Source organism: Pyrgilauda ruficollis, unplaced genomic scaffold (assembly GCF_017590135.1).
Source record: "Pyrgilauda ruficollis isolate IOZ18807 unplaced genomic scaffold, ASM1759013v1 scaffold18, whole genome shotgun sequence".
Classification (NCBI taxonomy): domain Eukaryota; kingdom Metazoa; phylum Chordata; class Aves; order Passeriformes; family Passeridae; genus Pyrgilauda; species Pyrgilauda ruficollis.
Window position 1 is genome coordinate 9,944,492 of NW_024516984.1, and position 288,358 is coordinate 10,232,849.

General features: G+C 39.0%; 2 protein-coding genes and 1 long non-coding RNA gene across 4 annotated transcripts in view; 1 reads left to right on the plus strand and 2 right to left on the minus strand.

Annotated features, from left to right (window-relative positions):
* Positions 1–53,443, plus strand: part of SLCO5A1 (solute carrier organic anion transporter family member 5A1) — a 69,795-nt gene extending 16,352 nt beyond the window's left edge. Inside the window, exons 3-10 of the mRNA XM_041464369.1 lie at positions 17,536–17,668; positions 23,816–24,036; positions 30,636–30,800; positions 34,091–34,289; positions 42,061–42,220; positions 45,867–46,108; positions 49,346–49,410; positions 50,660–53,443. Coding sequence (XP_041320303.1) covers positions 17,536–17,668; positions 23,816–24,036; positions 30,636–30,800; positions 34,091–34,289; positions 42,061–42,220; positions 45,867–46,108; positions 49,346–49,410; positions 50,660–51,126 — 1,652 coding nt within the window. The 3' untranslated portion in view covers positions 51,127–53,443. The remainder of the gene's footprint in view (positions 1–17,535; positions 17,669–23,815; positions 24,037–30,635; positions 30,801–34,090; positions 34,290–42,060; positions 42,221–45,866; positions 46,109–49,345; positions 49,411–50,659) is intronic.
* Positions 53,444–62,969: 9,526 nt separating this feature from the next.
* Positions 62,970–189,256, minus strand: SULF1 (sulfatase 1). Its single transcript, XM_041464478.1, has 23 exons — positions 188,968–189,256; positions 187,674–187,766; positions 172,944–172,987; positions 164,468–164,565; positions 130,048–130,107; positions 129,496–129,730; positions 123,804–124,043; positions 111,365–111,516; positions 109,150–109,319; positions 99,459–99,609; positions 98,275–98,450; positions 97,609–97,737; positions 97,288–97,344; positions 96,175–96,304; positions 82,394–82,610; positions 78,924–79,170; positions 77,112–77,208; positions 76,930–77,024; positions 76,457–76,522; positions 75,818–75,990; positions 74,691–74,833; positions 74,464–74,587; positions 62,970–63,858 (listed from the first exon to the last, which is right to left on the minus strand). The coding sequence occupies exons 6-23, from the start codon at positions 129,665–129,667 to the stop codon at positions 63,041–63,043; spliced, it is 3,357 nt and encodes a 1,118-aa protein (XP_041320412.1). The 5' UTR covers positions 129,668–129,730; positions 130,048–130,107; positions 164,468–164,565; positions 172,944–172,987; positions 187,674–187,766; positions 188,968–189,256; the 3' UTR covers positions 62,970–63,040.
* Positions 189,257–243,413: 54,157 nt separating this feature from the next.
* LOC121351981 lies at positions 243,414–251,644 on the minus strand. 2 transcript variants are annotated; one of them, XR_005954868.1, is made up of 3 exons: positions 251,531–251,644; positions 245,289–245,373; positions 243,414–243,579 (listed from the first exon to the last, which is right to left on the minus strand). It is a non-coding gene; the product is annotated as an uncharacterized LOC121351981 (long non-coding RNA). The 2 variants fall into 2 exon arrangements; XR_005954867.1 differs by lacking the exon at positions 251,531–251,644 and adding an exon at positions 246,715–246,778.
* Positions 251,645–288,358: the final 36,714 nt, after the last annotated feature.

Here is a 288,358-nt window from a genome sequence, read left to right on the forward strand (position 1 = left end):
TATGTGTATAAACAGCTTTATTATTCCATTTTGGGAGCAAACTTCCATATCACATTGCAGTTAATGCAGTGTTTTATCACACTAATTGTCTGTTAGTGCAGTTTTTGTGCAATTAAAGTATTCTTATTGCACATTATCATATTGCCCAAGACTTGGATAACGAGGTAATTAATCTATACTATCTCCAAGGAATAAATGAAAAGTACTGGATGAGGGTCACAGCCTTTGATAATTATTGATGTTATAAGAAGAAAGCTGAACAGAAATGCTTGGATTTTCCCATTTTGATGGATTTTTAAGTGCATAGCTTTTTGTCTCCTTAGTCTTCTGGGACTCTCCAGCTGGACATTGTTACTGCTGAAGTAATAGCTTACATGGTACATAGAGTCATGGAATCATTTAGATTGGAAAAGGAAGACCTTTAATATCATTGAGTCCAGCCTCAGCTGAGCATTGCAGTGCTAGTTTAGCGTTAACTTGAATTGGATCTGGAGGCTGTTTCCCATGGGTACTGTCCCTTAGCTTTTACCATCAGCAGATGTGTTTTGGTGTGATGTGCTGCCTGGAGGGGTATCTCTGACCACACTGCTCATTTCCCTGTGCTGTGTGTGCCTGCTGCTGCCCTTCCCTGCTGCTGGCTTCGGGGGTTTTGTGACTGGCACCAAGCACACCTCCAGCTGCTCTGGCATGGCTGCCAGGGTAGGTTCATGCCAGGTCTGCAGCTCATCCGTGTGTGCCAGTGTTCGTTCATGGGATGGAGTGGGACAGCCAGGGCAGCTGGGGAGCCAGTGGCTCTGGGAGCCACCCAAGGCAGCAGCCTGCACACGTGGGGTCAAATCCCACCCAGCATCTGAGCCACAGAAAAGGCAGATGCCACAAACATCTGGATTTTTAACAACTGCCTGAAACTTTTGTTCCTTGAGTCAGGCACTTTCTTGAAATGAGAGGTGGTTAGCTGAATAGCTCTTGTATTTTTATTATTTTGGAAGAGAGGCTTTTTCTTCAATGCCATATTTGGAACAATGACTTCCTCTTTGCACATTTTTCAGTGGAATATTTTCTCTAGAGGTCTTTCCTGTCTGTTATTGTGACTATTTGAAACTCCCACACTGTAGCTAACAGTTACATTATGCATTGATAAGCTTCTTACACACTTGTAAATACAAATTTTCGGGTTATGTTGTAATGAATTGTAATACATTATTCATAAATGTGGTACTTGTGTAGAATAGAAGCCAAATATAAAAGCCACTTGGTCTTACACAGTGTTAAGTATTGAAAATGAATGATAAAGTGATAAATTAAGAAAATACAATAGGAATTGGTCTTCCCTGATAATAGACATGCTCCCTTTCTTTCCTTTGCAGTAGGGGTTTCTCTCCCTGCATTTTGAACAGACAAGCAGACTGTTCAGGATGCTGCCAAAAGTACCTTTGTCTCCCTTCCCTCAAACATTTCCTTTTCTTTTCTTAAAACCAGGAGAAATTATATTCATGCTAAAGTGTTTGTAATCTGCTTTTGGATACTGCAATGATGAATCTAATCTAAAAAAAAATAGTGTAGAATAGCCTTTGAGATTAAGTGCTATTCTTTCACTGAGTAGCACATAGGGAGATGGATGTTACAGTCCAATAAGGTATTTATTCTGATTCCAAATACATTATTCTTACAATGAAAGGTCAAAGAATTTTCATTTAGAGATGAATAGAATAGGAAGACAGAGTAATGCATTCTGTTTTTTAGACATGGCAATAAATGGAAGAAGGTGATCCTGCAGAAATGTGAGCTGAAAAAGCTCTGTGAAGCCACAAGGCAGGATACCACCACATGTGAGTGCTAAGGGAAACCAGTGTTGAACCCCACCAGTGGGGAAGGGCTTGTTTTCAAGCCTGGCTTTTCCTTCCCCTCAGAAATAAAGCTGATGAGTCTCTGCAAAGATCAATATCTCCACTGTCACTGGGCTACCTATGTGTGTGCTTTTAGCTTGGTTTTATTTTATTTATTATAAATGCAGGAGGGGGGAGTAGCTCTATTCTTTAATATTAAGACTTGATTGTTTGGCCTTCCTTTACCTCCTGCCTGGCCACAGATACCTGGAGTTGTATTATTTGAGTGATGACATCCTTGGCCTGAGGACCTCTGGGAAGCTGTGCAGTGGTGCCATGCCAGTGGAGGACGTTGGAAAGGAAATTAGACAAACCAGTCAATATAATAGCTAAAATAATCTAGAATTGTTGCAAAGAAGATCTTTACAGAAATTAAAGTTGCCTATTTTTCCTTTTCTTTTGAGTGGAATAAAGTAGCAACAGTAAACATAGCACATAAAACATAAGACTCAGGTCTTACTGAAAAGCTAAGTGCTAAATAGCCAATTACTAATCCACTAATCAGTGCTCCTATTTTCCATCTGAGAGTCTTCAGGATATTCCTGAAACTGGGAAATAAGGAGGAGAAGGCTGTTTTCTCATTTTGTTTCTTCCTGTGACAATCTGAATACATTTTGTTGATTTCTGTGGGTTTTTCCCCCTGTCTCACGTCAGTGTAAAGGAGAACATGGTGTGATCTAAGCTTTTTACTTTTCTTTTAAAATAATGCAAATAGTTTTTTTTTAGTGCATCTTCTGAGTCAGTTCTATAATTGAAACATTACATATTTTCTGTGATGTTACGGAAAAAAATTACTGTGTCGAAATAAATTCTCTGTGGACATTTGTAAAGGTACAACAGAAATGAATGGACGTATTCACAAAAAATGGCTAGGAAAGGCAGTGTCCATCAGCTGTGTGCTGAATGTCCTGAAGAGAAAAGTGTGGGGTGGTACATCTGCGTTGTTCCTCCACTGGAAGAGGAGATGCATGCAGTTAAGAGTTACCTAAATAGTTTCACAGGTGTGAAACTGAGAAGTAACATTTTAGTTTGGTTATTCAGCTGTGTTAGCTAGGGACAAGTGTCTGATTCTGCTGCCGCATTTCTGCTGGTGTTGTCACTGCACTGTTTTGATCTTTCAGTTAATCTTTTCCCAACAGTTTTAGTGTTTGAAAAGCATAATGCCGTGTTACTATCATTTGTGTGTTCTGAAAGAAATGTTTGCCTGAGTGGTTTATTTTACGAGTTAGCAGATGGTGATTTAAATGTGCTTGAACCAGCAAGAGCCTTGGTTCTGTAAGCATGTCTCTAGCTCAGAAAATCTCCACAAAGCATTTACAAAGTGATGAGCAAAGTAACATGGAGCAGCCATGATGTGTTTGAGAAGGGTTTACACAGTTTTGGGGGTTAGAGTTGGCCTCTAGGCAAGGACATGTTACTCTGGTCTAACATGTGGTGACATGAGGCATGCAGCAGGTGAGCTGCTTGGTGGAGAAAGAAATTACTGTGAGAGATCTCAAAACTGAATTTGCTGTACCATGTTTTCAGTGTTTTGAGTCCTGTGTTCTTTGTATGAGTGTTCCCATGATATATTTCATAAAAGCAGCTGAAGAACTTCACCTCCTTAAGAGGTTACAGGAGATGAAGGTCTGTGTTTCTCAAAAGTTCTGCAATGACCCTTTTTTAACTTGTTTTGTTTTGTCTGAGCCATTTGTGGTCTAAATATAGTGTCAACACTGATGGCAGAAGTAGACTTGTAATCTTGGATGTTTTTTCAAATTTATTAGAGACTTGCAATGTGGATTAGGGATAGGCATGTGTCAGATAAAATTATCTGTGTATGAATATGGATCATATGGGTCCAAGTGTGCTCTGTTAGCATATATAAATATTTTATACAACAGTTTTAGTTCAAGGCAATGTGATAGAGAGATGTTTGTTCTTGAGGCAATTTTTTTATTGTAGGTTGTGTTTTTATTTGCAGAGTTTGTTAGAAACAAGTATGATTTAAACTGATTGAAAATTTAAGTCTTCTTGCTAGTGTTGCATTTGATTCTTTTAACTTTCACATTGTGTCTCTTGTACAATGACAACCAGTCATTTTACAAGAGACTAACAAAGGCTTGCCCTGCACCTTCAGATGTATGTGTTCAATAAATATTAGCAAGTGCTCTGTTGAAACTCTGTCTGCACTATCATAAATTAATCTCATGACAGTATAGTTTCTTAAAATGATCACTACAGTGGATAACAATTGCAGTTAGGTATAACATGCAGTATAGAAATGTAGTACATGCTTTATATTTGCTCATTGGAGGAGTACTAGGTGTTTCAGTTTTTAGTGGTGGACATTTTTATTTTTTGTCTATGAGCTGTGGGCTTCCACTTGTTATGCTGGCAAATTCATCAGTATGAATCTGAACATGTGTTTAAGGATCCAGCAGTGTGTGAAGACATGTCTCTTCTGTCACATGTTGTAGAAAACTCCCAAAGAGTGGGAAGATGCCAGATCAATTTTCATTAGACTTAGAAAAGCTCTGACAGCAGCAGAGACCACTGGTAACACTTGCAATCATGGTTATTCCAAGCAACTCCAGTATCATTCCTTGAGGACCTCCCTGTCAATCTCTTTCTCTTTCTCTGTCAGAACAATTTAATAACTGAGGTTAAAATTTCCCAAGGAGATGAAGGAAGTCAAGGGACCTGACTTTCAGTGAATTTCAGTGGGATTTAGGGCTCAAATCGAATTTTCTTTGCAAACATAAGATTAGAGTTTCGACAAATTGCTTTTTTGTGATAAATTGATTGAAAGCTGTGATAGTTTGCAGATTGTGTGCATAAGTGTAATCTTCCAATTAAATCTTCCTAGTGTAAATAACTGAAAACATGTTCCCTGTGAGAATAGATGCAAATGGACAAAGATACTAGAAAGAAAAAGTCACTGAGTTGCTTGAGTGAGCAAAATCTGCATCAGGAAATAAGTTTGATTTTCATGGGTATTTTATCTGTTATTTCCTGAGCCTGCCTGAGCAGTGGCTATGTGTCCAGTACCAGCTCCAGGTCCAGCTATGTGTCCAGTGCCAGCTCCAGTTTTTCAGTGTCCTTGCTCTTTGGTGCTCTCAGAGGCACCATGGCAGAGAGGGATGCCCAGGGGTGGCTCAGGGCAGCCTCGAGGTCCCCTGGCTGCTGCAGCCACTGCTGAGGCCACCACCCATGCTGGGACAATCTCTGCTAAATGCTCTGCTGATGCACCTGTGAAATGGCAAAGTGCAGAGGCCAGCTCTGGCCCTTCCCTTGGCAGGATAAGGCCTTTGGAGATGTCTCAAGGCAGCATAGCCAGGAAAGGAAGGTGAAGAGGCTTCTTGCCTTTTGGCATCCTTCTTTGCAAAGGATGACGTCTGCAAAATCTACTGTGTTAGAGATGAAAAGAGAATTGGTGGGATAATTTAATGCTTTATTGGGCCAGAAAGGACTGTTATATTCATTTACTCTGACATCTGTGTTCAATCAGATTTCATTACAGCGTTATCCCTATCCAAAGCTCTGTTTATATAAAACCATATAGCTTAAAACAGAGCACTCACAGTTAGAGAGAATCTGCTGTGTCCCTAGGAATATAATAGAGTTAACTATTTTGTTAAAAAAATTACTGCCTGAGTGTGTCTAAAGTCATTTCTATGTAGCCTCTAGCCCCACATTTTTTATGTCTGTGAAAGAACCTTTTACTGTTGAAGAATAAAAATATGCTTAATAATCTGTTAATCTAAGTAGTTGAGAAACAGAGCTGTCATGTCTAATTCTACTCCCAGAAGAAAGAAAAAGCCAGAGTGAACAATCTTTTAAAAAAAAAAAAAATTGCAGACTAAATGAAAGGATATTGGCATTTTTCTCTAAAATATGTCAGCTGAATAATTAAATTACCTAATTAGTGAAAGTAACTTTAGCTGATTAGAAATTTTTCAGAGTTTGTGAGTCAGCCATATATGGTGATTTGAAATAATCTTGGAAAGATCCCTGTAATATAAATAGTTTTCTCTTGGAAATGCTAACACTGCAAGTTAGTAATACTTCTGTATTTTATTAACATATCTTATTGGAACTGGGAATGAGCTGCAAATGGAGCTGTAAATCACAATGACAATTTATATCTTAAAAAGAAAGACAAATGTAGCTGTGATATTACCATTTGTAATAGGAGAACCTTTTGTTAGAGTGATTTTTTAAAACTACACATGGTGTTTAAATTATGCCTTTTAATAACACTGATAAAAATGTTGTAATGGTCTTGCTCTGACAAATTATGATACAATTAAATCTTGATTATAGAGGTATAGTGATTTAGGATTTTTTATGTAGAAAAAATTATTTGGTTTTGATCGTGTTGAAATATTTAACTTTCATTGAATTATTTTGATCTTTATGTAGGACTGCATATTAGCATTTAAAAAAATAATCTTTTTTGCTTGACTCAGAGACAAAACCAAACCAAAGGAAACCACGTAAAATACATAACTTAAAATGTCAAGCTAAAATATTTTTGCAATTTTTATTTTATTATTGGTGTTGCATGTCAATATCTACCTTTCCTCATGAGGCATACATTTGTTTCTTTCAGGACCTGACTAAAATGGTCTAAGGAAATATATTTATAGAATCATATTTATTTATAGAATCAGTTTGTTACTGACAAATGGTGTCTGTGGTGATTTTCTGTACAAAACAAAAATATAAATTAATTTCCTGTCTTTAGGTTTCTAGCAAAACAGTATTCACCTCTTTCTTCCGTGACTCTTTGTGATCTCCATTTCATTTTCTCTGATTTTCTTGAATATCTCTAACAATTCTGTCCCTTTATCAGATTTAGGAGGATCTTTTCAGGGATCTGCAGCAGCAGCTTGGTGCTTCTGTATCCTATTTCATGGGGCTGTGTCAGGAGTGTCAGGGTCATTTGAGAGCAATTTGTTTCTCCCTGGTGGGACACCCATTAGCTTCTTGACCATGGGGAGAGAAGGATTTGCTGGGGCACTGCTTGATGATATTTTTCCATAGCTGGGATGAAGAGATTCAGTTTGGTGCTACAGCAAGAAACTCTTGTCCCCAGGCAGAACATGGAGTTGAATGAGCTCTCATGTCTGTCTTACGATCCCTCTGTGGAAAACAGGAGAGATTCATACCCAGAACCCAAAGCTCAAGTTTTATTTCCAGAATCAAACATATCACCATAATTTCAGCTTCATGAAAGTGCCCAAACAATGTTGTTCCTGTGAAGATAAAGACCTTATTTTGAAGCTTTGGAGGTTTTCATAAAGTAGTAGTGTTGTCCTTTAGCTAAAATAAATGGTCTCCTCTTTTTATAACTGTTACACATGGCTGGAAATGTTTTTCAGACTCTTTGGCTTGTAATAATATTTTCAATATTGTTTCAAAAATTACTATAAAGCTCTGCATTTCACTTTGCCAATTGCTGTTTAATATATTTTTATTGAAGCTATTGCAGCTTTCAGCCTTTCTGAATGCAGCAAAATAATTTTTTAGCAATACAATAGATGTTAAAACTCACAGGGTCATCTGCAAATTGCTGGAATAATGGGCTTTTGCTTACAGGCAGATTTTGCGTCAGATGTAAGTAATGAAGTGTAATTACTGTTGTTTCAGTTGGAAGATGAAAATGTAAGTGCAATTTACAAAGAAAATAAGAAGAAATGCTGTGTAGCTTGCCCTTCTTTGCAGTCTATTAGCGAGAGGTAGTGAAGGGAAAAATGATCACCAACATTTTCAATAATTAACCTGTGCCTCCTATGCAGAAACCAATTTTTGAAAGGAAATTAATTCTGAGGGAATATGATTGAAGTAATTTACCCCTTTACTTCTTTGTTCTGTTGTCCTGCTGGTGGGACAAAGCAAAAATGAATATATATAAATATATAATTGTGCTTACTATCAGCACCTAACCTTCCCTTTCAGTAGATATTTGGTCTATTTCTGCTCCTTCCTCACATTTTCTTTTCTAGGCACAAAGGAACTGGCTTTGAATAATGATGAAGTATAAAGGAATGCATGTCAAACCTGCCTCCCTAAAACAGGTAGTTGTGTGCCATTAGCTGGTTTGTGCACAATAAAAGCACACATCCATAGACATTGGGTATTTAGCGTATAAAGATTTTTCCTAAAGAATTGGTACTTATTCCTGGTTCTTGTTATGGTTCATGATGGCATACTCTTAACATCTGGTTCTGTGCCTGGTACATTTCACTGGGCCCTTCCCTGCTTTTCCTCTGGGAGTGGGTGTATTCTCCCAGCTCAGAGAGATGAGAGGACCTGAGTAACATATTCCTGTTGGCTTGTAGTCTTAGACTACCTGAACATGATGTAAAACAAATTAAAAATAAATCATAATACAAAAACTCTGAAATACTCTTCTGGGCTAGGTTCTGCTGGTCTTGAAGCTATGGACCATTCTAGCTGTGGTTTTAAATTTGATCTCTTTTTTTTTTTTTTTCCCATTTTCTTATTTGGGATCTGCCTCTTGAGGTCCACTTGAAGGCCAAATCTCAGCTTTCACAGTTTGATATTTTTCACAGTTTGATATTTGAAGAAAAGGGGATGACATGCAAGTGAACAACCCTGCCCACTGTAGTGTAGTTAGAAGTAATGCTAAAGACATGAAAATATGTTTTAAGAAGCTGAGATCAACAGAATCTGTAAGCATGTGCCTGGGGATAATCCCTAGTGAAAATTAAATGTGTATATGTAACCTCAGCTGCCAAACCATTAAAAAAACCCCAAAGCCAAGCAATTAAAAGGCAGAGATCAGATATTCCCATTTGACATGACCTTATGGAAAGAATGCCAGTGAGTCAAGATGCTGCTTTAGTATCTTAAAGATAGCCAGCAGCTTCAGTGTTCTTTTAGTAGGAACACCACTGAGTATTAGTGCAGAAGTGCCAAATCCTGTCTGCTCCAAGAGAGAAGTCACAGTGGCTTCAAGAATACTGTTAATGTGAATTTTAAATTCATGACTGTGGATTTAGCTCCCAAATTATTATTTGAATAATACAGTGAAATTATCTAACCAGTTATTAGTTATTATCTAACCAGTTATTAGTTAAAGGTTTTAAAAATAATTTGGAGTAGTAGCTTGCTTACAATTTAGTTAATAATAGTTATATTCAGTAGTTAAGTTTCTGTATGGAAGTCGACACTACTTCTGTGACATTACATTGTTTCATTCTTTGGAGTAATCAGAACTTTGGGATAAGGACAAACCAAGAATTCAGAAGGGACCAAGGAGTTAGTCAGTAAGTGTTAACACAAATGGTCAATGTCTCTGTCTAGTTGCCTTACTATTCACAAAAGAAAACATTTTTTAAGAAATCTGCTCTTTTGAAAACTTACAGTTTGGGAATTTATGCCTAGTCAGCTTCTTGGGATATGTTACCTTGTGCTAATAACACAACATACCAGCATAAACTTAAAGAACTTGAAGATGTGGGGCATTTTTGGGAGCTGTTTTCCAGAAAGTAGTAGCCAAGAGCAGAACTGTGCCTTCTGTTGCATCTCTTACGACATTCTGACTCTGTTCAGCACAAGTAGTGTGCATCTGTCTGAGACCTAAAATTCAATAACAGTACTTTTCCATGTCAAAATTTCCTACATATGGAAAAAATAATTGGGACTTTTAAGAAAGATCACTGTTACTCATGCATTTAAGCAATTGTTGACACTTCTATTTAAAGAAAATCCCAAACATCTATTTAGGTTACCAATGCCTTTGACTTCACGGAAAGAATATCAGGACATCTTTGTTTTCAATTTAAGTTCTGATCATGAAAGTATAGGTGTGTATATCTTTGGTCATGCAAACAATTCACATCAGTGGGGACTAGTCATAAGCTTAAAGTTAGTTGTATGTGCTTTTGGAATACCGTTGTCACCAGAAGATTCTTGTGTTAGAATTGGTGTAAGAACTTACGAAGCTGATAAAATCTCACTGGCTTAATTATCTGATGTAAGAATTTCTTTGTGCATGGTGTCTAAATTGAGTTAACCACACTGATAGGAAATTGCACTCAGAAATCGCAGCCATTTTCACTAATCTTTTTAAACAGATGTGTCTTTTTCATATTTACTTGCTAACTGTAAGTCATTCTTGGTAATATTATCAGCAAATGTATATTTATAGGTGAATATAAAGAGAGAAAAGACAGATTTTGATGGCAACCCGCAAGTAATATTTGTGTGTTCCAAGCAAAACCGTTGTCTCTAAAGAATGGGACAGTCTCCAGTTGCCCCTGGGATTTCTACTTCCATAGTTTTCTCAGGTTTTAGGAATAAAGAAATAAAAACTCTCATTTTAAGCAGTGAAGTAATTTTCCTTGGGGCAATTATTTCTTTAGCCAGGTATCTGTAAAGCTGAAATACCATGGTACAAGTATAAGCTTTTCTTCTTCGGTATTTTCAGTGTTTTTGGATTTTGGATTGCATGCACACACCTGTGGATGTAACCAAAAGACAAGTACTGAGTCTATGAAATTTTAGTGAATTGCTCTGTAGGCACTGTGGCTCTACAGCACAGCAATGATTTGGAGCAGCACTGCAATATGTACAAGAAGTACACATTGGGACAGACAGCCTATTTTAGTTTGTTTTCTTTCAGCTTGCTATCCTTTTTTTATGGATATAGTAGAATTGGATCCAGTGAAAATGATTATAATGTTTTAGAACATGACTGTAAATGGTGAATACAAAGCATGAAGCAGGATAACTGTTTAAATCAGGGAATGATATCTCTTTTAATACAAATGATATCTTAGTAATAAAGCTGTAAGAGAAAAGTAATAATCTGATGCTTTTCATCTGGTGTTGGCACTTAAATAAAATTGAAACATATTTTATTTAACTTCCAGCATTTTTTAATGGAGTGGTAAGCTGGACCATTAATTTTGTTTTCCATGGTAGACGTGTACAATTATGCTTTAATTATGTTTCTCTATAAATTTGTCTTCCAGGTCTGTGAAATCTGCTTGTTAAAATAGTGACAAATAATATTCTATACAAAGATCAAGAGAGGTTACTGAAGTAGTTTTGTTGCTCTCTTTATTGTTTTGAGTGGAACACTGGGTCTGAGAGACTATTATAGTCATGTAACACTAATGCATTTTGAAAGGAAGTGATTTAAAGATGTGAACTGGACATTACTATCTGAACTGCAGTAATGCTCAAAGCATTGTTTTTTCCTGAGCAAATAACCACATTAAAGAAAGAATCCTAAAGCATGTATAGATACGTTTGATTGTGCGTTCGTGATGAAAAGAAGGAAGTGAACTGGTTTCCTGACTTAAAAGCTTTGAGAAGTCTGCCTGACTTCTTCACACAGCTCAGTTTTGTGTCCTCAGGCTCAAAAGAGTGGTTAAACCTTATGTTTTTTGGGGTAGCTTCTGTGTAGTGAAATTAGACAGAATGAAGTAAATACGCCTTTATGAATGGGAGCGATGTTTCTTTGAAAGCTCCTTTATGCTTGATCCTTGGTATCCCATCACAGTGCTGTGACATGAGAGGAACAGGGGAGAGCTGGGGCCTGTTCCCTTTTGAAACCTCTGTGTATCAACTTTGCTCTGTGTAGAAATCAAAACCTGCTCTATACCCTAGAGAAATAACAGTGCTGCTCATTCTCCGGTGACAACACAGTACAGCTGTTCAAGGAAATGTCTGCTGGTAGCATTGGAGAGGATGGTGGTACCATAGCATGGTGGTGCTTCTCTTGCTTGCAAAATTCCAGGTGGTAACCCTGCAACTGTTTGTTTTTTTTTTTTTTTCTTTTTTAATCTATCGCCCTTTATTACATTTCTTGGCGCATAAATATTCAAGATTATATACAGTTCATCTTGCCTTTCTGTTAAAGCTCAGTTCTCAGATTGTAAACAAGTAATCTGTATACACAGGGCTTTCCTTGCAAATTCACGTGAATGTTTTCTTTTGGTTGTTTTTATTCTTCTTTGTGCTGTTCTTTCATGAGAGTGTTGTTCAACTGGTAGACACTGAATTACTGCTTCAATTAAGTAAGTTACACTTCTGGACTTACTAGTGTACTTCACAACTCTAGTGGATTGATTTTGTCTTTTGTATCTCTGTTTTCCAGTCGATACCCTCATGCTAATGACAGTTAAGATTTTGGAGTAAAAACTTGAAATCTACAAATATAAAAGGATTATGATTCTATATCCTAAAAAGTATCCTACAAAACCTATTAAAATTTTCTGTAATTGCTCTACTATTCTGACAGTAGCAAACATTCATATACATACTTGTATGCATATATAAAATTGACTTTCAGAATGCACCCTGTAGCTTTTGCAGGATTTTGCAAATTCTAAACTTCCATTGAAAACAGAATAAAAGTCAAATTCTGCTTGTCTTACACATGTATGAAATGAACAGTTGTACCATGGTGATATGCTGCCAGGATTTGGACAATGGGGTCTTTCAGAAATGTTTCTCCTCCTCCAGTGATAAACTCTGTGTGGTGACATGTGTGTGCACACAGAGGAGATGACAGGGACTGAGCAATACATGCCTTTGTTTTTGCTTTTTTAAGCAAAGTGTGTTTTTAGAACCCAGAAGCCACCCTGTTGTAGCTCACTAATTTGTCGTTTCTGTTCATCACAAAATGTGGCTTGTGACTTTAATTGGTGCTAGCATGACTGATATAAAGAGGCACAGTCAGAGAGTTCACAAATGAGAGTGCCACAGGGCATATGTTATATATTCCCATATACAGAGCCTACTGAAGATGTCTTTTGGTGTGATTAGAAGAGGGAAAGGACATTCACAATATTTTTATAAACTCTGTCTCATTAAATAAATGAGGTAGTGTAGGTAGATTAAAAGAAAAAAATTCTTTGGCAACAAAGTTTTTTGATGCACTTGGTGTGAACCCAGATTTTCAGACCTGCAGAGGATTCAGCTCATCTTACTGTAGTCAAAAAGACTGTGCTGCAATAGGCTGTATGTAGAGCTTTCTCCTGTTGAAGAAGAATCTCTATGAATAAAGCAATAGACAATGTAATAATTTTGTCAAATGTTGTCAGAATGACAGAATTCATTGTAACATGTCCCAGGATAACTTTTCTGTGGTGAAGAATGACATTGTTTGATCTTATTTCACATGGATAGATAAATTCCGTATGTAATTAGGTTACTGATTCTCTAACTCCCCTTGTCTCTCCCATCCAGCATCTTAGCTCTGATAGCAGTTTATGGCTAAGCCTGGCTAGCCACAGCCAGCTGCTGTTTTGAAATTAGACCACCTTGCTAGTATGAGAACATACTTAGTGAGGCAGTGAAACTCCTCCAGTACAAAGCTTTAAGGAATTAATGTTGCCATGGCTAGATATCTCGGGTGAAAATGGGGACTTAACTAACTCTCTCCAAACCAGGATAGTTTTACTTATCTGCAGTCTGTGTCAGAGGTAGAGCTATGATCTGAAAGACCAGGTTTGGGGGTGCTGGGAAAGGCTATCCCTCATTACTGAAGAGAGAGTACACCCAGAGGAGGAGATATGCTTGGTAATGGAAACTCTTAATCACAACACTAAGATCTTTGGAGAAGAGGGGGACTTTAAAGAATCCACAAGGTCTTTGTCTTTGAAATCATCTTGTTTAAAGGCTGTGTAATTTTAGTAAACCAACCTGTGCTTTCCTCTGAAGACTTAGGATCCTGCATGACAGCAGCAGCAGCAAGCTACAACAGACTTAAAGCTTTTGCCAGGTCCAGTCTAAGCTGGTTGTGTTGAATGTCATGAGTAGTTCTCAGATGGCTCTAAGTCACCCTGAGATTGGTCAGAGCATGGTACTGTTAATGCTAAGGTCATGGATTTGATCCCTGTTCAGGCCATTCTCTAGGAATGTGGGTGGCTTCCAGCTCAGAATATTCTGTGGTTCTGTGAAGCTGGGTGGGAGTGGGTGACCTGCAGATGGGCTTTCCTGGAGAGACCAGTGTTCCCACAGAATTGTAATACAACTTGACAGCATCGAACACGTGTGGCTAATGCAGGAACTTAGAGGGGTGCAATCCTGCATTCCAGTGTAACGCAATCAGAAAAGATTCAGATTGATGTTGTAGCCCATATGTCTGTATTAACAGTAGTTTCTTCCTTTTATCTGTTGAAGATGATTTATGGTTTGGAGTAGAGCTTTTAACTCGTGGAATGTACATCACCTCTCTTTTATCATGGGGAAAGATGTATCAGTGCTATTTTACAGCATAGCTTTTTGTGACTTAGAAGTAGTAAGGCAGCTTGCAAATCTAAGCACCAATCAAGCTTATGGCTATGAGGTTATAAGACGAATGCTGGATTTCCTTAGGTTCAATTAAAAAAAATGATCTGGATACTGCATGCCTTGCCTCAGCATCACAGTACTCCAGCATGTCTCTTGATAAAAATGTTTGTTAATTCCATTTGAGAGGTCTTGGCTGTTACATCTGTGCAACTCACTAGATCATGATCCCAGATCATGGCCTGAAGAGGGAGGACCAAAAAGAGTTAGCTGAAATCCCTGGCAGAAGGCTGAAAGGAAGGTGCTTATACATCATCTACATGTTTTTGAACCTTCTTCATCCAAAATCTGGGGACCTTCTAGTGTTCTGAGTGGAAAAAATTCTGAAACTATTCTCCACAGGAATTTTTATTCCTGAAGCAGGTACAATTTTGATGATACCCAAATTGGATCTGTTTCCAGTTCAGTTTCCTTTCTATATCATCCAGTAATCCTGGTGGCCTACTTGGGAATCAAAAATGTCTTTATTCCTGAATATAGCTGTGAGGGCTGTGACCAGAATTTTAAGGGTCCAGGACCCTTGAGTAGCCTGCCAGGGTGACTTATGGAGTTGGTTTGCCCTTCACTTCCATGGCAAGGTTTGAAAGTTTGGGGCAGATTCTTTCAAGTATGTAATTTTGAAATACTGAAATGTTATGCTTGCCATGCTCTGTTTAGTCTCATTTATAAGTCTAAATCAGTTTCTTGCACTTGGTGTCCAGTTTCTGATAGTGACTATTATTGGATGCTGAAAAAGATGCTGTGTCTTAAAAGGGCAATTTTATGAACTTACCTGCTGCCATTGACCAGGAGCATGGAGGCTCTGTGTTTTCTGAAAAACTCAGAAAGTGATATTTTGCCTGTAAATTATATTAAAAACAAAACATCTTGAAGCCTGAACAGCATATGGTAATTTAAAAATACTCCTGAAATTGTCAACAGGATTTCTTCCTCTAAAGCAGAACAGTGTACAGTTTTACTTTTACCTTTATTGTGCAATGTTTCTGCTTACAAGGAAAACCCTCTGAAGTTTCCAGGTATACAAAATACACTATTTGGATAGTGATTTGAAACATGAGAAGTTGCTGATTTAGCTGCTTTCAGTGGTGGGACTAAAGCTGAATTAATGCAGTATAAGTATTTTTTCTGAATACTGAAGTGAATGGATTAGGTCAGTCTTTTACTCGCTTTGTGTTTCCTCTCTAAAGATTTTAGAGATCTGAGTTTGCTGTAGTTGTCTGAAACAATTTTCCAAGCAAACATTTGTAGAACAAAATTTATTATTGGTTCTGGGGGTGTAGTGATAGTTTTTTGTTTGTTAGTTTGTTTTTTTTATTTCCTCCTTGTGGTGTGAATTTTTGCAAATAACAGTTACTGTGGGATTTAACTAACCAGTTGCTGCTAAGCAGCAGAGTTTCAATGTCTGATGGAGCATTGTAGGCATACAGAGAATTGTTTACAATCAATCAGTAGGGAACATGGCTGGAATAAATTTAAATAGTGAACACAGTTCTGAAAACCATTATGTGAAAAGGACTTCAGCAAAATCTATTTATTCAAAATTGCAGTTTCATAGAAACAAAAATTGTGTTTACAAAAAAAAAAAAGACTTAAAAGTGACAAAACTGTAATCAATTTGTGGTCTGGCAGCATTTTTTTAGTATAGGCAGTTTTACCTTTTGTGTTGGCTTCTGTGATTTTTTTTCTCTGCAATGAGGTTCTATTTTTACTTGTGAGAATGCCCTTTTTTCTACATTCTCTTATTTCAAAGCATAATATGGAAATGTGCAAGTTATTTTGGTTTAATCAGGCAGGTTTAGTTATCTCTTTTTACGTATTTTATCCTTGAGATATAATTTACTGTAACAGGTAACGTGAAAACTCAAGGTGTAATAACTCAGTTATGCTTCTTCAGCTGCTGCAGTCTAGGATTCAGCGTGTCTGATTGAGGATGGGACCAAAAAGAATGGAGTCTGCATATTCCTGTTGTGGACAGGGACTGGTCCAGTAACCATCTGGACCTAGAGAGAGAATTACAGAGAATTAGATAATCAATTCTTTCATGTGCTGCTAGAGGATCTGCAGCATCTGAGCAGGTGTTGCTGTGCCTGGGTTTTGGTGGTACAAGATACGTGGGCAGACAGCAGATACCAGCCCTTCCACCCCCTTCCTTTATTACTTACAGCCAGGCTGTATGGGAAGCAGGACAGAAGCATCTTAAAAGGAATGGATGCTGCAGGATATATTAAGGAAGGAACTTTATTTATTTTGTAGGGGAATGGAATGGAATAGAACAGAACATTTCAGTTGGAAGGGAGTTACAAGGATCATTTCATCCAACTGCCTGACTGCTTCGGGGCTGATCAGAAACTAAAACCTGTTACTAAGAGCATTGTCCAAATGTCTCTTAAACACACTGATAAGTCTGGCACCTCCCTAGGAAACCTTCATGGGTGTTTGTCTTCCCTCTTCATAAGGAAATGCTTCCTAAGATCCAATGTAAACCTCCTCTGGTGAAGCTTTGAACCATTGCCATGTGTCCTGTCACTGGATACCAGGGACAAAAGATCCAGTGAATAAAGATCCCCTCCTCAGGAAGCTGTAGAGCAATGAGGTTGCCCCTCAGCCTCCTTTACTCCAGACTAGAGAAGCCTCAAGTCCTTAGCTGCTCCTTACAGGTCATTCCTTCCAGTCCTCTCACCAGCTTTGTTGCCCTTATCTGGACCCTTTCAAGGACCTTAAAAGTATTCCTAAAGTACAGGAAAATCATATTCATCACCTTTTCTTCATCCACTGAGTAGGAGACCTTACCATAGAAAGATAACAAATTAGTTAAATGGCACTTTCCTTTTGTGAACCTGTATTCTGTCAATCTCTGAAATAGGAATATTTGATTTCTTAAAATGGACCATTCTTTTATACACAGTATTAGGCTGATGGTAACTAAATTAGAATGTTGTATTTTGCTCTCTGATGACAATTTTTCCTCTGCTTTTCTGTTTCCCTACCATTAGTTAGACTTCTAAAAAAAATTATATGTTAAAAATAGTTTTGATTTGATTTAAAGGAAATATTACCAAATAGGAAAAATTATGCAAGTCAAGTATGTTTTCCATCCAGAATACCAAAATAGTGTATACTTGCATAATTTGACTGAAAATGTACAGAAAGTAGTAATCTTCTTACTGATATGTGACTTAGGCAGAAGTTGCTGCCTTGGTTGAAAAAAAGTTCCTTCAAGTATTAGGGTGCAGAACTTCTTGCTTAAAGAAACATCATTTTGTGATTTCATGTGTAAATAAATAATGAAACATTAATTTTATTGCTCTGTGACTTCGACCTTTTATTTCCTCAGCCATCATGTACGTAATGGGAGCCCTTGGACCTGCAGCTGGATACTTATTAGGAGGACTCCTTATTGGTTTCTATGTTGATCCTAGGACAGCTGTGTATATTGACCAGAGCGATCCCCGATTCATTGGAAACTGGTAAGGATCAAACATTTTTCAAAACTATTCTCTCAGTTGCCAGTAGGGAATTATGACAGGTTGGAAGATTTTATGCCTTGAGGACTTGTTTAAGATTGTAGAAGGAGGCTGAGGAAGATGATGTTTCTGTTATTACTACTCACTAGCCTCTGACAGAGAGGAAAGGTTTGCCACAGGATTGCACTGGAACTGTGCATGGAAAACCCCCTATGTTTGGCTGATCAGGACTGTCCCTGACCACAGTGGGCACTGACTGACAGTGCTAATCACAGGGATGGCAGGGCAGGATATTGGTGTTGCAGGAGGCCATAGATGGTCTCTGCTGCTCAGAACTGACTCCTTGTTACTGGAAGTTGGATTAATCTCTTTGGTTTTCCAGAGAAGGCAGCATGAAACTCTGAGCTCTGCTGCCCAGATGAGAAACGCTAGACTTTGCTGATCCTATTCCAGGTGAAGGAGATAGGATGGGGTAGAACATGCCCTTTCCAGTCTTTGTTATTCATGGTAATGGCTTATGTTTAGGCAGCAGATGCTGTAAACCATCTCACATTATTCTCTAGTAAGGAGTAGGCTTTCAGCAGCACTGAGATGTAGCAGCTGTAATTGTTAGCTGATGTCTTCAGGCAGCCTTTGGGATGTGGCCTCCTTAGAAATGTGTCTTTGAGGAGGCACATCCTGAGGAGGCTTTAACTGCCTTTTCTCAGATAAGTCATAAATCTGCCTTGAAGTTTTCATGCAATCCCAGAAAAAAACTGAAGTTCATTATCCCAGGGAGAGATCTCTGCTTTGTAGGTGTAAGTTCTCATGCCCTGGGTTAGCGTTTGTCACTGCGCCATTGCAGTCCGTCTGTATCTGTTTCTGTTTCTTCTGCAGTGATCTTTCCTGACAGTTAGATATGAAAAATTCTCTCTTCAGAGGCTTCTTAAACCTTTAAAGATTTAGTCCTGCTTTATTGGTCTTGCTTAGTCCAAGAGCATTGCTTCACTGTTTTGTCAAATTTTCAGGAAGAGAAAGGCAAAGCTGAGAACTGAGTGTGGCCTTGGGGTTAACAACTCCATGCTCTGATTTATCTACTGACTTATCTCACTGAAAGGTCTGCTCTGTGAGTGTGCAGCAATGTCAGAATTCGGACTAGTCTATAAAGATTTGGAATAATCTATATAATATAATATAAAAAATTTGGAATCAAAGAAAAATATTGCACATTCTTCATGGAATTCCTACACTTCATGTGTTTTTAATGACATGTCAGAACTGGTAATCAGCATCTGATCAGTACTTTTTGGCAGAAATTTCAAACAGGCCCATAAATATATTTGTTAATTGAAATCAGTGGGGCTGTGTGAATGTGGGATAAACTTTTGATTTTATCTGTAACACAGCCACTGATATAACTGAGCTTTAGCTCAAGCAGTTTCAGCAAAAAAAAATAAAAATAGCCAAAGCAAGAAAGTCAGTAAAAGTAATTCAAAGTTTTCTTTTTTTATCTTGTTGATTAAATCTGTAGGGTGTGGCTTTCCTTGAAGGGTATTCCAGGTATTTTTTATTTCTCTTTCATTTTTGACTGTCACTTCTTTCTCTTAAATTTCTGAGGAGTATCAAATGCTATCAGGTCTCTGGTAATTTGTTGCACAATCTGTGGTGGCCTCTCATAAAAGCTTAGCAGAGTTCATAGCATTTGTGTCTCATTCTCTTTTCTCTTTTTGAATCTATAACCCATTAAAACCCATTAAAAAAAAAAGTAAGACTCCTATGGTGTGAGGGTCAAACCTTTGTCCTTTGCTACTCACTGACTGCCTGGTTGCAGAGAATTCCAGAAGTGTAGACTTTCATTTCACTGAAATGTATTTTCTGGGATTGTGACATTTTCTCCTTGAAGGGAAATGCTGTGTAGTCAAGTTTATTTTTATTTATGCAATCTAACAATTTGAAATGTGAGAGTAGCCCAACACTTACTTTAGCTGACACACTTTAAAAGCATGGTTCAATTGAGATAACTTAATGGGAAGTCATATATGAGATTTCTGAGTCTTGTTTCCTTTGAAGTGAATTAGTGTCTTTGATTCCTATCTTTTCTTTATTATAGCTGTAAGGTTCCTAATGTAACTTATCGTGGGACCCAATTTAACAATTTCCTTTGTTAGAGGAGGCAGTGCTTGCAGACAAAATAGTGAGTATAGCAACTATGATATATGGCTAAAATGAAAGCACTATAGCCTATTTTTTTCCTTAATCTGTTCCTTTCTAGGAACATTGCAGGACACGTAATTTGGTTTATCTCTCGTGCCACATGGGAAAGTAAAATGGTTATTTTTCAGGGTTATGTCTGATCTGATTATTCCTTGAGTTTCACAGGACTTGGATTTCTGCTCCTGGGCTTTGCACACCTGGGGTTTCTGTAGGTGCTCTGGGCTAAATTGCAAGCCATCTGTCTATGCCAGCCCATCAAATGTTTGAAACTGTTTTTTATTCAAATGTGGTAACTGTAGGGATATCTGTTAGACATCATTCATCATGTTGTTGTCTTTGAGAACTGTTAATGTGCTATATAGGGACCTCATTAGTAGTGGAGTAGCCCGTGGCGATCTGTCAGGTGCTTTGAATCAAATTTTCTTTTGCTGACACTTTTCTGAGTGTTTTCCTAGTTCAAAATCTGTTTGATACTTGGGTCGTTCTGTATAGTCTTTCATCAACATTCCACACAAGAGGTTTAAAGGAATTCCTTCAGCATTGTCTGGTCCTTCCTTAGCTTTAATTGCTTTATTTGAGGTCCTAGGGCTCGTGCGGATGCCTTTGAGGTATTCTTCTGCATATTTTCTTTGACTTCAGAAGATAGAAAATCAAGGGTTTTTAAAATTAATTTAATTAAATAAATTAAGTTCCTGTTCTGACCTCTCAATTTCCCATTGTAGGTGTCCTTTTTATTTTTGGTACAGTCTTTTGTCTGTTTTCCAATTCTTTGATATTTCTCCAAGAAGTTGTGAAGTGTAGATGGTGAGATAATTGCATCCAGTGCTGCATTTGTGACATTTCCAGCATTTGGGATGCTGTCATAATGGTCCCTTTGGATTTGAATTTCATCTCGTACTACATTACAGGCCCTGTCTCCTTTGCTGTTTCCTCCTGAGTGGGTGGTTGCAGATTTCTGCATACTCTTGCCACAGATTGTTTCTTTGATCAGTGCCTTTGCAGCTTTTGCCTTTGAGATCCTGAAAGGGATGTTGCTACATTTTTATACAGACTACGGATTTATTTCGTCTGACAGTGCTGACTAATCCTCCTAAAAGTCTGCTTTCTAATCCATGTATGTTATCAGCTAAAATGAATGAATAGAGGATTTTCTGTTTACATAATATCAAAATTAGTCAAAACTTTCAGTCACTTATATTTGCCTTGCAAAAGCTTCCTGTAAGCTTCTAATAAAAATAGTGTTACACATGGCTGCTTATTTGTTGTTTGCCTGTGTGTAATCATTTATCATGCAAAGCATTGCATATGAATTTGTCTTCATTGAAAAGTAAAGGTTGCATTATCTTTGCGTTACAAATATGAGGCCAAATGCTTTTTGTTTCTTGTGCAAGAAATCCTGTCTACTCAGAATTTAAAATGTTTTAAAATTTGAACAAATATATAATTAATAGTGTAAAGGTAGTACAAAAATATGCAAAAGTTGTTCTTGTATTGGGTTTGCACAGCAGGGTTTTAGTAGCAGGAGGGCTACAGGGGTGGCTTCTGTGAGAAGCTCCTGGGAACTTCACTTCTGCCTGAGAGAGGCAATGACAGCCAGCTCCAAGAGGAGACTGGCCAAGGTTTACACCATCAGTGGTGGCGGTAGCACCTTTGGGATAACAGATTTAAGAAGGGGGAGACAAAAAGACGTGCAACACTGGCAGTAGTCACAAGAGAGTGGAATGAGAATATGTGATAGAAACAACTCTGCAGACTCCAATGTCATTCAAGAAGAGGAGGAAGTGGATGTGCTCCAGGTGCCAGAGCAGAGATTCCCCTGAAGCTGATGGGAGCCTTTCATTACATTTTCTCTCTCCTGTCCTGCTGAGGATGGGGAGTGATGAGAATGGCTTTGGGCATCTGGCATCCAGCCAGGGTCAACTCACCGCAATTCTGGAAATTTGATTTGAAATGAAAAAGCTGTCATTGTTGTGGTTGGCTATTGACTTCACTGGAACTTCCAAATACCAGCGTAGATTTGTGTGGTGGGTTGGCTTTGGCTGGCTGCCAGGTGTCCACCAGGCTGTCTCACTCCCCTTCCTCAGCAGAACAAGAAGAAAGTACGATGGAAAGCTCATAGATCAAGATAAGGACAGGGAAAACCCTCACCAATTACTATCATGGGACAAGTAGACTTGATGTAGGCAAATTAATTTATCACCAGTTAATAACAGAATAGGAGAGAAAGAATTAAAGAGAAACCTACAAGCATTTCCAACCCACTCCTTCCTTCTCCCAAAGTTCAGCTTCGCTCCTGACTCTTCTACATCCTCCACTGGAGTGATGCAGTGGGCTGTGGAAAGGGGGTTGTGGTCAGTTTCTAACACCTTGTCTCTGTTGCCCCTTTTCTGCTTCAGACAGTCTTTAATTAACTGGTCCAGCACAGGTCCTTTCTGTGGGGTGCAGTCCTCCAAGAACAGAAAGTTCCAGCCTGCAGCATCCCCTGTAGGTGACATGTCCTGCCTGAAAACCTGCTCCTGTGGGGGCTCTTCTCCACAGGCCACAATTCCTGCTTGAGCCTACTCCAGTGTGGATTCCCCACAGTCTGAAGTTGGATACCATGGTCTTGTCCTGTGACTGCAGGTGAATCTCTGCACTTGAAGCCCCTTCTTCCCTTCTTTTCTCACCTTGGGTCTGCAGGGCTGTTTCGCTTCACACAGTTGCTGTGCAGTGTTTTTTTCGCTTTCTTAAGGAAGTGAACACCAAGGTGCCATAAGCATTGTGATAAGCTCAGCATTGGGTAGTGGTGGATCTGTTTTAAAACTGGCTGGAGCTGTCTCTGTCCAGCGTGGGAGATCTCACGGCATCTTCTCACAGAGGCACCCCTGCAGCTCCCACTGTGCTACCAAAACCTTGCCGTGTAAACCTGGTACAATGGGATGAGTCTGTAGTGGAAACTGCACTTCCAGTATGTAAGAAGGAGTTTGTGGGTGGATTCTGAGGTTGTCCTTTTTTATGGAACCAGCTGTGTGAGTTTATGTTTCCCTTAGTCTTTCACCTTTAGAGGAGAAATGTTATCTGACACTCTGCTATCGGTGTTCTGGCTGCTGACTCGAGTTAACTCTACAGAACTTTCTGGTGCAGCCCTTTTGCGCATCTGTGGTGCTGTGGTGAAGTCCATGAAGCTTTTTGGCTGCAGGGAGGACAACTGTATGTAGCTGAAGAGCTCTTCTCTATGTCCCACACATTGTCCCATCTGTGGGTATGTCCCAGATCATTCTCTGAGAGCCAAGGGATCGTTTTAGGGTTATTTTTATATCCCATATTTAAAATACAGAGGGAGAGAAGAAGAAATTCTTTGTGAAGGCTATTTCAGGTTGCAGTCACAGAATAGAGTTTTGGGCATAAACCCTGGCATGAATTGTAGCACATCAGTTGTTTACATTCAGGCTTTGGCAACTCTTTAGTTGTGAAGAGAGAGAATTGGACAGTCAGGGCAGTGAGAGGTGGGCACTGGAAAGCAGAACAGATTTAGCCCTGATGTATCTATCAGGACATTTTATCTTCTCATGACATGGATAGCTTTTTCTGTGTTCTCCAGAGAAATACTATATTGCTTTACTGGGAATTGTCTGTGAAAGGCTAAGTCAAAGTTAATATCTAATTCTCAGCACTTGGTACTGAAAAATTACTAAACCCGAAAATTTGTGGTAACTTAAAGCTGACACTATTTAATAAAATTGGGTGGGTTCTGGATAAATACCTTTCAGTAAGTAAGGCAACAGAAACATCTTCTGATTAAGGAATTTAGTACAGTAAAGGTTCTCCCCCACTCCAGTTCTTTACTCTTAGTGTCAGTTTTTCATATTTTGCAAATGTGTCTTTCCAGGCAGTGCAGCTTCTAACAGTTACTTTGATTTTTTTTTGTTTCATGTAATGTGTTTGCTTTTGTTTCCATTCCTGTTTTCCTGGCATTAGGTGGAGTGGATTTCTCCTTTGTGCCATTGCTATGCTCCTTGTGATATTTCCCATGTTTACCTTTCCGAAAAAGCTCCCTCCTCGACATAAAAAAAAGAAAAAGAAGATGAATTCTGATGATGTTTCAAGTGATGATGACGTGATGAAAGAGAAAACAAGTAGCAAAACAGAAACAGACAGTTCAGTTTCTGCCTCTATGGGATTTGGAGAGAATGTTAAAGGTAAAGTTAGTTTTTAATTTATAAATGCTTTAGATTTGGTGTGCAGGGTCATCCAGGATTGTATGGGTGTAGGTGAAGGCAGTTTTTGACGTCCTATATTTGCTATTATGTTTTGCTATTGAGATTTTAATAGCTGCTCATCCTCTAAAATGACAGGGTCCAGCAATGACTGTAAGACATTCCTTTCCTTGAATTGCCAGTGTTTGTGTACCTGTTACAAACAGGTAGTCTATTTCCTATAGTTACAGGACCCCTACCACATGTATTTATGCATCTTAGAGTTTGCAATTGTCACACCTGCTTTATAAGCTGAACTTCTTGGAATAACCTGCTCTTCCACAGTGTAAGTGACACAAGTAGAAGGAATTCTGGTATGTGAGTTCAAATACGTTCATGTATTTGGGTAAGTTCATAGAGAAAGATGATCTGTTTCATATTCCTTTCCTGTCTGTTTTGTACTGCAAATTATTTTCTGAAGGCTAAGACAAATAAAACCTGTGCTAATTTTGAAATGTGAAGAGATCAAAAGATTGACAAGTAGTAGAGATTTTTATTTTATTCAAGGAGAACCTGTTACTGTAAAGTGTAACAGTAAATAATAGTCATTGACAGGTTGCCTGGGGAAGAAGGGCAGTGTTGCTGCAAATTGATTAATGTGAAGCATATAGAATTCAAATTGATAATACAGACTTAACAGTATCATAAAATTGAATAGTGTAGGACAAGAGTGAATGTGCCTTAGTGCCATTTTGTTGTTAGTGCTATTGTGTCCTCCTTGGAATCTGTGATGCAAATGCTGGTTGTGCCATTTCATGGTAGCCTCATTAATGTAGCTGGAACTGGGAGAAACCATGAAATATCTATTGTACCATCAGACATAATTTGAACTCAAAACTTTTAACTGCTTGTTGAAATAGACATTAGTGTTACTCTTTACTAGGACATAAGTCCAGGCTATAGTGATTGGGAGACTTTTTAATGCAACATTTATGATCACTCTTTATGCTGACTAAACAAGTCTTAGCAAAACCTGTTGTTTTTAGACTAAACCCAGTGTAATTTAAAGTAATGTTTACACAAAACAAAAATAAAAACTTCTGTATGTCTTATTTTGGCATGTGGTATTTGGTACTCATATTTGGTATGTATCTGCCTAGATGTATAACATACATTCTATAAAATACTATGTTAATATATTAATGGAGCTACCATATTCAAACTTCTACTACACAAAACTTTTAGTTTTCTTTAGAGGAGAAACTTCACCATGTGGAACAGTGAAAAGAAACATGCCAGAAAGATAGCAAGCTAGTTGAGATAAGCAGAAAAAGTATTTTTCTATAAGCTGATAATAGCTTTCCCATTCAGTGTCAGTTACTCTAGCAAAGAAGGCCTGCAGCCGGAATGCACTATCATTTAATTATTTTTCCAGTTTAAGTGGGCTTTATGGAATAAGATCATGCCTCAAGCTTCTCAGCTGAGGTAATTTTGTTTATAATGGGAAGGAAAAAAGGATCATATGTGTCTAAGTCATTTAGCATTGCTTCTTCTGAGATGCAGTGAACATTTTATACTTTCCATTGAATTTCAGAGCTTCATCTTTTTATAGCACTGTGGGCAGAAACTCCACTTAGGCAGTAGCCAGGAGGCTGTTGATTTAGTAGGTCATATCTTCTGTTCTATACTAATAAATATCAATGATGTTATAGTCTGCCATGACAGAGGTCAGTGCCATCAAATCTGAAATCTATGCAGCTTTGGTAAGGAAAGTAACTATTTTCTTCTTCCAGTATGATCTCATCTTACCTGGGAAGCCTGGCAAAATGAGTTTTGTCTTGTTCTAACTTGTCCTAATTCCCTAATGAATCTCTAGGCGAATGAAAAGGTATCAAAAAGTCATAAGAGTCTTTTTTTCTGCACTGACTGCCAGTATAAGCTGAAGAAATAAACCAAAACTGGCTCCATCTGCAAGTAGCCTCAAACTTCAGTGACCTGAGCTTTATTTTGGCCCATGGTAGAGGTGAAATCAGATAAAAATACAGATACAACTTTGATTTTTCACTTGTTTCAAGTTGCAAGGGCTTGGAATTCAGTCTTTTCTTACGTTTCAAGTAGAAAATGTGAGCTGAAGAATGCTTCTGAATCAGATATCAGAAGTACTAAATAAAAGAGTAAGTAGGTCACAGGAGGAAGAAAATGGGATGTAGTTTATTGGGAAAAATAAAGGTAGTGTAGATTACATGAGCTGGAGGAGTTTTATAATGAATAAACCATGGTTCAATCCCATATGTGCAGATAACACATGAATCTGAGCAGACAAAACTACTGTTTTCATTTATTACCTAGATACCCTTAGGGTTTTGTACCATGGGAATTGTATCTGCAGTCATTTTCACTTACCACTGTAATGGAATTTACTGTGCAATTGAATAAAGGAGCAGTGTATAGAAAGCAAATGTATGTATTACTTATAAAAGACTGATCTAATCTGAATCAAAGAATTAATCTAATTAATTACCTGTATTTTGTAGTCTTTGGAGTTTTTTGATTTGTTCCTATGTACAGCCCTTTCTTAAATGTAGCATATTCCTGTCTGGCTTGTCACATCTACCAGCTGTCCTATGCCTTCCTTGGTGAGTTCCTGTGAGGGGCAGAGACAGGATAATAATGATTGTCAGGGCATCAGCAGAGATAAAAGAAGCTCCTGAGGGGCTTGTGGTGGTAGGATAAGCCCACTGAAGTGCTTTGCTGGAGTTTCTGTGCTACCTGAAGACCAGTTGACAGGCATTAGAAGAGGAGGAGGAGACTGTGTGGGCTGTGTGGGGGCACTTGGTGAGCACTGTGAATGTCAGAGGGTTCAGCCGACCATGGGCTGGAGATCCTGCAGTGCCACTGACCTTGAGCAAGGCAATTCCCTCTTGTCCTTTCTTACACTGTCCTGAAGAGCTCAAAATAGAAAAAATTGTCATAGCGCCATGCAGTGATGAGCAGTGCTAACTGGAGCCTTGAGGGCCTGCTCTAAATCAAACTAAGTGATATTCATATGAAACTTGATGGGATATTAGGGGCTGTTCAATGATCCAGCTACCACCCAGGTGCTTAAGGCCTGTCCTAAGAGTTGAATGAGGTTGTTTAAATGGTTTGTAAGTAGATAATGAAGTGGCAAAATACTGTTCTGGAGATCAGTGATTAGCTCCATGCAGGATATATTTGACATAGTTGTGTGTCACTTTGCTGGTTCCATTCTGATAAACAAACCAGAAATTCTGTCTCGAATCTTGGCTCTGCTTTGTGCTGCACAAGAGTGGAAGCTGTCCCTGAGACCTCAGTGTGGAGCCAGCCCTCTCCACAGCTGCAGGCTTGGGTGGTGCTCTCCAGACTGGGAGCACTAGCAGAAGGGAGGTCTTCTGGCTGATATCTGCCTCACCCTTACAAGAGACTTTTCTGATGGACTGCAGAAGGATAGTGCTGTAGACTGGAATGATTTATTCACCTGATTGTATTCATTGCATTGCCCTGGGCTGGGTGTGCAGGAACAGGGATAAAAGAAATTATATTAAATGTTGAAAAAGGAGGTGAAGTCAGAATTATTTGAGTTTTTATTGAAATTCTGTTTACAGTGCTTTGCTTAGAGAAATATTTATGAATACTTGTATTACTTGCAGATTTTTCTTACACTTTTCCCTTACCATGAATCAAGCAGTGGTCCAGCACATGAGTGAAAGAAAAATTAATACTGACCAGAGAAAAAATACTGTCAAAGATCATGAAAGGAAGAAAATTGCCAGTAGTCTAGCAAACCAGTCCAGCAAGGCAGGTTTCAATTTACTCTTAGTTATATACTAGGTTATTGGGGGAAAAAGAAAAAAAGATGGGATGTTAAAATTTGAGTTACTGCACAGAAATATAAACAGCCATGCTAAAAGATTGCTTTAGTTTAGGAGTGTAATTGATAGAGGTTTATTAGTTTAGATGACAGAATGAGGGAAATTGCAATTTCTGTAGGTTTGTTTCTGATGCAAATTTTCAAAAACATGCAATGTCTTTTGAAGATGTCTTTCCAAAAAATCAAAACTGACAGGTTTAATAATGGCCTTGAAATCAAAACCTAGGCCTATGGCTAGCCACACAAAAATAATTTGACATAGAAACGTTTTAAAAGCATGATGGATTATGTAGTATAAAGGATCCTTAAAGTTTTAGCATTCTTGCTTTTTACTACGGTTACTGTGGTTGAAAGATAATGAGTTACTTAATAGTACTTTTTTATTCTAGGTTTTTAAATTCAGAAGTGTAGTACAGGTGTTGTCACACAGGGTTTGATGGTGATCACAGGAGGAAACCAGGGAAAGTCTAACTCTGTGTGTTTTTATTTCCAAGTTTCTTACTATATAGCAACTTTCCCTTGTATGCCAGACAATTTCTGTTTATAAACCACGAAGATCAACTCTTAAGTGCTCCAGGTGGTGTGCATTAGTGTGGCATGCAGAAATAAACTCTTTATTTCATGCCAAAATTTATAGTAATCAGCAAAGCTGTTCTCTCAAGAGCCCTTCACATGGGTATAAGGGAACTTGTGCTTATTCCAAGACATTAAGTTTTATCTACTTAACAGGAGAAATCCCATTTCAAAATACTAATTAGTTTTGAAATGAATAATGACCTTTAGCCTGAGTGCTCAGATGAGATGTAGGTAGGAGTCAACAGAAGTACAGCTCTACATACACACGTCGGAGCAAAATGTTCATTAGCTCTGCAGTTCTTTGCCAAATTAATTCTTTAGTTGACTGAAAATTCTAAAGCAGACATTTTCATGAAGCTCAGTTTTATCAGGAAGGGCAAACTTTACCCCATATTATGATGTCTGGACAAGACTTTAAAATAATCCATTTAGCAAAGACGTTGAGTTCAGCTCTCAGCCAAGAACTACCAATTCATTTCTACAATGAACACTCAGTTCATCATGCTAATAAAATTATCTTTCTCTCTGTGATGATACCTTATTTTCTCCCACATTCTAAACCCAGGTGAGCAGCTAGCCACTAAGTAGCTCAGTTTCCAGCAGGACCAATCCTTCTTTTTGTTTCCTGACTCCTTTCTCACAGCAGCATCAGCATGGTCATAACTGCTTGCTCCTGTAGTTTCTATTGCAAACAGCACCAAACTTTTTTTAATGCTGTAGGTGGTAAAAAACATTAAGTTTAAAATATATGATTGCTTCTTAATATTTTTTATTCATTAGTTATTTACACCCAATTTTGCATTTAACATTTAATATGTTTCTTCATATATGTAGCAGGAGAGCATTTGACTACATTAAAATTATAAACCCAGTACTCATAATGAATTCAGTATAAATTTTGACAACTGGCATAAGCTAATACTGGATGCAGTCAGACAACTTAAGTGCTAATTTGCAGCTTGACAAGTTTCGACATGACAAGTGAAATTCTGTTTGCTTTTATACAGATAACCTACTGGAGTCAGTGCAGAAAGTGAGACAGATTTTTGTCTTGACAACTTTTAACATCAGTAAAATTCTCAGTTGTCCTTGCTCAACATGTATTTCTAATGGGTGCTCTTGTCATTGAATTCAACTGGCTTTGATTCAAACACTTATTCTATTTCTGTACCAAGTGAAAAGCAAATGAAAAAAATCTGAACTATAGTAGGTTAGATATAACACTTGAAAAAAAATTTGATCTGGGGTAAAAAAAGCCCTAAGGAAAAGAAGATGTGTTTAAAATCATGGCATCTAATAAAAAAAAAATTAAGTACTGAATAGGGTGATGATAATTTTGGCTGCAGGACTAAATTAAAAGTATGTAAATGTTTAATTTAACTACAGTGCTGAATTTCATGGGGGTTTGATACTTGATTTGAGAATAATTGCAACATCTATGAATCCTTTTTCATTTTAAGCTAATGATGTACTCTCATTTTTAATTGATTGCTTTATCCCTTCTGAGAATATTGAGTTGTATGTATTGTATGTTGGGATTCCTTGATATTACTGATGTAATTTTTTTCATTATGCTTAGTCTGCATCATGGTAAATGCTTTTAAATCATGTAGAAAAATGTTTAACTAAAAATATTTTGGTACCCCTTTCAAATTAGATTATTATTACCCCAGCTTTCCAAGCATGGTCCTTGAAGCAGAGAGTAACAGGAAGAGTATAGGATCTTTTTTCCTCCTATGGAGTGCAGATCTCAGTACTGTCAGTTCAGCAGTGTGATATGTGTTATCTCACAGAAAATCTCAAGATAACAGAATTGTTCCAAAATCTCTACATTTTATTGCTGTTTTTCTTTCTGTTGTGGTGTTACTATCTGTTCTTTCAGATGGTTTTTTGATACACACCTCAGTTGCGTTTGTGCCACGTGGCCCTGAGCGAGGCAGTGAGATGGGGTCAGAGCAGGGAGCAAGGGCTGCAGTCCCAAATATGCACTCTCCCTTCTGTCTAGCAAATGTACCAGCTGCTAGCAAGCCATTATTGCTAGTCTGCCTCAAAGAAAATCAGTTGGTTCTGTTTCAGTTTGCTTTTGTTTCTCACTCATTGTTTATAACATTCGTTTGTCATTTTTGTCATTTTATAGAGCTTCCAAGAGCAGCTGTCAGGATCTTAAGCAACATGACATTCCTTTTTGTGAGTTTGTCATACACAGCTGAGAGTGCCATTGTCACAGCTTTTATTACCTTCATTCCCAAGTTCATCGAGTCACAGTTTGGCATCCCAGCTTCCAATGCCAGCATCTACACTGGTAAGGCCACGTACCTTGCAAGGTTGGCTTTGGCTAATGAAATGAGCCAATTGGGAATGAACCAAAATGTGTTCATTCAAACAGGTGATTGGATCCAGCTTTCTGCATTTGGTTAGATGTTCAGACTATTTTTTGATGTTTGTTATATGTATTTAGTAAGATGTAAACCCATTTATGTTAAAGGGCTGGATTCTTTTTTTTTTTTTTTTTTTTTTTTTTTGCATAGGCCTAGACAGATGTGTTCTCATTTGTTGATTGTCTCCAAGGGGGAAAAAATCAACAAAAACAAGCTAGAAAAACCATAGACATGACTGCAATTTGTGTGCTTTAAAAGATCTGTTAAAACTGTTCTTATTTTCTGTGAATTTTACTTCTTCTTTGATCTTTAAAATATCTTTATCTTTTTTTACCTTAGTGAAAAGTTGTTTATGTGTCCCATCCTTCAGTTATCTCTCTCCTCCAGGGTAGTGGTTTTCTCCTTATTTACATTGAGACAACAAGCTAGTCTGGTCAGAACTTCCCAAATTCTCTCCTACCCATCATTTCAGGAGACCCCTGCTGTACAGCCATGTCCAACTTTTAACAGAGCTACAGAGCACAAAATTTTAAGCTTCGTGCTCCTCTGTGACTGAGAGAGATGAGAACTTGGCTACTAAAGGAGGCCAAAATATTGTGCAGAACTGGGGCCTGTGTCATGCAGATGAGTTTCCTTCTCTTCTATCTGTGTCAAAGACATTTGTCTTTTTAATGATCTTTTTAAATTCTCCGTAGTGCTTCTCATATAGAAACTGCTAATTGCTGGGCAGGTTAGTTCTTTGTTCCCTCATACTTCCAGACACTGTGCCCTAGGAATGATGGAGTGGAGTGAATTGTGGGGACACAGGTGAAGTATGGGGTGAAGCTGCCCAGGGGCATCTGTCAAAAAAGGACAAAGAGTAGCAGAAGGAAGAAGGAAGGCACATAGACCTCACATGGGAAGAATTTGTCACTTGCCGTGGTTGGAAGAAATGCAAGGAATTTCTAGAGTGGTGAGGAGAAAAGTCAGAGAAGCACCATGTGGTGCTTTTTATTTGAGAGTTTCTAGTATGAGATTTTCTTCAGGGCATGAAATCCCTGTGTTCTGCATGTAAGGAGGAAACATTGATTCATGGGACTGTGGTGCTCTCTGAAGCTTAGAGTAGCTGCAGATGCAGGAGTTGTACTGTAATGAGTCTTGATGGGATAGCTGCGCCATAACTTCATTCTCAAGATAAGCCAGAAACATTCTTGCCAGAAAAAAATACTCAACAACCAGTACATTAACAGAGGTAAAACCAGTGTGACCTTGCCTAAAGTGTGAAGTTATTGACATCTGTTGTTTTCCCTGTTATAAAGTACTTGATAAAGACTATTAAAATGAACCAGAAGAAGAAGATTAAATACGTCAGGCTGCATGTGCAAAAAGAACAAGTGAGCGCTGCTTCTATAATCTCAGCTCTTAAACTTAGCATTGGACTCAACAGTTGTTAATTTTATACATATTTTTTGTAGGAACGATGGGAAAGGGAAACTTAGAAATTCTGTATTAGATTGCTACTGGCTAATAAAGACATGACAAATTCACAAATTTTCTGGTTAGTAAAAGGAGAATTTACATGTTATTTATGTTTTACATCTATGCTTAATACACACATTGCCAGCTGAGAACATGTGCTTCCTGAATCTCTTCATGTAAGGATTTTGCTGGCAATTTTTTGTCTTCTAAGCAGCAATTCTTTAATTAAGTCCCAATTTCTTTCAGTTTTAAAACAACCCTGGCATTTTTCATCATCAAAAAACACTATGTGCCAAATTTCGTGTCTTGAACTTGTGCAGCTTCTACATTTATAATTTCTGCTCTTGGAGGAAAAACTGGTTTTGATTCTGTGAAAACTTATTGTTTAGAATCTTCCTCCTGAAATGATATTTTCTTCTATAATGTCATTGGTGATGGCAGGATAATTAAGGTGCCAGCTGTTTTGCCCTTTTTTCTTGTTTTCACAATCTCAACATTTTGATAAATATAATGTCCCTTTCACCTTTAGACACAGTAGCAGAGAATGACTATGCTTTGCAATAATTGTAAAGATGTTTGCCTGTGATAGTCTTACTGGCTTCTTTAAGAGACCAGCATCTCTAACAATTTGGATTATAAAGTTTAACGTCTCTGTAGATGCAGCTGCCAAGTAGTAGTTCAAAGTAGTTCAAATTCCATGTCTATGTGGAATGCATCTTTATTGGCAAAGCCGTTAATCAAAGACCTTCTCACATGTCAGTGAGAAGCAAAAGACAAGGGAAGAAGAGTGCAAGACATTTGCTGACTTTACCACCACCTCAGGACCTGACAAGTGGGAACAATCTGGTGATATGTTGCTGTACATTATGACTGCAGCAGCAGAGGTTTCAGGGGCACGTCTTTGTGTCTTACCCTAATTCTATTATCTTAATTTTTTAAATTGTCAGTTTGTTTGGTCAGTTTGCACTCCACATGGAGTGGAGAGATGAATTGGAATGCTGAGTTAGGAGTTGTGGAGTCATAGACTCCAGGTTGAAAAAGACTTCCAAGGTGATCAGTTCCAAGCTTTGACCAACCACCACCATGTCAATAAACATCAAGTTCCACTTCTGGTCATTTCTTGAGCACCTCCAGGGATGCTGACTCCACCATCTCCCTGAGCAGCCTATGCCAGTGGTTAACTACTCTTTCTAATGTCCAGCCTGAACCTCCCCTGGCCCAGCTTGAGGCCATTTCCTCTTGTCCTGAAGCAAGTTGCCTGGGAAAGTGCTATTCAGCTTGAGTAAAGTATCCAGAAGGCAGAATTTGCAGCCAGGCTTGGGTGTGCACTCCCAGGTGGGCAGGGTTCTGGGGTTGAGGTTAGTGCTTGTGCTTTGCTGGAATTAATCATGAGAATGGGAGGAGGAAGATTTGTGTCCAAATCTGGATTTCTTCCAATTTCAGTGGTTAAACTGGACCTGTATGTAGCCCTTCTCCCCATTCTAAAATAAATACAAAACAATGTTTCTGCTTGTAAGTACAATAGTTCTCTTATAGTGCTTTGGCCGCTGCTAATATGATAAGGAGGCTTTTATAAATTCTTTGACAACACTCCAGAGATTTGAAAAGTCTGACTCAGTTTGCTAGTGGAGAATCTGACAATGGAGATCTTAGTGCAGCATTTGCAGTCATCTCATTACGGAATGAAACCAATATTTATGTTTTATGCCATTTCTGTAGGTCCTCTTTTAATGCTGTTTGAACTTCTTCCTGGCAGGTGTGATTATTGTCCCAAGTGCTGGTGTTGGTATTGTCCTAGGTGGCTACATTATAAAAAAGCTGAAACTTGGTGCAAGAGAGTCTGCAAAGTTGGCTATGATCTGCAGTGGTGTGTCTCTGCTGTGCTTTTCAACACTCTTCATTGTTGGATGTGAAAGCATTAATCTAGGGGGAATAAATATACCTTACACAACTGGGTAAGTATTTTGGGTGATTATCTCCAGCTAAACTAGCTTTTTTCAATAAGCCTGATCTGGAAATGTATAAAATGCTGATAACTGATGTACTGAGGAAGCCACATGTTCAAATGAGAATTTAGTGAGTATTGTGATATAAGCACATGCTGATAGTATGTGGCCCTTGTTTTTTTACATCTGGTTTATAATGCAGTTTATGTAGTAACTCACCTTTTTGAAGGGTGAGAAAATGTATTAGAATGGCCTTCAGTGAGGCAGAAAAATAAGAATAGTGTCCTCTGTAGATTACTTAGAATTTACGTAGTGCTTCAAAATGTTTTCTGCTCATGAAAAACTGTGAAAAAATGAAGTGGATTATTAATTATCACCTTAATAGTATTTTAGGTCTACAGTCCCTATTTGAGAAGAATCACTTGGGCATGTGCTATTGACATTAGTGGTGTGCACTGCTTCTGAACCCCTTTCTAGTTGTGTGAATGCCCTCCAGGGCTTCCTGGATCATCATCAAGACAGCAACTAGATCATATTCCCTAAAGTTATAGAGAGGCTGAAGAGGACTGCAATGAGGAAGAAGGTGTGGTTGTAGGAAGGACTTGGGAGTGAGGAATTTAGGCCGTGGCATTAAGAAATGCATGGAAAAAAGACAAAGATACTTGGAGGGAAGGCAGTGTGGTAAAACTTGAGACATTTTCACTGGAAAGGGATTCTGTAGAAGCCTGATCATGAGCTTTTATTTTCTTTCTTACTTTTTACATGAGATTTTCCTCAAAATTGCATTCTTCATGTAGGTTAAACACAGGAGCAGTCTAAGTGTTTATAGAGTGTGAACCTACGTGAAGCAATGTTTTTTCCCTTTGCTTTTACATCTGAGGCATGTCTGCCTTTTAATTATGACCAGGTGCTGGGTATCAGATCCATTTGTATATTTGCTTTTAGGGCTCAGTTCTGGACTCCTAATATTTTGAAGAGAATGTATAGTGTGAGCAGGAAAAGAGATGATGAAATGGAGAAAAATTACAGTGGGGCAGAGGGATAGCAAGTGAAAAACAAAGCGGTAAAATAGGAAGCAAAGGAGGAAGAAAATAGGTGCTGTGTACACAGAGAATGTTTTGCATTGCTTGTTGCTGGGTGTTACTACACTGCTGTCAAACCTTAATGCTAGAGCAAAGAAAACCAGCAGTCGAAAGTCAAGAGCTGATGAAAAGCTGTTACTCCTTTGTATTCCTAAGACCTAAAGTTAAAGCTTGCTGCTGAGGGGCTCTCAGTAGACGGAAGTGGCATGGTGATATACCCTCATCTGAGCTTAGTGGGCTGAAGAAGGAGAGAAGAGGGATGGGAAGGGGGTGGAATGCTTTGATTGTCCACCTGCTGTTAATGTTTGTGACAGCCTGTGGGTGTAGATGATGAAAATTAATAGGAATGAAAACATAAATTTCAGATAGGAATTAATTATCTGTGTGGCAAGTCAGAATGTCCCTGCCTGACTAATGAGAAGCCTGTACCTTTGTGTTTGGAGAAGTCCCATTTGATTTAAATCTATTTCTAAACTGAAGACAAGGTGTACTGTTGTCGTGTAACTCATAGCCTTCATGCTGGATTTGTTAGAGTGTCTGATGTTTTTTTAGTAAGTAATAACATTTGCAGTAAATACATAGCATCAGTTGAAATATGCATCAATTCACAGCTCTTGTGCAGATCTGTAGTACTTCCTTCCACATTCGTGTAATTGTTCTTATCGAGAAAAGAGGTGAGAAATAGTAATGGCAAAATTCTCACAACTTGTTGATGTATATAAACTCTTTGAAATCAGTATAAAAATCATATTGGCTGTAATGTCATCAGAAATTGAGGATTTCCAGCACATTACAAAGCATGGTTCAGGCTAGATTTTTAAAACGCAGAGATAAAGTCCACATTTATTATCAAAATGATAGTAAAAAGGCAGCACTACACATAAATTAATCTTGAATGTAAGCATTCTCTTAATTCTCATGATCAGTCATTTGATAGTTTCAAATCATTTACTTAGTAGGCAACTCTTTAACTCAGCCATTAGTGTTGTTGGCCATGGAATTAAAAAATCATGCTTTCATTCTGAATTTAATAAAACACATACTTCATTCTCTACTTTGACTGTAGTGCAGCATAGGGATGTCAAAGCCAGTTCAACGGGCAAGATTGGATAGGGAAAGCAGCAGAGCTGCCTGGTTTGGGATAAACGTATTTCATTATGCTCTACCCTAACATGGCAGTGCCAGGTCTGATATCTGACCTACCTGCACTGGCACCAACTCAGAGATCTCAGATGCATTGGGCAGTGTAGACATACCCTGCAGGATCATTTCTGGACAAATATGTTCATTTCTACCGTTTTTTATACATTTAAGCATGCAGTTTTTTTCTTTGGTGAACTGGGTCCTAAACCACTACTAAGGAGAGGGGTGAACTAGGTTTCAATTAACATAGAAGTTATGTGCATACCAGTACTCAGAAAAGCAGGCAGTGACATTTCAAACTCAGTATTTTTCTGACTGTACCAGCTGCAAAGTGGATGGGACCTGGAGGCATGCACAGATTAGAATATATTAGAAAGAATTTTCTGCTGTTTTATGTTGGTACAAGCAGTTTTGCTGTTGCTGGCATGTCATCAGCATTTCTGTTCTCAGGAAGATCAAGGGCACCTCTGTACTGTACATCTCAGCATTTTAGAACCTATTGCTCCGTGTCCCAGCCTTGTTCTGAGGGTGTGTGTGATGTTTGAATTGCAGTGTAAGGAGCCTTATGTAAAACCACAATATGGCATCCCTTCTCTTGCACCATAACAGCATCCAGGTGGGAAGTCCTGAATGAGCAAATGGTCTGGACAAGAGTCCAGATGGCTTTTAAGTATTTCTAAGGAGGGAGGCTCCACAGCCTCCCTGGGTAACCTGTGTCACCACCCAGTCACCTTCACAGTGAAAACTGTTTCCTGCTGTTTGTAGGGAACTTCCTGTGTTTCAGTGTGTGCCAATTGCCTCTGATCCTGGCACTGGGCACCACTGAAAAGAGCCTGGCTCTGTCTCCTTTGCATCCTCCCTTCGCATATTTACAGCACTTATGAAATCCCCCTGAGCCTTTTCCAGGCTGAACAGTCTCAGCTCTCTCAGCTTTTCCTCAGAAGAGAGATGCTCCAGTCCTTCTATCATCTTAGTGGACTTTCGTGGTCTCTCTCCAGTACATCCATGTCTGTCTTTTGCTGAGGAGCCCAGAACTGAGCCCAGCACTGCAGGTGTGGCCTCACCAGTACTGAACAAAAGGGAAATCAGAAATCAGCTGCTTTGTTTTTTTCCAGACCTGTCTCTTGCATGTATTGTCGTATAAGGCAGCTAAAACAGCCTCCACGGTGAGCTTACTCATAGTGACAGATTCCTGGATTAGTTCAGTTCCATCTCTCACATTTCTGATATGTAATGAATCAACAGTCTCTTTTTTTTGATTACTTTGTGTTGTTTTGGTGCAAGTAGAGTTTAGTTAAAGTGTGCAATTGGCTTACTGCAGTATTTCACATAAAAAATACTTATATTCTTCCTCTTGTATCAACAGTGTGTGTTTCTGTTATTCTTGTATCTATTTCAGTCCAATCAGCCAGTGGCATCCCTTAACTTGAAAGCAGTGACTAATTGGATCAGAACAATAACAACAAAGAAGGAATCCAGCTAATGCAGTGAGAGGGTCCCTTGTTTGACAGCTACACAAAAATTGCATCATTGCTGCAATTCCAGCTGCTTGCCAAAAAGGAGACTGCAGATCTCTGCCATCCAGAATGTCCTTCAATACCAAACCAAAAATACTGCTGTCAAATTAGGATAATCCTTTTTATCATATAACCCAATATTAAGATTATGGAAACTATGTGGTGAGGTTATCTCCTTCCCTTTGTATTTCCTTGATCCTGTAGGTTACTACAGTGATATCAATAAAAACATGTGCAAAATCAGTTATTTGTTTAGATGTTACCAAAATATAGTTTGACTTCCTTTTTTTTTAACTGCATTTCATTTAAATCGTAATCTTTGAGAAGAGGGCCCACTTTTTTTTTACCCAATATATGTTCAGTGTCAGTACAGTGATCTTCCTGTCCAAGTATGTGAAATAACTGGTCACAGCTCAGAACACTCAGGCAATACATTTAATTTTATATTTTCCCTTTTCTCACTTTACTCCTATACCACAAACCTTCCCTGGAGTAATAGCTGGAGAGAAAAACATGACTTAGAAAAAAAATGTTAGAAACTAGAGTCCTTTACGTTGTTAGTCACATCTAATAAAGGTCTTCTCTTTATCAGCTTTGTTAGCATTGTGTCATGGAGACACAGAGCAGTCTCCCTGAGAAGTGAACAAATGCAATTTGGCAGATGGGGTTCTGGGTTTTGTCCCAGCACGTGTTTAGCAAACTTGCAGTTGAATCTTATTAATGGAAGGAGCAGCATTTTTGTAATTGAAAGAATAGTTCAGGAAGTGCTGTCATTTGGGGCTGGTTTCTGTTTGTGTGCTGTTGGTGTCCTTAGCAGCTCAGGTGCAGCAGTGTTGCAAGTTGGCAGTATCTGCACCTGCTGAAACAAGCAGAGCAGCTCTTTCTCAGATATCCCAAGTTTCTACAGCAGCTGCTGCATTGAGACTAGGCAGCTTTTCCCACGGATCAGCTCATGAGCAGGACGTACTAGCTTTGGTGCAATTTCCCTAAGAACTTGCTCTTAATGGCTGATGCAGGTAAATCTGTGATGTGCTGTGCTGTAATTCAGGGATAAATGCTTTGTTTTCCTCTGTGGAGAGTAGGCAGCCTTCCAGGGCCAGAAGGCAGGATTAACAGAGTGCTTTGGTTCAGCTTACTTCCAGAAAAATGCATACCTTCAAGAAAAAATGATTCCTTCCCAAAAGAAGTGTTCAAGAAATATGTTGTAGTATGTGCTGTATGGTTCATCCCATATGATGAAAATGGGATGACACAGACAGATGTTAGTAGAGATTTCATGTCCCCAGCATCTGAAACTCCTTCATCCTTCGTTTCCCACCACTGAAAGAGGAGTGAACAATGAGTGAAGAGTGAAGGTAATGAAAATGAAAGCATGAGCCTCTTACAACTGTCTGATAATGAACTTTGGGAGTGCAGTTAATAGATGATTTTGTGTGCAAACCCCTCTGTGTGCAAGGTATTTGATCTAAACAACAAAAAGAAATTCCCCAAATAAGCCTTACAGTGATATGCTGAGGACAAAAGGTGATGAAAGCTGGAGAGGCAGAGCTTGCAGTAACTTGTTATTAATTTGAGTATATTTGTTTTGTGTATCTGTAAACTTAAGTTGTCTTCCAGGACAAACAAAAAAATGCGCCTGAGATTAAATTATCACAGTGGTCTCAGTTCAGTTTCCAGTTTCATGCTTCTCATTTCTTGGATGCCTGATTTCATTCACCTTTTTTTTTAAAGCTGATTTCCTAACCTCTGTGTCATGGTAATATTCAGCAGTGCAGCTGAAGTTTACATAGCTGAAGTTAGCTATGTAAGCAGAGCAGGATGGGGAATGGGTTCTCCTGCCTGTGGAACAGCCTTACCCATCTGTTCCTGAGAATGGTTTTAGGTGGTGGAGAGGGTTTTAGGTGGTGGAGGGATCTGTTCCTGGAGAATGGTTTTAGGTGGTGGAGGGATAAGAGATCAGAAGAATTTGTGCTGCAGGGTGAGACAGGTTAGCGAGTGGAACCAGAGCTGTGCCTTTCCTGGCATTCTGGGCTGTCCCTGAACCTGCTCCTGTGCAGTGTGGCAAATCCCTGTTGTCAACAGGAGCACGGTACAAGGGTCTCCCAGGCAGGTTGTGGAGTCTCTTCTTATGCTGAGTATTCAGTCATCTGGGACATCTAGCTCAGCAGGCTGACTAGGATTTTGTAAAACTCCAAAAACGCTGCCTCTTCTGTTGGTGTGAAAAGCTTTTGTCACTGTGCTGCTGAAATTTGTATGTTCCTGAGGAATGTTTTGATGATTTGGTGCTTTTTTTCCATTGGAGAAAAAGTTCTGTTGAGACATTACTGGAAAAATCTGCCCGTTGCTATATGTTGTATTGCTGCATACTGCTTACTGAAATCCAGCAGGATATAATATTACAAATTTCAGCTGATAGCTGGGAACGTGACAGAACCACTACCAGTCCTGGATATTTGACTTCCTTCTCAAGCTGAAACTTGTTTCTAAAAGTGTACCTTGTTTGTTTATAGAGCAAGAAACAAAACACTCAGAAAGGCTTTGGTTAGCATCCAGCTAGACCATCAAGTGTAAAGTAGCTCCAAGAGCTAAATCTGTGAACCTGATTTGTGTGATCAGTAGACAGTCAATAAATATTTGAAAGCTACTTAGTAATATTTAATTGTCTGCAGAAGTGCACAGCTGGGAAGACAAGCATATTCAGCAAAAGCAAATAGTGGTGTATAAATACGAGGAAACCAGTCAAGTGGAACGCTCTGAGCAGCAGTCATGCTACTGAGTGCCACTAACGACGGTGGGTGAAGTGACACACAGCGTGGGTGACAGTCACTGTGGGCAGAATGGCTCCTGAGCCAAGCCTCTGGTCTGGTCAGGGGTAGAGGATGGGAACAGAAGAATATTCCTTGTGGTCCCTGGAGTAGCTGGGATGCAGTAAGTCTGCTGCTAGTTGTTTATCTTCACACTGGCACTGCCCAGACATGAAGACAAGCCAGCAGCAGCCCTTGTGAGGGCAGGCATGGCAGTCTGTGAGCATGTGTACAGGGTCTTGAGGATGCAGCCGCAAACCAACCCAGATTCCGTTCAGCTCCTGCCTGGCTGAGGAGGTGCTGAAATTCCCTGGATATCTGCTCAAAAGAGGAGGTACTTGAGCTGGTTTTAAACAGCAGTGGCCATTGAGCAGTACTGAAAGAAAGAACAAACAAGACAGAACAGTTAATTCAGTATTACACTGTAGTGCCCAGCGTGGAGTGGTTGTGCATTCCAGTGTAATTCTCAGACATGGCTACCAGTTCTCAAGGACTACTGAAGTGAAGTAAGCTGCTGTTTGCATTTTGGCCAGAGCTCTCAAAGACCAAGCATAGATTTGTGTAGTTTTAGGGAGCCATGTAGGTGCTGGTGTTTAAGCTGTGTATCCTTCACTCAAGGATGGGAAAGAAGCATTTGAAATATGTCCAAATCCATAAGGGATTTAGGCTTTGGCCACATTTTGGGGAATGGTCTAGGGAAACAGAATGGTGATTCATTTACAGACATTTAGTAAAAGCACAGCAGTCTTCCAGATCTAGAGAGCTTCCTGTAAATTTCACATACTTGTAATACATAAGCCATACAAGCATTGTTTTCTGAACATCTGTTGGTATGTAGGAAAATATGCCTATTAGTTCACAGAATCCTCACATCTTGTCGCTGAATCTTTCATTAGTAATCACCAAGAAATTACTACAGCTTAGAATAATTGACATATAAAATAGTGGTGTCTTCATAGAGAAAAAAAACAAAACGGGAAAAACACACCTAGCCAAATATGATACAAATTTTAAACTTTGGTGTTATTTCTTTTATTGTGTTTTCAGTTGATGGCAAGGATGACCTTGGTGTTCTATATTGTTTAAGTCATATACATAACTTAGAGTTAACACAGTCTTTATCCAATAATCAACAGAGTTCCAGAGTTAATGATTAGGATATTTGCTCCCTCTGTACAGGAGAATACGGATATCTGTGCGTGCTCTACTAGCATGTTCTTTTTCCTTTCTTCAGTCCCACTCTTGCCATGGCCCACAGGAATCTGACTGGAAGCTGTAATGTTAACTGTGGATGTAAGATTCATGAGTACGAGCCTGTCTGTGGATCAGATGGAATAACATATTTTAATCCTTGCCTAGCTGGCTGCATCAGTGGTGGAAACCACAGCACAGGGGTAAGTGCTTCACCCCCCATCCACACACAACCCGAGTAGCCCCTTGGGACCTGTGCAGATCGAAGACTTCTCTGTTCCTAGCTCAAGCATCCCTCCTCTGAGCTTCAGAGAAGTTCTCTGCCGGTGACTTGTCCATCTCTGAGCCTTTCCATGATTTGAAAGACTGGCAATGCTGTTATTGCATGGTGCCAGCCCACTTCCTTTAGTTATACACCAATTTGAGGCACAAATTCATTTGTACTAAGTGAATCCTCCAGCTGAGTGAGTGCAAATGCCATGGGATAGGGAGGGCTGGTGTTTTCTGTACAGACCCCAAAGACCTTGTTGTCAGTGACCTGCATGCCTGCTGTTCCTGCAGGGCTTGGGGAGGGTTCCTTGGGTCAGTGTCATCTAACCCAGGTTTCTGCCAACAGGCAGCCATGTCAAACTGTCTTTCTTCAAGCTCAGTCTCTACCTTTTAAAACAGTTTGGGGCTTTTTGTGACTCCCTCTCTGAACTGAAGGAAGAACTTAACTCTTCAGGTAGTTGGAAGTGTTTTAAACTCATGTTTAAATTTAGTTAGGATTTGTTTAAAGTGTTTAAATTGGTGTTCATGTCAGCCTCATCATTTTGCCCAAGTAGCTCTTGCACCTGCACCAGTGCGCTGTTAGGTCTGTGGTTTGCCTGGCTAGGTAAAGACTGCCCATGTATTCTGCTCCTGTAAAACAGTTTGACCAGTTCTACAGCCTTTTTCTAAACCTCTTCCAGGCTAAATTAAGGTTGTCATCAAACTCAAGTAACAAGAACTTAAAAGATGTTAATAATCCACTTTCTTTCATGGAAATACATTTCTTGTTACAACCCAGAATTATAGTTATGCTGAACTGGAGAAGGACATCCTGCTGGTAAAACCAAACCATGGAAATTTTCAGTGGCCTGGAAACCATGGCAGTTTCCAGGACTGGGCACAAGAAAACAGTTGAAAAGTAAAATCTGACTTAAGTAGCAGCAGAGCATTATGGTCATATTAGTTTCTTTTAAAAACGAACTCTTAAATTCTTAGGTTACAGAACTGTCCTTTAGAAAAGTATAATTAAGAAACACAAGAAGTACTGTAAACATTGACTTTCTTAGGGCTTGATTGTACTTTCCAGAAAGCTTACTTAAAACGTGTCAGTCTCCTGATTTGCAGTCATGAGCCAGCCTGTGAAGCGGGAGGATGTTAGGTCCAGCACTGTGTTTTTTCAGGTCACCTGGATAATGGTCTGAAAAAGCATGTTTATACATAGATGCCTCTGAGAACAGATTAGTTTCCCTTAGTTTTTTTTTTTTTTCTTTTTTAGATTATCTTGCTGGTTTTTAGTAGAAAATTGTTTTGACCAATTGGAAAAGCCTGCAGTGTGAGCCTGTGGTTAAATTTCACCGTCTATATAATCTAATTTGTGCGTTCCTGGACTGAGACAGGCTTGGTCTTCGTTGCATTTCATCTGATATTGAACTGGCACTACTAATTTATTTAGTAGGGAAATACTCTGGGTGTGTATGCTCTACAGATTTTGAAACATGTTATTGCATCTTATGGTTTAAGAAAAGATGCTTCATGGCCTGGAGTTTTAACTCAGCAGATAATGGTGAAGAGAATAGGGCTGACATTGCTTGGAAAAGGAACTTTTTTGGATTAAATAATCCTTTTTGTATGGTGCTTTTAAAAACGAAAACAATGTAAGTTAATGCCACTGTATAACACACAAAATGTTGCTAAGGTATAATATTTGGATTTAAGTTCATAACACAGAATGTTTTCAAAATGAACTATTTAAAAGTTCAAACTAAGAGGAAAGGATACCAGTGTACTTATGTATGTATATTTATGCATATATCTATTCCTATACTCTTAATATTTCTGTCATGCTATGTCTGTCTCATTTAATATACAGACTTAGTTTCACTGGTGATGAATAAAGAGTGTGTGGTAAGGAGGTCTAAGTTCTGTAGGATTCCTATTTGGCATTTGCATTTGGAAGCAATAACGAGTTTAGGGTGAGGTGCTGTAGAAAGAAATCAGGTACTCATGTGATGTTAGAATGGAGTGCTGCCTTTGGAAACCAGAATCTGTCATTGGATTTGTTTTTAAGTGATGTTAGGCAAGTCAGTTAAACAGAACTTCTCCCCATTGGTAATTAGTCTTGTATTCTTCGTGTTCTGGATGATGAACATGAGCAACAAATGGAAGTGTCACTGTAGATGGGCTGCCTAAATCTGTATTTGAAGGCATGAAAAGTTGCATTTAGAATATATTTAGTTAGGTATAATGGAAAATGTTCTGAAAAAAAGGGTTCCAGTTGTTTCAAATTAGTCACCCATGTTTGTGGAACCTTTGATCTGTTTCAGTTACTTAATTACAAAATAGAGATAACATCAATACTGTTTTGAAGATAAATGACTCTTTTTTGAAAGAGTTAAGCTGTAATACCGAGTGTTATAAAAAATCCAAATGAAATAGGATTCCTTCCATCTTTGTAGTGGAATATTCTTAGTCTGAGGAAAAACAAATACCTAAAGTCACATTTTGAAAATAGGAGGAAAAATATTGGATAAATAGATACATTATAAGATGTTCAGCTAAATCCCTTAGGAAAAAAAAAGTGTGAGGCTACATGATGGCATGGATGCACATAAAGGTATTTATTAATACCTTAAAAAATTGACAAACTGTCATGATTTGGATTTGTCTTGATGTCTAAGTGTTTAAATTCACTATCTTAAGACGATTTTGTAACTTCTGTGCCTGTGTGGCCCAAGGTTTGATGAATGCAAAAATTGAAACAGAAAGCTCCTTCCTGTGACATCACATGAGTCCTGGCCAGTTTCTTCTGTAGCACTGGAATATACTGAGCTGCCGCACACCCCTTTGCCATTCATCAGATGAAAACAAAAGTAGCATAAAGGTGAAAGAAGGCTATTTCTGATCTAGCTCTTCTTCCTCTTGTTCAAATCACAGTCTTGTTTGCCTGTGAAGTGCTACTTCTTTATTCAGTCTCTTCATCTTAATTTCATTCTCTTTGTCCATTCAGGAATCTCTCAGTGAGTTCTCCAGTCTCACTCTTTTAGTCTCTGCTTTCCCTTTATTCTCTGTTTTTGCTCCTGCTAGATCTACTCCCACATCCAGAGGGAAGGTCCTGAGCTTCAAGCATGAAGTGCAGCTTGTTGCTCTTTGGCCAGATCTGGGTAGCCTTCCATTAACATAGCAGAAGACACTGCCTGAATATGAAAGTCAGCAGCTTGCTGAATTTCAGAATATGGCATTTTCACTGCTGCTTGAGGAGCATTTCCTCACATTTTTTGTAGCACAATAGAAACAATATTTTTCTCCAGCCTCCCTGTCAGAAGTGATTGAATTGTTTTGTCAATATTTCCCAAATATGTTCCAGATTTTTAAAAATAAACTCAGACTAAATAAAGCAATGGAAAGGCAACCTCCTCACAGAGAGTCCTGGCCAGTTTTAAAAATAGTTGGAGATTTAAGTAACTTTGTGCTTGGGGTAATGGTGCTCAAGGCAGAAGATTCTCAGTTGAGAGGTACTACAGGATTGTTGTACGATGTCTCTTTGCAATGTCTTTCTTACAAATATTTTTCACATGGAAATGTTCTTTTTTGCTCTCCCAGGTCAGAAATTACACAGAATGTGCCTGTGTGCAGAGTCGCCAGGTGATCACTCCGCCCACAGTGGGCCAGCGCAGTCAGCTCCGGCTGGTGATTGTCAAAACCTACCTGAATGAGAACGGCTACGCTGTGTCTGGGAAGTGCGATCGCACCTGCAACACCCTCATCCCGTTCCTCATATTTCTCTTCATTGTAACCCTTATAACAGCATGTGCCCAGCCATCAGCAGTCATAGTGACACTCAGGTGAGAACTCCCTGATGTTTCCTAAGGATTTTTGCCATGGCTGCTGTCAACAGTGCCTGTGAAGCTTTTGTATCCTTAAAAAGTGAATAGAATCCTTGTGTAGCCTTAAAAAGCAAAGGGGTGACAGGGATAGGGTGAAATCTGTTAGTATTTAGAATATGTAATATGATAATCCACTTTAGGAAACATGAAGTGTGCAGTAAACTCCAGGTGCTATAAAGAGAAAACAAGCAAAGCATCATGGAAGAAAATGATTACTCTTGGAAAATTTTCAACCTTCTTAGAGCAATGGTTTAGATTTTCAAATGCAAATGAAAAAGTTAAGTATTTAAAATTAGCCTTTTCTCATTCTTAAAATTGCTCATTCCTGCCCCATGCCTGGTTTTGAGTCTTCCGTTTTTTATCTTCACAAGAATTTTGAACTTGTACTGCAGTAGTGGTGTTATTGCCCCTACTCTAAGAATAGAGAACAACAGAGCCTTTGTAGGAAAAAGGCAGTAGCATTTATTTATCAATTTGAAAAAAAAAATCATATTTTTGGATTGGCTTTTCCCATCTCTGCCATCTAGTTTGATAAACATAATCATTCCCTGTAACATCTGTGTCCATTTAAAACATACTTCCTGTAAGAGAAGTTCTGCTGATTTTTAAAGAAAAGTGAGCTGAAAAAATATAATGTGGTCTGCTGCTAAAATAAATTTGTATTTGTTTAATCTATGTTGCTGCTGTTTAAAGAGAAGGAGCAATTAGAGGAAAATTATACAATTATTTACTAGAATTTACAAAGCATACCCATAAGCATTGGTTCTGCTGGTAACAGAAGGACAAAGAATGGTTTAAAGATGTCTGTTTCATTTGGGTTCTGAAGCTGAAGAGCTCAGAGCTGAAGAAGTAAGTTCTTTTCAGATGAAGATGAGTTGGAAAATAAAAAAAATAGAACAATATAGTTGAGTTGGAAGGGACCTACAATGAGCACAGAATCACAGAATCTGAAGGTGTTTGAAGGGACATTAAAAATTTCCTAGTTCCAGCCTGCTGTCGTGGACAGGGACACCTTTCCCTCACCAGGTTGCTCAGAGCTCCATCCAGCCTGACCTTGAACTCTTCCAGGGATGGGGCATCCACCACTTCTCTGGGCAATCTTTCCACTGCCTCACTGCTTTCACAGTGAAAAAAATTCTCCTAATATCTAATCTAAACCTACTCTTTTTCAGTTTGAAGCCACTGCCCTTTGTCCTGTCCCTACATGCTCTGGAAAATACTCTCTCTAATCATCCAGTCCACTGCCTGACCACTGCAGGACTGAGCAGAGATGAAAACCTGATAGTGAGGGCATTGTCCAAACACTGACAGGCAGGAGGCATCAACCACCTCTCTAGGAAGCCTCTTCCATTGTTTGAGGTACTCTTGAGAGGCACACCCAAAATGATCTAGATGCAAATGGGCATCCTGTCCATGAGAACAGGTTAGAGCTGAACTGAATTAAATCCCTACAAGTGCTTGAAATGCTTGTGGTGTTCATGCCAAGTCTCAAGACTAGCAGTTTAGCTGCATTAATTGCTAACACAGAGACACCTTTTGTCCTGGTTTTGTGTAAAATCTGTCTTCAAATTGAACTTTTTTAAACACCAGTCTTATGCCTTTTATTTCTGTGAGAAAGGTCCTCCCAGCCAAGTAGGATTTCCTTCTGGTAGTGCTGTCTTTAGAGCTTCACTCTGATATTCTGGGACAAATTTAGGCCCTTCTAAAAATAATAATAATGGCAAATCTTTGTAATACGTCATGGAACTCTGGAAAACATGAGGCAGGTTGGGACATAGCTTTGGTATCCTTAGGCTTAGTCGTGACCACAGCTGAGAAACCTTCTGGCAGGAATCTGTCTCACCCCCTCCAAGGACAGGCACTCTCTTGCTGTCATTTTCTCAACTCAGGTGGCTAAGGTTTATGCAGGAGTCTTCTGCTGGCACAGGGAGGATTGTGCTGTGTCACACAGGAATTTTGCCTTCCAGTTTGCTTTTCAAAGAATCCACAGAATGAGTGTAAGAGTCACTGTTGGGACATCGAAGCCAGGCACTCAGGGCTGGGCACATCAGAATTCCAGCTGCTCAGCCTTACCTCAACTATGGTGTGCACAGCACCGTTCTGATTCAGACTTCTGACTTTATTCCTTCTGTCTCTGGATTTCCAATATGTAAAATAATAGTAATAAAAAAAAATATTGCCCTTGCATTGCAATTAGCAAAGACAAATGAAGATCAATATTGCAGTGAAGTTCACAGTAGTGAGATACATAAGGGACGTCTCCAACAGGATTTTGTAATGCTCAGTACAAAAAATGGGAGCCCACACACATGGACAGTGACACCTGCTGTCCCAAACCACATACTGTGCTTTGTGCATTGGTCAAAGATCTGTGGCACAAGTTGATTCTCCAATTTCTCAGTTTCTTGACTTCAAAAATGTTTCATAGCTGCATCCCTTTGACTGCAGACTTTTTGTGTGTTTTTATGGTCTATTTCAATGTAATTAGAAGCTGTCTATCTTAAGACCTTTAGGTCAAAAATTAAAAATATTTTTAAATCAGTAGGTAATTTGTGTAGGTAAATTTCAAAAAACCACACTGAAATTGTAGTTGCAGTGTGGAGTTTTTTTACTTTATATTTAGTCTTTATAAGCTTGACATTTTTCCTTTGAAACTACTGAAAGGAATCTTGTTTTACTTGAATTCAAAAGGTATTTAAAGAGACTGTTTGTATGTTTGTACTGATGCTTTTCTTAAAGTAACTTCAAAGTGCTTATGCTACACAAAGACTTGTTAAATTCAGAAACTGAGTCCAGCCTTCAACAATTTAGTTATCTATTAATTCTAATTCACCTCAAAAATATTAGGAAAAATAAAATAAGACAAATGAAATAATAGAAAGCTATCATGAGAAACCATAAACATTTTTTGTGGATTATCTAAATTTCCTTAATGTGTTTGGATCAATTCTTCAGGCCTTGTACAGGTAAAGAAAGGTCAAAAGTTGTGACTGAGATTTTGATTGAACAGGTCCAGGAGGGGCTGGCTATATTTTTTCCTAGCAGTAGGAGTTAACAATAGTAAAAGCTAAAGACAAGAAATTAGACAAATATTTTCTATAGCTGAGAAAAAAGCTATGAGGTAGAGCTAGAACATACCAGGATGATGATGGGTAATGACTTTTCCTTCACTGGAGTTTTCTGTTCACCTGCTAGGTCTGTGGAAGATGGGGAGCGGCCCTTTGCACTAGGAATGCAGTTTGTTTTATTAAGAACTCTTGGTAAGTCCAACAGTAGCTCAGCATTTCCATAAAGACCATGTTCAGCTTAAATGCACCATAAAAGTATTAAAATGCCATAAATCTGCATCTAATTGATTGGCTAACTGTATTAGGAACCTAAAATTAATAACTTCTGTAAAGATTGCATCTGAAAATGTGGTTAATTTACTTTTTTTGCTTACTGATTTTCTAGAACAACATAGTTTCACAAAAAGATAAATTTTTAATGTTTCAAATTGTATTTGAAAATTAATAGTTACTAAATATTATTTTATAAGGATTTTTTAGCTTTCAAAAACAGAATTCTGTTGCTTTCAGCAATAACAATAGTTTTTCTAATTTCTAAAATAAGCGTTTGTTACTTAATGCCTTAATGTCTTTCTTCTAATGTTAGTTAATGTCTTTCAAGTGTTTCAAAGCAAAAATGGATAGATGTTAAAAGTCTTTCTTTTTCAAAGAATTCTCTTTCAAGTTCTTAAATTTCTAAAATCCTGCCCATAAAGAAACACTCCAGGTGTTCAGCTGCTATGAAATACATGACTAGAGCAAGCAAGGTCTATTCTAAGAGAACAAGAGAAGCCCATAAAGCTGCATCTTTAAGTTTTGTTTGAGGAAGGATGTTTCAATCTCATCTTAAAGATGTTGTATTTCTGGAGAAAGCAGGAGATTCATTGGACTGGCTGCATTTTTTGCTGCCTTAGAAGTTAAAGTCTGTTTCTTGGGAAGATCTATTCAAAAGGAGATTTATAATCTTAATGGTCCTACCCCTTACATCTATCTTCAAAAACATTTTGTGATCTTCAGTGCTTTTTCACCTTAATCTAAAAACAGCACCTTTCCCAGCTCATGGGCAAAGAATGTTCAGCAGGTAATGCTACGGAGATAATGTATTTCACTGTAATACAACATTTTGCCTTCTCTCCGCCTGAACACAAAATTGGATTTTTTCTGGGGGGACATGTAGCTCAAGAAGAGCTGTCTCAGGACAGCAGATTGAAGTTGTTAAGGTGCTGCTGCATTGGCTTCTTTATATTCTCTGCCATTTGTGGTAGGTTTCATATGTGGGGTAAATAGTATTGGTGGGAAGATTGGCTGGCCAGTTTTCCATTTTTTACATTTCTTGTGGGAACAGCAGTGTAGAAATCTCAAAAATGTTCAACCTACACTCTTTGGCTGGGGCATATAGTTTCTTTAGAAGTTTTCCACAATATGCTAACACGTATTATTTCTCTTGCTATTTTTGTTTCAGCTTACATTCCCACTCCAATTTATTTTGGGGCTGTTATTGACACCACGTGCATGCTTTGGCAACAGGATTGCGGCGTACAAGGATCTTGTTGGGAATACGATGTCACCTCGTTTCGTTTTGTCTACTTCGGGTTGGCAGCTGCTCTCAAGTTCGTGGGATTCTTTTTTATTTTCCTGGCCTGGTATTCCTTAAAGTGTAAAGAAGAACAACTGCTGAGACAGAGTTGGAGGGCTTCGCCGGTGAACACTGTGAGTGAGATGGTTGGACAAGCTGGACCCCAACAAAACTATGCACGGACTAGATCCTGCCCTACCTTCAGTTCCCAAGGAGACATCAGTGTGGCACAAGGAATGAACTGCTTAGCACAGACTTACCCCGGCCCTTTTTCAGAAGCAATAAATTCCTCAAATGAAAATGCATTGGAAGAAGTCACTGTTGAGATACAGACCCCTGGCTTGGTAATGTAATATTTAGTTTTGTTGGTTGACTTAGTTACGGCGCCTTGTAAAACACCTGTGCCTTCTATTTTTAATCTAAATGTAACATGTGATAAAACCAACAAAGCTTGATGCAAACAACCATAATATGTTCCTGAGGGCTGGATACCTCAAACCAACCCGAGTTCTTATTTCTTCCCTCCCGACAATGGAGTTTTAAAAATTGTGTTTGTAATTATTTCAGATGTGTCCATTAAATGTCCATGCTCTGATCTAATATCATTGTAAAGTTGAGGTGTTATGAACAGCAGAAGTCAGTGGAAGAGTGACAAAAACTCGCATTGTTGATGTCTAGACTCACAAAAATGCTTAAATGTATTGTCAACTTCGTATCTGCAAACTGTATTTTTAAGAGATGAGTAATTACTGTGAGTTCTGCTACAAAGCACAACTGAACTTATTTAAACTATGCAACTTATTTGGATAATTGTATGTGCAGCAAATTAAGTTTAAAGCTTGCTTTTAAAGACATTACTGCAACTGAATTTGAAAGGGGCTATTTTCAGGCGTAATCATTAAATTAAAAAATAACATAAGGTTTAAAGTACTGTTAATAACATGTCAAGCCATACAAGAGTTATGCATCAGGTAACATTTGCAAATGTTGAGCTGTAACATCTTCATCCTGTCAAAATGTGCATTAATTTTCAACTGATGGGATGTAGTCATTCTTCACAAAGTATACAGGATACTGTAATACTTGAAGTAAAAAACTTCAGTATTGGTTTATAGTAACATTAAGATGTAGGAATCATACACACATACCAGAGCAGATATGTGCATATTTCTGCAATGTTATTTGGGTGCCTGTTATTAGCACCAAACCCATATTTTCCTGAAGAAGAAAACAGCTGGTTATAGCTTGATAGGAAGTTTGGCTGTCCTTCAGAACTGCATGCCAGTGTGGCTCAGCTTCAGTGGGAAAGTCCCAAGGGAGAGCTAATGGCCTCGTCTGCTGTCTGGGACCTGGCTGGTCCCTCACAGCCATCGGCAGCAGAGTTCAGGCTGCAGGAGTGAGCAGAGGAGCCCCTCCAGGGGGGTCCGTGGTGCCGGCTAGGAGGCTCTGCCTGCACTGCTGGCACTGCCGAGGCACTGAGCACCCTGACACCAGGGCAGCTGGGAAGGGAGGCTGGCTCTGACCCTCTGGTTTCTGCCACACTTCTGCCTCTCCAGCTGCCCGGTGCTGGGCAGGCTGGTGGGACAGGACCTGGTTGTGCGGTGTGTCCCACACATGTCTGCCTTTCCTTTTCTCAGCTTCACTGAAAGCTCCTGTGAAGGCAAAGGGTGAGTTTGTGTCTCCTTCGGCCCTCTAGGTGAAGAGCTAAGAATAGAAATTATTGTGGACTCGCAGGACATGATGTGGCCTTTGTTTATTCCAAATTACTGTAGTGTGTTCTCTCCCCAGGAGATGCTGAAACTTTCTAATCAAATGTGCTTGGCATTTCATTTCTTGCTCTGGAGGCTTTTAGGCACCGTGCTCATGAGGTACTAATGATGTCTCAAAGGGCAGAAAATTATGTCAGTTGGACACTGGGAAGTCAAGGCTGTATTGTGCCCTGCATGGGGAGTCTTAGAAGTGTAGGAAATGAAAAAGCAGTCTTTTAAGAGGACTCAGTGATAGTCTGGTTTGGATTTTGCTGAGTAGAGAACTTGTGTGAAAATAAATAGGAAAGAGCAGAGCTTCTACATATTTTTGAGCATATTTTATTCCTGATTTAATTTTTCAGTTTAGAACATGCATGTTGATCAGACATTATATGGAACCAAGTCCTTGAAAATAAAGGCAGTACTCTCCTTGACATCCATTGAGTTGTCCTGGGAAGAGTAGATTTCCCTCTCTGCCTTTGCCAACTGCCTTTTGTCATCATCTGGATCTTCTTGACCAGCACATGGGACTACCCATGGGGCTGCTTATTTCAGAATGTGTCAGTCCATTTATGTAGTTTGTAACATTTCTTACTCTTCTTGTCTGAGAACTCCAATTCTCCTACCCCAAACACAGAGGAATATTGTTTTGACCTCTTCCTACTATTCTGTCCATATTAACAGCCTTTTTTGGGTTAAGCCTGAGAATGTATTTTCCTTTTATGCAGCCACTGGATACAACATGTCCTCAGTTAGTACACACTTCCTGAGATAATTGGCTTCTACACTTCTTGTCCTGAGAAATAAATTTCCTTGGCTCAAAGGTGTTTTATATATATATATATATATATATATTTGCTCCAGGAGAGCAGAGTAGATGATAAAAATGTTTCCTTTTCCTTCAGTCTCAAATGCTTGTTGCACCAAGAATCCAAGAATTTTATACAGTGGGTCTTACTGACAAAGTAGTATGACAAAGTGTAATTGCAGCCCAGCCCTTGTCCATTTTTATCACTTCCCCATTTTAATCATCACAGGGAGAAGTGAAGAGTGACAATCTTTTCAAATACCTCAGGAACAGACCATTTAGGGAATTGTAAAAGACTGAAGATTAATAATCTGTCCTGATCTCTTATCTTTCATGCCTTGTGTGCTTCAGTTCCGTAAAAAGCAAGGAAGTGCAGATTAGGATTGTCAGGAACTAATGGCACTGATGCCAAAGAATGAGAGTGATAAAAGTGACACTTCTGCAGCTGCTTCTGTTTCTGAGCTTTCAAGGGATTTCAGAACTTGTTGCAATGGAAACTATCCATTTTTTAGGATATCCTGACCCTTTGACTTCCAAGAACATTCATATTTCCTAAATGGTTGAAAAAGTGGAATGTAGAAAGAAAGATGTTAACTTCAGAAATATTGAAAAAGCTTTCTTTACATAATTTCATTTTTAACTTTTAATTGGAAAATAAATTTTAATTTTTCTTTAAGTATTACATGCAAAACAAAATGTAAGTCCTTACTTTTCCAACAATTTTTTTCATGGTTTTGGGTATAGATAATTTTGGCAATGCAAATAAATTTCTATAAAATCAATTAAGTCAGTGTCCTCTGAAAGAAAGAAAACCCAAACTCTGGCCAGTTTTTGATTGATTCCTGAAGGAGGGTTTCTTGTGAGTAATCTATAATAATCTAAACTAAGCGAATAAAGGTATGCAGGGGAAGCACATTCACTTCCAGCATTGTCACTGACCGGTGTATGGACAGACGTGCTGGCCAAACACTCTGTTCTGAGGCTGTCACTGCTGCAGGCAGCAGCACCTCCAGACACGGAGTGCAGCCCTGGCAGCAGTTGTGGTTGACACATGGTGCTGAACTGACCTCACAGGAACTAAAACAGAACTTTTCCTGTCATCTGGTGAAGGGGCCCATGCTGTCTTCCTACTGTGAGATCCTCTCACCATAGAACGTAAAATTCCATTAAGTTGGAATTTTTGCCACCTTCCCCCTCTGTCCCTGAACACAAAAGGTTTGCTGGCAGAGAATACAAGACAAGGTGAAGGAGGTGTCCTGCTCACCCACAGGCTGCTATTGGGAGCAAACCCAAGTCACCTGCCTGCAGCTTACCAGCCAGTGATAATATGGAGCAACACCTGGTGATGGTCAAAGTGCCACCGTGCCCCCACAGGGACAGACCAAATCCCTCTTCCACCACTTAGTCCTCATTTAAAGTGAGGAACGTGAGAGGAGGAGCAACCCAAATATATGGGCTTGAGAGAACAGGTTAATTGTCCCTGCTTAGCCTCCCATTCACCCTTGTTTCCTCAAAAAGGAGAAAACTTCAAAATGGATGCAGCCATGGCCTTAGGTCCTTATGAATGCAGCACCCTCAGGAGATAATTTGTAGATCTTCGCAGGGCTGGAGTAATCTGGAGAGTGGGACTGCCCATGTTTCCAGTTTTAGTGAAAAGCCCCCTGGTTTTGGTCCCCCTTCTTCCCCTTGAGCATACTAGATAAAATACAGCATAATTTAGAACCAATGACATTTTATAGCCTTTCAGTACAGTGTGAGTAGCTGCAAGAACCTTTGAATATTATTGTGCACTTTGTATTTATTTGGAAACTTTCAGTTCTTTGGCCAGCCTATATATCTTTAAAAGTGCAGGTTGTAACATGCAGATCTTCAGAACTTACTGTTATGTAAGTGGGGGCACACATCACCTACTAAGTATTAGAAATGTACATTTGAAAGGTCCTAAGTTAATTACAAATGCTTGAATATAGTGTTTTCAAAAATATGGGCGTTTTTAATATTGCTTATTAATTTGTAGTGTTAGCTATTCATTCATTATCGCTTTGATCCAGCAGAACACTTAAATATGTGGGTAAATTTATATACTTAAGTAATGCACTTGAAAATAATGCACATATTTAAATGTGGGACTGAATCCTGTCTGCATTCAAAAAGAAATGAATTTATCCAAAGAGTATTTCTATGTTGAGCATTTCCCCCATGGATTCAGTGATAATTGTAACCAGAATAGCACAAAGTAGCACTTGAGCACTCTGCTGTGGCATTCAGTGTGGCTACTTACATATCCAGCAATGGAGGAAGGCTGTCATTTTCAAATAGAATTCAAATTCAAAGTATTTTGTGGGAATGGTCTAAGATTCATTCTCACTCTTCCTGCCATTCACTTATTTTATGAATTTCTATCTGAAAACCTGTGTTTTACATGGGGAGATAGATTAAATAAAGGCATCCTTCTGACCTTAGAGCCAATGAAATTCTCAGGTAATGCTGTAGACTCGAATTGTGCCCTTTCACAGAATCTGGACCGAGAGGTTCAGATGACAAATTGTCAGTATCCTGCACAAATGGAGCAGAGCACTGCCTGCTCAGTGGAACTTCAGAGAGCATGTCTGGGACAGGGGTCAGCACCTTCTGCACTGTTCTTGCAGGTTTTCCCCCCAAAAGGCCTGAATAATTGCTGCCTTACTACACTTTTCTGTGCATGTGATACCACAGCTCTTCACGGTGTTGTATTGACATAAAACTGATGATAAATAGGTCCAAAGTGTCTTACTGCTATTTTGGAGCCAGATTCTTGGCCTCACCAGTCCAATATTGAGGCTGAAGAACTATGGTCATACCTTGTGTTGGAAGTTAACAAGCTGGTGCTTTAGCAAGTGTGTGTGAAGTAGAGAATATCAAGCTTGTTTAGCTTTTATACTCTATTCACTGGTTATTATTACTGTTTTTGGAGATTGAAGACAAAAATCTTCCTGAACAAGTTTATCTTTTTCTCAGTAATGTGTCTTTTACAATGGCTTAGGAGATGTTATGCTGCATGCTTCAGAATCTGGGTTCCCCCAGCTGAAGCCATCCAGCTGTGGTTGCTTTCCAGGGGCTTAAAGCAGCTGGTAACAGAGATTTACCAGGACTGTGACCTGCATCGTCATTGCTTTGAACAGAGTGTTTGCTGCTTGTAGATTAAACTGTAATCAACACATTTCAGGTTCTTCACATACTGGACTTGATTCTTTGGACATTTTCATCACTTCAGAGCGCTTACAAAATGGACAGTCAACATCATGGTGGTAGACTTATTCTTTTGTAGGGAATTAGGGCTTTCTTCTTTTTTCTTTTAAGACCTTGTTTGACAAATAAAAATTCAAAAAGATTGCATGTAAACATTGTCACAGAGTAGAGATGTAGAGATGTGGGACCTTCAGTGTGAGGACAGGATATGGCTGAGTTCATGGGATTTGTCTCCTTTACACTGAGTATCACTAATACATGTTACTTTGTGGCCAAAGGTTTGAAAGCTTACCTGATCCTCAGGAAGGAAATTTTTCCTATATTTTCCTCTTAATTTATTGTGTAAATTAAAGAGGAAAGTTAACACTACCCTTGTCCCATGGCCATATTCATTGCATTAAACTGCAGTTAATAACTACAGTTAATAATTTTAGCAGTCACCCCTTCAGTCCTTCAGCTTTTTTGTTAATACAGCCTGTTAAACACAGATGTAGCTCTGCGATTTCAAAGTAGCTCCAAAGTTTTCTTGACTTCAAGTGTTACAGAAGAGATGCTTATTTATTCAGGTTCCATTCTACTCTTTTAATTATTGCATTATCCATTGTGTGTATTGGGTTGTTTTTTTTCTCAATCTCAAAGTAGTTGTCACAATGTTATCCTGTAACAGTGTTTTGTTTATTATATAGAATAGGTGAAAAGCTGTGGAATTAATGAAGGGCTACAAAAAGCATCCAAAATGTTGTTCACCTTGAGGAAGGGTGAGACAGCTTGCTAATCTCTAGACAAAAGACTAAACAACACTGTGGTGCTAATAGGTACTGAAGTATTTTATTATGATTTCACTATGACTTAAATGACATATTCAAGGCATGTCAATGATGCAACTGCGTGTGTTTCTGTTCCTAAAGTGTGGACTGCTCTGACAAAGACAGTGTTTGTAATTCCTGGTGGGCCAATTCCTACCTAGTTCTTCTGTGGGTGAGTAATTTCAGGAGTCTGTGTAGGATTTGGCCCAGCACTATTAGGTAAAGTAGGAAGCTACACAGACCACAGAAGTCTCATGTAGAATGTATTCAGTCTGCTGTAGCATGTTACTTTATTTAGTTGCTTTGCTTAAGCAGGGGCTAAAAATAAATTCTGTAGTAATGATAAGTAACATTGGGCTAAATTCTGGAACCACTTAACCGAGCAATATTAGCAAGTGTTTGAATTAAAATGAGGATTGAAATCTGAAATATGAATGTTCTTTCATGGAATACCAGATAGAGAGGGGTAGAATGAGAGCAAATCTATCTCTAGGAATGGAAAAAGGCCAAATTTGGTTGACTTTAAAGTCAGCTATGATTTACAAAATAGGGGTTTGCTTTTAAAATCTTGAAGACAAAATTTCCATTTTGAATTCTGAACCATAATTTTTTTTTGTCTTACTGTGCCTGAGCTGCTCATGCAGGGCAGGTGTCTGTATTCCAAATAGCACTGAAAGCACTAATAGCACTAATCACACTTCTGACCAACAGGCCAGAAAATTTGCCTCTGTAGCAAACTCCATATTTGAAAACCTGGAGGGAAACAAAACAAAACAAAACAATATGTACAAAATGATCCAAAGCTGAGTTTCAGTAAAAAAAAAATAAATTTGTGTCAGTGAGATCCCCAGTTGAGTGGAGGCTTTTCTGAAAGAAGACCTGTTCTTTTCACTAGCTGAGCACATGGGAGTTTGGCCCCTGGCTGCAGTGCATACCTCTACCAAATGATTTGTGCAGAACAGCAACAGTCTGGGTAGTATTGTAGGAGCATGGAGTGGGCACACTGCCTGTTCAGTTTTTAAAAAACTCATTATTAAGCAAATGTGTAGAGTATTAAGGAAATTTGTAGAGTATGTCTGATGGTATGAGTGTGTGGGTGCTGTGTTGTGGTAAAAAGAGAATTGGTTTATGATGGGTATTTTTGCATACTTTAGGCTCTTGTATGTTTTTTTTTTTTTTTTTAATTTATATTTATTTCTCATCAGAGCTTAGAGTAATTTTAAAGTTATATAACCCATGATTTAATGAAACCTACTGTCAGCATCTGTTGTAAACATGTGTTTACAAAACAAACTCTTGAATACTTGATACTTGGAAATAAAAAATAGCATATCATGTGTGCTGATTGGGTCCAGATGCTCTCTGATTTCAAAGTAAGACTTACATGTTTTCATTTCCAATACATATAACCACACAAAAAAATCATCTCTCAGATCCCCCTGCACGTTACCAGTGCCCAAGCCCAGAGCTGTTAAACCAAGGAGAGAGGATGAAATGCGGTTTGTAGCGCATCCCGGGAGCTGTTGCCGGTCGAAGGCAGAAGAGGCGGCGCAGGGAGGGCGCAGGCTCAAGGAGAGGCGCCTGTGGCTCGGCTCTGCACTGACACCTGCTGCCCACTGACACTGTGGGCACACTCCAGGCAGCGCAGGCTGCCACTGCATCCCCTCAGGTGCGACACATCATTTCTGCAATTCTGGCTTGTGCCCTATTCGCTGCACGTCGGTTCTCACTGAAAAATGATGTCAGAGCACACAAACAGGACTGGGTTTGCTGAAAGTAAAGGAAGAAGTTTGTTACAGCATCACATGTACCCAGGCACCCACGGCTGCTCAGGACTCAAGTCTAGTCCTGGGCAGATCTTCCTTGGACGAGGCTGTTGCACCTCTTGGGTTCTCAGCCCTGACTGTTTTACACAGATCCCCTCTGACTGCGCTTGTGTGACTTCAGTGTAGACAGCTGCAGGCATCTCAAGGGATTCTGGCTGAGAGAATGGAGGTGGTCTGTGCTCAGACCTGCACTCTAAAATACCTTCCCTCAACTGTCACAAAAACCTACTGGTTTTTGTTCTGGCTGAACTCCAGAATAATGCTCTGATCCAAATGTTTGTTTGTTTCTTTGTTTTTTTGCAAAGCTGCTAGTGTGCATTTACCTCAGTAACACCAGGATTCACCTACTCATAACAGCTCTAAGTGAGTCCCTGCCCATGGTGGGGGTTGGAACCAGATGATTTTGAAGGCTGCTTCTGACCCAAGCCACTCTGTGATTCTATGTCTAGTTCTGGAACTGAAGCACTACACACTTTGCTCTTCTGCTCTCAGTTGCTAGGCAGTCTCAGAAAGTGCCTCATATGTGAGGGCAATACTGGCTGCCTTATCTTAAATTCCAGAGGGAACTTTTTGCATAACATTGCTACCTCCCAAAGATTTGCGAGTTTTAAAGTTCTGTCCATCTCCAGGAGCCCTTCAGAAAATCTTGAACTATGTACTGCCTTTCTGAATAGACACATCTCTACTGCTCTGCAGATCACAAAAAGCTAGGAAGGTCATCCTCTTGGCCCTCCCCCACGTGAGGAGCACTTGCCAGATTTAGGCACTTGCTTCATTTCCGAGCCTGCAACTGCCTGTAAAAGCTTCCTGTCACACCATGCACTGCTCATGGACTTGACTGCCTTAGCTATGGGACAAGAAGTACTGTGCAGAAAGAAATACAAAACAAACTGGGACAGCAACATGCTGCTTAGGCTGCGCACTTAGAAATATGACAGATTTTGGCCTCTTTAACGTGGTTTAGCTTTATATTTGGTGCATGTTTCCAAGACAGCAAGGGTCAGAGCTCATTGCTGTCTGTATCTCTTGCCTACAGAATGAGTGTCCTTTATACTTTCTTTCCTCCACCCTCCTGTAAGAGACCTGTAAAAAAGGCTCCATCTGGTTTAGAAGGTAGGCACTGTTTAGCTGATAGTTTAGATGACTGAGTACTGTCCTAGAAGAAAGAAGGGAGACAACTTTCAAACTAATAAGATGCTCTTTCTGCCATTTCCTCAATGAGTACTTTAAGCTCTCAGGTAAGGAGGAAGGGCAAGTGGGGTGAATCCATGGACCACACTGTTGCACCATTCCCTTCTCTATCTGTGCCCCAGCATTAAGAGAGAAAGCACCTTGCTTGGTTCTTTCAAAGAACTGTACTTTCAAAAAACATAGGCCACATTGTTGGTGCTGGATAATTCCCTGCACAAAGGTACAAGAGGTGGTTGTGTGGGACATTGCTTCAATTTGCCTTTGTCCTTCAAGTCCTCTCAAACTTGCTGGCTCGGCGTGCTCTGCACCCTGCTTTGAGATACATCCTGTGCTTGCTAGTGTGCTTTCAGGGCAGGCTTCTCCCGGGGCTCTACCTGACATTGCAGTGACTGCTTTTTGAACACTTGGATTCATCCACTTTCCTGATCCCCGCAAACATCACCTGTAACTTCATGTCTGCAGGAGCATCAGAGTCCCAGGACTATGCAAAAGAAAAAAGAGTTCAAGAAGCACAGATTCAGAGGCTGAGTTTAGGTATGAAGGTACTCTTATTCACAGGCCATCCAACAAACACAGAGTTCGTGTAAGAGGGAGTTTACCTTGGAAGGTAAGTTCCTTTTCGTGCTGACTCTTGTACAAGGAGACACAAGTCCTGACTAGGGATGTGTGGTTCACTCTTGGTAAGGATTGCGTGTCTGGTCTGCAGTGCTGTGCTGTCACAAGGAGAGCTGTGCAGGGGGGAGAGAAAGCAGCAAAGCAAGACATGGCTCCTTGAAACATTTCACTGCGTCTGGGAACTGCTGGTTGTGCAGCTCGGTGCATGGAGTTCAAGGAAGAAAGGACTGGATGAATTTGAAATTAAAAAAAAAATTAAAATCACAGCATGTATTAAACAACAACAACAACAAAATACATTACTCGCCTCTCCAGGAATAATTTATACATAAAATAACGTGTGTTATTTTGTTACCTGACACTTTTAGTATGGATGGATTCTTAAAACTGAAACTGCTAGCATGTTTTTGAAATAAAACTTATTCAGGAGGAAAACTGGATCATGTGGACTTCTCTGAAGCAGGTAAAGTAAAACACTTTTTATTTCAAGAAATATTGCTTCTAGACTTTCCCGAAGCCAGAATTGTACTATAAAAGTATCACAGAAATATTATACAAGATTTAAAAACACAGTTTGTATCCTAGTAACTTAAAACCTATGTACAAATAGCATCATTCATGACCATAAATATGTGTTTCTATCAATCAGCCCATGACACATACATCAGATAAAGAACTAGTAATTTTAACATATTTACAGAGTCCATCAAAAAGACTGCTTCTTAAAATTATTAAAATCCTACTAAAAGAATCTCCTTTTTAAAAAGTTTCAACTTAAAATACAATGTAATGAATGTAAGTTTAACCTGCAGTGCTTGCAATAGCCAAAAAACATTCACTACACTAAATAACATGTAACAGGTAGGAAACACACCCATGAGTTGGACACTGTGGAATTACATCTGTTTGAGGTAATTCTCTTTTGTTGCTGTTGTGATAATTATTTAGAAATTTATAAAAAAAGCAAGGGAAAATATTAAGTTTTGATTAATACAGATTTTCAAAGTAATTTTTGTATTATACTTCATATAATTTAATGTTTGGTAAAGTTCAAGAAAAAATTTATAATAACAAATATTATTACTAAACTACTATTTTTTACTCTTATGTGCCTTTTGTGTCTAAAATAATGGAAATCTAACACGATTTTATCATTCCCTTTAATGCCTGTTCAAAACAGAAAAAGAATTTAAGACTCAAAATGATAATAATGCTTTCAAGATATTGCTCAGAATAATAAAAATCAGGTGGGGCAACAAAAACATTTATGTACTGATGTAAACCTTTCTACCAGTATCAGCAAAAAAAAAAAAAGTCAGAAAAATTAATGGAATTTTAATACTGACAATATCAACATATAGGGAAACAATCCAATTTAAACAAATCCTTCTACAGTTAACAACCATTAGCCATACCTTTCTGAGAGTAAATTTAATAAAGCAACACAAACATGCAATATTTTTGCTAAGATAATATTTGAAGAGTCTGTTTCCACAATCCATGGTGTTTACCTCTTTCAGGTCAGTCTGTTTATTGGTTTCACAATTTCATAAGACAACGAGCCAGCTAAGAACCTGTAAGGTATTAGATGCATAAATGGTATGGCGTACAGATGTTAAAAGTGCATTTTACTTGAAAGCATGGCATTAAGAATTGCCAGTGGTTAAAATAATTGATAAAAAAGACATTATGCAGGCATACTGGGTGAACTGAAATATTCAGTCATGGTGGGATCATTTGGAAATAGAGAAAGTGATTTGGACATCCTTTTAGAAGAAATAATTTTTAGTTTTCAGAGAATGTGCTACTGCATTTGAAAGTTAACACTGTTTCTTTTAATGGAAAACTGGAAATTTTGCTTCCCAGTGTGGAGAGGTGAAAGCATGTGCATGTGAATAAAAAATGCACAGAGACAAATACTGAACTGGGCTCAATTTAGCTGCAAAATGTATCTACAATAAACATGGAATGTCAGTTGTCTTGATTACCTTTATTAGTTTGCTAAAAAAAAAAAGGAGAATTTATGTAATGGTTTACAACTTGATCTAATCCAAGGAGAGTGGAGCTGAAGCACTGCCTTCTGCATTTAGGATTTGTGAACTTTCTCCTGCAAGACTCTGTTTGGCTTTTTTTAAGAAAGTTCCTTCTTCCTGGGTACTGACAGGTGAATCCTTAATGGATATGTTTACGGTCTGACGAACGAAGGGTTCATCAGACCTCATGGGAAGATACATTTGGTCTTCAAATATATCTTCCACAGTGTCACTATCCTGATGAGTGTCTTTTTGAGGAATGCTGATGGGCTGCAGCAGGAAGCTATGCCGGGACTCCAACTCTATCAAACCATTTCCACTGAAATCCATATCAAAACGGTCCGATTCTTTATCCTCCATCCATTTTTCAGCTGGATGACTAGTTCTCCAGTGTGTGTCATTCAAATTACTTTTCTCAGGAATATCATTGTTTAATTCAAGTTTCTTCTCCTGACTTAAATTCACCGTGCTCAAAGCAAGGGCTGCAAAGTCTGTTGGCACAATAAGCTGCAACTCTTCTGCAGTCAGGCCGCTGGACTCCTCAGCAGAAGTCATCTCCACCAAGGTGAACAGCGTGGATGATTCCTCCCCGTTGCTTTGACCAGTGTTATCCTTGTCTGGTTTATTTTGCTGGTAGTAACTGTTCAGCAGTGCAAACATTCTATCTACATCCTTCAAGTAATTAGTCCAGTCAGCCAGACTAAGTCTAAAGTTGTGTCTGTATTCATATACACTTTCATTCACACTGTACAAGTCTTCCAGTCCTTGCCAGTCAATGTCGCCAGTGAAAATGGGCAGCTTAGCCTTCCCATCCATCCCATAATTGTCCTCTGTTGAAAGAAAGAATAAAGCCTACTGGTGAACACTATTAAAGGTGCAAGCAAAGCTTCCATGTGTGTTTCTACTTCAATTAGCTTGAGAGCACCACTGTTCATAAAGCAGGTAGCTCAAAGTGTAAGGCACCACCTCTTCTGTCATCAGATGAATGGTTCTGGCCTTGGGTATGTTCACAGCCCCTGCTGAGCACACAGCAAGAACCCCCTGTCTCCTGCTACGTCCCTGGGCTGAGTAAAAAAAGAACAAAATCTAGTCTGATGGGGCTTTGTGATGACATTCAGAGATAAGTCCTTCCTCTGATATTTCGAGGCAGGAAAAATGTTTCAATACACAAATAATCCATTTGCCTTTCTTGAGCACTCCAGCAAAACATGCAATAACCAAACAATGGTTAAGTGTAAAAGAGGGGACTAACTCTGAAAGCCATTGGTGACCTGAACTTCAATGCCCACACGAATTTTGTTTCTGGATAGCTTAAAAATACGGTCTACAAACTAACCAGACAGATTTTATTTAGTAAATGATAGCCAAAGGGGGTTTTAATCTATTTCGTAAACATTAATTTTAGTTTTCATGGAGCAATTAGGGGAAATGAAAACTGTAGAAAATTGGTGTGAATTAATTTATAGGACTGCACCACTTTGCGAAATTGTGTTAAAACACAAACAGAGAATCTCCTTAAGGTTTTGTGTTTTTAAAAAACTTTCAAAGAAAATATCTAGCAGTCTTTTCAAATAATAAGTCTGAATAAAGAGTATAGATATGGGTCTATAAGTAACAACTGAGCTGCATTTTTTATTGATCACAGACAGAAAATGCAAAGACAAAAAAGAAACCCATTTCTGAAATTTTAAAAAAATTCACTACAGTAACTATAGTGACTCAGATTATCACCTGTGGTGTGAAGCCCATTTTATACTGAAAAGTAACACTGAGCAGCACCAATTTATTTAATTCACTGGGCAGACTGAATTCACTGGAAAGATTTTATCAACAAGGTGGTCTACAAGGAAAGACAAATCAAGCAATGCAAATGTTTGTCAGGGAAAGTGACAATTTTGCCCTTACAAATGATATTGCAGACAATCTTTAGTAATTAACTCACTGATAATGATTTACTATCTTCATGAAAATTGTATAGGCAGGTAGGCTAGTAGCAATTACTTTAGAAGTTCAAGTGACTAAATCCTCATCTATATTGAGCCCTGCATCCCCAAAGATGCCTCTTAGCATCTCCATTAATCTGTTTGTATTTTAATTTGCCTATTTATTCAGGTAGAACAGAAGATAAAACTTTTGTGTCATAGATTACATTCTTTGCTTCTTACTAGCTTGGGATTTCACAGAAAAAGAATTTCTCTAATATTTAGTCTATCATATGGAAAATCAGAAAAGTACCATTATGGTCAAAAAACCCTTGATATTTTCTCACAATGTAGGGCCTTACTCTGCTCCCACCAAAAGAGACCATTTTCCTTATTTGAAAACAACTGAGCCTTTGCTCTTAATTGGAAATATTTTGCAACAAAAAAATTAAGTATTTTATTTTTTAAATATCAAATTCTAGAATTTTTCTTTTTTTGCAAACATTTGACAGTCTTCCTGATCCAGGAAGAAACAAAGGCTTTTTGGGTTTGGTAGAACAGCTGTGACAGAGCATCTTCTTTCTTTCCTGAAGCAGACAAGAGAAATGAAATCATGGCATGGCCACATGAGAGCCATCTTTGTAAGTCACATTATGGATAATTTGTTTCCTGAAACAAAAGATAATTAAATACCACAGAGATTTCAAGAAAGAAGATTTACTCTTCTGGTGCTTAGAGGCATAAAGGGCCCTAGAAAACATCATGGCAGGGGGCTGCTTTTGCAAGGAATTTAGTCACTAAATCCTCGAAGATATTAACCACACTGCAGACGCAACCATATTTAAATTTTTCTGTTATTTTCATTTGTAGGGGTTTGGTTTTGTTTTTTCCTTTGCCAAGTCAGAGGCTGTATAGGAAAACAAACTGTTGTAGGGACAGTCACGTGGGTTGTTATGTTACAGCAGGAACTGGAACAGGAGTGATGCTGTTTGACTAGTAACAGGTTTGGGGACAGATCAGGGGACTGGGGGGCAAAGCAGGAGCCATAAAAGTGCATTTGGCTGCAGGAGAGCCTCTGCTGCCCATCCCCAGCAGGGGAACAGAGGCTTGAGCTGGGAGGCAGGTTGGGCAGTGGGGAAGGCTGGGGACCAGTGAAGAGGAACAGGGTTTCTGAGGAGGCTCAGCAGCAGGGCAATGGGGCTGTGCTGCACAGGAGTAAGATCAGCAAAGAATTTGCAGTGTTCCTACAAAATAGCTGAAAGTCTGAGTCAGAGCTACATGGTCCTTCACTCTGGATCTATTTTTTGCTCTCTAAATGTGGCACTGTTTCTGCAGTCTCAGAGAAGTTTCACAGCTGGGAAGGTACTGGGAATTGTTCCATGATCTCTGTGCCACACAGAGGAAAAGAGCTTGTTTGAAGAGAGTGATAACTTATGGTCATATATGTTAAACAAACAGGGAAGCAAAGTCTTAAGGTCCTAGAGCTATTTTGGTTGACTGAGCAAATTACTTCACAGTTTAATTCCACAACTTGCAGTAAGCATGAAAAGTCTCCCACTGAAATTAAAGCAAACAGAGGGAAGAGGAGAGGAAAGAAGAGGTTTTTCCCCTGGAAGAAATTTTGTTACAAATAAGCATGAAATTGGAAAGTGCAGATGAGTTGCATTTGAGAAACAGCATGGCAGTAGTTTCCTTGATCAACATTTTGGAATTTCTCAGCTATGACATAGATCCAAAAGAGAAAAAAATTGTTGCTAGCTGTTCAAAGCAAAACTTCCTCTTTTTTTTTTTTTTTTTTTTTTTTTTTTTTTGTTGCTTTTTGTTTCTTTGTTTGTTCATTTGTAGATCAAGCTTTAGTTAAGCTTTACTCTCCATTTATCCTACCCTGGCATACTCTATAATCCATTTGTGCCTGTTTTATCTCAAAACTAATAAGAGATTTGAATAGTCTCTCCTTTGAGACTAAAGACAGGTGGGTAAAATCATATCCTTGGTGGCTTCAAAAAACTTCAGACAAAACTTCAGACTCAGAGAGAGGAATGTGCAGTTCACACATCCTGTTATCAAACTTGTCTGCAGAGCCACACTCCGTCCATCACAGGGCAGAGGTGGCACCAGTTCTTCCCTGCTGAAGCTCTCTGTCTCTCTGTGCAAAGCAAACAGCATCATTCTGGCTATTTCCACATGGGCCTGTTGGCCCAGTGCTTTACTGCAGCACAGGCAGTGCTTTACTGACTCAGGGTATTTTGAACTGGGAACAGATCTGAGTGAGAAGCTCCATGATCTGAAGGAAGACTAAGGAGCAGTTCAGATGACTTTCCATTGTTATTCCATTTGTCCTCTCCAGGCAGCAACAAAAGGATCCTCTAGTAGATCATTGTAATGACTCCTGATAAATTGGACTTGTTAATTTTTGTTTTGGTTTGGTTGGTTGGTTTTGTTTTGTTTAAGAAAAGAAAAACATTCCATCAAGATGGGGCTTGAACCAAAATTTCAAATGTGTAAATTGAGAAACTGGGTGTCTGCAATATCAAGACACAGAAAAATATTGCTTATGTTATATTATACTGCTATTTGTCACAGTAGCAAAATGTTTATTGTATGTTCTTTGGTATCAGAAGTTAAAAAGTTTTTGTTGCTAAACAGTGTAGGAAGATATAATTTCAAGATTAATCCTGCATGCACTACTATTTAATATAATCCTACAATTCAAAAATGCCATTTCTGTTAGATCTGTAGTTAAAATGAGGAATGCTTACTCACAAGGACTCCCTCTAATGAAAGACTTAAAAGCATAATTACAGGGATTACTTTCTATCATTGTAGCAACCAGTTCCCCCCAGGCTGTAATGAGCAATGCAAACAAAACAAACCAAACGAAAGCTTATCGTTTTCCTAGATCCCAAAACTAGGAAATGCAAAATTGGCTGCAAAAGAAAATTTAGCTGCTTAAATTGGAGATCTATGCATTGAAATACATTAGCTTTATTGTTCTCTGACTGCTAGAAACTAATGAAAAGGTTCTTTTCAGAAGACTCTGTGAAAAAGGTTTTATGTAGACATGGACTCCCTTGTTTACTTTTCAAGTAAGCAACGTATATCAGCAGCTACTCCTCCAAAGTGTATAGAGGTGAAAATGTAGAAAACTGATAAAGTGTGAAAAGGAGTCCAGTCTAAATATGACACTCCACAGATGTTAATCTGATTTTCTCCCTGAGAACAAGTACTGCTCAGTGAACAGCAAGTGCAGCACTCTTTAGATCTGCAGTTTTTTCAGTCTCTTCAGGTTTTTGCTTTATATTTGTCTGGTTTCTCCACTAGGAGACACAGGGCTCTGAACGATAAATATGTAGGTACAATAAGTATACTTTTTAACAGAAAAAATATACTTTTAAAGAGATAACTGTAATGTATTCCTCAGGTTCAAGTGTTAGGTTTAAAAAACCTCACCTGGTTCCTTTCCTCAGTTCAAATAATACAACCTTTTAAGGAAATTTTATTTCATGCTTGTCTGATCTGGTCCCAGCCCAAAGGAGCTTCATCTTTCTGCCACACTTAAATTGAACACTCTCCTGCTGGCTCCTGAGCACTGCTTTTGCTTAAAGTGGTATCTGCCAACATTTCTGAAAGCCAGTGAGAAGATTTTGCTTTGCTTCCATAGGTTTGACTTCCATAGGTTTTTTGTACTTCAGAAAGCCTTTTAAGCATACTTAGTTTACATTTAAAAAGCAGCTGTGAAGACCTACTAAAAAAAACAGAAAAACACCTCCAACCCATCCAAAATCAACACGATAACACAAGAGCAACCCAAAAGAGGTGATTCTTCCTGTGTAATTTTCCTTGGGCAAACATCTAAGGAGTACAGGCATGAAATATGAGCTGTATGAAGTCTTGCTATGACAATGAGCTACGTTAAATGCAGAATGGTAGATCTAAAAAACAATGGCCAAGTTCAGTGTAGGGTAGTTAGAAAATGCATGCATCAAAAGCTATGCTGTGTGCAACATGGCAGGATACAGACATTAGTTGAAATGGACTGGAGTCATGCAATTATTTGGAAAGAAGCTGCTGAGGAGAATAAAAAAGTGTGGATACCTGTGTGGATCATAGCTTCCTCCATCTTTATTTCCTGATATAGGAAAATACAAGAGTAACTTTTGTTAGTGTTTAGAACTTGTAAACCATTCAAAATGTAGTTTTCCATGCACAGCATCTAACTCCTAAAAAGAAATGTACTGTGTTAAATAAAGACAGAGCTGCAGTCCAACAAAGATTTCCTGGAAGTTTTACATAAAAGAACTGAAAACCCACAGGTTTTCAAAAATAATAAAACCCCAAAACAATTAGGTATTGTAAAAAAGAGAAACATTTGTAGATGTAGAAAGAGATACAGAGGCAACACCACAAATTGCGTAGAATGGAGCATTCCTGTGAAAAAATAATAAATCACGATGTTCAATCAACCAAGTTAAGTGCAACGAACTCCAGAGACTTGAAGTAAATATACCAGCTTTGTTTTACCCAGAGACTCTTGCAAAGAAATGGTCCTTTCTTCAAAAATGAAGGAGACTACTGGTGCTTAGAAGTTTGCAATGTTAAGTCTCGGTTGTGATAAGGAACCTGAAGTTGTTGACATAGGCAGACAATATTTGAAATAAACACAGGATTTAATGCCTCACCTGATACTGGGAGGCAAAAACTAATGGAATAAACCCTGCAAGAGAGAAAAGAGTTATGGCTGTGAAGATCTGCATGTGGCTGTTATTGATTGGCTCCAATAATGATATCCCTTCTGCAGCATTTCTGTCAAGTGAGGGTTTTGCCATCAATAGCTGTCAAGAATAACCTGTGCAGACTTGCAAAGAAGCCTCCTGGTCATGCAGATGTGCACGACTGGCGTACATGGATAATTCCAAATTGTTCAGAGCAACGCTGGAGAGAGTGACACTTCATGGATACAATTAGAACTTAAGTAGATGAAAACAAAGTTAATAAAATGGAAATAAACACTACTATTTATCTTGTACCTGTTTCAAGTCCCTTTGGCCTTGGATTGCACTGCTTGTAACCTTGACAACTTCTCAGTTCCATAAGCTGGATGTGTAATTGATTCAAAATGCCCCTTTCCACTGTGTGAACTGTATTAGTCAGCTGAAAAGAGAGGAACCAAGGGAAATTATACTTGTTAACAAAAATTAAGGAAACCCTGGGGGAGTCTGGTGAATGATATTTTGTAGCAGGGGAAGGGGTTTACCTGATAGGGATCAGTGTTCATATCAAAATATTCCAAGAAGCCAGTTGCAAACTCACAAAACAGAAAATTGTGGGTGTCATTAACTGTTCGCAAGCACCAGTAAGTGTTGTTGTTGGAGCTTGTGCAAGCACAGAAAGAGCCCACTGTAATTATACAAACAAGTTATTAGTTTTCAGTCAACAATAATATGCTTGTTTCTTCTACTAGTACCTTTAATCACAGTAATAAAATACTAGCATTGCATTAAGTTTTTATTTAGATTTACTTAGATTTGGGTACTGTGGCTAGCTGTGAACAGACTTAATAAAAATAGTAATGGTATTACAATATAGTAGCCTCTCTTTAGATTGTGAACTGTGTCAAAAGGACATTTTTTACCCCATAACTGGAGCATTGTCAGAATGCACAGCAATATGAGAACTCTTTTTATAACTTTTTGTTACTCTGCAGTTAAAAATAAATTTACGAATGTAATTGTCTTTAAAACAAAAATCCTGCATATGACTACTTTAGGAACATTTTAAAATGTAAAGTACATATTAGCAGAAGTCCTAGTACAATCAGAACAGATTATCACTAGGAGACAATTTCTTTCTCCAAATGCAAAGTTGTTCTTAGCAAATTTTTAGTTTGGAGTCAAATGTGTTGTAATTCAATCACCACCTGATCTTGAAATTTCTGAAAATAAGGTTTTCAGTCACTTTTCTTCTCCATCATCACAAGTGAGAAAAATACAATTTTTAAATGCTGAATACTGAGAAAAGTTTAAGTATGCCTCAACGGGATAGTAATCTACATACCCTGAAGTTTAAAGAGACTTAAAATGTCCTTTGCCTCTAATGTTTTGTTCATATACACAAGTGTTATGCAGTTGTGATTTTGAAAATACTTTAGCATATAAAAAGTGGAATAATGGGACGAAGTCATAAGGGCTAGTATCTGCATTTTGTTCATGATATGTTGTTTATTATATACTTTGAAATAAAAATGTTAAAGTAGATCTTTTATGTGCTGAAGTTTTTGACAGAATTAAAGGTCAGAATAATGCTCTGATTGCATGAAGTGGAAAACCAGTGATACAGCAGCGGATAACGTAGACCACATCTGCGTTTTGACACAAGACTCACAGTTCCAGAATGGTGCTGTTTGCCAGTGGTTGTTGTCATGGGTAAAACATGTCAGCCCGGGAAGGCTGCACTCATCTCCCTTCTTCTGGCGCCTTCTTCCCTTCCGCTCCTTCTTCCTTCTCCGGTTCTCTTTGAACAGCTGCAGTTTGCCATCCACCTCCTGTGCTGCTTCTCTGTTCAGAGAAGAAGATGGGCATGGATGACTAAGAACAGTCTCTATTTGGGTAACAACAGCACTAGCAGTTTTTACATCTTTCTGGAATTTATAAAGGTGGAAGGATAAGAACAGGGCCTTCTAGCTCAGCTTCCCCAGCTGTTGAGATAAGCTTCAGCAATCTTGACAAAGGATGCACTGCTGCATTTTGGTTTTGCTGGATCTTTTAAAAAAATATTGGTCAGTTTCTGAAAATACTATTTTCATCCTTTTTCTATCAATAGGTTGAAGAAATATTATCCATAAACTTCCACAATCTGGCCCAAAACTACTGAATGTTTCTTGTGACCTTTCCTTTCCCTCACCTCTCTCCACAAAAAACGCAACAAAACCCAAACCACAAAAACTCCCCAAATGCCCAAAACTACATTTATCCAGGCACCAAAAAGTCAGTTGTGAGAGTGAGAGGTTAATAACAGCCTTACTTGAAGGGATGAAGATGGCTCTTGAGTTTGTCTTGGGCCTTTACCCCCTTCTCTTTGTTGTAATAGCTACAGGAAAAAATTTTAGGAATTATCAAGTCATGAAACTGTTTTCAACACAAAACCAAAACAGAAATATACTATTGTTGACATTTTCTTAAGGAACTATACAGACTTACAATTTTCACCTAATTTAATAAAGTTCTATCTGTGTGATCCTATGCTAGTTTATAGCAGAACTACAGCTGGATTCAAACATGTTAGTAGAATACAAACACATGTAATCTCAAAAAGTTAAAATTTATCTTCTTATGGTTCACAGTAGCTTCTATTCATATTTAACTAAAATAGAGGCCTACAATGGTTACAAATATCAGAAAAGCTTTGGGTTTTTATTTTCAATCTCAAAATCTCTGGAAAATGTATAAGCCTTATAAATCAGAGTATCATTCAGTATTTAGTGCCACCTCTCTTACCTCTGTTTGCTACAATCACATTCATCTGGTTTTCTTCTTTTTAGGTGTCCTCTAACTTCCCTCAAATTCTTAATTTTGTCTTGGAGAGCTTCGATCTGCAAAGAGAATATTTCTGAGTCAGAATTATTCTTTGAAAAGGTATCAGTGTAAAGACTTCACTGAGATTTTAAAATACCTCTTACCTCCTTATCAATGTAAGCCTTGTGATCCTTCCAGGCTCTGGCAGACTGGTACAGCTCCCTCTCACAGTGAATAGTGTCATTTGGAAGAATGAAACATCTGTAGATGTGAGTTTAAGAAACAGGAAAATGAAGGTCACTCATTTCCCAGTTGCCCACCCATTTTTTCTCTTTTTTCCAACATTCCTAGTCAATTTTTAAAAAAATATTCTGTTAGCAAATAAATAAAAACTCTACAAGGTCTTTTTCTGTTGACTTAATTGCAACAATTACTTTTATCTGTTTTCTCTGGAAAACTTGTCATCCACAACAGATGGTCTGTGCCTGCTAAGCAAAAAATGCAATACATTCTTATTCAATCAGAAATTAAATTGAAACTGAAGTAAAAATCTGCTCATAATCTAAAGCCCCTTGTTAATCAAATGTGCCATTGTTTATTTAACCACCAGCTGCTGAGAAATACGTTCTCACCACATGAATGTGGCTCATCTTCCCACATGCAAAACACTCAAGAAGAGAACATAGTCAGAGGGCTGAAGATCAATATAATCAATAAAGACCAAGAAGAACCAAAGTAGAGGAAAGAGTTCTAACATGTCATTAAACAAAAAGTCTACACAGCACTGTGCTTGAAAAACTGTGCTTGAAAAAAACAGCTCTACCAACAGGAAAAAATACAGCACAAGAAAGACCAAGGCAGTGAACTGGGACAGAAAATCCAGGAGACTGCAGGCTGGGCTTTCAAAGTTGCCATGCTGACAAACAGAAATTCCTTAATTAGAGAAATAAAATTTTATAGACAGAACTTGTCTTGGGTCCTCCATCATCAGAACCCTTCTTTTAATTTTTGAGAATAACAGGAAAAAGAGGTAGATGCTTATGTTTATTAACGTTATCCTATTCTGTTTTTTTTCTTCACTCAAAGAATTCTGAAAGCAATGCTGTTCTATAAAACTGTTCTACCTTTTATGAAGAAATATTTTTTTTTTTCTGAAAAACTGTTTAAAGCTTTAATAATTCCATGAAGAAATTATATTTTTTCTGGAAAACTGTTTAAAGCTTTAATAATTCCATGGTTGGAAATTATCAGTGTAAGAAAGGATAATTTCTACTATTCAAAACTAACCTTTGTGTTCTCCTAAAAAAAAAGAAGAAAAGAGATAAATTCTATTTACATTTTACATATAATAAAAGAGATTTGGCGAAGTTGTTTTTTTGGTGGTTTTTTTTCTTTTTTTTTTTTCCCTACATATTCCTGGATTTTGAAAGAAATCATATTAACTTTTTAAAATCAAAAATTATTTTGAGATGTTTGCCTTTTCATTCAGACTTAATGTATCTTGAATAAACAGGTCTAATGTATCTCAGCTAGTGCTAATGGCTGCAAACAACTAAGCATTAAGAAACATGATGTAGCTGATCTAATCTGTCCTCGTGGGACTTCAGTCGTCTCAGATTTAGGCCTCTATGCTAAACTGGTAGTCTAGACTTTATAATAAACAGCAGAAACATCAGCTTAACAGGGTGATTAATCCATCATAAGATGCATATTTTGATACAAGAGATGAATTTCCCTCTGGAGATGTCTACTTTTCCCTAGAAATAAAACATAAACCAGAGGCCTCCATTTAAAATACACATACTAAATACAAATTATTCCACTTCCTAAAAAATACAGGTGTATCTAAAATCAGGTGTATCTAAAATCAGCTTCAAATTCATAAATATTGTACAGAGGGAGAAAGAATACAGAGAGTGACACTTCATGGATACAATTAGAACTTAAGTAGATGAAAACAAAGTTAATAAAATGGAAATAAACACTACTATTTATCTTGTACCTGTTTCAAGTCCCTTTGGCCTTGGATTGCACTGCTTGTAACCTTGACAACTTCTCAGTTCCATAAGCTGGATGTGTAATTGATTCAAAATGCCCCTTTCCACTGTGTGAACTGTATTAGTCAGCTGAAAAGAGAGGAACCAAGGGAAATTATACTTGTTAACAAAAATTAAGGAAACCCTGGGGGAGTCTGGTGAATGATATTTTGTAGCAGGGGAAGGGGTTTACCTGATAGGGATCAGTGTTCATATCAAAATATTCCAAGAAGCCAGTTGCAAACTCACAAAACAGAAAATTGTGGGTGTCATTAACTGTTCGCAAGCACCAGTAAGTGTTGTTGTTGGAGCTTGTGCAAGCACAGAAAGAGCCCACTGTAATTATACAAACAAGTTATTAGTTTTCAGTCAACAATAATATGCTTGTTTCTTCTACTAGTACCTTTAATCACAGTAATAAAATACTAGCATTGCATTAAGTTTTTATTTAGATTTACTTAGATTTGGGTACTGTGGCTAGCTGTGAACAGACTTAATAAAAATAGTAATGGTATTACAATATAGTAGCCTCTCTTTAGATTGTGAACTGTGTCAAAAGGACATTTTTTACCCCATAACTGGAGCATTGTCAGAATGCACAGCAATATGAGAACTCTTTTTATAACTTTTTGTTACTCTGCAGTTAAAAATAAATTTACGAATGTAATTGTCTTTAAAACAAAAATCCTGCATATGACTACTTTAGGAACATTTTAAAATGTAAAGTACATATTAGCAGAAGTCCTAGTACAATCAGAACAGATTATCACTAGGAGACAATTTCTTTCTCCAAATGCAAAGTTGTTCTTAGCAAATTTTTAGTTTGGAGTCAAATGTGTTGTAATTCAATCACCACCTGATCTTGAAATTTCTGAAAATAAGGTTTTCAGTCACTTTTCTTCTCCATCATCACAAGTGAGAAAAATACAATTTTTAAATGCTGAATACTGAGAAAAGTTTAAGTATGCCTCAACGGGATAGTAATCTACATACCCTGAAGTTTAAAGAGACTTAAAATGTCCTTTGCCTCTAATGTTTTGTTCATATACACAAGTGTTATGCAGTTGTGATTTTGAAAATACTTTAGCATATAAAAAGTGGAATAATGGGACGAAGTCATAAGGGCTAGTATCTGCATTTTGTTCATGATATGTTGTTTATTATATACTTTGAAATAAAAATGTTAAAGTAGATCTTTTATGTGCTGAAGTTTTTGACAGAATTAAAGGTCAGAATAATGCTCTGATTGCATGAAGTGGAAAACCAGTGATACAGCAGCGGATAACGTAGACCACATCTGCGTTTTGACACAAGACTCACAGTTCCAGAATGGTGCTGTTTGCCAGTGGTTGTTGTCATGGGTAAAACATGTCAGCCCGGGAAGGCTGCACTCATCTCCCTTCTTCTGGCGCCTTCTTCCCTTCCGCTCCTTCTTCCTTCTCCGGTTCTCTTTGAACAGCTGCAGTTTGCCATCCACCTCCTGTGCTGCTTCTCTGTTCAGAGAAGAAGATGGGCATGGATGACTAAGAACAGTCTCTATTTGGGTAACAACAGCACTAGCAGTTTTTACATCTTTCTGGAATTTATAAAGGTGGAAGGATAAGAACAGGGCCTTCTAGCTCAGCTTCCCCAGCTGTTGAGATAAGCTTCAGCAATCTTGACAAAGGATGCACTGCTGCATTTTGGTTTTGCTGGATCTTTTAAAAAAATATTGGTCAGTTTCTGAAAATACTATTTTCATCCTTTTTCTATCAATAGGTTGAAGAAATATTATCCATAAACTTCCACAATCTGGCCCAAAACTACTGAATGTTTCTTGTGACCTTTCCTTTCCCTCACCTCTCTCCACAAAAAACGCAACAAAACCCAAACCACAAAAACTCCCCAAATGCCCAAAACTACATTTATCCAGGCACCAAAAAGTCAGTTGTGAGAGTGAGAGGTTAATAACAGCCTTACTTGAAGGGATGAAGATGGCTCTTGAGTTTGTCTTGGGCCTTTACCCCCTTCTCTTTGTTGTAATAGCTACAGGAAAAAATTTTAGGAATTATCAAGTCATGAAACTGTTTTCAACACAAAACCAAAACAGAAATATACTATTGTTGACATTTTCTTAAGGAACTATACAGACTTACAATTTTCACCTAATTTAATAAAGTTCTATCTGTGTGATCCTATGCTAGTTTATAGCAGAACTACAGCTGGATTCAAACATGTTAGTAGAATACAAACACATGTAATCTCAAAAAGTTAAAATTTATCTTCTTATGGTTCACAGTAGCTTCTATTCATATTTAACTAAAATAGAGGCCTACAATGGTTACAAATATCAGAAAAGCTTTGGGTTTTTATTTTCAATCTCAAAATCTCTGGAAAATGTATAAGCCTTATAAATCAGAGTATCATTCAGTATTTAGTGCCACCTCTCTTACCTCTGTTTGCTACAATCACATTCATCTGGTTTTCTTCTTTTTAGGTGTCCTCTAACTTCCCTCAAATTCTTAATTTTGTCTTGGAGAGCTTCGATCTGCAAAGAGAATATTTCTGAGTCAGAATTATTCTTTGAAAAGGTATCAGTGTAAAGACTTCACTGAGATTTTAAAATACCTCTTACCTCCTTATCAATGTAAGCCTTGTGATCCTTCCAGGCTCTGGCAGACTGGTACAGCTCCCTCTCACAGTGAATAGTGTCATTTGGAAGAATGAAACATCTGTAGATGTGAGTTTAAGAAACAGGAAAATGAAGGTCACTCATTTCCCAGTTGCCCACCCATTTTTTCTCTTTTTTCCAACATTCCTAGTCAATTTTTAAAAAAAAAATATTCTGTTAGCAAATAAATAAAAACTCTACAAGGTCTTTTTCTGTTGACTTAATTGCAACAATTACTTTTATCTGTTTTCTCTGGAAAACTTGTCATCCACAACAGATGGTCTGTGCCTGCTAAGCAAAAAATGCAATACATTCTTATTCAATCAGAAATTAAATTGAAACTGAAGTAAAAATCTGCTCATAATCTAAAGCCCCTTGTTAATCAAATGTGCCATTGTTTATTTAACCACCAGCTGCTGAGAAATACGTTCTCACCACATGAATGTGGCTCATCTTCCCACATGCAAAACACTCAAGAAGAGAACATAGTCAGAGGGCTGAAGATCAATATAATCAATAAAGACCAAGAAGAACCAAAGTAGAGGAAAGAGTTCTAACACGTCATTAAACAAAAAGTCTACACAGCACTGTGCTTGAAAAACTGTGCTTGAAAAAAACAGCTCTACCAACAGGAAAAAATACAGCACAAGAAAGACCAAGGCAGTGAACTGGGACAGAAAATCCAGGAGACTGCAGGCTGGGCTTTCAAAGTTGCCATGCTGACAAACAGAAATTCCTTAATTAGAGAAATAAAATTTTATAGACAGAACTTGTCTTGGGTCCTCCATCATCAGAACCCTTCTTTTAAATTTTGAGAATAACAGGAAAAAGAGGTAGATGCTTATGTTTATTAACGTTATCCTATTCTGGTTTTTTTCTTCACTCAAAGAATTCTGAAAGCAATGCTGTTCTATAAAACTGTTCTACCTTTTATGAAGAAATATTTTTTTTTTTCTGAAAAACTGTTTAAAGCTTTAATAATTCCATGAAGAAATTATATTTTTTCTGGAAAACTGTTTAAAGCTTTAATAATTCCATGGTTGGAAATTATCAGTGTAAGAAAGGATAATTTCTACTATTCAAAACTAACCTTTGTGTTCTCCTAAAAAAAAAGAAGAAAAGAGATAAATTCTATTTACATTTTACATATAATAAAAGAGATTTGGCGAAGTTGTTTTTTTGGTGGTTTTTTTTCTTTTTTTTTTTTCCCTACATATTCCTGGATTTTGAAAGAAATCATATTAACTTTTTAAAATCAAAAATTATTTTGAGATGTTTGCCTTTTCATTCAGACTTAATGTATCTTGAATAAACAGGTCTAATGTATCTCAGCTAGTGCTAATGGCTGCAAACAACTAAGCATTAAGAAACATGATGTAGCTGATCTAATCTGTCCTCGTGGGACTTCAGTCATCTCAGATTTAGGCCTCTATGCTAAACTGGTAGTCTAGACTTTATAATAAACAGCAGAAACATCAGCTAAACAGGGTGATTAATCCATCATAAAATACATATTTTGATACAAGAGACGAATTTCCCTCTGGAGATGCCTACTTTTCCCTAGAAATAAAACATAAACCAGAGGCCTCCATTTAAAATACACATACTAAATACAAATTATTCCACTTCCTAAAAAATACAGGTGTATCTAAAATCAGGTGTATCTAAAATCAGCTTCAAATTCATAAATATTGTACAGAGGGAGAAAGAATACAGCTAGAAAATGAAGATTTGGTTTTAAGAAACAGAAATACCATACAGAGAAAGCAATCATACTTGTGTGTCACTCTGACAGAGCTGGGTTGACCCATAGCATCAGTGCCATCAGCCACCATTGTGTCACGAGCAGCACGAGCAGTTCCCTCTCCTTCCTCCTCACTTCCAGCATTGTGGCGCTTGGTGATACTTCTGGTCTTCAACACCTGCAGTTCTTCTTCTTCCAGATTTATGTCATATATCTCACCTTCAAATTCCACAGACAAGGATCGGGTTTGGCGAGTGTGAACAAATCGAGGTTTGTATTCTGAACCAGAAGAAACATCCACAGTCAAATATATGTACACATATATATGTATATATATGTATATACATGATCCATGCCATGAACATAAAACATATTCCAAAGAGAAGAATGCAGCTCAATAAAACCAGTTGATTTTTTCTGTGACTTTACAGAAACTTATTTAATGTTTTTCTGATACATTGTGCCCCACACTTCCATGAGTAGCATGAAATTTTGGTTGCTTCTAGGTTTGCATTTCATGTTAGTCTGGCCTTATGCCACAGTTAGCATCTCTATCTTCAAATAGAAAACAGTATCTCAGAAATCAGATATCTAGAAGGAGACACTAAAAAAAAATCAGAGAACACAGGATTAGAAACCACTTTAGAAAATGAAATCATTCAGTACTGTGAAACAAGGCCACCACCTGTAAATTGGCATGTGACATACTAACGTAGACTTTAGAGTAAAAATTAATTTTTAAAAGGTTAACTCCTTTTCATTTTTAAAGGTAAGAATTTAGAGGGTAAGAATCCATCAGATATCAGTATCTGTATGTATCTATATGTATATATGTACATATACTTCCACATATATATCATCTGCATTTATGTGTGCAAGCCATAGACCACCAAAGAGTTGCTGCATTGCAGAGCAACAGTGAGATTAATTACGCCACTTTTACCCCTTGAAAGCTCTGAGTTTAGTAGGGTTACAGACCTTTTAGTTACTGTGTATACGAGTAAGACTAAGTAAGACAATCAACACTTTTGAAGGGTCTTTAATTTAATGTACAAGAGAACCTCTCTTTGGTCTCAGTCTGAAAGACCTTACACTTTTTACTTCTTTTGCTAAATGCACTTGACCCAAACCAAGAAAATAAAACTGACAGTCAATACCACTCAAAAGCATGCTCTGTCTGGCAATGATACCTTGCAAAGCCACACACAGAGAGCTCTAGACATACAAAATTAAGCTTGTAAAAAGTCAGTTGCAGGGCATTTCCATTTGTTGCATCTATGCTGAGCACACCCATGTCACCTAACAATAATTTATCCAGCAGAAAACAGCAGCTGTAAGAAAGCACTGCCTTTGGCAGGCAGCATCAGTTTTAGTGAAGTTTTTATGCTAGTGTCTTTAAGAGACTCAGGATGAATCTTTCCTGCAAGAATCTTTTAAAGGAAAAGACAGTGAGCCTCATTGAACTTATCATGGAAACCACCTTGTTCTAAAGCTTTTCAGCAATCACCTGCTGTCAGGTGAAAAAAGTCGCAGTCAAGACAATGAGGACATTCATCTTCATCAACAGAAAAACTAGCTTCAAAGCATCTTGCTGGTCTGTAACCATATTACTCTTTAATAAAATTATGTAGAAAGATTCATAGGGTCAGATGGGACAATTTCTTGCATTTGACAGCCTCTGATGATACTGGTTAGTAAACAAGTGGCTGAAAAGGTGGAATATATAGGCACCTCATGCATGTGTCATCTGAAGACAAGCCTGAATTAGTAGCTCCCTTCAAAATATTTCATCATTATGAGTCTTTCCCTGCTCTACTCAGCAGAGTGTTGAGGTTGATTTGGAGGAGGCAGAGAAGGGAAGAGATGAAAGAATGTTGTAAAGAATTAAAGCATGTAAAGAAACAAAGCAAGTTTTTCCGATGCCTCTTTCAGATGTTTTCCTTCCTTCCTCTACTTTCTCTCCCCAAGTAACTTGTTCCAGTCACAATCCCCTTTCAGCCCTTGCTGGTGAGTTGGCAGCACCTCTTTCCAAGGTACACAGAAGGTATCTCCCCACAAAAATATCACTTGAGAGAACATTCCCCACTTTGAGAATCACCCTGGCAGTCTGTGGCATGTAGACTTTTCAGCAGAGCTCTGCCTGTACACACTCTTAGGTTCCTTAGATCGTACTGAACAAATGGAAGAAATTAGATCAAGACAGTATTTAGGCCAAACAATGAGACAACTTAAGACAGACAATATTGTGGTTGAATGTACAAAGAATACCAGGGATTCTTGTTCACATCCACAGTGCGGGGGCTTTAAATCAGGAAATATTTTGAATGATACTGACATGATTTTCTTAGTTCACAGACATCTGTGCAGCACCTTCTAACTTCTGTGTTTCTCATACAACTTCAGTAACATCTTGCCTTGAAGACCCATCTTTATTTAATTCCCCAGTCTTGTACTCTAGTTAGAGAGCAGGAGAACACACCCTGCTCTTCAACAAATTCTAAAATGTGCTTCTATTGCTTCAGCTACAGAAATTCACTCGCATTGCTGGGCAGAGAGAAGAAAAATCGTCCTCCATTTAAAATCATGGCCTCTTCAAATAGGCTTCTTTTGTAGAAATCATTAGCAGAAAGAAAACCAAGTACTATAGTGCTAAAACCCTCTTGTACAATCCCTTCAGCCACGCTCCACTAGAGGACACTGTGATCTCGTTCGTGTCCCTGCGGGGATCCCGCGCCGGGCAGGGAGAAGGGAAGCGAGAGCTGGGCAGAGTTTCGGTCCGAGAGCAGCCCCGCAGCGCCTCGGGGAGCAGATGTGTGCGGGGCATCACCAAACTAAGAGTGAATTTAACCTTAACCATGCAATAAAACGCTTGCCCTGGCCACCTTGGCAGGTAGGGGCCCCGAATCACCGCGGAGGCCGCCGGGCTGTCGTGTGTGAGCTGCGCGAGAGGTGGCACCAGAGCATCACCGCCACCAGCGCCGCACCGCAGCCTAAGGCTGCTCCTCACCCTGATCCAAAGGATAGATATCGTCGTTGTTGCTGCTGTTAGAATCGCAGAACGGTCTGCGTTGGAAAGGACCTAAAAGAATCCCAGTTCCAACACCCCTGCCTTGGGAAGGAACACATGCCGCTAGAACAGGTTGCTCAAAGCTCCGCCTAACCTGGCCTTGAGCACATTCAGGGATGGGGCATCCACAGCTTCTCTGGACAACCCTCACAGTACTGAATTTCTTCCTAATATTTAATCCAAACCTACTCTGTCCAGGTTTAAAGCGATTTCCCCTTGTCCTATCACTAAATGCCCTTGTAAAAAGTCCCTCTCCAGCTTTAGGCCCGCTTTAGGTACTTATTACAGAGGCAATTATGCAGAAGCTGACTACCAATTCTGGACATCTTCATTAGACACGAAGGTGAAAGCAAGAGCACATTGGTAGGAAAATGCTCTGCTAGCCATTTTCCCCTGCTCTCTGCCTCAGAGTCCAAGAGATCAAGTAACACTTACTTTGCACATTAGGGTTTCTCAGGAACTGTCTTTGATTTTTCCTTTGGGTCCTGCTGTTCCGGTAATCAGTGTCTCCACAGTTGCAGTCTTTGTCTTTGCCGCCGTAGCCCCGGGAGTGGAGGCTGCGCGTTCTCTTTCTGATGGCGAGGATGTCGCTCGACACCTTGCACTTGTGAATTCGAAGTTTGCCAGAAGCATCCTCTGTGCACTGCCACTTCTGTGAGAGAAAGACATGAAGATGATTTCCCAGCAGCCTTCCAAACTCCTGTTGCTTTCAGGTAGACAGTAAAAGGAGACAGGTAAATTTATTTTTAAATTTAAGCAGTCCCTTAAATAGCAAACTGGGAAGGAAAATATTTTAGTGCAAAAATTCAGTCACATTCTCCACAACGCCTTTCCCATGCTAAGAAAACATAAGCTTGAATGAAATCACCTCAAATCTGCATAAAATATACAACCCAGATGAAAAAAAAACCCAACAGAAAACAAACACACACACACACAGACACACAGACACACAGACACACACATATATATATATGTATAAATCAAGAGTATCTAGACTACATGCATCCCTGAAAAGAACAAGTAAAAAATCTTAATTTACTGAGTCAAGGAGTACTGGCAAGGCAGTTTTCACCCACCCTTTGTCTTCTTTGAAAAAAAGTTACTTTGTTCTGTGACTTGGATTTTCTAGCATGATTCAGGGAAAAATGAAAAAAAAAAAAATCCCCAATCCATGGATGAGGAAGAACCAGTTCAGTTGTAGAGTGTTTTGGAAAGAAAAGGACAAATTTTGGATGTAATTTATAGAAAAGTACATAAACCATTCCCTACAGCCAGCAGGTGCAAGGAAGGGGAAGAACCTTAGGGACAGTAAACAAAGAAATTATCTTGGATAAACTCCTTTGGATTTATAAGTCATAAGATTTGCATGAGACTTGGGAGGAAAAGCTCTGGAAGGAGTACCTGTAAAAAGCATTGTATGTGTGCTGAATATCAGAGCAAGTGTGGGAGAATGAAAGGAAACAGGTTTTTTTCTAGTTTGTCTGCACAATATCTGTCTGACTTAATTATCAACATCACTGAACCAGATGGAAGATTCCAGGTGGATTTTTCCAGTGGATCCCATCACTTTCACATTTCAAATTAAAAAGCTACTGGGACTTTAATTTCCTTTCCACATCATGCTGTTTTAAAAAACCTAAATGTAATTTAAAAACAAAAAATGGATGGTGTTGAGAGATCAGAGCTCCTTTGCCCATACCCGAAGCTTGCCACACATGGCACTCACAATACACTACACAAAAGAAGAAGACTGTGAAGATTTTAAGTCAGTGGTAGTCTGAATAACAATAGGTAGAACTAGAAATAGCTATATTTATTTATAATTTTAATGCAACCATAAATGACTATTACTCAGTTCGCTTTTTCATCTTAAGCCACAATGACCAGAGTTTGCATACAAAGCACTAAGCTTGGCTGGATATTGCAAAGAACAAAACGCAATAATGGTATTGGTAACTGGAACCTTTTAGCTGCAGTTTCAGTAAAGTTTCTCTGTTCTGTGTCCTTTTCTTGGTTCCCATGACTGAATAGCTTAAGTAGCTTTCTCTGGCCTCATTAATAATAACAAGACAGATGGATGCTGGTCTTAATGGAGTCGCCAACTTAATTTTTGAAATGGACACTAATATCAGAGCATGTACATTTCGGTAAGCTCCATTAACTAATGGCTGCTCTGGACTGTTTTGGGGATGCTGTCACGCTGACTGAAGAATGGAGAAAGAAAACCGAGCCTCAGGTAGATTTTCTGGCCTGATAAACTGAGAAATGAGCTGATGTGAGTCTGAACCACAGCACCGTGAGTGCACTCTCTGGACTGACATGTTGGCTGAATTAAAGATAGATTCCATGCTGAGATCCTTCTGTGGATTGGTATGATCTCAGAACAGTAAGCCATGTGTAAAAAGACCTTAATTTGAACAAGTCCAATAAGTGGCAGAGAAATTAGACTTGTGCCCAGACTTTCAGTGTAAAGGTACACCTAAAAGTGACAATGTAACTTTCTACAAGAAAAGATGTCCAAGTGCTGTAAAGCTTTGCAGATTTAATTCTGCCATAGCATGTGCTCTCTTCCTTCTGCAGCAAGAGATGATTGTTACAGGATAAGAGTTTACTGCACCACTATATTTCCTGTCTTTATTGAGTACGTGTTACAGTTATAAACACATGGCACTAGCTTTTAAGGAGTCTCAAAAGCAGCATTTTAAAGTAGAATAAGTATTCTCTTTGTCTCTTTCATTAATCATAGCAAGAGGTTGTAGGAGTGGCTTCAATAACCTTTTAGATCACTTTTAACAGTATTATGACTAACACTGAAACAACACGCTCTGTGTCTAGTACAAGCTAATAACAGTTCCCTATTTAAAACAGGGATTAAATGTGATTCATTTCCTCTTTTATTTTCCTTTTTTAAATTTGACTTCAAAAAAAGTGTCGTTATAAAGATGCTTTAGAGTTCTAAGATGGAATTTTCAGTCTAACTTTCCTGAATCCCTGCCCATGCCAGCATAATCAGACACTGAGCATGCCTTATGCAGTTCAGTTGTAATGGTCCTTCTGCTCATCTTTAGATCTATAAAATGCATTAATGCACATAAAGGAAGATTCTGACTGAATGCACTGCCCCTTCCCATATTTTCTACCTTCCTTCCCAGTTTGAATACCAAACTATTCTTTGAAGTTCAGGACTATTAATTTTGGTTTCTGGACCACCATTTCCCCATCAATGAAATAACCTCATTAGCTAACACAAACTAAATATGTCTTCATAAAATTTTAATTTGTATATGTTTTCTTATTTTCCCCATGTTTATCTTCTTTCTTACAGTGATATTTCACAAGACACCTAAGTCAATCTAACAATTCACTGTTGCCATAAGAATATAGGATAGTCCTTGCTTCTGTCTGCCTGCTGATTTAGGGACTCTTGCACTGATTTATTCTCACCTCGGTAGGAGAAAAGAGAACTACCCCAGAATTAAAAACTCTAAACCAATAGTAGAGAAAAAACCAAGCCCCTGACATTTGGCTGCAACAAGCTGTTATATTGTTTCAGTCATGTTGTGAAACTTCATCTGTGTCAGCCTTTTTCCTTGTCATTGACTCATCTTTTCCTTCTTTCATCTCATTTCATCACCTACCCTCCAGCCACTATTTCCCTCTCACCTCAGCTCCCTGCCTTCAGTTCACATTCCTCCTCAATTTAGGTTCAGAGGGAAAGCAAAGGTGAAAAAGGATTTTTAATGCTTCCACACCAGTGGAGCCCTGACACCCCACACCTGAAAACTGATGGAACTTAGCCCACTGGGAGGAGCTTTGCTAGCTTACAGCCAGCCTGAACCAAGCACGGTTTATTCTGCATATGAACTTGGAGCCTTGGCTGGGTTTGTGTGTGCTGGCTGCCAGCTCTTCCAGTGCCTTCCCTGGCCCCGTCAGCAAATTGCAAAGGAACTTAGGAGAGATAAAAGTGTAAAAGGACTGAGCAGCTAAGAACTTTGGATTTGTCTTGTTTGAAAGAAACAGGCTGAGGGGCAATGTCACTTCACAGCTCTCTGAGGAGGGAAAGCAGAGAGGGCGATGTGGATCTAGGACATGTAGGAATGGCTCAAAGTTGTGCCAGGAGAGGTTCAGATTGGACATTAGGATTGGACATTTCTTTACCAAGAGAGTGCTCAAACACAGGCTTCCTGGAGACGGGGTTGTTGTCCTAAGCCTGTCAATGTTCAAAAGGCATTTGGAAAGTACTGTTAACAACACGCCATGTAAGTGGCCAGGCAGTTGGACTCAGTGATTGTTGTGGTCCCTTCCAACAGAAATAGTTCTATCCTACCCTATTGTGCTGATTTAGGCTGAGGTAGAGTTAATTTTCTTCACAGTGGCTGGTATGGGGTTGTTTTGGATTTGTGCTGAACATAAGGTTGATAATATAGAGATGTTTTTGTTATTGTTGAGCAGGGCTTACACAGAGCCAAGACCTTTCTGCTTTTTCTGCTGTCACACTGGTGAGGAGCCTGGGTGTGGCTGGGGGGCTGGGAAGAGACAGAGCTGGGACAGGCAACCTCAACTGAGCAAAGGGATATTCCAGACCATAGGACATCATACTCAGTATATAAAGTTAGGGAAGAAGGGAACATTTGGAGTAATGACTTTTGTCTTCCCAAGTCATTGTTACATGCGATGGAGTCCTGCTCTCCCAGAGATGGCTGAAAAACTGACTGTCCCTGGGAAGGGGTGAATGAATTCCCTCTTGCTTTGCTTGTGTACACTGCTTTTCCTTTCCCTATCAAACTTCATCTCAACCCATGAGGTCTCCCACTTTTACTCTTCCAATTCTCTCTTTGATCCCGCTGGTGGGGGAGAGAGTAAGCGGCTGAGTGGGCTTGGTTGCTGGCTGGGATTAAACCACTATACCTATCCTATCCTATCCTGTCCTTCAGAAGTCAAGCTGCTTTAATCTCTGCCAAACCTGAAGTTTAATCATGCTAGTACCTCTGCCTGTTCCTCAGTGTAGAGGCAAGCAAGGCAACGGTTCTGCAGCAGGAGCTTTTCCTTGGATAATGGCACTAGCATGACGCATTTTCTTCTGGGGATAGAGGTTTGTCCTCATAATGACATTTCAAAGACAAAGGGTAGGACATGGGCTGGTTAAAAGGGATGGTTCATCCTTGGTGGCTTTGCTTTGCCTTGCTACCTGGCATGGCTCCAGTTGTGACTTGCAGCTACATAAGGAAGACAACACCAATTGACTTCATAACTACCTGTGGTCTCGATTTCCTGGTATTAATAGGTTGTGCCACAGCCTTAAAATTAAGTCTATTTCATTACTGATTATAATTAAGGCATAAAACTATACATTCAGAATGAATCATTGTGATGTGCTCCACTGTAAATAGCTACTTAGGCAGGACTTCCAATCAGCTTTGTGCAGTTAATAGACTGTGACGGATTTGAGACAGTTGCTGCTCCCTTATATAGAGGGGAAATGAATTAGACAAGTCATGAAAAGTGTCCCAACAGTAGGCAAGCTAGAGGTTTCTATGAAATGTAAACACCTAGTATTTGCAGTAGACATGTCAGTGTTAAATACCTTGTCAGATTTTATCACAAAGTTACGAAACCCCGAAAAACATGCAACCGGAAATATAACATAGCAGCAATATTTTTACAGGTGCTTTTTCATTTTTGTAATGTATGACTGACTTTGAATATTATTGCTCAGCCTAGGGAATGTTAAGATAAGACCTGAAAAATGAAGACTTCATGAATTTAAACATGTCCTCAAGATCTCATTTCCCTTTTTTCCTGTTTCAAAAGGTACGCCCTAAATTTGAAAACAGTATAGATGGAAATACCGTCACAGGCTGAATATGTGTGCACCATTTTCCTTCATTAGCAGTAACCAGATCTGGGGGAGTGCCAGAGGACTTGATGTGATAATGCTGGAAAAGGAGTCTGGTTCAGGGCTGTGCTACTGCAATCAGAGCTGTCTTGCTTTTGCTTTCTCTGGGCTATTAGAAGAGGCTGTGTCACACAACATATTGAAAAGTGCCCTGTAATTAGCTGTCTACGGTAAACAGTACAGAGCAGCAGCAGTTCATTTCTGCTGAACTGGACCTGAATACTGAGAAATGTTTGCTGGTTAAGGTCATGTCCTCTGCGCATTCCCATAGAGCAGAACTGAACCCTGGTCCTGAACAAGGCTCCTAAATGCCCCTGGAAATACTAATCTGTGTTGTTTCATCTCAGCAGTACTTCAACATTGCACATAAGTGCAGCTGTTTAACAGGGATGGTTTGCCAGGTTCACTCAGGGAATTTCGAATTGCTGCATTTTTGTGGAAAAAATCTCCTCCTCCATTTTAGAGCTGAGTAGATACTGCCGGTAATGGCAGATCCCAAGTTTTACACCCCTCTCTTGTAACTAAACCACCTTCTGTTGGATCATGCTCCAGAGTCTGACAACATGAATATATTCAAAGGCAGTTATTTATATACAGCCTTAGCCCCTGAGAAGTGTTCCTAAAAAATCTAATGGTCAGTGGTTCAACAGACAGGGAAGAAGTTTGTCCTACAAGAACAGATGGACAGAAATGTATGACAGGCTTTAAAAATGCTTTCAGATAAATGCACAGGGACAGAACTGGAGGAAAAAAGGAATGAAGGAATTAATCACTAGATAACAGAAATAGCTATATAAAAATTAGCAATTTTGAGCTACATCACAAGCTTATGAAAAGAAAGAAAGAGAAAATTGCCCAGGAATTTTACAGACTACAAAATTTTGCATTCTTGCTGTATAGAAAAGATTGATTTTAAGTGTCACAGTTATAGCAGTTCTCTAGTTATAAAATATGCATGAACTGCATTGTCAGCTCTAGAAATGTAGGCACCTAGGTCAAGACAGCAAATATTTCTCCTGCATAGCATTCTCTACCAAATCTATTAACTTGCCTGTAGTTACAGCTCAACATCGAGAGACTTCTGTTGTTATCCAATAAACATCCACTATCAGGTGCAAACAAATAGGAGCTAATTAAAAGGATAAATTTAATCCTTTAGCTGTAAATAGTAATACCAATAATAATCTGTTACTATTGTGTCATATACATTTAACTTGCAGAGGACTTAGCTTAGATTCCATTTCATTGGATACTTTAAAATGGAAACTCTGCAAAAAGAGAACCTCAAAGGAGTACTACAGAAAGTGTTAAAAATAATTCTTGCATAAACTGTGTTTTCTGTCTAGACATTTCTGGTACATAGAGTTACTTTAATAAAGGTTTAAAGAATTTGCTTCATTAAAAACTGTGCCACTGTACCAAAAATGTCTTTCAGTTAGAGAACACCAGTAAGATGATAGTGAAAATGCTGAACAGTCATGCACTGAAAGAGATGAAACCAGTAAATCCAGTAATCTTCTTGGAATATCTCTGGATTTTATCCAGAATAGACTTCATACATCCAATTAAAAATTGCTTGAATTTATAGAATTGTCAAATCTGGGAAGAGCTGCTCTCTGTTTGATAAAAACTTAAATATTTAGGCTGAAATGTGAACTATTTAGGCTAAAATATGAAATACCATGTCCTGAAAGATTATTTTTATAGATAAAGGAACTTATCTTCATATTTGGTTTCAACTCATAAACATAGTGGTATTTTAACTAGAGGTATCATAATTCCTGGCAATTCCTATGAATTCTTGAGCAACTAAATTGCAGGCATGTTTCTGTCAGCTGTGAGGAATGACTCTGCAGGGTCTAAAGTGAGGAACAGCTACAAGGGCTGTTCACTAAGTGCATGAAGTATACACTTAATTTTAGGCACATAACTGGTCCCAAACACATGTGCTTCCAGTTAAGCCTGTGCATAGATGCTCCACTGAATTATTACTAAGAAAAGATGGTATCGATGGGGAGATGGCAAAGAAGAGACAGCTTTGAATCACTGCTCTGGTAAAACAGGTTTATCACCAAGTGCTTTTTGACTCCTGCAAGTATCAGGAGGTTGTTCTGGAATCTGGAGAATCCATGAGTGATGTTAATATGCCATAGCATAATTTTAGTTTGGTTTAGTGGGTGCTCAGGGTCTGGCTGTCAGTGGCTGGCCAGCCATCTGACACTTCTGGCCAGCTCTTACCAATGTATGTGTTTTTATTCATACTTTGCAGCTGGTCATAAAGCTGACCTATACAAATGTATGGTCTGTGATATTTGTTTTATGAGAATATAGATACTCGAGCCAAACCAGACTACACCTAATAAGCCCCATTCTAATTTCCTTTACAATATTATCTGTGAGCTGATTGATGGCAAGTGTTCTTTCAGTATGGCAAATAGATATTCTTTCGACTGAATGCTGATATGATAATTTGATAAATATGAATATCAATAATTAAATTCTTATGCTAGGTTTTTAGAAGGTGAAAAATACGTGAGAAATAGGAGCACAGGCTACAAAACATGCTTTTTGGATCAGAGCCAGAAGAATCTTGCACATTTACCACAAAGCTGATGTTTGTATTCAGCAACACGTCTCCAGTGACTACCCATAAAACCTCAGATCACTGTAAAATACACTGAGGCCTAATCTAACTAAAATCTCACTGTACAGTCTTCAGGCATTTTCTCCAAATGAAACATTATTTCCTCATGGTAGTTTTGGGATACAGTTCCTCAGGAGGAAACTCGATATTATGCATCTCCAAAGCTGAGATGCATGAAAAGAGAGCACAGGGAAGGTGCAGCTACAACATTATACCTGTCTAGCACAGTGTGAGTTCATGTGCGTGCATGTCATACCGACACGGGCAGCACGATGCATTTTCCTGCTCTGCCCACTGTCAGTGCTCATTGGAGCTGGCAGAAGGCCACGGATCTTTGCAAGTCTCAGACCTTTGCTGTTCACAAACTGGCAGGTAGTGTCGAGCAGATGGTAGGAGATGTATGCCCATAAAATAAACAGACCCATGTCTGGGTTTCACTGCTGAGTCATCCAATCTAAGAGCTGAAATTTTAAACACAGTGCTTCACGGTCCTCATTTTGGGAGGGTGGTTCTTTTTGGTTTTTTTTTAATCCTATTGGGAAAATTAAAAAAAAAAAATTGTGGTTTGTGCAATTTTTCTAAGAGGTTGAAAACATATATTTGGCTATGGATTTGATACTGATTATAAATAATGGATTGAGCAGTACACTGGAGACATCCAGCCTATCAGTCACCAGACCTCATAAGGTAACTGTGATCTGGGAAAGAGTGTTAGGTCCCAGAAGTCAAAATTATGCCTTAGGAAAATTCCTATGACTCAGACTGGAGAGAAAAAGAATAAATACTTATGAATTAACTCAACTCCTTAATTACACGTTTAGGTAAGGGAAGAGAGAAAGAAAAAGTATAAATGAAAACACAGTTAACATGGTTTTATTTGATATTTGCTAAGTATCCAGAAGAATTTCATGAGTGAGAAGATGGAATGAGTTCAAGAAAAATAACCTGCTGGAGGATTTAAGAGCAGCTTGCCTCTAAACCTCCTGAACTAACATATATTCTTGTCTCAGGTTATTCCAGTGGAAAGCTGAGAAGAGATTTGTGTCATGATAAGGGTTGTATTAATCCAGAGAAACATTTGTTCACATGTTATTTTTTCTGCTCTGTTGGAAAATTAACAAAACTTTATTACAAGTTGACACCAACTGTTTCCCATTTTAAAACAAAAGCAGGGTTATGCTGCAGATGAATGCTGCAGATGAACACTGCAGATGAATCAGTATTTCTGTTATTATTAATCAGCTTATTACTGAGAGGGTAAATATATATCAATGAAATATAAAAATACCCTGCATACCATTTAAGTGTTAAAACCCATCAGTATCCACTGCTAAACCAACTGGGCTCAATCAGGTGACCTCAGTAATTACACCATGTAAACTGGTGACAAATTTGGCATAGGAACTATGAAATAAACCTCCTGTTCCCATCTTAGTTTCTTGAGCATTCTCTCATGTGGAGACGTGGAGGGAACACAAAGGAAATGTCTACCCTTCTACAAGCCCCAAGCTGAGCAGGGAGCCCACCAGCTCCTGCTCCCTTTTACAGGGGAGTGAATCTGGCTGATGTGATGGCACTGTCTGTGCTTTGGATGAGTGCAGATCAACAGCTGGGGCAGGGCAGTGGCTGAAATCTGGTCTATACCAAATATGACATGGGCAGGTGACCCATAAATCACTTATAAGTTCATAAAATTAACAGCGCTTCCCAAGTTCCGAAGTTGAGGAGGAAGAAGAAAACATGAAATCCTCAAGGCCAGGTACTAAGCAAGCAAAAAATTAAGAGCACGTACTGAAGGAACATCTGGAGGTTATTTAGTTCAACCTCCTCCTCAAAGCAGCAACATTATTAGGTTTGGATGTATCCTGGAGTGGAGTTTCCACAGCCTCTTTGGGCTCCAGTTTTTAATCATATTTATGGTAACACGTTTTTCCATGCACCTCTTTAGAATTTCCCTTGCTACAGCTTGTCTCTTACTGATAGCCCTTTTGCTGTGCACCTTCAAGACATACCTGGGTCTGTCTTCTCTCTAATTAGCCATCAGTTAATCAAAGGACACAATTAGCTTCTTCCTTTGCCTTCTCTTCCCCTGGCTAAACAAACCTCTGCCCCTTCTCAGTACCTCCACCCCATCTCTGAGGTCCTCCCCTGGACTTGCTCCAGCGCACCAAAGTCTCGCTGCTCATGGAGATCCCAACCCGGATGCAGCATTCCAGGTGCAGCCCACAGGCACCAGGGAGAGGCGAGCGCTCACTTCCCACGACCTGTTAGCAGTGCTCCTGCTAGTGCAGCTCAGCAGGAGCTCCTCTCCTTGGCATGGGCTCACCGCTCACCCGTGTCAATGACTGCTGGAACACAACTCAGGAGTGAGCACATCCCATGCACATCTCACTTCGGAGATATTCTCAAGGAGGTGGGTGAGTGCTTGGAAACTGTCCACCCATAAAGGGGATTATGCAAAAAAAGCAAGGGGACAGTGATCTACAATGTGACATACAATCAAAGTGATGCAACACGTCAATGGTGCTAGAAAATTTAAATACATTAAAAACTAACAGTGAATGTATTTTATATTTATATTTTACAAATGTTAAGTATTTTCTCTTCAACCCTCCCCCCCCCACCATTTTTTAGGTTTATCTATTTTCAGATACACATTGGGCATAAAAAATTAAGAATTTTGAAACATTTGGTTAAAAAATTAATATGCTAGATACCTTAATTTTCCTTTCTTTTAAAGAGAAAATAAGCTGAAGCAAGTATTATCCTGAGTACCACAGCCTTGGAGATTTTGGAACTAGCAGATCTCAGGATCGCACCTCATTTTAATACAGGAAAAAAATATTTTTTTTCTTTTTCAGCTTCCTTGTGTTCTCCTTTTCAAATAAACTACGTATTGACTAGAGTAAATTTAAATTAAGAGCAAGCTTTTAATGGTGCATAAATTCCCCACATGCTTATTCTTAGTTTCAGCCATTTAGCAGCAGCGTCCCACAGACCAGTAATTTCACTGTTTTAGAATGTGTCAGCAATCACTCATTCTGTGAAAGTAATTTTAATTTAACTGATGTTAACTGCAACTGATTAGAGTAAACGTAGGAAGTATTATAAACAACCATAATTTAAATGAAGATTTTATTTCTATATATGCACCTATGTAATTGAAATCAACTATACAAATCTCAAAAGTCAAAACAAAGTTAATTCATGCACAGCAATATTTTGTCTTTTCTAAGAGGTGCAAAATGACTACAGCAAATGTGCTGCAGGAACCTCACATTAAACTATGATGGCTCAGAAATGCACATTGGAACATGTTCGGACTAAGGAACATTTATTTGACCTCCTAACTTTTTCCATTTGAAGAACTTCTCTACATGGAAAAAATCCTGCAGGTACTTATTTCATGTTGCAATGCCTCACTGAAGTTCACATTAGTCCAACGTTGGTCTTTAAATTCACACTTTACCTATTCTATGCTGGCTTTCCTGTGAGCACCACAGGTAGTCTGTCCTTGAGAGAGAAACTGGCCTTGTTTCCCAGGGTTGCATGAGGGCAAATGGAGTGGGAGGAATGGGTCTGTGCCCCATGGGCTGAATGAGCCCAGAAGATGCTCCCCCCCTCACGATGCTCTGCCCAACAGAAATTTTCCATGGGCATATTTAACTTCAGCACCCCTGCAGGAAGCCTTTAGGGTGTTGGAATTATCAGGGACAGCCTTGGTCTATTTTTTAAAGAAAATAATGTGTACACACCAATGGCTGTGTCTGAAAATCTGTCTCAAAGAGGTCAGTTCAGCCCTGTCCTTCATCCAGCTGTGAGGGATGGCTGCTGGGCTCTGTGCAGCCAACATATCTTCAGCATTGAAAAGACCTCAATAAGAGTTTGTAGGTGGGAGACCCACCATCAAACGCGATTGCTCTTGCAGCCTCCTTGCTGCCCTTCTTCCTTCACCCTTGGATCAAAGTGGATTCACCAATATGGGATGGCCTACTGCCCTGGGCTGGGAGCAGGGTTTCCTGCTGACTCAGGTGTGGTGTCTGCTCAGGACACTTAACCTTTTCTAGTCATATGCGGAAAAGTAGTTATTCCAAACCTGGATTTTGGCATAAGAGGTACTAAATATAAGGAATAATTGCAAAGAAAATATTTTGTTATTTTAAAATGAAACATCTTAGCATCTAACAGTCTAAATTACTTCATTGATCTCCTTTAGTTTTTATAAAACATTTAGATTTTCAGATTTAATCTCTGTTTACAATGGCAGTGCTTGAACTCCTGAAAACTTTGCCCTTGGGTGAGACCGCGATATTGTGTATATCCCTTCCAAAGTGGCTGCATTTAAGGAGCATGTGTGAGGTAAGAGCCGTGACAGAGGACCCGACCAAGGATGTGACAGCCGAAACATTAATCCAGTCCAATCTGTGATTAACCGAGAATTACTGTAACCCTACACTCGGCAGGAGGCGAAGGGGCAAGGCGGGGACGGAGCATTTCTCTAGGCGAGCTCTCGGCATGGCCGTGCAGAGCGCGGCCTGCCCGGGGCCCGGCGCCATGGGTGGCACGGAGCGGGGCCCAGCACAGAGAGGGCTTTGTGCCCTCGCTGCAGAGAGCGGCCGAGATCCCAGCGCCAGCCCCACGGCTCCTGCAGTGCTCTGAGCAAACATCTGAGGGCAAAGCACGAGCGCCTGCCTGGGAGAAATCACCTCACACTTCTCCGGGGAGGTGTGTGCGGATGGGGATGGACGGCAAGGACGGCAAGGCAGGCACAAGCCACTGCCTGGGGCCCCCAGCATGTGCCCCAGCGTGGTTGGAGGTGGTGTCAATGAGAAGGGTATAGCTCACACATCTCTCCAGTAAATCAATCCTATGTAACCATAGGTACTGCATTAATTCAGGATAGATTGATGAGAATTTGGAGTTTGAATCACTTTTGTTAATTTAGCTCTCTTCCTGTGCATGCACTGCAGAGATGCAGGTGTAAGCATAGTAGTCAGGGGTGCAGTAATTTCTGGTTTTATGAGCAGGCAATTAGACCTTTGTATCAGACTCAGGTGTTATACTGAAATCACTAAGGCTGCAAGAAGAAAAAGTAATGCTTGAGTATGGGTATCGCTGCCTGAATCCTTACAGTGACCTGAAGTAAGGAGTGTTTCTGGGCAAAGGGACCCCTCTGTTTAAAGTGTTTCAAAATATTAAAGGATGACGATTACTAAGTCTGCTGTTCAATTGTTCATCCCAGCAAATGAATTCATGGGTAACCTTAGGTCTAACCAGCTTGCTTTGGTAATTCTGAACGAACCCAGTGAGTACAAGTTTTCACAACTCAAAACTGTTCTCTCCCTTATTAACAATTACCACTGCACTTTCTTGCATATTTATCAATGCACATGATCAAATTAAAAGTAGTCATTTCATGTTATGTTTGAGCATGGGAGTTTTATGATAAGATCTGTACTAAGACAGCAAATGAAGGGCCAGGTCTTCAACACCTTGAATTTGACCACTGCTTAGAGAAATTTGTCTGGTTTTCTTTTGCTCTGAAGATATTAACAACAGTGATCTTTTAGTTACCTTCCAAAAGGCACATTCTTCAAATGTGGCTTTTGAATCATAGTGTAAAATGTGTATTTCCCTGTGCCACCTAGAAAACTGCAGTTACTTGTGGCTTACCTGTCCTGGTTGTTCACAGGCTGTCTGGTATCTTGCTTGTTGGCATAATTCTTTTACTCTCTCATACTTTGGTAGTTGATTAGACTGCTGAGTGTTTTTGTTGGGTTCCTCCTTCTTGCGTAGAAATTTGCTTATTAAAAAAATAAAGTGGATGTTTTAGATACATTGTTCTAAGCCCTAAGGATGAATGTAACTTGAACAGTGAAGCTACTTGAAGGTTTAATGTCTTCTCAGGGAAAAAATCCCCACATTTCTGTTACTGACTTTCGATGTAGGTCACATACTGAAAAAAAGCCTCAGGTGACTGGCTGAAAATTGCCAGAAGATAAAAAAGTGCTGCTAAAATATGTTTAACTGGTACAGTTCAGCTCCATTCATACATAAATGTAGGTTTTTACAAAAAGCAAAACTCTTTGAAGCAATACTTTCTTGGCTGGAAAACACAGCTGAAGACACAACAGGGCTTTTATACTCAGAACAAGCTCGGCTGTATCTTACATATTATGATGTGTCTTTCATGCACTGTTTTGTAATACATCAGACAAGGTTTTCATAATCTGTAAAGTCATAAAGTACCAAAAAGAAATTGCTGTAAAATTTTTACCCAGAGAAAATTTTCACAGCAACAACTGGCAAGGTAAGACGGTATAAGGAGTTATCAGCAAAGAGAGGAGCAATTATAGTAACGAATCTCAATTACATGTAAGTCTTAGCTAGAACAAAAATTAAGAATGCTTCTAACACATTATGGAACACACAAAATCAGGCAATAAGAGGATTCTTCACAGCTGGATTTGAAACTGAGATTTGGGAAGAAAGTGATTTGGATAATGACAAAAGTGGGCACAAGCACAGTGTTAGGAAAAGAGGCTAGGAGAATCACCAGAAAAGCATGCTTTCAAATTTCTTCAGAGAAAGGGATTTGGGAGCACAGCAGATTGCAAAGGCAGTGGTGGGAAACTAGGAAAAAAGTCATGCCTGTCAGTTTGCTTGCAAAATTTACTGCTTCTCTGACCATAAAAAGGAAGAGGAGGAAGCAGAAAGGAAAGCATGTACAAGGGAGCGTTCCCAGCAAGCAGGCTCTCCCAAAGCTCTCTCACCCCTAATAATTACCCTCTTTCCACTAGAAATGTGTCACGCCAAATTTTGGTCTTCTTGTTTGTTCGAAACCTGAAAGTAAAATAATGACATTTATTGCTGGCACTGAAGTACACCACTGTAAGTGTTAACAAATTATTTTTGAAAAAAAAACAACTCTCCACTTATATATACTTGCAATTTTATAGATCTACTACTTAAGAGACTCTTGAAATGGAAAAGCTGTGGTCGTTGCCATGACACAACTCATTTTCACAGAATCTGTTTTTCCACTCAACTGTTGATTTACTAAGGTGTTTGCTCCTGAACTGGCTAAAAAAGGATCATGGGACCCACCTGTTTCCTGGTCTCTCCAAGTCCAGAAGTTTTAGGACAGATTTGCCATCCATATCTGGAGGTGTGTCAAGGCCTGCTATATCCAGAATTGTTGGAGCAAGATCAATATTCAGAACTATCTGAGGCACACTGCAAATGAACAGGAAAGGTCATAGTTGCCATGTGTTCAATGTGTAAGTCTTCACATTCTCTCGGAAATAGAATGATAATTAATGCTTATCAGGGCTTTGAAGATGTAAAGCTCTACAGAAGTGCTAAGTTTAGAAAACCTGCTTTGAAGTCTACAACTCAGAACGATAGGCCAGTACTGCAGACTGACATCACAAAGAAAAAGTTAAGCACAATTAAACAAGGAAGTGCAGCAGCAACACTGTTCTTATCTCATTGACAGTGAGGGCATGATGCTAAGTGACAGAGTGAACAGTAAAGATGAGCACATCGTTTTTAAAAGCAAAACCCTACAGGACTATGCATTACAGTTTTCTCATCTGCATTATAACTTATTCATTATATGCAAAGTGAAAAACTGCCTGTTTATGAGACTCATTGCTCTGCAATAATAGGACATCCTTTATGAAATGAAACTAGACAGAGTGATAATTACATACTCTCAGAAACATTTTACATTAGGCTCAACAGCTGTGCTAGAGACATAAGGGAACGTACACTGATCCTGGCTCCACACTTGGACCGCGAATAAAGAAAGGAACTCGAATATCAAAGTCATACGGCATTGACTTCCCCTTGACCAGTCCGAACTGCCCAATATGGTATCCGTGGTCAGCAGTGTAAATAATGTAGGTGTTCTCCAGTTCTCCCATCTCTGCAAGCATTTGGTGTAACTGCAACCCAACACAGAAAGAACTCCGAGTTAAGTGTAGCAAAGCATGTTTTGTGTAGAGTTGTGTATAACCATAATTTATAACACTTAAATACACAGGACCAAACAGGGCATCAATGCCATAGTTGGCACAGATTCTGGGGACTGGCATTTGTACATCTTGCCTTTACTGTGCTGTGAAAAAATCAACGTACCAGTTCAATTTCACACTTGACAGAGGGGACAATTAAACAGCTCCAGAAAATTAGAACAGAAAAAATATGGTAATGATGGGGTAGTTGCCTTAATATGTCCAAAATTCATTGTGTACTCAAACACAGCTTGTGAAAAAAGTCTGCTACGGCTTTAGGGGAAAAGGTACTAAGATTTGATTTACTGTGCTAGTCTACAACTTTCCCATTCCTTACAGTTGTGGGCTTGGGAAAAAGCTGTAAATTTTTATTAAAGTTTAAAGAAATCTCTCTAGGGGAAGATCTTTGGTCATGGTGCTTGATTTTGGAACAAAAAGTCATACAAAGTAAACCTAATAGTTCATGTATCATGTTACCTATAATTAGCAGTGCACTGCATTGCCTAACTTCTGCAAACACTTGTAGACTGACACCTGAGTTGCTGTGATTTGCCAGTTCCCAGATTTCAACTGAAGGACAAACTGTGAATGGAGTATGTGAAATGAATAGAAGTTGTCACGTGTGCACCTGTGTCTATCCATGTGTACACACAGGTGATGCATCTTCTGTTAATACCGAGCTTAATACTAGGCCCAGTGACATTTCCCTTTAAAAAAGCACCCTATTTTTTTGACCCAGCAATTGAAAGAAGAAAGCCAGGAGCTTGGCCTCATGTTGCAGAGAACCAGAATTCAATTCCACTGGGAAAAGGTGAAGTAATTCCTCATAATACAGTGACTTTCCCCAGAATGTGGTTGGTGAAGGTAAAGAAATAATTAATTAATTAAATTTTGTTACCAGCTAACAAGATTGTATTCACAGCAGTTTCTTGCACTCACTCTTTCCATAGAGTCATCAACTGACATCAGGGTCTGAAGTCTTTTGCGCTGCAAGACGTTGGTAAACTCCATGTGGATTGGCAGCATGGGCCCCGTGTACTGCATAATCCAGTGCTTATCCATGTTTGGTGCATAGTTATAGCTGGGAGTGCTGGAGGAAAAGAACGGATCTCAAAAGTTGTGCAGCGTGACAGACATCAGAGGGAGGTGGGAACTTCTCCAACACAGAAATAGCCAACAAACAGTTAAATCACAAATTCCATGTGGTATCTGACAAATACCAACAAACATCACTTCAGCGGCTTTCCAGATTCATTGGAATCATGTATCACCTCCTCAAAATATTTTAACCACTTGCTTTCCAATCTGTCTTTCAGACTCAAAGACCACTACAAGTTCCATGTTAATATTTGGGATTTGCCAAAATCTATTTCTCAAACAAACCTGCAATCATTAAAAAGGCTCATCTGAATGGTGCATCCCATACAGATAAGAAAAATTAAGGGAGTTAGAGGTGAAAAAGGACTGTTTACTTAAGGTATATTGCCCTGGTACTTCCAGTAGAGAAATTACCTTTAAATAAAAGTCAAAGAAAGGTATTTTCCAGTGGGATAAAGAAATTTAGTAGTCAATATAAAGAATACCACCAGTGTTACAGTTAGTTCTACACTAAATACTACTGAAGTGTTATTTTCAATGTGATTGCAAAGCACAGTGCATTACAAGCATAAAATGAACCATGACAACAAAACTGAGCTAACACTGCTATTGGTACTAATACTAAGAAGAAGTACGGCACAGAATCCTATCTAAAGCAAGGAATGATGCTTTAGGAGTTTGCACAAACATCAAAAGAAATATTTTAGAGTGGTATTCTATCCACAGCCAGTGTATTTTTGAAAGATATCCTATAAGAAACAAGAATATTTTCCCAGAGATATCACCTTGGGAGAAAATGTGTGGCAAAAAATGTGTCAAGTAAATTTTCTCTACAGAGAAACATGTTACAAAAGCTCTCCACCCTTCTTGTTTTTATGCCTAGCATACATGACAACCACAAGGTGAAGAGAAACCAAGCAACATCCATTTCCCATAATGGTTGCACCTACATACGAGCAGTTCCCTTCTCTAGAAAGAAGGAATCTTTCTAGAGAAGGCTTTGTCATTTTCATTAAGTTCTTCAGGTTTTATTTCTCCCCTGTTTCTAGTATGCTGCAGCACATGGTACATGAACGGCAGCATTACATTTGAAAATTAAACATAAATAGAAGGTGAAAAAATACTGTTGGGTGATTAATTTGATTCTTTCTATTCTCTTTTCAGTTTACAAGAAACATTAAATTCAATATTAATTTCCTGCTTAGCTACTGAAAATTATAACGTGTATTAACAAAAGGTACATTTTTCCTGCTGAAATATGTATGTGTAGTTTTCTTTTCTTAAAATGAACAGTATCAGAATACTGTATAACTTAGAGTCATACTTTTGACCAGTCCTTCACTTAGGTTTCATTTTTCTTTACATGGTTGTATGTGATCCCAGAATGGTGGAAACAGTTGATTTTTATATCAGATATTATATGTATAACTTTTAACTACATACTCTGAGGACAAAAATCAGCTGAAAGGATAGCATAGTAAACTGACAGTCAACTTCAATAAATTTGTGGAATCCACATTCTAACTGGAAAGCATTATTTGAGAAGTTAGGTAGAATTTGAGAAGCATGCCTTTAATACACAGAGCAAGTTTTGACTAACCTACTTAATCATTAGTCTCAAGGGAAAAGAGAAGTGATGCAACAGTATCACAGGACTTTGATAGAGATTAAGAAGTATGAAAAGGTTAGCTCCCTACTGAGCAAAGCCAAGCATAAACTAGAATTCCTTTTCTGTTGAAAAATCTTTTCTTTCATGTTGAAAAGTCAAAGTTTTTGTAATTTCCCATGGTTGAAGTTGATTATTAAAATGAATACTGTCATAATATTAACAAGATTTATGTCAGGAGCACAGCCCTCTGTGCTGCTGGCTAGCCAGCAGTCCTAGCAGAGGGAGATCCTTGAAGAAGCAAGCCTTAGGAATTCTGTCACCTACCATTTATCAGTAATCAGACAGAAAAGAAGGATACTTTCAGTGCAAATTTTTCTCTGTTTCCTTGGAAATTTGTCAGACAAGATGTTTTCCCATGAAAGAGTTCATTTTTGATTAATCAGCATCTCCTAGTAAAACCCTGGTTTTTTTCAGTGGGGTCCTGAGTGAGTGCCCCAGGCACAGAGGGATGAGGTGGCTGTGAGCTGCGCTCCGCCAGCAGCGCGGTGACAGCCTGCTGCTGTGCCAGGAAGGAGAGCCAGCTGCTGAAGCAGGCTCAGGTCTTATGTTCCCAGGCTATTGTGACCAGCCTCCTCCACATAATGGATAGTTTTTAAAAGCAGCACTCAAAGGTTTAGCAGGGCAGTTAAAACCTTTCACAGACACTATCCAAATGCATTTTGAATTTTCTGGGTGAGAAATGCAGCAGGCAGAGAGGGAGTAGAATTTTCCTCACAGGCAATTCAAGGAACAGGAACATTCTGTGAAATATCCAGTGTCACTGGCTGATGGATAAATGTGAAACGGGTCCATAATGTTGGAGAAAGAGTACTAAGGAAGAGACAGAAAGGAATTCCAAAGCCCTGCAGCTTGTACATGTTCCCTGTGTACCCCTGTTTGTTGGGCCTTTCAGAAATCCACCAGAACAGCACTGGTTACCAGACACAAGATCTAATATTGCTCTCAAATTTATCTACCTTTTTTTTTTTTTTTTTTTGGTATAAATGTAACCAACGAACCAAACACTGCAGACGTAAATCTTAGGGAGAATACTGCTGACTTCTGAAAACCTTTCCATGCAGTCAGATCTCTTCCTGATCAGTGATAATTTTTTACCATAACATTTTTTCTTGAAGCAGCCGGAGATATCAGTTAAATGTTCAGCTCTTATAAGTCCTTGAAAGTCATTATGGCATGGTGTGTCACCATTTCTATTCTTCCAGTTTTGAGAACAGCTTTGCTCTGTATTGACACACACTGCTATAAAGTATCACAGACATCTACATTTCCTTGATTTCTCTTTGCACTGGAAGATTGAAGTTGAAGATGTGTGCCATGTCTTCCATGGCCTCCTCTCAGTCATGGAGTCCATCTTGTGCTGAGTACATTAGCTGATCCATGATCAGCAGACAGTGCCAGGTAGCCCATTATTTCCAGGTTATCCATGGCTTCTGAGTCTGGCAAGTTGCTACTATAGTACTTGTCATTCTTGTAGAATATACTAACTTGGGCAAATCTAGATTGCTCTGTTGCTCACTTTTATTTGTCCAGCACATACTGTGAAGAACTTAATACACAGAGACCACTTGGCACTCCCTAACAGATCGGTTCTGGCACTGGAAGGCATTAGATTCTTAAAATTTTGAATTGATACCCTCAGTTAAACTAACAAAAAAATTCCAACTGCTATGTAACAATAACAGATGCTGAGCATAGGCACTTTCCTATAAAGGCATATTGATAATGAGAATATTTCACCCTGAGATTTTGTAATCAGTCACCTATGTGAATAAGTTTAAAGAGAAATCTACAGTGATAATCAAGTGATCTATAGACTATGGAAGGAATAAATATTTGGAAGCGCTAGTGCATTTTTAAAGAAAGATTCTCCACAAAATCTATAATTTTTCTGTAAACATCAGTTCAAGTGGATACTTATGCTGAGAGAAAAGGAGTAGTATTAGCAGTCACTGGTGTAATTAAAAGGTCTCAGTAACTCTTTCTGACAACATATTTACTATATTCATATATTTAAATTTGAACTTCTAAATTAAGAATGCATCTTATTTGGCTTTTAAGATACCACAATAACTTTAAGTTAGGCAAGAAACAATAAAAATACCCATCAACCCAAAAAATGGATGCTTGTACTTGAGGATCTATTAAAATGGGGTCCCCACACAAATAATTCAGAAACAAATTTCACTAGCTTCTACTAGTAACTGAACGGAATTGTCATATTCAATGAAATAAATGGAATAATGCCATTTTTCAAATCATTATTACAAAAAGATATTTTACAGTTAAGAAAGGATTGGGAGAGTACAGAATGTTTTAAGAGAATCAAGAATTTAGAACAACTTTAACATTTGCTTTCTAAAAAATTAATCTAATATATACATCTCTAACAGATGGGATAACTGGAGAGAAACAAGTATGTTTCCAAACATTTGTTCAATTGCTCATAGTAAAAATCTGTGTTTGCCCCTATTTACAACCTTGTAATTCCTTCCTGTTTCTATTCAATGAAAGAAATTATGTTCACAAATATACTGCCTAAAAATGTTGGGTTGGAATAACTCCATAAGTTCTCAGGGGGTTCGGTCCCAAAAGTGTTTGGCTAATCTTCTGTCTGGATTGTGAGTCCTCCAGTTAGTGAAAATAATACAGTACTTAGACACCCCAAGAACATATTCATTTCATAAAAATAAAAGTCAACAACATTTTAAAGTAATACCTTTGGTAAAACCGATTGAGAAAAATTAATACTTTCTGTACAGAATTAGCACCTCTATTATTCTTTGAAATATGATTAGCAAACATGGCATAAGTGGTCATGTTTCTTCAAGTGAAATAAACAAAGGAAGCAAATTCTTTGTTTCCAGGGAAAGTAGACTTCCAGGCTTAGACACTGTTCTTGGAAAGCAGGAAGCCTAGGTTCTGGGCAAAATTAAAAGTGAAAAAAACAAAAAAAAAAAGCCCACAGCCAGGGGCCATGGTCATTATTAATGTAAAGTTGAATTTCACCACTCTGGGTCTGCTTCTTCTGCCTTTTAAAATGGGACTCTTTTAAACCCAGTGATAGTTATAGACCTGGGTATGTGGGGTATGAAAGTTTCACTCCCCAAGTGTAACACAACTGCTATATTTTAGAATAAAGAAGTGAAACAGTTGTTGCCTGTTAAGTATAACACCTTTTTCATTCAGGCAACATAATTTGTTGCTCCTGTAGGAGTGCATTGTGCAACTAGAATATTACTTACATTTCTATTTCACAGCATTTCTTCTTGTCTTTAAAATCACACTCCCAATGACGCGTGCGATGATTGTGATCACCTATTTCTAAGCCAGGAGTCCAAGCAGGCCTCGGGCCAGTAGTGACACTGCACACTGACATGTCAAGAGTTATTACTGATGCAAATGCATGATCCCACTCTAATGGCCCCATGTCCACATTACAAGAAGTGCCATTGTTACTGACAGATGTTTGAGACTCGGCCTCAGTGATTCCAGGTGCAGCCACCTCACACCCCAAACTCACACTCAAGACTGCTCTGGGGATCCAGAGCTACAATATTTCTTTTGATGCTTCACCACTGCAGACCTACACACCTGTTATATCAGCACCCTTCATATGATCTTTAAATGGAAATATAAACTTCTGCCTTTCATATTTCCTACCTGTTCTTAGCTTGTTTCCTCATCTATTCCAAGATAGATCAGATTCCATTTCTATCTGCTCCTCCTAATGTTTCTAGCTTGGCAATAGGATTGCTTCCTGGTAGTCATAAAATCTGGCTGTGAGTCCTCATGCCAGCCCAAGTATTTTAACTCAGCACAGCCAGCAGTGGTTCAGATGTCCATTTTTTACATTCTTCAGTAAACCTGCCTCCTGCAGATTTTTACTTCTAATGTTTGTTTACTTCACAGCTTATAAACAGCCTAGGTCTGATTCACAGTTCCCCTAAGACTGGTTCACACTGGAAGGTAAAGAGAAGTTAAAGTGCCAGAGGCCCTGAGCATAAGAGATAATTCAGGCTTTCATCAGAGCATCCTTTGAGTCAAAGCTTTCCAGCTCAGCTGTCTGATGAAACAAGATTGTCCTGTAACATAACTTCGTATTTAACAACAACATTTCCAAAGGTTTAACAACCCTGCTCCCTAACAGACGATGTTCATTACCACAGCAAAAATCTATGTATTGCTTTCATCTAGTACGTCTTCTCTAGTCCCATTTTCTTTCACAGAAATAATGTTTGGGGGTAGTTAGAGTGCATGCATTAGTATGATTTATTTTCAGAAAATATTTCACTCATAGCAGCCAGGATAAACCTTCAGAAATATTTTTAGATGTCAGAAATAGTATATACATTATGGAGAGGACAAGTGGGAGAGTGGGAGGGGAGAATGGATGCTTAAAAACAATAAAGAGTCTGCTGCTTCCCATATGATATAGTTTGTGTTTTATTTTAAACTGGAATTAAAGAATTCAAAGGAATCACTTAATAAGTAAAGAGTGTACACATCATTACTGTTCTTGTCTTTGTAAGACTTTCCATGCCACTCCAGAGCTTGTTTGTGCTGAGGAGGAAAGGGCTATAACATAATGGTGGCATGTAATTCTTAATTTTCTTTTTGTTTTCGATGTATTGTTCATAAATCTTAAGGACTTTGCTGCTGCATTCATTTTATTTAATTTTGCCGTGTTGATAAGAGCGGAAATGAGACCAATAGACGCCCACACTTGAGGGCAGAGCTCTCCCTGAACTGGAGTATTTCCTGCCATAGCCACTCCCTTCTTTATGTGTGCCAGTGGAAAACTTCTAAATAAACTTTTGGGCTGTTTTTTTTGATGTTGGTTTTGTTTTGTTTTGTTTTGATTTATAGAGGCAGCATTTCAATGTTTAGCAGGCACTTTATCAGCAAAGAGACATCATGTAATTTAAGGGTCTGCTTCAGCTACTGTTCTCTTTAGCAAAACTTCTTACATGTGGTTGACAGGGTATCTTAATCCTTGGTTTGTAGGTATAACCTTCCATCTCAGTTTGTTAAGCCAGCAAGCAGCTTTTGACCTGGTTTCCCTTCTTTGTTGGAGGTAGGCGTTACAGTAACATGATACAGCAACTACATTTTTAAAAACAAAATCCAAGGTCAGATGGCTGTCACCCAAGGTCAAAAGGAAAGAGATTCAAATGGTGCTTGACCACCAAGGAAGAAAACCTAAGGGTTAAATGTTCAAATTACACAAACCTTGGCAGGAGGGATTTTATTGTTCTTGTTCTGTTTTCATAGGGAACATAGAATATTTCTGTGAGAACTGAACTTCTCATATCTTTCAGAGCATGTTGCTTATATTTTTGATAGAGAAATCAGTTGGAATCTTCAGCCACCCAAACCCAAATTAGCAGTTTATCTTCAATTTGTCTCATTTCACAGTCTGCAGACTGAACTTTAACACATGCAGTCAGTCAGTGCAATAAGAAACACAAAACAAGCCAGCAAGGATCTCTTGAGGTCATTGGAGAAAAAACTCTGCAAGAAGCTTGCCAAGAAATCAACAACACCAGAAGAAAAGAAGAAGCACAGCTGAGTGCTCTCAAAAGTAGCCTAGCAGAGCAAGGTATTTAGACCCCAGGAGTCCACAAAAACAAAAATTAATTTTAGCTAGAATTTTGCTTAATCTTTGCAGGTAACATGTAACCTGTATATAACATGGAGAGGCAGTTAAAAATTTGGAGACTAACTAAAGCCTTTTGCTCTACTAGCACAAGCTAGAAAACAAGCAGGCTGAAAACACCAAGCAGCAGAGTCATCAAGAACATGATAAACCAAAGCAAGTTCCTACAAGCACTTGTCAGAAGAGAGCAAGGAGCTTAAAATGAGTTGGCCTGGGGAGAGGTAGGGTGAGATGCAATGATTCAGTGCTTTTCTCCCAGACACCATCCCCACAGCTAAGCAGAAGCAGTTTGGATCCTGCCCTCCTGTATGATGGATAGTCCCCCAGCAGGAAGGATGGCTTGCCTGAGGCCAGGCAGTCTGTGCCACTAAGTGGGAGACAATCTGTTGAATGGAGTGAGAACAAATAGATATAACTCTCTTGCAGTGAAAAGCGGCAATTGAAAGGAGACATGGGAGAAATCCTTTCAATTTGATATAGTGACTATTCATTACTCTTCACAGAATGGGAAGTAGGGCTCACAGGTGGCATAATGAAGCTCCAGGTTTAGAAGGAAATAAAAAGTAGCCCTTTGTCCCCAGTGCACAAAGTGACACTGTAGAACTTGTTGCCACAGGATGGTGGGCCTGCCACCAGAGTTTAAAAAGAGATTAAACCAATGCAAAGAGAATGGGGCACACTGACCTGGATGCTTCACCTAAACTTGTGATTTTCAGAAGGTAGAAAAATAGGGGGAAAAATTGATGGTTTTACTTTCCGCCTCTCTCCACCATTGCTCCCTGCTACTTTCTGCTAAAGCACATAATTCAGGACTGAGGACATTCTTCCATACAACCCAATATAACAGGTTTCATGTATTCCTGTCTATCTTATTTACCAACTAAAATCTCAACTTCATTAGTTCCCTATATGAGTAGAAGCTACTCTGTCTAAGTAACTACAAAATCTTGCTGACTGGTTTGCATTACTTGCAAAGTCTGATCTCAGGAATGTGGGATCATGGAGAATATAACATTATAAGGTCAGGGAAACTGGCATATCTAGAAAGTAGCAGCCAGTAAGAGGATAAAAGATGCAAAACAACAACAATGTAACCATGTGCCATGAACAGCAAATATTTTTCTGGCCTTAACCAGTGATCAGTTTGGGCATGCAGTTTATGCAGTAACTACTACTCCTAGAAATTTTAAAGTATTTGATGTAAGTCAAAAAACCATCCTGATATGTGAGCTACTGCAGAGTGTCCAAAATACAATTTTTGGACCAAGGAGCTTTCCCACTGTCTAATGAAATTAATTTATCCTCATTTTGAGAGGACAGATAAATGTACAATCCAGCTGAAATATTTTAAAAAGATGTTTTTTGTGATTTTCTTTTTGCTGTTGGGTTGTTTTTTAAAGATGTGCAAATACATTGTTTCAGCACAAATGGAAAGACTGGTCTACAAACCCATGGGAGTCACAAGTTATACATTGTTTCAGCACAAATGGAAAAAAAGTAGACTGGTCTACAAACCCATGGGAGTCACAAGTGCAATGGAAATCTTCCATAGCCTCTCACTATAATGAAAAGGACCTAGAATATTCAAAGCAGGAAGCAAGATGAGGAATTCACAGATGTGGAATCTCCACAGATTTTTACCTGAAGTTGCTTTTTCTTCTAGAAACAAAATGAAGAGTTGCAGTTTTTTGTTATAGTTTGATCACCAGAAAAGATTAAGCGTGTTATTTAAAAGTGCAGTCTGATAGGCTATTTTGGGAATCTGCCAGTATCTAGTGTATAAACAAATCTGGTGCACTCAAAAGCTTCAAAAGGGTGTTTTTACTCAATGCATTCAGTTAGTTAGAGCCCAGGAAGCACATATCTTAGAGGGAAACGAAGGAAGTAATATCTTTCCAACAGATCCTGACCTGTGTCTACATATTTTCAGGGTATTGTAAGAAGCTGCCCTTACAAAGCCAAATACTGACCTTTTAATCTCCCACAACTTCCCAGGAGGAAAAGAGTTTCTTTCTGCTTTAATAATGGTCAGAGCTGTCACTCTCCCCCGCAAAAGGAACAAGCACAGCAAAAGAAACAAGCAAACATTCTCTGCTTACATGAGTGTCTTATATTTGAATTGCCTGTTCCTGAGCTGTCTCCATAAACAAATTCCTCGCAGAAGCAGATACAAGGAGCGGGTCTGGCAGTGTGTGAGTTTCACTTACATGTGCTGTGAAGCATTGGGGTAGAGCTCTGAGAACTGCGGTGCAGAATCCTCGGGGCCATGGGGTGCAGCGTGGCTGATGACCATCATTATGGGCCTATGGGGATATATCCTCTTAGACATTCTGAAGTAATTAATGCTCTCATTAGTGATTAGGTCTGTGAAGTAGTCCTGGAACATATGATTAACACAAAGCAAAAGTTACAAAGTGCATGATTAATTAGATTTCATACTATCATGTTATTATGTTATTTTCCAAGTCCTCATTAAAGCTCAGATCAGGAAGTAAAAGCATACCATCAAAGAAATGTATGATTTGAGGGAGCATAGGGGAGACTGAGCAGTAATTACTTTCTTAAGCAGGCAATGCCACATAAAATGAGACAGTATTTTGCAAATCAGATACAACAGAAAGTATTAAGTAAATTTGATTACCAGATTTGGTAATATAAGCTAAGTAACATTTAAAATGGCAGACTGTACTGACAAAGATATGTTTCTTAAATTTCATTGATAAAACACCTTCACAAGGTAATGGCTCCCAAATAACATTGAATCCTAATCTGGTTTTCTGTTTACATAAACCTTTATTGCACACTCTTTGTTCAGACTATACTTTTGCATATGTACAAAGTGGAAGACAGCTACAACAGGCAACAGATTGCAAAAAATCTTAATCAAAGAAATTGCAAATGAGAATGCAGGGAGCAGTTGAATTCCTGCAGGCTCTGTTCATTTAATTGTGCAACTTTAAGCAGTGCAGCTGCTGAGATTAAGGTTGTGACTCGCTAATAAACTGGCTTAACCCACAGCTAAGGTGGCAAATGGAAGTCTACAAGGAAAAGGGAGGAAATAGAACTAAGAAAAAAAGATGAAAACTTAAATTAAACCACCTGCCACCTTGGAGTATTCACTGTTGGCCTGGAGGTCTAGCTCGAGCTTCATTGAGAAAGTGCTGAGACAATGTTTGTAATTTCAAGCACTTCCAGGCATGACTAATCTTATGTTGTGGATTCGAGGCCCTGAACAGCTGCAAAAGCAGAGCCTGAGGGACAAGGTCTGTGTCGCATGTCAGTGCTAGGACAAGCCAACCAGCTGTGACCTCCTCGCTCACCCGCTCCCTGTCCCCTGCCCCTTCCCCTCTCCTGCAGCACGCCTGGACATGCACAGTAGCCCTGGCTGCTACAAACCCTGCAAGCATATGGATGAGACAGGGAGTGATCCTTTAGTTTCCAAAATGGATAATGAGTGTGAGGTACCAGGGCTGTGATAATTTCTGGATTTGTGGCCTGAGTGAAATGCCTGTATGACTGCTCTTCCAAAGCATCTACTCCCCTCCTGTTTCCCTGTTTATTCTAGCTACATGCACAGGGTGTGTAAGGAATGTATAACTAACCAGTATTATACATTTCCTTTTTTTTTTCTTTACTCTGTATAAATATATAATCAGTATAATGTAATTTCTATGGATGGGAAAATCAGAAACAGGCGTCACTAGCTTCCAATAAAAACTCATTACATGGGTCAGAAACCACAGCTGCAACATCTGTATCATCTTCCTGGAGCTGCAATTTGAGGAAATTCCAGATTGCTTTGTGCAGGCTGGCCTGTCTGAAATCTGCCCTCCTAAGCCTTTCCAAGAAACTTCATGGCAGTGGGCAGGTCCCCTTGGCATACTTTCCACACTTTGTCAAGAGCACAAACAAGCTCTGAACTTTTCCAACGGCCGTGTTCTTGCCCTTATCTACCCTCATACTCATATCCGGAGTCCGACACCACAGGCACACAGCCTTTCTTTGGTGTGCACTCTACAATGGAAAACAACATTAACCAAGGCTCTTCTGTGGGTAATAACTGACAACACTCAGCAAACTTTAAAGTTCAGTAGTGCAAGGGACACAATTCTTTTGGGGAAAGGCTTTTATTTACTGTTTGCTTCTGCCAAACCATCACATTCTGTCAGGGAGAGGGAGGGAGGGAGGGAGGGGAGGAAGGAGGGAGGCATCACCAGGCTCCACTGAAGAGCCTTAGGAACATTCTTCTGTTGAGTGATTAATATTCTCAGGTGGAAATTGATCTGAAATGCCCTGGAGAGAAAATGACATCTCAATTTCATGGCTGTAGTTGTTTAATTAATTAATTATCTGGTTAATTAATTTTCTGAAAGTTATTTTTATACGGATTAATCATGTGGCATTTATGTGTCTGGAAAATACCTTTGCATAATCAAATCCGTGCTTCTCTTTGTTACCATTGCGAGAAATGGTGTAATTATAGAAGCGAGAGTTCTTCACTAATCCAACCCACTCTCTCCACCCAGGAGGGATGTAGCTGCCATTGTATTCATTGAGGTATTTCCCAAAAAAAGCTGTGAAGTAAAAAAAAAAAAAAAAAAAAAAAAAAAAAAAAGAACACACACACGCATGAGGCTTTGCAATCCAAGTCTTTTAGTTTGAGTCAAAAGAACATATGAATGAAGAGAAAATGTGTTAGAATGAGTCAGAGTTCCTTTACCAAAAATCTTCCTTTTATAGCTTAGAGGGTTTTGAAATTAAAATAAGTTATTTCCAGACTTTTATGAGAATTGAAAGCTTTCGTGACTCTATGTTTTATTCTTAATCTTTTTGGAATCTAGTGTTCATGTGAAATATTTTCAGGGTTTCTTTTAGAAAGAATATGTTCCTCTTGGTTTCCACTTGAATATGAAATAAAAGCTCACTGCCCAGAGGAAACATCTGAGAAACACCTTGTGGTTTTCAGCAAGTCCTGTGATGTTTCAGAGCTTGGCTTCTGACTTTTTGAAAGTTCAGGCTTGCTATCCTGGCTACATTTGCTGCTTTGATAAAAGGTCTGGGAAGCACAGATCTCTATCCCATTAGGACACATTTGGGTAGAGCAAGAAGGGATCCCCACCCTGCTTTGCTGCCGCATCATCTCTAAGGCAAAACTTACAAAGAGGCGAAGGCTTGGAGGTCAAAATCCTCTACCTGGCCTGCCAAACTCCATGTAAGTTTTCCTATTAGCTCAAGGTTACAAGTCGGAACCCACTCAGACTGAAAATTTCAGCCTTTGCGATAGGTTTATAGGTGCTCCTGCCAATTCATCTGCAAGGAAGTGGGAAGGAAAGCAGTTTCACAATGCAGCGGGCTCCCAGCTATCCAGGAGCTGTGGTTTGCCTGTGGCAAAGATACACAGACACCAAAAGCCAGCCAGCTGCCCTTGGAAGGAAGCATGCTTAATGCTGGCATGGGACCCCGGCAAATGCAGCCACTTTCCTTCTAGGGAGAGAGGGGTATGGGAGGCCTTTAGCTGCTTCTGTATGGTCTGTGACCTGGACAGAATAGTCAGCTCAGATGGGTCCATTCTGCTTTTCCACTGCATGGGAACTGCCGTGACAAAACACCTGATCAGGTCTGCCATGTGGGGTTTTTGGGATTTATTATCTCCTGCTTAGTCCCAGCAACCTGCTGGGGTGCCTCAGTATCTTCACTGCTCCCTGCTCCCCCTTTTAATTTTCTTGAGGTTTACAAGCCCCTGGAGGGTCACCCGTGCCAGAAGTTCTGCTGCCTGTCTGCACACAGGTACTCCTTGTGCTCACAAAGTCAGACACCATGGAGGAGGAGGGAATGACAGAGACATCTCCCTTTCCAGGGGCAGAGTTCTTCACAGCTGTGCCTGCACCCCTCACAGTGCTCAGCCATTTCATTGCTGCCAGTCCCAACTCAGCAGTCAGGCCTGTCTGCAGAGAGCTGCTGCCCAGAGATGCTGTCCCTCAGCTGGGAACTGGGACATACCTTGAATCCCTATGCTTGTTTCCTACTAGGAAATGAAGTCACATTGGAAAGCCTCACATCCAACCTAGACACATTCAATCTAACCAAAAAAAGCACATTTGTGGAAGGGCTCAAATAATTCAGATCTGATTGATGTGGGCATGGTGAACTTCTTGGGAAAACTGGTGGAAAAATCAAAATGTTCATAATTAAGACTTGTCTGAGGCAACATAAATATGATGCAATTCAATCAGACAACTGCCAAATGCCAAATGAAACCGGAGATTACAGTCATATATAATGTTACTTTCCTACACCACGTGGAATGTGACATATAAACAAGTCCTACAGACACTAGACCAGGTTTCCAGCTCTTCTTCCTACAGCCACCAAGAAAGCAATCCAACCTGTCTCCTTTTTTATCCTGAGGCGTACCAGGAATCAAGAACTGTGAGGTGAAGAGAGTGACAGTGGGCAGGGAATATGTGCCCAGCACTGTTGTCTCCTGGAATGGAAACCATACCTCTCATCTAAGGCAGCCAAACTGGTTTAAACTATCAGTCATATATAATGGGAAAGTATATGGATGAAGGTTGAAATTCTGTGAGAAGGGAAGCCAAGGAAAGAGGGAGAGGGGAAGAGAAGTCAGAGAGAGACAACAGTGAAGAAAATATGGGAGAGTGATGTAACAGAGAGAGAGGAAGCATCGTTGAGCAGAGCAAAACCAAGGGCAGTCTGTGGTTACAGGGGAAATCTGAGGTCAGCCCTTCCGAGTGCCATCCCAGGTCTACCAGCAGCTGCTGTACGATTCTGGGGAACCTCTGTGTGCTGTGCTCATCAGTAAAGGGCTCTACTGCCAACCTGTCTCTCACAAATATCAGAGGCTTTCAAATTGTGCAATGAAAGCTATGACAATTTATCATATAGGATGGTTTGACTGCCTCGTGTATTATAAGATTGACTCACTTGGAGACCTGGACTCTGCTATTTACAGTCTTGCCAAACTTTAATCATTAGTGGTGATAGTTTCCATGCTATCTGACTCAGGCTGTATTTTGCTCTATGGAACCTTTTAGGCAAACAGTTCAGTAATTTCCAAGAAAAAGACTGGGGAAAAAGAAATGGGTTCACCCATATAAAAATAATTGTCAAACTTTTCTATATTAAGTTCTGATGTGTATAGGTTTTGATGTAGGGCCTTTATAAATAACAGAGGTGGCTATGAAAATCTCTCTCAAAATGACCAAGCTCAGAAAAAACTGTAGCACACAGATGATTATTCCACCTTCTCACTTTAGCATCACAATGGAGTGTTCCTTTATGGATTTGAGAATATTCCCAGAATTTAATTTTTGGCATTAAAAAAAGCCATCAGCTTCCCTCACTCCTGACTCTCTTTTTTGGTATTCATTACCTGAGAAAGCCACCAGCATAAAATGAAAAGATGAAATTACCTAGGGCATAAGGACGAGAATAGATAAACTGAATTTGGAAAAGAAAGGATGGCTTGGAGCTGAGGAGGGCCAATTCGTCTTGGAGTTTCCTTGCTTTAGATTACTTAATTTTCTAACTTTAATAATGTTTTGTCGCATACCTTTAGGTCCACTGAACCCCATATTTCAGTTCATGTTATGAGACCTCGGATTGACAGCCTGAACCATTCACCTTTGTGTTGGCAGTGATTTAGTATTTTATCATAAAAATAATCTCAGTGCTGTCAAATTTTAAGCAGCTCCCTGAGTGACAGTTTGCAGAAATAGATGTTTCTCCCTGTTGCTGTGTAAAGCAATTCCCATGTCAAATGTGTAGCAAAGACCTGAATACTAGAAGAAACAGTGGCTGTGACAATGGATCATACTTGCCAAAATGCTTTAACCAAAAATGGTTTATTGGTTATAAACTCAAGAGGATATGAGTAATTAGACAGATGAAGGGAAAAACCAGGCTTTTACTGAAATACAAGCGTTCAGTCCTTGCACCGTGTGCTTTTGAGTACTACTGAGAATAGGACAGGGCGAGTGAGTCAGAATGGGGCCCAGCAGCAGAAGTTAGTGTCTGGCCCTTCAGGCTCTGAATGAAGACAAGTGCCAGAGTAAAAGGAAAGCACAGGAGTGTCCATGGGACCAAATAACAATCAGCAAGTAATCACCATGGGTGTCCTAGTTGTTTTTTGTTTAACTGGAGGATTGTTAAAGAGTAAAGCACTATGGAATATGTCAAAGAACTGATCAGGAACCGACACTGTGATGTGCAGATGTCTTTGCTGGGTCTTCACATGCTTGGCTTGTAGAATCAACACCCATCTTTAACTTAGCTGTAGCCCAACACTTGCTGAATTGCCGAAGTCTGGGAACTAACTGGGAAGCCTCAGCTTCAGAAGCTGTTTGGATTCAGCATTTTGGGTTTAGGAAGGGTTTAGGAAGCCATTTCTGCTTGTAATTGGTAAAATGGAAATTATGACTCAGTGGGTAAAAGCCTCATTAAAAAGCAATGCCATTTCAAGGGACATCTTTTCATTATTATGTGTAACGGCCCCCATAGGGATAGCAGCAAAGATAAATGCTTACTTTTGCATTTTAATAAGACAATTTTTATCTGCATTCTGGCAGTTTTGCTAACTGTTCCCAGGACACATTGTTATTTTCTAATCACATGTAGTGTAGCTTTGTATATCAGAATAATTGTATTCTGTATTAGTATGTTCAATTATGTTTATGCAAACAACAACACATGGCATGGTGAACAGTTTTACAGACATCTATGTGTCTCTGGAGGGGCTGCAGAATATACATGTCTGGTACCTGACAGGAACAGATGCCTTAAGACAGGGTTTTGTTTTCCTTTTTACAATTAGCTAATGATTTCTGTACTGGGCTGAGAGATCCAGGGGGTTGCAAAGGGTGCAAGACAAATATAATTTGATCCAGGGGCTCTCTAATACTTACAGCTGAGTGTGATTCAAATTCTCGTAATTCCCAGGACTGCTCTTCCCAGCACATTTTACAAGCAGTTATGACTAAGGTTTACAGTATTACACAATAAATTTAGTCCTCTAACTCCTGTCAGCATTAGTGGATTAGTGCACAGGTGAACTGGGCTACATCTACTAGTGAGACATCTCTGCACTTCCATGGACCAAAGGACATATATTATGTTCTACACCCTAGTTATTTGTTGAGGCTTATGGGAATGTTTCTGAGTTAAAACAAACGAAAACCTTTAAAAAGCCACACTGCAGGAAGGTTTAGTCACCGTGACCCAGACAAGAGCTTTAAGTAGACAGCCCGCTTCCTTTAACAAAGTCAGGAAACCATTCACAGGAGTTGCAGGGCACTGTTTATGTGACATTTCAGGACTCAAACACAGTGATTCTATGGTTCTGTGGACAGAACCCAACATAACTTCAGCTTCCAAATCATTCCAGTAAATTCCTCCTTGCTTTCTTCCCATTATACAAGCCATAGATTCAAACTTGAGAAATTTGATTTTTCCCTTCTGTTGAAAAATTGCAGAAGATTAGTGTATCACGTCACTGGAGTGTAGAAAGCCAGCTCAGTATGCCAGCACCACCTAGGAAATGAAATAAGCATTGTCCCAAAAAATGTGGTGAGGAAACTGGGGCACCAAGAGGTTAACCTTCAGCTAGACCCAAGTCACGCAGGAAGCCTGTGGCATTGCCAAGAATATAATTCAGATTTTACGGTTCCCAGTCTTGTAACTTAAACGCCATAGAAAAACCTCAGGTTTTCTACTTTTTCTCCAGCTTTGTGGGTCTTTCCCAGTTGCTGCCAAGTTTACCATTGCAACCAAAAAAATCATTAAGGATTTTATAACTCAGCAGTTGCAAAAGGCATTAGCCTATAACTTGATATAGCAATTGTTAGCCTGGGTGATGTCTTTAACAAAGCCTGTATTATGGGCCAAGCTGGTAGCACTTTCCAATATTGATGTTGTCTGACACTTCTCATTATAAGACCCTGTTTTCAGTTGCTTATAACTCTCTTATACTTGGACTTAAATTTTCCACACTGGATGTCTGCCTCAGGCTGAATTTTTTGAAACTTTTTAGCCCAAACAGTAGCCATCTTTGAGAACCGCAGTAATGGAAAAGGAATTAGGCTTAACATCTGAAAAAAATTATGAGAGATTTCATTTGATAGCACTTACATGCTCTGCATCGAGAGCAGGAACTCTGTGAAAGGCATGATGGTCTCTCTGTCAAGGAGGCATCTATTAGAATCCTTTGAATAAAACCCTGCAATTTTCATGTGCTTGAGATCTGGACACCTCAGGATATTTATTCCCTGTCCACCTGTGAGTGGTGTCAGTAGGAGGGAGAAAGTTGATTGGAATGCAGAGGGCAGGAGGTGACTCGATAAGGACAAGCAGTCTGGGGAACGGCAGGAAATCCAGCAAAGGAGCTGGGGGTGGGGGGAAGAAGCAGTGGGGGCTTGGGGCCCCAGGACTGGCAGTGTCAACCAAGAAGTGGGACAATGAGTGCAGAAAGGAGAAAGAAGCTGATTGACAAGGCGGGTGGGAGAAGCAGATTTGCTGATCAGGCTGGAAAAGGAGATCGTTAATGGTAAGCAGTGGGAACAGGACATGTCTGTCAAGAACTGACTGGACCTGAGAGAGGAGGGAGAGAGGGAGGGAGGGAATGACTTGAGGACAGACAAGCATAGGGACAAGGCTCAGAGGAGAGGCCAAGATGATTGCAGGGCCAGAAAAATGAGGAGTGGACACTGCACTGCCTAATGGGGTAGGATGGAGGGAGTCAGAAGTGCTTTTGGTCAGAGTCTCCACTCTGTGTAATGTCTGAAAGGACTCCTGAATCTCACTGGTTCCTGCCTTTCATAAGACATCTGGAAACCTACAGCAGCGTGCCCAGCCCTATGTATGTGATAAAATTCCACTTTGCTTAATTTCTCTGCAAGTGAGCAGTGGAATGGGGCAGATGAGATATGAAACCCCTGATCCTTGCTGATGTGGATGCCAGCACGGTGTCCTTTGATAGAACTAGCCTATCTTTTCAAATGGAGGAAATTTCACCCTCCGTAAAGTGGTATGTTGTTATGTAGTCAAGGACTCTAATTTGGTTATGTGAACAGGAGAAGAAATGGTTGCATAGAAAATGTTCTACCCAGATTTTCCTAAATTAAGCACTTGCATACATAAACTTGTTAAAAGTCTTTTAGTGTATGGTTTTTTGCGTGATATTTAATAGCACAGAATTATGCTTTAAGCATAAGTAGGCAGATATACTGTGGTTTTTGATGAGGTCCTGGACAGATACCAAAAAAGTTTCACTTCACATGATACCATAGAACTAGAAAATCCTGCATGTTATTCTTTTGGCCTTTTTCCTCTTCTACATTTCACTTTCTGTGGATTATGTGCATAAATTCAGCATATTTCTCTTTCACTTATACATTTTTTTTATAGACAGAAAGTGCAAATTATTCTGAAAACTGAGACATATTTTTAATTATTTAAAATATTTACAGATTACGTTTGATGTTTTCCAGAATATTTCATACCGATTATGAAAGAACCTGAAAACTCAGAGTTCTCTCCCTCCTTATTTTCACTTCAGAAATAATCTGAAAACCAGGATTTATTCTCTGCTTATTCATTCCCTCCCCTCTATCATACTGTGCCACCTTCTCTGCTCTGAAAGGGTGCATGAGGCAGGATACAAATTAGGTCATTGAAGTGATGCAGATTAAAAATAGCAAGTGCTGGCAGTGATTTGTACTGCAAGGCTGTGAACAGGAAACACACGGGCTTTGCCTCCAGAGGAAACTTATTGTCTGCCCACACCTTCAGGAGGCATAGCTTTTGCTCTCCTTATGAAAGAGTAACATGTCCCTGTGTGTCAGAAGGGAATGGTGCACAGTTTAAATGCTCTTTAGCTTTCAGCTTCCTGTCATCTCAGTGCTTTATTAGTTCTTTGTTCATTACACTAAGAAATGCACCCATAAGTGACAGATGTCAATGGGCACACTGACATGTGCTGTTGAACACATTAGCCAGTTGTCAACCAAGTGACCATTTCTGTTCATCACTGCACAGAACTCTGTGACTAATGTCAAAACATGCCAGATAGGGGCATCTTGGTGTCACTTCTTGAGTCTGGGATTTTACAAATGAAGCCATTTAGGAATTAACATTTGAGCTGCTTAACTTTGCATGTTACCATTTTTGTCCCACAAGTAACACCAGAACATTCCCATGCATGAATCTTGAATGTTATTCTAATCAGTTGATACATCTTAGGCAAGAAATAAAATACTGGGAAATACATTTTCCCAAAGACAATTCCAGAAAATAATTGCCTAATTTGGTGGTCCCTGTTCTTTCAGGTGGGATTCCATGAAGGGAGAGCCTGGGCCTGTGTTTGGCATGATGCTGTGAGATTGTCAGCAGCTGCTGAGCCAAGGCAGAGTCCTGCTCCCTCCTGCACAGTTACACTGGCTGTGCAGGGCTAAGAGGAGAGAGGATTAGAGAGTAGTAATTCTACAAAGTAACATTAAGCAGAGAGGGTTTAGAGTGCGTAGGTGTGTTAAGTCAGAGTAAGAATTTTAAACTTATACTTCTTTTCATGTTTGCAAAGGGATGAAACTTCAGCTGGTAAAAATGTAAAATCCTGCAGTATGCAAAGTATGACCCACTACTTAAAAAGAAAATGTTTATATTACGTTGGCTGTTCTCATGTGATGGTTTGTCTTCTAAAATACCAAGATTATGCTTGGCTGCTGCTCAATTATTAAGATGCAGCACAATCCCCCTCTCGTACTAGTGAAGCCAAGGTTGCACTTCTGGGGTTTTCCTTTGTGTTTGTGTAGGTGAATGAGAAAGGGAACCAGCAACAGCAAAGGGCACATCTGAGAGGCAAGACTATGTGCCATAGGACTGGGACAGAGCAGTAGAAGACAAATTATGAGACTGAAAGTACAGCAAATGACCAGCCAATACTTTGGAAAGCACTAAGCAAAATCTCTGACTCCTACAGTTAATAAATTTATGAATTAAACATCTAAATCTAAATAGCTGAAGGAATATCTACTGACATTAAAAACTATGAGATGAAAGAAAACTTCTCAAGAATTTCTCACAATTTCCAAAAAATTTGAAAGTGAGGGACCCTTTCTCCTCTCTAGTGTGACTGCCTGGATCCTATGTAATTAAAACAAATGTCATCACTGAAACTCTCCAGAGCTGCTTTGTTTTCTCTTTCTACCTCTTTACTGTGTGCCTTCCCTGCTACGTCCTACAAATTCAAATTTAATATTACCAGTTTTGTGGACAATCAAGAAGCTGTGCCATTGGTTCATTGCTGCACTAACATACAGCTTGTGAATACAGGACACTGTAAACACTGAAACATCCTTAATAGTTTTGGAAAATTATAATTAGAAGCAAAAGTGGTTTTGGTTTGGCAGTGTTGTTTCTGAATATTGTCCGCCCTGCTACTGCCCAGTATTGTTTCTGAATGCTGCCTGCCTTGCTAGTGTCCAGCACGGTGTCTGCCTATGATTTAGCACTGACATACAATCTTCAAAAAGGGACGTTTCCATGAAATGCAACATTGCCCTTAGGTCACATCAGAGTAGAAGAATAAAATAGAAAAAGGAAAGAAAAAAACATTCTGTCCTTTGCCAGGTTTCCCCAGTGGGCTCTAATTATAACCGCAGTTTATTAGAGCACGTTTCAGACCACACTTTAAGGGGCCTGCTGTGCTTGTGTGGAGTCCTCGTGGCTTCAGCAGAACTCCCCTCATAACAGTCTGCCCACACGTCATCAATTGCAATAGAGGGAGCTTAGTAAGGGCTGCTGCAGGTTTAGACAATGGATGCTTTATAGATATCAAAAACTGTTTGGTGCAAACAGAAGTGAGAACATTACAGAAACACTCTGTATTGCCACTCTGTATTGCCAATCCTATATTGCCACTGACATGTGTTAATTTGATCCTATGCAAAAAATTCATACATTCTCATTGTTACAGAGTACCAGGTTGGAGGTATTGTACATTGTCTCATCCAGACTGGAGCTCTCTGGTCAGGTGCCTTATCAGGACTGTCACCAAACTGTGACTGGCCTAAGTCATTCACTTCTCTTTGTGTGTCTCAGTTTCCCATTGAGGAGGTTACTGATTTACTGTCAAAACACGTAGAAATGCACAGGGTAAGTATCTATAACATCTGCAACATCTCTCCACAGTTTCCTCATTTTCACTCCCAATTATTCTTGACTCCCAGGTATTTTTGAGTCATTATAGTTTTACTAAACTTTCTAGCTGTGAAGTGTAGATTATTACTTGGCTAGCAGACTTTTGGTGAATTTTTAATAAGGCAACACTATCTTTGAGAAATGTATTGTAAGATCTGCTGTTAATTAAGCTACTACCTCAAAAAATAATTGTGGTTTCATTAGAAGGTAGGCTCATCTTACAAGGAGTAAAAAGATAAATCTTTGCAGCCATAGTATTGTAGGATTGAACAATGTACCTCCATCAGAATTGGAGATTCATGCAGATGTTTCCATTTGTTTCCCTTTTCTACTCTTTTCTGCTCTTTGTTAAAACTCACCTATCCTGACAGTTTTAGGACTGATGTTCTGTTTGCCTGCCTTTGAAAAAGTACTTTTTTCCTATTCCTCTCCTTTTGACCCCTTTCTTCCTTTCTATGCAATAGGGTCAAGTCTGCATTTAGTAAGCATCTCCACATGTCTTCATAACACATGGCAGTGCAGAAGATATGCTCAAAGCTGTTTACCCTCAGAGGGGCAGAAAGGGCTAGTGACAGAGATGGCCTGTTTATGTGTGAAGCATTTAGTTGTGCAAAACATAGATGACAAACCAAAAGGACATTGATTTTTTTAGGAACAGGTCCCACGTGAAGCAGCCATTCATTAAGCAGAAAGGATTTCTGAGATGTAAGTCGGAGATAAAGCTTATATTTTAGGTCAAATTCAGCACCTTTTCTAACATTGATGGTCAATTTGCTCTTCCTTCCTTTTCTCCTCCAAAGCCTTGATGCTGACCCCTACCCAGGCTTAGCAGTGCTGTACTCAGATGGCAACTTCACTGAGATCAGCTTAATTGAGAGTGAAATACTATTCAGCTCGTGTGTCAGAGCCAACACCAAGCCCCAAAAAGTGAAAGATATGTCTGGTTTTGTTTTCAATACAGGAAGAAGAAGTTCTCCAGATCTAGAGATGCAGAGAGACAGAAGAAAAAAGGGTGAACTGTCTGTGTGGTAAAGAAAAGATAGCACAGAGGCAGATAAACTTAAGGCATTGGATGTAGCAGCTTTAAGAGATTTAGGATTAGCAGACAGTATGGAGACATTTGCCCGCTCTATGTTTTGAAAGCAATCCCTTCTTGTGCCTAAGCTGCTGATAAAAACAAGTTTCTTTGCTGCCAGTTACATTGTAAGGAAGGCAGTTGGCAGGAGATCTGTGCCTCCTTGCTCTGTAAAGGGGAGTCTTTGTAGCTGAATGACACTTCTGGACAAATTGCACTCTGACGACCTCGCACAACTCCGTACCTTGAGAAGGGGAAGTCAGGCTGGAGCCTAACATGTCTACAGATTCAATCTTTGGGGATAGGTGATGCAGAAATGAATTGAGTTTTACATCAAGCTGAAGCACAGACGAGAGGAATAAGAAGAGTTCTTTGTAGACAGGAAAGGGATCTCCTGACTACGGAAAACCACCAGGAATTTACAAGAAAACTATCAAATCTTATTGGTGCACAGTAGAACAATCCTTCTTAAAGGCATGTTTCTACTCCTTTTCAGAAAATGTAAATGAAATATCACCCCATGGCAAAGTTTAAATTATACCATTCACCTTGTTTTGCTCCCATGACAGTCCCTCCACTCCTGTGAGGTCTTTGGCACCAGTTCCCAGCCTGGCCCTGACGTCTTCTTCCATAACTGCTAGCAGCTGTCCACAAGCAGGACGTAATACTGACCATAATCACGCCTGGAACTGCCAGTTCAGACCCACAATGCCACTAAAATGCACCTCTTTCACTGTAGGTGTAACTGCCCAACAGCTTATTTCCCACCTGGGACATCCAAATGTGAAAATATGCTGCTTTACTACCAGTGGGTTTCTTTACCTGGCTGTTACTGAAAATGTGACCAGCAGGCAGTACAACCCTCCCTCTCTACAATATTCAACCTCTGCCCTGCACAGCCAGTTTGGGACAACAGTTGCTGCTGTTGTGGTTTAACTCCAGTTAGCAACTGAGTACCACTCAGTTGCTCTCCCACCCCCCACCCCTTGCCACAGCGGGATGGGGAGGAGAATAGGAAAGGAGGTAAAATCTGTGGCTTGAGATAAGAACAGTTTACCAACTTAAAAAAATGTAATAATAATAATAATAAAAAAAAAAGAGAGAGAAATAAACCCCACAAAAAACTCCCAAACCCCCAAGTAATACACAGTAGAACTGTTCACCACTCATTTACCAAAATCCAACCAGTTTCTAAGCAGCACCCGCTGGCCAGCTTTCCCCCAGTTTGTGTACTGAGCATGATACCCTATGGTATGGAATATCCCATTGGCTGGTTTAGATCAGCTGTTCCAGCTGTGTCCCCTTCCAAATTCTTGTTCCCCTCCAGCTTTCTTGCTGTCACGGCATGAGACACTGAAAAGTTTTGACTTAGTATATGCACTACTTAGCAACAACTAAAAACTTTGCTGTGTTATCAAGATTATTCTAAGGCTAAATCCAAAACACTACACTACAGCATCTACTAGGAAGGAAATGAACAGCCAAGAACAGGCAATCATTTCAGGCAGTGACTTAAGAGCGATTGCTGAATATGCCATCTTCACTTTAAAGGAAGGACTTTGCTTTGTCTCTTACCTGTTCTGTAACCAGTGTTGTTGAGGTACACAGCGAAGGTGCGAGGCTCGTGAGTAGCCTGCCATGAGGGAGAAGAGCAGTTTTCGTTGTTGGTGTAAATGTTGTGGTTGTGCACATACTTCCCAGTCAGCATCGAGGAACGAGATGGGCAGCACATGGGGGTAGTTACAAAGGCATTGATGAAAGAGGCCCCTCCATTCTCCATAATCCTCCTGGTTTTATTCATCACTTGCAAGGACCCTGCAATAAGAGGTACTGATCACCACTGTGCTGTAAAAGATAGCTTGAACATATTGGCTGCTATTATGCTGTTAAAAGTAAAGTGTCAGTGATTAGCTTGCTTCTGAACATCAGTGTGCTTTACTCTGCAGCTTTGGTAATTTTAGGAGAAAAGATCACATTTTTACTATACAAACAAAAATACTTTTAAGGATTCCAGAAAGACAGATTTTTTTTTTTTTTTTTTTTTTTTTTTATTTTTAGACCTCAAAACAAAGTTAAAATATGGACTAATCTAGAAATAGTGTCAAATCTGTATCAAATTTATAGGTGAATAGTTCTCCAAATGCAGCTGTAGAAAAGCAGTATGCTACACAGACTGAATTATTACTCAATATGCTAGTAAAATACGTAAAATACTGAGATTACCAATGAAAATGTTAATATTCTTTCCATTTCATCAGATGACAGAAGAAAGAGAAATAGAGATAGGAAGGGAGTAAAGGAGGGAGGGACTAAGAGACAGAGGAAGGAAGGAGAGAATTCAGTAGCAATTTTTCTAAAGGAAAGTTTCTGTGGACACAAGATCAGCATGTCTGGTTCTGATACTAAAGAACTGTGCTCTAAATAATGTATCATGTAAAATTGTATGCAAAAATGCAGCATCTTTCTCAAGAAATTGCACTGATACTGTTTAAAGAACAAAGATTTTTTGCATCCTTCAAAGCATCTTCATGAACTGCATGGGTGAGAGAGGCAGAGCTTGCAGGTTTCTGATTGCAGAAAGGCTGAGCAGCCCTGGATAGAGTCTGTCAGTATTTGCTGACAGCTGTCAAAGTTTTTACTTTATGTTATCCAACAGAGCAGAGATTGAAGGGTGGGGGTGAACTGTGGATATGTCAGTATGTGCCTAGGAAACAATTTTGTGAATTGCAGTACTTGCACAATGCTGATGGTAAAAAAAGGTTTCTGGAATTTTATTTTCTTTTATTTTCTTTGGTTTTTTGCACAGTTGACTGTCCTTTACATTTAAATCGATTAATTCCTCTGATACAACAGGAATTTTTCTGGATTGTTATGTTTACATTGCTTGAAAAACAAATTTAAAAAAGTTCCAAAGCAATTGCAAACCTGCCTGCAAAACCATAAAACTCCCAAGAAGACTCAACTTTAGATGTTAGCAGTAAAATCTTAAAAGTTATCTTCTAGTTAATGCTCTGTTTTGGTTTTAGGCTAATGAGTCAGTGCTGAATATGAAGACTTTTGTGTAAAAAAAAATTGTTAAAAAAACGGAAGAGGCAGTAGGGTCTTCAGCATTTCATTTAAAATGCCAGGGTCTCTGTCCTTAAGGATACATTTAATACTGTGTAGGAAAGTCACCATCACTTTGGACTCTTTGTCTTTCATAGCCCTTATTTTCTAAATGCAGAATACCCACATTTGTGCTTTTCTGAACCCCGTGTGCTTTAGGGATATAGAAAAGAAGAGTAACTGAGAGGTCCCTGAACACAAAAGGTCTCCATTTACATGAGTAGGAGCATTTCACTGAATCGTTAAGTAAAAGACAAATGAGAGATCATCCTTATTCTACATGCTTTTATCTTGGACCTCAGGCTGACTTTTTAGTTTTTGTTTTGTTTTGTTCTGTTCTGTTTTGTTTTCACCAGAGCTCTTCCATTTTGAAAAGTCACAGTTTTTTTTTTCCTCAGAGCTCAGCTGTAAAGTGCTTCGAGGTGCCCCGACAGAAAGAGGCTATTCAGGTACCCTAATGCACAGCAACTGCAGCAGAGCTGATCTGCACTTTCCTGCCTCCATGTATTATAAATGAGTAGCTGTTAGAGTGCTTCCTCATTCCTCCAGCTGGTCAGCCCTCTGCTCTTGCAAACCTGCTGTTTATGACTAAATTTTCCCTCCAGGTATGCACTTACTGACACTGATAATAGATTAAGCCCCTCTGGAAATTCTGGAACAGGCACTTCAAAGCAGGTGAGACTTCCTCATTTGGAAAACAAAACACAAGCAGGAGATAAAACTTGCTGATATAAGTTAAAATCCTTTGCTGTCTGTGGCTCTCCTCACAGCTTGTGTTTTTTACCATCTGGCCCACAGTCTTCAGGGCACAACTACTCAGGTGCTGTCTGTCAGCAGGACACCCGTGCTCTACATGGCCGGCTGGGGAGCACCTGAGGGCAACCAGATAGCTGGGAATGGCCACTTTGGACACAGAAGTTAGTTTTGTCAGACAAGAAGTTCAGTGTCACTTCTCAGTCTCTTCTCATACCTCAAGAAATATATTTGGCAACCAAGGTATCAAGTCTTTAAAGTTGCTATGGATTTTCTTCACGGGTGGGTATCTCTATAAAGGGACATTTAGGAGCCACCCTGTCTTTATAGGGGTTCTGTGCAAGGCCCCAGGAAGGTAATGGACTGTTTCAGATCTCAGCGCATACCCCCATTTTTTCAGCTTATGTCTTTTAGTGCTCTAGTTCTAGGGAAGATGGAAATCACACCAGGCAAATTATGCCTGATGTGATGCATTTAGATGATGCTGTGATCTCTTTACCCAGTGCTTTGTTCAGTAGCTGATTTATACAGATTTCACTGGGTGGTGCATTAGGCTGTAAAAATGGGTCAAAAACACTGAAACTACCAACATACTCATTAGTTTTTACACCTATCTGACATTATGCAAGATATTTTTTACAGTGAGGACTACAAGAGTGATTGGGGTGTCATATTTCGAGGTACTTGTGTGCAAATAATAGAGAATTAGGAGGACAGGGGAAGAGACCAAAAAACAAGCAAAATGCTGGACTGAAGAGGATATGGGGCTGACCCCAGTGGGAGCTGGGGCTACTGTCCTGAAGAGCCACAGCATGCTGTTTGCAGGAGGGAAGAAGTTCTGGGTTCTGGGAGCTTTGCCTTGAGCAAGATGCCTCTTCGTTGGGCAGTGAGTCCTCTACCCTCAGGATCTTGGTAGGGTAAAGACAGTGCACAGTGGCACAATTTAAGAAGTAAAATACCTCTTGAGCCCAAGTATTTGCTGAGTTCCTTCAAGAGCTGTGGGCCAGGCTGCTTCACACAGCTTAAGCTGCAATCCACCAGCTGATCTAGAATATCTTTCCTCCTTGCATAGATAGGAAGTGGCTGGAATTGTGGGGCAATTTGTTGGTTTTATCTAATAAAGTGGATGAGACAGCATCTCTGCTGAATATCTTTGCACTCAAAATGCAAAACTCAGGGGGATGGTGCAGATCAATAGGAAGATGTGCATATCCCTATGGCTTGAGCACTAACTGAATGCAAACTCCCTGCCTCTTGCAAATTTTACTTCAGATGACTGCTCTATGTATCTGTTGCACTTGTCAGATGAATATTTTGGTTCAATGATTATACAAGCTCTGGAGACAAATCGTTCCTTATATATAATGCACCTTATATGCTTTTATGTTAAAGCATTCCTTTAGAATAGCTTTTAGGAATGTTCGTGCTGGGAATACAATAGCAAATAATCCATATTCAGTGACTTTCAGTCTTGTGATTTTTGGATACCAATGCCTAAGTTTTATTCTGTTTGTGGCAGAAAGTGCTACTTCCCACTGACCTTTGAGAAATTTAAGACTTCTCAGGAATCAATAAAGAGCAAGAGGAAAATTCACACATGGAAAACAGTTTGGCTTTATTTTTCAAATAAGCAGAATGATTTATTAGCAGAAGTGCGAATAATGCAGTACAGTAAATCTTGGGGCTGAATGCTGTTTCCTGTGAAATGATCTATGAAAAGGGGAAACCTGTGTCTTCATTCAAGGCAGTGGGAATGCACACACACCCAGGCTATTGCTCAGCTGCCTGCTAATAAGAGCCAGAGTGCCCTGTGAACATTCAGAGCAGCTTTCAAAGAGAAGAGCTCTGCAGTATGAACAAAGTGACTTGCCACATCCTTCCTCCTTTTTCACCACTCGCAAACCTTCTCGCAAGACTGAGGACAGCAAGTTGGTGACGCTGTGTTCAGAGATGTGTGTCTGCTGACCTACCTATCTTCCCCAGTGCCCTGAGTGCCCTGGAGAGAGTAGGCTCTTTCAGACCACAAAAAGGAAGACTTGACTTGACCCTTTTAACAAAATTTTTCAGAACAACTCCACCAAGAAGAAATGCACTCCCATTGTAAGAGCTGTATTTTAGACCAAAAATAGAACTGGGAACAGCTATTCATTATGCAGCATGGCTAAACAGAGCAGAGGTTTGAAAGAGTGAAAAATAAAAAAAAGATAAGAATCACTCAGATATAAGGGCCTGTGTTTGGAGCTCTGCTGCATAAAAGCAGCAACCCTCAGTCATGAAATATAGTTTATTAATTATCTCCTCAGAACACTGAAGGACTATAAAATTATTATTGCATCATAGCAAATACAAAAATGCTAGCAACCAAAGAACTGCTTTTAGATACAGACCATATTTTGTCTACAGTCTTCTGTCTGAAAGTGTGTGATTTTAGAACAAATGAAGTTTTCTGGAATGAAGCATTTTTTATTTTTCAATGTCATATGGCATTTTGTATAGAAATTCACTATACTTCTACTAAAAATATGTCTCTCATAAAAAAAAAAAAGCTAAGAATGCAAGATTTCATTTCAACTTAATTTGCCATTTTTTTCACCTTTTTGATCTCACAACCCAAAATATTTGCTTGGGGGTAACCTAAAATGATCCTCTTTCTCTCCTTGATTTTTCATTTTGGGCAGTGAACCAAAAAATCAGTTATATGCATAACTACCATTAATATCTTTCTAACTTACTTAATGGAAAACATTCAAAGGCCTCCTGGAACATCATCTAAGTGTTTTAACTTTTTCCACCCTAAGAAAAATATGTGAAAATCACTTCTGACTGATATGTGCTCAGATATTTAGTATACTTGTGAAAGCAAAACTACCATGTTTTTATACAAACAGCATAGTTCTTAAAACAGATGGATTTTAAACACTTCAGTAATTCATACATATATTAAGATTACCAAATCCTGTAACTGGACCAGTTTTTCTGTGTAGATAAGTATGTCAGACATGCATCCCCGTGACAAATATATGGAGATTCAGACACCTATACAGTGCTGAGGGAAATGCTGGCCTCATAAGGCTCCAATTTCTAAATGCTACAAAAAGTCATAGAGTGAGAAAAGGCTTTTGATGCAAGTTTTTTACACATATGTCCTTGCATGCATTATTAAATAATTTTGTTTTGCTGATTAAAACTTTCCATGGTGGATTTTGATAAGCATATATTTCCTAAAGTCTATAATTAAATACGACAAATGCCATTAAATAATACTGTTAACTCATTTTCCAAACTTGTCCCACATTCTGATACTATTCCAGGACCATCAACTTCCCTGAATTTAAAGTTCTTTCTCCTTGGCATAAACTATTGAAAGACACATGACAAAATGTAGTAGCAAAGAACAATGATTTCTCACCTAGCTCCACATCTTGATCATCTGTGAGTACAAGGATGATATTTGGTCTGATATTCTTTCGCTCCTGCTGCACACGTCCTCTGAACCTCGGGGACTTGATGGTGGAACAGTGACTTGTCAGCATTTCGGTACTGAGCACTGCCAACATGAGTGCAAACCAAGAAGGCTTCATAGTAGTTCCAGTATTTCAATGAAAACACTGATCCAGAAGTTCCTGAACTCTAGTTTTCAAGACCTGTAGGGAAGAAAAGAGATTCTATTCAAGCAATAAATAAACTTCCAGTCATACATTGAAAGGATGACACTTAGGGAAGTCAAGCCTGACACATACCATTTAACATGATTATAAGCCATATTGTTGAATGAGAGCTTTATTCTGTCATTTTCTAAGAATAAACTCGGTCATTCTGCAACTATGCTCTCTCAAATAATTTTTGCTTGAAGTCATGCCTACATTTTGTATAGACATGACTTCTGGTAAATTCCTCACAGTGCTCCTTCTCCTACACCCCACGCTTCTTTTTATGCAGCTTGGTTCCTTACATTCAGTACCTGGGCGCAGTAAAAGATTGCCGGGATGCAGACGTTTTCAGAACATCTGTAGGAGGAGCCCTGTGAGAAGGAGAAAGCAGAAGGCTTGTCAGTCAGAGACCTCAGTATTGTGGCTGTTGCTTCAAAGTCTCCAGATCTGTTTGTTACAGCTTCTTTCTCTGTCCTGAAAGAAAAGTGTGAAAAAAAATTGCATTCTCCATGGCTTCCCTACTTAATTTAATACCATACCTATGCAGGGGTTGGATGGCACCTTGGCTGTGAGGGATAAAGGGCATGTATCTCACATCATCACACACAGGTGCTTTTCCAATATTTATAGCCAGATTTATAGTGAGATTCTGAGAACAAGCACTAATTCCAGCATATGACACCTGGCAAGCACTAACTGTTTTAGGTTAACCCACCTGCATGAGAGACTAAACCCTTAAAAAGCAGAGGGGAGAGCATGGCTGTCATTTGCAATCTGCATGGGATCACTGTGTGAAAAGTCATCTTCCCACTGACAAGAAAGCTCATATTAAATGACGGTCCATATGATCTTACCCAGCATTGTGAAAGAGCACAACCGTCCCTCAATCAATCAACAACAGAGCTGAGTGCCTCATCCATAATGCACAGTACCTCTGCCACAGCCTCGTCCTTGATACTCCGCTTCCAGACTTGTCTCAGTGCCTTATCAGAGCCCCCTCTCCGTGCCTGTCAGTCAAACAGCCTTGCTTTTGTGAGACCTGCTGCAAGCACAGAGGCTTGGCTTTGCTGCAGCACATTTAAACCAGTGATTGAAAATGACTGATTGGTCTGGAGAGGAAGGAGTAGCCACTTACACTTTGACATTTTTGGCATTACTGACTGAAGCTCTGCAAAACCCGTCTGTAACACAAGGGAAGGGAGGGAATATCTGGGGGCAAAAAGGAAGGGGGTGGGAAAGAAACCACGGAGTCATGCCTGTTCCCTCCAGGGTATTGATCTGCCACATACATTTCTTCTGGTTTTATTCTGGGACTGTGGATAAAAGCACGGTGATATCGGTCAATTAAAAATAACCTCACAAAACCACCCAAGCCCAAGAACAATCAAGAAGTTTGCCCAAGGGGAAGACTGCATGGGAACTGGGGTGCGCCTTATATAATTAGACTGGAGCATAAATCACGAGATCTGTGCACCCACACCTGAGACTTCAGACATGCAACATGAGCCACAAACAGATTAATAAACAGAAATAATGAGAGCAACACAGAAGACAAAAGGGGCCTCCAATCACTCACCTAAAAGTGCGTTAATAGGGAGATGCTCTAAATTTCAGGGGAAGAAACCACGGCAGAGGGAGGGGATGGGGCTTGGTGCTGGACTGCTAGAAAAAGGATCGTGTTCTTGTTTCCACATACACCTTTTATTTTAAGCTTCGCAAGTTAAACAGTTTCATGCTCCTCACTCTGGCAGGCTGTAATTACACCAGAAGAGTGTGAACGTCTTTAAAAGGAAAACCCAAGTGTCTGTGGCAGAGAAATCTTGTCTTTCATTGTCTCTGCACCAACCAGCACTCCAGCCTTCCGCTAACATTACAGCACTGCAAAGTCAATACAGGGGATTGCCATCGAACAGCAAATGCTATTTCAGCGATTACACAACATTCAGATAAGTAACTGGAAGTCTGTAATTAGCCAGGATGGACTTTTAAAAATAGTTCCATTTCCATGTATATGTTCTTAAGTCATATAAAATCTGACAAGGGCCCCAAAGACCAGGGTTACCAGGGAAGTCAGCTTTCTTCTGACAGACACCAGATACATGCTCTTGGTGCAAAAGCAGAAATACAATGTCTCTAGATGTCTGATCTTTAAATAGCGAAACTTTGACTCACATCACAAAGCACGAAAGGCTGTATGAAGTGACACTCAATGTTTAGTTTCTTACCTCAGTTGTACAGCAAACTTTTTCAGACAATGTTGACCCAGAAAGTGCAGTCATCTTGACTGCGCTGAGCAAACATTGGCACCAACGTGTTTCAATAATCCCCCACCATATGAAACTGGAAGTCCCTGACAATTACACCTCAGTGCTAATAAAATTTATGCTAATCCAAATGGACATTAACAACTATTTTTCATTTCAACCTGTCTGGTCTCTACTAGTATTTAAAAAAATCCCTTTCCTCTAGCATGTTTGAGGCACCTTAGGCAGGTCTTTGCTAGAAATAAGACTATGAAAGTTTCTCTTCCTGCTCTAATATTTTCGTTCTTGATGGACAAAGGAAAATATCAGGACAGATTTATACATATGAAATTATTTATCCAAGTTTCATTGGATGGTTCTTACACAAGAGCACAGTAATGCTGTGTTTTGTTCCTCATCTTTCAGTTTTGCATATGGCAAATCTTTATTAAAAGGTGATCTTTGACAACTTGTGCTTTTACAGCCTGTTTCCCAGTCCTAGAAGGAAATGAAGTAAAGAAAACTATCAAAATACAGGGTTAATAGGGAAGACAAGGCTGCAATGTTTGTGTTGGATACTGGCTGGTAGCATGTAAGTGCCCCTGCAGATACTGTAATTTGTCTTAAGAAAGAGACAAAAATAGGAGAAATTCTAAAAAACACCTTTTCAAAGTTACATGGGGAAGCAAACTGTAATTTTTTTGTGTTAAGAAATCAAGATGGTACTGGAAAATGCTTTTTTTTTTATTTTTTTTTTTTTTATTTTTTTAATCTAGCCAAATAAACAAGTTCTGTTCTAACTTCTATATGGGAATTTTAGAGTATATTTTTTCTTATAGAAGATACCTATGATAACCAAATTGTAGTTAGTAAATAAATGAAACCAGAAGAATCAAAATGAACTGTTTTTTTTCCCCACAGGAGCATAAATACATAGTTTGCAATCACCTTTCAAGGAATAAAATCTTAAAACTTGCATCTTTAGTTGTTTCTATGCAGCTAGTATTATAACATATAGTTCAGGACCTTATTGGCATCGAGAATTAATTACCCATGAAACTTGAATTACACTGGAAGAGCACTGCAAAGAAAGGCTACACTTTGTGTGGTGTGGCATAAAAACCTATGAGACTTTATTTCAATGTCTCGTAAGCGAGTATCTTTCAGTGATTCAGAAGAAAAGCAAAATGCAGAACAGTATCTTTTGAAACTCTGTAGACCTGTTACTCATTTTGATCCAGAATTGTTCAAGATTTTTCATGGCATTGACCGAAAGTTCTTAGTTTGGAACACAGCAAAAGGCAGCCAGTATTCAAAAAAGAGCATTTGCCACTTTGTTCTTATGTCCACATTTTCACCCAGTTCACTTAAAATGCCATTTTGTGTTTGGCCAATAAAATCTGTCCAGAGTCATGCACTTTGTTTATGAAACAGGGCACTGAGTATGCACATGAATATGCCATTATAAGTTTTAAAGATATATGAACTTATTCATATTTAATAATCTTCAAATGTGTCTTCCACATGTCATTGCAGAGAGAATTTAGCATATATGAACACATTTTCTGTCTGTAAATCTGACGTCTAATGTGGGGATAGTGAGTAATGATACTGGACATGTGTCCATGTCCAGTACCATGTGCTATGCAATGCCCCACATCAGTGATTCATGACTAAGGGGTAACAAAGAGCAATCAACTTTCTTTTCTCTGCATTAGTGTTTTCTTTTGAGCATGAACATTGAGGCATTATATTATCCAAAGTCATAGGTTAAGGCCCACTGTCTTAGTGGCCTTTCCTTTGAGACAAAAAATGGATCAGACAATAAAGGAAAGAGTGGTAATAATAACAATAATACTAGTAATAATGTGAACTGTAACTGTGGAGCTTAAGAATCACAGAATCATCAGGGCTGGAAGGGAACTCTGGAGATCATCTAGTCCAGACTTCCTGCCATGGCAGCACAGCCCTCAGGTGTATCAGTCGCTACCCCCAGGTTTGCATTATCAGCAAACATGAGAATGAGAATTCTGGCTTCTATTCCCCAGATATAAGTAGTAAATATGTCCAGTGAATTGAGAATGTAAGGTATCACAGGGTTCTTAAATCAATAAACTTTTAGTGCAGCACCTATTTGTGTTGTGTTCCTCTTTACTATCCAGTATCCTACAGATCTGATCTCTGTAGTTAGATTTCCCTGCCTCCATAAATTGACATAGTTCTATGAAATTAAGATACAGTCCACAAACAAATGTTTTTCAACTTAAGACATTTCTAAAATTCTCTGACAAGAGCAAGGAAATTGCATAAAAATAAATCAAATGCATGGAAAAGAAGCAGAAGGCTTTGTCATTGCAAGTGTTCAGTTGTGTCATTTTTTTAATTCAAATGACAATCTTGGATTTTTTTTCTTATAGGTTTCTCTGATAAATAAATGGATAAAACCTCTCCAAGAAACAAATCCTTGGATATCAATCACCACAATAAAATGAGCTTTCTTTCTTCACCTCAAGTATCTTCCTATGTATCTCACCTCTGACCTGCTGACTTGACAGTTTTGGCTTTAATGAGCTTTTTTTACAGGAATATGATCCCAGTGTTCTGTGTTTCCTTAAAATATGGCTTTCAATAAGAAAAAGAGAAAGGAAAAGAACAACTAGAAAAACTCTCTTAATTCAGGGTTGACATTCTGCTATTGTCAGTGTTTTTAAAATTCCAGTATGATCTTGGAGATTAGTCACATTGCTGGGCACCTGCTCAGCATAATTTCAAAAACCTGCCAGTCTGCCTGTAATGCCAGAAACCATTGTCAGTGGCATCATGTAAACTGGAGGTGGCTTCGACAATCCAAGACCCTACATATATCAGATTCAGGGTTTACACTTACCACTGTAAGTTCTATGCTTTAAATTGAGATGAGTCCACCTGACATTGTTGCTGTATTTGAGAGCATTTTGCACGCATGGAAACTCCAGGGTGAAAGAAGATGAAAGGGGTTTCCTGAGACACACACATGCAGTTTCTGTGAATCTTGGACGTTTGTGTCACAGGGTGGATGGACCTCTCCAGGTCTGGGACACGGACATGGTCCATGCTGTGAATCATAACAAGTCTGTGGTTTGAGACTCAACAAAATTAGCAACTTCATAAGATCAGTAATTGCATGAAGATTGTGCAGACAGATTGAGACTACATAATAAAAGGTCAGGGAGGCGAGACGTTCACCTGCACCCAGCAACCTAGTAGTTCAGAGGTCTTAAATCTCTCCCCTAAATCATACTGCCTCGACGACTAGAGGGTTGTAACACCCTACAACAACAACAGCAACTCTCACTTTCACTAATACAGTGAAGCACTTCAGTGGAAAAAGCTGTTGACAGATGACTGTTTTAAGTTTAGCAATGTTAAAGCTCCTCTCACATCTTACTCTTCTATCTCGTATTTAAAGGCAAACACTGCAATCTCAGACTACCAGGCACGACCGCGTAAATCTGTAGGTCATTTTCCTGTGGGAATATTGAGCCTGCAGCTATGGGAAACACAATTACAGTACAGCAGAAGTCAGGAAAAAGCAAGATTTACCATTTCTTCTTAAAGGTTAATCCCCTAATCTAGGTTGTAAAGTACAGGATTTACAGTGAACACAAAGAATGTTGTTCCTATCTGGGTCTAATCTAATCATTATCTATTGGATTTCCAACACACTTAACTAATCAATCAGATATCTTCTCCCTTTTCAAATGTAATCTGTGTATTCTAATGATGGATCCTCAGTGCCTCAGGCTAGATTAATTTAAAGTAACTATAATTTAAAGTAATTGCAGGTAGGGAGAATCATAACCTTATATTACGTTTTTGCATTGTAATTTTGCAAACAGTTACCGACAGGAAAGGAAAAAGCTTGCAGTGACTTGAAAGTGTAATGCAGGCTTGCTAACCCACTTTTATAACTTTGTACAGGTTAAGGGATATTCTTAGTACACAGAACTTTCCAACACTTCATCTGTTAGGGTGAAACAACAAACTCCAATAACATTTTAAAAATAAACAAGTGTAGGAGAAATGATCTACCTTTGAGAAAAGAAAAACATGTATTTCATTTTAATGCTGCTAATATAGCTGAACAAAACATTAAAGAAAATGAAAATTAATGTTTTATATTAACTTCAAATATGTGAAAGTTTAAAAATAAAATTCCCACATATTTTTCACTAAGAAGAATGCTCACTGTTGAGTTCTAATAATATACAGTTACCTAAATTTATTTCTCACCATTTGATTTACTCTGTTTTAGAATTTCATATTTCAACACAGCCAAGGAGTGCACTTGTCATACAAAAGAGCCTGGTATAATTGAGCCAGATGATGTGCCCCACAAGTAAAATCAGCCATTCATGAAAGCTGGTCACCAGAGGCCATTTCAAACAATGCACATTTCAAAGTAATCTAAAGTAATCCCTTTTTTCTACTGATTTGGTTTCCAGGCAGTCTTAAGCACATGTGTGCAGCAAACAGGAGGCTTATTAAAACCTCATGTTATATTGGAAGCTATAATGCCATTGCCTTGTGATTGAATTCCATGTCTGTTAGTCTTCAAAGAGAGGGGAAAAAAAAATTAAATTTATATGCTTATTACACATGAGTGTCATGATACATGCAGTTTATTAGCACTTGCTAAATAATTAAGACTGAGAGAGATAATTAGATGTGTGCTAGGCTCCAAGCAGGCTTCTGATATCAGATTTTTTTTATCTTTAAAGGAAGTGGTTTTTCAGCTAGAAGGTAATATAATTACTAAAAGACTCCAATTATTTTTCAAATACAAAAACTAAATTCATAAATATATGGGGGAATCTCAGGTAATTTTAAAATTCCATTTTAAACTCACATATTTTTGCTATAAATAGCATAATGGCCCACTTGCTCACTTCAGCAGTGTGGGGCATTATGAAAATATACTACACAATAACACACTGACAATTCAGTAAGTAGTCTTGCAATGGGAGATCATATCACAGGGGTGAACAACAGCAACACAGTTTGCACATTTCTTTAAATTCCTGTTTAAGTTCACCGGCTTTAGAAACCACGCAAGACCATAGCTTTCCGTATCTCCTCTGGAGAGAAACCTCTTCATTTAAAGTTTCCTTTCTAGACACGTTTACTCGCGCCCAAACGTCTGTTGTCACAGGGAGGGGCTAGGGTGGGTGGTGCCTTCATGGGTGGGTGGTCTTGAGTGGCAGCTGAGCCTGACCCGTGGCTGCGCTGGGCTCTGTCCTTGCTGACTGCCCAGGGGAAGCCACAGCAGCTCATGGGCACCAGAGGAGTTTATGTGAGGACTGAAGTGGGAGAAACTGCCTGTAGGAATCTACACAAGTGCACAAGTATGTAAACAGGGAACATTACCTGTATTTCTAGGAGAGGAACTCAAATATATTTTTAATTGTATTGTCAGAGGATGGACTGCTCAGAAACGCTACAGGACTTCAGATAGGTGCCATCCCTTGGATAGCCAGGGGAGTCAGGCAGTTCTAAGTGCTTTTGGAAAACTTCCTGTCTTATATTACAGTGCAGAAAGTAAATTTATTTTTAGCACCAGCACTTTGTGTGCTTACATACAATGAACATGTTCTTGTGCATCTAAGTCCCCTACAGATTGTTGACTTTTTCTTTCACTTTCAAGTGTGGACTTCTAGCCTAATACATTTTTTTTAAATAATCCCATTACAGTCTAATGAGTTTTACTTTCAATATGTTCAAATTGAATTTAATAGGGTTACTAAGATATGCACCAATGCCTCAGGTCCTGAGTTCTGTTTTTAAAGCAAGATCTCTCCTACTATGCTACGTCTTGTCAAGCAGTTTTTCCAGTCCTGGCACAGTATAAATTCTGCCTTCACTGATATACATGTAAAAGCTCCTTGACAGGCCAAGAAATGTGTTATCAAATAAACTCCTCCCTGACAAACCTGTACTATAGAGAAACCAGCCTACTATTGATAGTAAACAGACAGACCAAACAAAATAATCTGTTACAAAAAACCAAAACCCAAAACAAACCATGCTTCATATCCTGTTCCATGAAGACTAGTCAGCAAGGAAGATACACTGACTTGAGGCACTGCTCGCAACAGCATCACCCTTACTTTTAATCTCCACCTTACTTTTAATCCCCTTTGTAATCAGGAAGCCCTTGGAGTTCCCCAGGCTCCATTTTCTGGTGGTCCACAAGGCAGAACCCCAGCTACCAGGAACATGGGGGACTAGTGTCTGCTATCACAGAAATCCTCCCAGTCCTCTCCCCTCACCCTGCTGTCCCACCGTCCCCATCAAGAGCACACCTGAGTCTGCTCAGGGACATTTGCAGAGTGACCTGTGACTGACACACCATGGGGAAACTCAGAAAGTCATCTACACACTGGTGGAAATGGTTTAGTACAGGAATGGCAGCAGATATGAGCAAGGAGTACAACCGATGGATTTTGCTGCCAAACCAGGTGTCTAAGACTTACTTAACCTCTGATATATGTCCTGCTGTGCAAATGATGTAAGTCTCTTGTATTCAACAGCACTGCTCAGCTCCTTGAAACAACTTCCTGCAGGCTCTTCTTTCCTGGTGCAACAATATTTTAAGATTTATGGTATCTTTATTTCAGAAAACATCTAAGCATCAATGGTACATGAAGAAAGGCCAAAATGTACAAAGCAGCAGAATACTGGCTTTCATCTGAAAACTTGTGTCAAAAAAGCCTGAAATTAGAGTCACATTTGACTGTTCAAGGACAGAATATACTATATACAGCTTTTTTGTCTGAGGAATGCCAATTATTCCAACCTGAATTCTGAAAATCCATTCTCAAAGGGCTGTTTGAAAATACTCTTCCGTCTGACATCTAAAAAACTCAAGAATGACTTGCTGAAATTATTCTGTGAACAACTTTATCTCAGAAAACATTTTGAAGGGATAGCACATATAAATGCACCTTCATTTTCCTAGTGAAAATGCCTGGGGAAACACTTTCTTCATCTTTCAAGTACACATACAGGTATTTCAATTTCGCAGTACTGGCTTCTGTAGATGAGAGAACAGTTTTAAAGCATGGAAGATGAAGCTGAATATATTGAGGCAAACATTTTTTTGTTTCCAACTTTGCTTTTCATTGAGCAAAGTTTCTATTTAGCAATGAAGGGACATGATTTTATACCATCTTTATTTTTTACAAATATAGATAACTGTTTATATATCATTAATTGTAAGCCTGCTCATGAGCCAAGATTCTACTCAGGTGCTCAGCACATACTGAGTTATTTTTTCTAGGAGTGGTGGAGCAGGCAGTCCATCTTATGTCACAACACTGGACCGTGCATTATGCACGGAGAAAGGAAGATGGGAATGGAAATTGGTAATCATTAGGCAGAAGCTTCTGAATAATGCAGCATGGATCAGGAATGTCAAGGACTAGGATGTATAGGAAGTCGGTCCCAGAAAATGGAGAGGAGTTAGAAAGGCAAAGAACAGGACCATAGCATTTTTCTTCATTTTGTGTAGGAAGGAATTTGAGAAGCGTCTCACTTTACAGTGATTATCAATCATCAATGTTTGCTTTACTGGATGGTTGGGGTTTTTTTCCCTAAATGTAGATAAACTGTTCTTATATGTAAGGTGTCTCATAAACCATGTCAATGACCCAATTCAGGAATGTTTAGACCAATAGAGAATCCACTCCTCTGTCCTTAGCAGGCTCAGCTGTGAGGTCAAACCAGGCTGCTTAGGACTTTAACAAATCATGTTTGAAAACCCCAAGGGTGGACACTGCCCAGATGCTCTGGGGCCCTATTCCACTGCTTAACTGTTCTGAGGGTGAAATTTGTTTTTCTTTAGACCCCGTCTGAATGTCTTATATTTCAAATTATGTCCATTGCCTTCTTGCCTTGTCCTCCTGCCATGGATGACTGTCAAGAATGAGTCTTATCAGTGACCTCTTTCCAGTTGGACCCCCCAAAATCTTCTCTTTCTCCAGGCTGAACAACACTTCTCTAACTTCTTCATATGGGACAAGGAGTGAAGCCCCCAAGCATCTTGATGGCCATCAGCCAAACACACTCCAGTTTATTGACGGCTTTCCCATATTGGCAACCTAGAGCTGGATATACTATTTAAGGCAATCCTAGAATTTAGTATACAGTAGCATCAAGGAGCAACATCTGTGTCTGTCATTGCCTACAAGTCTGAGACCCTTTCCACTGGCTTTCTGTTCCACCTATTTCATCACTGTACAGAGTTTATAAGAAATTCCTGATATTTGTCCCCCTATTTAGAATTCTTAAATGCTAAAACCTAAATTTTGCTTCTCAGTCAAAGGAACTAGCCAAAATTTCAGGTTTTATCCTTGTCCTTTGAAATGGGGAAAAGTCCTCAAATTATTTCAGTGGTCATTTCTTCACCAGAAATAAAACCTGATTTGAAAGTATTTTCTGGTGTTTTTTTCTCTTCTTAATAAAAAAGTTAGAGCAGTTGGGACTTGAAAAGAAAGTACAACTTTATGCATGAGAAAAGAGAGATTTGAAATACCCAGGCCCCATGTAAACGCAAAGGGCACAGTTGGAATGAAACAAATGATCTCACTGGTTTCTGATGAGCTAGGTGGTGTAAATGTTTCACACTAACCACACTGCATGCTCATAATACAGGAGCTAATTCATCTGCCATGAATACATTCCTGTATATGTTGTCCTTTAAAATAAACAAGCAAAAATGAGTAATTTATTGAGTTAAACGAATAGTTTTCCAGAGGGACCCCTTATGTCCCATATGACTGATTTTAAAGTCTAAATGAAGGCAACTTAAATGCTACATCCTCTGACTTACTATGTGAAACAGATACTGCTTTAAAATATGGAATTTCAATTTTTTAACACTATCAACAAGTTCCAATTGTTCCTTAAAATATCATTTGGACTGCTTATTCATTTCTTGGAAGACTGCAAAACTCTAAACACAGGGCTGCAGATGGTGAATCGTGACAATTTTCCAAAGTCTCTATTGCATTGCATTTGCAAAATATGTTTATTTCTAGATTTAATTTAAGAAATTTTGAAGGAAAATTTGTAACTACAATAAAGCAGTTTTATAAGAAAAGTCTCCTAAAAAAGAAGTTGGAATCTTAACTAGTTCTGCATGCATTAAATTTTACAAATAATTTTTATACTTCAATATCTTAAAATTGATCAAAAATATATTACTCCTGAGATGTCATTATCATCTGTTAACCACACAATGATTAATGTGTTTCCCAGAATTTTTCTACCCTAGAAATGAAGTTATTAATTCTTCCCAAAAGTACAGGTTACTCACGGAGACAAGCTCTGATCATAAGGTCTTACTAGTAGATAGTCTGAAACTCAGGGTCAGGGTCACAGGCTTCTTAGATTAATACAGACTCCAAACAACTTCCCCCCAAAATTAAAGGTGCTTTCCGTGGCTTGCAGTGAAAAGCAAACAACGCCTCTTGAACAGAAGTCTCAGAAAAAGTCTACAAGGAGGACATGGCACAATCCCCAGTGTTTCCTGCGCAAACATTTTCCTTTGTGGCAGAAGAATTCAGAACTGAACATAAACACAGAAAAATTTCAGGACTGAAAAGACTCTGTAATTCATGTTTAGGGTTCTGATGCATATCTGGAGACTGAAATTTGCACATAAAGAAAAGGATCAAAACTACTTGGGAAAACCACTTACTGTGGCAGTGGTGGCATGCAGAGAGGCACCGCGCAAAAGAATAACGCATCGAAGAAAAGGTGATGCCCTGATAATACAGCATCTTCATATGTTGGTTCTTTTATTCAAGTTTATAATGTGTTTTTATAAAATACATGGCTCTCCTTAGCACCTCCTTTAAAATCAAGGTGGTTTTGAACACAGGGCACACCCTAAATCCCCTCCCAACTTTGAGGATGTGGGTGACAGCACCCACAGAGCACAGTGCATAACCCACACTCTGTCCCCTGCTTGCATTACTCCACCTTCTTGTTTTTCCATTTTATTGAAAACTCCTAGAAACTTATCTTTTCCCCAGCCTGGTATAATATGGTCAGATTATAGACATGTTTAAATTTGGTCAAAAATATATACCAAACATTTCAGGGTATGAAGAAGGAGAAAGAATCTGAAATGAAAAATGCATTGTGCTAAAGTATCATATGGCACCAACTTATGTTTCCATTATCTTCTACTTTTAAAAAGCTCTGTTGACCTCTGTCAGAGGCATTTATGTTAAGATTGCAATGATTTGTTAAACTCTTGCACATTTCCTCGCTTGATTTTCCTTACCAAAATAGGCCTTTATTACAATATTGAGTTACATATTCGACTTTTCACAGGGTAGAGCTGGGAAAGAGATATGACAAAATGTCTGAGCATTGGCATCTGTTTCCTACACCTGCTAATGTAATTTTTATGTATCTGCAAATGAAATCCTCCTGTGTTTCCAGCGACACCTATGAGCACATTTTCAGGACACCGCGTGGGCCCTGTGGGGCATGGCCAGGAGCAGCCGGGCAGGATCTTGGCCGCCTGTCCCATCCTAACCCACAGCCAGCAGCGAGGCGTGAGGATGGCACAGAGGCACCCGTGGCTCCCTGGAGATGAGGACAGGCACAGGCCAGGCTGGGAATACATGGCGGGAGCCTAGGAGCCTACAGGACTCCATTCCAGGGCTGAAACGGAGTCCTGTACTGTGGGCAGATGTGAGGAACCGCAGAAGCTGAAACGGGGTCTTGGGCATAGGCAGGGAGGTGAAGGCGCTGGAGGGTGGGCAGGGGCAGGCAGAGCCAGCGGTGCCTCATGGCTGTGACACACACAGGCAGCAACTGGATCAGTTGTAAGTGGCTGAACAAGGATCTGTCTGGCTGAATGAGAATCAAAACCATTGTCTATAACTTCAGGAAAGTTTCCCTAGAAATTGTATTTCACCAGGAAACTGAGACAGGTAGAACCATAGAATTAGCTAGTGTGTGTGCAGCGGTGTAAACAACAACAACCAAGACCTGTGATACAGTAGAATGTCACAAATCACCTTTACCAGCATGATAAAGAGGAGCCTATTTATTATAAATTACCCTATCTTATATGGTTTAACATTCAGTTCAGCAACTATGCAAAATATATATCCATTGTTAACAGTCAAATGATAGAGGTTTTAGCTTACAGGTGAGGACACAGTGGGAAGGCAATTTTAGAAAGCAAATAGCTGTAACCAAATAGCAAAGAGCTATTGCTAATACATTTTTTTTTTTTTAGCGTGAAATTGCTTGAAACCAAGGCAGCTGATTGACTAGTGTGAATCAGATGGATCTCCTAGACTGCATGATGAATGTCACAAGTTAGCATCTAATACCTGCCTAAGGCTTGAAAAACTACTCCTCATGCCATCTGTTATGGAAATATCCTGTTGGATAGGACTCTTGGACAAATTTTTAATTGTCATTCTCTGTTTGTAAATGATACATGGAATATAACACTTCCAGTATTTTTTCATGTTTTCTTACATAATGGTCATAAAAGTTACATAAGGAACTTCTTAAGAGTTCTGTGATTTACCATGCAAAGACTTAGTTAATTGATTATCACTGGTATCAAAACAATAGCACTGAAACAAAAAGGAAGAAGGATCAACTTGACTAGTCTGACTTCAGACTAAGCTTTTTGCTTACTCCTGAGTGTGAGACTCAGATGGAAAACCTTTACTTTTTAATCTGAAAATAAATTTCAATACAATTTCATGCTATGGAAAGAAAAAAAACCAAAAAACACTGGAAGTCTTTTGTTTCCATTGCACTGTGAAATGAAAAAAATCTGAATCCTTGAAAGCTAAACTGTCATCCTCTGGCCATCTTTACCCTTAATGAAAGATATAATACAGATCGTACATCCCTATAATATTAAATTACAGGAGTCATAAGTACAAGGCCTGCCTTAAAACCCAATGATATTATGACTAAGGATGTTATACCAGACAGACTTTCCAAAACCAACACCATTCATTAATTTATTTTGGACAATGACATGTCAAGCGAGACTGGACCATGACCTTGAATCCTTGATGATCATTCAGGTAAGACTCCTTAATGATGTATTCCTGAACTCCCATTCATCACCCTTGCATTTGAGCTAAAACTGCCTTAATTCATCTTGTTACTTGTAAAATGATCACACACTATTCAGAAATTATTAAGAGAAATGATAAGCTGACAATGCCATATTTGAGTCAATGTTCAAAGTAAAAGCATAATTTCACTTACTGCTTTATACTGTAGTAATGTGAGACTGACTGTGTGTCCTGGCTCCTTCTGGGATAGAATTAGTTTTCTTCCTAGTAGCTGGTGTGGTGTCATGTCTTGGGATTAGTACCAGAACAGTGTTGAGAGCACATTGCATGTTTTCAGTTGTTGCTAAGTAATGTTGATACTAAATCAAGGGCTTTTCAGCTTCTCATGCTGAAGACAGTGAGAAGGCTGGAGGGGCACAAGAAGTTGGAAGGGGACACAGCCTGGACAGCTGACCCCAACTGATCCAAGGGATATTCCATAATATACGGCATCATGCTTGGTATATAAAATGGAGGGAAACTGGCTGGAAGCTGCTGCTTGGTAACTGGCTGGATACTGGTCACTGAGTGGTGATCAATTGCATTGTCCATCACTTTTTTTGTGTATTCTAATTCTATTAGTATGAGTGTTAGTAGTATTATTATCCTTCTTTACAGAGTCATTAACTGTCTTTATATCAAACCACAGGTTTTCTCCATTTTACTGTTCCTATTCTCTCCACCGTTCTGACGGGTGGGAGTGAGTGAGCAGCTCCATGGGGTTAGCAGCAGGCAGGGCTCAAATCATGACCTTAGTAATGTAAGGTGTGCATTACCTTAGGAGCTAAGTAAGGGAACTTGAAAAGATTTACTGATCTTTACCTATCTACTAATGCAAAATTTTCAGAGAAGTTTATTTTGCAATCTTCAGCTGTTATGGCTCTCTGCCACATATAAATATGCAGCCATCAGACCTTCTACATTTAAATCCTCAGCACTCTTTGAAGACAACGTGATTCTAAATTGCATGATCTATGGGGCATTCAGACTTCAGTAATGACAATAACACTGAGGACTAAAATCTGCTTGCTGCTGTGTTGTGGGCTATCTTGGCAGCTTCATCATGTTAAATGAGCATGTCACCTGTTGCAGCAAATGCAGCACATCTTGAACAACTGTAAGTTAGCACAGTTATGCCAGTTGAGTTTGCTGATCTCATAAGCAGGTTATTGGTATTAATTAGCTACTTTGTTCACAGGTTCCTAGACTATGTGCTGCCACAGAGAAAAGACCTCACAACAGGCTTGTACCTTAAGGAGAAACACTTGCTGGCATTTGAAAAGTAGTCACCATCTGTTGGGTTTTTTGGTTCATTACTGATACAGGCACAGGTAAGGTGTCCTCTTCCATTCCACCATTGTATTTGAGTGTGTCTAACTCACATCCGAATATCAACTCGCATCTGAACCTAATTTTTCTCAAGCACCTTTCCCCTGCCCTGGAGCAGGAAAGGAGTTTAAAATGACTGTCAGCATAGAGGCAGGGCTCCTTACCAGAAAGGAAGCAGTATCTCACGTGGGAAGAACCAGGAATGGCTATTCTAGTGAAAATGTTTGTCAAGTATAATTTTTCCAAGTCTTATCTGTACATGTAACACAACAAAAGTTCAGTAAAAGGAAACTTTTGTGATCAAGTAATCAAAGTTTTCTCTACTTCCACAGTGATGTTGTCATCTGTGCTGACATTGTAGTGTCTCCCTCACAATTTGGGAATTATTCTGTCTTGAACTAACCAGTGGTTATGATTCTTATTACTTTTCTTATTCTTTTTATTAACCAGCCTTCTAGGAAATTACCTTGACAGCTGAAGATGGGATACACGCATTAGTTACCATGCAGCCTTCTTTATTTACAAAGGTTTCCTCAATTCTGCAATTTTCCTTGGATGCTAGGTGGTTATGTATTCAGGGAATAATTCCTGCCTTTTCCTCCATGAAAATCACATAATGTATGCACATCAAAGCCGTTGTCGATAAGGAATTAGCAAGGGATCACCCTGTGGAGGGTCTCTCAGTCTGTGAATACTACTAATAAGGTAATAAGTATGAGAGTTTCCTCAATATGTAATTGCTTACTCTTCATCTCAGCAGGTTTTTCTTTACCTAATCATCAGCAAAATAACCCATGTAAATCACAGAATAGTCTAGTTGTTTGATCAGTCCCTTTCTTTGTGTTAGCCCTTTGATATTTAACCTCCCATTTCAGCCAGCCTCACAAGGATGTTTTCCAGTGAAACAGTATGTCTCATTTGATGCCATATTAATCATTTGGAGAGAAGGTGCATGTTGCTAGGCTGGCAGTAAGTGTATGCATGTGAAAGCAGGGCCAGTCGTGAGCCACAATGAGTTTCTTCTGCAACAGACCAAGAGCCCTTCATCTTTATTGACCTAGGGAGCAGGTCAGATATGATGGCTGCTCTAACAAAGACATTTCTTCAATGCAAAAATGCCTTTGCAGTCACACCACCTAACCAGTCTGAAAATCTCAATTCTATTTGTCTTTAAAATACTTCAAGATAACAGCACAATATGACTGACATGCTAGAGGAAAGGCTAATACTCAATCTTTTACAAGCCATGACAGACATGCAAATTAAATCTAAATGTAGATTGTAAGCCTTTTGTCAAACTCTTAAGTAACTTTTCACCTACTAACTAAAGCAACAGCTAGCTCCAGAGGAAAGTAACTTCACCAGATAAATAAAACTGTCTCTATTAAAAAAAAAAAAAACAAACAAAAACAAAAAAACAAAAACCCAAGAAAACCCCAAAACAACTAGAAAAAGTTATTGTGGTAAGCAATGGGCTTATAGTGTCTCTTTTTACTCTGCAAATATTTTTTTTTCACCCAGCTTGTGAGAGAGCAAGCAAACTGCATACTAACTATAGCACATATCCCTGTTATTTACTGTGATAAAGCACATGACAGTGAATAGTGTGCAAGTGGATGCTGAAAAGCAGTAACTTAGGATCAACTTCAATTCAGGTAAAGGATAAAAACTTTCATGTGAAACACAACAAAAGAAGGATAATACTTTCACCACTTTCTTGTGCTAGGGCACTTTTTCCAGCCTCACCTGAAGAATAAAACTTCCAAGGTCACTCTAATGGAAAATTAATACTCTGACACTGTGTTACATTGGAGGCAAAACCTGAATAATTAAAATATAAATTTTAATTTATATGACAATTTCAAAAGAAGAAAAATCTAAGATAATTTATGAACTTTTCAACAACAGAATAAGCTCATACCCACAGAGATACATGACACTGTAAGACTACTTAGAGATTAGGGTTTGTAAGTTGTGTGGCAAATATTATAGGGATCTTAGTTTATATCCTGTTTCATGGGATGAAAAGGAGCATTTAACTGCTTGGCTCCTGCTGTTTTTGAATGAAAATCCAATGCTTCATTAATATTTATCCCTTTTTATTCTAACCCTACTATACATGCTCTCTTTTGGGAGTTTCAGGAAAACCAGCAATTATCACATCAAAGGTCATCAGTCCACCAGGGAAACTTCAATCCTTAACTGGTGGAGAATTGCTGCAGCTTTTGCAAACATCTCAGATCAGGCGAGCAAGTGTTTTCCCTCCTCCCTTCCCTCCTGCGACTCTTGTTGGTTTTATTTAATCAGCTTAGAAGACCTCCTTAGTTTTCCTGTGATGCAATACACTATCCTAGACATCAAAAAGATTTTTATACTGCCGTTATGTTTATACAGAGGGAATAAAAGAATAACAATGATGATTTAACCGTGCTGCACAAGAGGTCCAGAGTGACACAGTCTGAAAGACTCTGCTTAGATATCCCAAAATATATTTCTGTTAAGGTCTGTTTTGAAATTATTTGCAATTCTTTTGCTTACTTAATAGCAACAATAGCATTAAAGAAAGAAGATGGTCTATCTGGATGAAAATGACAGAGATGTTCACTTTACTGCACAGCAGAAATCAGAAGAATCACTGAGAAATGAAGACTCTACTCCTGCCTACAGCAAGTGTTAAATAAAAAAGATGTCAGTCAAATGCCCAAGATAAATCAAGAAACTGTTTTCAAAATAACACTCTTTAAAAAATAATAAATTCTGTGTTCATGTTACTTATCTTTTGGCTTCCTAGCCCCTAAGATTGTGCATTTTGAAACTATTTCTGGCAATCCTAGGTATTAAAATATGTTTATTTCTTTCTTTCAAATGAGAGATAAGTTTTCCTAGAATCATATGGTGCCAAAAATTGAGATGTCTGATAAAGGAGAATTAGCTGGCAGTGCTAAAAATGTGCTTTCTTCAGGACTGAGGAAGACAGATCTGATGACACACAATGGGAAGGGCACCACATTCATCTGTGTTTTCAACCTCACTGGAGAATGGATAATCAAACATCATTAATTCTGAGTATTACTTTTTGGGACTCTCGTATGTTTGTACAATGAATTGATTTAGGTCGGTAGGAGTCTTGATGTTAATCAAAACATGACTTCACTGTCATGTAACCTGCTAGCTTGGGCAACTTACCACCACTAAAACAAAGCATCATTCAGTGCTCAAAAAATAATAAAAATAAATTTTAAAAAATCAATCAACAAAACTGTCAGGAACTATTGCTCCACTTTGTTGGAAGTATCATTTCCTTCTGACTACTGTTTCTGCCTCTGATTCTTTGTATAAATCTCGTAGTCAAGTCACATTTAAGTAAGTTTTTTCCACTTTACATGTGAAGCTGTGCAGGGAATTTGTTTTCAAGATATTGTCAAGCAAATCTGAATAATTTTATCCAACTTACTTTTTAAGTGTAGTTGGTTAGTTGGTTGAAGTTAAAAATTTAATCCATGCTCTTCTGTGCCTTCTTAAATGACAGAGAATCAGAGGGAGCACTCCCTTGTACCAAGCCAAACCAGCTATATGTTTTTGAAGCATGGTTTTCACTTTGATAGAATTAAAAGGTTTTAATTCCATGTTTCTTTAACTTACAATAAAAGCTACTTTCACATCTAAGAGAGTGGGATGCCACATAAGAAGCCACAGAGCTATATGAGTCTGAAATTTCAGCCCTTCTCTGCTTTGCAGCCATCTTATCAAGGTATGATCTGGTACGTACCTCCTGCATGAGAGAGTTCCCTCTTCGTGAAACTCTTTTGCTGAGGATCCTCTCCTTGTACTCATTTTGCTAGAGCAGAAGGGGAGAAGTGGGAAACAGGCAGAAGAATTGTTTCTTCTCCCAGACAAAAGAAAGCTGCTGTCTTACAAGGCTGGGAATAATGGTATTGCACTACAGCTTTACATCACATAATTGCCTAAAGTTCCTTGGACACTTTGATAATGCAGGGCCACGTCTACAATTAATGTACTTAAGGTGAATATAGTAATTTGTTTTTACTGTATTTTCATATTACTGCACCTGGTCCTTGGGTATTTAAGGGTCCAGTGCAGTTGGCACTGCGGTTGGCACAAAATAAACTCAAGAATTAGCTGGGAGCATTTTTTTGTATATAAAATGGACTTTGTTAAAAAGTGACATGAAATGTTAAACATTTTGTTTGTTCAAATATCTAAGTGACTAAACATTTGAACTTGACTTCAGAACATGAATCCTTTCATAGCAAAATACAGTGTGCTGAGGAATTTTGCCTATGGCTATGGTATGAATGAACTAAATCATCCCATAAAAAAGACACATTTATTCCATCTTCCACTGAGCACGTAAAATAAAGGAATTCATGTATTATAGCAAGCAAGCTTTTATTCAAGCAGTGAAATTTTACTGTTTTGTTTTATGATTAGTACATTTGGCCACACTGGTATTACCAGCTTCTTAATTTCTAGTTACTGCTCTGTTTTTAGCTCTGCTAACTTTAGTACAGTTCAGACAGATTTGAGAAACAGAGTAAAAAGAAGCTGCAGAAGCAGCTGAAATAGTTTCACTCCAGTGGACTGAAAGTTCACTCAGGTGAGCTGAAAGGAGCTTTCCAGGTAGGAAACCATTGGATAGAGATAAGGGATGCACCAAGGGTCTGTCAAGCGAATGCTAAATATGCTAAACTGCCCTTAAGTTAGATCCTTAAAGTTGAAAATGACAGCTGAAACCACGAAGGCCTTTTTGAAAAATTTCTGCTGTTAAAACAGAGACATGATTCCTCTTGGATAAAAATCCACTACGGGTATAAAAACCCTTGTGCCATCAAAGCTCAGCTGCAGGGATGTATCATGTGTAGCTGTGAGTTGTTAGAAACACACTGAGGCTCTGAAGCTGCTGCAGAACATTCAGCTCCAGGAGACTTACAGGACAGAAAGGACGTGCTAACAAAAGCTGCTCTAGATGCTGTGATAACACTGAATTTCATCTACAAAGAAATGGTTCTGAGCACTGTACAGAAAACCTTCTGTTTTCTGAATTATCTGAATTACAGTTCTGCAACAGGGGCAACTTGAAGACAGATTAGTTTGCTAGTTACATACATGCACTTAAAACTTCTGAAGCTTTAGGGAAAGATGCGTCTTCATGAAAGAAGCTGTCTTTTTCCAACAGGCTAAGGAAATGAAATTGAAGAATACAGTGTCTGGATTACATCACTGTAAGGGCAAACAGTGAGGACACTGTAAGGACAAAGTACATTGGGTTTTGCATTTTAATTAAGTTATATTGTGTCTATACACTACCACAATCACAGTGAAATAAAAGTTTCATGTGAAATACAGTATTTTTACTCATTGGCCCCAGGTGCTCCATATTGCAAGGCTGCTGCTTGTCTAGACACAAGATCGTGACTAACTGATGATTAATTAGCTTAACTTATGCTCTCATCAAATTCATTACTTTCCTAAGTAATTTCTTAAATGACTTAGCTCATGTAGGCAAACTTGGGCAATTATTGACATAGTTCAAATTATTAAACACTTGTAGCAGAAAGGCTCAAAGAAATACAATCAAACTGAAGTCTTACCAAATGTGAAGTTTTCTCTGGGGTCACAGGCAACAGATTTTTCTGGCTCAACAGAGCTTTCAGAATCTGTTCCACATGGTGTGTCTTTGGTCCTTGTTTTGATAAGGGAAGATTGGGGGACTTACCCAAGCAATTAGCAAGGCATGGTTGGAACTACCTGTATTTATGGCAGTTCCCAATGCATTTAATAGACAATACTGACAGTAATTCCCTTCTCAATTTAAGCAGTGTCTTAATTCTGCCACTGCTTACATTAAATGCTAGGAAATTTGGATCAAAATCTTGACTACAGTTATGATCTAGAAATACTTTCTGTATGTGATTGTTACCATCTGGGTCAACAGCTTTGTATTTTGTCAAATACCAATCACAAGTGGATCAGCCTGTACTCCAGTGAAAAACAGGACCATCCCAATATAACTCTTATTCACCTTTCAAATTGTGAGACTCAATTAATTAATATTTTTAGAAAGTTTTTAATGATAAGTTGCTATAGAAATAAAAATATTTGCGGGCCATAGAAATGTTTTCTTCAGCACAATTATTTTTCTGGTTACGTTTTTCTCTAGTTATGTCTCTGTCTTGTCTCTGTTTCTTGTATTTTCTTTTCCATTGTCTAACAGAATGTTTGAGGTTTCTGGTGTCATTCATACACAAGCTGACATTACAGTTTTAGAACCTCTGCTGCTTGAAATAGGACCTTTGAAGGGAAAAGTAAAAATACAGAAATTAACATAAAGTAATAAAGAATCTTACTGAATTATCCAAAAGTTTATTGTTCAGAATTCTCTGCTCTTGACAAAATAAAACCAAAGGCCTCTAGGAATAACTTTATTGGAAGTGCCTCCATCAGATATGGATGCATCATGCTTTAACTGAGCAACTTTCACAGCCACCATAAACGGCTAAGACTTTACTAAGTCTGAGCCTAGGCTTTCAAGTTTAGTCTAGAAGATATGTGTCTCACTGTCATGTGAAGAAACTACATATGAACGAGTGGTAAAAGTTTGGAGAAATTGAAAAATTAGTGCTGGAGTGCTATTTCATACCATAGGCCAGGTCACAGTTTCAGCCCAGGATTGATGCAATGAAGTCACTTGATGTGAAGCACATTTTAAAGATGAATAGACATTTTTAAAATGGATTACTTGTTGGCAGCCTAAAAACATCTATCCTATGAAAACTAAATAAAGCACTAAAGTCCCCTCAATCTATAGCTATCTAGAATTGACTTTTCTGATTGAACACAACTCCATTCAACTCCTCTAGTCACTTCAAAAAGACATGCTAGCTAAAATTGAAATATTAAAATAAAATAAAAGAATTTTAAAAATATATTTTTAAAACAGGACCAAACTGTCTGGAATCTTGTAGCACAGTGCCTCCTCTAATAAATCACAAACTCCTCTTCTAGAAAAATGCACTGTGGTTCAGAAGTAATTGCTTCATTCCCTCCACCTCTTGTCACCTGTCAGATGGATTGCCACCAAAGCCAGCTCCACTATGGGTTTGCCAGAGCAGCATTGAGCCAAAATTAATAAACCCCAGCTGGATACAGGTCGACACCACCAGTCTCTGTGTTTCCTGGGGAGCTGGCTTACTATGGAGCCAGATAAGATTTATATGGGCTTATGATCTCCAGTTCTGTGTAACTCAAAGGCAGCTGCACTGATTATAGAGTTGAGATGCTCCTGGAAGGACTTTAGAAACATTCATGCAGCTCTCTGCTTCATCTGATACCTGTGGCATGAATAATCTGCAACACATGGATAATTAAGTGCTGACTGTATCCTGCTTCTGAATGAGTGCAGAACCAACATACCTAGTGAGGCAGTGCTGAGACAGAAAAATTTAAGAGCTCTGAGCTGAAAAGAAATTAAAACCCCTCTTTAATTCTAGGCTGTCAGCAACTTGTTTTGCACAGAAAAACAAGACTGAATATTGTTATTTAAAGGAAGATTGGATTCACCTCCATGCATGGGATCAAGCGTGGAGATCTATGAATCACTTCAGGTCTGTTTTGACCACTTTTCAGTGCTCCATGGGTCTTGAGATCAGCCTCTCTCATGGTATGAACACGGCTCTGAGGCTTCCATCATACTCAGTGCTAAACAAGTATGGTACTAATCATTATTTGGAATTGTTCAAACTCTGCAGGACTAGCTCTCTGACTTCTGGTTTTAATATTTTCATTGGAAATGAGTAAGTGTAATTGACTTATGTAATGCTTAATGGGAGTTAGCATTACTAAATGTTTACTGACCACACTGAATATCTTAAATATGAAAAGAATTACCTAGAGTTACTTGCCTCATGAACACAGCATATAATCCCTCCTGTGATAGGTAAATAAAGGTAAGTTAACCATACACTGGATTTTAATTACACCTGATGGCTACATAGCAGAATAGCAATTTATTCATGTTACAATCACAACAGTTCTAATTCAATCACTGTCTACTTCACACATACATCTGCATCTACTTAAATGATTTCACAGGATAGGAGTCACCTCTTCACGGCATACATCCGTGAGATTTTGAGATTTAATTCTCAAAATTTTTGTAGGTGTTTAAGCTCTTACGACAGTCAGAGGACAATCTAGCCCGTACAGCTGGGGGAACCTTTTCCCCAATAATTTTTGGAAATTATTTCACTGTCCAGGTGCAGCTTTCCAAGCTCCACTGGCTGTATTGACTCAAACACTACTGCCTATAATGGGACTCCAGATATTCACATCCTAGCACCTATGTCTAGGTGTCTTGATCCAACGCAGTAGATGAGGTAATTGGTGTCATTTTCTGAGCTATTGCCTTACCCTTTTTACAGAAAAGATATTGAAAAGTGCAAATTTGAAAGTTTCAGGATATAATCAACCTACCATACATACATAAATTAAAATCTCCCTGGTGATGCTCCTTCAAGCTGTATGCAAAGGTACAATTACTGTACAAGTACAAAAGTGAAAGAAGAAGAGGAAGAAGATTAAATAGTCACACTGGGGAGTTTCATACATTTTCATGATTTCCCAGCTTGTGTCTGGGGAAGCAGTGATTGTCACAAGGCTAGAAGTTACACCTATGTCTTCATCGACATCTACTTACAGGGGCACATACATGCTTTATCTTCCTTTCTTATGCATGCATTTCAAACTTAGTACACTTATTTTCTCATAAAGAAAGAGAAAATATATTAATGCTTTGCAATCTACAGTTCAGATGAAAAATACAGGCTTGTATTCAGAAGCAAAAATTGTAACCCTGAATTTTGTCAATACAAGCAAATAAAATGCTGTTGCCTTTGGAAGAGTGACACTGACATAAGACTACAATTGCGGTACTAAAAATATTTATTTACTGCTTTTCCTTATGCTTTAGGGAAGTTGTGCCTGAGTACCCAATGCTACTGTGAGGGAAAGCATGGCCAGTTTTGTCCTCTAATATGTTTTACTTTCTCCTGAAACCTAATGCATCAACATACTCGATGGTGGTCTGCTCCCCTTTCTTTGCTCAACTGTGCTAAGCAGGCTCAGGGAGGTGTCCGGATCCCAAATTTTTCTGTGAAAAGCTTGAGGGCAAACGATATTGCATTTTCAGGTTGTATTTAGTCTCATCTTTTTGCTACTTATATTTATTTTTGCCAGTTTTACACCTTCTGCAACTTTCTACAGAGATAAAAATGCAACTAAGAAGAGAATAAAAAGGAAAATACTCAGAGAAAATCTATGGACTTTAAAGTTATGCAAACTTCATTAAGAAAAAATGTGACTAAAGGAAAAAGAGAAAAGGCAGTAAAACAAATGGCACAGATGTGAGAAACGCATGTCCATGTGCAAATCTGTGCTGATTAAGCTAATCAGGTTCAGTTAAATCCTTGTATAGGCACTTCTAGGAACTATGACACATATACAAACAAATTAACAATCTCTGTCAGTACTTGGGTCACTACAGCATGAACCAGTGTGCTTTTCAGCAAGCACGCAACAAATCACGTCAGTGGCCTTTCAGGGAAACTCAGGGGCTTAACTTCACAAGAGCAATTAAAATAATCCATACCTATCATGCTGCACAGCTTAAGATACCTCAAGTTCTTTGGAGACCTAATGCTGGGCTTCTGGGTCTGCTCAGTTGTCACCCTGTCTGTGTTGCACTAATTGCTTGAGATCCTGCCTTTTAGCTGAAGCTGTTTGGGAGATGCAAAACAGGCATAATTCTCTAAAGGACTCCTATTTGTGAGGCACACACTGTTCATGGAAAATTCATGGGATGCTGGGGATCCATCAGGAACTGGAAGTCTCAATTTCAAGGGTTCCTCTTCATGATGGAAGAGATCTGGAGATCCAGCTCCAGTCCCAGGAGTGTTCCTCAGACACCAGGCAATGGTGACAAGAGGTTAAATACACTCCTAGGAAAGCTGGTCCTGGTAAGATCCATATGCTGGGGAGCAGGGGGTGGGGTGGGGGGGCTTTAGTTCTGCAGGTTAGATCTCTTGATGTGGTGATGGGCTGCTGGCATTTTTGAGACATTTCTGCTTCTTATCAAACAAAAATTTTGGGATAATGTAGAAAGAGCCTAAGAGCAAGCACTGAGACTGAGGAAGGACATGACTTCAGGCTGCAAGCATCTGTTTCTCAAAGAAGACTGACTGTATCTGTGTTTGTGCAAGAGACAGCTATCTGGGGTATCCAACCCCTTGTCATCCACTATAAGCTGTTATCATTTCCCCTTGCTCAGATCTCAAGCTGGGAGGAAAAAACCTACCCCACAGATTGTAGGTGTCAGATAATACTTAGCAAATTCTGTTTGCAGAGCATTCTAACCTAAACTCCCTTTATTGCCTTTTGCCTCAGAGAACAAAACTTTTCTCAAAGCATTCTTCACCACTCCAATGCACAGGAGAAGTCATGTGTACTCTGTGATTGTTTGGGAAGTTTCAGGCTCCCATCTGAGTGGCTTAATGTATTTTCTGATTACCTGTTAGAGATGACTCACAATGTTGTGTAAATCTTGGTATTGTTACATGACTTATTTTGTCACTCAACAACCCAGGAAGGAGCCAGGAAAGCAGCACTTCAGCTCTGCTCCTGAGTTTCAGCTATTTGATCAGGCTTCCTTCCTTAAGACTGCTACTTGCAAAGTTTCACAAAAGCTGTTGTTTTCTATAACTGTAATTGTAAGTCTAGTTTGACCTACCATACCTAAACACATTAAAAAAAATTTCTTAGGGCTAAATGTATAAATGATTCTTTCTCTTTCTGATCAAGAAGAAATTTTCCATCCATGTAAAAATTGTTTGCTATTTAGCTAAGGGCATAAACATTCCTTTGGGAGGTCTGAACTAAATGAGGCTATAGATTTCAGAGCTGGAGGTTTAATAATTCCCTCAGCTGTATGCTCAAAGGCACAGGGCCCTCTTGGGCAGAGGCTACACTTTGCCAAATTCATTGAATGAAAGCTAAAAAGACCCTGATCCACTCAAACACAGGAACAACTTGTCATTACTTGCACTGTCAGTACCTGAAAACATGTGACCTTTGCTGCTGGCAAAGTAACATCTTATAGCCCAGAGGTACATCAAATGAGCTTAACACAGAGTCAGTTTGACACTAACATTAATCTAGGGCTTGTGGACTTGGGAGAATCACAAATTTTTTTTTATAGCTTGAAGCAGGCCAAACATCTCCCTTTATCGAAGCAGTTTTTCAGTTTTCTCTGCAGTTTTAACAGCATATATTATTCTGCTGCTCATTAACCCCTTGTTTAGTTTGCTAGCATCCATAAAACTGCACATCAGTGAAATGGCTGCATTTCAGTGATGGGTGAAATGATTCCTCTTGTTTTCTTCATATAGTGAAGTAACAGTGCAACATGAAAATGTTTACTTTATTTATACTTACAGAAAGGACCTGCCTACAAAAAGAAAAACAAAACAAAACAAAAAACTAGACAGTGAAACATCAGAGCCAGAAACCTCTTATGCCATTTATAGACAGAAAGTGCACTCATTTCAAGTTTGCATTTTAAAGCTGATCTATAGAACATCTTTGCCAATGTTCAATACACGGATCAAGAATGCACATTAATTATTATCCTGCACTGAAAATTCAACTTGCAAAGTGATGCTTTCTTACTCAGCAATATTTGCCTGGTGAACAGCAATTTTAGAACTGAGCAAGAGCAAAACCAGAAGAGAAGTGTTCCAAAGATAGATGTCTCCTTCAGCTGTTATAATGGTGATAGTCTAATGAGTAACTCTATATAGGACATCTAAAATTTGGAGGCAGAAAACTTTTTCTACAGGAATGTATCTAATGTAGTCCATCTACCTTTAGTAATAGTGATTTCTAAGATAGGAGTTATGTTGGTAAACTTGCTTGCAGAATCTGAATAGCTTTAACAGGGTCACTGTAACCACCATGAACCACGGAAGACATGGAATCTTTATGATACTGGTCTTATGACAGACCTGCACATTATTGAATATCACCCCAGATTTTTCAGAAGTCAGTAGAGCAGTAGAGCTGTTCTACCTTTCATATATTCCTGGAATGAGACTCACTCAGCTCTCTCTTACCACCATTTTTTCTACCTATAAGTATTTCTGTATTGTCTATACTAGTTAATAGCCTGTGAGTTAATAGTTAGATCTTTGTTAATGCTGCATTTCAGCATCCTGCTTCATCCTAACTTCTCTTTATTTTAATCACAGCTTATGTTGTATGTGTGATACAATATCCAGATTGGAAGAAAAGTCTCAACAGAGACTTTTCTCACCAGACCCAGCTGAAAATTGCCATGCACCTGAGAAGCAGATCATGCATTCTTGTTGGTACAATAGCAGCAGGTACAAGATAGACGGAAAAATAAAAATCACCACTTCCACCCCAAAATATTTTTTAAAATACACATCTTCTTTTCTATGGTTAAAAATTCATCATGATCCTGTTGAGTACCTTGAGGCATAACATACAGCCACTATGTTCTGAACACGACATAATATAATCCTTCTGGAATTTTAAGTGCAACCTTAGCATTAGGCTGTGCAAACACAGTTCACCACTTCCATGGCATCATACGTGGGGGTATTTTTGAATTTATCTAAATCACAAATTAAATTCAAAGACTAAGTTTTCACAGAAAAAACTGTTTTCTTTTGTTGTCTTGTGACATTCTGGATTATTTCAATAGTTATGCAGAGCTTTAAATATTCAGGACACACAGTTTACATGATGGTTTAATTTGGTACCATTTAAACTATGAAGTGGGGAAGGCCTGCTGCCTCAATGAAAAAGTTAATGTGTGTGTAGGAATCTAAAAATGCTGGTAAAGAATGTTTTCATTTCAGTTACAATTACTGTGTCATCATATCTTTATTTGCTTTCAATTTGTTGCATGGTTGAACATTGTCACTCAGTCATGTCTCTGGCTATTTATAAATATAAATTTAATGGCCATAAAGACCTGCTTTGTTAATCAGTGTTTATATTTTATTACCTTAGTCATCTTAACTTACATCTCACAGGATTTCAAAATCCCATAGAATCTCTGATCACTGAGGGGTCAGAGAAAGCCTTCAGTGGGAACTGTTGTGGCCTGCAGCTTCCAGGATCAATTCCTGGAGATAAATATGCTCCCTGTGTGATACATGGCTGTTGAGCCATGAAGCCTGGGATTTCTCTGTGGCATTTCTCTGCGTGGATTGATGAGCTTCCCACTACTGCATTACCCAAGCACTTCACAATCTTAAATGTATCTGTCCTGTGAGGTGGTGGAGCAATGTTTTCCCTGTGGTATTGGGTGTAGCACTGTCACACAGAAAGTCTTGCCCAGAGCAAGAAGATGGGACTAGATTCCTCTAAATACCAGCTTATCCAACTAATTAGGGCAACAGTTTTCTCACTGCAGTGTAGCACCAAAGAAGATGAGAAGGGGATATCTTATGTACAGAGTCTCATACATACACCTCTCTCTCCTCTGTACACATTCCTATCTATTAGGAACCACAAAACTGGCTGGAAACCCATGAATTTTTCTTCCGCATGAGGAATAAAGTGTGAAAAATGGTTGAATTCTTCCTCAGAAGTAAGGAGGCAGTAGGGAAAATGATTACAACTTGAGGCAACAATAAGAAATGATGTCTTATGTTAAACTGCAAGGCAACTACAAATGCTGGAAAGTTTTACTATTAGTGTTTCTTGGCCTTGAGTCAGTAAGCTGCTTCATTGCTATGTCAATAGCACATATATATAAACACATGTCCAAATACTTTTCTCACTGCAAGTAGATTTAAGCAGTTTCAGATACATAATTTCTTTCTGGATGTCCAAAAAAGTCCTCTGTGAAAAAAAATGTTACTCATATACCCATATACCTCACTCAAAAAACATTTACAGTTTTAATATGTATCTCACCACTTGTATGGCATTAGGCAGTTCTGCCTGTTTGCATGGTTTTGCTTTAACAGTTTTCCTTTGTCATTTTGGTCTTAATGTGTAAGTCACAAAATAGTTTCCTTTCTAGTATTCTTTTCTTCCTTTCCCAGACAGTATCATGTTATCTAGTTCCCACGTGCACCTCATGAAGATCAATGAGCCCAAGTGCAAGGTCCTGCATGTGGATCAAGCACAAATATGGACTGGGCAGAGAAAGGATTGAGAGCAGCCCTGAGGTAAAGACTTGGTTGACAAGAAGTTCAGCATAACCCAGCAATGTGCACTTTGGGCCCAGAAAGCCAACTGTACCCTGGGCTACATCAAAAAGAGTGGCCAGCATGTTGAGGGAGGTGATTTCAGCCCTCTACTCCACTCTCGTGACACAGCACTTGGAGTGCTGCATCCAGCTCTTGGGGTCCTCGGCACCAGAAGGACATGGAACTGTTGGAGCACATCCACAGGAGGGCCATTAAGGTGATGAGAGGGTTGGAGCACCTCTCCTCTGAAGACAGGCTGAGACAGCTGGGATTGTTCAACCTGGAGAAGAAAATGTTCCAGGAAGAACGTTTGTTAGGGCAGCCTTTCAGTACTAAAGAGCCGGAGGGGGACACTTTACAAGGCCATGTAGGGATAGGACAAGGGAAATGGCTTTAAAATGCAAAAAAAATCAATTTAGGTTAGACATTAGGAAGAAATTCTTCTCTATGAGGATGGTGAGGCACTGGAACAGGTCATCCAGAGAAGCTGTGGATGCCCTATCTCTGGAAGAGTTCAAGGCCAGCTTGGATGGGGCATTGAGCAACCTGGTCTAGTGGAAAGTGCCTCTGTCCAGGGCGGGGATTTGGATCTAGATGATCTTCCAAACCATTCCATGACTATGATTCTACAATAATTAAAATCCAAATTACTTTATAGGGCAACTTTGCATTTTTGAAAGAAAAGATATACTTTTGGATCAAGTTACTGGCAGTAGAAGAGTATGGCTGAAAAAAATCACAGTTCTTAAATGTTCAAGTGATGGGAAATCTTTGGGAGGAGGTAGAGGAAATAATGACACACACAATTCTTCTACAAAATCCACCTTAACAACATTTCTTACATGAAATATTATTTTTATCAGACTATGCATGTTTTATTTTGGTGCCCTTACATGGTTATACTTCTCCAGTAAGTAATGACTGATACTGGACAGGAAGGAAGTGACTTGGCTCTTACAAGGAAAAAAACCCCACCACCTAAACATAGGAAAATGTTCATAAATACTTCCAGAGACTAGCAATTTGACAGCTTGATCTTGAAATCCTAGGAGTAAACTTAGAAAAAAAGTTCCTGCCTTCAATTTTGGTGCAGGTGGAAAGGAAGCTATTTGGATCTCTTTTACTCTTGCCTGTGTCTCTTTTCCCAAGCACACTCTGAGCACACTGCCCACCGAACTGCTGACCGCCTGTTCCTCATTAAGGCATGTGGTGCAGAGAGACATGCCAGCAAGAAAACCAATGAAGCAACATAATCAGCAGCTGAGAACCCCTTCCTACTAAGTAGCAGGAGGAAACGAAGGAGAAAAACCTCATCCTTTCTCTTTGCAGCTCTACTGGTGTGAACTAATTTAATAGGGATGAGCAGCCACAAAGGCAAACAAGTTAAGTGACATGTGGTAGGTTACAGATATACTAAAAATGAAGCCAAGAATCTTCATTTTCACAGCTTCTAAAAGGAAAACTCTGAGATCACAGACTTTCTACTGTATTGACAGTCTGTAAAAAAACTCCCTCTAGATCTTAATCCGCAGCGTATATAGAGAAACATGGGACAGGCTTATGTGTGAGAGTGTGATGGGAAAGAAAACCAAATGGAAAAGGCTCTTGTTTACCAGGTCAGATCAGAAATGTGATGTAGGCAAGAAAGTCACAAAATAGAGAGGAAAAGAAGGGACAAATTTATGTATTTTTCTAATTTCTCATTTTTTCAGCTATAACAAATGCATTTAGGAGGACCCCCCCCCCCTTATCTTTCAGCTAATAATCCCCTTCTACATAATCTACTTTTCCTAACTGAGAAACTTTACAACATGAGAGGAAAAAGAATAAGTTTTGTTGGCAAAAGTGGAATATGCTACTCAGAGAACTAAAGTCACTGTTGATAGAGATCACACAGGGGCTATGCAGAAGTGACTAGCTTCTTGTCAGGTTTGTTGGCAGATAATCTTTCTGTGGGTGCATGTCTGAACTTGTATCGGCATGCAATACAGAGATGCACCTCTCTGTATGTGTTAGAGGACTTTTCCTAAAGAATCTCCCTATTTTTGATGGGTATTTCCTTGTGACCTTTTAGCAGGAGAGAAAGAAAAAGCCTCTAGACAAGGGGAACACTTGGCAAGATTCTGGCAACAGAAAAGCTTATTACAGGTTCAGCACAACTTGGCTGCATCCTGTGTAGACAAATAATAACAATGAGCACAGAAAATATCACAGCACAGAAAAAGAAACCCTGCAAAAAGACAGTAGCTCTGCTGTACACCTGCAAGCAGGACTCTCAGCAATACCTTGCTGATGGGCCATCAGTGTGCACACAGTAAAACAAAGGGTGATGGACTGAACTGCAAGAAAATGTTACATTCTCCAATGTTCTATGCGTCTGTTCCTCAGTTTCCCAGCTTCTCCTAGCAAACTACTGACTGCTGGGATTTTTCTGAATTATTCTGTGAGACCCATCTGACCATCTACCCGGGTTTCTCTTGGACACACTGCTGGTCAGCCCCACACTCTTGACCTCATAGAGACTCACTCTCTTAAGTCTTAAGTCTTGTAACATGCAAGCCTTTCCAATTCTCATTTCAAAATCATGCTCGTTGCAGATGGACTGAAATGGGTGTTTCAAGCTCTTTCACTTAAACTGGGAACCCTATATGTATATTTGGAACTGGAACTGGGATACATACGTGGACAGAAATGAAACTAGATTTCTAAAAATCTGACCCCAGGGTTCAGTAGAATTCAGTTTAACTAAAGTTGGATTGTGGAATGTCAGTGGATAATGTGCCAGAAAAGTCTTTGCCCTGAGTGTGTCATTAATAGATTATATACATAAGAGACATGATTTTTAGGCTTCAGGTCAAAAAGTTGCCTTTACATTTTTCTTGGAACTTCCCAACTATTTTATCCATGGTGCAAGTGATAACAGTTTATTTCATAATAAATATTCTAAAGGCATTCCTAATACTAACGAATATGAATTACGTTTATGTACATTCACAGTTATAGGTTCATTGTATGAGACACTATGACCCTAAATCTGTAGAGAAAAGGTATGTTTATAAACATGTAGAATGTCTCTAGAACAGAGAATTTAGTTAATGAAGAGTGAATCACTGAAGTTTCATGTTAGATAAAAAATATTCAAGCTTTAAAAAAAATAAAAATTAACTTTGGATCTGTAAAAATTGCTTGGAATTATTCCAATATACCATCCTTCTTAAGACTACTTAGGCTTCCTGCCTTTGGTAGACTGGGAACATGACCAAAGTGATCACTTGTCATTTCATTGAGTAGGACTGAAAGGTATGGCAAATAATAATCTCATCCTTCTCTCCATCAAAATCAAGAGCACTCATCTACATCATGTTATTTCATAACTTCCACTTCTGTGGAAATCTGTGGCATTTCTTGGGCTTAGTCTGGTTAACCTCTTCAAGAGAAATGTAGGAAAATTATAGATAAACCTATAGATAAATGTAGTAAAAATTTAGATAAAGCTGGGAGAGAAAATTAAGATGGAAATTAAGTTAATTACTAGGACACTGATGTAGGAAAGCCTGGATATTCTGGTATGCTGCATGCAAGAAAATAAAGTCTGCTTTATATGGGACCATTATGCAGCCACACATCTGGAGGGAAAATAAAGTAGATTGAATGATCTTATGTTAATTCTAGTAATTATGAAACATTATCTGAAGATCTGGAAATTTAGATATTTTGTAATTAAAATAAACTATGAGCTAACATGTCAGAAAGTTACTGGTTCCAAGAAAATTCCATACAAAGACTTGCATGTGAAATAAACTTGATGCATACCAGCTGTCTTTCACTGCTAGCAATGTCTTAATTTTAAGTCCAAATTTACCTCTGCCACACATATACCTGCTATTAAATCACACGCATTTGCAAATTGTTTAACCAGAAATACTTTATGTAAATGAGGTGACAGAAAATAATATAGCTGAGGGGAAAAAATGAATCTCAGAGCATTTCAAACTTCCTGTTCTGTGTTCTGTCATGGGGCTTTATATTTTTATTTGTTAAGCTGAGATGTATGATTTGATACTGAGTCTATTGCCATAATTCCAACATCACGAGATCACCACACAACTTGGTAGGAGTTCCACCTAAAAGTCAGCCAGACCTTGAAAGCACAGAACTACCACAGATACTTTGGAATTGCTTTGGCAGAGTCGCAGAAGACAGCTTGCAAAATGCTTTTTCTTTACCATGACCAGCTGCATACAGTGAGATTAGGTTCAAGTTTTCATAATCGTCATGTTCACATAAACATGGGAAAGTTCCAAACAATTATTTTTGCTTAATGTATATCTATCCCTGCAGGAAAACTGCATTTTATCTTGGCATAATTGAAGCCTATTAAAATATTCCTTTTCATAAATGCAAGACACCATACGTTTTTTTCACAGGATATTATTCAATAACCACAAAACATAGAATTCCTGGATGTCCTAAAAAATAGAAAGTTAATAGTAGCAAACCTCAGACTGAAAAGCTATCTGTGTAATCATTCACTGGGTTGCTAAAATGCGAAGGGTCCTTGGGTTAGTCTTGAGCCTTTAAAGTTTGGCAGAATAGAACCTCCAGATTTACTACAGCTTAATTATTGACCTGACATAATACTTAAACTATGTAGCACAAGCTGATGGCTTATTTGCTTAAATTAATAACTGAATACACATATTATTTTTGTACCTTTGAAACTTTCCTGAAGTTAAGGTGCCTTGGTTAATTTTCGTAACATTGGATAGAAGTCCATGTGTCTTGCTCAGTGAATTTATTATGGGCAAAACCTGCAAAAAGGGGAGAACACATTAATACTTATAACTACTACAAATCACACAGTAGCAACACATCTCTGTTCATACTGGGTTTAGAATTTATTTGCAAAATTTAACTTATTAATTTCCATTTACTTTGCAAAATCACTCTGTAGAATCGAGTTTATCCACATATAATTACCTTGCTTGGAAGTTAGCATGTTGCTATAGTTAAAATAATTGAAACTTAGAGCCTTAATATACACAGATTCTAATGAACGGTTCAAATACCTAGAAGTCCATCACTAAGTTCTATAACTTGTCAGGATATTTTCTTAGAATATTTGTAATATTTTAATTGAAATTTCTGATTTGGAGATACATGTCTTAGCTTTCATAATTGTTCATTTGTCCTTTGCTAAAATGAAATAATATTGAAATAATATATAAATTAGTACAAACTATTCCACTTTGTCTTTAGGCATCTGAAAGGTAGCTACCAGTATCTGCTTTATTAATCTGAATTCCTTGCTCTTCTTCTTCCTTTGATAAAAACCAAAAGGAAAATATCAACTTTCTCCGCTTCTGAACCACGCTACTATTAAGATTTCAGATCCCATGGGCGGCTTCAGTCAAAAAGCTTCCCTAACAGAAAAAAAGAGCTTTGCTTAATTTCTTTTCATGAACACAGGAAATACTTTGTTGACGTAAGCCATAGTTTCAGCCTCAACTAGGCACAAGTGTCTGACAGAAGAGACACCACCTTCCCCCACCATCCTGGCAGCGAATCTCCCCTGCATGTGTCAGCACAAACGCTCCTGGGGCTGAGGGGACCCAGGTGAGCAAACTAATCTGTCCAAGTACTAACCATGCCAGCCAAAATCATTAGAGCAAACCACCAAACAAGATTATTTTACAGGTGGGTCAGCTCTTTCACTTGGCTCTCCGTGTTGTCACACCAGTTCCAATGCTCTCACGAAAAAGGAGAATCAGGAGTCACCACATCCAAAGTCAGCATGTGTGGTTTGAAGCCTTTGCCTTGAACACATGGGCACTGAAACCACCAGACAGTGCTTTCCTGCCTAAAAATCAGCCTGTCAGTTAAAAGGGCATCTCTCTAGACTTTCTCATGCTCTGTTCCTCTCCTTCCTTGACTTATTTTTTGACTGACTTCTTTGTCTGTCTGCTCCCCTTCTCCAGGATCTCTCTCTATCTGGTGCACCACCCTTCTGGGAAGAGCAGCCAGCCAGCCCCTGGCTGCCCAATGCTTGTGCACTCTTGAACAGCTCAGAGGGCTGACTTTGGTTTTTGAACCAACCAAGTCATTCTTTACTGTTTCTTACAGCTGTTTGTAAGGGCAGTGGCAGAGAAGTCTATCTCTTTTGAGGCCGGTGAGTGCACTTAGACTCTTCATTTGAGAACTTCTGAAAGGTCAAACTGAACCTTATTAGGAAAGCTCTGGTGACTTGCACAGACACCATCAATGCGAACAATAAACACAGATGGGGAGCATTATTTCAGTCACAGCTGGGTACCTGGGACCAAAAAAAAAAAAAAAAAAATCCCGGGAAAACTGGGGCATTTATAGCTCCCAGGGAATGGAGTGGGAGGAAAAAAAGAAAGAGTGAACTCTCCCTTCAATAAACCCGAACTGGAGATAGTATAAATCAAAATGGAGGAGCCTGAAATACATACAAGCCTAATATGCTGCTACAAAATGAAATGTAACCTTTTCTTCTCTAATGCAGAACAGGTTAATACAGTGGCATAAACAGTAGACTCATTGTCTCAGTTAATTGGAAAGGATTGTGAATTTTAAATCATCAGTTTTTAGGCAGCCAAGATTGTGAAGGTCTGAATAAGTTTAAATCAAAAGCTGCCAGTATTTGGGAACTTAACAAATTACCTCATAGTTATTAGTATGCCATAAATAAGTACCTGCAGTATTATGGTCCTCTAAATCTTACCTTTTTCTTATGCAAAAAAGAAATATTATCATTTTTTTTTCCACTCTCAGTTCAGTCCTTTTTTTTTTTTTCTGTGATAAAGAAACCTATAGTAATTGTAGCAATTTCTAAGCAATAAACTTGATAATGTTTTGAAAGGAAAAAACCCCAAACAAATCACTATACCTATGACTTTACTTCTAGGAGTAAATCCCAGCACAGTAAGAGAAACATTGCATACACGAATGTTTTTTTGAGCTGTCCCATAAACTTTACTGGGACCATGGTCTCAAATTTCAGCAGGGAGCAGTTACAGCAAAATACATTAGTACTGCAATTTTCTCCATTTATAAACAATTATTTTTCTTATTTAACTATTTTCTTGAGAAGATTATACAGGCAGTATACAGTATCTACAGAGGGCAATAGCTCTCTAAAGCTGCTTCTGCAGGTGCAAAGCAGAAATCCAGCAAGACTAATTTAGAATCCATCCAGTGAGTTCAGTAAAGCCTGCTTCCTAATAAATCAAAATACAAACTAATGTGCTGTTAGGTTTTCAGTATGGTAGTGGCTTTGAAAACCAGTAGGTCTTCTGCAATTTCACCTTGAAAATGTAAGCTCATAATCTGTGCCGAACACTCTTAGCATTTAAAAAAGACCCAGGCATGAAACAACTACAGAAGTGAAAATTAATGTTATTATTGTATTACATAACACGGCTTTAGATCTCTTTATTTGAAAGATTAGTTTGTCCAGCTTTTAATAATGTATTCTTTTTGTTGTTTGGTTTCCAATTTTTTAGCAGGGTAGTATTTGCTAGGATAATCAGACTGAAGGGTTTCTTTTAATTGTCACTAGCTACTATTGAATCTTTTTGCTCACCACTGATGTCATATAAAGTTATGGGCAGCTAACGAAGACTTGTCTTTCTCTCTGGATACCCTCAGCACCCTTGAGCATCTATACTGCTTGGGCCAAGAAGTTAGGAATTTAAAAAGGCACTCTCACAGTCAGTGACCCTCAACACAACTTGTCTGTCCCAGTGGCCACACAAGCTCTCCTTTGACCACATCAGAGGAGCCAGCAATGCTCTGCCAACCTTCTGAGTGCCATAACTCTTGGGTGACCAGCGCTAGGGATGGGTGAGTGCACCAGGGCCCTTCCCACAGGAGCTGGTTGAATGAACAGGAGTGTTAGAACAACTTTTTTTTTTCCCACAGCAAAATCTGTGCTATAATGAAAGGACAAGAAGTCAAAAAATAAATTTTTTCCACTTACTGTGTTAGCTACACCAGGCCTCATGATGTGAGGAAATATCAGCCATCGGGTACAGTACAAGAGGATGTGAAGGAAGGATAGGTATGCAAATACTTCAAGGTGATTATGCATATTATTCCTTCACTTTTAAAACATTAATGAGGTCTTACTCTGTTTTGTAACTGCTGCTTGTTGTAGCTAAATGGAGAGGTGGGCTGTGATGCATAAGCCCAGATACTTAGCCTTAGCAATGTGAGTGCAAATCCCACAGAAAGGGTGACTGTGTAGAAGTACCAAAAGATGAATTTTGGCCCTTAAATTGCTATTAAAAGGAGTATTTTTTCCCTATTATTGTTGTTGTTAGGGGAAACAAATTGGGCAAAGAATTTTTTGGAAGGAAAGGGCTTTCTAATGGCCAAGAATGTAATAGCAAAGAAAATAAAACAAATTATTAAGATGAAACTAGGCTAATGAAGAAAACAATGGTTAGAACAGCAAATTAAACAGAGGGAAGATGCTTAAAAAAACATCTTTACATCATTTGTGTTCACAGTCAGTAAGCTGACTGCATGTGAACAAGAAAAACTCTTTTTTTCATTTGTAAATATATCTCCTTCTATCACTGAGAGAGATAGGTGATTTTTTAAATATACATGTTTTTTTTTTTGCTCACTATGCACTGAAGATGTTAATTTCAAGGACATGATAAGGCAAAATCAAGAATCACCTAATTGCACCATCTGGGGTGAAACACTGACTTTAGGAATCTCTTTATCTATCCATACATAAGAGTAATATTAGATGATGAAACAGAGTAATGATGAAATAAGCCCTTTAATAACATATAGAAGAAGAGTCAAATAGCACTGGAATCAACAGGAATCTTTCCATTTACCTAAGTAGGTACTAACAAGTACATACAGAGCAGAAAAACACATATGGAGATGCTAACTACCATTGTCAAAGTTTCCAGATCCCTGTTTTCCACATTCATGAGCATATGAAAATACAATGCTTTCCTGCAGGTGTACAAAAGAGTTCATTATGACTTAACTTTTGAAAGAAGGTTATACCATAATTTTATTCTATGGAAAAAGGATTCATTTTCCGCTTTAAATACTGCCATGTTTAAAGAAGTTGCATTTGAATTTTAAGTTTTCTTTTCTTTTATTCCTCAGGTTTCTGTGCATCATTTACTACCAAAATTCATAATACAAATTCTTAATACAGCCAGGAACCTTGTCACAACACATTTCCAAACTGCGATGCAGATGGAAACTTAAGAGCATCCCATGATGAGAAAGGCTTACAGCACACTGTAATACATAAAAATTATTATTTATTGTTTCTGCCTTTGAACAGCAGGAGTTTAGATACTGCCAGATGGCATATTGTTTGGGAATTTGGGGGAAAGTAAATGCATGTGTGGCACTGAGAGAAATCCTCCCTGTATAATATAGATAACCCATAAAACATAGGAGAGGTTACTGTGTGCAGGATTTTTCCATACCTGGGACATACTGGTGATTAATTTTTTCCAAATCATTCCAGAAATGGTAATACATGGTTGTAACCATCTCCTGGGGCTGCAATCATCTTACTTAATTTCACCAAAGAAACACTGTCACAAAGCCTCCAAGAAAGACCTGAGGGACTGCAGGGAGTGTTGTGTGTGATTCACTTCATCTCAGACAGACCTAAATTTATGCACTCAGTTTCATGCCAGAGGGGCACTCTTTCAGAAAACAGGAAAACACCAGACCTACATCTTCCTACAGACTCAGCCTGAGACATGTTCATTTCTTCCTCAGACCTATGATGTACAAAGAATGACCTCATGCAGCAGTTTCCCATTTCATTCAGAAACAACTTTATTTCAGTAGACAACTCGGTGATTGCTGTGTGCATTTCCATACGCATAAATATTCTATATATAAGTTAGAAGAGCAATATGATTGCAGACATAACTCACTGAAAACAGAATGACCTGGAAAATATTTTGGTGGCGGACTTCACAATTGCCAGTAAATGGACAGCAGAATCCAAATCCAGTTACCCAATACTATTTTTTGCTGGACTATCAACAAGAATGATTGCAAAGCAGCCTGAGGAACCACAATTTATGCAAGCATTGAATTTTCTTCTGGCTTTGTCTTTCTCATTGACTTCAGTAGGCAGTAGGAGGTATTTCTGGATAAGGATATAATTTAATATTTCTCAGAACTGCACTCCATTATTGACATATAAGGGATCTTCAGTGTACACAGAGTTCTCACACTTCCTGGCATGGATATCAGACCATCTAGCCTTGCTCATAATAGATTGAGAAGATAGAGTAGTTAAAAGGCACCAAACATCAGCAACTTATGAACCTTATTGACTTCAGCAGTACTGCAGTACTGCCATCACAATGGAAACATCTATTGTTTAAAAAAAAAAAGGATCAGCCTATGAAGATCAATACAACATCTATTTCTGTATTCAAAACAGCACAGTTATAACTGATCTCATATGCTTTTAGATATTCATAACTCAGTAGGATTATCTCATAGACTAATTTGTAAGCATTTTTGATCACTTACAGATGAAGATGACTTGCTACCAACATCCTGGATATACAAGGAGCAATTCAGCATCAGATATTAAATGACCCCTGATGCCCATTCTGGGTGAGAATGTACAGAAGAAAGATACTTGCTGTCACCTTTTTGAAGAGTAAATACTGCTTTTAGTAGTCATGAGCAACCCACTTAAATTAAATAAAATTAAGTTACATAAATATTTTTTCTCCTGAAACTACCAGCTTCAATAATTTAATTTTTCATTATTTTAGTGGATACAACTAAAAATTACAGTAGCAGTTGAATGTTTGAAAAAAATGGTAGCCTGATGCAGGAATCTATTTTACTACTGTGAAAAAATGCTGGCTACAGGATTCAAGTCTGCTTCCTAGTGCTTTGCTAGCCAGCTGGTGACAAAACTAGACACAATTCTTAACTTAAAAAGAACAAAGGGGAAAATTCTACTTTATAACATAAATGTAGAAAACAAAAACAAAAGTTTGAACTTTAAGGGTATTAAAGTAAAAAGACAATAAAGCCAACATAGTAGGCAATAGAAATATAATAAACACTCTAAAATAATAGAAAAATATTAAGTTCAATATAACTTTATTACTTTATATAGGACTTGTGATTTTTCTTCCTTGATATAACCAGAGGGGTTGGCATTGGAAGAGCAACCGATGTCATCTACCTGAATTTGTGCAAAACATTTGACAGCGTCTCCTTGTCTATAAGCTGGAAATGTGTGGATTTGATAAATCGAAAACTTGTTGGATAAAGAATTGGCTGGGTGGTGACACTCAAAGGGTTGGGGTCAGTGGCTCAATGTCCAAGAGAAGAGCAGTGAAAATGGTGCCCCTCAGGGGTCTGTATTGAGACTGGCACAGTTCAGCATCTTTGCTGGTGACAAGGACAGTGGGATTGAGTGCATCCTCAGCAAGTTTGCCTAACACACCGATCTGTGTGGTGCAGTTGACACCCTGGAGGTGGGGATGCCACCCAGTGGGACTGTGACAGGCTTGAGAGGTGGGTCCATGCAAAACTCATGAAGTTCAACAAGGCTAAGTACGGAGGGCTGCATCTAAATTGAGGCAATCCTGGCCACAAGCACAAGCTGGGCAGAGAGAGAACAAACTGAGTGCAGCCCTGGGTAGAAGGAATTGGGGGTGTCGGTTGCCAAGAAGCTCAACGTGATCCAGCAATATGTGCCTGAAGCCCAGAAAGCCAAATGTGTCCTGGGCTGCAACAAAAAAAATGTGTCCAGCAGGTCAGGGGTGGTGATTCTTCCCCTCTACTTCTGCTCTACTCTCTCATGAGACCCCACCTGGAGTGTTCCATCAAGCTCTGGGACCCCCAACACAAGAAGGATGTTGAACTGTTGGCACACACCCAGAGAAGGGCCACCAAGATTAGAGGTATGGAGCACCTCTCCTCTGAAGATAGGCTTGGAGAGCTGGGGCTGTTCAGCCTGCAGAAGAGAAGGTTCTGAGAGGACCTTAGAGAAGAGAAGCCATTCAGTACCAAAAAGGGGTCTATAAAAAGCTGGCAAGGAACATTTTACAAAGGCATGTAGGGGCAGGACAAGGAGTAATGGCTTCAAACTGAAAGAGAGTAGGTTTAGGTAAGATATTAGAAAAAAATTCTATAGTGTGAGGGTGGTGAAGCCCTGGCAGAGGTTGCCCAGAGAAGCTGTGGATGCCCTATCCCTGGAAGTGTTTAATGCCTGGTTGGATGGGCCTTGGGCAATCTGGTCTTGTGGAAGGTGCCCTTGACCATGGCATAGAGTTTTGAACTAGACAATCTATGAGGTCCCTTCTAACCAAAACCATTCTATGATTCTATGTGTCTATGATTGGTTTTATTTGGCAAGTGTACTAATACTGAACAGAACTGAAGACTTTGAGGATATTCCTCATATTTTCATCATATTTTCATATTCCTGACATTTTCATCATTCCAATAGCATCAATCACTAAGGAAAGGGGCAAAAAATATGTGTCATCTTAGAAACACCAGAAAAGCAACAGGATCTCCTTGACATAGACTTCTATACAACCATTATAATTTTTCAGGGTGTAAAGCATTCCCATGTTTCTAGTATTCAATTGAGGGGAGAAAACTATTAATTTGCATTTGAAGGCATGTCCATCTTAGCTTGGTATTTGGAATACCTGGCAAAAGGCAAGACAAAATAGTCTTAAAATATTAACTGATACTCAAAATACATGAAGGGAGAGGTGAAACAGGAAATTTTTTAGATGTGACTTGATGAGGGTTAATGAGCCCTCAGTTATATGTGTACTTTCTTGGCTGATAAAATATGAACATATTCTTACTGTTCTGGCAGATTTTTCAGCAGCAAAATACAGCTTTTTGTTTAGCAAGAAACACAACCTACTGACAAGGTTGTTTCAGACAGAAAAATAACTCAGGGGTCTTATAAAACAGATTTTCCTATATTTCAGTACTTGAAATAACAATCACTGTGACTTGAAACTTGACCACTCCTTGTTGCCTTCTGAACATAAAGATCAATGTCACTACAATCAATGAATCAAAAAGCAAGATGACCTTAATTAAATAATTTAAGGAGAAATTGAAGAAAGTGAAATATGAAGGTGAAGAAGGAGGGAAAGAAGCTTACTTGCTGGAAATTTGCCTCTCTTATTTGGAGAATGCAGAAGTTTACTAGAAAAAGACAGAAAAGAAAATAAATGTAAGTAATAAATCTTTCATGTTAGCTCATTAATGTCTGTGCTTTTAAAAATTTTTATTAGCTTTTTTTTTTTTTTTTTTCAGAAATGTGGAACAGTTCCATGGACACAACTGAGCTGTGCCTTCTGTTAAGGGTTGCAGCACCATTGAAGTTTGAAATAATTTAAGCGGTTCTGTTGGGCTTTTAATTCCTCCCACCTCCTTTTTTTCTTTCAGAGGATTGAAATGCGACCAAATAGCAGCATGACTGTGAATGGAAAAGATAATTCTCACACGACATTCTTCTCAGTGCTTTGGGGAAAATGCACAGATACAAACACATTTGCTGATGTCTGATTCAAGATGTGAAAAAAGAAAAAACGAAACATCTATGAGGTTTGTTTTTTTCTAAAATTGGAAACACACTTTAAAACCCTCCTATGATTTGTTTTGTTTAAGCTAATTATGACTTCTGCTTTATGTTGCCACAATAGACACTAAACATTTGCAATATATTTACCGAGATTAAAAGAATTATGGGATAAATTTGTATCTATTATGCCATTAGCCTTAAGCAACACTGCTTTAGTAATCAGTGGGAATATATTTTTATAAGTCAAAAAGGTGACTTAGCAGTGTAACCAGACATTTTGCATTCTCAAATTATTATTACATAATAAAGAGTGCTAGCAAATTTTCCTCTTCAGTGAAAAAAATACTCTTGTTGAAATTTTATGTTGCTATATTGACAGAGCTGGATTAAAGATAGAGGCAAAAAACTCATGGATTGGCTGGGAAGTATAGCTTGCACTGCCTCTCTCATGCCTGTGCAATTTATTTTTATGTCCTTATAATGAACTTTAAAATGGGAACTTCCTGAAGCAAAGTATGTCCAAAAGAGTGAAAGCTGCATTAAATATTCTAACACTTGAGATACAAGGATTTACTTCTGTTGTTGTGCCTCCCATGCGAGTGCACACAGAAAACATTCACTTTCCTTATTAAAACATGATGGTGAAACTAGTTCTTACTAAGACCATTTTTTCCACATCCTACTCACAAAATCTAAATTAGATTAGAGTCAAGCTTCAGCCACATTGTCTCCTCTTCCAAGGACTAGGGGCTTTTTTAGCATCTATGTATCTTTTGAGTTTCTCCAGCAATATGAAGGACTGTGAAAAATCTTAGCTATAAAAGCTATTTTAGATCTTAAAAATTCATGTCTACTTTCTTTAAACCAGCTTTTCTGTTGTATATTGTTATCTTTTCCTGAAGTCTACAGCCAGAAAATTGGTATCAGCATTTTCCTCCTTAATATCATGGTATACAGGATAACACAATATCAATTCACCAGTGAAACTCAAGGCCCTGATGTAAGATTTTGGAAATTTATATGCTATTAAATGAATAAGTTAGTTCTTCCAACTCTCCCATGTTCTATATTCCTGTCTCTGGACAAGTTTACTAACCCTCTAACAGAGCCAGCAGAATAGGAGGTCTATCCTGATGGGAGAGCTCCCCAGTGCTTCTTGTTCATAGCTTGGCATATAAAATACAATTTTAAAATACTGCAATATGCATCAAGATGCAGAGTAGCTGAGGAGATTCCATGGAGCACATTCATCTTTGTTTGCAACAAGACTTCTAATTTCCGGGAGATTACAGGAACAAGAGTTAGGAGGACAGATTCTGAAATCTCCCTGAGGCATCAGAGATCAAGGATCAGTGCAGAATAAAGATCTGTGTTGAGGCTCCAAGCTACAGATGAGGAGTCTAAGATATTATTTCAGACCCATCATCTTGCTGAGCAAAGAGTTGACCTAACAAGCTGGTGAGAAGGAGGAGACTTTTGCCCTGTCCAAACTTATGTGTCTAAATTATCCTGCTCAGGAATAGACAACTTATTCTCCTCAGGAAGTTACAGGAGGAGCTCAACCCTTACATGGTCAAAGATCTTGTAGTGCAAAGAACACTGCTAAAGAAATTAGAAACATCCTTCAGATGAGAGTGGTCATGTGTCTCTTCTACAAGAATACCTTTAGCACATGCCTGCGGGGCTTCACTGTCACATTTATTTGAGGAATGCTGAGCCAGTTTGCACTGGTGCAAAAAGTCAATAAATGCCACTCTAGACAAGCTGTGAGTTTCAGAGACATTTACAGATTTGTGGTGATGACTGCTATTACATTATGGTTGCCTATGACCAGTTACAAAGGAATGGATAATTGAAAAGCATGGATAAAAACTGAATAAGACCATACTTGCTAGAAACTCAATTCAGCAAAAAAGTCAAAAAGAGCAGGATAGTAGCCAGGTTTTAAGAAGTAAATGTTGCTAAAGTTTAGGTTGCTTTGAGTTTCTTTAATGCTGAACTTTATAAACAAGTCTCATAAATAAGTATTCTCCCTTACCACAACCCTATTCAGAACCATGGAATTTCCTTTCACTTTCCTTACACTGAGAAACACTGACAAAGATGGCTCAGATGTGGACTGAGCTTCAGAAAACATGCATTCCACTGTAGATATTCAAGAATTGGATGGATGGTGCAGGTGGTCACGTCACTTGCATAATGGATGAGTCAACAGTTGATCTTCTCTTACATGCCAAACAAAGTTCTTAATAAGAAAGTGATTCAGATATTTTTTCTTATACCTATAACAGGAGAAAGTGAAATTGTGTTTCCTAGAATACTACCAGAGGTTAGTAGTGTTCCTAATTAAATGCCTGGCATTGAATGAATTGAATGTTCAGCGCTATTCACAAAGTAGCTAAGCTCAGAGAGCAGGAGGCTTTTTAAGGGGGCAGGTATGAGCAAACTCAGGTGGAGATCAGGCGAAAATTAACACCAAATATTCTCTAAACTAGGGGGGCTTTGGACTTTGTATGTTTTAAGTTGATAAATTTCAGCTCTATTGGTTAACTCTTCATCTGGCTACAAATAGAATTTTAAAATAACTTCATAAGGACAATACATGCATCAATAGGATATACACACATTGGACTAAAATTAGATTGTTATAATTGTCAGTTCTAAAGTTATAGAGACATATAAGAAGCACCACTATGAAGAATCAACAATAAATGATGGGAAGAAGTTCAAGCAACATGAAGATATGGAAAGGCAGCATTGCTGTGAAGCAACAAGATATTCAGGAGAAATAATACCATTAATGGCAATAATAATAAGGCTTCCAGACTGGGATGCTGTTGTTTGAAATTTATCTATTTTAGGACTCAAAAAGTTCATTAAAGTCTTCCCAAGCTTCTGTAGAAGGCAATAAAAATCCATACTGAAATAAAACCTAATCTCAAGGTAAAAATCTTGCATAGTTTTAGTTTATATGTTTTAAGTAGTAGTCCTCAACACTGTTCAGTTGGACTGCACAGCAAACCACTGAATCTGAGATACTCTTTAAAGAAGAATTTATTTGACAGATGTGGCCAAAACCAGGAAGAGCATCTTCTCATGTGAACGTATTTTGGAGAAATATTTCTCCTGCTGTTCACTGTGACTGGAAGATCTATTTAAAGGTGAGCTAAGAACAACTGCATGCATCATAAGCAAACTATAAGCTGGAAAGAATTGCTTTAGTATACTGCTTTTTATAAATATACAGTTTGCTCAAAGGAACTGAGAAGTCAGGATGAAAATTGAGTATAAAATTTAATTTTAAGTAAGATAATGAAAACAACAAGTTGAGGGCACGTGTTTAAAGCAAGATGAGCAACAGTTATTAAGTTAGAGAACAACACTGAATTGGAGGTAGCAATGGATCTCCTCAAGAGAGGACTGACAGAAGGACCTAGGTGGGCTGGAACAATGGGCCATCTCCTGAATTCCTAATGGAATTCGGCAAGGACAGACATGAAGTCCCTTTGCTCAGAGCTCATTAAATGGCACATTATGCTCAATTTTTGGGCCTACACTACAAAACCAGCTGTGATGAACTGGAGCAAGACCAGTGGAGGGCTATCAAGATGTTTCAGGGATAGAGCATTTGCCCTGCAGTGAGGACCTGGGGTTGTTCCTCCTGGAGATTAGCTGGACATGGGGGGGATTCAGAGCAGCTGCCCAGTGCCTGTAATTAGGTTATAAAGAGAGAGAGTCAGGCTCTGTCAGGAGTCAGCAGTGCATGGCAGGAATACAAGAGATAAGGGGCATAAGCTGAAACAAAAGAAGGTCAGACTGGATATAAATCAAAGCAAGCTTCTTCCCTGAAACAAAGTCAAATAGCAGAACAAGTTGCCCAAGACACTCTGCACTTAATATCTTCTGGGGATTTTCAAGATGCAACTGGATAAAGTTGTGAGCAACAGGATCCGATCTCATAGCCTAGTTTTAGTACCACCTGAGACTTTCCAAGTCCTTTCCAACCTGAATATTCCCATGTTCATTCTGTTAGTATATGAAATGTTTAATATATTTGTGAAGGGCTTGGTTGAGAGTGTCCACAGGAAAGGTTGACTTTCCTTGTTCTTGAGAGGGATAAAGAATTGACTTGACCATCCCCATTCAGCATATTTATGGATGAACACAGTGCTAATCAACAACTGTGCTTTGTGAGGGCAAAACTTACATTGAGAACTAAACCAATATGAAATTTTAGTGTGGAGATTGGCTATTTCTTTCCCTGCACTACACAGTCAGGTCTCATGCTATCACTGCACATTATTGTGTGTCTCATAACAAAGCTCCATGGAACAAAATTTGATGTGGCATAACAGACGGAGACATCCCAAACTTCAAAATTCTGCAATGGTTACTACTGAGACTGAGGGCAGGAGAGAGCTTCAGACCAAGCTCTTTCCTCTCAAGAGTGTGGTACCTGAAGAACATGACTGCCTTTCCAGTAAAAGCAGCGATGTCCTGAGAACATGGTTCCTCCTGTCTCTGAAACTTTTTTACAGGATGATTGAAAAAGTCTTTTGGAGTGAGCACACCAAGGACTGAGACACCCTATCCAGCCAAAAGCATTCAGTCTCACTCTGTGTGTGGCAGTAGGCACAAAAGATGCCCAGACAGAAATGGAAAACATAACAATATTTCTAGATTTTTGCAGAAGCAATGCACTCAATAAATTGCAAATGCAGCAACTCTGTTCATTTGTTCTTAATAACAATAAAGAGGATGCTTGGAAGGGAACCATTAACCAAACAGATTTCTTCCCAAGATTTGTTAATCTCTAGCAAGAGAACTGACAAAATCATCACTAGCAAAAAAGAGCTGGAGACATGAAAGAAGACGGCTTGACACTTCATCGTCAATGCCACAAGCTATTAATTTCCCTCTGAAAATCCAGTGTAACAATTTTGATTCAGGAAAGACGAATGGCCATAGCAGGGAAAGTAAACATGAACTGTGGAAAGTCATTCTGGTTAAGCTGGAAAGGCTGCAGCCAAGATATTCCCACTTAACCTTTGCCAAAGAAAAGGTCAAAAAAGGCCAATGTAACCAGGGCACAGGATGGAACAGAACAAAACTTCCTATGAAAAAGATGAAGTTCACATTCTTTTGGTCTTCATTAAAACTATTCCACATCACTCCACACTTTCATTTAAAGCAGTTTCCTGACAGCACTGAAAACAAGATCTTAAAGCATTTTTTGTCAAAAGATAAAAGTGTAAATGGAAAACAATTTGTGTACTGTACACAAAACTGGGAAAAGTATGAAGGATGCATAAGAAAGAGAAAAGAGAAATAATTTCTTTAGCATTAGCAAATTATATAAGTGGTGGTATGCAAGGTAATCATCCACCCCGTGTACTTCCACGTACATGTACTCTAAGCTGAACAGTTACCAAGGCATATGTGGCTTTAGCAAAGTGGAATTTTTTTTTTATATGAAGCTTCTAAAGAAGAAAGAATTTTCTTCAAGCATTACAAAAGAGATGGAAATTAATGTCTACAGGTATGTAATTTCCAAACTGCTTAGAAAACAAAATAGCTCTGCTTTGACACTCTCACCTCCTCATGTCCATAACAGCAACTATGGCTATTGGGCAATAGAATATAATACGTGGTAAATGCCACACTCAGGATTTCTCCTGGAAGAACAGATAAGTATGCCTTTGAGCAGACTGATACATGAATGGATCAACAGATATATGCAACAAGCGCACAGAAATGCTACTGAGAGAAAAAGAATATATTTTCTTTCCATTCTCCTCTCACCAAATCTGATCTGCCTTCCTTTGGCAGACCAGTTACGATTCATTCACCATTCAGACTCCGACTCCATCTGTTTTAGAATTTTTAGTCTAGTTTTTAGTCTCTCAGTCTAATATGTGATATCTCTCCCTATAGTGTCAGCATAGCACTTTCTTGCCCACCTCATTTTCATCCTTCATTGTTCACTATCACTGTTCCTATTAACCGTATATGTTGACAATTCATGATGAAGTGGGGCAAAAAGATTCTTCAAAAGATTCTTCAAACAATGAGAGTGGCCCGCACAGAGCTTTGAAGATAAGGACTGAGACATGGACTCTTCATTTCATACCAGATGTGACTCAGCAAGGTGTCTGGAAGAGACGGGTGAGGCATTCTAGGAAACCTGCTCTACCTCCCCGTGTTAGGCTCTTGTCCAAAATAATTGCTGCACATTTTTTAGAGATTTGACAGTTGGGTATGACTTCAAAAACCCAGACTCATAAATACATGCATTACTGAGATCAATTCTGAACTGAAAAGCCCAGCATATTCTTCTACTGTAGGCAGGGAACATAGCAACTCTGGCAATCACTGGTGGCTGGAGACTAAAACAAACCAGTGAATAGTTCAAATAGCTACCACATTCAACACTCTGGTACTCCACAGATCTGTGTCCCTCTTCCACTGTCATGGTAGCACTAGTGTCACAGTTCAGGCTTCAATACTGAGCTGTGATACTGCAGCAGATGCAGAATGGTTGAATTACTGTTGTTATCTGAACGGTCTGTGACTGAAGGGCAAATATTCTTGTGGGAAATGAAAATTTCCTCTGCACTGTATGTTGCCCTGGGGCTTCCAAGGTGTGTGCATGAGTAATCTCCATCAGAGGAGGGAAGCAGACAGGTCACAGCAGCAGCACCACTCATCTGAACTCGAGCTGCTGATGCCCATATTGATGACCTCATTAAACAGTACACAGTAAGTTGGAAACAGCTTTATTCAAAGCAGCCTTGAACCAGCACCCAACAGCAGTGTCATAGGCATATGAATATCATTGCTGAACTCCCTCAACACAGATTCAAGCTCCTCAGCAAGCGATTCTCTCCAATAACCCTCTGGATTTCTTAACAACAACTAAGGATTCTTACACAGCATATAACAGGAGGAATACACAAAGTACACATGATATTCTTACACTGCAAATGCTCTGCAGCTACCAGAAAGTGCAGTAAATTCTCCATCCTTACATACAAGGTAGACAGGATCCTCAAAACACACAATATCAAGATACAGTTGTACAATGTCTCTTGTCCAAGACAGCACATACATCAACAATACTTAGCCATGTCCTTGTTTTATCTGGCTTTTGCAGACCACTTTGTATGTTGGCAACTATTATCCTCTCTAAAGGTTTCATAGGATTTGATAGACATCCTCTTTGTGCTATAGATATCCATGGTACCCAAGACCAAAACAAATAGCTGTAACACAGACCTATTTCTTGAGACATGGTTATATTGCATCTCAAACCCTTCACAAGTTGATGATGTGCAAAACGTGCAAAATTTGTGGAGAGGAGATGTTTGCAAAGCAATTAATTGAAAGACAAATTGGGATGTGAACTGCAAAGGATGGGGAAAATCTGAAAAAGTGGTGTACTTCTCCCAGTACCTCTCTGTAGCTGCACATCTTCCTATGTTGAACTGATTCTTTTGAGGACTCTTGTGATCCCTGACCATGCATACCTCAAAGTCTCTTCATTTTGCCCTTCCTCACTTCAGAGAATCCCTGCTTTAGAGGAATGCTCCATACTAAGCAGAAGGAAAACAAACCCCAAATTCAGTGGCCTTTTTCACTTAGGAGTTGAGTTGCAGAGCAGTAGAGCTCAGGAAGCCTTCCTCCCTAAGCCTATATATTGGCAATGGACGAAAGCTTACAGTGGTATAAAATTACTGATATAGAGATAAAAGAAACTACCAGAATTCCTGACAGTTACTTGTGTTCACTTCAGAACACAAGTTCTGTTCATTTTATTGGTCTAACTGTGGTAGTTGTCTCCCTAAATCCTATCACCTCCTGGTGGCCAAGCAGATAGTCTTACAGTCTCAGTTCATAAATTGGCCCTAGATGTATAATAGATAACAACAAGGTAAATTCACATGTGTTTTACTAAACACACATTCAAGATTTCAGATGTTATAGCTAAAATAAAATAGTAGGGAATGACATCAAAGGAACCTCTGCTCAATATTTCTACAAAGGTTGGACTAATGCAGAATTCTTTATTGTCACAAAGTTACCAAAACCCAAATATTATTCTAAAATCTATGATTCTTAGCATTTTTTGCAGTCATTGGGGGAAAAAAAAAAATAGTTAAAAGGCATTCTGTGCTGGTTATTTACAGGATGTTCAGTTTATTATTGCACTACTGTTCTCTGACTTGTGACTGACATGCCCCTAGGCAGTCAAGTCACTGGGAAATAATCCTCAAAAGATTTAGCATAGGTAGACTCAGAAACATGGGCCCTGAATCTCTTACTTTTCTCTCTTTCTTCCATTCTTTGTCCAACATCATATTCCTCTAAGATCATCCATTATTCCTCATTGTGATTTTACTGCTTGTGGGCACCACTACCACCATCTCTGATTCCCCTATGCTTTATCTACCCCACAGGCCTTTGGAACATTCTTTAAGTAACAACACTGAGTGATTTTTAAAACATTTTTCGGTAACCTGTATAATTTACATTCACATTTTTTTGTCAGCATAACCCAGCAATAAAACAGGTGACGCTTTGGAGGAATACAGTGTTCCATTTCTACAGTCAGTAAACTATATTACAGTCAGTAAACTATATTTAATCTAAGTATCCTAGTCTCTTCCAGTGAATCATATCTCCAGGGTTCAAATGAAAGACCTGCTTCATGCATTTGTCTGTGGAAAGACAAATATGTCTATAGGAGACACCTTAAAGAGCTGTGTAGGAATTACACCCCAGCTGTTCAAATACAGTGTTTATCCATGGCACTGCTCATCTATGGGCTGCTCAAGAAACTCAAGATGATATCAAGTTCTTCCAGGTTAAGCTCCTTAGCAATCTTTGCAAAGCAAGCTAGCTTCATCCCTACATATGGAAAGAGGCAGGTGCCTTTGACAATTTACAAAAGGAAATCCTGCTTTCCTAACTGCAGTGCCTGGAGGTCTTCAGGGGGACTCTCTTCATGGATCAGAGAGAGAACACACCTTTAGATAGCTGCTGTTTTTAAGACCCAAGGGGCACCCTGGCTACCCAGGCTGGATCCCATCCTCAGAATCTCATTCACCTTTTTAAAGCAGCAGCTGAGCAGGCACTTCTGTTTCTTTCCTCTTTTCTCTCCACACCACTTATTAGCTTCTCTCCAAATCCTAGTTGCTGGGTTAGAGAGTCAGAAGTGGTAAGGGAGGACTTTCTATATTCTGAGTGATACTGCAGCGATTTTCTAAATAAAAAGGGATAGGCTTTCATTAGAAGTGCACATTTAGCCTCACGCTCATGGTGACACTGGCACAGTCTGTGCCAGATAACATCTGTTATACACTTGTACTGTGGACACACACAGTGCCCCAGTGTGTGGGTTGAGAAGGTGTCATCAGGTAGTTGAGTATCTTGCAGCTCACAGTCCCCTAAAGGGTTGGCCGTGTTTCCCCTCCTCACCCCAAGCCAGCAGCTCCAACCACTTTCATTGTTCCATGTGGACCCTCTGTCCACTTGCTGAGAGGAGCCAACTCAGTAGGCAGGCAGCCAACAGGGCTTCCCACTGCCCTGATGAGTTCATTCAGCACTCCAGGAGGTGAGCCAAGAGCCAAATCTGGCACAAGGAAGGAGATGGGAACACACTGCTGCAGGCAGAGGATGGGAAGATCAAGGATGGGTTTCTCCAGAGCAGCAAGCTATTCTGCTGTCTGAGAGGAGACAAGAAACCTCACCCTCTGTTGCAATAAAACCTCTTTAACAAAATGGGAGTTATCAGACGACCGATCAGAAATTTCAGGGGGAGCTGGTTACAGTAAACCTCAGGAAAAAAGTTGGGTTAATTGCCAGGCCCCACCTTGTTCACACAGCCTGTATGCATTTACATAGGCAGATTTGGGATTTCTGTTAGTTTCCTTCATGTTTCTGGAGCTGCATGCAAGCCAGCTGTCTCAGCAACCAGCAGGATTAGGTTTAAAAAACCAGAAACCAGAGATCTGAATTTCTCACGTTATATCTTGACTCTTACACTTGAAGCTTTACAAAGAAGGCTAAATATCATCAGACTACTGATAAAAGTCAGGAGAGTTGGCAGTTTTGCAGACATTTACAGGCTTGGCAACGCATTTTTCTGTTTTTAAGTGAAAACAGACAAAACAGTGCACATGGTAGAATAACGAACATCTTGGCACATTGCAATTACAATACTGGAACAGACCACTATTCAGTTTTAATAGATGCTTTTGAGAAAAACAATCCCCTGTGTTCAGCTCCCTGTTACATTTATTCTCCAGAACTCTAGTGCCAAAAGCTTCCCCATCTTCTCTGTGGGCTTTCCAAACAGAGTTCACCTCCTGTGAAGCACCACAAAAATACAGCTGCTGTCAAGCAGCTCCTCTCCTTGCTAAGATGGGTTAGAGTCACATCATAGTGAAATGGCAGCATGCAGTGCCACAATTGCATTCAAACCAGGAAAGGATTTTTTTTTTTTTTGGAATACAACTTCACTGACTTTCTAGTCTTTTGCTGTTGTATAGAAACTCCATGAAGTACTCTATGGATAATCTAGCACTGAAGTACAGCCTGGAATTCTATAGCACAGTACCATATCTAGAAAACTTCCAGTATATATTCCAGCAATACTACCAAATTTGCAGATATAAATACTATAATATGAGTTAATATTTAATTGTAAGTTAATTTTTGCTATGAAAAAAATAATTATACAAAAAAAGGAAATCATGATAAAATTTTGAGTGTAAAGGTCAACTATTACAAAAAAAATGTTTCAGTGTAACCAAACCACCGGTGGTGGTTATGACTGGGAGGGTTCAGAGCTCCAGGATTAATAGAGCACACACAGTAACAAAGCCTTACCAACCTTTTCAGCAGATTCTGAAAGTGGGAACTAAAGTTCTGGGAAAATCACTGACACTAAATCTGCTGTGTGCATAAACCATAACATGAAACAAGCATTAGTTTCCTCAGAAAATAAAATTCTTGAGACACATGAAATTAAAATGGAATTACTCTCACCAGTTAACAACTTCTGAGTATGAACAAGCAATGCTAAACAAAGATCTTGCAGGGGCCCTCAAAAGCAGTCTACTGACATAACTGAAATGTGCTAAAATAATTCAGCTGAAAAGAACCTGGTTTGGCTATTAATTTATTAATTACTGTGCTGTATTCTGAGGTGACACTGCTTAGAGCCTTGAGCCTTTCGACTTTACAGCATCCTCTCCAAGCACATGACAGCGTTGAACTTGCCCCTCTTGGTAAGAATAACAATGGATTTACTGCTCTCTGGTCTTATGGAAATGATGAATTAATGTCGGAGCAAGGAAAGTGAAAGACAAAAAAATCCAAGGGGGGGCAGGAGAGAATATCACACTGCTGATCCAGCTGGAAAGGCAGAGTGGTGACTTAAGGCTTGTTAAAGGGAGAAGCAGGGTGACTTGCTGCCACTGCTAGGGCACAGCACAGGGGACTGTACCCCCTCCCACTCCCTTTGACTGCTGCTTTCTACACTGTGACTGCTCAGGGACTAGGTCTGCAGGTAACTGCAGTGCAGGGACAGCCACAACTCAATGGATTGTTCACTTTTTACATACAGCCCCCCCACTTCACCTGTAGCCCACTTCAGGCAGCTCTGCCAGTGATGGAGATTGTGGTATGAGGGAGATGACTGCGTCTTATGGGTGCCACAAAGCTCTCTTGAGAGCTGTGTTACTCAGCGCCTTCTGATTTAATATCCTCAAAACCTCCAAAGATGGCAGTTAAAATTTAAACAGGCATTCTGAAAAGACACTCTTGATCCCATTATCAGTGTTGTGGATGGGATTACAATGGGGGTGGTAATGGTGGAAATGTTTTAGGAGAGATCTAGTATCAACAGCAGGAGTGGCCACTAATTGGATTCTTTCTATGTCACCGCAGAGTTGTCACGGGACCCTCGTTCTCTGTTGAACACTGCAGCTCTCAAGGCGCTCAGAAAGGAGCTTTCTCAATTGTTATCACATCAGTCTGCCTTCCCACTCAAACACAAATCCCCCAAAGCTCTTTCTAAAGCTAAGGAAATCACGGAACCCATGACTCCCATGACATCTGCAACAAGTGTCCTGCCTCATCAGTGTGAGAATGGGCCCTGACATTACACACGGCTCAAACTCCTGATCCTACATGAACATTTGGTCATATATATATTTATGTGTGTATATATATATATATATATATGTTATCAAGTGCAGGATATAAATTAAACAAAGCTATATAAAAAAACCTGTAAACTGTCAAAAGAGTCTGCAATATAGTGTTTCTAGCCAGAACAGAATTTGCAAATGTTTTAAATTATTTTTTCCTTAGCTGTCTAACATCCACTGAGTGTGAGTTTTATAATGGCTTGACTGTCCCCAGCATCACAACGTTTTAAATAAACTGTTTTTATCAGTTCCTGACTGGAATAAGAGCAGTTACAATAATTTTCACACTGTTGCTTGCAATCTCTAGGATACTTCTGGATTTCTACATGCAATTTTTTTCCTAACAATGTCTAATTTAGCCTACTATTTGAAGGTGCATTTACATGCCATTTGGAAATTCACCAAGGTTTTTTTTTTTCAATGTAAATTACACCAATCATAATTATATTTTTTTCCTCTGAAACAGAGACAAAAATCAATGAAAGGCCAAGGAGACATGCCAAGAAGCAGAAACTGAAGTTGCATATTGTGATGCAATGAGCTCACCCACCTCAATTATAAAGTGCTAAGAAGAGGAAGCCCCTGACAAGCAATAAACTGACACATAATTAAGACAATTCAGGGCAGAACATATTCTGGCTGGAAAACATTTTCTTGTGCTCTACCTAACTGCTCAGAGCAGTGAGAGAAAAAAAAGCAGGGTGACACTTTGAAAACTCTATGAAGACAATAAGTATCCCACCTAATTTTCACTAGCTGGGGGAAAAAGAAACACACCAGCTTTTGTGCAGTGCAGGTTGCCTCACATCACAAACAGAGTTGATAGTACAGACATGCCTGGTATGTTCAGCATTCCATATCAAGGGAAGATGAATTAGCCGCAACAAAAATGTGTTACAGCTTTCATGCAGCAGTTTATGGATTTTTTTTTGTACCTCTGGAATTTTTTACCTTGAGCGTATCATGGAACTTGTACTGTCTCAGATCTTTTCCTAAGATTATTTTTATCTCACTGTGAGGAACATCTTTGTGAGCTCTGAACACTTTTACAGCTGCTAGGATGCTAATGGGAACTTCATGTGTGTACCCAGCACAAGTGCTCGCAGGAAAAAAAAAAGCCAATGTCAAAGGAAGGTATGTAGAAGTCACCATAAATATGTCTTTGAATGTTTACCATCTGGAACAGTAGATTACGTTTTGACAAGAAGCTGGACTGCCCCGTGGGCATTGTCTTTTAAACAGCCCCATCATTATGAAGGAAGGAAAAACATGATTTGCTGTTCCTAGTTTCTCAGCAAGATTTTCTGGCAGTACTAGAGAAACTAGTTTGTTTTTTTCCCCCTAGTAAAACAATAACAAGTTGGGCATGTGTAATTAGCTATGCACTTTCTTAAAAAAATACGGTTTCTTGTGGATCATCTGATCTGTGATCCAATGATACCCACAAAGAGGGATAGGTTTCAGCTAGGCAGTGACAGCATCAGGCTCTGCAGCTCACAGTGCTGCACCTCAGCTTTGCTGGAAGTCTGAACCTCTGTGTGCTGAAGCTGGCGTGTTGAGCTTCTCACAGGACACACTGGGAGAAAGAGGAGAAATCCAATATGCAAGACTTGTACGTGGAGTTATAATGAGGTTTTCCTTTGGTTTTGTTTTTCATTTTAAGCTTGTAAAAGTTTCCATCACTTTTTACAGTGAGAAAGTGTAGACTGAGAGAAAAACCAAAATGGTCAAATTTATTCACATAAATCTTGGTCTGGTTGTGCAGTGATTTTTGGGATTTAGCTAATTCTCTGTTTCAAATTGCTGTGGATGACTTCTAAGGACACATTCGTACTAAAGAGTGTGTTTGAAAATACAAGCTGAGAACAGCCTGTAAAGAGGCCAAATAGTCTGTTCAAGGAAAAAAAAGTTAACAAAAAAGTTGTTTTGAGGCAAAAATATATGTGCAACATGAAACATGGGTTTATGGGCATCGTTACACTGTTGAATACCAAAATCACAAAGCACCAGCTATAAATCCCCTTGCTCAACCTACTAAACAGATCTTATTTCAGAACATGTTATATACAGTATTATATATAGAATATCTCACCTGTAATTGGTGAGGACAGTGTTAGATTTCTTTCGCAAGTAGGAGGCCAATAATTCGTAAGCACCAGAGGTATGTGACAGTTACTGTGAAGAACTGTTAAGGTGCAAAAGAAGCAAATAATATTGTTACTCTGAACAGGAAAACAGCATAAATATACAGCAAATATTAAATTGAACAACTCCAAACAAAATAAAAGGAAAAATAATCCATCCTGTTATTTCTCAATCTAGATAATATAGAATAAAACAATGAAAACATATTTTCTGATAAGCTAACATACTGTAATTAGTGATAACACTTCTGATTTAGTTAATTTGCTGGGCTTCCCACGCTCCAGACATCAATGAACTTAATAGCGGAATTAAATGAAAATGATAGCAGAGTACTTCCATAACTAATTTCTAATTATATTTCTGCCCCTCTTCCTTCCTAAACATAAATTTTTGCCTACTTCTAATTAACACTTCAGATCGCTAGTTTAGAATCTATAAATATACCGAGTCTTTAATGATCCATTATAGTGATGCTACTTAGTTTTCAATGACTTGTAAAACTTTCACAAACAGATCTGCAAATCAATTACATCCATCTGCTCTGCTGCAGCTGCAAGAGCAGCATTACATTGTACCCTGCCTTTCCCTACTTTCCTGATTTTCTCTTAACTTTATGCCCATGTGTAAGCCGAACCATCTCGATGCCGATTGTCAGGAGCCCAGGCAGGTCTCTATAAAGGAGCCTTCAAACTTTACAGACACCTCAAACGCACTTTCAAAACATTCTGGTTTGCCTCCCAGCTGAGCCCCAGACCGGCTGCTGAAGCATCCTGCTGAAAACCTCGGACATACTCTGCCGCGGTGCCTTCTCCCGCCTGACCACGCAGTTTCCAGGGCTCTGCTGGAGCACGGCGGCGTTTGCGCCGCAGCCGCGGTGCCCGCGGTGCCCGCACACACGTGTGCGGTGCGCGCCAGCCAGAGCGGTGCCTGCGGGGGGAGCACGGGAGGCTCCCGCAGGGCTGGGATACACCGCTCCCGCGGAGATTTTCCAATCTACACCTCCGAAAGCGTGACCTTAGCGGCGTTAAGAGTGTTAGCTCTATGAAGACGGCCAAGCATCAGGCTGTGCTCGCTGTTATCTGTCAGCCGTACAATAGCAGCATTGATACGGCAGCAGCAACTGGCTTTGACAAGTGTGCTGTGCTAGCATTCCTCTGAAAACCGTGAAGGAAAGAAAAAAAAAAGGAGAGAGAGAGAGAGAGAGAGAGAGAGAGAGAGGCATGAGGTGCCTTTTACTTTACCTGAACAGAGTCTGCGGTTTTATTTTTCCCTCTGAGCTGCTGGAAACGATTCTTCCAGTTTCTCCCCCAGAGCTAGGTATTTCTTCTTTTGCTTGCAGCTCACACTTGGGGAAGACCACACAGCTCCAGCAAGGCTGCCTCTCTCCCCTAATCCCCACTCGAGTGTGATGACACACACTAACCCCAACCATCTGTTGAAACACGTCCTCAAGCACTCAGCACAGTGGTGTGTCAAGACGGGCTGCCCAATCCAATCGCTGGGGTTGGGTGGCTCTTAAGGAGCTGGAGGCAGAGACAAGGGCAGAAACTATAAGGCTGAGAACTCTTTAGCAAAGTAACCTGAGATTTTGAGAAAGGGCTGCTATTGAAAAAAAGAGCAGAAGGGGGAGGTACTCGCGGGAAGGTAGAGGGAGTGGATTAGTCTGGTGGCCAGTTGTGTAACTTCTCACAACTCCTTGTATTCCCAAGGGACCACTGGGACCCCTTCGCAGTAGGATGCACAGAAGCACAAGAGCAACACTAAAATGTTTTTGTGGCGGGTCTATTGAGGGCAATCTCCTCCGAGAGACGCTTTTCTAAAAGACATAAATGATGCAGTTTGAAATCCTGATCAAATGCTACTGCGGGAGTCGTTTGCACGGCGATGTGACATCTGCATCCCGAAATCCCAGCTCCTTACCGTGCCGCGGTTACCCCGCGGCTGCTTCCAGCCTTCCTGGGAGGACGGCGGAGAGAGGCTAGAGGAAAACCGGGCTGGGGCGGGGGGCGAGGCGAGGAGAAGAGGCTATATCCGAAGAGCAAATATATCTGCGAGTCCTTCCCCCGAGCCCGCGCTTCCCGGGACGCGGTCTGGCCGCCCGTGCTCCCCGGTGGCGCAGCGGCGCACGCTGCTCGCCCGCCCGCGGCTGCTGCAGCGCCCGCTCCGCGCCCGCGGCGCTGCTCTGACAGCTCCGGCCCCGCTCCGGCCCCGCTCCGCGCCCCCTCCGCGCCCCGCGGCCCCGGCTGCCGCCCCCCGGCCGGGAAGCTGCCCCCAGCCTGATGCTTCCCCCCTTCCCACCCGCTTCCGCCACCGCCCCGCGGTGTCCTGCGGGATGCCGCCGCAGTTTTGGGAGCGCTGCCCTTTCCCCTGGGGACCCCTCACCGCCCCAGTCAGGGCTGGGGGCTCCGGGCAAGCCTGGACTGTGTCTAGTCTGTACCTCAGTTTCCCTCTGCCACAAAGCAAACATTATCACACCTTCCTCCCTCTCAGGGTCACTGCCAGGAAAAATCCACTAATTTACAGAAGATGTCCGGGAATGATAGATAAGGGACACAGAAAAGCTGTTAAGTGCCAAAGAAACAGTTCTTTCCTTTCCCCTCCCTGTAATAGGATAGCATGGAAGAGAGACTTAAAATCTCAAGGGTTTTTACCTCATTACCAAGTGCCTGACTTGACACTTGCATTAAATCTACATTTCACATTATGACAGATGTTGTGTTTTCTTTGAACTGAAAGGGAAGGACTTTGTTTTGGCATTAAAAGTTACTCTGAAAGTGTTAACATCCAACTTGAGGAAAGGTTTGCAGTTGTGAAAAGATGCACTCTACCCAGCTATATGAAAGCCATATGAGAGTCTTGAAATGTTGATTTGGCTTACTCGTTCTTTAATACCTTACACAAGGCTGTTTCTGAAAGACTAGTGGCAAAGTGAATACTTAACAAAATGTGAGATTCAAGAGCTGGGGTCTGAGCCCAGATAGCTGTTAGCAAAGCTGACCTGGAAAATAAAGGAAAAAGAAGAAACCGTAGTCACAACTATATTTGCGTAAATTCTTCCCCAAAGTGATGACACAGTGTCTGTTTCAGCCTATTACTCTGAAAATGCTATCACAGATGTTTGGTATCCATTAAAACACTACTCCCTAATCTGCTAATTCTAGATAAATAAACAGCCGAATAATATTTTCAACAATATTATGTGGTGAAGTAAAGATGCAACTACTGTCCCTGAGGTATTGTAAGATTCTTAATGTTGCCAATTATATCTTCAGGGCAAGGGTTTGGTTTGATTTTGTTTCGTTCTAGCAGACTGTGATCTGTAAACAGGCTGGATAACCTTACATACTCAAAAAGCCCTGGAGACTTTATTGCGCTTATTTGCATTTTCTTTAGCTGTACTTCTTAACAGTATTGTACAGTAACTGCATTAAAAATCTATAGTGATCAAAGATGTGCAGTATCAAAAAGCCCCTCAAATTGTGCTGGATCATCCTGTGTACTGACTCATTTTCTAAAATGCAGCTCACCTCACAGATGCTCAATGTTTTATTGGTCAGATGAGAGGCAAATTCAGCAGGGTTCAGCCTCTAACCACCATGAATGACAGTTATGTGCATACAATTATTTTATGTTGTGATGTGGTATATGCTTATCCAATGTTGCTTATTATATCTGAGTATAAACATACATAAGCAAGTTACTGAGCATTTGTGTGATGCACAGGCCGAGATCTGTTGGTTTTTTATGTCTGTGCAAGTCAGGGATGCCTCTGCTGATGCCTGTCAAGTCACAGTACTGTAAAATTGACATGTTTAAAAGGTCCCCTAATTTAGTCTTTTGTATACACAGACACACACCCCCCCACATTTCTCTTCATAGACTCTGCCATGACTTGAAATACAGATTTATGTCTCTATTACCAATGTTGGTAATAGCTCTCAAACATCACGCATGATCATGTTTTCACTTGAAAGCTACTGCTGATGATGCGGTATAATTTAACTGCTACTTGTGTGACTACAGCCAGATTAGTTTGCTGTGACAGCTTATAACTGACTTTTCTACCACTTCTCCTCTATGCACACTGCCATCTGCAAAGAGTTTAGGTTTTAAAGGCTGAAATGAAAGCTGCACTGAAGAGCCATACCCAAAATGCTGTTGAAATTATGCATCATAAAACAGGTTCTCAAGTTGACTGTCAAACCCTTGAACTCTTGCTAAGGTCAGGCTGCCCCCACTCACATAAGACTTGGAGCAAAGTGAATAATGCTTTATGCAAATAACTCAAGACAATCCTAATATGCAAGATTAATTGCAGGTAATTGTGATATTGAGAAATAGTCACTCCTGTTTTGTTCCCACAGATAACATGTCCCTCACATAGTAGTTCCAATTTGTTTCCATGGTAGCCAACAGCATCTTTAAGCCACGGCACTGAGGTTCATTCTGTGTTGCCTAGACTTTAACTCACCACCTTTCCTCCAGCACAGATGGCCTTGGCAGTTTTGTGTGTCAGTGTGGGACATATGCACATAATCACACACATGCACCTCTGCACAAGAACCTCATGTAATTCTCAACTCTGGCATTTTCAGCTCTCAAAAATAATCAAAGGGGATTTTTCGTGATTCCTGCAGCAACCTCAGTCTATCTCTCCTGCCAGTATGAATGGAAGATGACTTTTTATTTCCTTGAATCATTTTATGTCTACCCTGGATTCAATTATTTTTGAAGAGTTCATATAGGAACAGAAGAGGTTCTAGAACATGACTATAAATCTACAGACAAGTCTACTGTTAAATTCTAGCTTGAAATGCATGCTCATGCATGAATAGCATGCTCATGCTCCTGTTGAGTTTCAATGATATCTTGTCAAAAATGACATATAATAAAAAAGCCTTTGAAATCTGGAATTGCAAAGAAAAGATAAATAATTAAAAACCAATGTTTCTTTCTAAAGATCCCAGCAAACAGCAGGTTCCAAGGAGCACAGGAAGATATACTTCTTCATGTGGATCACAGTGAAACCTTGGAGTTACTTGCTGCAGGATGCAGTGGGGATAAAGTGACATATATTCAAGGGTTTGGACAAGTTCACGGAAAAAAAAATAATTACTCACAGCAATTAAATACAAATATATAGCTTCTGGTACAGGGAATCCCTGAATCACCTGGAGCGGATCCTGGACAAATATTCTGTGCTTGTCCTATTCTTACACTTTACCCCAAGCATCCTCTATTTTCCACTACTGGAGGGTGCCAAGCCATGACTTAGTGTGGCACAGCTGCTCTTTCTTTCTTAAAGAATTTGGCAGTTTTGGGGCCTCATGGTGGGTAGTATAAGGGAGATGAATTCCTTTTAAGAACTTCAGCCAAGATTTTTAGAGGTTGGCTCATAAATCCATGTTCAGGAGCCTTAGTAAAAAAGGTCTGATCAAAAGTATTGAGTATACAGCAGCTGCTAGTGAAGCCAGCATTTCATTTTCTTTTTCTCCATATGTGGGCATTCCAAAGTCAGACACAGGCTCATGTAAAATTTGTGAGCTAAATCCCAAACTATATTCTGTGCAAAAGTCTGCTCAACTGTTTCTTAACCTAGAGTCACCTAAATTTCAGAAACACATGGTCTTTTACAAGCGTTTCCTCCATGCTGAAAGCCCAGAGCTGTGCAAGACTCAGGAGTCAGGCACCCCTTCATTACAGTCATCTAAATTGCTTCAGTGGGCTCTCAGAACTCATCTACCAAACTTGGAGATGTTTGAGCGGCATAAAGATCAAAAACCTGGCCAGAGGAAGAAGAAATAAATAACTTTTAGGGCATGCAACCATATACCTGCTGGGTAGCTTTCTTCTCACTGTCCCTGCTCAAGCCTGTTCACCTGAACAAAATATTCCAGCAATGATTATTCTGTGTAAAAACACAATAGGGTTAATATACAAAAAATATTGAGAAATTTGGTGAGTCACATACAGCACACAAGAAAATGCAGAATTCTGTATCCCAGAACAATTTCCTTATTTTCTGAGGAAAGGTGCATAGGCATATACACGTACTCTCCTAGTGGGAAACCATTCATGTGCTAGCTACAAAAGAACTGCTTTAGAAATGCATTAAGGGCACAGTTCCAGAATCAGGATTACCTGCCTGTGCATAGCTCTTGTGGGATGGAAGGATACAGACTTGAATTTTTAAGGAAGTTCTTCTACCCTGCTCCATCTTCCCTGCAATGGAATCAGATGGTATGGAAGTTATACCCAGCTACAATCTGTCTTAGGACTGCAATACTAAAAACAGCTCCCCTGAGGGGTAACCAGAACAGAGGATAGAGTGCAGGTGAGACAGACAAAAGATCATAATTGACTCAATTCATCACAGGGCTTTACAATTTGTCAGATTGTTGTCATCACTATCACTTGCCTCCAGAAGAAGATTAATAGTTGAAATAATTGTCAGTCTCAAATTTGTGTTTCTTCACTTACACCCACTCTCAAAACACTGATTCTTTTTGGTTACTGTTTCTTCTAAGGTAACTCCCTCATTAGTGGTTGCATAGTAATTCACTACCAAACAAGGTCACTGCAATTAAAAGGCACGTGTCTTACCCTATCTTACCCTAGCAGAAGAGCTGATTAGATTTGTCATAGCTATTTTTTTTTTTTTTTTTTTTTTTTTTTTTTAGTAACACAAAATTAAAAAAAAAAANAAAAGGTTTTTTAATTCTTTTAAAACAAATTTTTTTTTTTTTTTTTTTTTTTTTTTAGTATCACAGAATTAAATAAATAAGACCAAAAAACCCCAACAAATGAAAACCCAGTATATTTGTCATGCCATTGTTAGGGATAAAGAAAACAGAGCCAGCAAAAGTTTTTCCAAGCTAGAGCCTAATATGACGATTTAATGCACCAAGAAGCTGTGGTTCTTCCCTTCTCAGCTGCCAGCTGGCCATGAGTTTCAACTCCAGCACAGTAAACAAGTGATCACTGCGTCTGGGAAGAGCTCAACACACCAGACAGCTGGAAAATAGGGGCAAATATAGGCAGGAAAATAAACATATTTAACCAGTCTGCACAAGGTAGGTGATCCCATTCTCAGCAGTAGGGAACACACCAAGGAGAGCGTGTATATGGAGTCTATAAGGCTTTAAAAGTGTGAGAACTCAGAGAGCAGCATGCTCTCAGAACTTGTGCTGACTTCACATTTTTGGACAGAGTTCAATTTCATTACTGAAAAAAATTTGAGGTAAACCATCCAATACTTAACAAAAATTGAAAAAATGCCAAAAATTTAGAAGCCAGAATGTCTCATAGCTTTTAATGTTAAGTATTAGTAAAGTGACGACCAGTGGTCATCTTTAAGTCCCTCCCTCTTACATAATTATCATCCTTGCTCCTACTCAAAACTCACAGCGTGAAAAAATTGCAATAACAATGGATGAAGGATTTCGATGACTCCATGTTAAACTCACCAAAATCAGGAAAGGTTTAATTATGAAGGTTTAATATTACTCCTTCCCGTTTGAGCATAAGTCTAATATTGCACATAATCAAGGTACCACTTGCCTAAAAAAACCAAATGTGTCCATGGTGTTGTTCTGGACAGAGCGTGGGAATACACACAGTTTAACATACAGATTCATTTTTTTCCTAGAGAGTCAAGGAAGCATCAGCCCCTGTAGCCCTTTTATTTTTATAACAACATAGTATCAGCAAATCCCATAACAATTTAGGAAAACATTACATTTAACCCTTTTGTGACCTCATCTCAGACACAACAATGAGAATATTTGGGAGCAGAAAGAGCAGACACACTGCAGGACCAGCTATACCTCTGTGTACAGTAATTTTTGTATAGTAGCAGGGACCTTTCAGTCTCACTTCTGTTCTCACTGAGAAAAGTGGCCAATGTGCTTACCTTGCTTCACATATAATTAACTTTACAGTTACACCTGCTAAGACAATTAACCTCAAAGAAATTGGCATCTCATGTAAGGACATACAAATAAACAGGTAGGGCAATGCAGCCATAACAGCTGGCAGACTGATTCAAAGCCCTCCTGATCATAAATCATGACATAGTCATAACACCTAAGGTAAGCACAACTAAAGCCATAATGGAGTTTTATGTCACCAAAAGAATGATAAAGCAGTATTCACTGCATGGAGAAAACTTGGCTCCAGCAAAAGTATTCTTAGAATTGTCTTGGGCATAACTATTACCTTCTCCTGCCCATGGAAATTACGTAAATGATCCCTAAAAAAGTATGTGTAGACATGTATAAGTAATGTGGATTAGTAGAATTAAATATATATGTATATAAAACATATATATATATATATATTTACATGTGTATATAATTCTATATCTAAATTTTTGTTACAGGGCCTAAATTAGGCATATCATAGATTGAAAGCAAAATAAAACTGTAATAATCCAGTATATATAGAAACATGACATACAGATAACAATTCACATGCAGCTACTCTTAAAAAAAAAAAAAGGAAAAAGAAGGATAAAAGAAGGAAAGTTACCCACCAAACTAAGCCACTTGCCATTCTTTTTGTAGATGCCAAAATGCCATAAGTTCCTCACTCTACTGCCAAAACCTCTAATTCACCTCCTGAAAACATCTATGCTTCACATCCTGCGTAAAAAAAAAAAAAAAAAACCAACAAAAAACAACAAAAAAAAACCCCAAAAACCAACAAAAAAACCCCAACAAAAAACTCCATATTGATTGTACAGAAAACTGAAAAAGTGAGGACAGAGTGAAAACTGAAATGTAATATTAAGAAAGGCCAAGAGAGAAGAGTTAATGTGGGGTGGTGAGTTGCTGGAAGACATTATATTTACTTTGCAGGTCAGAACAATCATTCAAGATGCATAAAAATCACAGTGTATGTCCTTTATTGGTGCTGCTGAGGGTGTTCACTGCTAATGGAAAGAGAATTCTCTTTTTTTTCCAGGCAGAGCTAGTTTGGGTAGAGTGAGTGATACCATCTAAGGGTCCCAATGCACAGCAGATTGTTCAGCTGTGTTGGCTAGTTGTAATTGTGCTCTCCAAAGGATAGGCAAAATTTAGTATTGTAGCAGTGGCAGAAGGATTTGGGGGAGGAAGGAAGGAAAAAGGCACAGTACTTTGTAGAACAAGAAGGTATTAGTAGAATTTCAGAAAGTAAAAGAGGCTGAGGGCATTCAAGCTGATTGGGAGTTGAAAGGTCTTCAAAGAAAGAGTAGAGATTTGGAGGGACTAGGGAAAGGTCCTAGGGGAACATCTCCATCCTTGATCTACCTCAAGGAGGTTTTCACAAAAATTTGAAAAAAACCAACACTGGGTTGCAGAGCCTGCTGGACATGGCTTTTCCAGCATGCTGACAAGGCTGTGGGTCACAAGGGAGATTCCTGACCCTTTTGCTGGCCTGTTTCTCTCTGTACTTTCTCTTCAGCTGTGGCACAGGAGGACCTTGTTCTGATCTTGTTCCTCATGGCTTTCCCTTTTTTCTCTCAGTACCCACCACTCTCCTCCACTGCCCTTTAGCACAGCAGCCACATTCCCCCTCTCTCCTTAGACAGTCCCGTGGCAATTCCCAGACTGTGAGCACTAAAGGGCAAGGGACACAGGGGAGAGGAAAGGGTCAGGACTGAAAAAGACAGAATAGAATTCTGGCTGGAAAAGCACTTTCTGCTTCTGATGCCACCATGGGCCTGAGTACCCCATCAGGCCTCCTTTGTCCCTCCCAGTCCACGCAAAACCTTCTTCAGCAGCAAAGGAAAACTCCCAACAGATCATCCCATCTGCTGTCCTTAGGTTGACACTTACCCAAAATCTCCTGTCATGGCAAATGTAACTATTATTTACTCTCAGTGGTAATTTAGGGCACTGAATCTTTTCCAAGCTTATGTCAGTAAAATTGAATTTTAGAGGGACTGGAGCAGGAAGTTGTACTATTTGCCTGGCTGGTTTACTTTGTTTTTATTTGAATTCCGTATTCGGTTGAAGGGAGGGATAAATATTTTTCCTCTTCATTCTGGTATCAATGAGTGGGAAGGTAAAACCTGGTTGGTTAGATTAATGTAAAAGGCAGAGCTGTTCTTTCTTCTGTCCTAAGGGATTCAGAATATTTTTTATAGTTGGCTCATTCTCTTCCCAAGGCTGTACACATAGTTCTAAAAACAGGACAGAAATGCCATTTTGCAACTAGTTTCGAAACTTGTTTTTAATCTGCACTTTAATAAATCCAAGGCCTTTCTAACATTTTCTTCAAACTGGATGCTATCAGGGAGTCGCTGAAAAATCAGAATTTGCAGAAGAACTGTAGTAAGGGCTGTTATTTGATGTACAGTCCAACAATTGACTCCACGGAGGTGGCTAGGATCTATACTCCAGCTGCAGGTGATGCAGCTTCCAAGGACAGGTTCACATCCAGCAAAAACCTCTGGCAGGAGCAATCCATTCTTTTCCCTAGCTCTGCTCACATGGTTCTTGTTCTTGCTGACTCCTTTGTGTAAACAACAGCAGACCACTTTGGTGGTTTTTTGAGTGGCTAAATTTTACTCAGGTTTAATCAGACCGCAAAGCTATGAAAATGATAGTGCTGACACAAGAAAAGGCACAGAGCCAAAGGAGAGAAAAAATAAGATTCATCTTCCTTCAGAGACAATCTCATCTTAAATGGGTTTAAGTTGATCTTAAAATCAAATTTTAGAACTCACACTAACTCAAGATGAGTCAAACTGGAGAAACTTTACAATGGCCACCTCCTCTGGGATGGCACTAGGGACAGAAAGTGTTCTACTGATGTGCAGTTGTCCTACTACAGGATATGAGACCTGTCCCTGAGATGCTGAATTATCTCAAGAGGCAATCTTCAGATAACAAGCATTATTTTTAGGTTTTAGCCCTGATGCTATTTAAACCAGTCTAATCAACAATAAAAAAGTTTCAGTGGAGTTGAGCTTGGTTTCCTCATTTTGATAGACTGAGGTTAGAGTCTCTGCCATGCTTGTTGGAGACACGAGAAGGCTGACCTTTCCTGTCAGGAAGGTAGCCTGACACAGGAACTCCATAAATAACCTCGCTTTTGCTGGAGGTCTGTTCTGCCAAAGGGTGCCCTTTTGAAGACATCTTCTTGGGTTCTCAAGAAGGCCAAGATGGTATTTTTCAGATAAATGAATATAGAGGTATTTATACCCACCTGTAAGGGTTTTTAAACCTGATTACACCCACTGTGTGTTTTCATGACTTTGCTTCATAGGTGGTAAAGTGGTCTACCTGAACTTTCTCACAAGAAAAAGGAACTATATTTTATATATATGTAAATATATGCATGTACATATACACACCATATTTTATTACATTTAAGATTTTTCCTCTTAGTTGAGAGTCCCTGAGCAAAAGAAAAAGGCTTTTAACCTGTAGTTTTTCCAGAAGCAGCTGACAGCCTGACTAAGCTCTGTGCTTTTACAGCCTTTCCCTGCAGTGGGACCAAGCAGACAGATCATTTCACTGAAATAAATCATGCTTACCCTTCTACAAAAATTCCTTTCACACAAACCAATCCACGACTAAGTTTTAAGACAGCAGTGCCTGAATTATAAGTAGCAATGTGATGGCTGATCAATAACTGTGTCACAGAACTAATAAATAAAGATATGCCAACAAACGACTAATTGCAGATCTCGATCCCTGCCTGTCTTGTGCTGATGTGAAATCTCCCCAAGTGAAAATGGTGAAGTGGAATTCACTGCCTAGTTTAGAAGCAATTTTGAGCTAGAGATCTGATCTGCTCTCTTGTGATCTTAGGAAAAACAAGAGAAGTATTTTATCACTGCGTGACAGTAATCATTGGCATATCATCAGGCCTTTTTTAAACCTCTCCACTTGTGGTGAGTTACTTATTAAAATAAAAATTGGTCATTTTTACTGGGACAGCATAGTTTCCTGCAAATTTTTTTTCCATTCAACTGTTATTCCCAAAATTAGCACAAAGTAAGGCAGCCTGTGTTAACTCTTTCTTATGCTAAACAGCCCTTGTTAGTTTTACAGAACAAAAGCTTTGATTGTAAGTGCAAATATGTGTGAGAAGCTAGAGTCAAAGCACATTGGTGGCTTTTTTTTTTACTGAATGACTTGCTTTGGTGCAAGTTTCCAAATAAAGATTTAATTGCACCCACTTGCATCAATTACAATATCAAAGCACATAAGTTATAAAAACAGAAGGTGCGGACACAATGGCTATTTCAGAGTCTGTTTTGAAAACAGATTAGACAGAGTTATAATGATCATTTCTTCAAAAGAATTTAGAGATTATCAGAAACAGAACAGACTGTGGATTTTAATTGAAAACTCACTCCAAATTCTTTGTATCCCTCTACCCCAGCCTGGTCTCCTTCACAGCTTTTAACAAAATAGTTAATAAGTGGGTTTAACAGAGGGGATTTGAAACCTGGAGATAAATACCGCTGCAGTACCCAGTTCTTTATATTGCAATGCCTGTGGTACCTTTGGGTGATCTCATTTCCTGCACTTACACTTTGACGTAATCACACTTAGCACCTGTACGTACAACTCAGCAATTCATTCCAGAAACCCAGACACTCTTTGTGGGCCCCTTGGATTTGAGAATAGCTATCTGTACCTTTCCAAGGAGAAACCTCACTCACATATCCTTGAAAACCCTTTGTGGTTCTGAAATTTCAATTTCTCTTTCCAGAGAGTAAAAAAATAAGCAAAAAATAAGAAAGCCCCTTTTTATATTTTGAATATTAGTAATCTCATTTGTTTAGACCATGGAAATTCCCTGCAAGGGGGAATAAACATTTCAGCCTCACCTAGCAAAACCAGAAATGTTTAACTAGTGTTGCTTAATAGTTGTTAGATCAAGATATGAACACACATAAGTTCCTCTACATATTGATTTTTGCAAAGTCAGGAATATATTGAAAACTACAGAAAAAGTTGGTATTCTGATGGACAGAAGGTACTCCTTTGTGAACATGATGTGTTAATTAGGTCACATCATTATTTCTTATGCAAAGGTTGTATTTTCTGAGGTTCTTTATTTCCATAAGCAGAATGATGATGCAGACGTCCCAGTAAAGGCCCTTCATGTACCATGTTTTCTGAACACTCTATTACTGGATATGGATTGGATCATTTTGGCAGAGCAAGAGTCACTGCAGAGAGTGCCTCCCATTGCAAATTAAGCTTTGTCTCGTGTCCATAGGGTGAGATCTGGACCACTCTGATTCTTGCTAAACACACAGATTTTGTTTCTCAACTGTCCCCAGCCCTGTGCCAGGGCACACCACTGCTTTGCTGTCACAGTCCTTTCAGCTGCTTAGAAATTCTGTGTTGGCTTGGGGCCCCACTTCTGGGGCACCCCAGTTCTATAAATGCAGAACACACCCTCTGTATCCATATAGAACTCTTATTGAGTCTGCCTCTGTAAAAAAATCTGTCCCAATGTTTCAGGAGACTGAACAAACCCTTTGGAAAAATTGTTGCCTGCTAAAGTTACTTGACTTCTTGCTCTTCTTAAACTTAGAGCTGATTTTTATCCACGGTTTCTGTCATTGCAAATTTCTCTGAGGGGATTAAGTGCTTTAATCACACTGACATAAAAATATTCAGTGATATGTCCATTGCATAACTGATAATAAAAATTGAAATATTCTAAAAATATCAGCTAATTTAGAGTATCAAGGACACCTTCAAGGATACTGAAGGATTAGCAGTCACAGCCAAAGATAGCCAGGTGGCCAATTCAAACACATTACAAAACCTTTCTGAAAAGTAAAATAGCACTGTGGTTTTACATCAGATTGTATTTCCATGCAGTTCTGTCACTGTCTTTTTTTATATAACAAGCATTCTCAGAAACAACTTTAGCAATCACCTACATCTCACACAAGCACAAGTGCTGGCCTGACAGGAGCTGGGATGGACGTGCTCCCTACAGTCCCTGTGGAGCTGCTTTGCATCCTCTGGCAGGCAGAGATGGCTGCCCTGGAACAAGGAGCAGCCGGCGTGGGATGAATGTGGGAACACCTCTCACAGCAGAGCTGCTGTGGGAAGGACAGGCAGGAAAACCTCTCCAGTACATAGGGTTGGAACAGCAACATATTTTGTTCATGATAGACTTATCCCTAGTGGCTTGAGTTTCAGGCAAAAGAATGTATCTCCCTGTATAAACCTAATTCACCTACTGTCACAAAGAGGAAACATGCAGGGAACCTCAGATAACAAAAGCCATGATGGCATCTAGCAATTTCTCCTGACTTCGGTGCATGGCAAGGAAGCTAAAAAGGTGTAAGAAGAAGGGTGGTGTGAAGAATGGGGTGCCTGACATGCTGGTGTGTCCCTCTCAAGGTGCCTGAGCATGGGCCAGGCAAGTACCTCATGTCTAAAGTTGCCACTGAGGTCATGACTTCTAATAATTTTCCTTCACTTCCACACTCTCCCCAAAGCATGTCACTATTGCTTCCTGGATTTCAGATGCAATGCTTTATCTTTGAAGAAAATAAACAACAGTGGGAGAAGGACACACTGTTTAGAAATAAGGTGATTGAGTGTCTTGGAAACCTTTAAACAAAATAGCAGAAATTCTACCAAACCACCTATTGGTTTTATTTACCTGGTATTCAGGGCTGAGAGGTTTCAAAGTCAGATGACTGTAATGAGTCTTTAAAATCCATATTTGGGTAGATAAACAGGGAGCTGAGCGCTGCTGTTGTCTCCATCTTGTAAGTGATAAGTAAATGGCTTCCAGGAATTGAGCAGCCACTCACTCAGATAAACAAGTCAGTGGCTCTGGTGAATACAAATACAATGGGAATGGGAGTTAGCCCTGGGAAAGACCCTGGCATAGAAGAGTCACACACTTTGTGCCTTTACATTATAAAAGTGAGCAGTGGAAACAGTGGTGTGTCCCATCCTCCTGCCCTGTAATGCTTGATTTTGCCTTGAAAACATAGAACAAATTAAATTTAAAGGAAAATTACCCAAATTAATAAAGGTTACTGGCAGAAGAGGGAGAACATTTTTGGGCTCCAAGTTGAAAAGAAATGAGCACAGGGACACTTTGCTAACCAAACTGTGCAGCTAACCTCAAAGGCTGTGAGGTGCTATGCTTAAAAAATGCATTGTAGAGGTTTTCTCATTTAGGGACAAGCCCAGCAGGACAACACTGGTGTGCAGCCAGGAGATTACTCTGAAATCACACCAGAACTACACAGCAGAATTAGCATCACAGTCTCTGGGGAACAGCTCCCTTTTGGTCAAAGTATTTTACAGATAGGTTGCCAGGAACTGAAATCCAGTGGAAACAGCAGTTCCCAAACTAGGACTCACCCTCTCTCTGAGAAAGAAGGGGGGTATGAGAGATAATGTCAGGGCTGCAAACTGAGATGAGTGGCTGTAATCCTGAATGCTGGATGCTGAATTAGTTGGGGAGGAAAGGGGAGAGAAGGGTCATGAATGGTAGAACTCACTTGGGAGAGGGGCACAGGAAAAATAGTTTGGGAAATGCTGCAGCAGAAACCTTTTTTTTCCCCCCAAATCCCTCCTTTTCCATTGTTGCTTCCTTGAACAAAAGCAGCCCATGCAAAGACAAGAGCTTGAAACTAAAAGGCCTGACACATATTTCCTTGTCTCAGTATCAAATATCTCCTGCAATATTTACAATTCTTATACCATAAATAGAAATGCTTGAACACAGAGCTCATTTCCTGGTTTCTCAGAAAATGACATCCTCTTCCTTCTTGCCAGTTTCCCACATCTCTCTGTGCTTAATGCTGGTGGCCTGCTTTTCCCCACCATTGTACTGGTTCTCTTTTCCAGCAGCCACAGCCTCACATTCAGTAACCTTTGCCCTTCCATTTGATCAGAGCCAAAATGCCATCTTTAGAAAACTAACGTACCAGAGAAAATGGAAATATGAAGCTGGGCTGCCCACCATGCTGTTATCTTACCCTGTGTCCACTGAGGTTTATTTTCTGGAATACACCTGTTGATTTTAAATTAATGAAAGATTTTCTAAATGAACTGAAGCATCTGAAGACTCAGGATCTCCTAGAAGCACAGCCCCTTTTAAAACTGAACCTCTATTAATGTGTTAAATTTGATGCAGAGCAACTATTTACTGAAAAAGAACAGTACTTTACCTGCAGGTTTCTTTGAAGTCTTCTTGTCATTACTAGAAATTTCACTGAATTATCTTCCATCCCCCAAATCAGCTTTCTGCTGACACAAGAGAGCTTCACCTTCTTTTTGATCCTACAAGTGAAGCCATGTGGAAATGATTGAGAGTGACGTCACAAGTTCAGCATTATGATTTAAATTTAGGATTGAGCAGAAGGAGGGGAAAAAAAATTACATGCATCCCTGATTGCTGTGTTTGGGTCATTCAGATGCATGCTTAAAAAAATAAGGTCTTGTCTCAGTGAATATGGAATGTACCATGGAATCTTTTAATAGGACCTATCCTTTGCCTACATATATATATATATCTCCAAAACTTTGGCTTCTTCCACAATCTTTAATCTTTTATGTGACTTTTTGATTGCTGTTGTCAGTAATGGTATTTCAGTGGTGCTGTATGTAAGCAAGTTTCAGATCTTTCAAAAGGAGAAGTGTATGTTCCCATAAGTTCCAGGCCGCTTTTATCCTCACAAATTGAGTACCCAGAAATTAAGAAACTCAAAACCACTGAGTTTAAAACACTCGTTTGTGGATGCCATGGGACAGAGAGAGAGAGAAACAGCAAGCGTTTCTCACAGTGGCTTGTGAGAAAATTTAGAAAGTCAGAAAGATGTAATAACTTGTTAAGTATAAACTTGCAGGTAGTGTTTTTCTACTTTGTTTTCCCGTTCTCTTCAAAGACAGTGAGCAAAGAAAATGTTTTTGTTAGTTAACCAATCAAATAGAATCTATTGTATTGCTCTATAAAAACTGCGCAGTTCTCTTGAATAAAACCTTCTTTGCCTTTTCTACAATCCTGCCTCTCGCCTGTTCCTGTGTTGTTCTCGGCGCAAGAGTGACACTCATTCATAATTATTACAAATTAATGTTAAATTCAGGTAAGTGGAAGGTTACCTTTTTAGAACAAGCATGTATACACAGAAAAAGTTGAAGCAAATCAAGGGTCAGAAAAAACAGCTTGAAGGGACAAACTTAAGGAACTCTATATGTTTAGCTCATTACAACCAAGAGGGGGCTTTGAACCAACCAAGATTGAGGCCACCAGGAAAAAAGATCCTCAGTTCCTCAGCAGAACTGGGAGCAGTACTAGAGGCTGGCGCTCAAGGTGGAATGGTAAGGTGGTACATTCATGTTTTCTGAGCTGAAGTAATGCTCCACTGAAACTCACTACCACAAAAGTATCATCTCCACATGTCATGAAGAATACAAGTGGGCACTTTTAGGAGACTTGTATTAGTCAATTTTGCTTTATTCTCTGATTTTTATTGCATTCACAGAATCATTAAGGTTGGAAAAGACATCTAAGACCATAGAGTTCATATCAGAGGAAGCTGGAAAAATGTGATACTTGGGATTGTTTGTCCACTTTAAATTGTAGTAACTTGGTGAGGTTGTGAGAAGATATGATATGATGATATGATATGATGATATTATATGTCATGTTGTATTGTGTCGTCGTGTTGTGTTATGTTATGTTATTTTTAAGCCAGAGGTCACTGGCATCTGAAGAAGAATTTTCCTAGAAGACTTTTATGTCAATATGAGCAGTGAGGGTTGAGGACACAACAGAGCACCCAGAAGCATCATAGCAGGCACAAAAATGTGCCACAAAAGTGGCATGAGACCTATGTTATTTTTAAGCCAGAGGTCACTGGTATCTGAAGAATTTTCCTAGAAGACTTTTATGTCAATATGAGCAGTGAGGGTTGAGGACACAACAGAGCACCCAGAAGCATCATAGCAGGCACAAAAATGTGCCACAAAAGTGGCATGAGACCTACACAGAGAGTTTAGTTCTTTGAACTTTCAAGCAAGATAATAGATACATTTGTTTCTTTAAATAGAGGTCAATATCTTTTGCCACCAATGAATAATATTAATTTCTAACCTCTGATTCTACAGTAAGCTCAAACCAAAAGCATACAAATATTTTTCTGTATGTGAATACCTAGATTCATATACAGCAATGAATACTTGCAGTATTCATTGACTCTCCCTTGTACCACACGCACACACATACACACCATCAGCAGATAAATGAATGAGACAAAAATATTCAGCCCCAAGCCTCATTTCATTGTTTAAGCTTTTCCTTGCTCCTCCAGGGATATTCATGTCAATGTCTTAATAAGGCAAGCCATTTCCATGCCTGAGAACACGTGCTCAAACTCAGGAAACTGTGCATGAAGTGGGGTAGGATTTGTGTGTTTTCTCAGAGGGAAGAAGTAGTTCCTTATTGTTCCTTATCCGCAGTTAACTTTGGCAAGCAATCAGATACTAGCCAAAAAGACAAACATATAATGAATGAATGAAGTGGCTTTGGAAGTACCTGTTGTACTAATTCACAGCTGATATTGTTGCTGACATGCAAAAGTTTCTTCAGAGTTTGCTACTGTAGAGCACAAGGTGATTTACAGTTAGGATACTGATTAATCCATCTTGTTGCAAGTGTTTACTGTCTTCCCAAGTAGTCCTTTAACTTGATCGTTGCAGAATTTAAAATAAGATGATTTATGAAAGCAATGATCTTCCCAAGTAGTCCTTTAACTTGATCGTTGCAGAATTTAATGAAATTTATGAAAGCAATGTTTCCAAATGGAATAATTTGGGAGAAGTTATGCAATAAGCACAAATTTCAAAAAAATAAAGGTATGTATCATAAATGATATATTAACTATAACATGGGTATTTGGATTAGTGTCACTATCTAGTAAATATAAAAGATGGCATGCAAATTTATTTTGCCCCTTTCCAAGCACTTCTTTGTACATTTAGTAAGAGAGATGAGAACCTGTCAATCTTCAGGGCCAAAAGCTGGCCATAGGATGAGGTCCCATCAATCTGTGCTAAGCAAATGGAAAACTTTCCTTGCTGGAGTTGCAATCCCCTTTCAGTGGGAATTTCCATATGGTGTCAGGCCAAAGCAGAGCATGTACTATGCGCAGTTGCTTCTGCACAATGAAAAGTTTTCTGTAATTCTTAAGTCCAGGGCCATTTTTGCCCTGCTTTTAAATCACATGATGGCACCCAGGCTTCCTTCTTTGCCACCAGTTTTCTTCTATATCTACCCTGGTTTTCTTAAGCTTACCAGACCGTGTGTCTTTGATGGACCCATCCTGTTGTATATCCCACCCATCCCTGGGCTGTTGCCTTGAATCTAACTGCTGTAGAAATTTAATTTGAGCCATATCTTTTCTGGGACAGAAATTCCATACTTCTTTAAAGGCATCCAGTGAAAAAGAAGTCTCCGAACTTAGACATTGATTTCAATGAGGATTTTGCCTGTGTGTGCACAGCAGAACTGAGCTATTAACTGCTGATAAAGGACTAGCTCTTTGAAATATGGTTTTTACTTTGATGGCTTTTTAAGGAGGAAGTTAAAAGAATTTAAAAGAACATTTAGATTCAATGATCAAGTATTAAAGGCACTTAGAAGTTCTCAAATGAAGGTGTCATTTAATAAGGCATGGGTCACATACAAATTTAAGAATATAGTTGGGGAGAATTCTGGAGAATTTTGAAGTTTCTCAGATTATCATAATTCTGGTTGAAGTCATTTGTCTGAGATTTTATGTGGTTTTAACAGTTTTGGCACCATCTATCTGGTTTTATATACATATTAAAAAAAAAAAAAAGTATTGAAAAACTGACAAGACTTGAGGTTCCTCAGAAAAAGTCTATAGCATTTATTAAGAGACTGGATTCCCTGCCTCTTAAACAAAATTCATTAATTTTATAATTAAATTCAGTAATTTTATAATATAAATAAACAAAAATTCTGTTTGTAGAGTAGCTACTAAGGGTTGGAGAAAAGAAATCTACTATAACAGCTATTTATTTCTTAGTCAGCAGTGGGATGTTCACAGCTAAGTGAAGTGTAGTTCACAGCTATTGCATTTTAAAAACCGCTTTTCTATTTAAAAGCTATCCAAGTGTCCTTTGACTCTTATCAATCTCATTCACTTACCTTGTCTGTTTTGCATGCTTTTTCCTGCCTCATTCAATATCTACAGCTTTCTGTATTAGTTGGGCTGTTTCTTCCTCCTTCTGGATTGTGGTGGACAACATGTTAAATTAATGCACAATCTTTTTTCAAGTCTAGTAAATATCAAGTAATGTCAGGGGAGATCTGCACCTCCCTTGCAGCTCTGGAAAGGTACACAATCGACCCAGCTGACATGTCAGAGCTGTATGTGGATGGAACATATTCAGTCCAGTGGAATTTTTTGCAGTTCTTCAGCCAGTTGTAGATAGATTTTCAAAAGGATGTAGAGAATTAAAGCATTTTTATTCCTTGTTGCCAAGTTTAGTCTCTTATTGGGAATATTGTTTTGTATAAATAATTAAACACTGAAGCCAAAGCAAAACTGTTTCTTTAGACCATTACATTTCATTACATTTCTCTGGTCTACTGGTCTGTTGCTCATGTCCCTGTTTCAAGCTGCAGAGCATGGCACTTTTTAAGCTGGAGTAGTAGATTTCAGGTAAATGATGTAACTAGAAGGCTTTTCTCAGAGATCCATGAAAACAATTCCAGGAGATCATTTGTTCTAATGTCAATCAAGAAAATTTTCATTTCTTGGCCATGTGTTGCCTTGGAAAATATACCTTCTATAAATACAACCAGTACAGACCAATATTAGTAGGAACAGATTGAAATAACTCTTGTCACCTTAACAGAAGAATCAAACATTTACTTTTAAATATCTGAAGATCTAAATTCAAATCCCTGTCTCTCAAACCCTTGTGTATGTGGTCTTTAATCTGCTTCCACTGAGCGCTTTTTTTTCTCTTTTCTAACTGCTGCACACAACAAGCTTCATGTTCTTTATAGAAGGTCAGTATGCCATATCATAAGACAAGAAAATGGTATACTATAGCCATCTGTGTTTGTTCTATGATAAACAGGAGGGTTTTAACCAAGATTTTTGTAATTCAAAGGAAATTCTCAGCTGAAAACACAATTAATCTCCTGATGCTTGTGACATACAAAGCAACAGAGGATGACCAGCCTCTATTCTCTTCTGGACAGATAGGTGCCGTCTGTGATGCTCTGCTAGCTACTGCTGTAGGGAAATCAAGAGCAATGGTCACCTAAAAAGTGACTGTGTGCACTATGTGTGGTGTCACCATCCCTGTGCACTCTGGGGACTGGCTGACCGAGCTCTTACAGCTTGGGTGTGTCAGATGTTGTCAAACATGGAAAGAAGTAGGCTTTTGCAAGGAGGACCTTACAATCCTGCTCATTTGACATTAATCTCTCTAAACATTGGGAAAAAGAGAAGGAGATGAAGGGAGAGGGAAAGAAATTAATCCTATAACTCCCATATCAGTTTTACCATTTGTTTAACCAAAAGATGTTAAAGCACAAGACACTGATTTTACAATTTTTATACCACACATTTTTTGGGAAAAACACTGCAAGACCTACAGGTTTTTGGGAATAATGTAGCCTTATCTGGAGAAAAGTTGGTCTGTTTATGCTGTGTTTTGTAATCAACCACTAATTCCCTAAATTAGTTTCCAGTTAACTCTCTCTTTGTGTAAGTATGTAATGGGCTGCTGAGTCAAATATTTTACTGACTTCAATTTGTGCTAAGTGTGCCAGTCAAATGCTGTGGTGATGTGCATTAAATGAGTTGCAAAAGAGTGATTGAGTTATGCAGTCTCCCCAATGGACCACTAATAAAAAACTTTATACGTTATGAACCATCATAACTCTGTATATGCCACATGAAATAAGGTATTAAAATGTTTTAGAGAGCTTTAAAATTTTTATTGGTGCTTTTTTGGTATTGCTTCACATATAAAGCTGGACCTTCTTAATTAGTGAGGACCCATGCACAGGGGGGAAAAAAAAGTGTCTGGGAAATACTGGACCCTTTAAATTTTAAGTAATCCAGCTACAGTTTGTTTTGCTACCATACAGTTAATGAAGTATTATTAGACCAAGTGGCCATCCATCCTAGGCAGAGCATTCATACAGGTTAGTCAGTACATTCATTTGGGGTTTCTGATTTAATCTCAAAGTGAATTAAGTTCTTGGATCAGAGGAATTATTTGACTCTTCCCAGGATCTTGCTGCTCAATAAAAGATCACTGCATATAGGAGCGTCATTAGCTATTCTATATATCATAACAGGAGCCACTCAAAGTGCTGCTAGCTGCCAATGGATGGGTCAGCAATGTTCTTGTCAGAAAACATTTCTCACCAAAAGAGGCAGTTGGACATTCCAAATAATTGAAAACTTACAGAGGAGCATGTGAATCCCATGTCCCAGAAAAATCAGGCATATTTTTTGCAAATGCTGACTTCCCTGCTTCTGGAAGTTTGGCTGATGGACATGTGCTTGAACAGAGCACTACTCACTTCCAAATGAGGCCTGGAGCCATAGATGTCTGTGAACATCTGAAGTTTAACCCTTTCTTGCTGCTGAATTTTTGTGCCTTGGCAAGTACCCACTAGAATGCATAGATTTCTTAACTAAGTAATTATGAGTACCTTAATGTACAAAATTTATGACCCTGAAACCCATAAGACTGTTTCTGCTTTATGGGTTTGTGACTGGAGTGAGGAATGGGCAAACAGCAGTGCCAGCCCTGCTGACAGGGAGCAGCTGGCTGGGGTGAGGCTGTTGAACAACTGGGGAATTTTAGCTGGACATGGCAATGCCCTCACACCACAGGAGAACTGATGTAGAATCTTCTCTTGTCTCTGACCTCAAAGCTTCATCTCAGCTGTGGGTTTTTTCATATATTGGTGATGCAACCTAATGTTACAATCCTGTAAATGGTGTTCAAACCACAATGCATTTAAATAAATGTATCTTGTGCCTTTCTTTCTGAATCAGCAAGATTCCATGGTCTCAGTAACAGCTGCTCAGACTCCTCTTTCCTTCTGCCTCCAAGCTGTTTTCTTTGGCTAAACCAGAAAGACAAAATCAGGGAAATGGGAAAAGGTACAGAGCACTCCTAATGCTTTCCTAAAGCTTTAAATTGCATTTAATATCTGTTGCAGAGAGCAAGGTATGAGTTCTCAAGGCTGTGTCTGCACCAACCTCTCAGCCACTTTTAGGGCTGAGATGTTACAGAAACACTCAAGTGCCTCTCAGGTTTCCCAACACAATGCCATCTGAAAGGTATCCAGATAAATGTTGAGGATGTTCTCTTTCTTTGGACACTACTGCAGTGCAAACTACCTCCAGGAAAAGTTACTAGGACACTGGGAGCAGGACTCTAAATAGGCCTGGCAGAGGCTACACCTGCACTACAGCTGGCGGCTGCTGCAGAACACCAAATAAGTTTAAAATTGCAGCTAAGAGGGGGGATGGTGCTTCCTGCAGCAATGAGACACCAGGACCTGGTCTACTTGATTGCTGCAAGAAGTACTTCACCATTATCAGTACAGAAGACCAGCTCCAGCTCTCATATAGGTACATGCCTCGGATTGCAACATGGTCAGTAACTGAATGTCAGGACCTGAGAGGTGTTCAGCACGTGTCTATTGGTCTCTGAATGTCTCTGTAGGGAAAGCAGAACCAGCAAGAGTCAGATTTTCCATCTACTAGATCTGTGGAGAAGGATCTTTAGGATAATTTACCTGAAGCTGTCAAATTTAACTCATAGGATATCACTGTATTTTACCTCTGCATGTAAGGCTTGTCAATAGCTAAAAACCAGGGCCTGGCAAGAATTACCACACAATTACTTTGTCTATGACTGATGGTGTAAGAACAGAAGTAAAGCATTTTTAGTAGCAACTGAAACACCAGCATGTATTTTTAAGATTTGTTGACTAGGCAATGAGGATGTCAATCCCTCAGTGTGGCTTTGCACTTATCCAATATGCATTAGTGGAACATACATGTGATTTGAAACATCTGCATCACACTTGTGGAGGGTCAGCTGGACACTGACATTTTTCTGTATACAGTTCATAAGTTTTCCCTTGAAGCCTCTTCCAGAGACCATCTTTAAGTCAGAGGTGAAAAGGAGAATATGGTCCCTTCAAAAAGAGTTTAGGAATAGCTTCCTTAGTCCATAGCATAGCAAGAAGCAACACATCATACAGTTCTTTAAAACAGAAATATCCCTGACTCAAATAAACACCCATATCCTGTTTATAGGATAAGCCAAAATTTCCTTTTTCTTTGTCTCAGATCCAAATTACTCATCTTTTTTTGGGGAAAAAGAAATGTTATAATTCAACTATATGTTCCCAACACAGTGGCAGATTTCCTAGAGGCTCTTTTTCAGTCCACTGAAGCTAGGCAGAGCATCATGGGATGGACCTTCCCTGCCTGCACCACACATTCCTGCTGTAGTTTCAAGTGCTAGGCTGGCATCACTTCCCAAATGTTCTCTTCTGCTCTGTTCCTTTGTAGTTTGGCCCTCTGCCTCTTTCCATCTTCATCTCCCACCTTCCTCTCACACTTGCCTTGTGGCAGAGTCCATTATCTGAGAGATTTAGCTCACCAAAACACGGAGAGAAATGCCCGTGTTTTTGCTGTCTTTCTTGACAGCCTGGGAAACTGAGCTGTCTCAGCCAAAATGCTGCCAAATTGAAGTGGTGGGAGAATGTGGCAGAGAGAAGGCAAGGAAGGAGATTTGTGAAAGGGAAGCAGGGCCTTCCCCCTTGGTAGTGTTAAGAAATGTTGTGCCTAACTCCACTTCCTTCAGGTCTGTCACCATCAGAAGCAACAATGAGGATGGAATTATATCCTCATTGGATTTTACACACCTCCTCCTCCAATTCTTTAACCATGACAAGGTCTCAGTTTCAACAAAAAGCAAAAAATTGAAGATACTGTCTGAGTGCTCAGGAAGCAGAAACAACTTTTTTTTTCAGTGTTCCCTCTAGAGTTATTTGTATTTCACAGTGGTTCTAATAGTATCTAGATAAAACACCAAAGATTTTTAAGTGCACACCTGAGAGCAATTTGAGTCACCCTTTGCTTCTAAGTTTCCTCAACATACCAAGCCTTTCTAGCTGCTTTTCTTTCAGCTGCCAGTACCACAGGCAACCTTATGGTTCTGCATGACAAGGCATGTGAAGGCATGACAAGGCATGTGATGAACTTACCCGCACCTCCCATTTTTAACTCTGAAAATTCTGAATGATCCCCATCATTGTTGAATATAATTTGGAAAGTCAGTTTATAGTTAACTTAAGTCATTAATCACATCTGTGTTAAAGCAGAACATCTAAGTCCCTGTTACCTAAAATCCTAATTATATATTTATCTGCACAAATACAGAGAGCAAAAATGCAGACACCAGCTCACACCTATTACATCATATTAGCATCTGTTAATATATTCCAAGGCTAAACCAGAGTAGCCCATGCTCTTGAAAATTATAAAATAAGAATGACTGTCCTTTTTGTTATTTTCTTAGAGAACTATTATGCACTTTGGGGAAAAAAACCCAAAACTAGAGAGCTAAATGAAATAATTTTATTCCAGGTGAAATGCACCATATATGGCCATATATGATAGATACTTGCAGATACTTGGGGGAAAGCCCCAAAGGGAGGAAAATTTAGAAATCTTTTGTAGTGGGATTTGTTAGAGAAGTGTAAAATTACTTCCACTTAACAATTCCCTGTAAAAATATGATGGGTTAAAGTTCGGTAGTTGGCTGCAAAGTGACTTCAGCCCTTTTCAGGTATCCTGGCAGTCCATAAATAGGATTCATGAATGTTTAGTCTCCCCAGTATCTTCGGGTAACCTCTGATTCTGTCTAAAGGACCCATTTCATGCAAGATTGCCTTTCCTACATTAGACAAACTTACTGCCTTTCTGCAGCTCAGAGTTCTGGTTTTCAAGGCCTTTGGATATTTGGAGATCCTGTTGACATCTTCAGCTCTTCAGCACTGCCTGTCACCACATCTTTCTCCCATTGTGGAGCTGTCAGAATGGCTCTGACCCTCTGTCAAGTTACGCAGAGGGACCACAGGCTAAGTGGGTAGCACTGACAGATATGCATTGATGTTGATCTCGCAGCCAGAGTTAAGAACTATTTTTAACTCTTCATTTTAATATCCACAAACCAGCAAGAAGTGATTTGGAAAGTGAATAACCTTCTCCAGCAACATGAAGGGGTTATACTCCCTAAGATTTTGCTGGAATGTGAATACACGCATTTGGATGACTTAGCTCATAATACCCCATATGTGAGCTCAAAGTTGAGAGCATCAGTAAAACCATTGTCCATTAAAAGTGTCCAAGTGCTTTCTTGCTTTCTTTTGACATCTTTCCTGCAATAAAGTACCTTACCTTGAAGTAATCTCCCTTTTACTTGTGGAGACCACCACTTTGACTGGGAGGATGGAGTCACTGAGGGGGAGTGAAAGCAGTACCAAAGCCTATGGCCAGCTTAAGCATATTTGTATATTTGCATATTTAAACAGAGAAAGGAATGGAAAGCATTCCCCCACCCCCCCTTTTCAGTGGCTGTCATTTTGAGCATGGGTAGAGGTAGGATGAGGTTAAAAGTTCAGGAAAGAGAGAGAACACAGAACAACATCCTATGCATTCTCTGCAACTATGACAAGGGGCTTAAAACTCTTCCCACATATTGCCACATACAGTACTCACCGCAAGCAGTCCCCTAAACTGTCTGGCTGTGGTTACAGTTCAGTTCTGAGCCAGGAATGGGGTAGGACAGTACTGAGCTCAGGCAGGCTACTGTGCTTTCAGCACGCTTTGCTGGATGGATGAGACCTGGCATTCCCAATTAGGGCACTTGCACAAAGCGCCGGCCCGGCCGTGGCATTGCCATGCAGCCCAGCTCCGCAGCGCAGGCTCCGCTGGCAGCTCCAAGGTAAGGACTGTGCACCCTGCCCCGAGCTTGGGTGCAAAAAAACACGAGAGGATTTATACTTGTTTTGATTTATACTTATTTTGATTTATACTTATTTCCTGTCCACACTCTCCTCCTCACGGGGAAGCGCACATGGCGATTTCTGTACCGCACCATATGGAAAGGATGTGGAAGGATGGCCGGTTTCTCCCAGGCTTGTGAGGAGCTGCCATCAGAAAGCAACAATTCAAAATGGAAGGAGTGAGTACCAGTGTCTCAGTCACAGCTAGCACAGTGTTCCAGCAAGGCAGGGAGATGCCTGCCTGCAGAGCCAGCAGGTATTTGAGCTGGCTTGTAGTGGAAAAGGGATATGCTTTTACTTCACTTGTGACGGTCTCATCCTTTATTCTGACACAGCCAGAGTAGATTTAATAATGCTCATCAGAAATAACAAATTATTTCAGGCAGCAAATTTTGCTTGTGACTAAATGACACTGAAACGCAGAATTAGACAATTAGTTATTCCCAGATTTGCTAACCCTTGTTCTGAGTTTAGAAATAAAAGTATTAACATACATTGGCAGCAATGGAGGCCAGAGCATACATTCTGTATATTCCTGAATTTCTACATTCCCACTTCCAGCAGCACAAACAATAACTCCAGAACCCTTGCCTTTTATTTCTTCTTAGTCTGTTTGTGAGGAAATAATTTTTGATTTCAGTTACTGTCAGGGATTTGTATAGTATCATAATTGACTGGATTAATCTAATCCTTATCTAAAAACTTTGCATGTTAGTACATAACTGCTGCCACTCAAAGCCTTCTTGCAACTATCAAGAAAACTCCTCTGGGCTCATGAATATCACCAGCTTTGTGGATCACTCTAAGAAGTCTCATATTCTAGAGAGTTCTATTAAAAATAATTTGATCACTTTAATCTACAGCTCCCCACCTGCAAACTCCCAGATTTTACTGAGCTCTTTATCTTTTACATGGCTCCCTGATGTCTTTACCAGGTAGACAATCTTCCAGAATTTTCAAAAAAATCAATATTATTGAGGTTTTTTTCATTGATAGGAGGAGATCTGCTGTACTGAAATAACAACAGTAAACTTCTAACAGGTGCTGTCATAATTGTTCCTGCAAGCAAAGATCTTATTCATATGATAATCTGTCATTGTCTGGCAATTCATCCTAACTGATTTTTAATGCTATATTGATCTCAACTTCCATAACTGGTCTCTTCAAATAGTTCACTTTCTTCTTCACAGAGAAAGGGAAATGCAGGTTTTGTTTCAGCCTCTTTTACTATCTGGTATATGCTGCCATGGAATTTAATTGTCTGTAACTTAAACCCCACAAAACAAAACCCAATCCAGAATCTACGTTTCTGGAGTCTGAATAAAATATAGACAACTTGCATTTGATCTTGAAATCCTTATGTAAGCCTAGATTTCTTACATGAGAAAATAAATAATAAGTGAAGAAATTGAAAGGCTTTAATTTTCATATCTTTAAAAAGCAATGGTTTGATTACTTCATACAAAGGATGTCACTCCCCATAATATCTCAGCTGGAAAAAAAAAGATAAAGCATTGTCATTAAAAAAAAGAAAGAAGAAAAAAGAAAAAAAAAAAAAGAGAAAAAAGAACTGCTTGCAGGCTTTTGTGACTATCTTTCTGAACAGTTGTATTCTAACCTATATAAATCAGCAGCCACAGATGCAGCAGCTAAGTTAACAAAGACGTATGCTGCTCTGTGACCCTCATCATCCCTGTGCATCTGAAAACAGAACTCAGAACTATAAGGTTACTGAGAATGTGGAAAATGGCAGGCAGTCAGCTCTTTCACCAGACTTAGCAAAATTGTAAGAATAAACAAAAAGAAAAGTAAAAACATGTAACCAGTACTTTGCACATGGATGGGGGAGAGAGGAGAGTTTTAGGTCATCTAGCAGCTAATGTAAACTACAGGGTGGATTCCTTCCAGAACTAAGCTTGTGATTACATTAATCAGACACACATAGAGCTAATGCTATACATTACACTTCCAGGATTTCAATAGCGGGTTAGAGCTACAAAAGAGGGAAACAGTCCCCAATATTGGGCACACCATTAATAGAAATAAAGAACAGGAAAATAATTGCTGGAGCAGCCAGTCAGCTGAACACCAGGGAAATAGTGAGTGAGCAATTATCAGTCCGTAATCGATGTGACCATTACCCTCTTCTCTTTTACAGCACATCTTTTGCACCTGGCACTTCAGGCAAACAGCAGCTGAAAGAGAACTCTGTAACATGTCCATAATAGGCTGCTCCCCTGCCTTCAGGAGCAAGTGGCCATTTCAATGGCTGCAGATGTTTGTGCAAGAATGGACACTGCTCGGTGCCATTCTCTGCTAATGCCGGAGTCCTTGTAGTCAACAGCTTGAGCTCTTTAATTCATGATACAGTCTTTTTGCTAAAAGGTCTCAAGGAAACACTGATAGCTTCTGCTTCAGATGTTCTCTGCTGAGTGTGCAAGGGATGTGTTGGTTTAAAAGGTCACATTGATGTCCTACATTTACTTACAGTAAAGGCTTTCATTGTATTTTTCTGATTCTGCCTGCCTGAATGGATATGCATGTTAGCTGCGTAGCTTGCTGAATTCTGAATGCAGAAAAAAAACCCAGGTATGTTATAACTGGTTCTCATTAAACTGCTAAATGGAATACTAAAAGGTAGCTTAAAATCAGGTGCATTTAATAAAGTTATATTTGAATTGGCACACGCATGGGTCCCATGTGTTTTTCAGTTTGCTAGTGTTGCAAGTTTATCATGTGTATTACCTACGCTTAAATGTTACTTCACTCCAATAAAAACAGGCATCATTTACAATTTCTCTCAAACATTGCTAACTCCATGACCCAATTCATTAGCTAACCTTCTGAGGCAGCCTAACACACCCATTGAATTTACTGAGTCGTGGAAAGTGATTTATGCCATTAGATTAGATATGGGTTTGGAAGATTAAATAAAACCACACAGGGGCATGAAGTGGAGATTTTCAGTAGAAGATACATTTTTAGTTTGAACAAAAATGTACAGAGCATTCTTTCACCACATTACACTTTCCTTCTTAAACCTGCAGAGGTTCCAGAAAATAAATCACAGGGATGAGTTTCATCAGTGTAATTATATAAAAATTCCACATTGAAGAAAGCTGTGTGATGGGATCTGTAATGAGGAAGAGTGTTTTCATGTTTCCAAGATTCCTTTGGGAGAGAGCACAGACACCTCTGTGGCAAGCAAACCTCTGAGTCTCCCAAGGACTCCCTGCCCAGTGCAGGAGGGGAGCTGGAACCCATCCAGGTCTGGCCTCTTCCGATTCTCCGGATCTGCCGCTATGACTCAGGCACGGGCATGTCCTAACTCTGACACAGATCCCAAAACAGATCACTGTCCCAGCAAGACTGTGTAATACTCATTCATAACCAGACAGCTTTGGACATAATTAGCTGTCCCTGCAAGTCTGGAGGGATTGCAGCCCTCAGATATGACAGATCTCTTGAAACAGGAATTATATGGGTTTGCCTCACACTGCCCTTCACATTCACAGTCAGAGAAACCACTGCTCAGATCTGGGACTTCAGCATACCTCCACAGGACTTTGTTTGGTTGCTTACATGGAAACACAACAGTAGGAAACTATTTTACGTAATTTAACAGTGAGAAAGAGAGGAAGGGAGCCAGCACTGTGGGATCATCCAGCACTCTGGACCACCATCAGGTTGTGCGTAGAATAAACTTCGGCCACCTCTGCTTTACGGAAGCACTAACATGCAGCAAGTTTCTACCTTTCTTTATTGAGGAACAAATGAAGCTGAAATAATTTATTAGGAAAAAAGTTAATAGAAAATTTATAAGAGTAAAATTTATTAGAAAAAAAGAATGTGGATTTTAATCAATAATCATGCCCATGGTAAGATAAATTTATGCTTGCAAAGGCTTCAACAGATGTTTTTCATTGTAATGGCTGAGATCCAGAATCTTTCTACATTCTTATTTTCTTTCCTCAAACTGCAATAAGACCAGAGGTCACTCCAAATTTTTTTTTTTTTTGTGTGTGTGTGTGTGTGTGTGTGGTTTTTTTTGTGTGAAGAAAGTGGACATATGTAAAAAAATAGATTCCCTCTAAACAGGAAAATAAATCAGAAATACCACAAACCAGGACAAACTCAGATTTTCTGAGTGATGCAGACATTTGGAAATAAAAGCCATCTGAAACAGTAATTTAGAAAACATCGCAACTTCTTTTGAAGTGAGATTTCTCAATGAGCAAAGCAACTTCTTTGGCTCGATGAAGGTGCAGTGGCACCACAAAGCTCATGCCTTTCCCAAATACTTTAGAAACCCATACAAACTCATCCAAACCTAAAAGGAAAAAATAAACCAAGATATTTGACTCACAAACTAGCCACTAAATGTCAACTGGTTACAGAATGCTCCACCTGCCAAGGCTGAAATCTAGGACAAAGATCCCAGAGGGGTCACAATCCTGCAATTCCTACTCAAACCAAAGGCCTGCTAGCTCTAACACTTCTCTTAAAAAGAGAGAAAATACATATATTATGCAATCAGACTGGAGTAGAATATTTTTTTATGAAAACAAGATGTTTGCAGAAGGTGCCAGGCTGCTAGTCCCAGAAAATAGAAGGCAACTATAGCTGAGGCAGAAGTAGGACTTGCTTGTTCATCAACCTGCCATGACCTGAGGCCAGGACAAAGAGTTCAGTCTCCCTGCCTACTTAAATCCTGGGCTCAGGAGCTTTCGTAGCCAGCAAGGGTGCTAGAGTCAACTGTGGTGTTGACACACATGTACTGGGAACCAGGAGGAGACCAACCTCATTTTTACAACAGCATTGCACAGAAAGAAGTTTTGGTTGGTTTGATTTAATGACTTGACTAGAATTTGAGCTGATAATTTGCAAGGGATGGGTGTTGTATCCACTGCCAGTCCCCTGAGCCAGTCAGCTTTGTATAGGGTCAAATTTATATAACAAACCAGACTCAGCAGTGTCATAAATGAGGGTATGAATTTCGTGCCAAGTGTAAATGAGTAATAAAGTAGTTACCCAGTAGTATGTCTGTACACTGATTTGGCATTCCCTGTGTGTGCAGAAGCAATTTGGTATGCTATGGGGACAAAATTCAGTCCTGGCATAAATCAATGGGACTCACATCTATTGAACACCAGAAGTGAAATAGGACTCAAAGGCATTTTAGACAGCATAGAAATTAGTGATTGGGGGGGGGGGGGGGGGGGGAGGTGGAAGGGACAGGCAGAGGAAATAATGTCTACATATCTTCATGGAATTTTGAGATTCTAGCAGAGACCATAAAAAAAAAAAAAACCCAAACCATTTTCCCTGCACTGCTTTCTGCATGCCACTTTCTTCCTGCCAGCCTGGCAGTTTGCACAAGGCAGGCTGCGGGGGGGGGGGGCCGGAATGTGAAGGGCAGATGGATGTGAAACAGCACAGAAGTGGAAAAGAGGAAAGAAGCAAGGACACAGGAGTGTAGAGGGTGAATAGGACTTTCTCTGTTCTATTTGTTGTTCCTTTTCTTCAATTGGGACTTGAATACATATATTTTTTTCCTCTGCATCCAAACGGTATGATAAATTGGGGAACATCTTGGAAACACTTAAAAGCCTTTTAATGATCAGTCGCACATGATGAGTAACAATCATTCAGGCTAGTTCTGAACGAGATCCAGAGACCTCTGTGGAATTTCCATCTGCTTGCCACAAAGACCTACACGGGAATTTGGCCACCAAGTATTCTTGAACCCACAGTGTTATAGTAAGAGGTGAACTGAGCCCAACACATACAGGTTTCCAGACTTAGTTTTCCACAGCAAACAGACCCCCAGCTGATAAAAGCACAGTGGCACACACGCTGAGACTCACGGAATAAAGGATAATGCAAACCTGGGCAAAAACAGTGGAGCACTAAGATGCAAGACTGGTAGCTGAGAGCAGACATGGTTTAACCAGGTGGCTAAGATGGTCCAATTGCAGCTCATTTTGCCAGGCACACTTGCATTGCAAACAGACAGGGAGAGTTGCACGTCTCTGCCCTCCCCAGTATAAACTGAGCATTCCTAGCAGCGTTTCCTATTGCACCGCGCAGGCCTAGAGCAGACCAGCAAACAATGGTGTATGGTATTGCCTAACAGGTTCCAGATTATCCAAATAGTTGGTAAGTGGGCATGAGGGAGCAATGCAGAAGTTCTGCAAATTGTCACCATACATTTCAGACATTTATAAGCTCTCAGGTGTTGATCACAGCGGTTTATTTATATACTACGTGCACAGTGTTAAGGCCCTTGGCACTAGCAGGGAACAGAAAGCAGCTTTTCTGGTTAGTTTTCTTTCAGACTGAGCATTTGCTACTGGTTTGAGACAGCAGGTTTCTTTATTTTAGTGAAATCTTATGTCATTTTTGGGCAAACTTCTACTATGCAAACCTCTGCAGACATTGCAGGCATTGCGCTTGTCTCATCATTATGTATAAATGCATTTGGATTATCAAAATACTCAATGATACAATTTCTGCAGCTTCCCAGAGCAGGAAACAATACAATTCAGGATAAGGTGTGGGTATGTGAAATCTCCACTGTCAGCACGCTGCACAATTTCACTGCACTTTTTTTTGTGCACATCACTTGCATTTTGTTACTAAACCCAGTAGGATCTAATTACTGTATTCAAATCACATTTAATTTAAGTATCACAGTATCTGAAAATATTTTGTCCACAGCATACAGAAAGGATAATGCTTATAATTGATGTGGTAAGCCTAAGTTTATTGCAATTATTCACCTGTTTGATCAATATCCACTCACATACTTATTGGAAGTTTTATCCACATATACTTTGAGAAAAGCATTTAAACACACAAAATAATGAGAGGTTTTATCCCAGTGCAAAAGCTCTTTTCTTCTGAATTACTGCAGCAATTTATAGAATAAATTAAGATTGCTCTTGTGTTCTTAAAATCACTCAGATATAGGCTTCCAAAGGCCATCAGAAACATAAACAAACATATCACAGCACATCACCATCACCCACCAAAACACTAGCTGCTGGGATTAATGAATACTTCTGTGGTAACAGGTGAAAATTGACAACCAAATGTGAAATGATGATAATTAATTTCCACAGATATATAGACCCTTAAGAATTCTTTTAGATCTTCTGAGAACAGAGAGTATGGAATCTCCAGGGGCAGTTCATCTTTCTTGTGGACTACACTTACAGAATAAGGCTGATGAGATTGCCTTTGATTAAGTTCAGGACATATACAGGACAATTCCAAATAATATCCAGTATATGTACCTCCTGGTAAGAGGAGCTCCTTTTCCATCAGAGGAAAATCTCTGGGTTAAATGATATGTTATCTAAACACCTGCCTGAATTAGAGATATCTAGGTTAGAACATGCACTACAGTAATCACAAGTTTTTAGCTCGTTAGTCTAGGGTAAGGCTTATGCCTGAGCACACAGTAAAGCATGTGCATTGTCAGAACTGGGGTAGGAATTCCTGCACAGCTGCCTGTACGTTCTTGCAGCCTCCATACCTTGGACTTTCTTAGCAGTCACACTGATACACACAGCCAAAAGAAACTGGGATTAAAAATCCTGCAGGATCCTTCCTAGCTCAGCTCTGCACAGCACAAATTCTGTGCAAGACTGGACGCGACCCACCTGCCAGTCTCACAGGTAGTATTAAAGTTCAGTCATAATGGATAGGACAGGGGATAAGAAGAAATGGATTGGCACAGAATTATGCTAATCATGGCACCAGTGCATTTCATTCAAGATTGAAGCTCAGCAGCTGTGTAAATCAGCTGTTGAAAAGAAAAGAATTTTGTGACCAGCCTTGAATCTACTGATTCAAACAGATGTACTTATCAGAGACACAATAACATTTGTTAGAGAATGCCATAAAAAGGTGAGAATTCAATATATTAAAGCCCATGCACATAATTTTAATAAAATATTCTGCCAATCATGCAGCAAAAGTTCAAGCATTCCCTTTAGATCAGACTAGATTTACTCAAGGCTAATGGTTTCTTTTCCTTCACCAAAAAACTGTATTACAGGAGTCTTGAGAAGTGAGTTCCTGGGTCATCAGATTAATTATCTGCACGCCAATCACTAAATGTGTCCCTAAAATCAGAAATATTTTTCCCCTCCCCACCTTATTCCAGCTGTAGGTTTGTTCCAGAAGTTGACTGCTCAGGTTTACACCGGGCCTGTTCATACCTGGCGGAGAGCAGAGAAGGAGTGTTTGTTCCAGTTAGATCACTTTAGAACACACAAAGTTATGCCCCTGGCAACTGAGGCCCACCAGGTAAGACAGCCCCAGAGTGAAAATGGTGGAAATCCTTCTCTTGCTACCATCTCACACAGTACCCTTGTGAAGGCCACAGGACAGAGGAGATGCAGTGTCCAGTTTTCCATTATCACAGTGGGGCATAGTTTGTCAAAGTCTCCCAGGGATCCCTGACTTTGTTTCCCAGGAGCAATCAGCAGCGTGTTCTGAGAAAATCTTATCTGCTCCTGGCTATCCTCAGCATCCAGTTGAGGAACAGATGGTATGATCCTTTAGGAAAATGGACATAGATGGGCTGAGGCAAATTAGACCATTCGGATCTATTTATCTGATGAGAAATGAACCCCTGAGCTGGCATCAACCTTTTCTGAGGTGGCATGGGCAGGAGCAGATGTGAAGATGAGTTACTGAGATGATGAGATCAAAAGATGATGAGATCAAAATCCAGGCACCTAGTCCTGGATTTTACATCTCCATTCAGCAAGCTTGTGTGACACTGGCCAGCTGTCTAGCTGAAATTAACACCTTCTTGAGGTTTAGCTATCAAAGCTGGAAGCTAGGTAATACTGGGTGATGCTGGCAGAAAACAGAGAAATCTGCTGTTAGAGTACCTTTCCAGGGATTATCCACTAACAGGGTTTTGTTAATCTTTTTTGGATTCTTGCCTGTAGCCACAGCAACACCGTTTTTCCTGTGACCAGGGAAAATGCTGTTCACTCTTTGTTAGTGCGGGTTTGGGCAACAGCTTTTATGATTTGATTATTTCAGTTCCTACTGTTGAGCAATCGCTGAAAAAGCTCCAGTGAATCAGGAAGTAACATCCTTGCTGAGGTGTTCCTAAAATTATCTTCACCCTCTGAAGTGCCTGTTCAAGAGGTCTTCAAATATCCCTAGAGACCTGGTCCTTAGCACCGGCTGTAGGTGTTTGTTATAGAGAGAGGTTCTTCAGGTGGTTCCCATCTCCTCATCCTGGTGAGGCAGAGTGGTACGTGGGGTACAGGATCAGACCTTGGATGGCAGTTCCTTCAGAGCTGAGTATCTGTGCAGAGCACTGCCTTAGCAAAGCTCCTGCCTATCCATGAACCAATGTGTGCATCTGGGCTTGGGGCTACAGTTTTGTCATAAGCACCTTGCTTTTCCATTGATACGGATTTAGCTGTGCCCATGAGAAGGGTGGCTGGGGTGGCACACTGAGTCAGGTCCTGTCCCCTTTGCTCGGAACCTTCACTTTTCTGCCTGCCCAGCCGAGTAAATGGGAAAGGCAAATGCAAGGGCAGAGACAGGCTTCTCCAAACAGCCTCATTCCCCTCTCCACTTCTATGGGAAACAACAATAAAAAAAAAAGGGAAAAAAAATAAAAGAGAGAGAGAGAGAAGAAAAAAGGGGGAAAAAGGGGAAAAAAGAGAAAAAAAGCAGTTGTCTTCTCCCCACAGCAGGAATCACAGTGTGAACAGCCACAGAGTGACAAAGTGAGAGTAGGAGGTTGGGCTTCACTGTCTTTATTCTTCAATGCATGGGGCTCACAACAAAGGCCATATGCCTTGATCCTAGACATCTTTAGTCTTTTAAGCAGTCTTCAGCATGCAAGTAGCTCTATTAAGCAATATTAATTATTACAGCATATGGCTGTAAAGATAAAAATGAGAAATATCTTATCAGGCCTTTAATTAAAATAGCTGTACAGCTAACAACTTATTCAGTGTTTGCAGACAGTAAAAAAAAAAATTAATAGTTTTTTTGGTGGGTGACTAATTTGAAAGGCACTCCTGATTTCTGCACAAGCACTCATTCTTCATGGAGACAGAAACAAGCAAGAAGATTTAGAATAATACCTGTCAAACTATGAGGTTATCTGTGAATTGTTCATTTCAACCATTCACTATCAATGACATGCAATTTGTCCCATTAAATATTTTCTGCTACCTCAATGGATGAGATAGTTTTATACAAGAAAAACAGCTGAAGAAGGCTAGGACAGGTTTGTGAATGCCACCAAGTGAACTGCTATTCAACAAAAGAAATGAGACAGATTCTGCTCCTATTACTCTTGTATTTCTAAGGGACTATTCAATGCAAGATTGATCAAGTTGTCAGTTACAAATGACATCAAACAAAAACCTGTGTGGCTTATTGATGAGTTTATTTGCAGTGCTGTGTTTTCTTTTTCAGCTCTTGCTGAAAACCAAAGCATATTGAATTGCTTGACATAATGAAACTTATTCTTTATCTGCCATATTTTGGTACTAAGCAGTTTTGTATATTAATTTACAAATGAAGCTCTAAGGTATAGCTCATTTCTCCTATTTCCTCCTTGAAAATAGTAGAGGGTTTATATACTTCTTAGAACTCAGTTATACCACTGAGCATCAAAAGTGTCTAATGAGATCTCTTAAATTTTTATTAAAAAATTGGCTCAAGAAACAAACCCTTGATGTAAGAAAGCAATTTTACTCCATATATACATTTTGGCACAAGCAGTTCACTCGAAAATCAATTGTTCAAATATTAATCTCATTAGTAAAAATAAAAGAAACTATTACTTCTTATCCTTATACTTTAAGAAAAATGCTCACTCCAATACAAGGCACAGACCCGAGCATTTCAGTAAGAGCAAATGATAAAAAACTCGATCCCAATTTTGAAATGTGCCTCAAATTTTGGAAAGAAAATACAGCTGGGCCCTCTTCAGTCTAGTCTGTTAACTAACCTTATCAGGTTGAAATCCAGCCCTTTCCTATAAGCACCAGGCTTTTGTAGTGTTTTCTCGACCCACAGCCAGCCGCCCAGCTCACTAAGTGCTTGCATATGCATAAACAGAACAAGGCATCCTTCCCCCGTCTGCCCCCTGAAAGCCTCAATGCTGAAGTAAAGGGGAACCTTTTAAGCAGGGTTTTAATTAGCACCCATTGTTCCCTGGCTGGCAGGACAGGCAGAATGGCCCAGTGGTTTGAAAACGGCTATCACAGTGGGAATCTAACTTTGCAATTGAATCAATCTGCAAACTCCACAGGACTTGTACGCTGAAAATAAAAAAAAAAAAGAAAAAGAGGGAGTAGACCAGGACATTAATTATAGTGGTGTATTCATACTGCTGCATTTAAGGGCCTGTGAGCATTTCTCTCATATATTTTTAAAAGGAAAATAGAATCATATAAATCCACTAGAGAACGAGACCTGGTCATACAAGTCTAAACATAAAAGTGAAATTCAGCATTAAGTCTACCACTTGATCTTTAACTTCTAGCATCTGTACTACAGATGGTTATTTCTGTAGATGTCTGAAATGGCTAACTGGGAAAAAGGGATTTTGGGAGGAAGATATTCTTTGGCTTTAGTAGGCTTGGTATATAATAAGCAGGGGTTTAGGTTTAACAGAAATTCCTTCATTTTCAGTAGAGAGGTGCATGTGTGATGATGCATGACATGATGCAGCTGTTTCAAGAAAACCAGACTGCAATCATTAACTTGAATACCCCAGATAAGAACTTGTACAGGAGGCTATCTTTTCAAAATTGAACAGGTAAAACCTGACTGAATTTTTTGTTGTTCTGCACCCTGCCTGGGCAGGGCTCAGTCCCAGTCATGCTGGCTGTCTTGTGGTACGCAAATAATTTGCCACATCATATCAGCTAGTTATTCCTGCAGAACGCTTCTCCCGACCTTTTCAGGGACCAAACAAAAGTATATCTTTAACTCTTGCATTAAAAAAAAAAAAAAAAAAAGATGGAAAAGAAACAAGAACAGTGAAAGAAAACTATATGCAAACTCATTTATCAGTACCATCTGTTTGACAGATATATGGAGACTGCAAAGATTTCTGTCTAAATAGAACATAGAAAGAAATGACATGAAATAAAATTTCACCTTGCTATAGTTCTGTTTTTGTAAGATTCATTCTGTGTATGTTTCATTTCTTGATATCCATTAGAAAGAGTAGGTCCCCTCTTCCATGTGAAACTTTGCACCATGAACAGCACAGTTTTCAGGACGATAGTATCAATAACTCAGAGACAGGAGGACACTCCAAACAAAAACCTGTCAGTTAAACTTTAGACTGAATACAATAATTTTAAAAATGAAAATAAAAAATTATTGGGAATAAACCAGGGTTCTTCAAAAATTTGATTTATGTTGATTTCTGCAGTCAGTTTTATGAGGACTTGTGCCTGCTTTCAGTGCCAAAAAATACAACAAGGTTTTCTTATTAGCACAAGTTTTCTTACTGAAGTCAGCGGAGGTTCTTTGACATCAAGATGAGGGAGCAGTGAAAAGGCCTGCTCAGAAGAACAAATATATTTATGGACCCTTTTCAGCTGCCTAGAATCTGATCTGAATCAAAACATGGATGCAGCCAGGAGCAATTTGGGAGCTACAGGCAAAGCAAACCTCCTGCTGATTTGAAGAAAAATCTTTTAATTGCATGTTAAATGTATCTTAAAAGTTTGCAAGAGCTGGCAAGGAAAGCTTTCAGAAGTTGAGAAGTATCAAAAGTAAAATTTTCTAAGGCAAATAGAAAAGGTAAAATCAGCTCTTTTTTCCATTCCTCTCTTTTCATTCAATGCACAGGATTGGCAGAGTTCAAACAATGAGCAGCTACACAATGTTTGTGCCCAGAGGCCTTATTTACTATACACAATTCATATCCTGCTCTGAAGACGGAGTTATTAAATTCCCCATGAACATTTTCATGGCTCCACTCACAATATTGTATCTAAGGGTTTTGTGAACACAATGAATTTATTTTTACAGCATGTTTCTGAGGACGTGGACACATTGTAACAGGAAAGTGTTATTATCCTTTCATTAGGGGGCAACTTTATGTCAAAAGGCCAAAAAGGATTTTAGCCATATAATTTAAAGAAGCAGGACCTGATATTTTTGAGAGTCCTTCATATTAAGAAGAGCTTTATCTATTTGAAGAATGAGTTACTTTGTTTACTGCATCTCCAAGAGGGAGTATTTTTTTTCTCCATAAATCTGCCCACATCTTTCCAGAAAGGCATGCCAAAGATAAGTGACCATCTGAAAATTCTTTTCTTCATTGAATGATCACAAATCTTAGAGCAACCCAAAATTTAGAAACAAGGTTAATTTCCCTTTCTTGCCATTCCTTCTTGCTCTTAGCAAACTGAGAAGCCCCACAAAAAGCACTGCTTTTGCTAAATAATTTTGATTATATCTCAGAAAAAGTGTAAGTTCTCTGTATAGTGCAGATGATGTCCTGTGGGATAACAGTAGAATCAAAACCATCTGGATGCCTTTACACTTAGGCGACTATCTTACAGGCTCCTGCATAGTGAAAGAAGAGAGGTAAGTTGCCTCCAAAGCGAAATTCTGAACACCTCAGTGGGGTGGAAGGCTAGTGTCACTCAGTGTGACTTCCCTTGGATCCCCCTAGGAGCCCACTGAACTGGTGGAGGATGGGCTTGTGTACTCAAAGTGCCAGTTGGTGGTACATCAGAAAAAGAAATTTTGCAGGCAAATTGCCTTCTGGCATCATTCTCGGCTTAGCTTTACAACATTATAGTCTTCCAAGCTGGTATTTAAAATAGAAAATACTTTGGGAATTTAATTCCCTTCTGTTTTCCTATCAAAACCTGTGCTGGATGTCCCCAAAACTGGGAGGCTTAGTGCCATCACAGTAAGTACCAATACTTGTGGTGTGGAAAATTGCTTGCTGCTATGGGATCTGCATCAGCCAGAGCATTTCCAGCATGAGCAGCTCTGATGTGGTGTGCAACAGCTGTGTCCTGCCTGCAGTCAAGTGGGACTCAGAAGCACTGTGATCTTTTCTTATTCCCCAGAGAATGGTGTGATGAAGTGTGCACAGATCTCTGTCTATTCCCCCATCTTATCTACCCTGCATCCTACGCAGGCCCAGTTACCTTAGGTCCAGATCTCCTGCCTGTCCCAATTCCTCTTGCAGTATTATTTTCCAACCAATTTATTTTCCTCTTTAATTCCTATTGCTATCTCTTTCTAGTATTCCCATTGCTGCTCAGCTGTACAAGCCTTTTTTTTTTCCTTTCATTCAAATACATCTTCTTTTTCCACGTTGCTGGGTCTGGGCAGGAAATCCTTAAATCCATGGTTAAATGGATTTGATAGCCTAAACAGTTCCAAACAGTATATTTCAATTACATACCCAACTCAAGTGCAAAAATATTCTTTGGAAACAAAGTTACCAAAAGCTTAAAAAGTTGCAACTGGGAGTTTTCAAAAGACATTTTAAAAAGGCTTTAAAATTGGCCGGATTTGGGCAACAGAATAGCAGATACCTCTTTTGACACAAGGCTGGCCTGAGTCACTTCACTTTGTGTCAGAAACTTGTATTGTTTTGTATTATACAGGATGGGTTCCTTCCATATGGGCAACTGAGGAGTGTTTACCTCAGAATACCCTATATGAGAACGCCATTGTTGTAGCAAGCTAGAGAACTTTAGCTGAAGAACATCCCATCTTTAATGTTTGATGGCTGAGACATTCTTTGAGAATATGGGTCATACATGTTTTAGCCCTCTGGAGGAGCAGAAAACTGATTTCAGCTTTCCAGTTTTGGAAGAAAGACTTACCTGGTAGGTTCTCTAGAAAAAAAAAGGCAATTTACCAACCTTGTTTAACGTGCTTAAAATTCCCCTTCATTGGCTTTTTCTAATTAAATGCTAGTTAGGAAAAAAACTTTTTTTGGGGTTAAGTGTAGTCCAAACCCCAAAGGTGTTTTCTATCCTTTTTTGTCTCTTCAAGGACAATTTGGATGTGGGGGGCACCTATGACTACCCACAGCAGGTGGCATCTAGATGCAAACCTGGTTCATATGGGATGAAAAAGCCTTTGACAGCAATTGGAATGAACCTGATTTGGAAAATGGATTCTAACTCAATACTTGAAAATCTTAAGAAAGAATGAGTGGAGAAAGTTTTATTAAAATCAAATATTTCAGGCACAAAATAATTTGTTGAAAACCTATTTTCCATGGGAAAACAGGATCAATGGAAAGTTTTGACCAATCTGAATAACTACCCTAGTAAAATATGCCTTAACATTGAATTTGAGTTTTCCTGCCTTAAACACAGATGTACTACTTCTCTTTCTGTCTGATATTTAAAATTTTTCTATCACATTGTCTGAAAGTAAAGAAGAAAAATCAAATAATACCCCTATCTTTCCTTTGGGAGAAAAATGTTAAGGAATTTTTCATTTTTAGCTCTCTTTTACTACAGATGGCAACACATGGATTTAAAAGTCAAGGTCACATTTAGCTAGTTGTCATGGTGAATGAAAACACATGGGAAATTGGGCATATAGCATTTTGTTTGACTTTCTGGGAGAAGTAACATACAAGAAACCCTGTCACGAAGAGTCTGTGTTGAGCCAGCCCCTGGTACCTTTAACAGTCATCTTTTTGGCACTCATGTTTAAACACAGTAATGAACCTTTTCCTTTCCTCATCTGTAAATCAATACCAACAATGTGTCCCTTAAGAAAATCATTAACAAATTTTATAAATGCCTGTCCAGTCCATAGAAAGATTTCCATTTCAATTGCCCATGGAAAGAAACAAAATTTTTTGCAAAATATTCAGAACAAGTTCTGGTTGTGCATTGCAGCTGTTTTCAAGATACATATTTAATGAGACATAACTGACTCAGTGCTAAATGGTTTTTATGGGAAAAATAATAATAATTTATGTATCTGAGAGTTCATAGTGATGGTTTTCTCCAAAGAAGAAGCTGAAATTAGCTAAAAGAAAAATAAGGAAAATGTAATTTACAGACAAATCTTTTTTCTTTTTAAGTACCTTGAAAGGATACCTGAGAAAAGCTTTCTTAGCAAAGCATCTGAACTACTGCAGATTAGGTTCCCCTAGAGGAACTCTTCTGATAACTGCCTGCTCTAGGTATTAAATTAAAAAGCTGGCCTGGAGAGCACAGGGGTAGCATTATGAGGAAGGGGCAGTGATAGGCATCAGCTGAGGAAAGACCAATATACAGTTGCTGTTTGAGTATTCTCTAGAGGCTAAAAACCATTTGAAGACATCGTAAATTGGAAAAGCGAGACAGTTTGAATTTTCACTGGTGAAGTCGAGAAAAAGAACACTTGCTGAAAAAAAGACAGCAGAGTGCAATTTTCACAGAGCAGTACAGCAGTGCACAGTAAAATCCTTTTTCTGGAGGGACCATGGCAGGCTTGAGAGATGGTCCTGTGAGAACCTCATGAAGTTTAACAAGGTCAAGTGCAAGGTGCTGCTTATGAGTTGGGGCACTCCCCAGCACAAGCACAGGGAGGATGGAGAATCAATTGAGTACAGTCCAAAGGAGAAAGGATAGAGTATCCATGGCATCCCTGGGCAACCTCTTCCAGTGCTTTACCACCCTCACAGGAAGGATTTTCTTCCTAATATCCAATCTAAACCTGCCCTCTTCAGCTGAAAGCCATTCCTTCTTGTACTATTGCTACATGCCCGTATGAAAAGTCAATCTCTAGCCTACTTGTAGGATCCCTTTAGGTACAGGAAGGTGCTCTAGGGTCTCTCTGGCTTTCTAGGGTCTAATGTCTTTCAGTCTTTCTTCAGAATGAACAACCCCATCTCTCTCAGCCTGTCAATTCTCTCATTTTGCCCCCTGCCCTCAGGAAGGAGAAAGTTCCAGCTCTGTGGCAACAGCTCCTTCCAACTTACTTTGCAGTTTGGTTTGTCCTCTGCTTCATAAAAAACTATTCAAGAGATAATCTGGCACTATATTTATGCAGGCCCATGGCAGGGATAAAGGGACCCTTATTACTAAGAGTACTTCCTAAAACAATAGAACTCAATATTCCTTGATGGAGTAAATCAAGGAATGAAGAGAAAGAGTGGAATGCAAAAATAAACACCAAGCTGCAATTTATGATGAGACTGATTGAGAAAATACTATTTTCTAATGCAGGCTCACAGTTCTGTATCTAGCTCAGAATTTTAATATAGAAGTGATGCACCCCACATTTTCCCTCGTTGCAAGGAGTGCCACAGCTGACCCATGGTTGTGCAAGAGAAATAACAAAGCTGGTGTTCATGTGAATTCCCTAAGCATGCAGAAAGACAGAGCAAAGAATGAGAAGATATAAATGATAACATCTAGTGACCCAGAGCACCCTAAAGAGGCAAAAGAAAAATAGGAAAAGAATGAGAACAAGGATTTCTAACAGCAGTGGCAAATTCCTTATTAATGTGTGCAGACAGCTTCACATGTAGTAGTGACTCTGGAGCAGTGCTTTCTGACAGCTTGTGCCAGAGCCATTTTGTAATGTTAAAAGGCTAATTAGTCAAGAGAAGGAAGAAGGGAGCCAAGTTGACTATTGTAATAATTCCAATTAGTCTTGTAATACTTTCTATCATGTACTGTTCATGAACAACATAGAAAGAAATTTTGTCACATTGTCCTATGCTATATGATCACTCAGAAAGAAACTCTTATCAGATGTGTAAGCACAGAGCAGAGTCCTATGGCTGCTGCTGGAAACAACTAAGAATGCCTTTTGGTTCGGGCATACTGAATATAGCAAGGGTCAGTTTCATGATGTCTCCGACTAACACAGGTATAGGTACCATGGATAATTAGCTTTTTCTGTAGTACTGAAAGTGCAGAAAATCCTTTACACAAAGGCAAAAATAACAGTTAATTTCTTCTAAATCCTTAAAATCCTATCTCTTTCCATATTTTTAATATCCTTGAACAATGATAGAGCAGAGACAGAGAAATTACAACTCTGCCCATGTGGTGTTCAGGCAAGGGCCCACATTCTCCAAGGATAATGTGCTTCAGGTGCTTAAGGGTGACAAGAGGACATAACCCTGATATTAATTGCACCTCCAAAGTGACTACTTCTTCCAGCAGCTGCAAAAAGAGATAGTTAAGCTTCATTAGCTAAATCCCAGCTCTACTTTGGATGCTAATAAAGGATGTGGTGTAGCTGTCAGACAGTAATTTTTCCTCCTTGGAATCAATACAGCATAAATTGCCTAAACACTGGGGCTCTGGTCTGAGGGGAAACTCTTCAGAGGTGAAGCGTGAGATCAGTGCAGAACTTTTCATCTTTCATCCCAGTAGTATTATTTCTACATGGTACTTTCAACCATGTAAGTGATAGGCAAAGAAAGGTATTTCCATCAAGAGAAAGAAAAGTTAACCTCTAACAGAAAAAAAAAGTAACAAATTTTTGTTGAAAATGGAGATGTGATGAAGAGTTTGTGCATCAGACAAGAACTTGAAGATAACACGAGCAATGAATCAGAGAGCATGGGTTAGGGAACACATCTCATGGAGGCACAAGGACTGTTGGGGATCAGAATTCAGATGCAGGAGTAGTTGTATTTGGATTAAATATACATGGGTAAAGAAATCAAAACATGTAATTTTATTGTTCCCGAAACTTTTTAATAAAGATATGCACTGAATGGGCATGTTTCTGGTCATGCTAGCATGAAACTTAAATCCTATTACTCTTTCAATTAATAACTTGCAAATACAAAGTATTTCAGACAAAATCTGCACAAAACACCAACATTAGCATATATTAATGAAGACAGAGCACATGTGCATCATAGTGATGTCAACGGTTGGATAAGACAATCTTTTCAAAAGACGATATAGCTGTGAGTTTTGGCTACTGCAGACTTATAAAGCTAGGGCATATGTTAAAATGCCATTCTGAAATCAAGTTAGAATAGCATCTTGAAAAGCAATCTTTCTGAAATAATTTAGTGTCAAAGTAGGTAAGCAATAAAACATAAGTGTTCACTACGAGGCTGTGACAAAAGGGCTAATATAATCCATGTATATGGGAAAAATGGGTGACATCTTCATTTTTCTCTATAGCAAAGATGAATTCATTAGAAAGGAAGATATATTGGAAAAAAATTGAACTTTTAAAAGCAGAGTCACAGTCTTATTCAAAAGCCATAAAAAATACCCTATTGGGAGAGACTTAAATGCTTCAACAGATTTAGTCCATTAAAAATAAAACTGAGTACAGTAAAGTAATAAGAAGAAAATAGAGGGCTCTTCAGCAGCCAAGAAGGTATCACAAAGGTTAAATGCTAAAGCTGGACATATTTATATAAGAAATTATGCACTTCAGCTTTTCACACAAAAGGAGTGATCAGCCTTTGAAACAAAAAAAAATTGTGAAACTTTTGTTGTTTGAAATCCTCATGTTTTTCAGAGGCATATGATTTTCCTGTATTTGTGTGTGTGTGTTAGGGACTAAGTCTAGAACAAGGAAAAGAGAAATGCCATTTTCACAGGTATGCTTAGTCAAAGCTGAAAAACTGCGGAAAGCAGCACTTCAATTTTAGATGTTTTCTCTATTTTTAACACTTAATGAAGGTAGATTTGACCCAAAGCTATAAGGCTTCTGTCAAGCTGAATTGCATCTTTTGTTTCATGTACTGCTTTACCAACATGTTTTGTCTAGCTCTATTCAGCTCAGAGGTAATGCTGTGAGATTTAGTGTCTTTGATTTACAGGTCTGATGAGACAATAAAATGATCTCACCAAATTTAAAGTCTATAAATCTATCAATTTATTCTTATTAACAAAGGAACTTTGTGAGCTGATGTTTATCTGCTGAGGTTTAATAACTTCTTCTTTTCCTAATAATCAATGAATACATTTTCTCATATATTGCACTTCATTAAAAAGCCATTCTCTTTATCTGCTTATCTGAATTGCTGGAAAAGCACATCCATTCATGCATAAACTATTCAATGAATTTGAAAATAAATCTTTATGTTTAAATTAGAATCCCACAGTCTGATTCTGATGATTCCCTGTCTTCCCCATAAGTGATATGAATTGTAATACTGGGTAGTGTGGACTAGCCTTTTAATGACACCACATCCTTTGAAACAAAAATAGTTTGAGAAAAGTGTCATCAGACTTGTGGGTACCCTGGCAGCAAATGCTGATGCTCCTCATGAGAAATTTCCTTACAAACCTGAAAAGCAACAGGAAGAATTTGAAAGCTGGGAAATGCAACACTAAATACTTGGCAAAGTTCTCTTTTTATACTTAGATTCTGCTCCTCAAGATACCCCTCTGTGAGACAATGCAGGCGTCAGACTTCACTGTCTGTTATTGGAAAACAGAGTTGCCTAATCTGTACAGGCAGAAGGCATAGCAGAGTTGAGGAGTTTCTATGGAGATGGGAATTGGTGAGGAAGTGCATTTTGTCCTGATTCATCCTGTCTTCCTGATTTTATAAGGGGCCATTATAGCCATTTATCTCTCTTCGAAAAAAATGATGAAGCTTTTGGAAGCAACAGTGAAAGCAAAGTTTAAGTTTCACCTCAAATGAGGATGTCTGGTTCATTTTCACCAGGTCCAGCATTTCAAAATATAGTTAACAACAAGATTTGGTTCTTAGACCTGGTAGTGTCTGCTAAATATATATAAGCTTGCAGGCTGGTTTTGACACTTAGTAAGAGGTAATAGAAAATAAGATGCATTTTCAAGCTGTAGTAATCTCATTAACACTAACCATGCTATCAAACAATTTTACCCTACTCAAACTCCCTGCAGAGCAAGCCTGTTGAACACAACTTATTTTTGATAAGCATGTGTAGATGCCAAAAATGTCTGAGTTACTAACTAGGGCACACAAGCATGCAAATTAGAAGGTTTTTGCATCTGTTTACCTGAAGGATGGCTGGAAATTTTGAGTCAGATTTCTCCAGTTTCAAAATATGTAGGATTACTTGAACTCTTATTTCCCTGTCTCCTCTGCCTCTTCCAGGGAAGTTTTTTTTTAGGAACTGAAATTTACAATTGGAAAAGGAAATTGTTTGCAGGAAGAGAGATCTACAAAGCTGGATTTTTCTTTTGAAAGCCATTTGTTTGGCTGCTGTTCCTGTGCATGGGTTTGAGGCTGTTCCCTTATCTACACATGTATCTTTTGAGAGACTGAAGAACTGGGGAGAGGAGTTAAAACATACCTTGATGGAGTCATCAAAGAGAAATATATGTCTGGCTTCAATTTAGCTCAGTTCAGGGACATAATATATGTGGTGGACATAATATATGTGGTGGGTGACACTCATTTTCAAGGGCTTGTGAAGAAATATGTTTCCCAATTTGTATTCTTATGTAGAAGTTTTTCCTTTCGATTCTGTAAAGACCAGATGTTTTTTCAGGCTTTGTAACACAAGCTGAAGAGGCTGAAGGGAGCCCTTTGCCTTCCTCCCCCCACGCTCTCCCTCAGCAGCAGTGGGATGTGGAGCTGATCCCGTGCTCCTCTCGGAGAGCTCCGGTGCTGCCCCGCACCCCACGGGCTCCGTTATTGCCCTCCCGGCTCCGCGAGCACGCTCGGTACGCTTTTGAATCTAAGCTTGATTTATTTAATAAAATAGGCTTTCTAGGAGGAAAATGGGAAAGTCCCAGTGGGAAGGAGGGAGGTGAAGGGAGGAAGCCCGCAAAATTGCAAATTCTGGTCCATCTCTCCGAAAACTCACACCAGAGCTCAGGGAAGGTAAAGGGCCACCACACAAAACAAGATCCTCAAAAACTGGAAGGAGCAAGGGTTAAGAATTTCCATAAAGCCACGTAAATCTTGAGGACAGCACTACATATGTGTACATATAGATACAAATCTCACAATGACAGATAACCTGATCACAGTGTTTTTTTCTGAGTTTATTCTTAACATGCCCATCCCTTTTGTTTTCAAACTTTTGCAGTATAGTTTCATTTCCAACAGAAGCAGGATTGTAAAATAAATTAGGTTACCACAAAATAATCCATATATATTTCAAGGAATAGAATTTCATAGTTTACTTCAGTGAGCAGAAACAATAAAATTGTGGAACATTCAACTGACATTAATAGCAACTAATGCTTCCTTACTGTTTCCAGTAAAACAGATACTTTTTTAAGATAAAGAAATTATCATACACTGAGGCATTCTCAAAAGCAGAGAGGAAACAACGATTATGACCAGTGATCTTGTTACTAGTTCACAGATTTAGAAGATACTATTTGCAGTGTAATATTCTGCATGTTTTTTAACAAGTGTAATAAAGAACTTATTATTTACTTATTAAAGCATTTTTCTTTGGCTTTGCTTACTTCAGATTTTTACAATTACACAATCTTACAAAAAGCTTTTCTAAATTAGATTGCTACCTTCCCCTTCTTTTTAATAAATCAAAGATATTTCAACTGTGGTAGACATACAGTGGCTTTTTTGCCAGATCCCCTCTCTCTTCTTCCCCTCTCTTCACAAGCCAATTCCTCAGCTTGCCTGCCAGGACAGTTCAGGAGCCATGTTCTCCTTGGGCAATGTGTGCTACCTCAGCATTTTGTGGTTATTCACATTTTAGAGCCTAAAAGATGCCAGGTAAGCCACCACTAATTTTTTGTTTGTTTGTTTGTTTGCTTCTTGGAAACAGGGATAGCAGGCCTAAACTCATTAAAAGCTACACAAAAATCAACAGCTCAGCAGGATAAGAAAAGGTATGCAGGAAAATCTGTCCTCTAGTAGATACAGACTACAGCGTTTTAGTCTTTTCCAACCCAGATATTTCCAGCAATATCACAGGGGCTTTAAAGAAAACATGGTGGCACTGTGGTGTTCAAACACTGCATTTGCAATCTGCACACCTCTCATTCATAGAAGCTCTAGCTTCCTACAGCTGTGGGGCAGCACAGTCCCCAGTCAGGGGCAGAAGATGGGGGCAGAAGGTAAGGGAGGGGAAATCCAGAACAGGGCAAAGATGGGTATTGCAGATGACAGAACTGTATGATGGTGCCTAGTATATATCATTTTACAATCACTTTATTTATGAGAATAGGTTTCATCATACAGATGCATACACATTGCTGTCTTCTAGTTTTCACATGAAATTATGAAGAAATAAAAAGAAGTCTAATATTGGATCTTGATGCAGCAGCCAAAACATATGTCACTAATCCAAATTTATAATCAAATTGAAGGAACTAGGAGGCAGAAAATTAATTGTTACTTCCTATAATTTATTCAGGGTGTGACAGCAAAAAAGCCAAAGCAATAACAATTCTTCTAGTCTACACGCAGGAACCATCAATGGAAAAAAATTAACCTAGTCCATGCTCCAGTCTGATTAAAGATGTATGACATGTGAAAACAAAGTGCAAATAAGGCAAACTCTGCTATGCATGACTGAGAGCAGTAAAACTGACAAATCTCAACTATACATGTAAATATTTGTAACAAGAGCTAAAAGTCATCAGGTTCTTCTTTTCTGATAAGGTGTCAGTTTTAGAAGACAGAGTAGCTTATCCTTTTGTGATGAGCAAACTCTTGAGGCAGCTGCTGTCCTTTATGCCTTATTGATCTCTCTAGAGATTTGTAAGAACAGCAAACACCAGCAAGAAGAATAGGTAAAAGGAGGAGCTATAGCTCTGGATGTGGCAAGGGTTTGTTTCTGAGTCTCAGTGAGGTATTTCTGCTACCTGTGAGCAAGAGGAGTGCCTTCTGGGCTTTTCTCCCAGGAAGATATTGGAGGAAACCCAGCTAGGGAAATGCACAACACAGCAATTTCCCAGAGCTATGCCGAGGCACTCCAGCTCCTTTTGTATTGTCTCTTTCTTCTGTCTCTACTTTCTCAGCTAGGTATTTTAACAGCTTCTCCATCCATCTATCTTTTCTTATTTCTCCTTTCTTTTCTGTGTCCTCCCCCTCCCTCACCTTTCCATTGGTGTATTCTTCTCACAATCTTTCATTCCTTCACTGTCCCTCCAAGCACCATCTTTCCATTCCCTTCACTTTGCCATTAAACCTCTACTCTGACACATTTCTTGTCTGTGTAGTTGGCAAGCTCTTCAGGAGAAAACCACTGGGTCTTCTGAGACTGTGTCGCCGTGAAAGGTAACAATAGACCTGTGATCAGTGAGGTTTTGACCCAGAGGAGGTCACACAACTGAGCTTTGGGATCACAGCCTGATCTGGGGCTTATGCTGACTCTGCCAGTGCTGAGAAAACAGGCTGCGGTTGGTTTGGTACCACAATGGATGGCTGGGGAAAGCATTATTTCATAAAGCATCAGCATTTTGGCTCCTGTGGCTCTGGTGCTTTTGATCCAGTAGTGGGAACCCTGAAGCAGGATTTATTGTGTTCTTGAATGACAGCCCAAAACTGTGGGGTACTTAGCAAGATGAAATTTAAGCTCAGCTTGCTCCTTAGGCACTTTTGGAAGAAGCATTATTTTATTACTAATGGTAATAGTAGTAATAATATTAATAATTACTCTGTTCTTTAAGCCAACAGCCATTCAGCTGGTGCCTAAGTTGTTGAAAATAACCTGGAAACCTAATCAGCTCAAACCACTCTCTCTGCTTCCTGGAGGGGAAATCTTTTACCTCCAGCATGGTGCTAGAGAGGGTGAAGAAGTTTCTGTGTCTGAGCTGCTTTTATATACCAAGCCCTCTTAAAGAGAGCAAGGCCACTCTCTCACATGGAAATCAGCCAGGCCATGTATTTGTCCCAACATGCTTGGAAATTGCCAGGAAAATAAAGGTGGAAGATTGCTCCCTGTGTCTGGAGCTGCTTGACTACCCTGAAATCTGTTGATCAAAATTTCACCATCATTTCCCTGCAATAAATACCTAAAGCCTATAAAAGGCTGCAAACATTGCGTAACAGGAAAAAAAAAATTGAATGAAGAGCCCTGCAAGATTAACTGGACTGATGCTGTGCTTGGAAAAGAAGCTCCTGACTAGGTGGCAGAGCACCCTGTGGTTTCAGCCTGCTGGGATTCAATACTTGTTTAGACACAGAGCTGACCACATAGCTTAGTGCTTTCAGCACATCTCCTTTCCTCTAGACTCCCCTAGCTCTGCCCAGGGTCACCCAAAGGAGCTGTATTGTCTGTGCCCTGTGAGGTCTGCAGTGTGTCTGTGACTGCCAAGCGCATGGTCCCAGCGATCTGCAGCTGGCCTGTGATAAGCAATGATATTAGCTAAGAGACCTTGACAAGGGGACAGTGTCTCCTTTTTCCATTCAGACAATAGTTCTGCATGGGGGGACAAAAAAGAAGGCAACCGAAAAAGAAAATAAAAGAAAAAATTAAAAAATTCTGGAAATGAAAAGGAGTAGCCCTAATTCTCCAAGTCTAATCTGCTGTAGTGTCAAAGAAATCACATGTTGTTGAAGGTGAATGAACTTAACTGTGCTCAGCACATAAAAATCAGACCTTTCCTATGACTGAGATATGAGTTGCTCAACCACAAACCCCAGAATCTGTGACAGTGCAAGCACAGTCAGTTTTTATATGTCTGAGTCCTTGGACAGCTGGATCTTGGCTGGGCTGCACTGTGGTTAAAATTAATTGCAGTCCTTTGTCACATTACCTTTGCTGAGGGTTAGCACCCTCCTCTGAGGCTGAAACAGATGCCCTGAGAGAACCAGCTGTGGCATAGCTCAGAGCCACAACAAATTCTAACTAACCATGAGCTTTTTCTAGCATATACCTGCATCTGGACTGTGGTACAAAGTACAATGGGATTTAATAACTGCCATTAAATTGGCAGACAGCCCTGCTCCTAGAGAGGGTCCATATATTTAAGAACTATGCAAATTATGCAGTATGCATGTGACCAAATTCTTTGTAGAGGAAAATCCCTGGGACTGTGTTAAATTAAATAGGATTATGGCTTTCACTAATCTGTATCCAGTGTGACCATACAAGGGTATTAGTTTGATAATATTTAAGGACTTAGCTCTACAGCAGCAGCAATCGGCTGTCTAAGCCCAGTGACTGCGTTGTCAGTGAAAATCTCAGCTACTGAAGAGATTGTTTTTTACATTGCCCGAATTAAACATGTGACACTCACCAGCTGGCAAATTAAGCACAACAAAGTTATGCATAGGTCAAGCCATTTTTAATTTTTGGAATAAGTAGAAAGAGCAAATGGTGTGATGTGCCTCCTGTGAGCAGTACTGTTGAGCCCTGCTCTTCTGAAGCTGTGGGCAGTCCTCCCATCAGCCCGGTGGGAGTGGAGACAAACCAGTATGATGCTACCAAAAACCTCATCCTTTCACCCCAAGTCTTTTCCCGAATGGCACAGATGGATTTTTAGATTATTTAGCAATACAGCTTGGTTTCCAGCCTGGAAGCTGTCCTGTCAACTCGGTATTTGTTTAACAGGAGTTACAATGCCCGTCTGTCTCCAGCCACTGAAATCAGAGGTAACAGTGGTATACCCTGACAAACACTGTCATTGTAATGGCTCTCTCAAAAAAAAGCAAACAGATAACTCTCTTCAAGCCCATTTCTCCACAAACACACACATATGTGTATAAATTTGTAGAGCCCCCTCAAACGTAAATCCAAGTAGTGAAATTTGAAAAACAATCAGAGTAGGAAGAAGAACTAAGCCACAGCTCTGTTTAAAAACCATTGAAATTTTCCCACTGATTTCAGTGAAACAAAGATTTTCGTTACCTGTATTTAAAGTAATATTATTCCACTAAATGGATGACATCATCAGATTATTTTTCTACCTTTTACCATATTTTATTGTGCTAAAATGATAAAAATTCTAAAATGACACCTTCAATTATCTTGTATGCATGGAGGTTTTACCAAAAATAAAATAAAACTGATAATCTGCTTATTTGAAATTACTCTTACTCCAAGAATGGGTTACATGAAAAGAACACCTTTTCCATTAGGATTGTGTTCTTAAGGTATTCAAATCTGCATGTTTTTAACAGGAGAGAAAAACACATAAAAAATTTCCATTACTTCTACAGCCAGCACAGCTAAAATAAAACAATATGTTTCGCATCTTCTCACGTCTTTTGTTTTTACTCTACTTGAATGTCACATTTTTAAAAGAGACATCTATATAAATGAGGATAACTACTGTGATTATAGTGAGGACTGCAGAATGATAATAAAAATAAAAATACAGAGCACAAGATGTAGTGGGTTGATTCTTTAGTCCCAGATAAGGCTTGCAGGAATGCCAGGACAAAATATCCTTTGTTTTTAAATGGAACAGCCACACGGCAAAGGTCAGGCAGGGACACAAGCATAGAAGAAGCCCAGAGCTCCCTTCCAGTCCCTCCACCTGGGTCCATCCTTTGCATAGCCCTATCAAGACAGATCTAATCTGTCCCAGCATATCAAAATCCTGATGGCTGTGTCATATCAACAGGAAAGATACAATGCCCAAAGTAGCCTTACTCATCTGGGCACCACAGGTGACTTCTTCAAGTTGAAAGTTCCCTGCAATGTAGGGTGCTGCTTGATCACCTCACTTCTAACTGCACACACAGTTCCTATAGCAAATATAGCTATGATCCATCCAGTTACTCTGCCCATGCTTCGTAAGTTTACAGTGAACTCTCCATGATTAAAATCCAGTTTCTTCATTTTGTTATTTTATTCTTATGATGAGTTGATTGGCTTGCTCTGGGGTTGAGGGACCCAGATGAAATAGCTGGGAAATGTCTGAATGTAGCCCAGCTAATTTTCCTTCTGGCTTAGTCAACCAGGTAGGATTTTAAGCCAAAGGGGTTAAAGAAATGCAAACGTGAGTTGGAGTCTTACCAAATTTCCTTAGACAGTTTTTCCTAAAATCATCAGGAACGCTGCTTATGCTTCCTTAAGCTTTCAGTATGCTTTCCAGATGGATGTTTTGGGATTCCAGCTCTATAAGCAAAACCATCCAGCTGCAATAAATGTGTGTCTGGACAGGTTCTTCATTGTACCCTGGAGCCACCTGAACTTATGGCAACTCCCAAGTATTCATACAGTTATGCCAGTGCTAGGGGCTCTTCTCCAGAAGTCACACAAGTTGTGTCTACTCCTGCTTTATTTTTCTTGTTAAAACTCAGAGGAAATTCTAGCCTAGATAGCACAGATTTAAGCTAGAAATATTATCACATTGACAACAACAATGTCAAATGGCTAAATGTGAAGGTATATTTACTTAAAATAATACTCAACAAGCTATTTGGAAAACTCTTTAAAGTTCACATCACGACATTTTTGAAACACAATGAGTTTAAACACAATTTTATCAAGGATCCTGACTTGAACCACAAAAGTATTTGACTTCTTAGTAAATTACTATACCATTGAAATGGCACAACAGTAATATCAGAGAGGGCAGTCTCCAGAGCTAGGTACTGTAGGTGCAGGAAAGGGCTTTGGGCAGGATCATCTCTCCTGGTGAGGAGGGATTCCTAGATCCTGGAAAGTCTTCATGTTGGAGTCACCTCAGAGGTGCCAAGGGTGACAGTGGATCTCAACACAACCAAATACTACAGAGACAGAATATTTTATTGTGTCAACATTTATCAAATTCTCTGAATTAAGAGAAGAGAATTTGGATAACTCCAGGTGGTGTTGTGCATTGATGTTTATTCTCTAGTAATTGCTTTATCTGGGAAAAACCAGCTTTCACTTTGCTAAGACAAGTAGAAAATCCTCTGCCTCCATGCCTGAGAACCTAAACAGAAACAGAACAGCTTATTTACATTAGAAAAATGTTACCTATTCATGCATTTGCTGCACTTTCTTTTACCTGAACATGAACAGGGCAGAAGTTATGACTCTATGCCTCTTTGTAATTGTTTTTGTACATCAAGCGTGTTGCCAAGAAACATCTGTGTGTTCTGGCTTAGTGTTTCTATCTTTAGGAGATTTTCAAATACCAAGACAAAACAAAAAAAGCAAACAAAAAAAAAAAAGCTTCAAACATATCTGTGATCTCACATCCAATGTGTCAAAGCAAATCCTAAAGACATGGTAGTAGATCATAACTAGTTTTGAACATGGAAAAAATTGACATTCAGTAGTATGCACAAATACAGTTAAATGGCAAGAATAGTCTTTGCAGTGATTTCACTCTGGGCTAGATTGAATTCTCCTGGCAGTTTTTGGGCAGAGTCTGGGAGCTGGCACAGTACAGAGAAAGGCAGTTTGCAGGTGGTCATTGTTCAGAAAATAATGTAACTGTGTAGATGTGGAATGCTCCATGCCAGGCTCTTCAATGCCAGAGAGCATTTGCTAGCACTTTTAAATTTACCAGAGTAAGTATAAGCCATGTGTTCCCTTTTTCATTGTCAAAAAAATAGGATGAGGAAAATTAAAAACAACTGCCAATATATCAATCTACACTGAGTTTTAAGGTGCAAGGGAAAAATAGGCTGCTAATCATATTGTTATAGACGCAGCTTAAAGGCCAAATTCATCCTTGTTCTAAATTCACTGACCTTTATTTCTATTTTAGATCAATAATAATAAAATATTGGCAAGTAACATAAAATAAGTTTCTCACAACCCCTGAGCAATGCTTTGTCATCCAAAAAGTTAGGCTAGAATTGAAGTGGTTTGATAAGAATGAATCTTTTTAAGATGAATGAGTATGTCAGGGTCCACCTTCCACAGTGTAATATAGTTGTTTACTTCATTCGTAAAAAGGCTACCATAATTTTTCCTGGTGAAAATTAATTCTCAAGACATTAAAAAATCAATTACCTAGCACAAAGCTTTCTTCCTAATGATGTTACGTACAGAAAATTCAATCTGGATCTTGAAATTATGGTCAGGGCTTCTTCTAGATTTATGTGTGTACCACTTCAAGGTTTTGCAGGTAAACATTTGCTCAATCCCACTGAAAATGATGGCACAGAAGAGAATCTGCTGCTGCAAGCACCACTTGGGTGTGAAAAAGAAAAGGAGCCCACTTTTCAACCATCATATTCCTTCCCCACTGCCACATGTATCATTGACGTTACCAGCTGTAGCTCCACAGAACAGTAATAACCTCTCTGCTAAAAAGTCATTTATAAATCACAATTTTTCTGATTCAAACAACTTTTTTTTGCATAGGATTCTTATTCTAGCTATGAATTCCCAGATGTCTGAAGACAGCTTTATACCCAAGTTGAATGCCATGCATTACTTACAGAAATTTGTTAAATATGCAAAAGACCAAAACTGACTAGCACTGATTTATGGGTACAATATTTCTCATGCAAAATTCACACAAAGAAACCACAGAATATCTCGTGTTATTTAAACTTAATTCATTTGCAATGTGACTGGCTTTTTGGATGTGTACATACAAAGCAATTCTTCACAGGAATTCCATCACAGTGTAAACTAAAAGGACTTCAAAAGTTGTCAATTACAAGTCACTGTAAGTCATTTTACCTTAAGCATGAAGCCTGATTTCACTGAGCTGTCTCCCCTGGTAGGACCTCTCTAAACCACAGTGCTGGCCTCTCCCCTGGTGAAACTAAACAAAATACCCCACATTTCAGTGTGAACATGATTCAAGCAGTCATCTGGACCTAAGGACACAGTATCAAACCAACACAACAGGAAATGTGAAAAATTATCAGAGATCATAGCAAACAGTGGTATTTGTGAAGCAATAAATTCTTCTTAGAGTTTATAAACATACATTGTCAATCTGAATACTTCCACAGTGACTTAACATTTACAGAACAGAGATATAAATACTAACTCATCTTTATGCCACAAAGCACATCTTTTACCTGATGATTTACTAAGACAAACCTCTTGGCACTTCTGAGCTCTCAAAAGATGAAACATTTAGAAGGATGTGGGACAATGATGTGTGATTAAACACAGAATTAAAAGATGGGATTTTTAGATAAACGACTTAGGAATTTTGAAATTTAGGGGGGAAAAAGGATGTATTTAACTGAAAACAAAATCACTGTCTGAAACCCAAAGCAGTTATTAGAAACACATCACTCTAAATCTCTGTACCGGAAGATTACAATAGCTCTACTAAAAAGTCAACTTAAATCCACTGTAAAAGGAGTCTTAGTTGAGACTAAGAGGAATAAAAATGCAGCACCATTACATTATCAAATTCTATTACAATAGTTAATTGCTCACATTTACAGTGATTTCATAATCTCCCATTATGGCAGCTGCAGGGAGGAGACAGAGCAGAGGGACATGTGAAGTCTTGGCACTGAAATCACAGAATGTATGTTAAAGGCTTATTAAGACTATTTAATCCCTTTCCCTGCTGATTATGGATTGTCCTCCATTGTACACTTCCTAGTGTTTTGTCTAACCTAGTTTTAAATATCTCAAGCAATGGGAATGTCTTCAGTTCCCTTAGGAGATTACTTCAAGGCTAATGGATTTCACTGGCAGAGATGCCTTTTGATCTCCTGCCTACATTTGCCCTTACTTTATTCCTTTTGATTAAGTTTCTTTCCTCCTCTTTTTTTTTTCTTTTTTTTTGTGTGATAGATACAAGATAACCCATGAATATTAGAAATTCTACTCCCTTCCTCATTTTTACAGTGATAGACATTTTTTGAGTGAGGGATCTAGACAATTTCCATCCAGATAAAGCCAGTAGCAAGCTGCCAGCAGTGCTAGCAGTCAGTATAGTCATACTCCTTTGGCTGCTGCTGTGCCACTAGAAGTGGTTTCCATATGCAGCCCTCAGCCAACTACTTGTCACCACCCTCTTCCTAGAGGTTATACACACCCTCCCACTCCTGATTTTCTGGCTGAACTATTGCTAGAATTGCTGCTCAAAATGAGCCAACTTACTTAAAGCCTGTTTAAACAGTGAATTATTGCTTACCCATCTCTTTCTGGCTGACATGGGCTAGACAATTCTCCCAGCTCCATCTCTTCTAGCCCAGGGGAGAGACAGTAACCCCCAGCAAGGCAGTGGTGACCTTTGATGCAGCAGAAAGGGAAATGCCAATGCAAGCATTCACAATTCCCCCCCTGCTCCTGGTGTTCTGTGGAAACTGGGAATGACTAGTGATGAGACAATTAGAGATTGCAAGGAGACAGCTGCATTTTTTCCAGGCTGAAGGTGCCTACCTGAGCTACGCACAAAAAGTCACTGGCTTGCGTTGCATAAACAACTTGCTTCTTCACCTACTTTGATAAGATTACTGACAAAAAAATTATTTTCTTTTGACAAAAATTGCTTTCTTTTCAAAAGAAAAAGTGCATGTTTTGTCCACTTCAGATGTTGACCATAACTCTGAAAAGAAGGACACACGCAGAGTTGGGTGGTGCAGTGCCAGGTACCATGGCTGTGCATGCTGTATACTTCCAGCCTAGCCAGGGTGAGGATGGGAGACACAGACTCCAGCCAGAGGATTCAGTCTGTCACTGGAAGTGTTATGCTTCTGTAGAACACTCAAACTGCATTGAGTTATTTTCATATTTTATAAATACTCTAGATGCCATCACGAGACACCTCAGTGATAGAAATCACTAAGAATTAAGAAGCAGCGCATTTTTAATAAATATAACAACACACAGTCCCTCTCACTGAAATAAGAATTTCTGTCTGCAAAGTATAACCATTAAGAGAAATTTAAGCATTAAGGACTCTTTAATGCTTTGCAAATGGCTGAGGATGGGGTGATAAATGCATTTTTTCCCTGGCCTGTTCCAAATTATAATGTTTTGCCAACATAGCTATGTCAGTTGCCGGTGTGAAAAATTCACGTCCCCAGCAGATATTGCTAGGTTTGCAGAACTCCTGGTGTGGACGTAACTTTGCCAGAAGGAGAGAGCTTATATTGGCTCAACTTACATCACTTAGGGAGGTGGTGTAACTATGCCAGAAAAACTCCTTCTGTCAGTTTGAACAGTATGTGCTGCAGGGTGCTCTGCCAGTGACAGCAATGGCAGAGCTGTGGGGTAGACAAGACTGGGATCGTTGTCACTCCATACATTCACTTTTAATTAGCAGATTAATCAACATGCCACATTTGAGGAGAGCATCTCATCAAAGACTGCTGCATTTACTGACATCCTCAGTCTGCCTGTCTGCTAATATATCAGAACTGCTACTTTGATGCCTGTCTTGAAACAAGAAACCATGTGCTACTCAAATGTGTATTCTTGGAAACCAGACAGCTTAAGTTATGACCTCCCTAGGTGTGTTGGCATCTTTTTTGCAGTCATATAATTTTGTGTTTTCTTGTGTCCCTTCTTGGCATCTACTGGCCTCCAGAACTGTATTTTGGAGGTCTAGTCCGTCCAATCTCTCCTGACTCTGTCAAAGATGTTGATTTATTCTGATCTAAGCTTAATTGAATTATTTTAAATAAAAGAGAAAATAATTGTTGCATTAAATTCTCTTAAGTGAATTTAATTCTCTTTAATATGCCCTTGGTGTACTTTTCTCCAAAGTATCACATCACCCTCTTTCACATGACTCTGAATGCTATTCATGCCTGAAATGTACATAGATAGATACTGATTGCAGCAGTTGGTTCCAGTATCAGCTGGTTCCTTCCTCCAGCTAGAGCGTGCCTGGCGGCTCTTTCCGGTGCTGAGTGACCTCTGTGTTTATGTCTAATATCCTGTCTCCATTTACCAGAGAGCTGTAATACCATGCACACTTGGTAACACTTAAGAAATGTATACAAGCAAGGAAAGTATTGCTTAGGGAAGCAATAGATAGGGAATTATTGCCATGGGAGTGTTCATTTGAGCTAGGTCTACTTTCCATACTTAGTTGCTTTGGCTTTATTTTTCATAACTGTGGCAGAATAACTTGCAATAGTTCAATCTGAGGAGAAATAAATTTCTGTCTAGAAAATCAAGTGTTACCTGGTGTTTAGGAAAACAGAGAAGTAACAATCTACCATTGTTACTATTATTACTATTATTACTGTCCAGCATGTTTCTGGATGCCACTTTAAAATCCAGAGAGCTAATACCTGCCATGGCATCTAGAATTCCAGCACCTGGAAAATTCCCAACTGTTCATTTCTCTTTAGATAATATCATACAAGTGGTTTTGAGCCAGCATCTCTTCCATTTTCCTTGCTCATCTCTTTTTAGCTACAGTGTCATCTATGCTATACCACTGATTGTGTTTGCTGAAGGAATACAAAGGAGGACATCACAACCTCAAAGCATCACTGAATTTCATTGTGTCTTATCAATGTGCATACCAACAGGTTAGGAATTAGGAAAAGTAGAACAGAATTTAGTTAGAGAAAGGAAAATGTGATGATAAGTGGCCCTCACAGTTCTGACATGTTTGTCTGGAAAGCAAACAAGAAAAGCAGTACCACATTAAATACATATGGCATGTGTAAATGTGTTACACTGGTAGAGGATGCACTCAGAACAAATAAAAAATATTATATTTGTGATCAGCTATCTGGAAAAGTTTTAGATTAAGACTTTTGTTTTCCAGTTTCTAAAACACTCTGAATAGTACCCATAAACAAGTATGATTATATGCACTTAAATAATAATTAATTTCAAAAGAAATTGCACAAAGACTATGATAAGATTAATGATGAAAGCAATTATAGGCTACAATTAATGACAAAAAGACCCACACTGAAAGTAAACTGGAAGAAAATTTCCAGTTGCACTGTGTGTGCACATCAGTGAAAGTTTCTTTAAATAGTTTCTATAGTTTCTATAGTTTAAATAGTTTCTATAGTTTCTTAAAATCATGTAAAGAGCAAGATTATTATCATGCTATTTTTTTTACAGTGATTTCATTTCCTGAGAGTACAGCTTACTTTTAAAGTTTGCTAATAACTTAATTAACTAACAAGCTTAGACTCTGAGGCGCTTACTCCTGCCAGTCTCTGCTTTACACAGATATGGCTGTATTAAATTGGCTTGGTCACAGAACTGTTCTCGCTTGCTCCATCCCCTTGGTGCGACACAATCTTAATTTAGAGACAAACTTAATAGATCCTTTAAAACTTGATGATGGGATGCCTCTCTCTATGCCTTAATTATGCAAAAAGCTCTGAAAGGAGTTTAAGGAAGAAGAAACATTTTAACATAAATAAAGGCTTCTAATACAGAAAATGAAGCAAAAATTGAAACTCTTTTACACACAGAAGATGTGGCAGCGCAGGCAGGCTACCATCTTACTGATTTACTCTCACTGAGCAGAACTGTTACATTTCAGAGCACAAGGATATTTGGAAAGAATAGCTGGGATCAGCCAATTTGTTAACCTCTCTGTTAACACTGCAGGCTGTGCTGGTGTTTGTAATGTGGGCACCTGTTCAAAAAAGAGCGGAACAGAGGCAACTCCCTTTACACAAACTTTTCCATTTTGTGAACCACATCTTAAATGAGACCACATCCCTCCCATACAGACTGAGGGACACCTCCCATCCCACCAGTAACCAGCTAATATTTCTGTAATAGCTACAATAACTCAGTTTATGAACTCAGAGAGGAAGTAAAAAGAGAAAAAATAATAATAAAAAAGAAACAGACTGGAAAGGAAGGTTTTCATTTATTTTCATTCTATTTGCTGTCTAGAGATGAGGCAGCCACAGCTCTCTCCAGCTGACAGGGGTCCTCTCTTTGACAGCTGTCAGACTGGGAGGTACTTTGTGCACCATCAATCACCACTGTCTGCAGAAGAGAAGGACATGGTGTGATGGCAGCTGAGCTAGATGTCACCTGAGTGAGGTATATAACTGCAGCATCTGTGTTAGGGTGCTGGTTCCCTGTACTGCCATCAGAGAGGGCAAACCACCTCTAGAGCTAGATCTGGAGGGAAAGAGCTTCACTTGAATTTATCTGTCATTCCCATCCACCGCCAAGGAACTTAGCCATGCACCTTAGTTTTTCTCACCCCCTACATTTGGCACAAGTCAGAGGCCTAAAATGTGCCCAGCTTTACCTATCAGCCAGTACTGAGATCTATGTGCCATCAGGAAAACGCAATGAACCATAAAAAGTGCCTTGCAAAAGCCAAAGATGCTCTGGGAACTGTCCCAGGGTGAACTTGCTGTGGGGACTGAACTTGCTGCAGCTCCAGGGATTCCTGCTCCAACACGCAAACAACATGTGATTTACTGTATCTGTTGCAGTTCTAAGTTTAAAATGTTTACTGCACTCCTGATGCTTTATCCACTCTGAAACAAAAATATTTTCCAACAGAGTGTTGAGCTGTGGCTAACATCATAAAATGTCTGTTGGTGACTTACTGGGAAATGAACAAATAAACAAACCAAAAAAAAACCCCAACCCCAAACCATTACAACACAAAAAGACAAAAACAACAAACCACCAGAAACATTTAATTTCCTCCACAATGAAGATGAATTTCTCCAGCTCTTTAAAAGTCCCTCAGTGCTCACTGTCCTTCCCAAACCCTCTCTTTTCTCCGTAACATGTCATTTGAAGCTCATTTTCAATTGGGCAATCAATAAAGACAAGCTAACGTAATTGGGGAGTTTTATTATTTGCTTGTTTCTGGGGTTTTCCGGTGTGTTTTACCCGGGAAATTCCTTAGGAACCGCCTAGCAGCTTCCCCGGGCGCGGGGTCCCGCGGGGCTCACAGGCACGGCGCGCCCGGGCGGCTGCGGCAGCGGGGACGCGCCCGGGGCGCTCCCGGGGCCGGCGGGCGGATGGGGAAGGAGCGGGGCACTCACCTCGCGGCGGGGCAGGGCGGCGGGCAGCGGGCAGCGGAGCCGGGGGAGCGGCGGAGCTGCGGCCGGGCGGGCTGAGGGCTCCGGCCGCGGGACCCCGAGCGCTGCGGGGCCGCGCTGTGCCCGCAGCGCCGCGCCCGGCCCCGCTGCCGCCGCGCCCGCAAGGTCACGCTGCTGCCCGCTCTGCGCTTCCTTCGCTGGGGCACCGCCGCGCGCCTCGCTGCAGTCTTGGGGAAATATGTCAGCTTGCCCGAAATGGTGCAGTTTCATAGGAGTTGGGTTAGTCTCAGGGAAATTTTAGAATATTGAAACAGATTTGGTTTATAAGCCTTTTTTTTTTTTTTTTTTTTTTTTTTTTTTTTTTTTTGTCCCGATACCTTCCTATCACCCTGGGGAAAATTCCTTGGGAAAATCCCTTGGTAAAGTACGAGTGCTACCACTGTTTAATGAAAACATCAGCATGGTTGATATTTTTGGGGATCATTTTATAGAAAAGACAAAGTTATTCTTCAGCTTCAGGAGAGAGAACTCTAATCTAAATGACCTCAAACGCTAGACCAAGTTACTTCTGGGAGGTTATACCAGTGGTGAGAATAGACATTTGACTAAGGAGCTCAGTGTACAGCTGCACTACAGAAGCCAGAAACGTTTAGCAAGTATTTTTTTACAGTTGATTTTCTTTTATAAATAGCTTATATAGCTTTTCCAATTGCAAATCTCCGCCAGTCTTGACATTTTATTTCAGCCATTGGAACACTATTCATTAAAAGAACCACAGCTGCTCTGCAGGCAGTCACAACTCATAATTAATATCCTTCTATATTAGGACATATAAAAAAATATTTTCTCTTTGTCCCAGTGTTTATGGCAGTGATGTGTCAGACTGCCAGTAAATTTGAAACCTGAAGAGTTTGTTTTTGGAGTCTCCAGTGGAGATCAAAGTTTCAATAGTCACTCTCTTGCTGAAAACTTTTGCCTGTATCAGGTTCATTAGTAGAGTTGTTAGTATAAGTACTGAGCAATATCTCTTTTATGAAGGTTGGACTGTTATAACAACAAAATAAATTATCACTGTGCAAAAGCAAGACAGAAAAATTTCCCTGAACTGGAGACCAATATACTTCAGCAAACACTGGCTGTAAAACAAAGAAATAGCCTCCTTCTCCAGCTCCCACAGATATGATTTTTCCTTTGATACCTTGGGAGAGAAGCTGAGCTAAAGCTACTCCCTGACTTACAGCACTTTGGAGGGATCATTGTCTTTCAGCAAGCTAAACCTTTCTGAAATACACTTATTCACATACAGAACCCACACATAACTCATTAGCACAACATTTATGCATGACATTATCTTGACTCTGTCACCCTTACATGGCCAGGAGTCTGATTTTCCATCGATGTCAGTTTAACACTGCTGTACTTCAGCGAGCTCCTTAATTTTGGGCAGAGCACAGAGAAAAAACTAGAGATATTTAGAATATGAACAATAGATATATTTACAGCGTGAACAATCATCCCCTTTGTGAATGTGTGGTCATAGAAATGCTTTGTAAAAACTGCAGCATGGATAGAAAGGGACCCATTTGAAAGGATCCAAGCCATCCTTAGACTTTTTAACGTCCTGCTTCATCAAAGTAATTTTAAACCTTCCTCACTTTCTAAAGCTAAAGGACAAACATATTTTAAAAGCCTTTCAGACATATTTATATGACTTTTTTAGTAAACATAAGATAATGATGATTAAGGCATAATAAATTATCATCCATATGTTCAAAGCATCTGTCCTTGGTCTGTGAAAGTCATTCTGAAGATATAAATTCAGACTTTAATCTTTAAGTTTTCCTGTGGATGTTTTTGGCTAAAAGTTAATCATATAATTGTGACAGTATTATATGAATTTGGACCTGTTTGAAAAACACTTCAGAGAACATCACACACTGTTGGGTGAAAATAGCTTATATGACTTCTTTTTTTCCACCTCAACATTGACGGACTGATGATGAATAACAGTAACTCTCCAGTTCCACTTTGGCTCACATGTGCAAAGTCTCTTGTCTGTCACACCTGTCTACCAACCAATGCATCTGCTCTAGTACAGTCCTGTCAGCTTCATCAAATACTTGCCTGTATCATAACAGATCATCCAGTGACTCTGAAACACATCTCTGCTGTTGGCAGAAGGCCACATTGCTTTTGAAACACTCTCATTCTCCCAGTCCTGGAAAAAATACACTTGAAAGAAATACTAAGAGATGAAGAGTTTTTCATTCTCATTGCAAAAAAATTCTGAGTCCATGCACTCGATCTCTATTTAGGAATATTTAAAATACCCTCAAGGCATGGTCCCCAGCAGATGACTCCTCTTGGATTTCAGTTTGTCACTGGAGCCAATAGGGCTGGGCGGAAGGAGGAGCTGAGGAATAACTGAATGAAACAGACCCGCTCGGTTGGTAAGATGCAAAATGTCTTGACACACTTTGTCCTCTGCTACTAGTCAAGGACACGTACAGATCTCTACTGATGACAGCCTTCCCTTCCATAAATCTTGTGGTTTTATTTTTCAGTGCCAGCCTGGCCATCTTCTCACACTCACGCTGCCACATAACACTGTGCTATGCTATGGAACTGCTGGATTGATGTGGTGCTAAAATTGCCTATAAGCAAGGTTATCAAATAAAAAGTGCTGCTTGGTTATTTTTCAGCATGCCTTTTTTTTTTCTTTTTTTCCCCTCAGAGTAGTTAGTCAAAAATATAACAATTTGTTACTAAATTTACTTCAATGCTGTTGCCAATCTGCTGAATATGACAGACCACATTGTGTATGGACACAAGCCTAAGACAGTATTTTACAATCCCTGCTTATTCCATTTGTAAGAGACATGGGAAGAATATGACAGTCTCTCTCCTGCCTTGTGATTGAGAGGCTGCTCTTCAACTCCCTTTCCCTACCTACCTGCCATAAAATAGGTTATGAGATTCAAATGAGTTTTATTTAATTCTAACTTTTAACTGTAATTATGGAACATTTGACAGGGGAAAAGGCTAGTGGAAATACTGAGTGAATCTATTTTATCCAAGTGGGTTTAGGCTATGCAGCCATAGCACAATGGATGACAAAGTTCTGTATAAGAATGAAACAGATTTTGAAATGTGTTTGCTATTGGGTGAGGTTACACTAATTTATGATGGGAAAATAGTATGTTACTTCATTGTAATGCACTTCTGCGCTAATTTTGCACATTACAGGTATGACACAGCAGAATTTATAAACAAGATTAACTGCTTTTATTTCTTCACCTTGTCATTCTTTCACAGAAATACCATCTAGTAGAAATGATGTACAGATGGCTGAATTTCCAGACTTTGTTACAGGACACTCTTCGTTATTATGCTGGCAACGTTATCGGAATGACCAGAAGAGGCAATAAGGAATAAAACCAATGCACACACACACGTATGTGTGTGTATATGTTTGCATTATGCATGTGTGCATAGGTTGGAATCTGCACATCGCTACTGCCACTTCTCTGGCCTTGGACCTTCCCTTCAGCTATCCTAAGGCAGTCAGCCGTTCACAGCAACTATTACTTTGCCTGTTGCTTGCTGTTTCAAAATATTTTCCTTTGATTTCTTTTGTTAGTTCTCTCTGCCTGTAAAGCAAATGTAAGTTTTAGTTTCATTTTAGTGGTTTTCTTGATGTGGTCCTTGTGAAGGTCTGAGGATTTTTGTGCTTTTCTATCTAACACTGTTTCTTCTGCCAATAACTCTTTCATGCCCTATCCTAGGCCATTACTGAAGCTGGAATGCTATCCCCTTTAGGGTCCTTGCTCTAATCTTGCCCTGAGATGCTGCTACAAACAATAGGCCATGATGACAAATTACCATAAGCATTTTGAGTACGCCTCTTTTGGGGTTTTGGTTTTTTTTTTTTAGTCTTCATTATTTTCCTCCTTTTTCATGGTTATAGGATATGGTTATGCACCACCAGATCCAATTGATATTTTATCACCATACCTCCCTGGGAACATTAGTCCATTCATGACTCAGTTTTGCTCAAAGCACTCAGAGATGCCTTTTTGGTTCAACTTAGAATGCAATCGAATATCAAAATCAAATTGATAACTAGCAGTTACACCAAGGAAATAGCCATGTAGAGTTACAATCTACTTCACCTTTATGATGTTTCCCATCTCTAAAGCATATGCTTGATTTATGTTTTATAGAAATGATTATCCAAAATGAAAATGCAATGTACTGCTTTGTAATCCTTGAATACCTTGTTACTTTACAATGACCAGGCAACTTTCCATCTGTAGTTTTGCAAAGAGGTTCCTGGCTGACCCAAAAGGTATGTGTTTTATCTTTGTTGGTCTCCAAGAGCTTAGCCAGGTAAAATAGTGCATCATGAGTTACTTCATCCACAAGCCTCCATTTGAAGTCTTGCCAACAGTCTCCTTTTGTTTTGAATGACTTGGCAGATATTGGGGAAAAAACCAAAATTATAGCTATTCCTTGAAATATGTCTCCCTTTACTTTGCTGCAAGAATCCTGTCCCTGTCACTTGTGTTGAAGAAAATTTCTAGCTGAACTGATGAACTAGCTGTGCTGAGATGTTCTGGGTGGTATTGAGTTAGCATGGTTGCCTGGATCCATGAGACAGGTATGTAAAAAAAACCTGCTTGGGATTTTAGAAAAGCTCACTCAGTCATGGATTGTGTACTGAGATTATGTCTAATTTCTGTGATTTAATTTCTTTAGTTGGTCATGTGCAATCTTAATGAACAGTGACATATTAAAGCTTGATGGTAGCTGCATATGTTTTAAAGTGCTCATGAGCAGGATGAAAGAAGACTGAAATAGGAGATATGGATATGGAAATCTTATAGGAATTGCAGACCATATTCATCCCATTTGGAAGTGCCATGCTCCAGCAGCTATCTCCTGACCAAATCCCTGCTGAGCACACTGCCAGTAGGGGTAGGAAAAGAGAAGCAGAAATGACTGTACAGACCTCCCACGTGATATTTGTGATGGAGAAAAACAAAACCAGTGTCACCTATCAAACACTGATGATGCTATGGCAGAAATACATTACAAAAGGGAAGACAAATTTCGTATCCTGAGATTAGTTTTTATCATGGTATCTTCTGCCCAAAGGTGGACTGTGCGTGGAAATGGAGACAAGCAGATGCTGTTGGATTCAAACCAAAAATGGCAAAATATTCAATAAAAGTGTAAGCAAACAACAAAATCAGCATGCAGATTTGTAATAAGTATGTGAGCAAGTTAGTATTATTTTGCCTTATTTTACAAGCAAGAATCCAGGCACAAAATTTAGTGCTAGTTTAAATTTCCAATTCTCTAATTCTCTATTAATAGAAGTGCCTGATAAGAGATGTCACGGGTGCAGAAAACATTCCACATGAAGAGTGATTGAAACTGTCTGTGACTTCTTCATTTAGAAAGTAGAAAAATAGGAGAGGCTCAGTTGGAGAGAATAAGAATAATAAATGGCTAAATGAAGGCAGATAGAGCCAAGAGAGCTCCCATTTCCATGGAAGAAGAGGCTATTCTTTGAAAGTAAAAGAAGACCCCAAACCAGTAAAAACAATTAAATTTCTATGAGTAAAATTGACAATGACTAAAGCTTGTCACTACAAGGTACCATTAAGCTAAAAACCTTTGGAGAATTCAAAAGAGAAATAGAGACGAAAGATTTTGTGACTAAAATACAGAAGAATAGGAAGAAAATAAGTCTACCCACTAGGAAAAAACCTTCTGGTTGGAAAAAGACACTAGATTTAAGACTAATGTCAATAGGAAGAAATTTTCCCTAAAATTATGTTATTTGATACTGTCTATCTACCACAAGGTCCTCTGCTTCAGACAGCATTTGACATTAGCTAGAGCTAGAAACAAGAGTCTTGCTCAATGGACCACTACATAACCTTGCTTGTGTTGCACCTCACAGGAAGATTAATTAGATTTTATTATTCAGAAATTACTTCTAATACTCTTTTCCCCTGGAAATTACTCCGCACATCTTTCCTTTGTGTTGGGAAAGGGATGGATAGTTATGTGATATGGGAACTGTTTTTTTTGATGGCTACTTTGGCCAGCTGTAATTTCACATCAGTGAGTCTCCTTTTTTAAATGTGCCGGTTTTCTTTACAGTCTTTCTATTGCTCACAGGCAACTTCCTTGCTCCTACCTGTCTCCTTCTCTGTTTCTCGTCCTTCCTGATCACAGCTTGAAACTACCATTTTGGCATGCCTCAATCTAAAGGATTAATGTTGTACTAAACATGCCTGTAATTCAGACATTATTTTAAAAACAATGAGTCTTTTTCTCTTTTTCTTGCTCACCCAAATCAGCTGTAGTGGGAAACTTTTCATACAAGATCAGAATATCAACATCTTGCCAAATAAATTAAATGCCTCACTAATGAGTGGGGGGGTGGGATGGTTTTAGGTATTGTTTTTTGCTGAAGTCCAGAGGAGACGCTAGAACTATATTGGATACCCATAAACCACCAGGAAGAAAGTGATATTCCTATCCCTTCTTGTTCAGGTGAGAAAGAACAGATGGAATGAAATAAAACAAAACTGAGGAGCTGCTCCCTACTGTGTGTGTGTGTATGCAACTCTATGAGCTGCACAGAGCCAAAGAAGCACAAGCTGATTAAAAATAAATAAAATTCCTCCTCAAAATTACTGATAGGAAGCTGCTTATGACTTCAAATGAAATGTGGCCTTTGAGTTCCTGTTTATTATTTGTACACTGTGACTGATTGCACAATAATAAGGATCTCTATTTAGCTTAATGAATACTAAGATTTATGTTTATCCTCTGAAAATCAGTGTTAGAAATTTTTGGGTAAATAGGGCATAAAATAGAAAAAAATATTTTCAAACAGAATGGAAATTATGAGATAATAGTGTTTTGCAGAAATACTGTTGAAGGTTTCTTTCTGCTAGCAGATCACTAGGTGAGAGAGTGGATGAGAACCAAGAAAGTGAAGTTCAGAAAGTGTTCCAGTCAGGGAACAAAATCTCAGATATTTATGAAGACATATCATTTCCTGTTTCTCATACATAGTTATCTAATAAATCCTTGTCTCTCACTGCATAACACTTTGTATGACTTTGTATAACTCCATTCTGCCTGATATCAGTGAGACAGCAGTAAAAGAGTATGAGCAATACATTCTCTGCAAGGGAAAACCGTTTTGATTGACTTAAAAAAATACAGAAACTCAACAATTTACCATTCAGACAATACGCTATTCTCAGGGAATTTATTTCTTTTTCAGTGTGCTTTCTATGTGCTAGCAAACACACATAATCAGCAAAATACAAAAGAGTAAAGACTTTATAAAAGCACAATTTAAGCTTTTCTGAAATACCTTCTGCATTACCCCATGAAATCTGGATCTGTTGAACTCTGGAATTGTGAGTTGGCCACAGGATGATATTTGTGATAGTTGTGAAAAAACACACCTTCCCCTCAGAGGGAAATGTTAATTAACATATCTACTGTTTAGATAGAAATGAATTACCATGGATTTTCAATTTTTTTTCCTCTGGCTTCAACTAGTAGTTATGACTTGGAATTAAAGCACAAAATGTTGTTCAGTCTTGTAACCCATCCCCATTGATCCCACAAAAAAAAAAAACAAAACCAAAAACCCACAAAGAAAAGCACACAAGAAAAAGATGTGACGTTTATCAAGATCCGTCTCTCCAAAGAAACCTCTAAAATGTATCCAATAAATCACCCAGTCTTTTCAAATACCACTTTTACGTTCATGAGGGTGACTGTCATCTAGCAGGACAGTGTTCTCAAATATCTTTTTATCTGCACTGAAAAATGTGAAAATGCCCAAATGTCCAAGACAGGATTCTTGGAAGTTAAAGAACTAACATCCAATTGTTATTTTGTGTAGTACACACTGTATGTTTTGGAGAAGACTTGGAGAAGTAAAAGAAAAATCCCCTTAGCAAGAGAAAAATGTGTTTTATTGGATTTGAGTACCTAAGACATCATGGTGGAATTCCAGATCCACTTCTCCATCTTTGAAATATAAAATACAAAAAGACTGCTAGGACTCATTTATTGCTTTAGGAATTGTAGTTTTTATCCCCAGGTTTTCTGGAAGAGATGAAGGCTGAAAAAGAACCAGATATTGTTTGCTAATCAAAATGCAGTAAAATAAATTAAAATAAGAAAAAAAAAAGACAACAACAAAAGAATGGCAAACCAAACCAACAAGGAGAGGACAGGGAAGGACTGTTTAAAGCTGCAGATGAATGCTTTCTTGGCAGATGGATAGGTGTTAGAATTTGACACTACAGGAATGAAAGTAAAAATTAATTTTAAGGGCTTTTTATCTTGTATCACTACATAATTTCTCAATGATAAAAGCAAGTAGTTGGTTAGGTTGTCCTGCTGTGGTATTCAGTCTTAGTGAAGTCGGATTGTAAAAGTAATACAAGGAATTGAAATAATTTTTAACAGCTGCTTTGTAAAAGCATAGAAAAATGTCAGTTCTCAAGGAACTTATTTGATAGGATATGTATCAAGCACATTACTTAAAGAGAAATGCTATGAGGAAGGAAAGTATTGGATTTTAACAAAGAAGGAACAGTGAAGGACAATCTACCTGTGGTTTTCTACAAATTGTGCTTTTTGTCATTTGTAATCTAGCAGCATCTGGAAATCTCAGACCACTCAGGCTTCCCATATTTCCCCTGTCACACCTTAAATGCTCCCATCTTTTTAAGTGGGGCTTCAGGACTCACACAGTGCTAATGTCTCTAGAAAATGTTTGTGCTTAAGGTTAGTGATGGATGACTTTGGAGAAAAGACGAAGAGCTCACTTCTCCAGGGTAACTGGTGAAGACAGTAATGTCTAAATGTCTGAAACATCCTCATCATCATAAGTGGCTCTATTGGAGAGTAAAACATGGAGAATTACTGCAATGGCAGCATAAACCTTTTACATGTAATAGCTTGATCATTACTTCTAATAACTACTCTCAATTTTTATTCTGTGTCAGCAACTTTTATTTTTGTGCCAATATGTTTTTCTTTAGATTTAATACAGGAAATAAGTTCATTTGAACCAGTGCATAAAAACTAACAATTTGCAAAGTATTTACACTGTTTAAAGTAAAAAAAACCCAAAACCAAATTATTAGAGAGATATCTTTTCAAGAAATAATTGAATAATAGGCTTTTATCGCCCAAAAGTTTCTATTTCTCATACTTTTCTCTTCTTAAATTCCATATGCAACTCATGAAATGTGCAAACCTAAGAGGTTTAGGGACTGAAATTTTGCATTATCCAAGGAATAGGGACAGTACAGTACAAGACTCCACACGCAGTTTCATGAAAATGTTTTAAAGCTGACCCAAAGGCTGTTAATACAGACTAATAATAGTCTGCCTCCATGTGCTTTCAGAAGGGAACGTCTCTGTTTGAAGGAACTTTGCACTGAACCACAGATATTTTAGGAGTTTTGGCAAAGGGCCTTTTGTAAAGATATTTATTTGCAGTGATGAAGAAGTACCACGATGTCAGTCTGGGATTCAGTCCTCCTTGATTTATGTTTCTTATTGTCACAAACTGCAGCCTGGCATCTTACACCAAGCTGTGATGTTCCTTTCTGACCCCTGCCTACCATCTATTCTTCAGCAAAAAAGAGTAAAAAGTTTCACACAATCTGATACATATTATCTTTCCAATTATCAGTTGGCACAACTGGAGCATCTTTTTATAAGTGTGAGTTATCTAGGACCCTCTTGTAAAGATTAACTTTTTCCTTCAAACTGTGATCATTTGGGATAATGAATTTCTGGTCTCAATGACTTACTTTGTGCTGATTCAGAAAGGATGTCTGGCAGAACTGGGCCAAAATCCTAACCAAAATTATTTTGTTATTATATTATTTTCAAGAAATAAGAATTAGCTTAACCTGAAATGTTTTATTACATTGTCCCAGTATATTTCTGTGGTGAAGGAATATCAATTTAATCATTGAATCCAATCTCACCGGTTTCTATTGTAGTTTCTCTTTTTCTTTTTTTCCAGTTGTCCAAGAATGAATTAACTTTCTTTTAGAAATTTCCTTCAGTTTCAATTTTTAATCTCAATGCTTGACTCAGAAACAAAACATTCTGGTTTTGTCAGGAAGAAGGTACACTTAACCGGAACAGAAACACAAAAATTACGTGTTATAAATAGCAGCTAGACAACAACAACCAACACTAGTAATATCAAAACAAGAATAATTATACTTTCCAGTTAAACTAGATGTAATTATTTCCTTTAACTGTCAGTGACTGTGGTGTGAGCAGTCATAAATCAGTGATTGAGAAACTTCTATTTCTCAGTATTGGCCTGTACACTGGGATTTCCTCACAGCGGCTGTGTACCAAAGCCAGCCTTGAAGCTCTTAAGACACAACTTGGTTGTCCAGGCTGTTTCCTTGAAAATTGCAGGACACCCTCCAAAAACTGGTTCTTACCCCAGAGTCACAGAAAACATCTGAGAAAAATTAGTGCACCAGGAGCATTCTCATCTGATAAATCATACTGGGTAACTTGAAAATAAAATTTTTAGTTAGTAGGACATTTTTAGTGTTATCTTTAATAGTAGGATTTTGATGTCATTAAATAATCTGAGATGTAGTGAATTAATTAGAGTAAATTAATTTCCCTTCTCCAGTAAATCATACAGCACCTACTTTCGGATTTTGTGGTAAGTGGTCGACAGTAATTTTAAGGAGCAATAATCTCACAAAAAACCCACGTTAGATGTTTTACTCATATCTCTGGCACCTCAAAAGTTATTGGACCTGCATAACACTTTGTCATATTATAAATCAAACTTTTAAGAATGTTGACCGTGCTGTAACTAGAAAGACAAAAATATTCCTAACACAAGACATTTAGACTTTTCTAGATTTCTTAAATCTTACATTCATGTATCTCTGAACCAACACCTCACGTTGATTTGGTTTTTGCACTGTTTTAATTCAACAGGCTAGCATACTGCAAAATAAGATTATGTTTTAGAGTCTGATCCCAAGCCAGTGAATTTAATGAATGAACGCCTTTTTGTTTAAGCTAGGTTTAGGTTGGACCCTTTAAATCTAGTAACAAACAACACAAAAAAAATCTTCATCTTGTCTATAAGGCTATCTGCCTTCTTTTCTCAATGCTTCTTATGAAAAGTTAAATCCCTGTATCTCTTCTCACTCACTTTAATCTATGAGTAGAGGTAATTGAAGTCCATATGAAAAAAGGACATTTTGACACTGTACAATTTCTAATGTTGCCAACACAATTTAACTAATCTTAGGAGATACAAAAATACAGATTTACTAGATCATGGTAGACTCCGTGGGGAGACTCAGAGCTGCCACAGGGCAGTTAAATAAAATTTCTGAATTTCTCTTCAGGACATTCTGAACCTCCAGTTCAGGATGAAAATGGATTTAATTAAGACAGTAGCACAATTTTTCCACCTTATATCTTGTGCAAATGAACTTCTGCCTTCCAGAATTTTCCTTTCATTATGTAGAGGTATTTTCTGAGTGTCTTGCTCAACTGGGTGGACACCTCTCACTGTATTACTTTGTTGACTGTAGGTAAACTTATGTATGCTCTGAAAATGTGCCTTTTCCTGGCAAACATAATTGCGGTGCCAATTTGCACTGCCTCTGCATAGGTGTGAGCCTGAGTATGTAATTCTGTACAACATGACTTCTGAAATGCCATCATAAAACATAAATGAGTGCAGTGAATGTGACTCATTAACTCATCTTAAAAGAAAATATGTAAAAAAAGATTACTGCAACTGGGCATATGATCCTGAGAACATTGGACACAAATCAAATACCTTTAGTTTTTCTGACTTCAAAGGAATGTATTTGGAAAAGGAAGTAAACAAAGTTTCTCTTGGATATACTGAATTCTTATGTCAAGACAAATTAAGAAAATGTGTGTTTATTTTTCTTGCTAGATTTTTGTGTTCTGCTTGTATAGCAAAAAGCATTTAGATCCAATAAAAAGTGCTTCCCCTTAGATTAATCCCCACTTTGTATTCTCATGTTTGAAAACTGGCCAATGTGAAGGGCAGTTTGTGTAGTCCAGTAGGAATACAAGAAGACAGACACCCATAATACCAGAAGGTCTATTTAATTTCTATTCATTGTGGCAAGGATCAATCAGATACAGCTGGAATAGCCCCTTGAAGTTTGTGCCTATAAACAGGGCAGTAGATTTATTAAAGTGGTTAGTAATCTCCTCTACAGAAAAAAAATTGTGAAATAAAATAAACCTTTTACATCCTCTGATTTTCTAGAGTGGTGCCCATTATAAGCATTAAAAGTCACCCATTTTCTTTACAAGCCTGAGTAATACCAACAAGGATGTCAACTTGAGTGAAGACTTCAATATATTTGAATTCAATATTTTCATTTAAGAGTTCCGGCTGGAGTAGAAAAATCAACACATACTAACATAAATATAAACATATTAAGAAAAACAGGGATCACGAAATACCTACCAGTTAGACATGAGGTCTCCTTGAAAGAAAGAATAGATACTCTGCCCGAAGAACGCTGTATTGTGTTTTTCTGCTACACATGGTGTGTGTATCCTTTACAACTCTCCCATGTTTGCATGAAATTTGGTCAGACACAGTTCCTTCACTGTTAAACTATCACAAAATGCCTTACAAACAGGCCTGAAAGAATGAACTGTGGTTCCTGTAACAACTGAGAGTAACAGAACAACTGTTATATGACCTCATTAGCAGGTTATGCACAACCTTAGCCATTACGACATGTTTCAGTAAGAGAGGGAATGTCAGGAGAGCCACTGGACTGCATCCATAAACTTTTAACAAATGTGTAGTACAAATTCCCAGTTTATGACCTGCTGGACAGCCAGCAAGGATAAGCACAAGAGATTGTAACTTCAATCCTTACATAGATAACTGTTCCCCCTAATACAGACCACTACTCTGTGTGAATATGCTCAGGAAAAATCTTCACTTACAAAAGCTACAGGAAGTTTTTATTAAATTTTTTGAAATTTGTTTTAAACTGTCTGCAAACAATGGCAAGCAGCTGGTTTGCATTTTTTTTATTTGCATCACATTATCTGACAAAAATGTTGATGAGATCAAGTTTTGGGACAGTCTACTGAGTTATTCTCAGTCTGGATTTAAGGACAATATATATTTTTATCCCCCTTTTATATACTTGTGAATAATAGGATTCCCTGATGCGTTACAAAAGTCCCAAATGCAAGCAGTGTCATTAATAAATTACCACATTATTAAAAAACTCCCACACATTTTCCTGTGTCTGCCCTGCTAGCTCCATCTGTGTCCGGCTGGTTGGATGAACCATTAGCTAAGCCACTGACCAGGGAGGCAGATTTGTCACACAGCCCTAAATTACAGACATCACTTTGTCAGAGGAGAGACAATCCGCTACCATTTGAAAAACACTACAGTGGCATTTAAAAGTGAGCACAGACCAGGCACAATGGGATTAAAAATGATGACAGGGTAGCACATTGATGCTGCGTTCCAGGACTTAGAAATTAAATTACTATAATTGACAAGAAGCTGGCAGTGTTGTAGGTTCTGGTCTTGTTGACAGAGAGCCCACTTCCCCCAGACAGTCACCAGCTGCCCACTTTGAGCAAGTAAATAGTTCCTCTAAGATCAACAGCTCTAAAACCTGTTGGAGGAAGAGAAGACATGACATACTCCCACCAAATGAGAGGAAAATGGCAATGACTGTCTGAGGAGAAGCAATTTCGGGGATAAGATCATTGTTCACCTCATTGTTCTAATCTAAAGTCAAGTAGTTTCTTTCATGAGTTGGGGAAGGATCAGTTTGATCATGAGTTACTTGTTCATTAGGAGCCATTAATTGTAACTACAGAAAGCAAGTGCAGCCAAAGGTGTACAAGAAAGACATCAGTATGAGAGGGTAAATGAGCTTTGCACAAGGAGATGTGGGATCCCCTTTCTTCCAGATGTAGACAACAATTCAGCAGCCTGTTTGCAGCTCCTGTGGGGGCACAGTTTGGGGGGGCTGTCTTGTTAAGCTGCCCCTTCCCACATTAGCTATATCAGTTTGTCCTTTCTCAACCTTTCCACTACTTTCTAGTTCTATGCCATGAAAAACCAGTTTCAGTCTTCAGCTTTGAAGGAGACGTAGGAGCATGTTGTCTATTCTGCTGGTGTAAAGAGTTTCTCTAGATTTATTATACTCCTGGGGCAATGCTATTGATGGGTATTTGCTGAGGACTGCTACTTTATGATTATAGCTGTATAAAAAAATTGTCATGGATGACCAAAGTTTGGAAAGAAGGACAGTATGAAGAGAATTTAATGATTAAACAGCAAGTATTTTTTTTTTCTTGGAAGTATTTAACTTCTGCCTTTGAATACAACTGGCCATAGATTTATGTTGTCTCTGTGAATTCCCTATAAATATGGTCCTCCAGATTCCATATTGATCTGAAATTAGGCAATCCATTAAATTAATGTTTAATTTTTATTTTAAATTTCATTCATAGACTTAATTCTTAAACCCGGAAAATATGTACATTCATCTTAAAATTGTCTGATTTTATTAGTGAGCTTGAATACCTCTCAAAAATATTATTTTTTGAATAAGCTAATAAAAGAAAAACTACAGAGTGGTAAAATATAACCAAATTATCCAGAATGTTAAAAACTGTTCTCTGTGATTAGAGGAAATAACTCTGTCCATTTAGCTCTTCTCTGAAGAGAAATCTGAGTAAATAAATGGCCTTTGTAACATGACCAAAAGTCAACAACGCTCAAGCTTTCTCCCAAACCCACCAGTGTTTGTGCCTAGGAGGGCATCGTTAGGGCAATTACTTGATTAAACAGCCAGTCCATTTTGTTTATTTGTTACACTCCTCAAAGAAGAAGAGTTCACTCTCCCAGGAGCATTCATTTATCCAGTAAACAGAAGCAGGTTAATTACATGCCTTAAAATCACAGGGCAGAAAATGCTATCCCTTTGTCTTCTGCTAATCACAAGCAGGAGCACAGCTGGAGAAAGACAAGACATGTCTTGCCTGCCTGGCTGTAGGCCTTGCATGTCTTGGAAGGTGCACAGCTCTGCTGAGGATGCAGCTCTCTTTTCACAGAGTTGTAGACAGATTTGCACTATATTAATATTATAAGATAGGTACAGGATTTATTTATGTCAGTTAAGCATTATTACTGCTTCTTGCTTTTGAGAGATGGCATTAAGAAATGTTCGCTGTATCTCAAAACATCTGCCACTCTTACTGGTATTTACACACCTTTTCTTTCTCCTGTCCTCAGATCGATTTGTATTTAAAGATTTTCTTTCATTTCAGGTTATTTTGTCCAAATATTTTTCCTTCCAAAAATCCTTCATAATTTAAACCAAATCTCTAGCAATCAACATCCAACACAAATACTTTCACTAGAGGGTTTGGAGTTTTTTCGGGATCATGTTACCAGTCTTTGGCTTTGTCAATATCAGTCTTAAAGTGGAGCCTTGAAGAAGCCAGAAACATGGCATATTTCCAACTCTGCTTGCCTCCAGTATATACAGACAACTCCTGGGCAGCAGCTGCAGTGATTGCAGAAATGCTTGCAGGCAGCCTGCAGATACAGAATGGAGGTGTGCCTGAGAGCATCCAAAGTGCCTCACACCGAGCTAACAGCACGTCAACAGCACACGAACCTCTAACTGTGCATAAGAGGTGCTGTCTCATCTTGTCAGGGAAGCAATACCCGGAGCTATGTTTCCATGTTCACTATCTGGACATCTCTCAAAACACAATGTAAAGATATCTACTGTGGCTTGCAGATTTTTTCTGTCTTTTTTCTCTCATCTTATTCTCATCTTCCTCCTTTCTTACATATCTAGAACATCAGCCAGAAAAGGTCTCTGCCCAATTACTTTTCTCTCCTGAGCATTCTGACAATATGCCTGTATGACTTGGGGTTTTGACAGGAGTATTGATACACTCCTTACATATAATGGAGGGTAGGTGTCTCTTCTTGGTCTGATTTCAACCATAGCAATACTACAACTACCATTTTATACATACACGCACACACACACATATATATATACAGAGTCTAAAGTCCTGGAAAAGATTAAGCTTTTGTTACTTCATTTTCCCTAGGTCTTACATTAAAGTAATCAGTATCAAAACTGTTAAGAGACAGTGGGATTAAAATATTGGTATTTACTCAAAATTACATATCAAAAAGTTTAAAGGGGTGTGACTAGTATAAATACATAAATCATTAAAATATTTGTAAGAAAAGCAGACTTTTAAAACAATTTTATATGTGGCTGGGATAAATTTCTGTTTCACTGTTTGAAGTTATGATTTCAGAGATATAGAAAGGGAAACGCATAATTCCTTTTTCTAGTATAGACACAAGAACCTCTTCTCCAAATAAGACCAGAGTCCATCTAGAATTCACTACTAATCTGTTAATTAGAGATATGTACAATGCTGGAGTGATTCACAGAATCATAGAATGGTTTGGATCAGAAGAGACTTTAAAGATAATTTATTTCCAATCTCCCTGTCCTGGTCATGGACACTGTTCACTAGAGCAGGTTATGCAGAGCTCCACTCACTCTGGCCTTGAACATTTCCAGGGATGGAACATCCACAGCTTCTCTGGGAAGCCTGTTTCTGTGCCTCAGCACCCTCACAGAGAAAAATTTCTTCCCAATATTGAACCCAAACCTACCCTTTTTCAGTTTAAAGCCGACAACCCTTGTCCTCTCGCTTACATGCCCTTTTACAAAGTCCCTCTCCAGCTCTGCTGTAGCTGCTTTAGGTACTGGAAGGTGCTATAAAATCTCCTCAAACCCTCATCTTCCCCAGGCTGATCAACTTCAGCCTGCCTTCACAGGAGAGGTGCTCCAAGCCTCTGAGCATCTTCATGGCCCTTCCCTGGACTTGCTGCAGAAGGTCCATGTTTTCCTGTGAGGAGGACCCCTGATCTGAGTACAGAACTCCAGGTGGGATATCACAGCAGTGGAGTAGAAGACAGGGAGGATCATCTCTTTTGACCTGCTGGTCTTGGTTCTGTACAAAGTACATTTTAAGGTATATCACACAGTGTCAACATGTTCTCTGCCTGTTCTAAGTAAATCTGATTCTTCTGTCTTATTTTTCACATATAGAGTGAGGGGTTTGGGTATAATATATTCAGACCTAATCCCCATGTGTTTTGGCTGTGGAAGATCTTCCTAAACAGGGCTCACACTGAAGACAGCAGAATGTTTAACTTTCTTAACTAGCCTGAGTACAAGATAAGGAAGGAAGCAGAGCTGATACAGGAACATGGCTTCGTTTACATAAATGTTCCCTAATCCAGCGTACTGCCTACATTCAGGGGGCTGGAATTTCACTTTTGGTAGACTTAGAACTTTGAGGAGAGAATTAGCTGTGCACATTCTGCTTATATTTTGCTACTTTGCTGTGAAGTCAAAATCCTTTAGATTAAATTATATTTTTTCAGTCACACTTTTTCTTTATTTTTTTTTGTTTGTTTTTTTTTTTTTTTGTTTTGTTAGGGACTTGTTCTTATTTCATTAGCTGAAAGGTGACTCTAATGTCCTTCTATCCCAATATTTCTTCACAGTGGCAGCACTTTGGCTCAAATAAAAATATTTGCTCTGTTATTATACTTTGGATTTCAGTGATTTGATTCATTAATTGTTTGACCTCACTATACAAGTGACTTAATAGCATATGATATCAATCTTTACTGATTGTAAAAAATCAGGCTGAAAGTGAATCTACTTTATTCTAGTGGAACCGTAAGCAAACTGGTAGAAGAAAGATAATGCTCATATAAAAAGCAGTACATAAAGCAGGAAAAATATGTATTAAAAATATAAGTATTTACTCAGTTACCTTTTTCATATTGTAGTCAGCTGTATCTTTTCAGAACCTTGAAACTTTCCTTCCCTAATCCTTTCAGCCCTTTTAAGTTAGGAGATATATTTCTCTTCTATAAAAGAGTAGAGAGGAAACCAAAATGAAATGGCAAATTTTTAAAACAACAAAAAGTACTGTGAACTGGCGGACCAATAGCTCTGCAGAACAGCACTGAATAGTTGTAAAATTTCATCACATCATGCCCAGTCATTCAGATGCTTTGATCAAAAAGGAGAAAAACCTCACAGAATATCTTCTGTTAAAAATGGGAGAAAAAAGGAAAGAAATGGTTGATCTTTAATTGAAGAACAAGGATTAATTAAGTCATTAAATGAAAAGCTGCTGGGTTGTATGAAACAGGTTTGTTCCCATTCAAGCTGTTGACCCTCAATTGCAATACAACTATTTTCCTCAAGGATAAAAGTCTTTGAACCAGACAAGAGATCTTCAAATCCAGTGTAAGACAGTGAAACGAACTCCTACAGGAGCTAGAAGCCATAATTTCTTTGACCAAGCTCTATCTAACACAAGCACTTTGCTGCATGTTCATATAACAAAGTAAAATCTACCAGGGGAAAATATTTTACTTCATGAGTAATTTCTGCTTTGGGGAGAGGATAAGAAGATAAAACCTCATGTGGCAGGTGCCACTCTTGTCTCCCAGAGTATTACTGGCAGACACTTAGAAACCATGCTAAGGGAAGGGCAATTGTAACCCATATAAAGGTCTTGGCAAGAAATACTTTGATAATAAGAGGTAGTATAAATCCAAGCCACTGATTATCCATTCCTTCAAAATGGAGTTCTAACGTTAGAGCTTGAAATAATAAAGTATTGCTGTTCTATGGTCTTTAAGAGAAAGTCAAAACCAGCACAACGTGAAACAAATTATCTTGAGTGTCCTGACCTGGCATACATACGGGAGCATTGGTCTGCTGGAGGGCAGGAAGCTCTGCAGATGAATCTGGACACCCTTATTCATGGGTCAAGGCCAGTTTTATGAGGTTTAGCAAGATGAAGTGCTGAATCCTGGACTTGGGTCACAACTATGCCATGCCCTGCTACAGATTTGGGGCAGAGTGGCTGGAAAGTGGAAAGTGACTGCCCATTGGAAAAAAGACCTGGGGCGCTGGTTGACAGCAGCTGAGCCAGCGTGTGCTCAGGTGGCCAAGGCAGCCAATGGCACCTGGCTTGTATCAACAATAGTGTGGCCAGCAGGACCAGGGCAGCGATTGTCCCCCTGTACTCAACACTGGTGAGGCCGACCTTGAATCCTGTGCTCAGTTCCGGGCCCCTCACTGCAAGGACATCGAGCTGCTGGAGTGTGTCCAGAGAAGGGCAACAGAGCTGGGGAAGGGTCTGGAGCACAAGTCTCATGAGGAACATCTGAGAGAGCTGGGATTGTTCAGCCTGGAGAAGAGGACTCAGGAGAGACCTTATTGCTCTCTACAACCACCTGAAAGCAGGCTGTAGCAAGGTGGGGGTTGTTCTCCTCTCCCCAAGGTAACAAGCAGTAGGACAAGAAGAAAGGGCCTCAAATTACACCAGAGGAAGTTTAGATTGGAAATCAGGAAAAAATTTCTTCATAGAAAGGGTTTTCAAGCAATGGAACAGGCTGCCCATGAAAGTGGGAGAGTCACCATCCCTACAGGATCTTGGATGTGGAACTTAGGATATGGTTTAGTGGTGGACTTGTCAGCACTACAGCAACTGTCATACTTGATCTTAAAGCTCTTTTCCAATCTAAATGGTCCTATGATTCTAAAACCTGCTCACCCGTCCCTCCCCTTTTGTCCTTTTTGATAGAATATTGTTACTCTTTGAATAATGCTGCTCTATGTTTTAGTGTATCTATCAAACAGATCTCTTGGATGAAGTAGCTGTTTTTATTTAGTCTAGACTTGACTTGATTTTGTGACCTTCTGTTTCCCATGCAGAAACAATTGGCCTTGAAGATGTTTTGGAGTTGAATCTTGAGCTGTTCAACTTCCCTGGAGGTCATGCTTCTGAAACATTCCCTATGTTAAGCAGTAAAAACTAAACTCTACTAGACTGTGCCTGCCTTTAGTGCTACAACACTATGTAAAATTGTTGGTAAATCTCCCTGCTCCTTTAAAATCACTGGTGTTTAGGAGAGTTCTATAAAAGAGATGAGAGCAGGTGTAGCCTCACTCTCCTGGCTAGCAAACCAGACATTTAGCATTTCTTTTTCTTTCTACAATGGTGATATCTGAGATTGTGTGTTTACTGTAGAAATTCTGGCTTCTCTCAGCTAGACAGTGCTAAAGGCACTTTAAAGGGATGAGACCACGGTGAGTTGACTCATGGGCCCAGTTTCTGCAGTATTCTCTGTTGCTGTTGGGCTCTGTGCTGCAGGTCATGTTTGCATTGCAGCATTACAAGCATTCCTGACTCTGTCTTTTTTCTTTCCCATTCAGTACACCAGTATTAATGACCATCCTGGTATTCCTTGACATCTTCATGGAAATATTTCTTGTCTTTCTTGTGGACAATAAAGACTTTAAACACAGAAAAAACCCTCCATCTGTGAATGGTGTTTGACATTTGCAAACACAGCAGTAAGTAATGTTAAGTACTTTTCAATCTTTATGTTTTCCTTATTACTCCAGAGCACATCTCTTTCTGGTTTTACTTCACTTTAAACTGAAAAAAGTTTCTTTTAATGTAGTGCTAGCCATGGGGAACTCTAGGAGACATACACTGCAGTTATTATATATATATATATACACAAAATAAACAAGCTCCAGAAGGTGAGAGAAATCATGCAAAGGTGACATTTCCATAACTGTGGGAAACTATAAAATCACTTTTTTTTCTTCAGATTAAATACATACTCCAAGCATGGCAATCCTTGGTACTAGCAGATAAAAAGAATGAAAAGAACCTCATGTAGAAGTTATGTATCTTACCTTTCTCATGTCCCTTGTAGTGGTTTTTTATATAGTTGGAACCTGTCAAATGGGAAAATCGTCTCTTATCCATACACCCCTACAAATATGACTATATAGAATTATGAAATTGTGTGAAGTTCTGCCACAGGGAAGCTGTCTGGATTGTACTTTTTCCTGTAACTCTTGCAGAAAGCATTTTTCAGGCAAAACTATTTGCTCTTATAGAATTTGATACACAGGTAGGCAACAAATATACGTACACTCAGTAGTCACCATTAATAAATTTAAGCATAGATGTTAATTGTATTTCCAAAGAAAGAAAAAAAAGCATCTCAAATAGCATTAAAAATTTCTTTCTTAAAGATTCCTGCTACTTTAAAAGCCTGACTGTTGATTGTCTTCTAAAACTCTTCTTTGAAAAAAATACTTTTAGGAATAAGGCAAGGGCTGTAAAACTGGCTGAAATCAAAGTTTTGGCAACAGTTGCTACTAAGCCTTCAGTAGTCTGTGGAAAACTTCACAAATATGAAATTAATTTTATCCAAACATTTTTTAGGAAAACTATACGTGTTCTGGATTTTCGTTACCCTCATCACTGATTTCTAAGGAATATGTGTGCAAAATTAAACAAATCTGTTTCTTTCTTTAGCTATTTCCTGGTGCTGCATTGGCTCTGTTTCATGATGAGCTGTTGATATTGCAAAATCTGGCTTGTGGTGCACAAAATAATTCAGTTCAAGAAGTTAAATGATTCAAATATCCCAATACTCAGCAAAGTAGAGGAAACTAAGAGACCTGTTTAAAATAACTTGCTGAAGTTTCAGAAAGTTGGTACTTGCTAGAGTTCCCTGAACTTAGTTTTCTGAGTTATTGAGAAGAATTGTAATACTTCAGCTTTAAGAAAACAATATTTTTTTCTTCAGTCTTTAGAAGACTTTCAGGTTTTAATGCAGTTGTAAAAGGCACATATTTTAAAATTGTTTGCTTTTCTTAATTATCTTTTGCTAGGAATGTGTTCTCAATTGGAATGGGAGAGTACTTTTCACATCATTGGGAGTTGTAATACATCAAGAAAGATGGCCCTGGAAAAACAAGGTGTTCTCCTTGGAGGTTCTATCTGGTAGCATTATAAAATCTCAAGTCTTAGAATTCATTCTAATGTAGGCAAAATTAAAACAAAATCCATGTGCGCATCTCTGTTTAGATGTTTTGATGAAAACTCTGTCATGATAATGGACAGAACTGCCATCTAGAAAGTTTTCTGTGTTGGGAAAAAGAGAATATAGCTGTCCCTTGTTTCATACCTTCCATAGGGATAGACAGATTGCCAGTGAAAGTCAGGAAGAAAAATGACTAGTTTCATCTAAACAAATGAAAGAAAACTCTTCTATTTGAAAAAAGACAAATTTTAATTTAGAGATGACACTAGATCACGGCATAGAATAAAAAACACCAACAGTGATGTTCCCCCTGGCTACAGAACATCAGCTAACCTGAGTTACCTATTTTCCCTTTGAAGGGAAATTGCTTCATTGGCTATTTAGGAATAGAATTATTGTTATACTATGATTTACACATTATTTAGTTATAGCATGTGTATCATTAATGGTTCATTTCTAGGAATTGAAACATGCAATTCCTTATTTTTGCTTTCCAAAATGGTTTTGGATTTCTGTATAAGTAAAATATTGCAGCATTTTGGATTTGTTTGAATTAGAGTATCCAAGTGAGACTGTCTAAATCTATTTTTTGGCCTAGTGAGAGAAAATGTTAGAGTTGAAGCTTGGTAAAATTAGCTGACAGTTTGACTCGATGGTCCTTGTGAGTCCTTTCCTACTCAGCATATTCTATGATTTTATTACTCTAATGAGCCCTGATTTTATTACAAAACAAGCTGTCCAAGATAAAACACACTCAAAACTGGGCTGTGTAGAACTTGATGAGATAAAGTTAAGGTAAATTCCTTCTTATTGGACAATACCTGGACAATAACTTTCATCTGATTGGAATACAGACGTGTGCGCAGCTGCGCACAGGCAGCAGGGACACAACTGTCTTGGTTAGTATTACTGTAATTCTAAAAGACTCCACAGCACCATAGACTAGCAAAAGCCTTTTACACCATCATTAGTGAATAATCTGCATGGTCATTTACTTAACACAAACACTGTACTCACCATCTTGTGGAGGAAATATCTATGTATAGTGTGATACTGAATAAAAGGGGAACTATGGAGAAGGATAGAAAACACCATTACTTCGGGACAGTAACATATGTCTATTAAGACTGTCCTTATTGTGGCTATGTTTATGCTTCTTAGATCCAAAGTTGTTTTTGCACCTCAGGCTCAAACGAACAAATTATTAAAATAAAATATGACTACTTAAGAATATCAACAGTATAGACTTTACATATATTTTCTCAGATTATCTATACCATAATCACATTTATTCTTAAGCATGAATTGTATGCCAACTCTAAAATAAAATTTCAATTTGAAGTTTTTCATCTCTAGGATAAATGATTTGTTTTTGTTGTGATTGTCCATGATTTATGTGCACCTTAATTATAAATAGGGTGATATTTAGAATGACAGAACACAACGTGTGCCCACAAACATTTGTATTTAAAATGATCAAGAAGTTTGAAGTAGTTAGCACCAGCTCCAAAATTGTGAAAAATACTTTGAGGAAAATTCAATCCAGAAAAGAAATTAATTTTATTCTCAAATTTTTGCTCTTTCATGTATATTCAAATAATCTGTTGGTTTGGAACCCTAGTGAGAAAAAAAAACCCTTTGGAGACTCTTTTGTACTTTACCAGTGGAGATGCTGTATCACTAAACTTGTGATTAGAACTCCATTGGAAATGCTGTCACTTGATGTGAGAGAGCTGGGGTCTTGTTACAAAGCAAAAAATGACATCTGTTTAGCACTGAGATTGTTAGAATTGGCAGTAGATAGATCCATACTAAAGAGTAACCCAAGAGGATTGTCACAAGAAGTGACAGAGGAGACAGCAAAGGCTAATTAATTCTCACCTCAACTGGAGAACAACAAGATTATGCAGGGAACATGCTATGGGAAGGATGTAGTTTCTGTGACAGAAACAGGCCCACAAAGAACATAACTATTTGCATTATATAAGGCAAATCTATATATTGTATAAATATATATGATATAATGCACATATCTATATACACACACACATATATACTCTACTTTCCCCCACACACTACTACACAATTATCTAACTGTATTTAAGAGATTTTTATTCCTTCATTCATAGTAAAAGAAGAAGGCAACACAAAGAACAAGCAGTAATCGCACAGGTAGGTCATTCTCACGGCTGTCCCTGTGACTAGGCAGCCACCAAACGAACCTCACAGCTCGAGAGCTGATGGACCAGCACCATTTTTCTCTCTACACCAGAAAGGACAGTTCATGTTGAGTTAATGTGACTGCAAGAGAAAACAAGGAACAAAGTTTTCAGTAGACTTTGATGCAGCAGTAGGTGTAACAGAGGAAACAGTGAAGCTAGGAGATTTATGAGGCAAGCACTGAGCCAGCCTCCCAAAAGAAAGCTGCGAGATGATTGCCTTGTGAGAAAGCAGAAAGCAGCGTCAGGTGACAAATGTGCACATTTGCCTTGCTGTTTACTCTACTTTGAAGGATAGAAATACAAAGCCTTCTAGTTTAAAACCAAGTGCTGTCTTGAAAGGACAGCTCTGTGTGATTGTGAGCAGCTACTGACCTTCAAGTTTCCCAGAAAGTAACCTCAAAAGAATATAGACTCATGTGGCAGAAGATTTCATGAGTGCCACATGTCAAAGAGACACAGACTTCATCCCACTCTGCCACCAAGATGCTGAAATTCTCTCAGATAACCTTATCTGGTGATTTAAAGACAAGGTTTTTGACAATTTACTTGGGGATGACATTGGAATGGAACTAAAAGTCAAGTCCTTCACTCTATGTTTACAGAAAAATGTTTTGAAGTAACAATTCTCTGCACTGCAGTGAGACTGAAGGTCTCGTCCAAAATGCAAAAAAGGTAGCTTGGTAGAAAAAGGTGCGTCATTCCCATCTTTTCTACTTCCTTATCTTCCAGCAATGAAGGAGAAGTTCTAAGCCCAGATATTTTCATGTCTCTAAGTGGTCAGAAAAATCCACAGGAGCTATAAAATGCCTGAAGTTTAGTCATTTGCTCAAGGAAGCTCTTTTGTGAAACAAGAACATGGCTTAAAGCTGCTGTGGAATTAGGGCCTGGTCATGAGGAAGGATAAGGTTGTGCATTGAAGCACCTTCTCATGTATCCCAGAAGACTCTAAACCAGCCTGTGAGGTGGAAAGTTGAAATTATGCATGTATGACTAGATAAAAAAGGATGTAAGTAAAGAGAAGCAAACAATGGCCTCAAGTTTGGTCTGTCTTGTGGGACTACTCTGCCTCTAGTAAAAACAGTGATATCCTCAGCGTTGCTTGGCTTCATGCTCTGTTCCTCATGGGTCCTTTACAAGCAAAGGCCAGTCTGGTCACACACCCATGTGGCTGTGCCTCAGTCTGCTGCAGCCTCTTGCAGCCATCCTGCATGAGAAAGTCGTAAGGAAAAATCTTGGGGGCATACTTTAGTTTGCCTTTATTCTTCATTTACTTGCCAGAGAGATTTTAGAAGATTTAACAGTAAATGGGGAAGAAAACCTGCAGCCTTTAATTTATGCTTCTGCATATGTTCTTAATCCTTCTTTTTGGGGTTAGGATTTAACCAGTATAAGACATTGCATGAGCGTTTAGTTACCAGCTGACACTGTCTCTGAATTTGGTCCCAGATATGACGCCTGTTTTACACTTAATATCCCCAGTATTTACTTTGTTCTGAAAAGTAATTTACCACATGAACAGCTCCATTTCTTTGTGTCAGGTAACATGATAACCTGCTTGTTTTATTAAGTAAAAAAACCTAAATAAATATTGGAAAAGTTTCATTTTGCCCTTAACAATGTCAGAACCCCAAATGAACTTGTGAAGATAGATTATCTTCTAGGATTCTCACCTTGGATGTCTTCCATTGATTTACAAAATAAAAGCTTCCTGTTGCTGCTGACCAGTACAGGAGAGTATGTGATAAACAGGAGCTGGAGAAAAGGTGTGAATAAAATTAAACTTATTTATCATGAATGTACAGGTACACTTCTGTTTGATTGCATCCATTATGCTTACATATCAGCAAAGGTGGCAAAGAAATAGGTGCATCCCACCATTTGTTAGTTGAAACCCAAAAAACTAAATTTCACATTCTGTGCTCTCACAGAAATATTTTTATCATGAGCTCTTCTAAACACCTCAGAATAAACTTCAATTGTATGTATTATTTACTGAGTAGAATTGTAAATGCAACCATTACTCTATAAAATGAAACAAGCTCTCTAAAAATGATCAGTAAAATTTTTGTTTGAAAAACACCAGTCTGCTCAGAAAGCTCAAAACCAAAATAATATACTATTTCAGGGAAATGGAAAAACACAGTTTAGTTTCACACAGAATGTAAAAGTGCTTCTCAGCTATGTGTATTTTCGTTTATCCACTTTTATCAGTATAAACCTATGTACTATTTAAAGCTGTTTTGATGGAGCTTTTTTTTTCAAGTCAGAACAATTTAAGCAACAGAACAATTTAGGTTTGAGAAATGCCATACTATGATACATTTCTGTGAATGAAGAACAATTTTACTACTCAGAGGTAACACATTGGGTGCATTACATGAATGAATGTGGTCTAGAAACATGGTTGTTAACAGAAGCAGATTTTAAAATAGTTCTCAGTTTTAAGTACTTTATCTCCAAATGTATTCAGAGATATGTGTCATCCTCCTGTGTTGCCTGAATTGTACTATCAGGGTTTTTGTCGCTTATAGGTCTGAGTAAAAGCCAATAATACTTGTTCATTTAAAGGAAAACAACCATAAAGAGTTAAGAGGAATATGCAAGAGCTGTATTGTATATTTTCATTCAACCTGTCAAGGAGGAAATTAATGAAAGCCACAATATGTAACATTCACTGAAGTGTGAAGAGATTTTAATAAATTGTTAAGCAGTCAGTACCTGAAATTAAGTTCTCAAAATCCTTCTTCATTTAGTCATATCATAAAAGGTTAAACTTCTGTACTATACAGTAAGATGCTTTTATTTCTTTATTCAGTCTTCTAGGGCATATTACATAATGAAGACGTTCTGAATGAACTATGTTCATTCTGATTTTGCTGAAATGCAGTTATAAGAAAAGCCCTCATCTAAATACAGTTATTTTTCTCTAAAACACATTAAATATTGGTATTCCTCAACCAATTATGGACATTAAAAAATACTTTTCCTGCACTACTATCTGCCAAAATAGAGTTGAATGTGATTTCCTCCAAAATGGCAAAAGTTTTAACTTAAAAAGAACCATTAAAAATAGTTTTAAAAATTACTTGTCATATTTGACCTTCCAAACTAGGTACTTAATCAGGTTTTCGAAATATATGTTTGTTCTTAGAGATCCCAAATTGCATTTCATAATCCAATACTAGAAGCCAGCCACACTTTTCCACATATAAATCCCAATGATCTTGTCTATTTTCATGCTACATACTAAGGAAAAAGAGAAGTCATATTTATTTTTCCATTAGACCATGCAGGCAAACCAAGCAAGCTTTTAATTTGTTGAAAGAACAATTTTTTCAGAAGCACAGAAAATGGCACAATCAGTAAAAAGCAGGCTGCCAGAGGGGTCAAAAGAATAATTTTGCTGTGGTTTTGTAGCAAATAACTTATAGGTTTTTGTTTGAGAGCTTTCTTTCCGCCTTTTCCTAGAGAATGCAGTGCAGACCACAGGAAATGAAAAAAATATTCATTAAGCGATCTCCAGCATCAACTAGATTTTTCCAAGGAATATATAAATCCCCATATTCACTGAGGGAGGAGGAGAAAGGTAATACTCTTTTATCCCCAGGGCAAAGTGCAAAAACAATGAGAGAAGAGTCCCTCTTAAGCTATTCTTGATGCAGTGAAATCATGCAGTGGTCCCAAAACTGAGTTTTGGAACTTCTCACACCAGGATTGCCAGTACATTTAGTTCTAGCTAAATTTTACAGAAAACTGAATATATTGGCCGAGTGACAGGTTCAGGAACAAATGTCAGGGATGCACCATGAATCCAGACATAACCCAGTGCCCAATTTCCTTTCTGATAAGCTAGGATATTTCTGGCTCCAAGTAGGAATTCCACTTCTTTCTGCAATATGCTGGAATCCTGTCCACCTGAAGACAAAAGAATGTGCTGTGAAGTACTTCAGACAGCTGTTTTGCCCAGAAAGAACAATTTAGAGCTAAAGAGAATGGCAAAACCATACAGAGGCATTGGGAACTTGTATTCAATTGCTGGATCAAACAATATAACTTGCATGTTATAACTACGTGTCCTTAGGCTGGATTTATGGAAAAAGGAGACACAGGAGTAAGACCACATTAGAAGGTGGTACTTTAGGTGTGCTGTTGCTTAATAGAATTTGCCAGGGAAGACAAGGGAACAGGAACTTCACCTAGCCTGAGGTGCTCACTGCAGAAAGATGAAGAATAGGTTAAGCAAAACCCTGCCTTAGGACTTGCATGTTCTTCCAGAGCAGTCTGACTCATCTGTGCCTTTTAATAGCAAAGTGACTAGGGTTAAGAATTTGTATAAGGCTATATTCATTGCTTGCTTGCCAAATTATGGTTGAAGAGGTTTAAGCTAGAGGCCAGAATTCCTAGAGTGGGATGGAAATCAGAGGAAAATATCTGAGCCATTGCAAGATTGGAGAAACCTGAGGCACAGGTCTGGGCATTCTGGAGTCCTCTGTCTCAAGGAAAAATTTGAAAAGTACTCTCTGTTTAGTACCCTACAAACCTCATTACTGAAAAAAGGTGGCAGAATCCCCACTAAAAAAAAAATAAATAAAATTGGTAGGCTATCACAGAATCATAGAATGGCCTGGGTTGAAAGAGACTTTAAAGATCATCTAGTTCCAATCCCCCTGCCTTGGACAGGGGCACATTCCACTAGACCAGGTGGCTCAAAGCCCCGTCCAACCTGGCCATATACACTTAGAGAAAATCACATCCACAACATCTCTGGACAACCTATTCCAGTACTTGACAGAAAAAAATATTTTTTTCCTAACATAAAATCTAAATCTACTCTTTTTCAGTTTAAATCCATTTCCCCTTGTCCTGGCACTACATGCTCTTGTAAAAAAGTCTCTCTCCATTTTTCTTGTAGGCTCCTTGAAGTACCAGAAGGCCACAATCAGGTCACCCTGAAGCCTTCTATTTTGCAGGCTGAGCAATCCCAATTCTCTCTGCTTTTCCTCATAGGAGATGTGCTCCACTCCTCTGATCAACAGAAGAAAACACTGTGTTTGGAAACAGGACCTGTGCAGCTGCATGCAGGGGTGACTTGGGAGTACTCAGTCTCCTTCACAGAGGTCTATTGCACAGACCCCATTTAGTTCTTCATTTCCTTCTACAGCAGATCTGCACTGCAGGGCCCTGTGCTTCAGGCAAGAGCAGGGTTGCCAGCTCTCTGCTCAGAGACTTTTAGCCCCAAATGGAATGAGCAGAGCAGTACCATTCAAAGGCAGCATACAGCCTGCCAGAGACCATTTTTATCTTTCCACCACACTCAGTGACACTTATTTGGGTCCAAGTCAAGGACTCATCTGCAGGTCCCAAAACTTACAGTGTACACTGATTCATCCCAACTCTCCTAATTCTAACCATTCCACACTAATGATCCCACAACTTGTTCTTCCAGCTATTGGCATGCATGGTTTTGTCATTTTTAACTGCTAAATTCTTTGCATAAATATTAAAATGCAGTAGTGTTACAAGACATCAAAGTCGTATGTGATTCGCTAAATCATTTTCCTATGAAGTACTTTATAAATGATGCATTAATTCTGTCAGGATGTAGCCCTTCAGCATGGCTCATTAAGTCTGGCAGTTGCCTACTTTTCTTTTGATCTTCTGCATGGGGAAAGGAAATAAAAGTCATTTTTATCTCCTCAAGAGCATTGCCTACCACCTGCCCTGAAAAAGAACAAACAACATTTTCCATTTGAAGAGGACTTTTTTCCCTATCAGCTGAGAATTTCTCTCACCTGAGTTTACATGAAGTATATTTTTAAATTTATAGGCTTTTGGTATTACTCTTTTTCTAAATCAAACTGTGCTCTGAGGCATAATGGTGACCTGAAGTACACTTAAAATCATCCCAAACAGGTAGCAGGGGTATTTTTCCAAAAGAGAACAGTCTAGGTAATGTAAAACTCAGTCTCTACTTGACAAGTCTTTCACAGCAGGTGAGGACCTGAACCATCTCATTAGAGATGCATTCTGCACTCTTGACAAGAAGGGCAAGCACTGGTAAGAGGATATGAATTAAGTGCAGTTAGTTACTTTTTACATAATAGATCAGTTGTAAATGCTGTTGTACAGAAACTATTAAAAGGTCATATGCATTTTAATTTCAAACTGCTTTCACTTCAAACTTGGTCAAATGAATTTTCTGTATAAAATATGCTATGTCTCTAGCACAGTTTTATTATGTTTCAGCACTGTCCCTTGATAAGGGCTTAACAAGCAGAGGTTCAAATGACAGCAGCTGAAAGCTGTTCTGGTTATGTGTGGTTGGGCTGAACCCAGCCAAGTGAAGCATTCCTTTATGGATGACCAGTGGATGCAGGTGTCAGAAATGCATCAGCATCTCAGAGCGCCTCCCCAGTGGGCTGGTTTGGTTTCATACAACTGTCTCCACATTGCCTCATCAAATCCCCCTTCCAAGGAATAGGCCAAATATCAAGACTAGGAAGATGACAGCCAGTTTTCTAAGCTTCTCTGTTGTGTGGGTGTGCTGCTGCCTGGCAGCTTGAGGCTCATTTGAGGGGGTTCCTCTCTCAGTCACAGAGAGTGATGCGACGTTTGACTCCAGGGAAGTGGGGCTCGGTATGCTGCATGCTACAGTGCTTTAATGAGCACATCAAGGATGTTGACATCAGGAGATAGGACAAATGGCAGATATTAAACTTCCAGAATTATAAAAGAAACTTGCAGACACAATGAGATTAAAAAAAAAAAAAAAAAAGCTATAAAAACCTGAGGAGGGCAGAATACAAATTACTGGGTAATGAACATAAACAGCTATGCCTAGAATAGTCTAAGCAGAGCCAACACTAGATTTGAATTCTCAAAATGTTATGCATAATTATCATACTATACAATATTTATAGTTTGACAGGACACAGGGTAACTTTTAAAAAGTAGGTTTAGGTCAAATATTAGGAAGAAATTTACAGTAAGGGTGATGAGGTACTGGAACATGTTGCCCAGAAAAGTTGTGAATGCCATGTTGCATTATTAGTCATGTTGCAAATTACACTTGAGTCAGTTTGGACTCCAGATTCATTAGAGAATTCTCAATTAGTCACAACTGCTGAATTTCAGTTACAGATAGATGTAGATTATAGACAGCAAATATTTAGCATATAATTATCTAATTAAGATGTCAACAAATACTAGGCTTAACTAATTCAATTAGTTATTTAAAAATGTGATCCTGAACAGGAGTGTTTTAACAAAAATTTAAAGGACTTATTTTTAATATTGTTCCAGCTTGCTCACTACTTTTTGTGCTACATGCCAGCAACAGTGGGTAATGAAGATTTGATTTTTTTGTTAATTGTACTGCTATATATAGTTACCATTAACTAACCAATAAAGAAAAGCACAATACTTGCATTTGTCTGAAAAAATGGTATCTCCTTTCTTCCTGGTTTTTTTTTAGAAGATCTTTATACCTCACACCAGCTCTATTTTAGGGTCTTTTTAACAGATGTTGTCTATCCTACACTGTGATGAAAAGAGGAGAATATTTTCTGCCAGCTATAACACAGTTATTATGTGAAGAATAATCTTGCCTAAGTAGTAAGGCCTCTGGGGCAGTTATGCAACTGCAGCACCCAAGTATGATTCCAGCACAGTCATCCCTGGTGTTCAGTACATCCACACTGGAATGTGCTGCCTTACCTCATCCCCTGTACACACCACAAGTATTTTCCACCAAGGACAACTACAAATGTTGCTTTGCAGATGAAGTGAGGTATTGTGCAGCTCTCAGTGAATGACTTTCTCTTTGTAGAACACCAGCAGAGGCAGAAAACATAAAATATTTTTATTTTAATAATAAGCTAATCTTGTAGCTTAAGAGACAAATGGTTTCATTACTACAAGTCATCAGGTAGGTTGCGCAATCACAGAATTTTTATGAAATTTATACGAAATTATTAATATGGGAAAGAAAAACATTATTTATAAAATACTATCTTGGGATAAATTTATATTTGCCTGTTAAAAAAAACCCCTAACCTTTCACAAAATGACTGCTAAATAGGATCCAAACCATCTCTCAGTGTAGCTGAATGTTTTGGACTTTTTCCCCCCAGGGTTAGGAAAACACTTTTTCCTGTCATGCAAAAGACAAATCACAATCAGTCTGTCACATATAATTTGACAATTTGCAATGCTTTAACAGTGGGGGACCAAGGCACATATTTCAAACATTGCTACTGATAGAAGAGTTTTACAGTAGTTCCAAATTTCCATGCTGGATAAATGTCCTGGTTAAAGCTGGTTGTATAACAGATAGCCATGAAAGACTGGTACACTGGAACCAAAGGAGTTGCCTGATTAGTTTTGGTCTTCAAGTTGATAAATTTTTAAACATGCATGAGAAATCAAGTACTATGCTCCAAGGATCAAGCAAACTAACAGGTGTACATCTTGGCACCTACAAACACTATGACTAAAAAGGGAACCTTTCTGCATTAATTGCAAGTTATGGCTTTAAGTCAATAGGTAGCAATTTGCATCTGGTATTTGGACACAAAAATAAGTAAAGCTTGCATCTTCCTCTGAAATTTCTCAAAGGAACTTAAAAGACTTCCACTTCTTGGAGATAATAGCCATGTTCAAAGTCAAAACTGTCAAATAACATTGATACTACATTTATTTGACCTATCAGGTGACATGTCATAAACAAACACAGTCACAATTTTATATTGCTTGATATACAGAGAAGTTTAAAAGAAAAAGGAGATAAAGAAGATCAAAACTCTTCCTGCTTATGTAATGTCAAAACCCCCTAAAATGAAACAAAAAACCTGAGTGCATCATAAATCCTACAGCTTGAAAATATTGAGAAAACTGTTAGGGTTGCCATTAAATAGGGTAAGGCAAAGGTACAGCCAACTTTCTCCTTGCTAATTTATTTTGTGGCTTTATTCTGAAAACCATGGCATGGGATTTCACACTGATTATCTCCTCACAATTTCCACATAAAGTATGTTCGGCTTGCAAGTAAACAGATCATTTTTTTCTCTTCCTACAAAGAACTGGAAGCACAGCCTGCCCTCTGAAATTCAAGCCAAGTCTGCTGTTTCTTGTGAATAATCACCAGTTAAAGGCTCAGCCTGCTCTGTCACACGTATTCACCAGCATTGCATGTGAGATGCTGACTGGAACAATTCTATTTGCAATGAAATAGGTGGACGAATTGAGTCTTCTTCATTTCCTTCCAATTAGCTGCAGTGCAGCTCCCTCCTAACTTGGTTTTGTGGGATTTGGGAGATAGGAAAAGCAAGAGTTAGAGCTGTTTCTGATGGGGGAGGAAGCTGCTGAGACCAGTGAGCATGTTTGTAAAGGATTTTTTTTTAAAACTGTAGCATATTTGAGATAAAATGAATTCGTAGTTGGTCATTGCTCCAGACCCTGTTGAAATGCCCAGCAATATTCTCTTCACCAATTCCTGAATATATCAAAATAATTTTGAAAAGAGACTGTCTCAAGTCAAAACAAAACTCTATCCTGCACAGCTGATTCTGGCAGTAGCAAAGGCTGGAAAAGTGTAAGACCAGGCCCCAGGCCAAGATTTAACAATGCTTCTCCGGAATACTGGTTTACCTCCAGCAGCAGACAGCTCAGGGGTGTTCTGAGCCAGGTCTGGCAGCATCCTGAGGGAAGGAGTAACAGATCTTGATTGCAAGCTACTGACAAAAAAGCCACCCTCGTATGTGTGTAGAATCTATGCCATTCTAGCTTCATATAATATTATTTTCATTTTTTCAACTGGTGGAAGCATACATACCGACTTTCCTTATATTTCACACACAACTATGATATTCTTCCTTATTCATCTCTTGCCAGGCTGAAGGGTCCTATCCTAATGTATTGTGCCTCTCATGGATGGATGTCTTTCCAAATCCTTGGGCATCCTTCCCTAAATATTTACTTTTTGCTACACTATCCTACTTGACATGGGGAAGGGGAAAGAGGATGGCACACCAGTGTCCAAAATGTGTGCACATCACAGATTTGTGGAGAGGTATAAAAAACCTCTATAAGTTGTCTGTTCCTTATCATCATAAGCTGTCATGACCAAATCCTCTTGGCTCTTCTGACCATATAGAATTGGTTGGGTTTGGGGTGTTTTTATAAGCCAGAATTCTAATTCTTAGACCCTGGAGTACTGTTATGATTTCAGAAATGAGAATTTTATCAGAAAATAAGTGGGATTGTAGCCCTCAAACTTTGGAAGGCTTGGCTGAAAACAAAATAGATCTGGAGGGCAAAAAAGAAAAGTGAAAGTTATTACATTTTTTTGGTTAAGTTAAAGAGCTTATGATTTAGCCAGCTTTTGAATAAATATAGGACTGATGGGTGAGTAGTGGATTCCACTTTCCAGGCAGTAAATGTCATAATACATACATAATCACATATTATTTTCTTTAATACATTTACCAAGTTCTATCTTGAAACCACAGGGGTGCTTTTAACACCCATTGATAATATAAGACTGAGTTAGAAGTCTTCTCATGATTAAGGGCTTTCCATCCTACATAAATTACCAGCCGTTTTACTCTCCCCTCGACTTAATACCAGCCACATCCTTCAGTTCACTTAGCTTTTCTCTCCTCACTGATAGAGAAAAATATGCTTTCTCATCAGTCGTTTCCCTGCACTGAAAACAAGCCAACTCTTTTGCTTGACTCCAGTATTTTTTGCTCTGCTAATAGCTTTCGGCTGCTCCCATTCCAGATTGAATTAATCTATAGAAAGAAAAGCAGAATACTGCACAGATATGCCAGACTGGGAAGCTCTTTGGAAATTCCTCCTTTTTAAAAAGGCCTCTGATAATGGCAGAACTATGACAAACCTCCTAGAAATATTTCACAAGCTCCCACATAAGATTACAACTATTTTATTAAATTTTCTAGCTTCAGAATACTTCATGATACAGGCACATTTTCATCTCATGATCAATTAGTTCTCCAAGATTAATCAGCTTCTCATTTGTTTCAGTCATTTCATCTTACAGCAGAAATTCCATTTAATTCAATAATACTCAGTTTGTCACTATTGTACCATAGCATGCATTACATGTGTGGAATTTTTTGTGTACCTAGAATTATTCAGCCCTTCATAAGATATTCCTGTGTTGAGATCCCACACTTCTCTTTATTAATAACACTTTATATTTTTTTTAATAAAAGTCATTGCCTGCTCCTACTTTGTTGTGTCAAGGTCGCTAGTGGAACCACTCAATTTTTATAGAAAGATATTTTGATTCAGAAAAATGTGGCAATTCTTAAATTAATTTGTCTCTATCATAATCAAACACATTCTTTACATGAAGTCATATAAAATTATTTACTGGATTTCTAAGAAATTAGACTGATTTTTATCTCCCTATGTTTGAGAAACAGTCATCTACAAAAGACATTCTATTGTTTTGGTAAAATGCAAGTTTGGGTATCTCTATGATTCATTTCATTTACCTCTACATTTTTGGAGTGTTCTAAAATCTTGCACATAAGTAACATACTATGTATGCCATTATTTATTTTCCATTTTATAAATACATACCCTATGGTGACCGCTTTCCAGTTTTACCTCTTCTGATTTAAGAGATTTATTTAAAAGCTCTGCTGCCGGATCTGTAACTTCATGTGCGAGTTCTTGCAGTGCTGCAGGGACATTATCTAGTTCCCCCAATATGAGTACATTAGCTTGCTTGATTTTTGGTTTCCACCTCAGTTGTCATTTCCTTTTCCACATTCCCACTGTTATCATACTTCTGTTCCACGTTCAGCATCACTGTTCTTATTCATCAAAAGCTCTTAGAAACACAGCTAGCGACCCACTAGCTAAGGCTCCCTTGAATCACTTGGCTCACTGAAATAAAAAACTTAAGATTTTTATAACCACAAGCAGAAACCTAATAAAAAAAAGGTTTGAAGGGTTTTTGTGCCAAATACTGCTTCCTAGTGTCTGATAGCTGAAGACTTACAATCTAGAAAAGAAAAAAAAAAATTCCAAAGCTGTTTTATGCCGCAGGGAAACAGCAGGAGAAAACAAAACCACTGACAACCCCAAAGGACCCCTCAGTGGGAAAGAATGTAGTTTTCCAAAGTACTGCTGGACTCCATGAGATTTTTAATATTGTTAGGGAATGACCTTGCCCCATGCAACATGCTCGAAGTATGGCAAGTTTCTGAATCTATAAAAGCAGGTCATTAGCTACTGCTTCTTCCATTTATTCTCTCCCTTATAAAGCAAGAGGAGAACATCTTGATTCCTGCTGAAGATCAAGGAAAAGCCTGAAGTCTTGGATTAATAAAAAATACAAACAATAGTAAATAAACATATTCAACAGAGTTAAGTATTTTCTTATTTTATCTTTTTAGAAGACTTGTTAAAATCTCTGTCCTAGGCAAAAGGTAAAACAAAGCTCACAAGTTCTTATGGCTTTTTCTTTATGCATGTGCTGAGACTCAGACCTAA

Coding starts and splice junctions, on each gene's coding strand:
- SULF1 (XM_041464478.1), bottom strand. CDS start 129,667: ATGAAGCCTTCTTGGTTTGCACTCATGTTGGCAGTGCTCAGTACCGAA. Junction 111,517..123,803: donor CAACACTGGTTACAGAACAG/GTAAGAGACAAA, acceptor TTTACTTCACAG/CTTTTTTTGGGAAATACCTC. Junction 109,320..111,364: donor ACGGATTTGATTATGCAAAG/GTATTTTCCAGA, acceptor CATATGTTCCAG/GACTACTTCACAGACCTAAT.